Genomic DNA, 262068 nt, shown 5'->3' with positions numbered 1-262068 from the left:
GAACAGGTGTCAAATTTCGAATCGTTTTTATACACACTCGTGTCTTTTGCATTTCCGTCCTATTATAAATCACATCTCACTTGGGAAAGGAAGAGTCTTAGCATAGCAAACCGATCTTGATCTTGTTTACTCACTATTTCATAACTATTAATGAGCTTCTTAGTTGCAAAGGAATATGGAGGACATCTCGCTGAATATGTTAGCAATATGCCAATAAATGTCCTGTACTCGCTGATGATAGTAATATTCATCAATACTGTTCAGTACGGAATGAACTCAAATATCTCCCACGGAAACAAGAATGAGTCACAGTACAAATGTAATACTTAACTATGCAACATTCTTGATGAAGGTAGTATGTTTTTCCTCAACGAGCAACATGACCATTTGCCATGTGGAGGTCGTGAGTATTAAGGCCGTGAAAAGTAAATCACGATTTAGTATCACAGAAAATTTCAACATAGCGGTATCCAAAAGTTTCTGCAAATTAATCGTATGACGAATTTATAAGTTGGTTTTATTTTATTGTTTATAGATATTTTTCCTTGCTGGTTTATTTAATATTTTATCATCTAAGATTTCAGTTATACAACTGTAATAACCTATTTTGAGAAATTTAAGTTGTAATGCTTTACGTTGTATACTCAGTGCAGTGAGGGTGAAATTTGATTGACGATGAGTTTTAGAAGTATGATTCGAATGGAATAGTTGTTCATGTACATACTTGTATACATACTGTATATATAGTTATAGTTCATGTCCATAAAGTCCTTTGCCACTCCTAAAACTCGGAAATGGTGAAATATATGGCAAAACGAGAAAACACGTATTTCATAATTTCAAAAGTACCACGTATAGAGGAAAACAAAGCTGTCCCAGACGAGGTCCAACTCAAAATTTTCAAATGCCAAGGGCTTCAAGTAGTATATCATTTGAAAGCTATTTTGAAAAGAAAGACGATGGAATAAGTTTCGATACTCTATAGTAAACCTGTAGAAAATGGCGCAGGTCAAAATGTAAATAAAGTTTGCATTGAAAATTCGTTTCCCATCCCTAGAAATCTGAAATGACTCAACAGATATCAAAACTAAAAAACACGTATGCCATCATTTCAGAAGTACCACGTATAGAGGGAAACAAAGTTGCCCCAGGGTCCCTCAGAGAGTACCAGAAAAAATAAAGTATAAAATGTATTATGAAGTTAAATATAAGTCAGTTATATAATTTACGTGTGTAATTCCAGGGAATCGCTGTTTCCAATCCAAGACATAGGAGATCTCTATCTGCAGATGGTCAGAAATGGTTAGACCATAGACCAGTAGCTCCTGTGGAATTGGGAACTGTAATGAAACCTCAAATGAAAAAGAAAAAATCTGTAACTAAGCTGACAGATGTTAAAGATGTGGCGAATCCGAAAGTTTCGAAATATTGTCTCACAACTATGGAGCAAGATTCAGCTGGCGAAGTTGAAACCAAAGTATATAAGGTAAGTTCGCATTTGTACTACACAGCAATGTTATTTCTCGTTATTTCATTGTCTCGTTGTGAACATAGTTTCTTTCGTTGCCTAAAAGACCAAAATCTCCAAATTGACTGATCGTGTTAAGCTTCTCAGCTTTTTGGGTGATATGTAATTTTCGGTTCCTGAGCTGTTAGCTCTCTTTTGTAGTCGCTGAATCTTAGTCTTACTTGTGGAAGATGAAAAACATGACTTATGCCACCACAGTACGTTGACACCTGATGATACTACTGTTTGGATCCGATTGATTGCAGATTTGTTGTCCGTGTCAAGTAGTTTATTTATTGTCTCGGAAGCTTTACTTAACATCTCTAGACCTCGTTGTGTGCCACATATTAATCTCTCACTTCTTTCTTGACAGATAAGGCACTCTTCAACATCGGGCTTCTCATTACTTTTTAGACTGCAAACAGCTTCCATATTGGAATCTGAATAATGTCATCAATTCAGAAACACAACAAAATCCGAAATTACCGTAATGACAACAGCACTAACGAATTAAAGAACTGGAGAATAACGATAGCGTTTACTTTATCTTCCGTAAAGTAAATTACCTCAAAAATACGTTGTAATGACGATTTTTTAAATGTGCAATTTCATTCCCATCCGAAGATAGGGAAGCCGTAGAAGGTAACGCCTTCTCTGGGGCCATGAACGTTGGTAGTTTCATTGGGAGATAAGTGTCAGGATTTATTTATTTACTGGTGTATTTATCTGGTTAAGCATACAGAACAAGGAGATCTAAGCATGATATGTAATTTATATTATTTTAGTAGCGAGGAAGATGTTAAGCTTCTACTCTGGGGTAGGGCGGGTTTGAACACTTCGAGCCCTGTTAGTAAAATAAATATTTGAACAGCATTTACATAATGTTTAAAGAACAATAAAGAGTACAACACTTATTAATTAAGAACACAAGAATATCTCTTATTGTTATCAGCATAAGCCTTGTAATGACGAAAGGTAAACGAAGATCATAGGCATGGAAGTTCAACAAACTATCCTGCAAGACTTGATATTTATCTTAACTAGATACAAACAACTTTAACAGAATGCGGACTTAAAAGTTTATTTTATTACAATTTCGGGATAAGTTTGGAACTGGAGTGGCAAAATCAGGTAAAATCACCATGTTTACAGGAGAAATGAGTTGATATTACGCAAGTGTAATTACTAACTACTAACATAACATAAACTAACCTAATTAACCAAACCTAGCCTAAACCATCAAAAACACAGAAAATATAGGAAGAAAGTACGAATTTTAAGCAAAGAATTCTGGCCCTCAAATCCAAATATCCTAACCTAATATACCTAAACCATCAAAAAACACAGAAAATAGAGCAAGAAAGCACGAAATTTAAGCAAAATATTCTGGCCTCGTAGTTCCAAAAATATGCCAACATTTCTAATTTTATATCATAATCCGTCCTTATTGTTAAAAAAGAATTGTGAGTAATGTTAGTTACAGTGAATTTAAGTTTCCTGCCATCTAGCGACTTTCATATAATTCTTCAATGTACCGGTCAATCTCGATACACAAAAAATTGCGTAGTGCCTACATTTTTCTGGTGAATTTTACAAAACTACGGGGACCTAAATTCGGTGGCATACGGTGAATTTGTATTATGTGGACATTGAACTTCGCGAAAATACTGTATGCCAGCTTTTCCTCGAAAATGCCTACTAAGTTAGAGGTTCTTTACTTTGGTGCCCAGAGTATTACTACAGTGCAGAAATTTTAGTGTCAGTTACCAAGTTACATAGTAGGGATTTACGATTGGTAGGATATCAAATGCTTAATTCTGAAATAATAATGTATAGCACAATGGAATATATCATTTTTACCAATTTTCTTATAAATTGGGGGCAAATTAAATATATCCAAGCTTTATATCTATGCTTTACATCCAAGTATTCGCTAATTTTTGTAATAAAGCTAATTCAGACTCAATATTAAATAGAATACAACAATTCTATTTAATCAGACAATTCAAATCACACCTATAATTAGTTTTTTAGAACAATTTAATTGTTAAACAAATTAGAACAATTTTTAAACGAGTCCTCGCATTCAACGACACACAATTCCCGTTTGAATGCTCCGTTCAAAGTCGAGTTCAATTGTGTCAAGTATCTTCTGCGAGTAATGATGAATCTTCACATTTTCAAAATGGCTGTCAGTTAGCTTGAGTTTCATTTTTGGGAGGAGGTGGTAGTCCAAGGAGCTAATTCCGACGAGTAGGACTAGTGAAGAACGTTATTCATTATGTTGCGGCCGAAAAAGTTACAGTTTAATACGCTTTGTGAGCAGGTGTTTTGTAAATGAGGTATTAAATTTTCTTCATACTACACTTAGGTATTTTGAGCTAATTGTTCTCCTTCAGAGAGTTTAGAGCAATGAAAGTAGATATTGACAGTCTGGCCCTCCGAAGTGCTCGTAGTGTACAAACTTCCAAATGTTCAAGATGACAAACATGATCGCGCTTTCGACCTCCGTTTTCCTAAATTGTTAGAGATAGACTTTTCCACTGCTGAAACTGTTTTGTGGTATGACCGATCTGTACTTTCGTTCTACCTTTTAATGAATTTTTGTGCTTAAGAGTAGATACGTTCTCACCTATAGTTGTTTTCACCCTTCTACGCATTTTCCTGAACATTCCTCTTGAGGTGTTACTCTTTAATACGAATCAAAACAAATACTTGTAGATGGTAAATCATGTATAGAATCATTTAACAGTGTAGTTTTACTTTTCCGTATATATTGTTAACATATTTCTGTCCCTAAAATAATTTCTGTATTCTTTAAATACAAACGTATTATTTGCTGAGCAAAACAATACATTTTCGCCACAGCAACAGTTTCGCCAACTAACTTTTTGGCTTCATCAGACACTATGATATACAGGATTAATGTACAATCTTTTATACACACAACCTTGTACTCCTGTATATCATAGTGTCTGATGAAACCAAAAAGTTAGTTGGCGAAACTGTCACAAGTATTTAGTTTTTAAAGTAAATATATTGTTTTGCTCAGCAAATAAGTTTGCATTTAATTATACACAAAGCAAAGCTTATACTTACGGAAAATATTATAATATTATTTGTCTTTAATTTTAATAATATATTGAAAAGTTATTAAACAATGTTCGACTTCAGGGTGCAATAAAATGTCTAGACCTTAATATTTTCGCTTTTCTAGGCCAAAGCAATATAATAGTGTTGCCATTGAACAAATTGTACAGTTCATGCTTTGCACAATAAAATGAGCAGTAAAATCTTCACTTTTCAAATATAGTACTTTTCGATTATGATGTAAGATATATTTACTTCATATTTCATGCTTTCTAATATAATTTCACTGATTTTGCTTCTGAACTTTCAATTGTTACTTAACTTAATGCTGACGTCCGTCTTGTAAATTTTGTGTCACTTTTAAGATGGTAAATGAAGAAAAGAGGATTTACTCCGAGAATTGAAGACCTGAATTTCAAAACATCCCAAGTTCACTCTTTTTCTTCGTATTTCGCGTTTTTTGTTTATGTTAGCATCTATGTTTTAAGGGCTTTCACTTGCATAATACGTAAGTCCAAATCAAAAGTTTTTTTTAAATAAATAAATAAATAAATAAATAAAATAATAATTTCAGCTGAACAGAATAGCATGCAAAGTATAATCATCTTGTCTTTGTTCTAAAAATAAAAAAATTACTCCGGTCGATTTGGGATGTTCTGCAATTCAGGTCTTCAATTTTTGAACTGATTTTCTATTTATAATGCACTTATATGTAATATTATTAACATATGTTGATCTTTTAGGCTGATATCGTACCTACTGTAGGAGGTGGTGCACAAGTAATTTTCAACGATGTGGAAACTCTTAAGCAGAGCTCTCCGACAGGTAACAGTCGCAAACGTAGCGTAGATGCTGTGGCTGGAGGTGACGCATGTGTACCAGATGATGTTCAAGATAAATGTGCGATTGCAGTCGAAGGACATAGCAGAATCGGGAAGAAGCCAAGAGTGTAACAGTTGTTATGTACAAGTGATGCTAATTACAGACTTTAAAACGTGTCTGCGATGGTCAAATATTGCTGAACATTATGTATATTTTGGATCTCCTAAATAGTTATATTGAACAAGCCATCAACCAGTGTCTAGAAAAGTGCTGAAAGGAACGACGAAAAATAGATCTGCATCCTAATTGTGGTTATTTTATATTAAACTTACTAGATAGACTATAAAGTATCTAGTCGAGCACAATTTTAATTCGCTCCTTGACAAAATGTAAATATTTGTATACTATAACTGTATTTACTTTCTACCCATCTTCTAAACCTTTTATAGTGTTTTTTAGTCAGTCTACTTTTTCAAACAAATAATTTTGTAATGTTAATACGTAACCATGTATTTTAAGATATAATCGCTAATAAAATATTCTAAATTCTGTTCTTTGTCTCAATAAACATAGTATACCCATACGCAAAATATTTTAAATTGTAACATTTATCTAAATTCCTACATTTCTTTTATAAATTTAAAATTTTGAAGATTTAGATTCGTAAGGAAGCTTGAGGAGAACAATATATCAATACTTTTGTTCAATATTAGCGTAAAATAATGCAATTACAAACAAGAATTTTAAATGTAGACAAGTTTTCTTCGACTACGACACTGATACAAAGACATAATGGAGGGTAATTGTTAATTACTAGAATTAGTAAAATTTAGCTTAAAAACAGAAGTAATAGTTGTTTATCAGGGTTGGCTGGTTTAAACCAAGGTAGTTTAAACCAGCTTAAAAAAAAAAGGTTTAAACCAAAAAGCGAAATATGTTCGTAAAAGTGTGTATTCGTAAAATCTTGATGGACACACTTTGTGGGTTATCACGTTTTACTCCCGTATATTATTCGTATTATATTCAGACCTAAATTCCCCATTCATTACTCAAAGGGATTATACTACAAAAGCAACTTTTGTTTTTTTTGTATAAGTTTATGAATGTTTCTTATGTGATTTTTTATAGTTTTTATTATTATTATTATTATGCAGTTGCAATCATAGAAAAATTCTAAATGTTTCGTTCTAATAATGTTTACTATTGATAAAATACATCGAAATTCTGTACTTGGGGGGGGGGGGGGGAGGGTCATACAAACCGCACGAGAGGCATTTATTGAAATCAGAAGTATGTTTGATATCTATTTATGTATAAATGGGTCAAAGTGGACTTAAATAATTCGTATCTTTATTCACTTTTCGTACTGATATGCCAATTAAGTCGTTGTATTTCTAACTTGGACTAATAAAAGTCGTAGTGAACTAACTTGGACTAAATTAGTTCTTCTGTACTCTGCAGTATTTTGAAATTGTCCATATGTAAATCTGTATAATGGTTACACTTGTTCAACTATTTATCTTTTTGTCCTTCTAAAATGACTCTTGACAATTATATTAACAAGTATGTAAAGATCAGTACAACGTATTTTTATCAGGAGTCCTCCGTGAGTGAGTCGGCAGACGTATCGCAGTTGTGGCCAATTAGTCCCGGTTTCGAGTCCAAATGAAGGACAATTTCCTTCGGATGTAAGCCGAGAAGCGGTTGGATTCCGCTTTAAGCGTTATGTGACCCCTTCCAACATAACCCGGTTGTTGCAAAATAACACCAAGGCGAAACAAACTTTTTTTTGTCCATATGTGATATAAATACACAGAGCAAATTATTTAAACAAAAAAAAAACTGGTTTAAACCAAAGAAACCGGGTTTAAACAAAAAAAAAACTGTTTTTTTTTTGGTTTTTTCAATAAAAACCATGGTTTTCGCCAACCCTGTTGTTTTTCCATGATAACTGTCGCAAAGTTCGAAAATTGAGAGAACTTCAATGACTGTTATATAAACCAATAATATTATTTATTATTGAAATATACGCCTCAACATACTTACAAACGTACTTCATGCCTGATAAGTCTTCACAACGCATATACAGTAAATGTCCTCTCATAAAAGCATACCAACAGTATATTTGAACCAGATACATGCTACTAAAATCATGGGAATATTGAATTTTGTAAGATATCTGGAATAAAAAAAAAATTTATTATTTAGTGCCTCATTTAATGTGCATCTTAACAAAAGTGTTTTTGTTACTACTGTTACGTAGGAGCGTCTTACAGTCAAAAATTATTTTGATTTTATTTCCACTGAAGTTGCTTCTTAGAATGTGATCAACTTTTTTCTTAAATTGAAATAAGCCTATGCTGATGAAAGATAATTGTATATTCTGTCCGAAATATTTATGGATAGTTCATATCATAATTCATCCAAGAACATTTTGTAGTTGAGTAAATTAGAATATAGTTTCGTTTATACAGGATGTTCTCGGAATAAACCGCATACGTGATCAGGATCTCAATACGGAAGTTTATCTGCGACCTTTGTTGGAAACTCCTAGTTTTATTCAGCGTAGTCATCCTACAACCAATCCCACTAGTTACCTTAAATTGGTACAATCCGCGGCAAAAAACCTGCAACATGAGCATATAAGTTTATTGTGAAATGACGAAGTCTTTTGCTCCAAAATAAGTGTGCATGGGAGGAGGCCGAGGTTTATCCTGGCGTGATTCGTTCCACTTAGACGTTATGTTCATTCCTTGTGCTGTTAGGCGTAGTTTCACAATAAACTTACATCCTCATGTTGCAGGTTTTTTGCCGCGGATTGTACCATCTCTGTAATTAGGCGATTTTTGACTAAAGTCGCAGTTACTCTATTTTATCAAATGATGTAAACGAATGAAAGTACGTAAATAAAATTTCATCTGCATAAATAAAATGCAATAAAATTTAATTATTAAATTATTGGAACATTTACCGTTATTATTATTAACGGTACCGTTATTATTATTAGTGCCTTTTGGGCAGGTCCTGGGACTAATGAGGATTTTTTCAATTTTAGCTTTGGGCCTGGAAATGTTCCTTCCACTTTTCTCGATCTTCAGCTTCCTTTTTTAAATCCCAATATTTTCTCCTATCTTTCAAATCATCCATCAGCTGTGTTCTTCTTCCTATTCTTCGCTTCCCTGCCATCTTTCCTTCTATGGCGGTGTGAAGAAGACAATTTCTTCGCAAGATGTGTCCAATCCAATTGACCTTTCTACGAAGGATGGTGGCTAGAAGTGTATTCTTCTCTCCTATCCGTTTTAAAACATCTTCGTTTGTTGTTCTCTCTGTCCATTTTATCTTCATCTTCCTCCAACACCACATTTCGAAGCTCTCTAAATATTTCTTCTCTAACTTCCGTAATGTCCAATTCTCTGAACCATACGGAATTGCTCATTATTGGTTAAGTGCTATATAATGCTCCATATATAGCACTTAACCAACTTCTTCTTAAGTCCAGTAATGAGCCTGCTAGTTAAGAGTGATCTTTTCTTGTTGAATGTTTCTTTAGCTATGGCAATTCTTGACTTGATCTCTTCGGTGCAGTAAGCGTCTCTCGTCAAAATACTTCCCAGATACTTGAAATTATCGACCTGTTCACGTTCTCTTTGTTCTACTCTGATCCGTAAGGGGTGTTTCCACGGGATATTCTCATGACTTTCAACTTTTTGATGTTAATTTCCATTCCATACAGTTTTCCTGTGTCAACTATTTTGTCAATCATCTCCTGTAATCCTCCTTCGCTTTTAGCTATTATAACCGTATCATCTGCATACCTGATCTTGTTAATGATCTGCTCTCCAATCTTAATCTCCAATTCCCATTAATGCTTCCTTCATTAAACATTCACTGTAAATATTGAATAATTGGGGGCGACAAACTACATCCTTGTCTGACTCCTCTTCCAATCTCCGCACTATTGATTTCTCCTTCATTCAAGCGCAGCTTCACTCGTTGTCCTGTGTACAGGTTTTGAATGAGTCTTCGATCTCTCCAGTTGACTCCGATTTCTTTAAGTATTTTCAGAAGTTTCGTCCAATTGACTCGGTCGAAAGCTTTTCGCCAGTCGATGAAGCGCAAACACAACTCTTCCTTTACATCAAGAGTTCTTTGTAATATAATACTCATCAATCCAATAGCATCTCTGGTGCCTTTTCCTTTCCGGAATCCAAATTGATCTAACCTCTCATCTATCGTGCTTTCCAGCCGGCTATTCAGTATGGGTGCAATGATCTTTACAGTGTGGGAAATCAGGCTAATGGTTCTGTGATCGCTGCACTTTGCGTGCTTTTTCTTGGGCAATGCAATCATTGTAACGTCAAGAAAATCCTTTAGCCATTTTCCACTCAGGTAGATCTTGTTAATAAGTGAAGTCAGTACTTTCATTGCGTTGTCTTCTAATCCCTTGAGCAAATCTACTGGTATATCTTCTCCAGTGGCCTTTCTCCTTCGCATGTCTTTGATTGCTTGTACTACTTCACTTTTCAATATACTGGGCCCTTTTTCATCATCATCCACCTTTTCCTCTGCTTCGATCGCAATATCTTTCGGGCGGTTCTTCTGATCATACATATCGATTATAAATTCCTCCCAAATTCTAAGGATTCTTTGATGGTCAGTGGTTACATTACCTTGTTGATCTTCGTATACTTCACATATCTGTTCCATGTACTTTTCTTTGGCTTTGTCCGTCTCTCTTCTCAATTCATTATTCAGCATTCTGTATTCCTTGATGTCCGTATTTTTCGCCCTTCTGCGTTCCTCCATCTTCTTAATCATTGCTTCAGATATCCATGGTTTTCTCGGTGCTCTTTCCATCCTGCTAATGTTATTGTGGAGTGTGTTAAGTAGAATCTGTTTAACTTTTCCCCAACTATTCTCTATATTGTCAACCACATTGTCCATTGCACAGAATTTTTCTTCAATTTCTTCTTTCACATCATAGTGGATATTTCTTAGTCGCTCTAAGTTCCATTATCGATTTCTCTTCTCATTTCTCTTGATTGACTTTAACCAGGTTTGCATTTCCGCCACCAGGAGACTGTGATCCGAATCAATGTCCGCTTCTGGCAGTGTCTTTACGTCTCGTACACTATTTTTGAAACGTTGCTTCACAAGAATATAATCGATTTGGTAGCATTTCTTATCTCCTGGACTTTTCCACGTGTACAGCTTGGTTTTTCTTTTCTTAAACCACGTGTTCATCACCACCAGGTCATGTTGCTCGTCCTTTTCTTCTACCTAGTCCAAACGGTCCCACTACCTTATTCTTAGGTCCTTCTCCTATTACGCTGTTGAAGTATCCCATTACTATGGCGCTGACCTTACCTCTTCCTTCCTGATGCAACGTGTCACTAATCTGATCATACATTACTTCTACTTCACTATCAACATGGTCGGTTGTTGACATATACACTTGTATTATCACAATATCCACTGGTTTTGCATGTAGTTTTACAAACAAGCGGTCATTGCAGTATTCCACTTCGGTTACATTTCTTGCCACTTCGTTCTTCATTACTATCGCGACACCTTTTTCGGCCTTACCGCCACCGGAGTAGTATATTCTGTAATTACCCGATACTATCTCATCTTTCCTTGGTCATCTGACTTCACTCAAGCCCACTATGTCCACTTTACATTCGTCCATTTCCACTTTTAAATTTTCAAGTTTTCCCTCTCGTCGTAGAGTCCGTACCTTCCAGGTTTCTATGTTGAAATGAAAATTATTATTATTTTCTCCGCTGATGATTGTTCCCGGAGTAGTCCCCACCCGGAGATCCGAACGAGGGACTTTTTTTTTTTTTTTTTTACCTCAGAAAGAACCATCATATTTATTTATTTATTCTCCTCCTTCGTCCCTTCTGGGAAAAAGATAATGTGGTAGTATTCCCATTTCCTTTTCATATCTCCATGCCGTTGAGCATCTAGCGGTTCATCCGCCTTTTAGGACAGTTCCCCTCCTAAGAACAAGAAGGTGCCCTGACCTTCATCCGCCCTCCGAGAAGGCCGTTCGGTTTATATATATATATATACACTTTTCAGTTTACAGTGCAAATGTTAAGATATACACAAGTCAAAAGTCCCACGAATTTCCACTCTCAATTTTTCTCGATTTTTTACATCGTTCTTCATTCATACAAAACAAAGTAACTGCATCAATTTTCGCAATTTTGATTTATTCACGTTTTTCGACGGTTATACATACATTCGATTTTCGGCAAGTTTGCAGGTTTTCTTTTTGCTTGATGTGAAATGAATTAAAATATTCAATAAAATATAGCAACTAGTTAATTTTGTCATTAACCAGGAAAACTCCTTAATACCGATTTTTTTTAAATGGAGTTATTTTTAACACCACTATATTGGATCCACTATTTTGTTTTCAAAAAGTAATATGAAATTCGAAATTCCGCCACAGTAGACCCTTTTCCGTGTTTCCGTGGGATTGATATAGGTTAACGACTGGCGATAATTCAAAATTCAACCCGAAATACTTTCACTAAATAAACCTACAAGCATGCCAAATTTCGTCATTATGGCCCTACCAGAAGTACCAACATTTTGGGGTGCAGAATATGTGCCACTGAAAGAACACGGGAAAGATTTTTCAGTTTCCCATCAACCCCCCCCCCTAAAACTGTTTTTTTTTTCATAACGCTATCAGAAACCCTGGCCTCCCGGCCGTTCTATTTTCCTATATTTTGGAAATTTATGTGTATTTGTTCTATATTTTAATATTGTCCTTTCTTTCCTGTATTTTTCAGTCATTGAATTATTAAAAATACAAGCCAAGGGCAGTCCCAGTGATGATTTAAATTGCTACATATTAGCAATATGCTAAATGTGTCAATAGCATTTTTTTTTTTCTGAGGACTAGTCACTAATTCTCATTATTATTTTTTTAATTTGCTTTTTCCTATCCTCTCATGACCACTCTTGTTTCCTATGTGTTTGTTCTTCTCCAGCGAAACCATGCTCCAGTTTCTTAGAACGCAAGCTGTATCAGCGTTTTCTTTCAGCAGTATTGGCTGGCCATTGAGCGTTGGCGTAAGTAGGATAATTTCCTAGGGGGGGGGGGCATGCTCCCTTAGTTCTGAAAATTGGAAAAATCTTTTTTAGAAGACCTTGTTATGATGTTATATAATATTTCCTTCTGAGTCCCCTTACCCCGCACTCATTATCAACTCTTCAAGTTATTTAGTTCTCCTAACAACACTGTCATGTAACAGTACAGTGAAAATTTATTATATCAGAAATTTGCTTAAAATTGTATATTCCCTATATTCTGTTGCTACTAAATAACTAAGAGCTACTCTAGTTATGAAAACTCGTAATTTTCTATTACTGTTTTACTCGTGCAATTCTGAGCGAAAATACGTTATTCGTAAACGTTAACAGTCATGCTCTCAGTTTACTTTTACATAAGGGTAAAAGTGGACCTGAAAAGGTAGGGGAACGGATGACGTCACGTTGTCCCCCGTGCCTATCTTAGCCCACTTTTTTTTTTTTTTTTTTTTTTTTTTTTTTTTTTTTTTTTTAGAAAGTGGAGGAACACCGTAGATAGTTTTAGAAGTGGGAGAACGATGTCCTCCCGCATTCCCCTTTACTTTTATCCCTGCTCTTACATATAGTAGAAACACAAAGAAATATACGAGCAAGGACATAATTTAAAATTATAACTTTTTAAAAATCAGTCATGGGATAATATTTATTCGCTGTATTTAAAGTAAATTGTAAAATCTTTTCATTTTAAGTTTTATAATAAATCATTGTCGTTTACTAGTGTTACAGCTTAATTACACAAATCTTCGCGAACAAAGAAATAAAATCAATTTTTATACACAAAACATTTTTAACTAAAAAAAAAAAAAAAAAAAAAAAAAAAAAAAAAAAAAAAAAAAAAAAAAAAAAAAACAAGGTATATAAAACTACCGAATCGGAGAAATATAGTTGGCTATCTTCCCGTAAATCTTAAATATTAAAAAAAAAAAAAAAATCAGAGAGAAGCAGGTCAACAATACGGGAGAAGACTACTTGTAGACGGACTTGAAGGACTCGTTTTCCTATAAAAGATGTTTCCCATTATCTTATCAATGAAATATTAAATTACACACCTTACAATTTAAAATTTTCGGGAGGACGTATGATAAGTGGCCCTGATGGACAAGCAAAAGAGATTGTAAAATTTAAAACAACAAACATTTAATGAAACAAAGATTCAACCCAGAATTGATTGATAATAATGTTGACCCCAATATTATAATAGAGAGAGAAAGAAGAGAGAGAGAGAATATATGCCAACTCTTATAATTTTCCTAAATTACATATGAGCTTTCTTAGTGTATTGTTGTGCAGTAGTTACATCGTTAGCGTCAACCGTCGGGAAATATGATTACAGCCAGGGGATACCCACGAAGATTTTCCCCGGACCCTCAAAAAATCTTATTATTTTTTTTTTTTTAAATGACTGTGTTTTGTCTGTACCAGGGAGCACTCATGGAAAGTCCATTCGATTTGGACCGCATGAAATCTTAGTAATTTGACAGACATGTGTGCACTTCCTTAATAAAACTATACTTGATTAACAGTGAAACTATTATTGGTTTATTTCTGAAGAACAAAAAAAATTAAGTATTTATATTGGCCAATCAATAAGCACGAGAATTTCCCTGGATTTTCACGTTATATCGAAAAATTTCGTCTTGATTATTTTGTTATGGAGACCACAGCAAAAGGAAGGACAGAAAACACTGGAAACAGAGATCCAAGCATGAAGTTGAAAGATTCATTTCTAAGGCCACTATAGGGGGGCGCGGTGGCTCAGTGGTAGAGCGTTCACCTTTGGTGCTTGGGGTTCCTGGTTCGATTCCAGCTCGCGCCGTGTGGACTTTGTGGTGGACAAACACCGTGCTCGTGGGTTTTCTCGGGGTTCTCCCACTTTCTCCATTCCACTCATTATCACCGTGTCCTTTAGCCTAACCGGCATAAGCGTGGGACGTTAAACTTAAAGATTTCATTTTATTGCATTTTCTAAGGGCACTGTGATTTAGGTAAATCTATGTTCCCACAGTGTAAAGACACACTAGGATTGTGCAACGACATTACTGAATTAAAGGAGTGTTTTAAAAGAACTGAAACATCTGGTTTCAATTTTGTTAACAATGCAAGTGAGTACGGCTTCAGCAGAAAGAAGTTTTTCAACAATAAGAAGAATTGAATTGATTTTGAGTTTAACGTCCCGTTGAGCAGCGAGGCTACATGAGACGTGGACCTACTGATTAACGTTGAGTCCGAACCACATGAGCTCCCGCCGGGAATCGAACCCGGGTCTCCCACGCCAAAGGCGCGTACGCTAACCGCTTAGCCACGAAGGAACTTAACAATAAGAAGAATAAAATCAATCATACGTACTACAATGAACGGAGAAAGACTACACAATTTAGGTATTGAAAGAGTGGAAAGTTAATTATGTTACCCTGAGACAGTGGTGAACAAGTTTGTATCACAAAAATGAAGGCGGTTACAATTTATGTTACACTAGGAGTATCTTTCAAATTCAGTTTCATTTCGTGCTTTTCAAGGTAATTTGTAATAATGTGTGTTTTAATAATCTATATGTATGCATTAAACTAACCCAATTTTTTGTCCAAGTTTAAAGCTACTTTTAAGAGTTTGACTCATAATTGGATGATTACATTTTATAGCAATCATACAAGAACTTATTCAATGGCTTATATGTACCTATGTATCCAAAAGTATCTATGAATATTTCCTAGTATCAAATGTGTGGTATATGAATCCATGAGTGAGGTAGTGAGCCTACCCAACATTAAAATCCTAAAACCGTCCGTCCATACGACGCACAAATATGGCGTCATTGTTTTAAGCGCACAAGATGTAGGCTGAAATTCAATCGTAAATTTTGACTAGTTATGATCATCGCATGAGTGAAACGAAGTGTTCCCTGCAATCATCTAGCTCTGAAGTATTTTTTAGCTCAATAAAATAATCGATAGTAATGTCCATTCAGTTGCCAGTTGATTCGTTGCTTTCGACCAACAGGAGATTCAATCAAGATTGTTTACATAATTGACTGAGTTATTGAAAGTGTCGTTCAGGGTGGATTGATTTAAATCAGTCTGATTTAAATCACGATATAAATCAAGATTTAAATCACTTGATTTATTTAATAAAAATCATTGATTTAAATCGAATTCCGAAATAAATTAATTTAAAGTGAAAATAAGTAAAATCCGGTTTCTGTTCTGTTATTTCGATTATGGAAGTTAATAATCATAATACAATGAGACTCAAATGTACGGTATAGTATGAAAACAAGTGTCATGCAGAGGATGATTAGGGAAAATCCCGTTTTGAACAGGTAACGGAGCAATCCTACTTTCTTCTTTTCGTAACCTTGGGTTGGGTTTTAAAATCATTAACTATTCCAACGAGGAAATCACCATCGACATTTAAGACGAATTTTTTTTTGTGCGTGTCTGTTTGTTTGTTCCCAGATAATAGGGCGTATTTAGAGGGGTCCTATCCTCTCTCCATTTTTTTTTAATTTTATAACTTTAAGCGAAATTTATGTATTTCATGCCGCAAGCTAGTTCTGAGTTTTTAAAAATAGACCCCTGCCAAATATCAGTAACTTTTGTGATAAAAAGTGTTATTTTGATAAACGTTACTGTACTTTTTCCTTAATGCTTAATCTTTTAAATTATATTACCTATTTTTAGGTGATAGTGCAGAGTCTTCATTATTCGATTTAAAAAGTACCAATAAGGCTTTTTTACTTCGTTTTCTTCAAGACTGGAGGCATTTTAGAACACGTTACATATGCTTTCACGCCTTTCTGCGTTGAGGATAGTGTGTGATGACATCATAAATTTAAAAACATATTTTTTGTTATGCGTATTATTAAGTTTTGGCGGGTTACATTTTGCATTCAAAAGACTGAAATTTTGCACACTCGTTCAGTGCACCCCTTAATAATTTTCAGATGTTTTCAGATCTCTGCGTGGAAACAGCGGGGTCCAGAGGGGCAAAAATGCTTTAAAAAAAAGATATTTTTAACAAAAAATAGATTTTTCGTGATTTTCCCGTCTCAGATGGAGACATATGAATGTTACCATTTGAAAGGCTGTTCTATTCTGAAGAAAATGATGTACGTCTTATGCTCCTAGGATAAATAGGGATGTCTCAGGAAACTGTTGCCTGAGATCCTGTTTTATACGGGAATCTGGGGTATTTGGGGAATATTATGTTTCGCGGGCTTGCTTTTGCACCTACGAGATTGAAATTTTGCACATTTACTCAGTGTATCCCTCAGTATTTTTCAGATTTGTTTCAGATCTCTGCCTTAATACAGGGGCAGGGGTCCACAGAGGTAAAAAAAAAAAAAAAAAAAAAAAAAAAAAAAAAAAACACAGAAAATTCGTTTTTCTCGTCCCAAATAGGTGATAGAGACATTTGAAGGGTACTGTTTGAAAATTTCTTTTATTCTGAAGAGAATAATGTACAAATCATGATCCTAGGATAAATAGGGATGTCTGAGGAAATTTTTATATTACATCCGGGTCATCGTGGGAATGTTCTTAGCTCATTGTTAAATAGTTTCCTCACCCTTACTAAAGATAGAAGCTTGAAATTTTATACACAGATTTAGTACACCCCTTAGTATTTCCCAGTTGATTTTGTGATTTGTGCGTTAACACAGGGTAATCCAGAGGGGATCAAAATTTTTTTATAAAAAAAGTAAAGAAAAAAAAGCCAATTACTCAAAATTTCCCGCTTCAGGGACATGATAGGGAAATGTGAATGTTACCGTTTCAAAAGTTGTTCTATTCTAAAGAGAGTGATGTATGTACCATGATCCTAGGATAAATAGGGTTAATGCTGTAGTTGCTTGACTGAAAGTCTATAATTTAGCTTTAAAAAGAGCCATAATTTAAAAGGGTTAAGAAACATTGTTTGGGATTGATATAGGTTAACGACTGGCGATAATTCAAAATTCAACCCGAAATACTTTCACTCAAATGGCATAATTAGCATTTAATACTAATTCCTAATGCTTTTTCTTCAGTTTGTGACTTGTATTATACGAGGAGAAAGATTTGATTTAAATAAAAAAAATCGATTTAAATCAAAAAAATCAACAAAAATGATTTTTTTTTAAAAAATCGTGATTTTTTTCCACCCTGGTGTCGTTAGTTCAATTGAGTTGATCACAAATTGACTAGGTGAATACGCCGCTTTAGGAGATATTTCAAAATTAAGTTTAACAGCTAGATTAATCTTACTACCTTTTGGTATCACGTACCTCTGGAAAATAGACTTTTTAATTTGCACGGCTACGGCTACAAAAACTAAATATTGATATCAGTTGTACACAGATGAGAATAGGGAATGGGGGCCTGGCCGCCTCCAAATGTATGTCGACTCTTAGATTTATTTAAACATGTTTACTAAAGTCAAGAGACGAGTGTTTATTATAGAACGAATAGAAATGCCCATTCTACGCACGGGAAGAATAATGTTTAGTGAATATAAAACTGGAAATTTGAATATTGTAAAAATTGTCTCTCTTTTCGTTTTAGAAGCAGAATTGTCGAAAACGCGGCAACGCATGTAACCTTATTTTTGATTATGAGTTTATATACTGAATTTCACACCTCCAACTTACAAGAATACTCACATTTAACATTTCCTGAATAAAGAATCGGGTTAAAAATACAGCTTATGGGAAGTGAGGTTTTATTTAAGTATTTGTAAAACTTGTTTTTCGTGACAAATTATCTATATAAAAGAGTCATAACCAGTAAGGTAATGTTAGAATTTATACGATACGATACGATAAACTCAGTGGCGAATCTAGAAGGTAAGGCCTGAGGGGTCAGCCAGAACACAGACTATGATAAGTATATCATGAGTTTACTATTTTTGTCACTCAAAACTGGGGCCCTAGGCCCCTGTTGACCGGAGCTAGATTCGCCACTGGATAGACTGTTCTAAAAAATATAGCGTATATTCAACTCCGTGTATACTCGTTCTTTCGTAAATTTAAGGTGAGTGTACGATGGATTATGGAAGTATTAGGTGGGTACACGCCTTATACTCCCATATAAGCCATATTACATTTCTGGTCGTAACATGTCTATATAAAAGAACCACATATGGAACATACTACATGAATTCAGAATTCATTTCGGTATCACTGTACTAAAGGGGAGAGGCTTGAGCCGAGTCAGCATCCTGCCTACGCCATTGATACATTTTAATCATCAACGCTCATTTATCTAACTGGATACACAGAATTGCTGTTTTATCAGCTACTATATGCTATTGTATGCCTGTCTGAAGGTGGTCTTAGTTTTTTCTTCGTTTTTCCTCTAGTTACACTGTTTTTACGGTGATGGTGAAAGTGAAAAAAATAAATTCGAGATTTCAGCGAATTTACACATTCTATGATCTTAAAATGCCGAAAAAAAATATTTTTTTAAAATATCTGTCCATTTGTCTGTGTTCGCCCCTGAGTAAATTTATTCACCTAGAGGTCATACAGCTCAACATATCAAGACCAAATTTAAAACTTTTAAAGTTTTTATAAGATTCCCTAGGGACGTTTGTTTAATTTTCTTACTAGTCTACTGAAGGGTGAAAATTAATATTTGTGATTTTCAGACAAAAAAAAAAAAAAAAAAGTCTAACGATTTCGTTTATATTTCATAACTCAATGCTCCACTAACAACCCTATAAAATGTGTCATAAGTCGCTTTTCTAGGAAAAATCAGGAAAAGGTAGTTTATTCTTAGAGGTAAGTTTTCCAGACTGTTTTCTTAAAAACGACACACACCATTTTGTTTATATATCGTAAACACGTAAATATTTCATTAATAACCTGACAATATCCCATAACTCATTTATCTCTTAAAAATCCACAAGAAGTAGTTATTCTTGGGGGTGAGTTTCTGCCGGGAGTCTAAATTCAACATGAGTATACCTTATATTAATATTTGTTTAATTATCCCTAAAATTAAATTAAATTTACAGAAAAAATCGGATTTCGGGTAGACCCGGATGATCCTTGGTATGCACCCCTGCCTAGCAATATGAAATACCGTATTTTGCCATGCAAAAAATTATAAGTGGTAGTTTATTCTTGGAGGTGACTTTTTCTCAAAAAAAAAAAAAAAAAAAAAAAAACTACTCAGACGAATTCCTTATGCCATTAATAACCCTAATCAGTGGCATAGCAATAGGGTAGACAGGGTAGGCATTGCCTACGGGCGCAGGGCCTTTCGGTATATTAGGGGGCGCCACAGGTTTTTAATAAAAAAAGAAGCAAATTATATAAATGAAGCTCTAAGTTTTCGCGGTTTTCATTTCCCAACATGGCGAGAATAAAAATTCCTGCTCACTTCGCTCGCAGTTTATTACATTTGTGTATCAAATTATTGGCATTACTGTAAATTAGTCGAGGTTAGAGCACTATACGATTAAGAAATTAATCCTGCTGTATTAATATGATATCAGTCCTATATAACAAGTACTGAGCTTACTAACTTTAAATAAAATTCCCTGCACAACAGGCTTTCAACAATAATGACAAATTCTATGACCTATTAGATCTGGATTAAAACGAATTAAAAGAAGTTACCATGATTATGAGGCACAATTACCATGTACTGAGGCCACACAGAACCAAGTTTTAGCACCAAGAGTCGGACAAACCGTGGAACTACCCGGGTAACAAAGTTAGGGGGCGCGCAAACGAGCGCCCCAAAATAAATTTTCTAACGTATTTTCTAATATCACTATAATAAAATGTAAAGTATATAGGCTACGACTATGTAGGGGGCGACAACAAGACACTTTGGCCGGGTGAAAATTTTGCCTTCATCCGCTTCTGATACTAAGATGTAATGTTAAATTGATGAGGATTATACTGACCAAAAATCGAGCAAGTAGCAACACCATTCGTTATGTTGAGTTATCCTCTAAACCTAGTGATCATTTCCCACTGTTCGAAATTGTAGAAAGCTTTCTCGGATTTTATGATAGGAACAAACACTATGCAGAAAATTATGAAGATTTAATACTAAAAGTCCTATTAGAAAATGAGATTAACATTACGAAATGCAGAGGGCAAGGCTACAATGGAGCAGCAGTGATGAGTGGTCGTATTTCTGGTTTGCTAACGCGGATTCAAAAACATGCCAAGAATACCATATATGTTCACTGCGCAGCACATAATCTGAACCTCATGTTATCGGATGCTGCAAAGGTTAACACAGAAAGCTGTTAATTTCTTTGCCACTCTACAAGATATATGTAATTTGTTTGGTAGCAGCGGGGAACGCTGGAAGATTTTACAAGACTGTATTCCCGAGGATACGTCTTCGGAAAATGAAACGACACTGAAGAAACTCTCTCAAAATGCTGAGGTTGACGTCATTGTGCCGTGTTCGCACTAAGAAATAGAGATGCGGACATTATGAAATGCCTTAGTCATGTGCCTTACTGGAACACAAAAAGAACTGACAGAAGCAGCTCGTTATAGACGAAAAATGAAAAGATTCGATTTCATGGCAATGCTTGTATTGTGTGAAAAAATTCTAAGAAGCATTAATGTTGTGTCAAAAAAGATGCAGAGCCCTAGTATGAGCTTGTCAGAGTGTCAACGAGAATTGAAAAAATGCTGTACAATGATGCAAGTTCTTAGGCTAGTTTTAGACGGAAGCATTTATCGTAGCAGATGTGCTGCCAAAAATCTCGAATAATATTCTATGGCATCAAAAATATATGGTGCTTTTACATGGTAGCATTTTGATAAGCATCTTGTCGTGATGTAGCAAACAAATGACTGGATAAGAGCGCATTTATGGCTCCGAAACTAAAGCGTGTGGTAGTTAAAGCTATAGTGGTTGTAACAACAGTTCTCGCCGATTATATTAAAAAACGAAAACGACAAACAAGTATGTGGACAAAGAGCATCCCTACTCCAACTAATTTTTCTTTACTACAATTAAATTTCCCACACAAAACAAAGTTCATGGAGATTTGGCACAAAATCTTTCGCATCCTTTTAACACACCACGGCGCTGCAATCGGACCAGAATTACTGGGGAAATTTCTACGAAATAGAGCAGGTTCTATCGACAAGAAATGCCATGGCATTGGAAATGCTATAGCATTTGCTACTTTACGCGGTAGGATATCGATGATACGATTTTTGCTACGATAAATGCTTCCGTCTAAATCTAGCCTTAGAAAAAATATGTCTCACGTATTCGAGAAAGCCAGTGCTAGCGCGCGCGTTAATTTGGTGTTTCAGATAAGTTAGAAGAAAGAAGGAAGCCAGTGCCGAAAATATTCTTTGATGGATTTACTGGCCCTGTCAGAGAATTCGAGATCAAAGTGCTATTGCCTATCCTCGACTCCGTAGCAGTAAACATAAGGGTACAAAAGAATGAGGGAACTTCGTGAAATATTTTCGTTCTTATGCCCGTCAATGTTACGAACCATTCCTGAAGAAGAGGTCACCAAGCAGTCTTATGACTTTGCGCTTCTGTATGCAGACAATTTATCCAGTGACTTTCCACTAGAAGTGTTGACTTTCAGAGACATTTTTCAAGACAGCACTCCGAAAACTGTTGACTGTGCTTTGTTAATATGCAACTCTTCATGTTTCAGTTGCAATTGTTAAGCGACCATTCTCTAAGTTAAAATTAATCAAAATATATCTCAGGAACAGTATGACCCAATAACGCCTTTGGGGTGTGGCCATGCTCACAAGGAAGGGTCACGCAGTGGCTCCGCTGAGATCCGAACGAGACAATTTTGGTTGCATTTGATATGTTATAAGTAGACGAATCCCAAAGTTATACGTGCCACCGGGCCTAATGTTGTGAGTTACAACATATTTTGTAATATAAAAGCTACAAAGTTGGAAGAGTAGTTTGAACCGAGTCATTTGTTCGGAAACGATTGGATAAATGGAAAACTCGGACAATACGTATCCCATCATTTTCAAGGACACATTTTTTCTGATAAAAAAGAATGCCCCAGGGTCCTTGCAAGCAGCCGCGTAACAACATTTCAAATATAGGAGGGGGCAAGTCTTTTTGTTGCGCCCCTCTCTCAACAGCGCCCCCCCCCCCATCACAGCGTGTAATTAGCACTAATCTTTACAGTATTACTGTTATGTATTTTTTCGTGTGTGCGGGAAAATAATTGTAATTTACGAAAACAGCTATACATTTGAAAAATTAAAATATTAGACTTACTTGAAGTAAAGACAGTTTCTTCACCCACCCAATGTAATCGTTCAACACAAGAATCGTACATTAGTAAAACTAGTAGATCTCATTTGATTTGCGTCGGGATAAGTATGAAGTACAGTTTACTATTAATTAATCACTAAATAGTACGACATGATTGTTCCGTATACGTTCGGCACTAAAGCCACATTCTAACTTTCCAGAACTCATAGGCTGAAGGCATATCACAACCACAATTTTTTTTCTAAAGTGATCAACAGATTCTCACAATACACCTACACGCACACTTTTTTTTTTCTTAATTTTACTTTTACACCACATTAATCTTCAAATGTTTCAGTACATAGATTGGCCTACACTTTATATTGATATACCGGGCTAGAGATGCCAAATAGCCGGATTTTTGAGACGTGCTTTATTTTCGTTAAAAGAAAAATGGCTTTTGGAAAGAACACGGAAATTTTCACTCTTTTGATACAACTAGCATCTCATAAGTCCCACGTTGGTTGTCTAACCATGATATCAAGTTCTTGAAATTTATACATCTTGAAATGTGTTGTTTGGGTTGCTTAAAGTCAAACTGGCAGACAAGAAAAAGTATCACACAATTGTTTCAGATACTCTTCAATACCTAATATTAGAGCCGAAAAGGCTTCATAATTTTGTTCATTTTTCAGAAGAAAATGTTTCACTAATAGCAACAGCATAATATGATTTAGTTTAAGGAACTGGAGCAACAAAGCTTAGTGCGGTGGCTTTTACCTTTTATTTTTCTTCAGAATACAGTATTTTTTTAAAGTTAGAGTATGATGGGAAAAGAAAGCTGGAACACACTGTTGTTTCTTCACTAAATATGAAATATTAAGAGAAAAAAATCCCAAGCCAAAAAAGCATGGAAAAGATATTCGTTTTTTTTAAAAAAAAGTTTTTTTCGAGACCTTAAACCACCATTTAAAACAGTTATTGTTCCCACCACTAACTTTTCACTAAAACTTTTTTTTTGTCGTTAAACATTATTCGAAGAACTGTACAAACAATTCGTTCGAACTAGAAAACCCTATACATTAACCCTTTTGAGATTTCCACATTACCCCGTTTTATTGGGAATGAAACAGTTTTTTCCTAATTTGTAAGTTTCCCTAATATGTACCTAAGGCATTAAAATTCCTGTCCAAATTGGGAAAAAAGATTTTTTTTTAAAAAAAAAAGTCCCCATTTCCTGCAAATTTCTTCCCTCCGGTACACAACACGGACACGCGAGTGTTACTCCCTCCCCCCCAAAAGAAACCTTTGCTTCACTCCAAACAAAACGAGATATGAACCATGATACTGGGGTAAATAGTCTTGGTGATAAAATTCATTTATACTATTTTTTCCTAATGTCTACTATTGTTATTCAACAAGCTCTAGTGTTAAGACTCTTTAACGTAGGATCATGGTTCGTAACTCTTTGTATTTGTAATAAAGGAATATTTCCAACTGTGCCATTCAAATTTCCCCATTATGTACCAGAAGGGAAAAAATCCCGCTCAAATTGGGAAAAAGATATTTTTGTGAGGAAAAAATCTTTTTGAGAATTTCTTCCCCCAGATACATGTTAGTGCCATAGCAGTGGTACAGTTCGAAACGTTACTTCATTACAAACAAAATGAGGTACGAACCATGGTCCTACAATGAACATTCTTGACGCTAGAGCTTATTGAATAACAATACATTAGTAACTATTACCCAAAAATGGGGAGGGAAATTTAGTAAATCAGCTCTAACACCAAGACTATTTATTCTAGGATTATGGTTTGTACCTTTTTGTTTGTAATGAACCAGCATTTTAAATCGTATCACTTGCATGTCCATATCATGTACCTGAGGGGAGAAATTCCCGCCCAAAATGTATAAAGAAAAGCGGGAAATTCAAATTTTCAAAAATTAACTTTATCGGACATTTATCTCCTCAGGTACATGACAGCGCAAGGGTAGTGGTACTGTTGGAAACGTTGCATCATTACAAACAAAATGAGGTACAGACCATGATCCTACGACAAATAGGGATGACCGGGAATAGTAAAGTAGCGATTATGAGTAGCTACTTTACTAAACACGTTCAATAAAAGTGTGTAATAGGGAAAAAATTCAGATTTTTTTTTTTTTTTTTTTTTTGAAAAATCACTATTTACCCTACGATCATGGTTTGTACCTTGTTTTATTTGAAATGGTGGTAGGTTTTAAACGGTACCACTCACATGTCCCTGAGAGGAGGAATTCCCGAAAAAGGAAAAAGATCTGAAAAATCCCTTTTTCTACTTTGGGTGGGATATTTCCAATAGGGAAATTTGAGTGGTACAGTTGGAAATATTTCTTTATTACGAACACAACTAGGTATGGACCATGATCCTAGGATTAATAGCGATGTGTTAGGACTTTTTTTTTTTAAAAAAAAAAAGAGCACTAAATGTATCATTTTCTTTCTTCCTTCGTCCATGTTTGGGACGTCATTGCCCCCAAGCGTCGCAAGCGTGACTGCAAAATGCTCATGAAACATTCTTTGATGCGCCCCTGCTTGAATGAATGCAAAAAACACGATGTGGAAAGCTTTACTAGAGAATTATAAAACAAATCCCGAAGGTCGACGCCATGGTTCAGATCTGTACCAAAAGTCCCCAAAGGGTTAATATATTTGCCCTTCCTTTTCTTATGAGTAATCGATTATTCTTGATTGTTGAACTTCTCATATTTATTTTTCTTCAGAATGCAGTAATTAAGTCTCTTTTTCTTCTTATAATGAGAAACAAAGGTGGAAAGTACTTTCTTCATTAAAGTTGAAGTATTAAAAAAAAAAAAAAAAAAAAAAGTTCAAAATTTGACAGGCATAAAAGCGATGGAAGAAACTTTTTTTTAAAAGCCGTTTTTTGAGCCCTTGCGTGCGTAACATCCAGCTTTCAATATATTTAACAAGAACGGAATAATATAGTTTAAATTTGATTAAATGTTCAATGTAAAAAATAACGAGCCACTGTGATCCTATAGCTCATTTCGGCACAAAAACTGCACACTTCAAAGAGCAGAATTCACACTATTCCGAAGGCAGTTGAACGATAGAAGCTATTTGTGAATTATCTACACAGTTCCTTCACGTCCAGTGAGTCAAGCCTGTCTGGGTATGCATTAAGAACTGCAAAATGGTTCAGTCTTGCCTGGGTCATTATGGACCTCAGATAAGTTTTGAGACGCCGTAACATTGAGAAACTTCTCTCGGCAGTTGCAGATGTCGCCGGGATTATAAGCAGGAGACGAAGGACTTTCAACACTTCAGGAAACAACTCTCTTGTTTCTTTACAGAGTTTTTGAAGTTGTCAAGCAGGTCTCTCAGATTTTTTGAAGTGGGAATAGTGGTGAGTAACTGTTGCATCTGTAGTTGTAGTCGGTCCGGATTGACGTGGTATTCTTTTAAAATGTCACTAATGTCTTGAGAAAAGGTACCTTCCAAAATTACATCCTCTACTGCACAATATTTCTTCAGTTCAGGCTGATGGAATCGACTACATTTTGCAAATGATATTGTCCAAATATTCATAGTAGGTTGCGCGTAATTTCTCTTCTGTGGTGTTGAATTGGTAATTTTTCGCGGATCTCTGCGAGTGTTCTAGTCTTTTCAGGGTCTGTTTCCTGAGCGGTAGCTGAAGAGATCCTTGTTTTTTTCTATCGAAGGCCCTCCTATACAATCAGGGGCAACAAAAGGAATAATTAATACATCTGCAGCCCCCTTGGTGCCATATTATATAATTGTTTGTCCTATTGAAGACGCCCCTATACAATCAAGGGCGACAAAAGGAATAATTAATATATCTACATCGCCCATGGTGCAACATTACATCCTTGTTTGTTCTGTCAAAGGCGCCCATATACAATCAGGGGCGACAAAAGGAATAATTAATATATCTACAGCGCCCTTGGTGCAACATTACAGCCTTGTTTGTTCTGTCGAAGGCGACCCTATACAATGAGGGGCGACAAAAGGAATAATTAATATATCTACAGCGCCCTTGGTGCAACATTACATCCTTGTTTGTTCTGTCAAAGGCGACCCTATACAATCAGGGGCGACAAAAGGAATAATTAATATATCTACAGCGCCCTTGGTGCAACATTACATCCTTGTTTGTTCTGTCGAAGGCGCCCCTATACAATGAGGGGCGACAAAAGGAATAATTAATATATCTACAGCGCCCTTGGTGCAACATTACATAATTGTTTGTCCTATTGAAGACGCCCCTATACAATCAAGGGCGACAAAAGGAATAATTAATATATCTACAGCGCCCTTGGTGCAACATTACATCCTTGTTTGTTCTGTCAAAGGCGCCCATATACAATCAGGGGCGACAAAAGGAATAATTAATATATCTACAGCGCCCTTGGTGCAACATTACATCCTTGTTTGTTCTATCGAAGGCGCCCCTATACAATGAGGGGCGACAAAAGAAATAATTAATATATCTACATCGCCCTTGGTGCAATATTACAAACTTGTTTGTTCTATCGAAGGCACCCTATACAACTAGAGGCGACAAAAGGAATAATTAATATATCTACAGCGAACTTGGCGCAATAGTACATCCTTTTTTGTTCTATCGAAGGCGTCTCTATACAATCAGGGGCGGAAAAGGGAATAATTAATATATCTACAGCGCCCTTGGTGCAATACCGTATTATTGCATCTTTGTTCTGTCGAAGGCGTCTCTACACAATCAGGGGCGACAGAAGGAATAATTAATATATCTACAGCGCCCTTGGTGCAACATTACATCCTTGTTTGTTCTGTCAAAGGCGCCCATATACAATGAGGGGCGACAAAAGGAATAATTAATATATCTACAGCGCCCTTGGTGCAACATTACATCCTTGTTTGTTCTGTCGAAGGCGCCCCTATACAATGAGGGGCGACAAAAGGAATAATTAATATATCTACAGCGCCCTTGGTGCAACATTACATAATTGTTTGTCCTATTGAAGACGCCCCTATACAATCAAGGGCGACAAAAGGAATAATTAATATATCTACAGCGCCCTTGGTGCAACATTACATCCTTGTTTGTTCTGTCAAAGGCGCCCATATACAATCAGGGGCGACAAAAGGAATAATTAATATATCTACAGCGCCCTTGGTGCAACATTACATCCTTGTTTGTTCTATCGAAGGCGCCCCTATACAATGAGGGGCGACAAAAGAAATAATTAATATATCTACAGCGCCCTTGGTGCAACATTACATCCTTGTTTGTTCTGTCAAAGGCGCCCATATACAATCAGGGGCGACAAAAGGAATAATTAATATATCTACAGCGCCCTTGGTGCAACATTACATCCTTGTTTGTTCTATCGAAGGCGCCCCTATACAATGAGGGGCGACAAAAGGAATAATTAATATATCTACAGCGCCCTTGGTGCAACATTACATCCTTGTTTGTTCTGTCAAAGGCGACCCTATACAATCAGGGGCGACAAAAGGAATAATTAATATATCTACAGCGCCCTTGGTGCAACATTACATCCTTGTTTGTTCTGTCGAAGGCGCCCCTATACAATGAGGGGCGACAAAAGGAATAATTAATATATCTACAGCGCCCTTGGTGCAACATTACATAATTGTTTGTCCTATTGAAGACGCCCCTATACAATCAAGGGCGACAAAAGGAATAATTAATATATCTACAGCGCCCTTGGTGCAACATTACATCCTTGTTTGTTCTGTCAAAGGCGCCCATATACAATCAGGGGCGACAAAAGGAATAATTAATATATCTACAGCGCCCTTGGTGCAACATTACATCCTTGTTTGTTCTATCGAAGGCGCCCCTATACAATGAGGGGCGACAAAAGAAATAATTAATATATCTACATCGCCCTTGGTGCAATATTACAAACTTGTTTGTTCTATCGAAGGCACCCTATACAACTAGAGGCGACAAAAGGAATAATTAATATATCTACAGCGAACTTGGCGCAATAGTACATCCTTTTTTGTTCTATCGAAGGCGTCTCTATACAATCAGGGGCGGAAAAGGGAATAATTAATATATCTACAGCGCCCTTGGTGCAATACCGTATTATTGCATCTTTGTTCTGTCGAAGGCGTCTCTACACAATCAGGGGCGACAGAAGGAATAATTAATATATCTACAGCGCCCTTGGTGCAACATTACATCCTTGTTTGTTCTGTCAAAGGCGCCCATATACAATGAGGGGCGACAAAAGGAATAATTAATATATCTACAGCGCCCTTGGTGCAACATTACAGCCTTGTTTGTTCTGTCGAAGGCGACCCTATACAATGAGGGGCGACAAAAGGAATAATTAATATATCTACAGCGCCCTTGGTGCAACATTACAGCCTTGTTTGTTCTGTCGAAGGCGACCCTATACAATGAGGGGCGACAAAAGGAATAATTAATATATCTACAGCGCCCTTGGTGCAACATTACATCCTTGTTTGTTCTGTCGAAGGCGCCCCTATACAATGAGGGGCGACAAAAGGAATAATTAATATATCTACAGCGCCCTTGGTGCAACATTACATAATTGTTTGTCCTATTGAAGACGCCCCTATACAATCAAGGGCGACAAAAGGAATAATTAATATATCTACAGCGCCCTTGGTGCAACATTACATCCTTGTTTGTTCTGTCAAAGGCGCCCATATACAATCAGGGGCGACAAAAGGAATAATTAATATATCTACAGCGCCCTTGGTGCAACATTACATCCTTGTTTGTTCTATCGAAGGCGCCCCTATACAATGAGGGGCGACAAAAGGAATAATTAATATATCTACATCGCCCTTGGTGCAATATTATAAACTTGTTTGTTCTATCGAAGGCACCCTATACAACTAGAGGCGACAAAAGGAATAATTAATATATCTACAGCGAACTTGGCGCAATAGTACATCCTTTTTTGTTCTATCGAAGGCGTCTCTATACAATCAGGGGCGGAAAAGGGAATAATTAATATATCTACATCGCCCTTGGTGCAATACCGTATTGCATCTTTGTTTGTTCTGTCGAAGGCGTCTCTACACAATCAGGAGCGACAAAAGGAATAATTAATATATCTACAGCGCCCTTGGTGCAATATTATAAACTTGTTTGTGCTATCGAAGGCGCTCTATACAATCAAGAGCCACAGAAGGAATAATTAATATATCTACAGCGCCCTTGGGGCAATATTACATCCTTTTTTGCTTTATCGAAGGCGCCCCTATACAATCAGGGGCGACCAAAGGACTAATTAATATATCTACAGCGCCCTTGGTGCAACATTATAAACTATTTTGTTCTGTCGAAGGCGCCCCTATTCAATCAGGGGCGACAAAAGGAATAATTAATATATCTACAGCGCCCTTGGTGCAGTATTATATCCCATTTTGTTCTATCGAAAGCGCCCTTACAATCAAGGGCGACAAAAGGAATAATTAACTTATCCGCAGCGCTCTTGGTGCAATATTACATCTTTTTGTTCTATCGAAGGCGCCCCTATACAACTAGAGGCGACAAAAGGAATAATTAATATATCTACAGCGCCCTTGGTGCAATACCGTATTACATCTTTGTTTATTCTATCGAAGGCGCCCCTACACAATCAGGGGCGACGAAAGGAATAATTAATATATTTACAATGCTCTGTCATTGTAACATTAATTCCTTTTATATTCTTTCGAAGCATTATGTCGCCCGTACATAATGAGGGGCGACAAAGGATTAAGAAAATGTTTATATCGCTGCTTGACTGTCATATAGATAATTTTTATTTCTTTAGTTTATTGTATCAAAGCTACCCTAGACAATCATCACAAAAGGAACAGAAAAAGTGTCCATTAGTTATAATATTACAAAGCACTGCACTCTATATTTTGTCGAAGATTTGGCAGTGCATACAAAACACTCCTTTTGTACATAAACTTTTCATTCTTCAATCTGCTTTAAAAAAGGCAAAGTAATCATTAGGCGCCTCCGGCGCCCCCAATAACTTCTACCAGAACTTTGGGTGGGGGCAATGCCCCCTTGCCCCCCGTCTTGTTACGCCACTGCTTGCAAGGTCCCAGACGGGGTCCAACTCAAAATTTTCAAATGGCAAGGGGGTTTAAGTAGCACATCGTTTGAAAGCTGTTGTAAAATGAAGAAAAATGCAGTAAGTCTCAACTCTCAACAACAAACCTGTGGAAAATGGCGGAGGGACAAAATATAAACAAACACTTATTTGAAAAGTCCATGGTCACCCCTACAAATCCGAAACGGTAAGACAAGTGTGAAAATAGGAAAGGGAGAGTGGCATTATTTTTAAAATACAACAATTTAAGTTAAAACGTCTTGTCCCAGGGTCTCCACATGGTCCCAGGTGGGGTCCAACTAAAAATTTTCAAATGGCAAGAAGGGTTAAGTAGCTCATCGTTTGCAAGATATTGTTAAATGAAAGTAGATGGAGCAAGTCTCGACTTTCTACGACAACCCTGTCCAAAATTGCGGCGGGACAAAATGTAAACAAAAGCTTAATTGAAAAACTGTGGCCACCTTGAATCCAAGATGGCCGCTTAAAACCTATGTCATTCATAACAGTACAAATCTAAATCTCTATTTTTCTCTATTATGTATTCAAAAACAATAAGAAGACTAAAGAACAACTGAATTTCGATTCACTTCAACTATTATTTCATTCGGTAACAACACATGTATGTTTTGTTCTTAATGCACGTTCGTCACGGTTCTCTCGACATCATTTACTTTAATATAACTAATATGCGATGAACACACAACTCTGACTTCCTACTCATACTGTTAATCAAAAGTTGAATACCTTCGGACATTTTTCTAATTTTGTCATGCGTAGTTCATGCATAAAAGATTTGCTGCACCAGCAGGTTGGGGTCTCTATTGTAACGTATTCGTGTTGGTTACATTTGTATGTCATTCGTTGATTTGATCGCAATATTTCAAGCAATATCAAATATACAAAAGAAAAAAAAATCATTTGCAAGATTGGCGAGCAGTACCAAACCATGTGTAAGTCATTTAAGTACATCGAGCTGCATCAAACTTTGTTGGTTTGGTCACAGTATTCCAAGAAATAGCATATTTATATACAAACTCATTTTTCACACTGGCAGCCATATTGGATTACAGATTATACTCTTTGATATTTTGTGGATATCTATTATTAACCATAAACGTAAATACCATATTTCGCTTCTCCAACACCAGTGGTGTGAGCTGGACATGCGTTCTATACATAGTGCGGCATTTTGAACTCAAGATGTCGCGTTTTTGAACATTTCGTATATTTTCGTCACCTACTAACATTCATGCCAAATTTGGTTTTCCTAGCTTTAGCAGTTTGGTATGCTTATCCTTTCGATATAGGTTTTAATCGATCATCTTAGATTCAAGGTGGTCACAGATTTTCAATTAACCTTTTGTTTACATTTTGACCCGCCGCAATTTTGGACAGGTTTATCGTAGAAAGTCGAGACGTGCTACATCTTCTTTCACTTAACAAAAGCTTTCAAACGATGTGCTACCTCTCTTGCCATTTGAAACTTTTTAGTTGGACCCCACCTGGGACCATGTGGGGACCCTGGGATAAGACGTTTTAACTTAAATCGTTGTATTTTGAAAATAATGTCACACTTCCTTTCTTATTTTCACATTTGTCTTAGCGTTTCGGATTTATAGGGGCGACCATGGACTTATTAATTAAGTTTTTGTTTACACTTTGACCCGTCGCTATTTTGCACAGGGTTGTCGTAGACAGTCGAGACTTACTGGATTTTCTTTCATTTTACAACAGCTTTTTCAAATGATGTGCCACTTAACCCCCCTTGCCATTTGAAAATTTTGAGTTGGACCCCGTCTGGGACCCTGCTGGGGACTCTGCAACAAAGATTTTTACCTCAAACAGTTTGTCGTTAAAAACAATGGTACACGTGCTGGCCGAGTTTCCCACTTACCCAACCGTTTCCGAACAAATGACTCTGTTCAAACTATTCTGCCAGTTTTTTTTTTTTTTTTTTTTTTTTTAATAGTTCATACATTACAAAATATGTCGTAACTCACGATATTCCGCCCGGTGGCACGTATAACTTTGGGATTCAGCTAATTATAACATATCAAATGCAAACACAATTGTCTCATTTGGATCTCAGCGGAGCCACTGCGTGACCCTTCCTTGTCAGTACCGGTATTGAGCGAAAAAGAGCTCATGAATTGGACATCTCCGATCTGATAAAAAGAATTTGCAGAAGAAAACGTGAGAAAAACACTTCTGATCTTGTATACAATTTATCGATTAAAAGAAAACTAAAAATAGAAAAAAATACTTATAAGCGGTTTCACAAGGTTTATTATTGTTCATTTTGAGATCGTTTTGGTAATACTGTTTATTTACCTACCACTGCACAAAAAATGTCAGAATTTCACATGAGTATATTTTTATGAACAGGGCACACTGTCCAATTTACTTTTAAAACAACATAGCACAACGATATAAAAAGCATATCTCATATGACTGCTTCTGCACGTACGCATAATTATAGATGGTCATAGTAGTAGGGGTCCCCGTATGGCCAGCCGAGTCAGCAAAAATTTTCTCGATTCTGATTGGCTGAGAGAGGTCACGTGACTTTAGGCCCCGCCTGTAGTGGATGGAAAGTGTTTACATATTTCGTAGTAGCCGTTTTAATAATGTAGAAAAAAAGTATGTAAATTAATTTGTCTGTGAGCTTGTTGTCGATCATTATTCAGTGAATAAATAAGGAATTACTAGAGTAAAATGATTAATTATTATTTTTCCAGTTCTTTTCAACTGAATATGCTGGCGGGTTATGTCCAAAGTATTTTCGGTGTATTCCTGGTTCTAGGTCTTTGTATCATAGCAGAATATATTACTATCATATGGAATTATAGGAAAACGTCTAAAGTTATCAACTGGCGACGATTCATGGTGAAATCGAACCAAAATAGAAAACAGTCAAATTCACTTTTTTTAAGTAGTTTGGTAGAGAAACAACAAAGAGTAAATAGAAGTAATATATGTTGGATACAATTATTTTGCAACAACATTCCGTTGAAATTTGAGGTTGATACAGGAGCTGCTGCCACAGTAGTGCCAATTAGCATATATTACAAATATTTTAGCAATCTTCAATTAGAAATTTCGGATATTAATTTAAAGGCAGCGGAAGGCTCATCTTTAATTGTGCAAGGCCAAATCACAGTATTAGTGCAGAAAGATACATTTGCTCAGAAGATGATTATGGTGATTGTCACAGATAAGTTAAATCATCCTATTATGGGGAGGCCATGGATTGATGTCATGTTTAAAAATTGGAGAGAATTGTTTCAAAAGCCGGCAGACAATACAGTTCTTAATATGAATTATACAATGAGGAATGATATTAGGAGTACATTAAGGCAGAAATTTTCTGACGTATTTTCGGATTCTGTTAGTCAGCCAATTGCAGGATTCAAGTGTCAGATTCCAGTTAGGCCTGATGCTGTTCCGATATTTAGAAAATATTACCAATTACCTTATACTATTGCTGACCAAGTGAAGAAGGATGTCGAAGTTTTAGTCAAACAAGGAATCTGGAAACCAGTATCATACTCGGATTGGGCTACGCCAATGGTAGTGGTGAAGAAAAAGAATGGAGAATTTAGATTATGTATAGACTATAAGGTGACGTTAAACAAGGTATTAGAAAAGATGGTTTATCCACTTCCTAAACCAGAAGATATTTTTAACAATTTGCTAGGAATGACCGCTTTTACGGTAATTGATTTACGGATGGCATATCAACAAATATTGGTTGATGATCGATCGAAACCTTTTCTTACAGTTAATACACCTTGGGGACTTTTTCAGCCACAACGGTTACCATTTGGATTGACGTGCAGTCCCCATATATTTCAGAGGGTAATAGAGCAAATTTTAAAAGATTTTCTTGGTGTATTTGCATTTCTAGATGACATCTTAATAGCTGGGCATGATAGAGAAGAGTGTTTTGAACGCACTAATAATGTGCTAAAACGTTTACAAGAGTATCACGTTAAAGTACGTTTGGATAAATGTCAATTTTTACAATCCGAGATTGAATATCTGGGACATACGATTTCTCCAAGGGGTATTTTTCCGATGGTGAAACATCAAGAGGCAATTTTAAAATGCGAAACACCAAAAGACGTGTCTCAATTAAAAGCGTATTTAGGTATGTTAAACTTCTTTCACAAGCATTTGCCAAATTTTTCTTTAAAACTGCCTCACTTATTTGAATTATTAAAAAAGAAACAGAGATGGGTTTGGACAAATGTGCATGATAAAGAATTCCAATTATCAAAAGACATGCTAAGGAAAGCAAAATGGAACCAACCTTTTGACAAATCAGCTGAAGTCGTTCTCATCACTGATAGTAGTGCGTACGGAGTTGGTGCACAACTTTGTAACAGGAGACAAGGAAAATTGCATACTGTAGCTTGCGCATCAGCAACCTTAACTGATGCTGAGAAAAATTACAGTCAATTTGAAAAGGAGACCCTAGCAATAATATTCGCTGTTAAAAAGTTCCATAAATATCTATTTGGTAGACCTTTTGAGATTCAAACGGATTCCCTACCAGCAAAATTGATTTTTGGAGAAAAAACATGCATACCAACTTTAGCTTCACCCCGCTTACAAAGATGGGCATTACTCTTACTTAATTATGACTATGTGATAAATTATTCCAAACATGTGGAAGTAGCAGATTGTTTGTCTCGGTTGCCATTGTCAGAAGAAGTGGGAGATTGGGAAATATCTCAAAATTTTGTTACTAATATCACAGTTGATCCACCCTTGTTCGCCAGGATTTGCAAGGAAACGACTCTGGATTCTACGATTAATCAGATAAAGAACTGGTTGCTTCATGGTTGGCCTTCAAGATTGCCATCTACAGGTAATGTGACGGAATTAAAAGCTTATTATCGTCGACGTCATGAGTTATATGTGCAACAACAGTGTCTCTTTTGGGGTCATAAACTGGTAATACCGACTTCTTTAAGATCTATGATGTTGCAAATATTACATGAAGGACATTTAGGTGCACAAAACATGAAGGCTGAGGCAAGGTCAAATTATTGGTGGCCTTCGTTGGATGAAGACATAGATCTCGTAGTTCAAACATGTACTTCTTGTCAGGCTCTACACAATAAAGCACCACAACAGAAATATATATCATGGAGAGACTCAATACATCCTTGGCAACGAATCCATCTAGATTTCTTCGAGTTGGCTGGAAGAAAATTTCTTTTGTTAGTAGATTCGATGTCAAAATGGATAGAAGTATGGCAAATGAACTCTACTAATACTTCAGAAACGATTACAAAGTTGAACACTTGTTTCAATAAATTTGGTTGGCATGAAGTCATGGTAACGGATAATGGTCCGCCCTTCTGTGGTAAGGACTTCAAGGACTATTGGTTAAAAAGGGGAGTGAAGATATTGAATTCTCCTCCGTGGCATCCCCAGAGCAATGGTTTAGCGGAAAGAACGGTGCAAACCGTAAAGGGTTTGATGAAAAAGAAATTAATGGAAAAGGGACTTTCTGTGTGTTCCTCCTCACAGTTGTTAAGGATCTTGGAAGACTTACTATATGGACTTAGGTTCACACGATCGGAAAAGTTGCATAATTCACCAGCAGGTTTACTCTTCCAATATGAACCACGTACCCGGTATAATATCACGTATCAAGACTGTAGGAAAGGCATTGATGACCAGAATACAAGCAAAGACAACGGTGTTTACAACCAGAACCAATACAGTAAAGGTCAATTAGTATGGGTCTTAAATAACCCCTGTCACTTCCCAAAATTTGTACCAGGAAGAATTATTCGATGTATAGGTAACTCTTTATATGAAGTGTGGGTAGAAAACAAGTGTAGAAGGGTACATGTACACCACTTACGTAGTCGAAGACAGAAATCAGAGAACATTAAGGTGTCTCGTAATGACTTACCAGTGAATAACCGAACAAGAGAAAATGTAAAAATACCAACGGTAGTAAATAGGTCTTCTGATAATTTTTGGTGGTATATGGAAACGGAAACCTTGCCTAAGAATCTTGGTCACCCACCATTATCAGAAAAAAAGGACGAGGATGAAACGTCATTACGTCGTTCCGAGCGGCAGCGCAAATGTCCAGATAGATATACGCCTGAATAAAAAAAAAGAGGAGGAGAATGTTGTAGTGGATGGAAAGTGTTTACATATTTCGTAGTAGCCGTTTTAATAATGTAGAAAAAAAGTATGTAAATTAATTTGTCTGTGAGCTTGTTGTCGATCATTATTCAGTGAATAAATAAGGAATTACTAGAGTAAAATGATTAATTATTATTTTTCCAGTTCTTTTCAACTGAATATGCTGGCGGGTTATGTCCAAAGTATTTTCGGTGTATTCCTGGTTCTAGGTCTTTGTATCATAGCAGAATATATTACTATCATATGGAATTATAGGAAAACGTCTAAAGTTATCACCGCCCACGCGGGAAATTCAAATTTTCAGGTCACGTGGTATGATGTCATGAGTCACCCTGCGGGGAAATCCCTCATTCTCTTTTATGACCAAGATTTTTGAAATTTGTTCCCTTTTACGAGTAAGATGTGTGTTTTGATACCTCATTCTGATTGGTTGATAGCTGTCACGTGATTTTAGACCCTGCGATATTTGAAATTCGTTCCCTTTTACGGGTAAGATGAATCCTTTGGTACCACGATGCTGATTGGTTGATAGAGGTCGCGTGATCTTAAGCCCTGTGACTTTTGAAATTCGTTCCCTTTTTACGAGTAAGATGAGTGCTTTGGTACCTCGATTCTGATTGGCCGACAGAGGTCACATGATCTTAGACCCGCCACACGGTGAACAGATTACATGGGAAAACCCTCACTCATTTGTTTCCTTTTATGGGTAAGATCAATGTTTTGGTACCTCGATTTTGATTGGTTGATAGAAGTCACATGATCTTAGCCCCCCACAGCCCATGAGTGAAATATAGAGCGATATGTCGGTGATCACCCTAGACCTGGATTTTAGAATTTTGTTCCCTTTTATGGTTATCCTTAAAGTTCCCATGGAGGGTTCAACCTCCTCTTAAATAACCTTTTTGGTATCATGATATTGTACTGAAGTTTACATTAAATATTATCATTCTCTTTGGCAGATAAGATGATTACCAGCTTTCTTACCTTGGTGGAGATCCTGTCCTTGAATTAGTAGCCTATGTCTCTGGAAGTAACAATGGTGAAAGAGGGGTCTATCCTTGTCACTTGTAGATTTCTTATAACACATTGTTGTGAGTTTCAGCGATTTTTTTTAAACGCTCAGTAAGCGCTTCATTAATGGAAACAGTGTTGCCAGATTTTTTACCTAAACTGCTCCGATTCTTTTCGAAACGGTTCCGCAGAGTGCAAGAAATTTTAAACTAAAAATGTTTTCGAACTAAAAAAATTTCAAAACTAAAAAATTTTAAACAAAAATTTTCAAACAAAAAATTTTCGAACTAAAAATTTTGAAACAAAAAAGTTTCAAACAAAAAAATTTTCGAACCCAAAAAAAAATTTCGAACTAAAATAATTGAAACAAAATTTTGTCGAACTAAAACATTTTTTAAAAACAAAAGTTTCGAACTAAAGATGTAAATCACATCTAAAAATTTTCAAATCAAACTTTTTATCGAACTAAACTTTTAAAATTTTCGAACTAGAAATTTAAACCAAGTTTTAGAAAAATCCTAATAAATGTTTCTCCAGGAATCGAACTTAGGTCTTTCAAACCAAAGATGTGTATGCTAACCGCTTAGCTATGAATGAATTCGGTTTTAATCGTGCTTGGTGGGTTTCGAACCATGGTTCTTGAAAAGGATACACTTATACTTTAAGAAAATAAATCTGACAGTGTAACGTGGATTAAAATAAAATGCGTTGACATAGAAGTACATATGATTGAAAATGCAAACGTCAGCGGATCACATTACTTTTGTTTTACTACGAACGTGTCAGCATGATTCATGAAAAAAGCAAACATTGACATTCTCGTATGGAATATGAGGAAAATGAAATGTCGTCACAGTTACGACAAGTAGTGACATGTAGAAATCATTTGGATGATGTCATGATCAGAATTGCCATACTTGTTGAAACTATTGAGAAACATGAATGACGTCACGATCGATTGTTACACATCGTTTTGGTTCGTGATTCATGACAAAAGCAGCGAGCGTTTTGATTGGTTCGTTGTGATGTCATTTTATAAATTTCCTCGTTTCTGATTGGTTGATGATGACATTGTTTTCGCAGCGAACTAAATAAAAATCTAAATTTCATTTTTCAAATCCCACACCGCTCTCAACTGTCAAGTGAGAAGGTCTGTTTTTTAAAAGTGTCTTCATTTAAGAAGCTTTACTGCACCGACTTTTTGTTCATTGAATTTGAGGTAAGTTCAATGAGATTTTATTTTTCACACAAGATTCGAAAAATCATTTTTATTTCATATTTGTGGACGGATCACTCATACACTGTTTTACTTTTAGTACGAAATATTTACGCTATGTGGAATTAGTGGAATGGGAAAGTGGGAGTACGAATCAGGAACCCCCACACATTAGAAGTAAGCACGATAAATGATATGGTTTAGCGTCCCTTCAGCTTAATGTTGAATCTGAGCACCCGTCGGGTATTGAACCATGGCCAGAAAATGTGTGCGCTTAGTTTTCAAAAGAATACATTACAAAATTTCAGAAACTATGCCTGAGAATAATATGGTTCGATTCCCTTTGAAAGCATTATTTTAGTTTAGCGTCCCCTTCAGCTTAACGTGATATTCGAGCAATCACATGGGATTGAACCAAGGCCAGAGGTGTGTACGTCAATCACTTAGCTTAGTTTTGAAAAGAATGTATGATAACGCGTGAGAATATTAAATTTCAGAAAAGGCTTGAGAGCGATCCGATGTGAAAAGCAAACCCCACCGAGGATTGAACCAGGACCTTCCACGTTAGAAGCATGTACGCTAACCGCTTAAATAAAAATGAGTGCATGAATATTTGGTTAAAAGATTTACGCTATACAGATTTTGTTTTGACAATTACGTATGTGTAACGTTAATGGTTGATGAATCTCTTCAACTTGCAAACGCATCATTTAAAGGTCGTTGTGAGTAGAAAAAATGCTTACGCGTACTTTATCACATCTCAGTACTGTTGAAACATTCATTCATGCATTCTTTTATCACTATAGAATGGTAGGTCAGTTACATGCTGATGTAATGGTCTCGAGTTTGACAGCAATAAAACACTCATTCCAGTAACATAATTATTTAAAAAAAACTTTGATTTCTAGTACACGTGCTTTCATAATGAGATTCTGAACGTCACCGCCAGGAATCAAACTCAGGACCTTTACATGAATTGCTTAGTAAAGAATTTATCATGAATGTTATGATTTCCTGTTTATCAGGTGATTAAGATTTTTCTTTCTTCTTTTCTTTTGTAGTAAATTCACGCTGCACAATTCCTTTTTCCCATTACATATTTGTTTTACCGTACCTGTTTGTTTGTTTTCATTTTTAACCATGGCCGAATCGGGTTTTACTGTTTGTAATGAAATCACTCGTCATTATAGACGATTTATGTACGTTTATGTATTATGAGGGGTGTACGTCAGCCATTTAGCTTAGTTTTGAAAAGAATGTATGATAACGCGTGAGAATATTAAATTACAGAAAAGGCTTGACATGCCCCCGACGTGGAAAGCAAACCCACCGAGGATTGAACCAGGGCCTTCCACGTCCGAACCATGTACGCTAACCGCTTAGTCACAATAATAATAAAAAAAATACGCTATACAGATTTTGTTTCGACAATTACGTATGCGTAACGTTAATGCTTGGTGAATCTCTTCAACTTGCAAACGCATCATTTAAAGGTCGTTGTGAGTGAAAAAATGCTTACGCGTACTTTGTCACATCTCAGCACTGTTAAAACATTCATTCATTTCATGCATTCTTTTTATCACTATAGAATGATAGGTCAGTTAAATGCTGATGTAATGGTCTCGAGTTTGACAGCAATAAAACACTCATTTCAGTAACATAATTATTTAAAAAAAACTTTGATTTCTAGTACACGTGCTTTCATAATGAGATTCTGAACGTCACCGCCAGGAATCAAACTCAGGACCTTTACATGAATTACTTAGTTAATTATTTATCATGAATGTTATGATTTCCTGTTTATCAGATGATTAAGATTTTTCTTTCTTCTTTTCTTTTGTAGTAAATTCACGCTGCTCAATTCCTTTTTTCCCATTACATATTTATCGTACCTGTTTGTTTGTTTTCTCCTTTTATTAACCATGGCCGAATCGGGTTTTACTGTTTGTAATGAAATCACTCGGTATTATAGACGATTTAACATTGAGGGCAGAATGCTCGAAGTTCAATTCAACGCACCGCCCGTGGGAACCGATATTATCCAATACGTACATAATAGTTTCCAAGCAATGCTGGACCATTTGTTAGCCAATGTCGACGATGAGGCGATGGTTGGTTTATCGGTAATATCACCACGCAACACCAATAAGCCATTTTGGGTGAGTTTTCGCCAAGCACGAAACCTAACACTGGAAACGATGTGGGCCTCGTTCGAAAGAGTTTTACAAAGTAACAATGCATTTCTTCTTCACGAACCATTCACCGTTCATTTCCATCGTGTGGATATTCCACGTGGCTATGGCGGTTTGCGGCAAGGAATACTTCAAAACGAAGAATTGTTACGTAGCAAGCGAGGGATTGTACGTGTAAAAAATCAAGATTCAAGGTGTCTGGCCTACGCCCTTGTTATTGCTGTTGGCCTGAAAAAATACAAGAATGTAGATATGAAACGACATAAGCAGTATAAACATCAATCGAAATGTGTTGTGGACGATGAAGTGAATGCGTTATGTGCAAATGCAGGAGTCAATTTGGATCATGGTGCCAGTGTAAATGAAATACGACAATTCCAGGCATACCTCAAAGAATATAAAATTACAGTGTATACCAGTTTCTCAGGCCGTGACATCATGTACGAGGGGCCCAACGATGAAAATCGCACTCCCATAAATTTGATTTGTTTGGCTGGACACTTTGACATCATCCAATCTTTAACTGCTTGTTTTGCAACCAAGTTCTACTGTGAAGCGTGCCATAAAAAGTATAGTGAACGTAACAGACATGTGAAAAATTGTCCTGTAACGTGCTCCAAATGTCTACAGAGACCTCTATGCGACAATAATCAAACGCTAGTGCTGTGCAACGACTGCAATCGTCAATTTTACGGCGAAGAATGTTTTAATAATCATCGTAATATTGTATATCATCATGGGGAACCTGTATGCAAAATGGTGAAGCAATGTACTAAATGCTACAGAGTATATTCTTTTGTACGAAGTGGACAACGCATTCATAACTGTAATGAGATCTTTTGCAATGTTTGTAAGAAGATTGTTCCGGGATCGCATCAATGTTTCATGCTTCCCGATCGCCAATGCTTGAAACCTGGTGTTCCATCACTCATGCACGCAAAGAAAGCCTTATTGATTTTCTATGATATAGAATCTATGCAGGACACGAATATTGGAGATAATACGTATGTACACGTTCCGAATTTATTGGTTGCACAACAAGTATGTTACGCATGTGTTGAAAACGATAATATCGAGCAGTCTTGCAGTACGTGTGGTCAGCGCCAGCATATTTTCCAAGGAGACGATCCAGTTTATGATTTTCTCCAGTACTTGCGGGAACGTCGTCCCAATATAAATAGGATTTTCTGTCTTGCTCACAACTCGAAAGACTACGATGGACATTTTATCCTAAAGACCATGGTCGAACAATGTCAATGGAGACCTGACGTCATATTAAATGGGACCAAGATATTGAGTTTAACCTTGAATAATCTGACGTTCATTGACTCTTTGAACTTCCTACCTATGGCATTAAGCAAATTGTCAAAAGCGTTCAATTTACCCACAACCAAAGGCTACTTCCCGCATTTCTTCAACACCAAAGAAAATCAATCATATATTGGACCACTTCCAGAAACAAAGTATTATGGTGCAAATGAAATGGCCGTCGAAGACAGGAACAAGTTCATGCATTGGTACAACGACCATCGTAATGACACGTTTGATTTCCAGAAAGAAATTCTCAAGTATTGTATTCAAGATGTCAATGTACTGCGACAAGCATGTGTTTCGTTTATGACGTCATTTGAAGCAGAAACCAAAGTGAATCCCTTCTTGGAGACGATCACGATTGCCAGTGCTTCCAATTTAGTATGCCGCCGGAATTTCCTCAAACCCAACACCATTGGAATTCTACCGACACATGGCTATCGATGGAGAAGTACGCAATCGATCGCTGCAATGCAATGGCTGGCCTACATTGAAAAAACCGAAGGAAAACAAATCTTACATGCGGCCCGACAAAAAGAAGTGTTTATTTCGGGATTCCATGTTGATGGCTACTACCAAGATCCTGAGACGTTAGAGGAGCACATCTACGAGCATGCCGGCTGCTTTTATCACGGATGTAAAGTATGTATTACTACAGGCCGTAATCAGCCCATCTACAGCAATCCAGAAGACACTATGGAATTCCGTTATGAACGAACGCAACGAAAAAATGCAAGACTGCGTGAATTGGGGTACATTGTACATGAAATGTGGGAGTGCGAATTTAAACAATTCTTAAAACAAAATCCTGCAATGGCGACGTATCTGAAGAATCACCCGTACATGAACCGCAGACCATTAAATCCAAGAGATAGCTTTTTTGGAGGAAGGACCAATTGCGTGAAATTATACCACCAAGTCGACGAAAAAGCAGGAAAAGTAATAAAATATTTCGATATTGTCTCGCTTTATCCTTACATAAATAAGTGTGCTAAATACCCTGTAGGCCATCCTAGAATTTATCTACAGGGTGATGAAAATATACCACCAATAAATAAAGTCAATGGTCTGATCAAAATGACGATATTACCAAGTCGCCATCTTTATCATGGTCTCCTGCCTTACCGATGTAACAAGAAACTACTGTTTCCACTGTGTGCTGCGTGTGCCGAAGAAATGAACCCAGACCCTACAGCAACGTGTACGCACAATGACCAGGAGCGATGCCTCACTGGAACATGGGTATCATATGAAATACAGAAAGCAATAGAATTAGGATATCAACCAGTGGAAATTTTTGAAATTTGGGATTATGACATTGAACAATATGATCCCATCACGAAAACAGGTGGCTTGTTCACGGAATATATCAATACATTTTTGAAATCGAAAATGGAAGCTTCTGGCTGGCCCAGAAGCTTCCTGTGTCAACGAAGAAGACAAAACAAAATTCATACAAAACGTCCTGGAGCGTGAAGGTATTGCATTGGATCCGACCAAAATTGAAAATAATCCTGCACGAAGAAGTTTATCTAAGCTTTGTGTTAATGCATTATGGGGAAAACTTTCGCAACGTTCAAACTTTAGCCAGACCACAATTATTGATCGGCCGGAAGAATTTTATGAAAAACTCACTTCCCCCGACATTAAACTCCATCAAATTGTACCCATCAATGATACGATGTTGTATGCGTTCTGGGAGTACAATGAACATGTGCCTGTTCAAAACCGAAACACCAATGTCGTGTTAGGCGCATTTACAATATGTCAGGCACGTCTGGAACTGTACAAGTACCTGGAAATGTTGCAGGAACGTGTTTTATATTTCGACACGGATTCTGTGATATTTACAGAAAAGCCCGCGGAGGCAACCATTGAACCTTCTACGTACTTGGGATGCTTATCGGATGAGATGGAGTCTTATGGCCAACGAGCGTACATCAAGACATTTGTCAGTGGAGGACCGAAAAATTACAGCTTAGAAATATACAATCCAGATACCAACGTCACCAGCTACATATGTAAAATTAGAGGATTTACATTAAACTACAATGCAGGACAACAATTAAATTTCAACACGCTAAAAGAAATGATTACAAATCAATGCCGTGGACAAGTCACCATCACTATCCCCCATAAAATATGCAGGACCAAAGACCATACCATCGTCACACGCAAAGAAGAAAAAATGTACAGCTTCCAGTACACAAAACGTCGATTTAAAGAACTCAATTCCTATGATACGGTTCCGTACGGGTACGTTAAAAAACAGAAGATGGAACTGGAAAAAGAAGATGAAGAAGAAAAAACTGTAAATACCCAATGAGGCCGCCATTTCTTTTTTCCTTTTCCTTTTTCCACTCCTTGACCACAAAGCAGTAACACCAAGAAGAAAAAATGAAGTACCCAGAAGAGATCATAAACCACCAACACCATCAGTGTAAGAAATGTAGTCATCTCGTACCGAAGGAGGAATCTTGACCATAAAGCAGCAACACCAAGAAAAATGCAGTACCCAGAAGAGTTCATAAACATCCATCAGTGGAAGAAATGCTGTCATCTCGTACCCGAGGAGGAAGATGAGCCTAAACAGATCCATCATTTACGAGTAAGTTTTATTTCTCTCTTATCAATATTTACTCATTTTTATTGTTTCAGAAAAAAAGAAATTCTTAAAGTAATCCGTCGTTTCTTCTTTTTCTTTACAGGATACGTCTACAAGATTCGAAGATGATGACGCGTCCAACATATTCATTAACTAGATCCTGTATTTATTATGTTAATAAATTGTATGAGAAGACCACATACCTTTCGTTAAAATACAACAAGTTGAAAAAAAAATATCTTTTATTATTTCTTGAAACCCTGAACACTTGTTTTCAAATCATGGTAATCTTGAAAATTTAAGGTGGAAAATATATCCAAGATTTGGTTTACATGATTTTGTTCGAAAACTTAAAGAATTTTTAGTGTCCAAAATTTGGTTTTTAATTTAGTTCAAAAATTGATTTGAAAATATTCAAATGTGGTTTACATATTTAGTTCAAAACTTGTTTTTAAAAATTGGTTCGAAATTTTTTTAAAATTTGTAGTTCGAAATTTTTTTGGTTTGAAAATTTAGTTCGAAAGTTTTTTAGTTTAAAATATTTTTCGAAAAATTTTTAATTTTTTTAGTTCGAAATTTTTTTGGGTTCGAAAATTTTTTAATTTTTTTTAGTTCGATAATTTTTTGATTTGAAAATTTGGTTCGATAGTTTTTAGTTTAAAAATTTTTTTTTCGAAAAATTTGTTGAAATTTTTTAGTTCGAAATTTTTTTTGAAATTTTTGTTTCAAAATTTTTAGTTCGAAAATTTGTGTTTAAAATTTTTTAGTTCGAAAAAATTTTAGTTTAAAATTTCTTGCACTCTGCGGAACCGTTTCGAAAAGAATCGGAGCAGTTTAGGTAAAAAAATCTGGCAACACTGTTTCCATTAATGAAGCGCTTGCTGAGCAATAAAACGCTGAGCGTTTAAAAAAAAAATCGCTTAAACTCACAACAATGTGTTATAAGAAATCTACAAGCGACACCCCTCTTTCAACATTGTTAAATAAATGTATCCTTTCAGGAATATACTAATTCAAGGACAGGATCTCCATCAAGGTAAGAAAGCTGGTAATCATCTTATCTGTCAAAGAGAACGATAATATTTAATGTAAACTTCAGTACAATATCATGATACCAAAAAAAAGGGTTATTTAAGGAGGAGGTTGAACCCTTCATGGGAACTTTAAGATACCAAAAAAGGGAACAAAATTCTAAAATCCAGGTCTAGGGTGATCACCGACATATCGCTCTATATTTCACTCATGGGCTGTGGGGGGCTAAGATCATGTGACTTCTATCAACCAATCAAAATCGAGGTACCAAAACATTGATCTTACCCATAAAAGGAAACAAATGAGTGAGGGTTTTCCCATGTAATCTGTTCACCGTGTGGCGGGTCTAAGATCATGTGACCTCTGTCGGCCAATCAGAATCGAGGTACCAAAGCACTCATCTTACTCGTAAAAAGGGAACGAATTTCAAAAGTCACAGGGCTTAAGATCACGCGACCTCTATCAACCAATCAGCATCGTGGTACCAAAGGATTCATCTTACCCGTAAAAGGGAACGAATTTCAAATATCGCAGGGTCTAAAATCACGTGACAGCTATCAACCAATCAGAATGAGGTATCAAAACACACATCTTACTCGTAAAAGGGAACAAATTTCAAAAATCTTGGTCATAAAAGAGAATGAGGGATTTCCCCGCAGGGTGACTCATGACATCATACCACGTGACCTGAAAATTTGAATTTCCCGCGTGGGCGGGGCCTAAAGTCACGTGACCTCTCTCAGCCAATCAGAATCGAGAAAATTTTTGCTGACTCGGCTGGCCATACGGGGACCCCTACTACTGTCATGCATGAGCCTATTCGATGGGTGAGGGGGCGCCATTAGAATATTTGCCTACGGGCGCCATTAGAATATTTGCCTACGGGCGCCAATGACCATTGTTACGCCACTGACTCTAATGTTGCACAAATAACTTGTTAACAAATATTTATAATACGAATAATTTTCTTTTATTTATTTATTTATTTATTTATTTATTATATTTATTATTTGCTCAAATTCGATTCAAACTATTTTGTTGATATATCATAAACAAATATTTCATAATTTACCCAATATTTTATTTTTGAGGATGAGTTTTCTTCAAACTCGACGATTTTTTCCGAAAACAATTTTGTTCATATTTCATAAATACATATTTTCAGAAATAATTGCAGCATAACGTGATTTATTTTTAAGAAATTAGAGCAAGAAAGTTCAATGGTGCTGATCTGTACCTTTTATTTAACTATATGAAGACACTCAAACGAATAGACCTTCTAAAATAGTTTTTCTTTCCTCATGAGTAATTTATTAGCACATTTCTTACAACCTGTGATTCTAATTTTGCACAGTGTCAAAACCTACCTTTACACTGTGTATAATAATAATAATAATAATAATAATAATAATAATAATAATAATAATAATAATAATAATAATAATAATGGGAAGTTATAGACGTTTTCGAAACTAAACCAAGTTTTCTTATCAGTAGTAAAACTGTCAAATTGTTATTAGCAGCCACGTGCAGTTTGTCAACCAGTTGGATGTTGCCGGTATTACAATAGCTTAGCCGCTCTCCCTGTCTCCCGGGTAAACAATGAAGGCTGAAACTGCATATTATGGTGGAAAGACTACAAGGTGGATGCAATGCAGTGCTACATTCTTGTCGCTCTGGTGCATGACGTCATCTTGGTCTCAGACGTGGCCAGCGAGAGCAGTGATGCCAATTGAAGGGAAATTTCCCTTGGCGCAGGGAAATTTTGGGTAAATTTTGGAGAAAAGGGAAAAAGGGAAATTGCTTGTAATCTCTCAATATTCCAGGGAAATTTGAACCTCTCTTCAATCATTTATAGATTGAATATATTTACGTATCTGATTAATCTCATTAAAATTCAGTATAAATTCAACATCCTATTTGTTCCAAACATAATCCGTTGCACGTATTTCACATAAATTCTCACAAGTTAGCTTGCTTTGCATTCGTTAATATTTATCAACATTGCACATCGATCAACATATTCAGTCAAATTCGAAACATTACAACAATGCTTATTTAAAATCTTTTATCAAAATTAATCTTCCCATTGTTGAATTAAATGCAATGCAATAAGATGAAATATTTCTCAATTAAATTATCACTCCAACTATTGTAACAGTTTGGTTCTCCCAATCAGAAGATGTTTTTCCCAACCAGAAAATTGATTGTGAAGAGGATTAATCGATGTAAGAGAAGAAAATCTGCGTGTCGTGAATGTAAATATGTATATATGGGCGAATACTGGGTCATTAGTGTATGTGTGTTTGTGTAAGTTTACAAATTTTCTGGTGACTGTGCGCACAGAATTATTAATTCTTAAGAATTCCGTATCTCTAAACTTTGTATTGTGCTTACGAACATTCCTCGTGTACAGCCAAAGACAGTAGGAGCTAGAATTTTCTTTGTAATTGTCCGTATTCGTTTCAGTAAATATGGAAGTGCTGTTCTTAAGTAAGTACATACGAAATATATACTTAATATTTTCTTTGTACCTTAGGTCAGGGGCGGACTGGCCCACCCTGCTACCCTGCAAATGCAGGGTGGGCCCCCCAAACAGGTGGGCCCCTCCACCAATTTTAAAAAGATGTGCTCAATTAAACCTACTAGCATCAAAAATATGGCAGGATAACTCCCGCAAACTTGTGTTTTGCATAAAAAAGACGTAAAGTTAAACTTTCATGAACAGACCTTATTCTTCTTCACGTTTATCGACTTGAAAAGGTTCCGTCTATGAGACAATCAGGCCCTAAAACATTGTGGGGTTTGTGATACAGCAGCTGTTAAAAACGAGCACGTTAACTACTACTTTTTTAAATATAAGAAGTACAGTAGATTTCAGGCTGTTATTGGATTTGGACACAATTGCCTACTCCGGTCCTTTTACAAGCCGGCGAGTGGCGATGTTTTATAGAAACAATAGTTTCGTAGATATTGTAATTGTGGAAAGTGGAGGTGGAGCCGGAACGCTTTTGAACTGCATTGTCCTCAGACCAAGCTTCGAAGAAAGAAATCGGATCAGTCTTCGTTGTTGTTGTTGTTTTTTTGTTTTTTTCAGTGCGGTAAAGCGAAAATAAATTAGTCGCCACTATCAACGATTGTTTTATACAAACCTCAAACAATTACTATGAAGTTGCTGCCCTCGGCTCGTGTTTTATTTGTATATTACATCGAAGAGCAAATCCGATAGCAGCAATTCAATTATTGGAACACTAGTTACGTGTCGTTTGTCGTGGAAGACAGATGAACTGCTCCAATTTGCTCGTCATTATAGGACTATAATCCACCAATATGCAAAAAGCAGGATATTTTAAGAAATGAGCATGGCAGCGAGCAATATGCTCATAGTAGTGAAGAAGAGGAAGATAATGAAACAGAGTAAGGAGGAAGATGAATGGAAATGCAAACCTGCAAGACAGTGTAAAGTGTGTCTAGTTTGTGCACTGCACCTGCTTCACGAATTAAATCTTTATGGTCCATTATATCCATCGTTGTATAAAGCGTATAAGTATGTTCTAACTCTATAGTGTACCCAAGTATCATGTGAAAGAATTTTCTCGATTATGAAAGTGTTCAAAAATCGGTTGCGTTCATCGCTTGGACAAGATTTGTTGGAAGACTTTATTCTTTTATACATAGAAAGGTCATATACGTTTGATTACGATAAAGTGATTGACGATCTTGTATCTAGCTCCAAATAATTAAGTAGATATTTGAAATTGTGAGTGTAACTGGGGCATAATGAAGATATTAATATTATAATACATTTCTGGCATTAATATTAATATTATATTATATTAGGTTACAGTATGCAATTCAGTAGAAAATTTCAACCAATTTGATATTAGAACTGATTTATGAGGAAAGAAACTTACATTATTTTTGTCAGTGCTTTAATTATTTAGTGTTTCAAAGTTGACTTGAGATTAGTTTTTACTTTTTGCACATGTATATATTTTGAGTTTTCTAAAACATGACATTCATTTGTTTAAATAAATGGTTTAAATTCATTACATAAAAAACAATAGCACTATATAAATAACAGAAAGCACCAATTCCGGTATTGTGTGTGTTTACAATAAAAAAATATAATGCCAATTATACACTGTATGAGTTACTATTAACATGTTCCTAGTTCAGATTTTTTGCAATTAATGTTTTGCTTTTGTATGAATATATGGGATACTATTTATGGGTTCGAAGATGGACTTTTATATGTAATACATATGAAGAATGCCAAGTACATTTTTTTTTTTTACATTTTTATACAGTGGGCCCTCATTTCAGTTTAGCAGGGTGGGCCCTATGGTTGCCAGTCCGCCCCTGCCTTAGGTTACATTAATATTAAAATCTATAATGATGTCTAGGATAAAAATTAAATTTACATAATATTTATTTTATATTTTTTATGATTTCTTTAGGTTGTCCGTCCTGACCGAGGTATTTATAGGGTTTTTCCTCAGCCACACTAGGTAAATGGACAGATTGCACCTTTAACATAGGTCCTGGCCTACACCTTTCCATATCCTTTCCCCTCCTCTATCGCGACGCATTAGATACCTAAACAACAAATCAAGTCAAATTCTGCGTAAGCTCAAAGGAAGGCTGTCAGGTATCTGCTTGTATGTGGTTATAAGATTGGGAGAGGGGGTGGAAGCGAAAACGATTAAAAATACGTTTGCTAAGTACTTGAACTGTTTGGATGAAGGGAAATTTTGTCCGGAAGAGGGAAATTCTGAAGCTTGTGAAGGGAAAACGACTCTGAAGGAATTGGCATCACTGAGCGAGAGTCAGATGAACTTTTAACAAGCGCTTGCTCGCTGGTAACTTACACGCAAACTTCTCTTCTATTTATAGTGATCTTGAACGAAGTAAAAATTTTAGTACAAACTATAATTATATAAACGTAATGTAATCAATGCTTAAGCTAAGTGAATTCAAAGGAAGATATTTACAATAGCAAAAGAAACAACAATATCAGTTCATATTAAACAACTTTGAAGCTTGAACAAGCCAATATTACTCACTACATTTTCTGCTTTTACTTTCTTTTCTTTTCTTTGTTTTCTTTTTTAAACATCTGAAGTAATACACTCGAGTATGTATAAGGCCTGAATAATCTATAACACAGTATGTCGTTAATGCATTTCATTATTATATATTTATGTATGCTCAAGTATATTTTCGTAACACATTGATCGGTTTTGATTTACTGTTATTATTATTTTGCTTGAAAGAGAATTCTTTACTGATGACCCCATATAAATTTTGAGAATATCTCAAGGGAGAATTCATGGTTTTCGTAAACAGAAATGCACGTACGTATATTTTCGTTATGCTTGGACAGTTTTTTTTTTTTTTTTTTTTTTTTTAAGAGGTTGCTCCCATGTAAGTTTCGTCAGAATCTCAGGGGAGGTTAAAAACTTTATTGAGCAGGGACGCACGTATTTAATATTTTAAACATCGTTTTTATTTTTGATTTATAAAAAAGTAATCTTATTTGAAATCGCTGATGGAAGTGCGTCGGGACCGGAATACAGCAAATTATGGATGCGTTAAAATATTAAATAATACTTTTGATAAAGTGGATAGTTTCAAATATCTAGGATCAATATTAACAGAGGAAAATCATATTCACGAAGAAATTAAATGTCGACTCAAAGCAGGGAATTCGTGTTACTATTCGGTTCAAAATCTCTTGTCGTCGCGAATTCTGTCAAGGAATTTGAAGCTTAAAATATATAAAACGATAATTATGCCTGTTGTTCTGTATGGCTGCGAAACATGGTCACTTACTCTGAGGGAAGAACATAGACTGAAAGTATTTGAGAACAAGATCCTGAGACGAATATTCGGACCCAAGAGGAACGAGAATGGGGAATGGCGGAAACTTGATAACGAGGAACTACATAATTTATATGGTCTACCCAACATTGTTAGGGTCGTCAAGTCTAGGAGGCTTAGGTGGGCGGGTCATGTAGCTAGAATGGAAGAAAGTAGAAACGCTTTCAAAGTTTTGACTGGAAGACCAATCGGAAAACGACCATTAGGAAGACCTAGGCGCAGATGGGAGGACAATATTAAGATGGATCTCGCAGAGATTGGAATACAAAGTAGAAACTGGATGCAGTTAGCTAAGGATAGAAGTCAGTGGAGAGCTTTTGTGAACGCGGCATTGAACATCCGGGTTCCATAGGCCATAGAGTTAGTTAGATCGCTTTTTTTATAGAATTTGTATTTGAACAAAAGGTTTGGTGAAACTGAGTTCTCTGAATATTAGTGTCAAAATTTACGCCGTTACAAACTATATTATTAAACATTTGTACGTAATAAAACGTTACATATACTATTGTGTTCTAAAAATATATAGAAATAAATATTTATATCCAAAGCACCTCAAACAAAGAAATTGCAACATGACTATTTCAAGCAAGAAACAAAATACTAGGCGTAGATGAAGACGATGTAGGGGTGTTACAGCTAGACTAGAAAACATATAAACCATAAAATTACATAATTTTCTTGATAAGTTTTCTCTTTTCTGTCCCGTGGACTAAAGAAGACAAAAGATAAATGCAAGTAAATGATTATGTGGAATTTGGTGGAATGAGAATGCGGGACTACCCCGAGAAACTCACGGACACGATGTTGTCCACAAGAAACTCACTTGATCGAGAAGCGAACCAGTATCCCTTGCACCAGAGGTGAGCCTTCTGTCACTGAGCTACCGTGCTTCCTTTATTGTTCGAGAATCTACCTTATTTTAAAATTTACTGCAGTCATTCTTAATTTTGTAACTCTGGAGGGGGCCCCTAAATATGTATATTTAATTATCCAAAGTTATTATTAAAATGAACAAAAATTTCAAAATCTGAGTGTAAAAATGTCCCGACAATGTCGCCCTGACATGGTAGGTGAATACTTTATTCTTTTGATCTAATACATTGTTATATATCTTTGTAACCGTTAATCGTTATTACGAACCTTCCATTCGTTAGTTAATTTGAAGTGCAACGTCCCGTTTTAGCACCCAGGCTACAAGGAATGCCGACCTCCAGAATGAAAGGGGACCTGAACTACTTTAACGCGTTCAATGCTCTCCATTTGCGTAACTGGAGGGAGGTAAGCCTCTTACATCATCATGCCTCCCTTCTCGAGTTACATGCCTGCCTCTGTGGGGAAACTTTTGTCTCAATATCTTATGGAAATGATGATAGAAATGATCACCTCTGTCGGTTCCCCTCCCTCATGATTTCGAATCCGGGTCTTGCCTCAAAGTTTGTCTTTTTAAATCGTACTATTGGATTTTTGTATGCAGAATCAACACAAGCTACTGTAGCCCTATATACTATTATTACATACTATTAATACTAAAAAGAAACTACATAATGAAATCGCTTTTTTATAATTTCATTTAACATTGCATTTATTTATTACTTTTATGTAAAACTTACCATATTTTAGGTTTATTTTGTTCTGTCGCCTGCAAGCTAAAATCCATTTCTGGAGACATTCCCCCTCTTTTTGAGGAAATCTAGATTATTTTATATTAGTTCCCTTAGTTTTTCTATAATAATTACTACAGCCGTACACTGCACAGTTAGGTATTCTCGATATCATTTAAAAGAACAAAGTAACAAAGAATTTCCACTTGTCACTTAAAGCCGCGCCTTTTCCGTTCTCTCTTGCAAACCAGATGACGTCACAGTCATGACAGCGCTCCAGGCGACCCATATCATAGAGAATTTTGAGGAGGTGCCGTTTTTCATTGTCCAGAGTTGGCAGCCCTAGCTATACTAGGTTAAAATTAATTGACTTCAGAGCCGTTCTGACCCGTGATTAGTGTCATACTAAAGAGTTCGACTAACACATGTTTCCTGCAGTAGTCAGGCTTTTAGAATGACTGTCAAAACGACTCTGCAGAAGGCGGAATAAGTATATATCAAAGATTACTTTATATCTTACTAATTTGCACTGCCGGAGTATTTCTGTGCGATGAAGAATATCTCTGTTTTATATTTACCAGTGTAGAGTTACATTTGTGAAACAATTACAGGTGCTCTAAAATATGTGATTTTGGGGGATATTAAGTGCTTTTTGCACTTTCCTCGATTATGCGCATACTCTTCGTTCTGACGCGCCTGCTCATGTTAATCACAATGACACTTATTAATCACATTCTCGCCCTATATACTTCAATTCTGCCCATGACTCAATTAGATAGCATTCTCGCTTATAGTGACTATCTAGTATATGTTGGTTTGTGTTTTCTGCTTAGTTGTTTTTATGACATTTGTCCTAACGCGTGTTTATACTCGTAAGAGGAAGTGCTCGTAAAATGAATCTGAGCCTATGAATACAACTTAAACCGTGAGGGACAATTTCTAAGGCACTGAGCGAATTTCATGATGATATTATTGCATATAGTAAGACTATGTGATCTGTGTAGTAAGATAAACAGTAAATAATCATTTCCAGGACATTTCAGTTTGCAAGCATATAATCAGTCAGTACGCATAGGTAATTAATCCGAATTTATACCTTGACGGAATAAGGCCATCTAATATTTTATGTCTTCTACTAATAAATTAATTTTACTAGCAATACATTGTGCATTATTTAGTTTTTTCTCAAGGCATGTGTTGGCAATACTGGCGATTGGTCTGGTGGCAAGTTGGAACTTGTTCTTGCTTGTATTTTATATTGTGTTGCCGGCCGGCTTATATGTTCGATCCAGCATTGTCAATTGTGATATTGCATCATATTGTGTAAGGATTGGAGGCTTTGTTGTGAATCTGTAGTGTGACATACGATTGTGTAGGATCGTAAATAGGTGGGTGGCATGATGTATGATGAATTTTTCTCTTTTTCCAAAGTCAGTGAACCAAAGTGAGAGAACAAATTACATTTTCCGAATTTCGACAAAAATAATAATTATATATAAAAAAAATTACTTATTTTTAGTAAATATATGTAGGTTTGGTTCAAGTTAAGTATAAAGATAAAATAAAATGGATAATTAACAGATAAAATTGACATCTCGAAATAATATACGGCATATTTTTGGATTTTGGGAGGGAGAATTTTTGGTTAAAATTCGTACTTTTTCGCTGTATTTTTGTTGGCTGATATTTAGTATCTCCCTACTTACTGTACAAAATATAACTGAGCTCGGGACAGCTAGCGAAGGGAGTTAGAAGCCCCCAGGGCCCATGTACTCCTACCTTTATGACAATTTAGAAAAAAAACAAGGTACTCGGTTCTGGAACCATTAAACGAGTTGGGGGAGATACTAAATGTCATCCTTTTTGTCCATGTTAGTTCTTATCTTCACGGTTTATAGAGATCAACTTTCCCTGTATATTTGTGTATTTGTTTACATTAGGGAAGGTTAATAATTACCTTGGGGCCGGGGTGGCTCAGTGGTAGAGCGTTCACCTCTGGTGCTTGGGGTCCCGGGTTTGATTCCAGGCCCCGCCAATTGAACCTTGTGGTGGACAAACACCGTGTACGTGGGTTTACTCGGAGTTCTTCCGTTTCCTCCCACTTTTTTCATTCCACCATTTCATTTGGGTTAGGTTCCAAAGTTGGTCGTTGTTTCTAGCAAAATTTTGAAAATTTACAAGGAAGAAATTAATAATTTGCTTGTTTGTGTGCTTGATAATGTATAAGGAGAGCGAAAGTTGTGTTTATTTTCTTATATAAACGGTTCTAAACATGGAACTGTTTCGCAAGCGGAGGGAACTACTTGGCGCAAGGGGCAAGGTTCTAGAACACAGGTCCACCGTCTCATTTAGTTGTAAAAGGTATACAACAACGTGCCCTGCGGGGCTCTAACCCTCCTTCACTCGCTAAGGCTTGCTCGGCAATGTTTGAATTAAATATTAAACTTTGGGGCTTTTGTGCCGTGTCGCCGTACCACTTTGAAAACTTAAAAAAAACACCAAAATGTACTGCATTCGGTTACATTTGTTGGATTTCACCCATTGCACTTCTACACGCCTACTTTTTGATTGTCGTTCGTTATTCTTATACATTTCCACATGACTAAGACATGATGTGTCACAGCCTTGACATAAAGCCGCCATTTCCACACTGCCTTCTACGCTACTGTATCAGAAGGAATGTACCTCTCCGCGAAATAGTCGTTCTGCCTCCACATACAGTGCCGCTTAGAACATTAAAATAATAATAATAATAATAAAAAAAAAAAAAAACTTTGAGTATTCTTAACCTCACTTTCACTCATTCATTCTCACAAACTTAGCTAAATTCTCCAATTGACCTGGTAAATTTCCTAAAATTGGTCCGGCGATACCTCACTTAACCCAACTTTGGTACACAAAGGAACCATTTATTGCGGTTTTAACTAAAAACTAGGCGGGCGACCAACTTCGGAATAAATGCCTTTCATTCATTACTCATCATCACCGTCGCCGGCAAAGTTCTAGAACACAGGTCTCCTTTCCCATTTAGCTGTAATAAGGACAGAAACAACGAGCCCTGCGGGGCTCTAACCCGCGTTCACTCGCTAACACTCGTTCGTCAATACTTTGTGAATTAAATATTAAACTTTGGTACAGGAAGGAACCAACCTAGCTACTAACCTATATCGGGGGACGTGTGTTCTAGAGCCTTCCTAGCGTCTCCTTTAAGCCTAACCGGCATAACGTGGGATTTCATTTTCATTTATTTAGTCTTACCTTCACTTAGTGATTACATTTTCGTAAGATCAACTCATTTCCCCTGTAAAAATTGTGTTTTTACCCGATTTTGGCCTCCCAAATCCATATTAACCATAAAGGTGGTAAATGTCTAGCAGAAGGATCCCAGGAGTACGTAAAAACTTCAAAATTTACAGTAGAAATGGAAGATGCAAGTACATAGACAGAACATAACATAATCAAATCTAACCTAAACTAAACTAACCTAGAAATAATATAATTCAACGAATTTCTGTAATTTATTGGAAATTATCTTCATACCCTTACAACAATATAAACTAAACAAACCTACCTAAACTGACCGAAAGTAACCTAAGGTAAACAGAAACTACCCTAATTATAACATTTTTTAGAAAAATAGCAAGACCATGTTCTGCTAAACATTGTCTTAATGCAGCGTTTCCCAACCTTTTTCAACTTGCGGCACACTACGGATGTAACTTGAATTCTCGCGGCACATTCATAGATATTATTATTATTATTATTACTTATAAATAGAAAATACCATCGTATTTTTTTTCTGTGATTACTGACCTCCTCACAGACAAGAAAGCTCGAACACTGGTTTCCCCCCATCGTAAATCATTATGCTTATTTTTCATTCTAATCAAAAATAGAAAACAATTCCAATGAAATATAGGACTCAGGCTTTTAAAATACACTTTCTTTTTCGAAGACTGTATCCAACATTTCACTAAGGAAGATCATTAAATAACGAACGAACAAACAAATCTCTTGTGCTTTTAAAACAGATGGAGGTAATTTGTATATGTGTTTGCTTGTCGAAAGGATAGAATGAGATTTTAAAATTTCAAGTTGCGAAATAATCTAACAATAAAGAAGCAATAATGGTCATAACAATGATAATAAATACTTTTTTTCAACATTAAAAATGTACAGACAAGTAACACAGTGTGAAATTAATAATTTATTGACATGTCACAATGTTTAAATATTAATAAAATTCTGTTTTCGAAATACAATCTATGTAGTAGTAATGTATGTACAATAATATATTACAATTACAGTATTTATTTTCATTGTAGAGGTTCATAGTAATGTGAAATACAAATACACATTTTTCTTGTCTTGCAATTTGGTTGCTATATAATTAATAATTTTGTTTTCATTTCCTCGCGGCACACCGGTTGGGAAACGCTGTCCTAATGTTTTATTTTTGCCCCTAATATTTTTTCCCTTTTATCTTCTTGATAAAAGAAAAAAGGTGTATATTTATTGTGCAGGTCCATATATAAATTCATGAAATGTACCGGTATACTTTTTTCTCTCTGAATTAACTGTATCTTTAGGAATCATTTTGAGGTGTGCGCGATTCACTTTAGGAGATCTTGTACAAAACACCAGCCAACATGTGCTAGCTAGGTGGCCAGTAAAAAAAAGAAAGTAAAACACGAATGCTACCTAACCGAGTCGAAACAAGAGGGCAGTGTATATCTGTCAGGAACAGGTGCGTCAGATATGCTGAGTGTACGCGTAAATGAGGATTGTGGAAAATCACTACAGTACTTGTACGATATGAAGATATGTGGTTGATCCCTTTCATTTACACTTTCGCTTACGACTTGCAAGAATAAGTTACTTTCTAATTTTCTCCACATCTTACCACTCGTTCGTGCGCACAATGTTTTAAGAACTGCGTCCTCCCTTCGTGTCAAAGTTTCCTTCTTAAATAGTATTGGACCAGAGAGTGTTTTTATATTAAAGAAATAAGTAACTTACATTATGTAAATAAATAAAATAAAATAAAGTAATGGTGGAACTAATAAAATAATGTGGAATGATGTTCACTTTCCTTAGGACTGTGACTGTGTAAATGTATCACTGACTGGTGGTCGCGAACCTACTGGGCCCCGTGCAGGTATGCTCACTATTTAATTTTCATTTCTTTTCTTTGCTTACATTCTGAGAAAGGCTTATTTAGAAGACATGTTTCGAAAACAACTATAACATTTAAGTTAAATTCCATTGTATTACTTTACTATAGCACGGCTTAAGTGAGGTATATGGGTGCAATTTTTTAAAATTACCGGTAAGGTGAGATTTTCGTTGACAGCCCGTACCTCGACTGACTCATCGTAATTCATAATATTAATGAAATAATTTGGAATATATAAATCAGAAATCTTTAATGGCAGTAAGAGAGCTGGTCTGATAGCATAGCGTTCTTGGAAAAAAATGTGGTAGCTAGGAAGATATGATTTTATTTTAAAGTATGAAAAATGACAATGGATGTGTTGTTTCTTTAGGTTAAGTCAGTTTAGTTAGGATAGGTTAGGGATAGTTTATGTGCCTTTTCTTGTATGTTTTCCTGTGTCTGATACGGTCAGTAAAAGGTCAGTAAAAAAGAAATGAACATGGTAAAATGAGAGGACCGTGCTACATGTGTGAGGTAGCTAAGAATGCATAAACCCTCCAGCCGGTCATCACCATGTCCAACTCACGTCGACGCACAGCAAGAAAATTAAAAGGTAAACAAAACAAAACTAGCTCACCATAGATTGAAAAGTAAAATAATATAATTTGAATATTATTATTATGATGTGCAACCAATCTGTTCTATTTTCATTTTTTTTTTAATCCTCATTATCCACCTAAGAGATACTGAAAATATGTATAATGTAGTGAGTCAAATAATTTTTTTCGAAATATTCAAGCAGTTTATATGTTGAATAAGGTTGTTCAAGCTAAAGAAATCTTTACTGAAAACTCTGGTGATATTGGATTCCAATGAGAATACTATTTTGACAAAACTTTTTTATTTTTTTTTATTTTCTTCAGCAAAATGTGTCAAGATTAAAGCTATGCAAATAAAGTGTACAAGCCGTGAATTGAATGTTCCTTTTCAAAGCAGAGAAATGGAAAAATCCCACTTTAATTTTAAGTAATTAAGAATAGTCATGTTTACATTGTGTATGGTATACTGATGAGGTTTTAAAGCAGTACTTAAAAATGTTCTTACTTACAAAAAGATTACAGCTGTGAAGGATGCAAAAGCTTTTCTGTGTGTGACCGGGAATGGAAACAACCGAATTCTGAAGTGAAATTCACTCTTCAGTTCTTTCAAAATTTTCAGTTTGGATTTTTTCCCCGTTGCGCTAAATTCTGTTTGGAAGTTAGTGTTTTTTTTTTTTTTTTTTTTTTTTTTTTTTTTTTGTGGTAGGGCCGTTACACACACAAATCTGTTTCAGTAGTCATCATTGGCAGCTCAACTGGGAGGTTGACATCCTGTGTTGGTAGTTTGTGGTTCGCAACCTATCTCACGACAGGTTGCAGATAGCAGACTGCTGGTCTGGATGCCGAACTTCGAGTTGTGATGGAAGATATTCTGGAATTATCTTCTTCGGGCTGAATTTGAGTTCCATTTTCCGGGGACAACTGGCTTGGTGAATGGATCGGTGATTGTTGGTGGCATACCTGCCCGAGCCCAGTAGGTTCGCGACCACCAGTCAGTGATATATTTACACACTCCACAGTCCTAAGGAAAGTGATCATCATTCCACATTATTTTATTAGTTCCACCAGTAACTTAACATTTTGTTTTTCTTGTTTGCTTCGCTGGTTGCGGATATTGTTGGAGGTTGTGGTAGTTCAGTAGTAGAGTTGATGTCTGAGGCGCAGTTTTGATCTTCGATTATGCACCATTTCTGTTTTCATTATGGATTCTTACACTCTTAACCATTTTCAACAATTGGTTTATTCAATACACTTACTAAAAGCTTTCAACTTAACGGTATTACTATTGAGAGTTGTAAATTGCTAAAGATTTTATTTTCAAAGAAATACTTCACATTTATATTTTTATTTCTTTTTATTTTCAGAATTGACAGAGATGGAAATGTTTGGCGGATTCATTTTGTGTATTCTTTCGCTTGTGGTAAGTATGAACAATACTGTGTTGTGTAACTTATTCCTCATTTCCAGTGCAAATTTTCAGATATGTTTAAATCAAAACGTAATACAAACTAAGCAATAAATATGAGACTGTTTTATTACGGAACATTTGTGTTTTGTGTCATAGATGGGAAAACTGCCACGTTTGTAAGCATTTTATTGGGATTTGCTACATGATTTGTATCTGAATGCGCACTTAGGCTGTAGACTATCGCTAGCTAACTTGACTTCTTTCTATCCTGCCGTTTTCCTTGCATTCGATAACCCAATTTTCATTTTGGGTTTCCTATCAAAGGGGCGTCAAGTATCGATCCGAATACTGATTTCTCTGTTTTAGAATCATGTTTCACAAATCCACATATGGTGGCCTTGGAGTTTTACTTCTATTCAGTTGCACAAAGTTTAATCTTCTCCACCCCCAAGCACATCTTAGAAGCTTGCCATGACTCACTGTTGCATGCGTTGTCACACGGTGACGTCATCCTATTGGGTGATTTCAACCTTTCCATCACGTGGCAGGACAGCAAGCATGGCGTCGCTAAAGATGGAAACGACAGTTATTTCATGGACAATTTTATTCATGGACTTGGTCTAGGTCAACATAATATGCATAATACCCGCAATAATAGCAATCTTGACTATATTCTCTCTAACTTAGAACCTCGTTGTGTTGTCCCATGCAGAAATCTTTTTCCCTCGGATCACGATTCCTTGGATGTTTCTTTCGATTTCCTCCCCTCCCCTACTACAAACCAGCCCCTCAAAAGTAGGTCACAACTTGTTTGGAAGAAAGCCCCCTGGGGTGACATCTGCCGGGCTATTGAACTGTTTCCTTGGTGTTTGTTAGAGGTAGGAAGTGTTGACGACGCTGTGGACTTATTTACATCTGTTGTCCACTCAGCCATAAAGGACTTTGTGCCGGTGAAAGCATCAAAATCGAACAGGTTTCCGGTCTGGTACGACAATGAACTTCGTGAACTTCTTAAAAACAAAAAGCTTGCCTGGACTCTATGGAAATCACATCCGAGTGACTGCACATACAAAAACTTTGCTAGAATTAGAAGTCTTGCCAAGAAGGTACAGCGGCGTAAATATTTTGAATACATGGACTCAATTGGTGATTTTACTGTTAGTAACCCTAAAGTCTTTTGGTCTGTAATTAAATCTAGAACAAAATCTCCGGGCATACCGGCAACAGTTCAAGATGAAAATACTGAAGCGAGTGATGATCAAAGACCAGACCTCTTCAATAACTACTTCTGCAAAACATTTACTTCCCTTCCCTCTACGACCCATCTCCCCCCTCTCCACCCCATCTGTTCGGACACCTTATCCATTCTCTCTACCACCCCGGGCGAAGTTCTGGCTCTCTTGCTATCGTTATCTCCACATAGATCACTTGGACCTGATAAAATTAGTCCTCTCTTTCTCAACAAAACTGCTTCAGTTATTGCGGTTCCTCTATCTATCTTATTCAATAGATGCTTCAAGGAAGGGTATTATCCCACCAGTTGGAAACTAGCTCACGTGACCCCAATATATAAATCAGGACTTAAAGATCATGTATCCTCCTATAGGCCAATATCTCTTCTTTCTGTAATATCAATTATCTGTGAAAAAATAATCAAAGACAGGCTACTTAAATTCACCTCACCTTACATCCATAGTTCTCAGCACGGCTTTCTACCGAAAAGCTCAAGTCTCTCAAACTTAAGTACTCTTCTTTCCTGTGCAGTCAAATGTATGAATAACAATACTCAATTAGATGTTATCTACTTTGATCTCTCGAAGGCCTTTGATTCTGTCAGTCACATTCATCTTCTTCATAAACTCTCCAATAGATTTAATGTACATGGCAAATTTCTCTCTCTAATCACAAGCTACTTGAAGGACCGTAAACAGAGAGTTGTTCTTTCAGGGGCGACTTCTACCCCCCAACCCGTGATCTCAGGGGTGCCTCAGGGGAGTGTACTTGGGCCTCTGCTGTTTGTCCTGTATATGGATGATCTCTACACGCACTTATCAGCTCAACCTAGTGGCCTTCTCCTTTTTGCTGACGATTGTAAGTTATACAGAGAAATATCGTGTCTCCATGACACAATTGCTCTACAGGAAGACATAAATTACCTTACAGGCTGGTGTGAAATGTGGCACTTGAAACTCAACAGTAAGAAATGTGACAGTATTACTATTACTTTGAAAAAGTCTCCTGTTCCCTCCACATACCACATCAACGATTCCCCTATCACACATTCTGCTAGTCATAACGATCTTGGTGTCATCTTTGATTCAAAACTCACCTTCTCTGACCACATCTCCTCAATACTAAAGAATTCAATGCGCATGTTGGGACTTCTTTATCGATTCACCGAACTACGCACTGTTTCTTCATTAGCAACTTTTTATAAGACTTTAATAGCGCCCAAGATTGAATACTGCTCTCCCATATGGGCCATGGCAGCACCTACACATCTCTCCAGACTTGATTCTGTTCTCAATTTCTTCATCGCTATAGTCCGTTTTCGTGTTCCTGCACTTCGAATATTATCTAAGAAGGAGCTCTTGCGACATCTTAATATTCAGACTCCTGAAGTACGCAGAATTATCTCTGACCTGAAATATCTACAGAAAATAGTTAATGGAAGCTTAAGATCGGAAATATTACTTCAGGAACTATCCTTACGTGTCCCTTCCCGCATCACCCGGAATACCCACCTATTCCATCTTTCCCGTCCTAGGTTGGCTGTTATACAGAGGTCTCTTTTTTATAGAATACCAAACTGTTATAATCAAGTAACAACTGATGTGGACATTTTTTCGAGCTACCCAGTGTTTGAAAGAGCAATTAAACGAGCTTTGACGGAATAGTTTTACTTTTACACTCTTTTTTTTCTATGTTGTTGTTATTGTTGTCTTGTTTTTTTTCTTTCTTTTGTTAGCATGTCCCTGTGTAAAATGGCAAAGTTATGCTGTATCTGGGAATTTGTTCAATAAATAAATAAATAAATAAATTTCTCACTTTTATTTTACATTGAATTCTGGTTTTATATATAAATGTAATTTTATTTAAACTAAGCTCATCTTTTAAAAAAAATATATTAACATCTGCGCAGAGACAAGATTATTTCCTCATGCCCTAACCGATCGCGTTGCAGAAGTAGAGTGGTGAAGTGTGCTTGGATCAGTGCCATGCGGCCGTAGCAGTAACGTCAAGTGAGTAAGACGGTGCGCAACGGTGCGCAATACAGGAATGGTATGCCAAAGCAAAGAAAGTGTCGTAGTGAAAATAGGGGCTGTTGTGTTTCGGTATATATATGGTCACACAGTAAGTGAAGTTGCCGGATTTGTAGATGTATCGACGCACACTGTTCAAGGTGCGTCGAATGGTGTAGCACTAGTGAAAATGAAACACAGCGTGAGAACTGTGGACGGGAAAAGATCCTCACCTAGAGCGACCGGAGATGACTATTATGCATTTGAGTGAGAGTCTCTTTCAAAGCTGACAGGAATTGGTGCAGTCAGTGAATGCAGTCCCATCCCAACTCATATCCGAGTAGACATTGCAACGAGAACTTCATAGCAGCACATATAGAGTCGGATACCTCGGAAGAGGCCTTTGCTTACAGCGACACACGAAGTTGCCTCTCTTCAATTGGACAGACAATATCAGAATTGGATGGTGACGGACTAAGAGGCGTGTAGTGTAGTCTTACGAATCGCGCTTTTGGTCCTTTTCCAATGACGCAAGACGTCAGTGCAAAGACTGTCAAATGAGACGCTTCATTCACAGGCTGTAGAGAGAGTAGTCCAGACAGGCAGTGGTTCTGTGATATGTGTGTGTTTTCTTACATGCATTAGGCCAACTCATTCTCGGTAATCAAATGCAACCCTTCAGTGTACTTCTTCATGATATAGTAGTCTTAATCTTAGACTTTATTTCCAGACAAATCTAATTTTCATTTAGTAGTGTAAGTTTACGAAATACAATAAAATAGAGAACTAAGTTTACTTGTTAGTAATTGTATGTAAAGAATTGAAACATGATATAACACTCTGTTATATACAGAGTTTGTGCAAGTGGGCCCAGCCAGAAAATACCAGTGCTACACCAGTGCTACCCACCTGAAAAAAAAACACTTTACAACCCGCCTGGGTTTTTGACCTATTTGTTAGTATATTATTGGTGCAACTAAGGTGATCACATTGTAAGTGATTTTCATCAGATCTTTCACGTTAAGGTAGACAACAACATTCAACATACGACCTTTGTAAAGTTCTGAATGTACTGAATGAATTAAAAAAATACCTTAGCTTGAGATAGTTATAGAATAAATTAATGTATGGATTATGCTGATAGCCTATTTGAAGTAAAATAAGCAATTTTGTACTTTAGAAAATATTTTCCGTGAATAGTGTGCTCGTCGACACCGAGGGACGTTATCACTTATACGTTTGATGGGTTCAAGGTCATAGGTATCGGTACTAATAGTACTATGTAAATACATTAGTAAAACTATTAGTATTATTTCTTACCTTTGATGTAAAACACAGGTTTCTTTAACTAAAATTTGGTTCTCCAACAATAACAGTTTAGTTCAGTCATTTGTTGCTACTCTTCAAATAATTATTCTGTAGAATCAACACCAGCAATAGCGTAAATATCTTGTCAAATTTAAGAAGCTTAATGCTCGGGGTTCCGAAGACTGTACCACTTATTATTTCAAGTGTTGAGCTCAAATTTCCGTACTAGTGGAAGTTTTGATGTACACGCCGTGAAAGAAGTACTCGGGAAATTAAACGCAGAAGGTTCGGAAATGAATACTTCAACAATAAAACTATTTATTTTACGCTTAAGCGTGCCATACGTCCCTTAAAAATCGGAACAGTCCCGTTTTTGGGCCCGCGTCCCCGTAAATTTAGTCGTGACAGGGAAATGTCCCGTATTTTAACTCCGTTCCATTTCTGCTATCAATATCAGCTTATTCGAAAAGTGGGGGGATAAAAATCTGACATTGGCTGGAAGTCCTGTAATTAGTGAATGAACAGTACGCTGTTGCAGGTAACAGTTTCGAGGAAGTTATCACCACCCTGTTCGACTTGATAGCGAGCGAAATTTGCAATGCTACTTTTTCCATTGCACTTTATGGAAACTCGGATACTTTCCGGAACATTAAATAATAATAATAATAATAATGGCTTTGAGTGTTTCTACATTTACTGACCTTTCCTCCAGCAACACATTAGATAAGTTAACAAGAATTATAATCTTTTTCAGAGGCTAGGGCACAGAATTGTGCTTTGGTCCAGGTCTTAAAAAATGTAAATCTGGTCCTGACAGTTACACACGACACAAAGAGAAACAGACGAACGTAATTTTGGCAAATACAGCCATATAAATAAATATTGCTAAACGCGCGAAGAATATTGAAAGTAGATTGTACCACTGATTTAAATAATTTTCATATTGTTTTCCTGTAAAGCATTTTTATAGCACATCTTAAGTTTTTAGGCATCTTCAGTCCGTACAATTAATTGCAGGGTACGAAGAGAGAAAAGCAGCTGGTGCTTACTGAACTTTCGCCTATTATATTCTTGAAAAAAAAATTACATTAAATAAAACGAAATCTTTTAGTTTTAGTTTCACGGTTATGCCTGCTTATCTCAAGGTGACGGTGATGATGAGAAATGAATGAAATGACGGAATGAAGAAAGTGGGAGGAAACGTAAGATTCTCAGAAAACCCACGCACAAGGTGTTTGTCCACCACAAAGCTCACTTGGCGCGAGCTGGGATCGAACTAGGGACCCCATGCAGCAGAGGTGAACGCTCTACCACTGAGCCATCGCGGCCTATTATACTTTTGTTCATAACCAGACTACAATTCATTGCATTGTGTTGGAAAGCTGAGGGGGGATCTGAGGTGTCCCGTATTCTCATGGAGAAAAAATGGGAGGTTTATTTACGCTGGAAGATGTTAATTTCATATAAGACATTTTGAAACATTTATTTATTTCGTATAACATGAATTGTATCTTTGTTTTAAATTAATAGGTCCCTTTTGGTATTCATATTTCGCGTACGTCAGTCAGGCTTCTGAATGACTTGATCTACATTTGTTCGTTTGTCTGCCGAGCTTCTTCATGGCTAAGCGGTTAGTGTACGCGTCTTCGGCGTGGGATACCCACGTTTACTTCCCGGAGGGAGCTCATGTGGTTCGGATTCCATGTTAATCAGTAGGTCCGGTCTCATATAGCCTCGCTGCTGAAGGGGACGTTAATCACAAAACCAACTCACCTCGTTTGTCTGCCTCTACCACACACACTACAGGGTACAATTTCCGGCCTTTTAAGTTAAAATTTTCAGAGTACAAGCACGAGACACTATAAATTTCCTGTATAGATTTTGGCAGCATACCAACGTAAAATATCAAAATGGTGGCCATTTTTTCAAAACAGCGAGTATCCATGCTACGGAGCGCAATTTTCAGTCTTTTAAGTTGAAATTTCGACGGTAAAAGCACGAGTTACGCTAAATTTGCTGTATAGATTTTCTCGGCAATCGAATGTAAAATTTCAAAATGGCGGCTGAAATATAAATCACATTTTAACTTTTAGCTCAAAGACATTGAAATATTTCGAAAAAACTCAATTAAACCCGAAAATACCCGAAAAAAACCATATGGGCCCAGGTGGGTTGGGCTTTTTCAGAAAAACCCGGGTTTTTTCAAACCCTGGTTATATAGTCACGTCTGTGAATTCGTCTTATCGGCTGAAGACATCTTCACTTACATAACGAATGAACTCATTAGGAGAAGCTGGCATACCCATATTTTTTCTTCCTAAATTCCAAAATTTTGTTCTAAAACTTCCGGAACCCGGGCTCGGAAAAGTGTTCAGAGTGCATGTGGCTTTACGTCACATCCACGAGCTCTAATGTTATCAACCTGAGCGTCCATGGTACTCAGAAAATAAACAATCGAAGATCTATGTCCGTTGTCATAATGAAAATAACTTAAGTTCAAATTTTGCGTTTAATAGGCTTAGTTTTTAAACTATAGCAGAGATAGAATGATATCTTTCGTCAGTGAAACAGTATTCGCCGAACGTTCATTACCGCCGGTACAGTGAATGGTCGATGTAGTTTACAGAGGACTAGTAAAGGAGTAGTAGCCCTCATTGCTTCGTCTGCACAATAATTAACTCGACACCAATCAAGACTCTATCAGGATTGGAGTTGAACGGTAATCTATAGCAGTGGTTCTCAACCTTTTCGAGCCTAGCGCCCCCCGTCATCTTAACCCAATCTACCAAGAAATAAGGTCGAATTTAAGACTCACGTAGCAAATTACATTTTTCTCCGATAAAAGCAAAATGTTTAGTCCCTTATCGAAAAAAAAACAAAAAACAAACAAAGTCAATTTTTTTGAACTTACAGGAATAGAAAGTCCACTGTAAAACATTAGTGTGAACAATTAACCTCTCTTATGATAGAGCCAGTAGAAGAATTACCAAGTTAAAAAAAAATTATTCGTATTATTGCCTGTAGATTATTTTTCTTAACGAAAGGAAATAATAATAATAAAAACAACAGCACTGACTGTTCACTTCATTAAAATTCGACGCTGTTGACTTATTTCCTGTAATATTACAAACTAAAGATAACAATAAATTACAGTAAGATTATTTTTCCGGAATGTTAATATTCCCTCATTTTATAAATGACTACTTGAGCGTGGGAAACTGTAGCCAATTTAACAATATTTGATGTCAGTTTCCGTAGCCGTAGTTTCAAGTCACTCCTTTCACATATTTGCAGTGTTTCTCGCTTTCGTGAGGATCTCTTGTGCAACACTGAAACCCCTGTACACTAAGTAGAAGGAAAAGTTAAAAGTAACTTGAGTTCCTGCCATAGGAAAGAAGAGGATATGATTTCTTCATTTTCACCCCAAAACACTCATAGCCAGATTGTTCGAAGAGTGATTTGGCTTCGCAATCGTGTTTCAAATCGTGGAGTTGCTCCTGCGAACCTGGGTGAACTTCTGTGGTATCTACTGAAAAAGGATTGAGCATCCTATTTGGTATTTTAAGTGTACAGAGATTTTGAAAACTAATTTCCATGTCTGCCTTGAGCCGTTTGAGATTAAAGTAAAAGGCTTGTGAATCTCTTTCGTTTTCAGGTGCTTGAAGACTAGGAAATTGGTCGAACACCCGACGACGTATGTTCCTTGCAAAAAGGTCCAGTTTAGCAATGATCGAAGAGATGATTCCCTTATCCTTAACGAAATGCATTCTGTCCCCTTGTAGCTTTGTGTTAACTTCATTGAGTTTATCGAACACATCAGATAAAGGCCATCAAGACGTCGAACTTTAAGTGTGTCACTAAGTTGGATCAATCGTCTGCAGAAACTCAACTACTGTGTCAAAAAATTCATAAACACGCCGCAGACACTTTCCTTTTGACAACCATCGCACTTCCGTGTGCACAAAAAAACGTTAAAATTTTTCGTCATTTTCTTTACAGAGATTACGAAAAGACGGTCGTTCAAAGAACGAGGCTTCATTTATTAACAACACTTATAACATAACTCAAAGGCTCGTGCAACCTGCCACTCAAATTTTTAGCAACAAGATGCTGTCGATGAATGACACAATGGACAGTCATAGCACGAGGTATAGCTCTTTTTAAATGAACTGTAAACCCGCGATTTCGTCCAATCATGGATGCGGCTCCATCGATTGCATAAGCTACAACGTTTGCTGAAGAGATATTTTCCTAGTTAAAAACACCTTCTTACATATTGAAGAACCCTTCGTATCGGTGGTTAAGTTTTTTGGCAAACAACAGTTCCTCCATAATCTCGTCATTTTGATTAATGAAACGGACATAACCTAGCAGCAATGCTTCGCTATCACGAACCGTTGATTCATCAAATCTGCATTACAAATTCTGTATTTTTCAGCATGTTGATAAGTGTCTTCTCAACATCAGCAACCACTTCATCAGTTCTTCTGGAAACATTATCATTACTCAAGGGGATGGTTTGGATAGACGTATTTGAGACGGGCCCTGGGCAATATTAATGTTTCTCCGATAGTGTGAGGTTATCCACATTTTGCTATTAGGACTAATAGACACTTTATAAGAAGAAAGGAGTCCTTTTCTGGTATTCTGTACAGATTTTCCAAACAGTTTCCCCATAGTGTTCCGGCTTTCAAATTTTAACTTCTGATTTTGAAAGAACGAAAGAGTTATATCGGTTTTGTCTGGGTGGATTCTTAGCAGATGATCTTTCGGTCGCGAAGGATTCATGGCTTCATTTGAAAATATCTTTTCACAAAGAAGGCAGAAGGGAAGTTGTACGTTTGTAAGAGACGAGATGAATCCAAATTTCAAGTATTCAGTTGAATATTGACGGTACTTCTTTTCATGCATGTTGACGAATGTTCTTCAAAATGTACAAACTCCAGACAATACACTAAAACTAATCGATTGTGAATCAACTGTAAATTACTCACATTATTAAATTAACAAAATTCCACTGAATTCAATGCTAAAGCACAAGCGATTTCACTCAACAATACTATTCCTTTGTTCACTTCATAGCACTCCGCTCTACTACATAACCACTTTCTGATTATTCGGAGGGAAACATTTTTTTCCGTGGTAATGTATTATTTCTTCGTATGAGCCGCACTGCAAAACAGTACCGAACCGAACAAAACAGAACAGAATACTGCTGATTGCTGACTGGAATGAGACATGGGGGCTGAGGAATTAAGAGTTAATTGGCAGGCACTCCACCCCCGTTAGCTTAATGTTTGTGAAATCGGTCACTCAACGTTCTTGTGAAGAGTTACCAGTCCGTTGTCAAGAAATTGTAAAATGCATATGGATAGAGAATTCCCTTTGTTCAATAATACTAAGAAAAAGTCTAATAAGTCATGAAATCTCAACGCACCCTACATAGTCTATCACCCCTTTTTGTTCCAGCGCCCCCTGGGGGAGGCGATATCGCCCACGTTGAGAACCACTGAATAGCACAAAATTGAATATTTATCTTCATAAGAATCTAACACAGGTATGTGTCAGAGAAATGTGTTCGTGCTTGATTTAATTCAATGCATAAGACAATCCACTAGCAGACTCTTAAATTCACATTCTGAATTAACCTCTACTAAAACTCTTTAAGTTTGGTTTATGAGACTTCATTGTGTTTACCTCTCGCTAAACACTTCCAAATTAGAACTTAGAATTAGAGTAAATCTAATTCAACAATGATGACCACCAGGGTTGGCTGGTTTAAACCAAGGTGGTTTAAACCAGCTGTTAAAAAAAAAAAAAAAAAAAAAAAACTGGTTGAAACCAAAAAACGAAAAATGTTCGTAAAAGTGTAAGTGTTTGTAAAATCTTGATGAACACACATTTGTGGGTTATCACGTTTCACTCCCGTATATTATTCGTATTATATTCAGACCTAAATTCCCCATTCATTACTCAAAAAGATTATACTACAAAAGCAACTTTTTTTTATAAGTTTATAAATGTTTGTTTTGTGATTTTTTTTGTAGTTATTATTATTACGTAATTGCAATCAAAGAAAAATTCTAAATATTTTTTCGTTTCAATGTTTACTATTGATACAATCAGGGTTGGCTGGTTTAAACCAGCTCGTAAAAAAAAAAAAAAAAAAAAAAAGGTTAAAACCAAAAGACGAAAAATGTTCGCAAAAGTGTAACTATTCGTAAAATCTTGATCAACACATTTGTGGGTTATCACGTTTCATTCCCATATATTATTCGTACTAAATTCAGACTTAAATTTCCCATTCTTTACTCAAAAAGATTATATTACAAAAGCAACTTTTTTATGTAACTTTATGGATGTTTCTTTTGTGATGTTTTTATAGTTTATTATTATTGTTATGCAACCAAAGAAAAATTCTAAACATTCTTTCGTTTTAATAATATTTACTATTGATAAAATACATCGAAATGCCGTACTTTTTTGAAGACGGGGGTCATATAAGCCCCACGAGAGGCAGTTATTGAAATAACAAGAATCTTTGGTAACTATTTATTTATAAATGGGTCAGAGCCAAAGTGGACTCAAATAATTCGTATCTTTATTCACTTCCCTTACTGATATGCAAAGTAAGTCGTTATATTTCTTTAACTTGGACTAATAAAAGTCGTAGTGAACTGACTTGGACTAAATTAGTTCTTCTGTACTCTGTAGTACTGTGAAATTGTCGATATGTAATTCTGTATAATGGTTCCACTTGTGCAATTGATCTTTTTGTCCTTCTGTCCTAATGACTGTTGACGATTATATTAACAAATATGTGAAGATCAGTCAACGTATTTTTATCATGAGTCCTTTGTGAGTGAGTCGGCAGACGTATCGCATTTGTGGCCAATTAGTCCCGGTTTCGATTTCAAATGGAGGTCAATTTCTCTTGGATGTAAGTCGAGAAGCGGTTTGGATTCCGCTTTAAGCTTATGTGACCCCTTCCAGCATAACCCGGTTGTTGCATACTAACCCCAAGGCGAAACAAGCTTATTCCTGTCTATATGTGATATAAATACATAGAGCAAATTATTTAAACCAAAAAACCTGGTTTAAACCAAAATAAAAACCGGGTTTAAACCAAAAAAAACCTGTTTTTTGTTTGTTTTTTTTTTCAATAAAAACCATGGTTTTTGCCAACCCTGGATAAAATACATAGAAATGCCGTACTTTGTGTATGTGTGTGTGTGTGTGTGGGGGGGGGGGGCGGCATACAGACCCCGCGAGAGGCATTTAGTGAAATGAGAAGTATCTTTGGTATCTATTTATGTATAAATGAGTCTGAGCCAAAGTGGACTCAAATAATTCGTATCTTTAATCACTTTTCTTACTGATATGCAAATTAAGTCGTATTTCTTTAATTTGGACCAATAAAAGTCGTTGTTAACTAACTTGAACTAAATTAGTTCTTCTGTACTTTGAAATTGTCCATATGTAATTCTGTATAATGGTTTCACTTGTGCAACTGTTTATCTTTTTGTCCTTCTGAAATGACTCTTGTCAGTTATATTAAGAAGCATGTAAAGATCAGTACAACGTATTTTTATCAGGATTCCTTTGTGAGTGAGTCGGTAGATGTATCGCATTTGTGGCCAATTAGTCCTGGTTCCGTGTTTAAATGGAGGACAGTTTCTCTCGGATGTAACTCGAGAAGCGGTTTTTATTCAGCTTTAAGCGTATGTGACCCCTTCCAGCATAACCCGGTTGTTGCAGAATAACATCAAGGCGAAAGAAACTTATTTCTGTTCATATATGATATGAATATATGGAGCAAATTATTTAAACAAAAAAACAAAACAAAACAAAAAAAAAAAAAAAAAAAACTGGTTTAAACCCAAAAAACTTGGTTTAAACAAAAAAGGGTTTTTTTTTTGGTTTTTTCAATAAAAACCATGGTTTTTGCCAACCCTGATGACCACGCTGTGGTGTGTGGTTTCCAAAACAACGATTACTACGTTCACAGAGTTGCACGTGTTTGTGAATAGATTGATGAATTTGGCTCACTAAATCACCTGATCTTAGCCTTTTTGAAAATTTGTGGGACACGAATAGTGGGCGAAACACCAACGTAAGCATCCCGGCAGTCAGCTGACGTTACGTGATATGATGAGCAAGTAGATGTGAAATATTTGCAGAATCTTGCAAATTCTCTTTCTCGCTAAATCGAGGCGGTTTTCGGCCAGAGATGGCGTTACTTCATATTAGAATAATATCTTAAAGTAATATGTATATTTACGATCTATCTATCTATTAAAATGCTACAATAGCAACAAGAGCGCATGAGCTCCAACCTATAAACTTTGATTTCAAACCTTTGATTTACGGTTATTTGTGATTTCACGTTTAACAGAAACAAATGTTTTAAATATGTGCACTTTAAATAAATTACTTAAGTAGACATTTTTTCATATAAAGTTTATTTTTTAAATTATTGTTCAAAGCCTTTGTATTTTAATAAGCCTTTTCCAAAGTCAATGCAAATGAATCGTGCTGCCATCTTTGGAATTCTTTTAAACTGTATGTTTGTGAGCAGTCCTTTTGACAATGATATCTCGGAAACTACAGGCTCCAGAAAGATGACGTTTTCACTGATCGATTGCAAATGTTGTGTAGATTGTCCAGTTATTATTCAAATTTTCAAAAACGGTCTCGTTATTGTTCTATTCAACATTTTAGGGGCAGTTTTTAGCCCATAAGATTAATATTGTTGCAGGTCGAAACTACGGCGTTAGGCAACCAGTAGATAAGTTACGTATGGCGGGGTGACGGCAGGGTTTGCCCAAATGGGCCCAGCCCGAAAAAACCCACCGGGTTTTTTCGGGTTGGACCCACCTGAAAAAATCCATCTTAAAACCCACCTGGGTTTTTGACGTTTTTGTTAGTGTATTATTGGTACAACTAAGGTGATCACATTGAAAGTTATTTTTATCAGATTTTAAACTTTCTTTGGGCGAATTATATGCTTTCATGTTAAGATAGACAACAATATTCAACATAAGACCTTTATAAAGCTCTAAATGCACTGAATGAATGATTAAATGAATGAATAAATAAATAAATAAATAAAACCCTCACCATAGCTTGAGATAATTGTAGAACAAATTAATGTGTGGATTATGCTTATAGCCTATTTGAAGTAAATAAGCGATTGTATGTTTTAGAAAATACTTTCCATGAATGGTATGTTTCCTGACTCGGCACCGCCGAGGGCCGTTATCCCTCATACGTTGACGGGTTTAAGGTCATAGGTGCCGGTACTAACAGTAAATATGTAAATACTTTAGTAAAACTATTAGTATTATTTCTTACCTTTGATGGTAACAAAAGTATTCAGTATAATTTGGTTTTCCAACAACAACAGTTAAGTTCAGTCATTTGTTGCTACCCTTCAAATAAGCATTCTGCAGAATCAACACCAGCAATAGCGTAAAAATTCTTGTCAAAATTAAGAAGCTTAATGCTCGGAGCTTCCAAGACTACGTAACGCTTACTATTTTAAGTGCTGAATTCAAATTTCAGTATTAATGGAAGTTTCGATGTACAGTAAAGCAAGCTGAACTTTCAAGGAAAGCCTGTCGTGAAAGAAGTTTCGGGAAATTCCCGCAATTGAACCCACAAGGCATCGAAAGTGAGTACTTCAACAATAAAACTATTTATTTTACGCTGGAGGATATTTCATTTCATTTTAGACATTTTGAAACATTTACTTTATAAAGTATGAATTATAGGCCTATCTTTGTTAATTGTTTTAAATTAATTTTCGGAAAAGAACGGTCTTGCAACAAGTGCTCGGGTAATTCCCGTAATTGAATGCACAAAGCATGGAAAGTGAACTTCAACAATAAGACCATTTATTTTACGTTGAAAAACATTTAAGACATTTTGATGAATTATGTCTTTGTTTTAAATTAATATGGCTATTAGGTATTCATATTTGGCGAACGCCACTGAGGCTCCTAGGATGACTCGATCTACATTTCTTCGTTTGTCTGCCTTTACCACACAGTGTTCAACTTTCGGTCTTTTAAATTTTCAGAATACAAACCAGAGACAATCTAAATTTTCTGTTTAGATTTTGGCAGCATACCAACGTAAAATTACAAAATGGCGCGCTTTTTTTTTTTTAAATAGCTGATATCCACTGGCGAAAAATCCCTGGGGGGGGGTGATGGGGACATATCTCTTACAATCTTGGAACTGTCCCCCTCAATAATCCGATTGGAAATGTGTCTTTTAGGAAGAAATGTGATGATTTGTGTCCAACTGTCACAAAGGAAAGTGAGATGAAATTGATACCTCCCAGAATAAGCCTCAAATCTGACCGCCTCCCAATGTTGAAGACAACTCTGCCCCCCTACCCATGTTGTCCCGGAGTCCCACACAGGGGACATAAAATATGACGATATTATTATTACTTTACAACTTTAAAATCAGACTGGCAACATTGTAAACTGTTTACAGCGAATGATCATATTTGAATCATCCCTTGTAAACAGTTTTCAATGTTGCCAGTCGGATTTTAAAGTTATAAAGCAATAATAATGTCGTCATGTTTTATGTCCCCTGTGGAGGACGCCGGGACCGACATGGGTAATCCTCCCAGCATTGTTTTTCGCCTTCATAAATATTTTGTACATCGCATATATATATATACCGTCTTACCCGTTCCCCCAATGTTGAAGACAAATTTGCGCCGCTGCTGATATCCACGCTACAAAGCGCAATTTTAGGTCTTTCAAGTTGAAATTTTCAAAGTAGAAGCACGAGAGACTAAATTAGCTGTATATATTTTGGCGGCATAAAATTCAAAATGGCGGCAATTTTTCAAAATAGCGGGTATCCATGCTACAAGGTGCAATTTTCGGACTTTTTAGGTTGATATTTAAGGGGTAGAAGCACAAGACCTTCTAAATTTGCTGTATAGATTTTTCGGCGATCCAATATAAAATTTCAAAATGGCGGCAATTTTTTCAAAACAGCAGTGAATAGAAAGTTGTTGCAAGTTGTGACGATGACACTCATAAAATGTAAATCATATTTTAACATTTTTACCCCAAAGAGATTGAATTATTTAAAAAAAACAATTAAACCCGAAAAAAACCAATAAAACCCGAAAATACCCGAAAAAACCCACATGGACCCAGGTGGGTTGGGTTTTTTCAAAAATACCCGGGTTTTTTCAAACCCTGGGTGACGGACATTGCAGGCGCTTTGCCTAAATCTGAAAGGCAAAACCTATTGCATGCTGGCAACTTTAAAAGGTCTCAAGAGACGCAATGAGGCGTACTCAGGCGGATATGGACTTATTAGACAAAAACTATTTCCACTTGATATATTGTTACTTCTACAAATTTGGTACGAACTCACTCCAACATCTATACATAGCATTTCACTTCCTTTGTGAGTCTCCTATCCTTTATTTGTGTAAGGAGACATGTACAGTGGGAAGGAGATTCATGGTCATAACAGAACGATGCGCTGAGTTGACAGCGCCGGTTCAGCTAGTAGATATTAAATTCTTGTACATTTTTTAATTAGTCAGTTCATGATTATTAAAAATTCAGTACTCCTATTCTAGTCAGTGGTTTTTCGATTGCACGAAAAAGCCATTTGTAACTGCGAAAGGATGGAGAACAGCGGGTTGCTTTTATAAGCAAGAAATTTCAACAAACATAATCAAACTTTACTCTGATATATAAAGCAGTGTCCATCATATACAACACATACATAATATTCCAGTTACAAACGAACCTGATATTTTCTCCTTCGGTTTATATATTCTTAGGGTTTTTGAGGTAAGAATAAGTAAAAAGAAAGAAAGAAAAAAGGCAACGAGCTATTAGCACTAGCAATTACTGATCTGTTGTGGTTTTCAAATATACACTTAATGTAGCATTAGAAATATTGCTGAGAATCTTTTTATTGCTAAATGCATTGAGATTTGACATCCCATCAAGTGTCGCTTATTCATTCCATCTTGTTTTGAACTCATTCCAACATCAAATAAGTCGATTTAAGTTACTAGGAAATTTAAATTTACTTAGTCTGGTAGGAAACTCATACTTAGCTATAGTTCACGACACTTAAAAAAAAGTTCGTGTATATAAACACGTAATGTGTGTTAAAAATATTTGTTCTTAGTCTTCCGTGTCTAATATTTCTTGTACTTCCCCACTAGTCTACTGGGAAGCGTGCACGCCTTTGTTGCATGGGATTCCAGGTTCATTTCCCGTTGGAAAGGTTGAAATTTGAACGAATTACGGAGGTTCGGATTCTACCTTAAACCGTTGGTCCACGTCTCATATAGCCACGCTGCTGAGAAGGAACTCTAAATTTCAATCAACCAAACAAATTGTTTCTTCCATAAGGTAGATTAAGAGGTTTCATTGTAGGTAGCATTGTTGGCTGGCTTAAACCAAAACAAGGAAAATGTCCGTAAAAGTGTAAGTGTTCATAAAATATTGATGAATACACATTTGTGGGTTATCACGTTTCACTCCCGTATACTATTCGTATTATATTCAGACCTAAATTCCCCATTCATTACTCAAAGAGATTATACCACAAAAGCCAGGGTTGGACTCACCTGAAAAAAAAACAAAAAAAAAAAAAAAAAAAAACCTGGGTTTTTGAGCTTTTTAGTATATTATTGGTACAGCTAAGGTGATCATGTTGAAAGTGATTGTTATCAGATTTTGGACTTTCCTTGTGCGAATTAGATGCTTTTACGTCAAAGTGTACAACAACATTCAACATAAGACCTTTATAAAGTTCTGAATGCACTGAATGAATAATAATAATAAACTTAGCTTAAGCTAATTATAGAACAAATTAATGTATGGATTATGCTTATATCCTATTTGGAGTAAAATATGCAGTTTTACATTTTAGAAAATAATTTCCGTGAATAATGTGTTCGCCAACTCGGCGATGCCGAGGGACGTTATCCCTCATACGTTTTCGGGTTTAAGGCCATAGGTGCTGGTACTACCCGTAAATATTTAAATACATCAGTAAAACTATTAGTATTATTTCTTACCTTTGATGGTAATACAGGTATTCTGCAGTAAAATTTGGTTTTCCAACAACAGTTTAATTCAATCATTTGTTGCTACTCTTCAAATAAGCATTCTGTAGAATCAACACCAGCAATAACGTAAAAATTCTTTGTCAAATTTAAGAAACTTAATGCTCGGAGTTTTGAAGACTGCGTAATGCATACTATTTCAAATGCTGAATTCAAATTTCCATGCTAGTGGAAGTTTCGATGTGCAATAAAGAAAGCTAAATTTTCGGGAAAAATCCGTCGTGAAAGAAGTGCTCGGGAAATTCCCGCAATTGAACGCACAAAGCATTGGAAATGAGTACTTCAACAATAAAAGTATTTATTTTACGCTCATTCATTTAAGACATTTTGAAATATTTATTTTATAAAATATGAATTATATCTGTTTTAAATTAATATATTTGGTATTCATATTTGGCGAACGTCATTGAGGCTCCTGGGATGACTCGACCTACGTTTGTTCGTTTGCCTGCCATTACCACACACACTACAGGGTACAACTTTCGGACTTTTAAGGGTAGAAGCACGAGGGTTTCTAAATTTGGTGTATAGGTTTTCTCAGCGATCCAATGTAAAATTTCAAAATGGCGGCCATCTTAAAACAGCAGTGAATAGAAAATTGTTGCAAGTTGTGTCAATGACAATCTTGAAATATAAGTCATATTTTACACTTTTTCCCCAAAGAGATTGAAATATTTCGAAAAAAAAAAAAACAATTAAACCCCAAAATACTCGAAAAAGCCCATATGGGCCCGGGTGGGTTTAGTTTTTTCAAAAATACCCGGGTTTTTTCAAACCCCGACCAAAGGAACTTCTTTTTACAATTTTATGAATATAATTTTTTTTGTAGTTTATTATTATTATGCAATTTTAATCAAAGAAAAATTCTAAATATTGTTTCGTTTTAATAATGTTTACTATTGATAAAATACATCGACATGCCGTACCTTTTTGCTTGGGGGGGGGGTCATACAAATCCCATGGCATTTATTGAAATCAGAAGTATCTTTGGTATTTATTTATGCATAAATGGGTCATAGCCGAGGTGGACTCAAATAATTTGTATCTTTATTCACTTTTCTTACTGATATGCAAATTAAGTCGTCGTATTTCATTAACTTGGACTAAATTAGTTCTTCTGTTCTCATCAATATTTTGAAATTGACCATATGTAATTCTGTATAATGGTTTCACTTGTGCAACTGTTTATCTTTTCGGTCTTCTGAAATGACTCTTGACAATTATATTAACAAGCACGTAAAGATCAGTACAACGTATTTTTACCAGGAGTCCTTCGTGAGTGAGTCGGCAGATGTATTGCATTTGTAGCCAATTGGTCCCTGTTTTGAGTTCAAGTGGAATACAATTTCTCTCGGATGTAATCCGAGAAGCGGTTTGGATTCCGCTTTAAGCTTATGTGATCCCTTCCAGCATAAACCGGTTGTTGCATAATAACAGCAAAGCGAAACAAACTACAATACATAGAGCAAATTATTTAAACTGGTTTAAACAAACAAACAAAAAAAAAAAGTTTAAACCAAAAAGAAGTTTTCTTTTGTTTGTTTTTTCAGTAAAAACTATGGTTTTTGCCAACCCTGGTAGGTAGACAACTATTCTTTGTTTTCGGGAAGCGAAGATAACTTACTTAAGTATCTGCAATCAATTTTTATTATTTATTACTACAAGAGTACATGTTTTATTCATATTATTTTTCAACATAGTCACCCTGCTTTTCAATGCACATGCTCCATCGGTCCACAACCTTTCCGATCCTCTCTGCCAAAAAGTTTTTTGTTTTCTCAGCAAGCCACGAATTCATCGTTTCCTTCACCTGTTGATCGGAGTTGAATCGACGGCCTCTGAGAGCATCTTGAAGTGAACCAAACATTGTAATCCGACGGAGCGAGATCGAGAATGTATGCAGGATACTCACACCTTTAAACGCAGGGTCTGAAGAGTGAGTGATGTGGACGGCGTATGTGGACACGCTTGTCATGCATCACAATAACGCCGTCCGGCAATCGATCTCTGCGTTTATTACAAATTGCAGAATTCAAATTGCTTACCAGCATATCACTGCACCTTTTACTGTTTATTGCTGACTCCTTTTGTATGTAATGTTCCAGGATTGGCCCTTGTAAATCCCAAAATACTGTGAGCATCATTTTCCCTGTAGAAGATTGACTTTTGAGTTTCTTCTTCATTCTGTACTCTAACATTTGGTCTGTGGTTCAAAGTGATGAATCCACGTTTCAGCTCCAGTAATGATTCACCTGAGAAACGCTGTACTTTTGTTAGCATAATGGTCCAGTAGATGCTGACAGATTCTCACACCGTTTTGCTTGTACTCTTCGAGTTTTTTCGGAATCAATCTCGCACAGACTGTGTGAAAGTTGAGCCTGTTATCCATGATGTACGCAGAACCATGACTAATCTGCATATTGGTTGCCTCTTCATCAACAGTCACTCGCCTGTTACTTAGAATCAAGGTACGGTCTCGTTCAATATTGTCATCAGTTTTTGCTGTAGCTGTTTGCCCTGTTCTTTCGTTATCTTCCAGGCTCGATCGGCCACTTTTAATCTTGTTCAATCCACTGGTAAATACTTTGCTTCTCTGGGCGCACAAAAAGTGGCTCTGTGATCTTTACTTCGCAGCAACGCAAAGCGGACTGATATGATAACACTGCAACCTATCACAGGCGAAGGCAACGGTAATACCTAGTGTGTGTGATCTGTGATTTGGTGGGTACACAATGCTGTAGAGCCAACCCGAAAAAAAAAAAAAATGTCCGTTACTGATTGACTTACTCTCGTATATATAATTATTTAATAATTAGCTAGTGGCCAACTAATCCGTCCTGATCATTAACTAGTGGCCAAAAGCTCAACATCAATGTAAGCCCTATCTATGCAGGTGGATTCAATAGGTATTTTGTGGAAAATATGCTCCCAGATCAGTTGAATGGGATAACACCTATCCTACAATTTTGTGATTTGGAGAGAAATACAGTTTTAAGTAGGAAAGATCTAAGTAACGTTAGTATTTTAGTTTGTAAGAGTAGATATAGAACATTATTGCATATTCCACAATGCATTTAGTCCAATGAGTAACACTAGGTGACATTAGCATACACTTCATCCACAAAACTCATGTTTCATGGAGGAGTAGGATTGGCCTTTCTTCCACCAAGCCCTTCAATCAAGATTTAAAATTATTTCATTTATTATATTTGTCTATCTTTCTTCATATATATTTCGTAGCAATTAAGAAAAATTGTAGTAAAAATTTTATTATGTTTCTATGTTCTGCACTGTGGTAGAAAAACCTTGTGTTGATCTTAGTCCAGAAATCAAGATTTTAGTTCGAAAGCATCTTATGAAGGCTCTTGTTAGTGTTAAAATTTCAGTGGTACTTATTCGACTTTTTTCTTTCTTCCTTTAAATATATTTAAGTATATTCAGTATAATGTTAAACTGAAATCGCTTTCATTTGCTTTAATACAATTTTACCATTACAGGTTAGTGCACTAGAAATGGATTTTGTGACAGGAGCATACTTAAAGGTTAGTATTTGAGTTTCGAACTTAAAATTTAAAAGTGCATTCACTGTGAAAATGTACGATACTGTTTTGATTTTTTTTGTTTATTTATTTATTTATTTATTTATTTATTTATTTGTTTACGTATTTTTAATTATATTTATATTTAAAGTTTCAGTAATTCTATAGCGTCATTGAAATTGTTTAATACACAATCAACTTGATTTCGGAACATTCACAGGTGAAATAATAACGTATGATAGTTTGTTTCAAAAAGCGTATCATTTGCAGTAGATTAAGTATTCTATGAAGCCCTCAAATGTTTCTCTCTCTCTCTTTCTTTCTTTCTCTTTTGTGTGTACTAAAAGACTGATGCTAAATTATTGGACGACATAGTCTTAATTTGACTTTTAAATTAATAGTAGTAATTTTATTGGAATTTCTGTTATCCGTCTTAATTGTGTGTGTAGGCTACAGAAGAGTAATACACGTTATCTTACGTTAGAAGGAGGAGGATGGAACCGAATACTCTCGTTAGTTTGTGTGTGCTTCATTTTTCTTAATTTCGAAATCGTGTCGAAAATTTTTATCAACCACTCCTTTGAATTGTATGCATTATATAAATTCTTTGGTATTGCAGAGATATTAAATATATATTTTTTTTAAAATAGGACATTTTTTTAAACTTACGTCTAATTCTTTCTTTATTAGAATTTACACGGACAGAGGTCACTGTTCTACAAGAAAATCTTTATAATTCGCAAGTTATTGCGTATGGTACTGGCTGGTACATCTATCGAAAGCTTTGTTAATTTCAATAGCACTAATTTAGAAATAAATTCTGTGGAAGTTTCTGTAAAACAACCAGAAACGTAAACTTTACATATATTATACGTGAAAAAATATTGGTTACGGTTCTTATTTTAGAATGTTCAACATGAATTCATGATGCTATGTACTATAGAACAAAAGTTACGTTGCCAACTGATATAATAGGAATTCCATATGTCTGCCATCATCTTGGTAATATGGGTTCAGTATTAAACAAATAATATCCCAAAGAGTATTATCACAGAACACTAAGAAAGGTACATTATATACACTTTTTATCAGATAGGAAATAGAAAAAGTAGAAAGAAGAAGAAAAAAAGAAATCAAGGGTTGAAAAGTAACTGTGAACATCGTATTAGAATGTAGAATTACGTGACATTATTGTTAGGTTGAAAGTATACGTATTGATGGATAAAGATAAAACTATTGGGTTGATCGATAAAAGTGCTTGAGAAAAAGGGATACGGATGGTTTTATTATATGTAGTTGTGCAAAGTAATGGAAAAGGAGTTTAAAATACAGATTACTGAGAATATTTCGTGAAGAATAAAAACTAACAAAAATAATGAGATAGGTATAAAGTAGAATTTATGAAGTTTTGGGTATTAGGTGCAAAATCATGGTTTCGAATAAGCCAGGAGTGGATCTTGGATGGCTACGTAAAATTGAATTTTAGTTAGAAAATCATGGATGAGGTCTTTCTCTAGAGGTCTGCAGTAGATGCTATTCGAGGTTATCGTTGAGCTTAGGACCAGTAGTCTGAATAATGAATGAATGAATGCTTTTGTAGAGCCCGTATATGCGAGCTGGATGAGGATAGTGGAGTCAATGTAGTGCCGAGATTACACTGTGTTCGATAGATGTGATGTTATGATGTACTTGGAGGATATTCTGATAGTGAAATTAAATTTATTTGGATATAAAGGATATGTATATAATAATAATTCCTATACTGCGAACAGTCCAGCAACCTGTTCGATCCAAGTATAATCCTGCGCATTTTCACTCATTGAGCTTTCAATAGAGAAGCTCAATAAGGAATTATGCGGGACCACATGTTTCAGTGAAATGAAATGAATTTTAGTTTAATGTTCCACATTTTTATAGTTTCATGTCCGTGCTCTGTAGGTTAAAGGAGACGGATGCTTAATGAAAATGGATGATCATGATAATATTATAATTAGCATTGTTTTCGTTAGAGCGATTGTAATTTAAAAAACTTTCGATTGATGAATCTTCACTTATATCAGACTTTTTATTTCAAAGTTCCATTATAAAAGAAATTCGGACTCGATAATATAGTAATACAGATTTGTCTTAATCTATAATAACAGATAATGCGAAGCTGCTTTTTGCAAACGATTCGGCGTCTCAGAAGTATCATGACTATCTGCAACAGAGTACCAAAACCGGAAGTAGTTCAAACTTCTATTACAGCGATTTCAATACAGATTTACATAGAGCAAAAACCGTAAGAGATATCGAGAAGCACTTTCTTGCAGTCGATTCAGAGTCCCAAGATAGGTTCCATCTCGGTTAAACCTCTATTCAAACGCGGAAGTTGTGGAAATCTGCGGTTTCAACGTTGGTGTCTATAGAACAAGAACGGTAATAAATAGCGAGTTTTTTTTTCTTTCTTTCTTTCTTCAGTCGATCCAGCATCTCAAGAGAACATATTTTAAACACCCGGAACAGTATACCGACCGAAAGTAGTTGAAATTTACTAGTACTTCTGGTTTCAGCACATAGAGAAAAAGATGGTAACAGATCAAAAAACTGTTTTCTGACAAACATTCAGCGTCGAGGATGAGTTTTGTCTCTATATTTATTTGTCTGTACAACCGGAAGTGGTGAACATATTTTTTTTTTCGACTGGAACACTGATTGTTTCGCAGATAAACCGAAAATAGATAGTGGCAAACAGTTATATATATATGTATAGGTAGATAGATAGCACCACAAGAATATATTTCACCTCTTACTTTATTTCTCTATTGCAATCGAAAATGATAAGACATCAAATAGCATTTCCGGTTTTAATATTAATGTTTATAGATCAGAAGGAGTCAGATATAACGGGTAACAGCTTTTTGATATAGATTCAGCGTCCGAGAAACAGGTTCTAATCTTTAATCTTATTCCTCTGTCCAAGTAGTTATAGATGTACTACTTCAAGTTTGAGTATTAATTCCATAATTTCGAGGTCTATCGTAGTTTCACACTGTGAAGCGAAACAACTTCGTCTTGGCCGACTATTTTGCCTTTGTTCTGTTGTATCTCCAATCTGAATATCTCTCATTTTGGGGAAAAGTTACAACTTTGGTAAGAAGGAAGATTACTACAGGCATCGGGTTTATCTGTTAGGCAGAATTTGATACTGAAACAAAAAAAAAATAATATATTAACACTTACCATAAATCAGGACACGCACAGAAGGTCATTCTCTTCCACATAGTTCTGAAGTATTGTTTCTTCAATTCCATTCGTATACCCAGTTTTTTGAAACGATCAGTCGGTTACATTTTGTCAGTCCGCCTGTAGTTCCGCCGAAGAAAATGTAGTTCCCTAGAGGCACGATTTTTTATTTATATATTTATTTTTAAATTTTAGACAAGTGTACGTAATAATCATTAGTGCGTATTAAACAAACGCTTTAAGCATTTCATTCAATGTTCCTTGCCAGACAACAGTTACCATACTGTTTCAGCTAGAATTTATGGAACAACGCTGTATACTTTAATAAAGATGCATTTGAGGGCTTAGAAACATATTTAGTTGTTCTTAATTAATATTAGGTACATAGTATTCGTGGATTTTTAAAAATGAATTCATCTAGAATATGTTTTAGTCTACAAATATATATATGTACAGTATATTATATATATATGTACACATAATTATCAAAATAATGGACACACTTGAACAAAACAAAATGCAACTTATTTATACAGCGTTGAGTCACCTTTATTCGTAGCGGAATTGAATCATAGATTTTTATTTCCAGTGGAAAAATGGACCACTCTTCTTGCAAGGCAGGACTCAAGTCCGTGTACGGTAATAGACGAGGAAATTTCGTCGATCTTACTGCTGCAAAACTAATCATAGGTGTTGAATACTGCATTGTTCATGAATGTGTTTTCAAACAGTCTTAATAGATCTGGCTGTGTATTGTCGCATTACCGTCTTGAAAGACTGCGTCATTATGGAAACAATGCAGCTGGGCACTTAAAATGCGTACATAATCACTGGAAGTAATTCGTCCTTCGGTAGTAACAATTGGGGCAAAGGAACGATGATCCATAGCAGCACATGTTTAATTGTAGGAACTAGGCAGTCTACTATTCACAATTTATAACCTCAGCCTGTCGTTTGAAATAAGGGGTAAGATCGGGCCATATTACTCTGCTGGAATCACCAGTTAACCATGTTGTGGTTCCCAGCGCCATATTTTTCGCGCTACGGCTTTGGCAACGGTAATCAGAGATCTTGAAATCGCAACCCAACTACGGATGTTTGAAAGTACGTAGCTCTCTTCGAACTATCAGTGTAGAAATACATCGTTCCAGATGTTGATTTAAGTTACTCAGTCAGTTGTGGCGCGTAAGTTAGAGGATTTTTCGAGACATCTTATTAAATATTCGTTAATTCGTCTCATCCAAACCTTTTATTTGTAATTCTCGTTTCTTATGATGGCTTCCTTCGAGTTTTTTATGCCCCATCAGATTGGGACCTTGCTCCAATTAAGTGTGTACCCTCAATTAGCTCTCTATGAAAGTCGGAGGGATCATCCATTTTGGACGCCGACGTCTGCTTCATTGGACTCAGAAATGTGTACGACACCGCATCGCGTACTATTCATTATCAGCAAACACATACTGACACAAGTAGGATGTGACATTCTCAAGGATTGGGGCAGTACATGAATTAGGTTGTTGAGTGGGTGATAAATTGAGGCTCAAATGGACGCAGAGGTCCAAAGGCGCTATAATTCCAAGTAAGAGAATGGCACCCTCTGTTCTCCCTCCCCCTACAAGTTTGATTATATGATTTATATGATAACAGTAACAAACAAGAAATTTATTAAATCACTAAATTTAGCAACAATAACTAAATTCACTATATATACTGCTTGAGATACCCGTACTTACCCTATACGTAGTTAGCATGTCATCATCATCCAAATTCACCTCCGACGACGAACTGGAGGGGATGAGGATACGATATAACTGACAATTATAGAAAGAATAATAAAAGATTTTAAAAAAGTGAGTGACGCACAGTGTGGCGAAAGCACTGAATTCTTGACAAAAAGTAGGAATGCGCAATATGAAGCAGAAAGTTGTAAGGAAACCAATTAGTTCGGTAATGCTACAGTAATATATTCAATATGTAGAATAAAGATTTGGGCATAAAATATATTTACAAGAAAAAGAAAATCCATGGACTGAAATATTTATGGCATTTCGACATTATTTCATCAAAAATATAGTTTTACATTACAAAAGGGAATATTCCTTATATTCGCGCCTAAATTATATTACAAATTATGTGATTGGCATAAACACGCGCGTGGGTAATATGCCTTGATTTGGCAATTTACTATTGGCTTACATTCGCGTGAACGGAAAAAGTGTAATTATACAGTTCACAACTGAAGAATAATAAAATTATAAAAAAAATTCTTGCGTCTCAAAATTATTTCAAAGTTGTGGAGGATTCGTTATGACAGTGACGATGCAAGGACGCTTCAATACATAAAATTTATCTCATCACAAGTTCTGTATATGAATAGATTGTAACATATATTAAACATATTATGATTTACCTGATGACTGTTCAGGTTGTTTCATATCTTTCATCGTGCAATACGTGGGTTCATTTCAGGGCTTTGGAACACTGTGAGCTGGAGTGAGCGGATGCTCATTACAGTTGATTCCAATCTCATTTCTGTGCACCCATTAAAAAAAAAAATAATAAAATAATAATAAAATAAAATGAAAAAAAAAATCAACACCATTTTTAACATGGTGCTACCATATAGTCCGTAGATTGTTTAGCAAATATTTGTACTGTAGTTTTAAAATGTCGCCATCATTAAACAAATAAGGCTGACCAGAGTTTATTTCTGCGGGTGAATACCCGAGAAGTACGACTAAATGTTGGGAATAAGATGGGGCCTGGAGGCGAAGCCCCTAACGAAGTCTGGGAGCAAAATTCCTAGAATTGACTTAAATTCAGCTTTGTTATTTCGTGCATGGGAATCACACGTCTAATAACCTAACACTTGCTCTCACATTCGTCCCAGCAGCATTCAAAAGCAACACTACATGCAGAATACGTTTTTCCTAAAACATTTTCATGCGCTGTATTTCCCAGTGGTGCATATATGTGCAGGTTTTTTCTTTGTATACACTAAGAACAGTGTTTCCATTACGGCATATTAAAAAATCACAGACATACTATGCCATGTTTTCTACTAAACTGCCATTCTATCGTTTGACCATATGCTTTCATTACCACAACATTTTCCAAAAATGATATTATGTAGCACTAATTCACATCACATCAACATTCTAAATATACAAAACGATACATACATGTGGGTCGTGTCACCATGTATACCAGCCGCTGAATATCTATACGCGCTGTAGTGATAAACGCATTCAAAGTGAACTTCCTATCTTCTGTCATTAATCAGCGCTTCTCCGTCTTCTGCGGATAACTAAGATTAGGCGTGCCATTAGGTCATTGTAAGCTGCTACCAGTCCCTTTCCTGCACACTATCTTACGTGTACACTATTAAGGTCTCATTATATCAAATTATTTCGCATCAATCTTTTACTTCACTTTTCGGGTGTTTACTAAGAATTGCATGGTTTGGCCCCACTGTGCGACGGTGAAATCAGGAAAAAGAAATGTGTATTGTGGAAGCCGAGTATAAGTTTAGAAACCAAAAGAGAATTTACATTTTTTGTTGCTGAATACAGCTAGTAAATTAAAATTAAATGAAAGGACAAAGACTATGAAATTTGACTATTACTAAACACAAGGATATCCCTATATCCTTGATGTTTTCAAATATGTGAACTCACACCCACTAGGTCGAAACATTTAAGTGTTTTTTTTTTTCATTCCTGTTTTCCCCCCCTCCACTTCAACTGTTATTATTTCCCATCCTGATCACTGCAATGCATAAATGTTGCGTAGGTATTTTCATTATTTTGATAACTATATGTACATAGTATGCAGTACACTGAGAATAAAGTTGTTTGATGTGGGCATACAGCATAAAAAACAAAATAAAAGGCACTTAATGTGTTTGAGTACAAAACCCACTGAAGGTACTCAATAGAGAAACTTAGCTTTCAAGTCTCGAACTATAGTATTTTTCTTTCTTCTTTGTTCGTCGTTGGTGATTCGTTCAGGGCTTGAAAGCTAAGCGTCCGTGGAAGCTTTGGAAACTGTGATTACTGTTAGTATTTTTTGTTGTAATAAATTGTAAGTACCTTCATTTTGATGACGTATATTCGGAATTAGTATCATATCGTATTACGTTGTGCAATTTAGTAGCAGTGCGGCGCTGTGTATACTTGATACTGTGCGAGAAACCAGTATCGAAGATTTGTTGTGTGTTGAGTGCATCTTCCTGTTGATATGCCAAAGATGTGGAGCAGGTATTTCGAGACTTTGATAAGAGAAAGAAATAAAGATAAGACTTTGGTGTAGATGAAGCAGGAAAGTGCTTTAAATCCACGGCTAAAACTGTCAACGGTGTCAGTTCATATATTTGATTTGTAGGGCGAAAATTCATTAGTGAGTGATATACAATATTTATTCGTGTTGCTAGCAGTCTAGTTATCCAGCAGTGCATTTTGTTACATCTATTTTATATGTAGCAGAGTATTAATGTATTTATGTTTTCAGTTGTGTTTTTCTAATCAAATTGAATGTTTTATTTGGTATTAGTTTAATTTTGTATCAGGTTGTATAAAGCTATTGAGCCTTCGGAAGTCAAAGTTGAGAATATATTTACTGCGATTTGAAATAATATGAAACCATATGTGTATCATTTTGTTCGATGACCTGCCTTCTTCCCGGCAACACCGTAATCCTGTCGCTTTAGAACTTCTGTGGTTTCTGGCTTAACACCATTCAGGGAGTTCTGCAGAGATCAAAACGATGACAGTCTGTCGGTGCCAGGTCCGAAATATAAGATGGATGCATTAACATTCCACCCAGGTTTTGTCAGTTTCTGATGGATCGTTAAAGATGTATGCGGTCCCGCTGTGTCAGCGTGGTATACGACACCTTCTATGTTAATCAGTTCCGACCATTTCTTTTGAATTGCTAGGTAATTGTTGACAGCACGAGTCCATCGTTCTGCTCAGCGGGAGCAGCTCATGATGCACGGTGCTTTCCAGACCAATCAAACATACATCATTCTCTTCCTTGGCATCAGTATGGGCTATACATCAGACTGTTGAGCTTCTCGCTTCGACCACAATCTTGTTTGCGCGTTAGTGTCGATTTGGGACACTAACGCCATTTCGTGCTCAAAAGGCTCAATACTTTTTTGACTACCTGAAACAGTATAATTACATATTAATATTGCCAAATTATTAATTTATGTTGTATGAGTTGTTTCTTGATCTATCTTTCTGTGTGTTTTGTAGTATTTAGCTGTGGTTTGGTAGATATTTGCATAATCGATATTTTTTATAAGTTTTTTTTTTTTTTAAATCAAATAATACATTGTTATTACTTAATGGAAAATGGTTTGATTTTATTTATAGACTTGTATTTTAGTAGAGACTTTTGTTGAGTGTTTTATGTTAATTAGTAGTTTTACTTAGAACCGTAAATGTGTCAATTGTTTTGTCGTTTACTTTTTGTGTGATGTTTTAGGATATTGTTGAAATGTAATGAAATAGCAAGTTTTTAATTTCAGTGAAGTTTTATTGATTCTTTTTAAATGTTGAGTCCTCGTAGTTTACAGTAAAAACCCGTCTTATCGCTGTATTCGGAAACATGCTTTATACCCGCGTTATAACGTTACTGCGATGTAATGACACTTTTATGGTAGTTCATAGAAATTTTCACAATTTTATTAACTCAGCATTACTACAGTATGCTGTAATGAATTGCAAATCAACGTGCTGTATTTACATTCTAACATTTCATCGAAAAATAACTGTTTAGTTCGATGAACTTGATGAAAGCATGGGGGCGCGGTGGCTCAGTGGTAGAGCGTTCACCTCTGGTGCTTGGGGTCCCTGGTTCGATCCCAGCTCGCGCCATGTGGACTTTGTGGTGGACAAACACCGTGCTCGTGGGTTTTCTCGGGGTTCTCCCGTTTCCTCCCACTTTCTTCATTCCACCATTTCACTCATCTCTCATCATCACTGCCTCCTTTAGCCCAACCGGCATAACCGTGGGTCGTTTACACAGGGAATTGCATTTTCCCTCCGTTCTTTATATGGACACTAGCTGCAAACCATACTGTCATCCGAGCAATGTGAAAATGTAAAAACAAAATCAAACTACTTATTTCTGAGATTAATATTGATTGCACACTTCATGCACAGTTCCAATTTGCAAAAACAATCGATAAGACGATCAAAAACAATCAACAATCAATCTTAAGTAGAAATTACTGAAAAAGACCGAAAATGACTATTTAAAACTTCAGGTGTCAACCTGCGCTTGGAGCGATACAATTGTCAATATTATAACGCATTTCCTTCTAAGTGCTTCCGTAGCCAGCTGGTTTAGTAATGCTGATTGAAATTTCTGAAGCGAAGGGCGACGGTTCGAGCTTCCGTGCGGAGACTTCGTTTTTATTTCTTCCGTTTTATATATATATATATATATATATATATATATATATATATATATATATATGGTCTAGGAATTAATTCGTGCGGGTGGACAAGAGATGGCGCAACGAACGGAGCGTCCCACAGTTCCGTGTATCCACACATGTGTCGCAAACCCCTGTCATCGCGCATCGTTCGTAGTATAGGGCAGTGGAGTAAAGCGTCAACAACACCAGTTTGTAGTTAAGTGAACATGGCGCAATTTGTGCCTGATAAAGTGTTTTTGCGGGGTGTCCTGCTGCATTACTTTAACATGCAGAAAAGTGCGACTGAAAGTCATCGTATTTTGGTGGAAGTGTATGGTGACCATGCTCTAGCTGAGCGAACGTGTCAGAAGTGGTTTGCACGGTTTAGAAGTGGTGATTTCGGCTTGGCAGACCAAGAGCGAGCTGGACAGCCAAAAAAAATTCAAGACGAAGAATTGACAGCATTGCTCGAGCAGGATTCGTGTCAAACGCAGGAACAACTTGCAGCAGCATTAGGCGTTGATCAAACAACAGTCTCCAAACGCTTGAAAGCCATGGGAATGATTCAAAAGATGTCACATTGGGTTCCACATGAATTGAAAGACAGAGACGTTGAAAGACGAAAAACCATTTGCGAATTGCTGCTTCAACGACAGAGCAGAAAGGGGTTTCTGCATCGAATTATTACGGGTGATGAGAAGTGGATCCATTACGAGAACCCTAAACGAAAAAAGGCCTGGGTGAAACCAGGTGAACCAGGTCCATCACAACCAAAACGAGATATTCACTGTGCAAAGGTTATGCTGTGCATATGGTGGGATATGAAAGGTGTGGTGTACTATGAGCTGCTGCAACCGGGTGAAACTATGAATGGAGAACGTTATCGACGACAATTAATGCGTTTGAAGCAAGCTCTGGCCATTACACGACCAGAATGGGAGAACAGACATGATAAACTTATTGTTCAACATGATAACGCTCGCCCACATGTCGCAAGACCGGTCAAAACCTATTTAGAAAATGTCGGATGGGAAGTTTTACCCCACCCGCCGTATTCACCAGACGTTGCTCCTTCGGACTACTACTTGTTCGATTGCATGAACGATTTGATTGGACAGCGGTTTACTTCTTCAGAAGATATCGAAACATGGGTCTCTGACTGGATCGCTTCCAAGGATGAGGACTTCTTTCGCCACGGAATCCGTACATTGCCTGACAGATGGGCGAAAGTGGTGGCTAGCGATGGACAATATTTTTCTTAAGGTATTTATGTATTTTGTGTTTGTACTACAGCTTCAATGTGTGCGTACCAACCGCACGAATTAATTCCTAGACCAAATATATATATGGGAACATTGTTATAAATTTCTACTTTGAAGTGCTTGGAAAAACAATCAGACGAACTGTCACTTTTCAAATGTCTTACATTTACTAGCCCGCTATTTTCAGAATTTATGTATCAAAACGTTAACACAGGCGTCAAAAATGTAAATTATTCATGTTCCTGATATATCACCTACAGCCAAACAACTGCAATTCATTCATTAGTCATGGCTCATCGTGGTTAGAATGTTCCCGAGCAGCTTACTGCTCTTGTTGAATGCGGTGGTATGAGTGTGAGACAAGCTAGCGAACGTCTTAGTGTTCCTGTTCTACAGCATATACTTGGTGGAAGAAATACTCAGAAACAGGTAACGTGTCTAGAAAACCTGGCACTGACCTTCAAAGGGTTTCAACCCCACAACAAGATCGGGCCCTAGTTGATGTAAGCCGTCGCAATCCTTTCATGTCATCCCGGCAGTTAGTGATAGCGTCTCGTTTTCCTGGCTCCTTCCTCACCGCTCGGCGACGCCTTAAAGATGCAGGGCTTCACGCATATCGAGCCTCATGTAAGGAGCAATTGACGGATAGTCATAAAGTTGATTGACTAGCATTTGCTAAGGCAAATATTGGTCGTAACTGGGATCATGTAATCTTCACAGACGAAAAGATATTCTCTTCAGCAAATGATGGTCCTCGACTTGTGTATAGACCCCAGGAAAACGTTACGATCCACAGTACATGCACAGAACGCATCGAATGGGGCATGTTACTATTAACTGCTGGGGATGGCTGTGTAAGGATACAGTTGGTGAATTACACCGTATATAAGGCCGATTGAACAGCCAGAAGTATCTGGATATTGTGCAGTATGGCTTGCTCCCCGCTGCGAGAAATTTATTTGAAGACGGCATTGTAGAAGTTCAAGATCACAGCTCAATACATGATTCCCATCTAGTTCAAGCCTGGTTTCAAGAGGATCTGACTTGAACCCAATGGAAAATCTATGGGCGGAAGTTACAAGAACTCTACACGAAAATTGGCCTGATCCCCCACCAAGGACAGCTGACGCACTTTGGGAGCTAATTTCTGACGCGTGGGAAGAAATAGCACAGGGACATCAATATGTCGCTAGCTTGGTTAACTCATTACCAAGAAGATTAAGATGCGTCATCGAAGCTAAGGGCGATTATACGAGATATTAACACCTGAATAAAAATTTGTCTTCATACCCAGGTGACCGTCGAGCTCTTTCAAGAGCTCACTAAGTTTTCCATTTTTTTCTTTAATATTGCTTTCATTGGGACGTTTGCGTTTCGTCGGAATGTGCAATATATATTTATTTCTGCTCCTTTGTTTATCCTACACAGATAGTCCAGTGGTTAGCACGTGTGCCTTTGGTGTACGGGGTACCGGGTTCTATTCCCGCTGGGAGAAGCTTGTGTTTTTACCTATCTGTGATAATTCTGTGTTCGTGCCCCTGTTGTTAAAGAGGTACTGCGAAAACTGGAAAACAATTACAAATAAAAAAAAATCAGTTACTAGGGAACGTTCGGTAAGTCAGTTTTGTTTTAATATCTAATGCCTAGCGCGTTCGTTGTTGGGTCTTAATAGTCGCGGGTTCAATTCCCGTTAAGGGTCCATTAAAATTTTACTTGAACTAGAATTTATTTGCATGAATCACCCGTCTTCTTTAGCCTAAAGTACTTAAACGTTGAGAAAAGTATATGGTAAAAATGAAATAAATAATAAGACAGTAATAATGCTATGAATCTGTATCTATCTACATAGGATATAAATGAAAAAGACGTCGTCTATCAGAACAAAAAATGGCTTAACCGTTTGAAATGATTTTTATTAGTTAACACTTTCACCTACCTCTGACTCATGGACGTCCGAAGGGAGCAGGGTGGGCCGCCCTCTGACTCACGAAATGTATACAAACAGAAATACCAAACATAATATATAGCAACCATGAAGATAGACCCTCCTAGAACATTTTAGGGTGCCATGCGCGGACTGGCTTGTTGTCACGCCATTTTTATTAAGGTGTGTATCCTAATAGAGGAGAGGAGTTAAAATTTATGCCAAAAATAGAATATCTCACATTTGTGAGATGAAACTTGACCCCATGCCGTTAACGTCGCCAATATCTAGTGGCCCACCTGCCGGTAAATGTCGATCGTCAATATAGCGACGCATCGAAAGATTGCCGCTAGTGTGTCCCTGGCGGCAGGGTTTCGTCAAGTCGGAACAGACATCTAGAGTAGGGGTGTTGCAGTTACCACCACGTAGCGGCGATGACTTCTTTTTGGTCCGTCTTTCAATTCGTCGCAGAGAATCGGCAAAGGGACCGAAACGACTTATCGCCGGTCATGTGCATGCGTTTATTATTATATATTTCTTTTTCCTGACGAATGTTCCTAAAGTGAGCTCCGGGGTCAAGAGTAACCCATGCTTCTACGCCATTCTTGCGCCATTGCGGGAGAACTTTATATATATTTTGTAAGTGCGTTTTAGACTCATCTCAATGTAAATGAATCATGCATATAGGCTATTTAACATATTTTGGTGGAGTAATTTTGTAATGCATTGGCATTTCGCCGCGTCTCTGCCACCGGTGGTCCACTGGTGGTATAATTTTCAAAACGGAAGTGGGGCCACCGCGGATCGTTGCAGTGGGGCCATCAATTTTTGGCGAGAGGTCGCTAGTTACCCATGGATGGTCCACCGACGCTTACGGCACGGAGTAACTCTTTAAATTTAATTAGGAAATCACTATAGTTGCTACAAAAACTAGTTTTTGAACTTGGACTGTGTAATATTGGTCTTGTGAGGCAAACATTTCCTAAGTTCAACTTCGAGTATCTTCGGGAAACAGTAAACCAAAGATGATAGGTTCGAACCCACAATCCAACGTTCACAATCGAAAACATTCTGTAAATCTGTATTTTCCTCTTTGAAGTGTAATAAGATATGTTGATCCGTTATTAACTGTACTGTAGAAACAATTCATCATTGTAATACTTCGGTTAGCGTACGCGCCTTTGGCGTGGGAGACCCGGGTTCGATTCCCGGCGGGAGCTCAAGTGGTTCGGATTCCACGTTAATCAGTAGGTCCACGTCTCATATAGCCTCGCTGCTGAACGGGACGTAAAACTCAAAATCCATCAATCAATCATTGTAATACTTAAGGATAAAGTATTTCGAAATTATGTATACATGGGAGCACATAGTAGTTGCCTCAATCCAGCTATAATCAATGCCCTCAATTTCCTTCGTTAAGTTCAAACCGATTTTCCTGCAAGCTGTTACACAACGACGATTAGTCTAGTTGTCTACGTGTCGAACTGTTGAGCCAAAGGACGAGGGATCGAATCTCGGAGATGGTCATGTATATTTTTATTACTTGCAGAACTATACATTTCACCCGTAATAAAATGAGCATTTGTGTTTCCGTGGAAAAGTAAGAATTTATTTCAAGTTCAACTTGTGGGCAGTGAAGCAAAATTCATGGTTGTCCGAATACCTGACGATTTGAATAAATCATACGACACGCCTTTAGTATGGAGTTTTAGAGCTTTCTGGTACGTATAAAGAAATCTCACTGACCTAAAATCCATTACGAAATAGGACCTACCAGAAGCTTCAACACCACGTCTGCGTCACTTCGGTGAACGCTGTATCGAAACTTCCTATATAAATTTCACTCACTTGACGTTTAGTCAGTCGACCGTACTTGGTTTGTTAGCTAACTATATTGAAGGGGTATAGACGAACAATATGCAAAATCCATTTTTCAATTTTGTCAGGAAACGAGGAAAATGTGACGCCCTTATGTTTCAGAATTGTTGAATTTTTTGGGGTGGGGGTGGGGGTTGATTTCACTCATCTGCTGTAAGTAGTGACTACTGCTGTCAACCATTGCTTTCTTTCATTTTTCATTTACACATCCTATCCTCTTTCAAGTTCGGTTCCACATGCCATTCTATTTAGTTTAATATATTCTGTTCGATTAAATACACATTCCTCAATCTCTTATAATATGTCCAAATTAAAAAAAAACGGTTCTCTTGCTTTCTTTCTAATAATGATTATTTAGATTTCAAGAGAGTTAATTTTAAATAAACTTGCAACCAATTTGTTAATTATTACGAGCATTGAGTTCTTCCTCATTGTGTGTTAATATATATTCTTCAGTGTTTACATTCTAATAATAATAAATATTTATGCCACAATTAGATATAATTGCAGTATACGAAGGTTAAGTGGGTAATAAAGCAGTTCAAGTCAATCGTAGATTAGAATTATCGTTAAAAGAAATTGAATATTCGCATCCAAAATTGATTTTATCTAGGTAGGATGGATAGGGATGCGCACGAAACAAGATTTGTGGCCGTCTCGTCTCGACAATATGCTGTAAAAGTGATGTCTCGACTCGACAAATGTATATCTTTCTATTGGAAGAGTTGTGTCTCAACTCGAATTTTGTCAGGAAAATTCTGTCTCGACTCGACTCTGCGCATCCCTAAGGATGGACAGTTTGAAGAGCCCAGTATTCCAAAGCTGGCGGGGTAACCAATTACACCATTACGCAACATCTATTTCAGATACAACCATTATTATACACTTCATTTTCACAAGCTGCTTCTTATAATAACTCTATCGATTTCCTACTTAAATTCAATTATAGATAATTGTTTCTTATGTAGCAGCTAATATTCATGCTACACAGTATAAAACAAGTACACATTCAATGTAAATAAATACAAATGTAAGATATTACAGATTACTGGCATTGCGATTTAATCCGATTTTAAACAGTACCTATTTTCTAAATAATCGTTCAAATTGCTTTAAAAGAATCCAGATTATGAGGTACCCTAAGTTTTTGCAATGGAAAAAAAATTACAAGCATATATATATATATATATATATATATATATATATATATATATATATATGTGTGTGTATTTTAGGGGACTTCCGGGCTTGACCCCTCCCCCCCCCCCGAAATTTTATGTTTATTCAAATAAAATATTGTAAAGTGAATGAAATATCTTGTAGAATGTCCACATTTCCAAGAATGAAGTTAGCAAAGCCCCCGGAAATATATACTGTATATGAATAATGTTCATGTTGGACGTGTGGTTTTAGGTATTCAATTGTGTTCACATTTCTCATTTTAGCGTTTCCGTATATGAATTATGGACATGGCGGGCTAGTAAATGTGACAGGGATTTGAAAAGTGACAGTTCGTCGGATAAAGTGTTTCCAATCACTTCAGAGTAGAAATTTATATTTATAAAAAAAGTTCTCATATATTTGAAAAAAAAAGAAGAAGAAAAACTTTAACTCTCCGCACGGAGGTTCGAACCGTCGCCCTTTGTTTCAGAAATGTCAGCAGCAGTACTAAACCCGCTTGACCACAGACGCAACTTACAAGAGATTGTGTTATAATATTGATAATAGAATCACTCCAAGCACAAGTTCGTACTTGGAGGTTTAAATATCCATTTTCTGTCGTTTTCAGCAATTTCTTCTTAAGATAATGGTTGATTTTGCATATTGAAACTGTGCATGAGGTGTGCAATCAATATTAATCTCAGAAATAAGTAGTTTGATTTTGTTTTTACATTTTCACATCGCTCGGATGACAGTATGGTTTGCAGCTAGTGTCTATATAAAGAACGGCGGGAACATGCAATTCCCTGTGTACAGATCTGCGGGAATTGTGACGGATCTAGGCTCACTTTTTCGGACTTAGTTTCTGAACGAGTTTCCAGCTTTTTGTGAACAGGTGTGTACAAGTGCTGAGCTTTTCGCCGACAGTTCAACAAACAAGCGCCTCGTCATAAGCAGAATTTTCGTAGAAGAAAGATGCATGCATATGCTAGCGTAAAAGTACACATCAGAGGACATTGTCGAACGTATTTGAGATGTGTTCGAACGAAACCTTTAGATATCAACGTAACAGGCAAGCATGGGCAACTAACATTTCTGACATAATGGTTTAGCGTATTATTAACCATCATCAGCATATGGAGTCTTATAAGTTGCGATTGCTGCAGGTATTGCATGCTGACGACGTGCGAAAATATACGAATTTTGCACTGCGATTCTGGAGGGTATGAAAGATTATAATTTTCCGAACGACTTACTTTTTCGGATTTATCAATGTTCCATCTATAAAGTATGGTTAATCGCCACAATATTAGAATTTTGTGGACATCAAAATCCTTGCGAAATCTCCGAAAATTAAAGAAACTGATCGAAGATAAACGTGTCTTGTGTCATTTCTGCAAGGAAAGTCCATAAACCTTTCATTTTGTGGAGAAAACTGTACTGATTGTCGTACCTGGACATGCTAGAAAACTGGTTGTTCTCCTAACTTCAAGAAGATTTGAATTCATTTTCACGCAAGATGGTGCCTCCTATTTCCACTTGAAGGTCCGGCGTCACCTGAACGATACAATCCCACGACGAGAATTGGAATAGTCGAACAAAATGATTTTCATCGTCTGTAAATTCCCAGATCTCCAGACCTAACCCGCTGCGATTTTTATCTGTGGGGTACATTAAAGAAAGATGCGTGATCCACCTATGCCTGCTAATCTTCAACACTTTCAAAATCGAATTGTGAAAGTCGTAAATTCGGTAATTAGGAATTAGTTAACTCGTGTGTGGCAAGAAATCAACTGTTTTCATGTTTGCCGCACTACAGGGCCTGCTCATGTTCAGTTAGTGCAACGTAACGGACCATAGACCAAACTTCGAACTTTCCTGTAAGTAGGATGTGCAGAATGTGTTTTTGTCTTGCACATTTTGTGCACAAACAGTTCTTGACATTTGCTTTCTCTTTTTGAAACACACAGTATAAACTAAACATCAAAAAGTGCTTAATTCTCAAGCTTCGAATAGTTGATAAATGAAGCATAGGAGAGAGAGAAGAAAAAAGCTAAGCAAGTAAGAAAAATAGTGTTAGAGAGAGACCTGGTTGAGTCATATAGCCTTCGTTAATGTATATTTCTAAATATAATTTGACAACTGTGTTATTAGTAGAATGATCAGGCTTAAAATCACTTGTGTAAACGAGAACATGTTATAATCATTGTGATAAATATTGAATGAAGAACATAGAGTGGTCTGGAAATTTTCGAACAAACTTAAATCGTTAGTTGTTATCTTAAAATGTTATAATGTGGAAGTTTATTTTGTTCTTTTCAGATTTGAACTTCTTGGATCTCCTATGCAACTGACTCTCGATTAGTAGTGCGAGAGAAGCAACACAGATACGATAATACGTATTCGATCTCTCATCAGTATCTAAGATGATCAACATTATATGATTTATAACAACTCAAATCTTAATATTCCCTCTCTGTGACGAATTTTACCTTGTGGTTTCTACAGATTAATTAGCACACTTATAGCGATATTAAAACAAAACTAGATCTGTGTATATTATTTAATTTTTAAGAAGTATGTATATACACATACAAACACACTTGTATATACTGCTAGCAATTGAAGTAGATCTAATGATTAGACTATTTAAACCTGAAAGTCACTTTCACTTCTTCATAAGCAGAAATTTTTGAAATCAGCACTTTATGGGGTTGTACAACTAGTTATTTCTACGTTAATTATAAAATACTGAGAATAGCTTTCGGAAATCATTGATTGTAGTCTTTTATCAAAGAAGGGAGATAATTCCGCTAATAGTATTCATAAATTTGCACGCTTTTTTATTTTCCTGTTTTTAGTGTTTGAACATCAGTTTTCGTCATTGAATTATATGTTACTAATGTATCGTAAGAGAGCCGTTTCCACATAATAATAATAATAATAATAATAATAAAAGCAGATTTTCTGTTCATGTTCTGAGGACAATCATCAGTCCATTGTGTTATACAGTCATGACTTGCTGGGCTGCAAATTGGTCAGTAAAAGTTAGTATCTTAAAGCAAAGTCAATATTTTGAAAATAATTCATTGAAATTAGTGTTTCAGGCTCTTTGGAAGATTAAACGAAAAATTTTCAATTATTAAACAGCAGTTTAAATGGTTCGTGTGGATTGAACCCAATGATGAAGTGTAACAATAATCGAAGACTTGTTTAGGGGCTCGATATATTGTCAATTTACAACTATCTAGCAGCACCTCTGAAACAATAGAGTGACCCAAAAGACTTGCGCCAGTCTGCATCCGTGAACATATGTAAATTGTTAGTGGGATTCTAATAGCAATGGTTTGAAATAATTCGTAATAATAATAAATCGCACGCAATAAATAAACGCGAAATGTATAAAGAAACAACACCAGAAAAATATTAAACGAAATACTGTTTTTGCTAACTTGATTCATTCCTTTCTATTTCATCGTGTCCAAATCATCCCTACGTAGACATTTTTACTTGCATACATCACAACTTCAAACACCATGCAAGCAGCAGAACGGTTACTTATTATAAATAGGCTACTATAACGTAACTTTCAGTTTGTATATAAAGCATACATGTATCTACTTACATTGTACCGAAAGCTTATATTACGCATTTCCTGGACATAATTATTTCCTGGAGTAGTTTAAAATGTATTTTTTGTCTCACAAACTGTTGTGTGTTAACAAGTAATCAGCCATTTCAGTAGCAAGTTCGAGTGTTGCTAACCTAACTTGGGTTTGCCAGATAGACGACACGAGGGAAATTCTAGTCCCATTTTGTCCATTTCTTCCCGAAATATAGCAGACAGTAATTGATATTTCCGGTGAATAGTCCTCATGAAGATGTTAAAGAAGAGTTAAGTAATATACTGAAAAGAATAAACTAACTTGCTTGCGTCAAGCAAGAGAGAGCACTATGTTGCGAGTTATTAGCATATTTTCAACAAGTCATCTACGTTCTTTTTACCTCTCTGTTAATGAGGAGGAGGAAAGCTGAACTAAAATTGTAAAAATAGCTGCAGTTTTGCCTATCTCTTATGAAAAAGACGTAGATGAGTGGAAACTATTAACCTATGTAAGGTATAAAACTGCTGTTAAAGTAAATATCTAGGGACAAGTTTTCTCGTTTAAAATTCTTGCTTTTTGTCCATTTCGAAGTCCGTATTCTCATATTTAAAGTCAATAATTTTATCTCAAATCTAGTTCACACTTCTGCTCCTACAACCGTTGAACACGAAAGAATCAGTAATATGTACATTAAAATTATATAATGGGGGTATGGAACACAATATAATATTTCAAGTAATTCACCTGCTAATGTTCCTTGGACAGTTTTTTTTCTTCTTCAATATTTCAAGTGTTACAATCGAGCACTCATTATCAGGGACACACAATGCCAAAATTTTTTTGTATCGGTGTTTAGAAATACGAAACTGAACACTGATAAAAGGAAATCTTGCTAGAGATTGAGACGGTATCATTATCATTTGTGTCAACAACAAAATCAAATAAATAAACTAAATAAATTTAACAACTTATATTGTTCGTGGATACAAAAAAATAGAATAATAATATGACCTGGGTACATTGTACACACTGCAATTTAAACATGTCTGTTGAGCGATCAGGACTACTTTCTGAATTAATATATATTCATTTGCTGAGGAAACCTGGAATATATATTTATTTAAAGATATTAGTAAAAGGTTGGGGAGAAGTTACACAGACTCTACTATACATTGGCAGGATGGAAAGAGCACTGAGTAAATAATAACTGAAGCGATACTTAAGAAGATAAAGGAATACAGAAGGCTGAATAATGAATTAAGAGAGACGGACAAAGCCAAAGAAAAGTACATGGAAACGATACGTGAAGAAATAGTGGCACTTCAACGGTGCGGGAGGTATTATCTGATGTGAGCACAAAAATTAGTCGGGAAACCTAACAAAAGTATACGTACGTTTGGAATCGAAGATCAAGAAGATCATGTAGTCACTGACCACCAAAGAATCCTTAGAATTTGGAAGGAATACATAAAAAAAAGTCTGTATGATCAGAAGAATCTCCCTAAGATATTGCGATCGAGGCAGAGGAAGAGAACGAACCCAGTGTATTAAAAAATGGAGTAGTACAAATCATCAAAGACATTTGAAGGAGAAAGGTCACTGGAGACGACGGCATACTGGCAGATTTGCTCAAGGGATTAGGAGACAATGCAATGAAAGTACTGACTTCATTTATTTACAAGATCTACGTCAGTGGAGAATGGTCAAAGAATTTTCTTGATGTTACAATGATTGCATTACCCAAGAAAAAGCAAGCAAAAAATGCATTAAATACATAACTATTAACCTTATTTCCCACACTGGAAAGACTATTGCGCGTATGTTGAATAGGCGGCTCAAAAGTAAGATGGAAGAGATGTTGGAGAAAGATCAATGTGAATGTAGTAAAGAGGAGTCAGGAAAGGATGTAGTATGTGGTCCAATTATTTAACATTTGCAGTAAATGTTTAATGAAAGAAGTATTAATTGGAATCGGAGATTTCAGGATTGAAGGGCAGGTCATTAACAGGATCAGGTATGCAGAAGACACGGTTATTATAGCTAGAACCGAAGAAGGAATACAGGGGATGATTGGCAAAATAGTTGACACTGGGCAACTATATAGAATGGAAATCAACATCGAAAAATGGAAAATCATGAGAATATACCCTGGGAACGCATCCTTATGGGTCAGAGTAGAACAAAGAGAACTTGAAGAGGTCGATAATTTCAAGTATCTGGGAAGTATTTTGACGAGAGACGCTTACTGCACCAAAGAGAGCAAGCAAGAATTGCCAAAGCCAAAGAAGCATTCAACAAGAAAACATCATTCTTAACAAGTAGCCTTAATATTGGACTGAGGAAAAGTTGGTCAAATGCTATATATGGAGTATTGGACTGTATAGTTCAGAGACTTGGACATTACCGGAATTAAAGAAGAAATATTTAGAGAGCTCCGAAATATGGTGATGGAGGAAGATGGAGGAGATAAAATTGATAGAGAGAGTAACAGACGAAGATATTTTAAAACAGGTAGGGGAGGAGAAGACGCTTTTAACGAGCATCCTGTATAGGAAGGCTAATTGGATTGGACACATCTTGTGAAAAAATTGTTTTCTTAATACTGACATAGAAGGAAAGGGAAAAATAGGAAGAACACAACTAATTGATGATCTGAGAAACAGAAGAAAATATTGGGATTTAAAAGAGGAAGCTGAAGATCAAAAAATGTGGAAGAAACATTTCCAGGCGCAAACCTAAAATTAAATAAATATAAATAAATGAAATAAAAAATAAAATAATAAGAAAACCTTATTAATCCCAGAACCTGTCATAAAGCCGAATAATACTTAATTAGTAAAAAGGTTAGTGCACTTATCTTAAGACATATATGGTTATGGTTATACAGAAAAACAATAAGAGGAATCTATGATATATTGAGAAAGGGGGGGGCGATTATGAGAAAAGAACTTAAACCCCTGTGTATCCCTGAGGATGAGTGTTCGATTATAACAGTCGAAATATTGGAAGAAAATTGTCCGAAGAACATTCGTAGGTGATTAACTTGAAATAATACATACATTACTTCTTTGCCCCAAAACTACTAGAATATCAAGTTCGTTTACCACAAGAAATGTAAGTGTCATACTGTTTTGGAAAGAAATCTTTTGTAGTCGGAGAAATTTTTGAAGAGTTGATAGCTAAGAGGGACCATATCAAATGCTGAAGAAATTGCAGGTTAGAATGAAAACTAACATTTACTTCATATAACCGAAGCTTTTCATTCAAGATAGGACCTGTTTTAAAATATATGTAAGTGAATTATTCTAATCCCACTGCTAATGATGCGTAGCGATTCATGTACAGGACCATAGAAATTTCAGTTTATTCTGTCGTATTGAAAAGTGGATTTTAGTATAATAGTAAACTGGTTGCTCCATATAATTAGATTTAAAAAAAAAATATGTAAATTCTCTGTAAATTCACATTTACAGAATTCTGTGCAATAAATAAGAATCATTACAAGATGTAAAGGAAATTGTCATAAAATTGAGTTCATTCAGTGTGTGGACAGCAGATCAATCATAAAAATCATTAGCGTAAAATAGAATGGCGTATAGTCAAGCTTCGCAGGCCAGGTCGCGGATATGTTTGATAGCTCGTAACGTATTTTCTGATTAGTTTGATCTGTTCAAATAGTGTCAATCAGGTATAGCAAAATAACAGCAATGTTTTTGAAACGTTCGTGATCAAAAGTATAGTAACATGGACTAGAGGCAAGGAACATGTGAAAAGAATTTGGAAGCATTATTGTAACGATATAGAAAATCCGTCAGAAATCTGAACTGACTAGGACGCTTTTTTTTTTTTTAAATAATTAACTCACGCACTCAGTTGAGAGTCAGCTGTATATTCGTATTTTCGTGAATTATTAAATATATTCAAAGTTTGTTTTTCTTCAAGTCATGGGTTAAATGTTATTTGGTTGCGCGCAGAGCGAGGCAGAAATGCAGCGTGAAGATAACATCTCGAGGTAAGTTTTACATTATAGAACTATTTGTAATGCCTTGTGTAAATTTAATTACTTGCAAAAGTCACAGGATACAGTAAATTACTGGAAGAAATATCTAACTATACTTTGGAGCAAAGTGAAATTGAAGATCAACACGTGACAGAACTCTTTCCAATAATTTGAACCACAATTATTTTAGTTAAAAGTAAATAAATTTTGACCATGTTGATCCTTGAATATCATATTTATCATTTATGTAATAGTCTGTTGTTGTTATGTTTATTTGCTGATTAGTTGAATTATTGACAAAATTAATTGCTTTCAATTATAGTTAGAATATTTCTGGTTACTTTAGCATGTTTATTTTTATATTGATAAAGCACTTAATGCTGTTTTTAGTACTAGCAGTGGCAGTGCTCTCGTGTAAAATACGTCACGTTATTTACCGGTTATAATTATTTGAAAACAACAACAAATTGTGCGTAGATTAAACAAAGCAGTAATGTTTTCTTTGATGGAATCTGGACTTCTTTTTATGCATTGATTATCATTGATCGATAATACAGGATATAATATAAAATTTTGAAATTCTTGCCTATGGAGATCATCAATAGAAGTATTAAAATTGTTAATCTATTGCTTTTTCTCTGAAAATATAATTTTCACTAACTTCTACACGGCATGGTGAAAAAAAAACTGTTGGTATCACTTTTTTTCATTATGCTTTTTTGTTTGCCCAGTCAAAATTTATTTTGATTCGAATTTATTAAAAAATTGAAGTTCGGCATTTGGCAAGCCAATATATATATATATATATATATATATATATATATATATATATATATATATATATATATATAAAGAAAAAAAGAGAAAACTTCCAGGCTCTATAACTTATTCTTTAGGAGTGTAAGAGGCATACCATTAGCACTTAAGCTTATTTAACTGGCGTAATTGTTGAAGTTAGGAATGTTACTACAAATTTCTATCGGGATTCTTTTGTTTTGATATTAAATGTAAGATTATTGCTCTCGTGAATAATATTTTCTGATTGTAAGAAATTAGTTTGTGAAAGTTAGGCACAAATAAAGTATTTGGTGCGGGAGACCCGGGTTCGATTCCCAGCGGGAGCTCATGTGGTTCGGATTCCACGTTAATCAGTTGGTCCACGTCTCATATAGCCTCGCTGCTGAACGAGACGATAAACTCAAACTCAACTCAACTCAACAAATAAAGTAGTATTGTAACTTACAAAACAACTAGGTTCCAATCATATCTGCAGTAAAGATGGGCATAATGCAGTGCAGGAATCGATTGTACTAGATTCCTTAATGTACTTGGTTTCTCTGGAATCGATTCTGTACTTGATTTGATTACGCTTACTCACTGACTTACTTTGCTGATTTGCATTCACCAATATGCTGTATTTGGTTTCTCTGGAATCTATTTGATTACGCTAGTGGCTCTTCTCGCATGCAGTGCATGCAATAACATCTCGTATTCACGGAATATATTTCTGCTGTTCATACATTAAAACTTAAGGAAAAATAACCCTAACGCAAGCAAAAATACTTCTAAAGAGTCTTAACTGAACCCGTTAAAGTAACTTACGTCCTTTTTTGTTCCGATGTCAGCGGAGGGGAGGGCTACTAATTAAACTCAAAGCGGGAGTATTGAATCCGAAAGAATAATTAATCGAATGCAGCAGGCAAAATAGCATCGAAGTGCAGCATACACAATTGTGATATATGTTTGTGCATGTAACGGGCTTATGTTTCTATAGCACAGAATGGTTTCGTTTATTCATATTGGAGAGCTAGGACAATTATTACTTAACTTTATTCGAATCTTTTCAGCCGGAGAGAATTTCAAGTCGAGGAAGGGAATATTTCGTAACAGAATAAGGGATAACGTAAATGTATTTTTTTTTTCTAAATAAACTGGAGTTAATGGTAACACCCAAACTCTCTGCTGTAGTGGCTAGCGCGCGTATTGATGAGTGAGGTCCCGGGTTTGGTTCCTAGTGGAAGAACATTGAACGTGTTACGGTGGTTCGGATCAGTGGTTATTCGAGGCATATTTTCGGACATGGTTCTTGGAATTTTATCCTGCCCAAATATATATATATATATATACAATAAAAATGCCCCCCAAAGAATACTGCCAAAAAATATTCTTCAAAACTTGGTTTGAAATTATAACCTTAATGTCATTATTATTTTCTTCAAGCATGTTCCTCAGTATACACTGAGTATCAGAATTGATTATCAAAATATCATCATCAGAATAGAATACCATTAAGAAAAAAATGTTTGGGAATCATGCCTTGTTTGCATTCGATCAAATTCGCTGTTCCGGTGTTCAAATGTAACGTATTATATAAAAATGAAAAGGATCTTGTTTGTGATCGCAATACGGAAAAACTGCTAAACCGTTTGAAATGAATTGTTGGATGTAATTTTTTTTTTTTTTTTTAAATCATGCTACTTTGATGGAAATGTGTATTCTAAGAGAGGGATCGGGGTATCATGATTAATGCGAAAATTCGAATATCCCATGATTTTGAAAATTCTCGTTGTAAGGAAGGTGAGGGGTATAATTTCTTTCTTCACCTTCAGAACAATCTTACCTGTTGTTTGTAATTGCGTCACGGGGAAAGATTTAACAGTTTGAAATGAATTTTTGAACGCAGTATCTAACTTGAGCTGGATTTGTATTATATTAATTTGATTCAAGGGCACATGCTAAGTAGAGCACAGAGGGTTCAAATTTTAGTCAAAAACATAATATCTCATAGGAGCACGTCAAGTTAGGAAGATGAAACTCGATGTATAAAGTCCTCATTAAAATAAGGGGACACGTCTGTCGTTGTTTTTAAACATTTCCGTTTTAAGGGGGAAAGGAGGGCATTTTCTAATATTTCTTTTCCTCATACTTAAATCGACATCGGCTGCTGTTTGTGATCACGTCACGAAGAAACGGTAGAACAATTTAAAATGAATTTTTGAACATAGTACCTATCTCAAGCTGGGGTTTTATCATGTAACTTTGACTAAATCCTCTATAGACGCCTGAAGATATTAGATAGACTGGTATTCAAAACAAGTATCGGAATAGCCTGAAGAATGCGAAGACCTTTCCCGGGGCTGACATGTTCTCTGATCATAACCTTGTGCTGACTGAAGTAGATATTTAACTGAAAAAATATAGGCAGAAGGAAAGTAGGGAACAAGATGTTTGAATACTTAACAGGGAAGTAAGAAACCTTATTGTTAAAAACCTCTAAGAAAAGTACACAAAAGAGGAATGGAGAGGTGCAGGTAGTAACAGACGGTAGGAGCACATTAAACTTTGCATACAGTACGCTTTAGAAGAAGTAGTGAGTTATAGGGGAACACAAAATGACAGAAACCATGGGTTATAGAACAGATGTTGCAGAAAATGAGGGAAAGGAAGACGTGGAAACAAGTTGATATAAGTATGGGAAGGTAGTCAGCGAGAGGAGTGAAGTTTTAGGAAGATGGAAAGAATATGTTGAGGAGTTACATGAGAGTAAGGATAGACCATGCGTCCTAGAGGTTGAAGTAGAAAATGAAGTAGGCGAGGATGATAAAGGGTTAAATATTCTCCGGGATGATCTGTAAAAAGCTATATCCGAGATTAGGAGTAGCAAGGCAACCGGGATAGATAATATATCAATCGAATTTATTAACCCTTAAAATGATAAACCTTTTTTTGTAACACAAAATGATGAGGTGAGTTTATTAGACTAAACTTGTTTTTCCTGACTATTTTGAATTTTAGGCATATTTTTACGTAATAAACTTCCCATATGCATCACGGCCGCTGGTTTATTCTTCGATGATAGTAAACAAAGGGATCACATATTGACGGTAGCATCTATAGTGCTTATAGTAAACTACTGCATTGATTTATTCACCGAGATGTGTCCCATGGACTTTTCATTTTAAGGGTTAAGAATTTAGAAGACAAGGGCAAGAAAAAAATTGTTCCGACTCTGCAGTGCAATATATGAAACAGGAGAGTGGCCAAAAGACTTCCCGAAGACGATCCTGATACCGATGGCTAACAAATCGAGCCCAGAGAGATGTGAATGGTACAGAACTATTAATCTCATATCGCCTTAAATAATGAATGAAAGAAGGCTGTATGGAAGAACAAATGAAAAGGTTGAGGAGGAGCAGTTCGGGTTCAGAAGTGGTTAGGGGCACAAGAGATGCAAGTGGATTATTAAGGGTAATCGGTGAAAGATTTACAGTAAAAGGGAAAGAGGTGTATATGGTATTTACTGATCTAGAAAGACTTTTGACCGCATGAATTGGGAATTGTCATTGGAAGTTCTAAAGAAGGTTGGGTTGGAATGGAAAGATCGAAGTCTCATAAGAAACCTACATATGAACCAATTCATGCGGGAGTTAGAATAGGGGAGTGCAATTGGAAGGGGAGTTCGAAAGGGATGCTCTCTCTCGCCAACATTATTTAATGCCTATTTAGAAAAAAAGTGAAAGAGAGCCTACAAAATGAAGACGGCATTTCAGTAGGAGGTAGAATGATTAGGTGTACATAGTTTGCAGATGATATAGCGCTTACTCGATAAAGCCTTGTGGAGAATATGGGACGAAAATAAATGTTAGATACACAAAAGCCATGGTTATTGGAACGAAGCGGTCGGTGTCAAATATAGAAATGGGAGGTGAGAAAATAGAACAGGTGGTATCGATACCTGGGTAGTATTATTAGTGATAATATGAAGCGCAAACATGAAATAAAAGCAATAATAGGAAATAAAGGCAAGGATAGGAATGGTGAAGGAACCTTTAGGAGTAAAAAAGTTTACTCTCTGTCTGGGACCTTGAATAAAGAGTTGAGAAAAAGACTCCATACGAACAGTTTTGGAGACTGATATGCTGGACACACACCGCCCAACTGAAAACTAGCTGACCAAGCACTTCATGGGCTGAAGGTCAAGGGTTTAGAAATGAAGTGAAATTTCTAATTTTACGTCCAATGTGCTGTGTAGGCTAAAGGAAACGAATGATTAATGAAAGGGATGGTTATAAAAGAATTAGTGGAATGAGGATGTAGGGAGAAACAAGAAAACTGTGAGAAAGTCCAGAACACGGTGCTGTTCACTACAGACTCACATGACCGGGATATAACCAGGAACCCCTCGCACCAAAGATGATCTCTCTGCCATTGTGCAACATTACCCCCATTTTAATTGATTGACTAGTTGTGGTCACGGGGGGCTGTATCAGTTGGGATCTATAGCTGAAAATGGGTTCCGAACCATTAATTAGTAACATTTTTATCCGGAGCAAGTGTCCCCACAGGGAATTGAAACCGGGAGTTCGCTTACAGAAACCTGGTGGTTTGGCTACTAGGTTACGAAGGGCATTATGTAAGAGTTTTATGCTTGTTTCTTTATGCTTTTCCGTAAAACATGCCCAGGTATTCTGTTCCATTTCATGGAGTGAAGGCGCTATAATTATTGTAACTAGATAGTAAATATACATGTGTATTAAAATATGCGCTGAAACATATGCAGTTCGGAAATTATAACTACAGTATGCGCCAAAATATACAGTACTGAAATGAAAAGATGAACAAAATTACATTATTGTCATCTGTGAGTTTATTTCTCCTCAAAAGAAATTAACATACATACATACACACACTATTAGCGTGTTGATTTACCACGGTATGTGTAATGTAAGTGTTCAAAGTGTGCACCCCCTCGCTGTAGACAGTGTTTATATCGTTCAAATTCTCAAACATATCCTGAAACAAAGGTTGCTGCAGACTTCTGCAAAAGGAGATGATTTGCTCACGTAATGCACGCACAGTTCTTGGTGGATCTTCACAGGTGAACACATTCTCCTCTAACATTCCCCACAAGTAGGCATCAGGTGGTGTAAGATCGGGGGAATGGGACGGGTATGGGAAGTCAGTATCACGTGAAATGATTCGTCCTAGAAAGTTTTCTTGCAACAGAGCTAGAGATTCTCGAGCGGTATGGCTGGTCGCCTCGTCCTGTTGATACCGAGACATCTGAATGTTCCTTGCACGACAGAACCTTCTCAAATCCTGAAAAAATGGCTCGATCTCTAAATCCCTGTTGCATTCTTGATTGACGGTAAGAGCATTTGCCTTCCTAATCTTCAACGAAATAGGGGCCTAATAAACCAAGGTCTGATAATAGGGGCCTGAGATGGCACACCATATCGTCACACGCGCACTATGTATCGGTTTCTGGACGATAAGATCTGGCCGCTCAAAACCAAGGGAGCGAGTTGTCTGGCGATTGATGTAGCTGTTCAAGTGAATGTGACTTGCGTCGAAGAACCAAGATCCTCGTACACCATGGCCAATGTTCCACAATACACCATCCTGACTCGCATATCTGGCTCTGTCAAGCGTTATCCAATCTGTATCCGGTACGGAAATCCACCTATATCCTTAAACAATTGGCAAACGGACGTATCGCTGACGTTCAGTTTCAAGGCTGTTCGTCGTAGACTTCGTCGGGGCGAATGCAGCACCACTTGCTGGATTACACGTGCGTGATTCTCATTTGTCAAAACAGTTATTGATCGACCTGATTTTCCCTTTCGTTGACACAGTGCACTACCAGAACGGCGAAATTCCGTAACAATAGACAGTATAACTGTGTTACTTGGTGCCGTCTTATTAAACTCCTCTCGGAATTGTTCTGCCACCTTTTTCAAATTCGGCCTACCTTCATGACCAGTTCCGTATGAGGGAAATAATGCTCTACTATGAATACTTTTTCCTGCGTCAAAAGACCCATTTCCAACAATAACTGCACAACACAACTTCCTTTTTACTATTGCGAAAACGTGCATCTGGAGCTATGCCCCGTCGACAAACGGAACCACGTGTTCGAGATGCGCGAGTTTCAGTACTGTATATTTTGGCGCATACCGTATGTTGCATATTGGAGGCGCTCTGACAGTATTAGAAAGATCTCTTTGTTCAAGTTTTAGTACCCATTAACAGACAAGGCTGATAACACATCTGGTTTCCTATACTTTCGTTCTGAGCCCGACTGGCCTCGCTTCTGCTGGTACTAGCTTTTCATGAATTGATTCCTCAAGGATACCTTCCTCTGCGTACTCGATTCCTTACGTGTGCATTGATTATCTGGAATAGGTGCGGAATTCTTTCGGATAGCATGCACTTCCACGTGTTTGTCTAGTAGAGTTCAGGTAGTCTCGTTCTTCCATGCTGAAAACATCACCGTGCAGTAAAAGGTAGGCGATGTAGAAGACTGCTTTGTTTCATGTTTTAACAAATATAACTCAAAACATATATAAATTACAATGCCAAATAGTTAATAAATACAAATTGTGTGTCACTAATGCATTTTTGAATTATAAGAGCGGGGAGCAGAAGTGGGTAGGTATTAGATACGAAAAAAACAGATTCCGATCCAAGTACAGAATCGATTCTTGTGGTTCAAAACTGAGTACGTATCTACACTACGTTGTGGTCACTACCAATATGTCAAGATCATAATAATTTTAATTTAATTCAAACTCTTATTTACTCGTTTGAGAGCCTACCAGTTTAATCTACGAATTGCAATAATATGTAGTGATTTCTAGCTTAAATTACGTGTTAATCAGTGTAGTTTTTCTCGTTGCTAAAGATATTTATTTTTTCATGATCATTCCTGAAAGTGATATTGTTCGCCGTAGGTATCGGCAAAATTTGAATAAAACATTTTTCTTGTTGAAAGATATATCATTGTGTAATTTGCTTTAGTAAAGCCAGTCTAAATAAGATATTTCTGTGTAAAACAGTGATGTGCCTCGTAGTTCATATTATATAAATATAGTTACTATTACAGACTTCGTTACAATTGTCGGTACTTTTGTTCCTAGTTTCATAGATTCAGTCGAACCTCAGACAGTTAAATTTTATCTAATAGTTCGTTCTACGGAAAATATCTGAAAAGTAAGTTGGTTAAACCAATATTTCTTGCAGTTGCTAAGTACGAGGGGCGTCCAATAAGTTATCTACCTAGACAGGGAGGGGCGGAGCATAATGACGCCACACACACATGCCAAAGCCACTGTGGGGATCCCCACTGCACAATTTGAGGTCAGTCGGAGCAACGTAGTGGCCGTGAACAGTGTGTTTCTTTTACGCTGCGTAATGAATGTTTGTGTGACGCCGCGAACAATGGATTTACACTACTCGGCCATCAAGTTTCAGTAAAGAAGGGAAGGGACCAAAGAGATCCATGAGCGACTGCTGAAAGTGTACAGCATGCAGCACCGTCAGAATTCCAGGTCAAATACTGGTCAAAGCAATTCAGCTGGGTACGGGAGTCCATTGAGGATGACTACCGCTCCGGGAGACTCGCAGATGCAATAACCACGGAAATGTGCCGCAAAGTTGAGGGCATGGTCCTGCAGGATCGCCGTATGAAGGTCGCCAAGATAGCAACAGGATGTGGCATATCCAAAGGATCTGTCCTGACGATTCTGCAGGACCGCTTGGGCATGTCAAACGTCTGTGGTCGTTGGGTCCCCATGCTCACGCCTGCACAGAAGGAGTGCCGGATGCAGCTGTTCCAAGACTGGTTGGACTTTGAGGACGACCAGGACAAATTCCTGGCTCATCTGGTGACGGACGAAACCTGGCTCCACTATTGGAATCCTGGGAGCAAGCAGGAGTCCATGCTTTGGAAACATCACGATTCCCCGTCCCCGAAGAAGTTCTGCATACAGCCCTCTGCGGGGAAGATCATGCGATCATCTTTCTGGGGTTCTGAGGAACTTCTGCTGATGGAGTACGTGCCTCACAAGTGACAATCACACGTAGTGTCTATGCTGCCTCCTTGTATCGTTTGAGATATGCTATTGCAGAACAGCGTCCGGGAAAGTTGGCCAACGGGATCCTCTTGCTCCACGACAACGCGTCAGTGCACACGGTCCGGAAGGTTGAGGCTGCCATTGCTGACTGTGGTTTCCAAGTGTTGAATCATCCTCCCCACAGTCCGGACATGGCCCCTAGTGACTATTTCCTCTTCCGGGTCGTGAAGGAACATCTGCGGGGACAGCTTTTTTCGTCGGACAACGAGGTCCAACAGGCTGTTTCCCAGTGGTTTGCAGTTTATGACAAAGATTATTTTTCTCTGTGATTCCTTTGCTGCCCACAAAGTGGCGACGGTGTATAGACCTTCATGGGGACTACATCGAAAAGCAGTGATGCCCAGGTGAGCCTATCTGCATTCCTTCCTGTCTAGGTAGATAACTTACTGGACGCCCTCTTATGTTACTTTAGTTTTTACATGTGACAATGACTTGCTGTCGTATTTTCTGTTAAAGTAGTTACTCTGATACCTTTAACACATGAAGAGTGGGAAATCCTTTAACTATGTAAATACAATTAAAAAACTTAGTCAAGTTATTATAAGAGCCAATTATTATAACGTGATGAACATCTATTGTTGTAATGATACATATAATTCTAACGTTATATATACAGCTAAGCTTTAGAGTGTAATAGCTCTCTCCCCTGTTATTTAAAAGAAATAATAAAATAAAGGACGCCTCTGAAAGGCGAGAATCAGAGAAGCAAATTACTATAAATCCGGAATAAACCAATAAAACAATACCTGTGAGAATTTCTGTTTTTCTTATTAATCCCTTTGCTGTGTTGATAGTTACTTTCTTGAAGAGTAATCAGTAAGATATATTTACTGTTTGATATTAATTAAATTATTATACGATAGTAGTCTCGAGCAGCTTAACTGCCTTATATTGTGGGGTGTTAAGGGGAATTTACAATTACTAATTCCTTAAGTGTTGCTAATTTTCTTAAAATAGTGTGAATATAATTTTTAAAAGAAGTCTAAAGAATTTTTTTTCATAGTCCTTCTCATGCTTTGATGCAGAGTCTTCAAGCAAATTGCTGTTTAATTAAATTAGTTATTACTTCTACTACGTGATAAAATTAACACAGTCATTATTATTATTATTATTATTATTATTATTATTATTATTATTATTATTATTATTATTATTATTATTATTATTATTATTATTATTATTATTATTATACTTCATCGCGTTTAGATAATGTTCAAAACTTTTTTTGCGTAATGCAAATGGAATTTAAGTGTCAAGTAGATGTGCAAGAATATTCCCTTAACAAATCACTTCGTTTTATTCTCATTTTTCACACTTTTCCATTCACTTAAACCTACACTGTCACTTCTTTTGGCTTCCGTTTGTTCACTGCTGCAAGCAAAACCATCTACTGTTAGAGCCATGTCCTGGAGTGTGTGATTGATTACACGTACGGAAATTCAGTGAAGTGAATGAAAAAACTATGTCCCAAAATGCATGGTTACAGAGAACAGAATATTTAATTATTATGGCTTATGATATTTTTAGAATTCTGTATGTATGTCATCTCCATTTTGTCTCTTCATGGGTATTATTTTATTATCATTTTCATTTATCTCCTTTGGTATAAAGTGTATAACTTCATATTATGCTTTGAATTTCGTGTTGTTGAATTAGCTAAGGGCAACTAAACAAATTATTTTTCCCACTCTTCGTGTAAAGCGTTGGGTACGTCAGAGAAAGTATTTTTAATGAACAAACCATTTCTTATTCTATGACTGTTTAATGTGTTAATAATAATTACATAGTGGCCTACCTATTGGTTACTTTTGTATTAATCTCAAAGGCTGCGGTGGCTCATTTTTAAGAGCTTTCACCTCTGTTACGTTCCTAAGATGAGTCAGGATCGTATCACGTGGAATTTGTTGCGAACAAACGCCGTACACGTGGGATTTTGGAAGAAAAAACTATATCATATTTAAAAGTGTTTATTTTAATTGGTCTGCACACATCGGAACCCTAAATAGAAGCAAGCTTTGGTTTATTCGTTTATTTAGGAGGAGTAGAGAGCATACTACGATAGATTTAGGATAGATTTGTCAGGTATTTGTACGATTTGTAGTCAGTTTATATAAAATAAAATTTCAACGTAAAGTTGAATTTACCGAGTTAATATGAATGTAATATTATCTATTTTCTTAGAAATAGTGTATGGTTTCTAGTGTTATCGCTATTAGAACGACCAATGAAATTATCAGGTTAGTTTAGGTGTTAATAGGATAATTTAGGATTCATAGTCGATGTTACACTAATTTAACAATGCGTACGAACTCCGTAGGGATTTATAAATACGTATTCGCGATGCCCAGTTTCAATTTTATCCTCTCGCCCATTCCAACCTCTAGTTTCTTTCAGGTGTCAGGTAAGTAATAATAGGAACAGGTAAGTAATTACATACAGGTAAGTATTTACAGCCACCAGATGTCCGCTTCCCTTGATGTGAAGTGTAGCAGCCGTGCAGCCTTTGCCCCTTTGCAGCCCATTATTGAGAACAAATGGTAGGCCTCTCATGTCACGAAGTTTCTAACGTGTACATAAAGAGAGGGTATGTGATTTTGGATACTAGAAGGTAAGTATGTGCAGGTAAGTATTAAAGTATACTATATACATAATTGTAATTTAGTAATGTATTCTAGTAGTTATGTATTCATAATTATGAAAATATCATATTAATTGTTTGTATGCTCTCACAGTGTGAAGTTGACAGTCAGTGCTCACAAGGCACTTATTGCTACCATGATTCCAACATTTGTGTACCGTGTGTGGTATGTGAGCAGTACAGAAGACAGAAAGGGAAGATCCAGTGTGCAAAGAAACCTTCGGACTGTGGTCAGTGTGTTCATGGGTAAGATGAGTTCCGACATGCTTTCAGATTTTGATATCCTGAATGATTGTGAAAGTTTCTGATCTTTCTTTCATATTATTTAGATACAGATGGTGATCAGAAAAATGGAAACTCCTGAACGAAATTGCAACTTACCAGATTAATATGGTGTCGGGCCACCTTTCGCCTTCAGAACAGCCTTGATGCGACGTGGGATGGAGGCATAGAGGTCGTGAATGGTAGCAAGTGGAATTTTACACCATTCCTCGTGCAGGGCATCGGTCAGTTCTGTGAGAGAAGATGGAGGTGGAAATCGTCGCCGGAGTCGTGTTTTAAAGACGGACCACAGATGTTCAATTATGTTGAGATCTGGGGATTGGGCGGGCCAGGGGAGGTGTTGAACTTCATCCCGATGTTCCTCAAACCACGCTGCAACAACGCCAGCTGTGTGAATGGGTGCACTATGATCCTGGAAGATGGCGTCATTGTCCGGGAACAACATCCGGACCATAGGATGCAAGTGGTCTCCTAAAATTGCGACATAATCGTTGGCAGTGACTCGTCCGCTAAGTCTGACCACAGGACCCAATGAAAACCATGATATGACGGCCCACAGCATCACCTAGCCGCCGCCATGTTTCACAGTTGGGCGGAGACACTACAGATAATAAGCTTCTTTGGGCGTTCTCCACACATAAACACGGCCCGTGGTTGGGAATAGGGTTGTTACTTTATAAAATGTAAGGTGCTACTTTCTAAGGGTTTTAGTGGGTTAGTTAGATTGAAATTATATTTATCTTAAACTACCCGTAATCGTAATGCGCCACAAATCAAAATCATATGTTCACCCTTATAGAAACCTGAATTCTTTATTCTTCCAATTAATCGTATTCTTGTTCTTAAATCCTTTGACAACAATCTGTTTTGAGTCTTACTAATTCATATAATCTTTATATAATCTTTTTATTCTTCGTCCTTACGACATATACTGTATCTTCGTTTCACCTTGTTTATCTTCACAACAACTGATATCACTAGACAACCACAGACTAACTAACCTTACGTAACACAGCATGTATATTCTACCATAACATTTCTTACCAACAAGGGTGAAGGATGACTCATCCAACCATATCACACGTTCCCAGTCCTCAACGGTCCAAGTAGCATGGTCGCGGCACCATTTGCGGCGTGCGAAAGCGTTATGGTCCCTGATGAGCGGTTTGGCCCGTGCAACACGACCCCGTAAGTTCATGTCATGTAATTCGCGGTGGACTGTGATTGTCGAAACAGGGTGGGGGAGGTGCTGATTGAGTTCCTCCGTCACTTGCTCCGCAGTGGCACGACGGTTCTGCGTGACAATGCGCTTTAATACCCGTCGTGACCTGTCACTCATGATTTTCTTCCGCCCACTGTTCCGCTTCCCCGATGTGGTTTTCCCGTGTGTTGTGTAGGCCGTCATCACCTTCGACACTGTCCCACGCGACACCTAACACAGTAGCCACTGCCGTCACACTCACTCCACATAACCGCGCATCAACAATTTGCCTTCTTTGAAAATCTGAGAGGTCTCCCATTTTACACTACCTCCGTCTGCTGCAGCCACTGGACACTGCTGTTCCACTGCGCCTGACGTAGTATGGAGACCGACTTAACACACTACCACCAGCGGTCCGGCGCTGCGGGCGCCACGACACCACTGCCAACCCACACATCTGACGTGTTGCCAACTACAGGTGTTTGCAACCATAACGCTTTCGCACGCCGCAAATGGTGCCGCGACCATGCAACTTGGACCGTTGCAGACTGGAAACGTGTGATATGGTCGGATGAGTCATCCTTCATCCTATTCCCAACCACGGGCCGTGTTTATGTGTGGAGAACGCCCAAAGAAGCTTATGATCTGCAGTGTCTCCGCCCAACTGTGAAACATGGCGGCGGCTCGGCGATGCTGTGGGCCGCCATATCATGGTTTTCATTGGGTTCTGTGGTCACACTTAGCGGACGAATCACTGCCAACGATTATGTCGCAATTTTAGGAGACCACTTGCATCCTATGGTCCGGATGTTGTTCCCGGACAATGACGCCATCTTCCAGGATGATAATGCACCCATTCACACAGCTGGCGTTGTTGCAGCGTGGTTTGAGGAACATCGAGATGAAATTCAACACCTCTCCTGGCCCGCCCAATCCCCAGATTTCAACATAATTGAACATCTGTGGTACGTCTTAAAAACACGACTCCGGCGACGATTTCCACCTCCATCCTCTCTCACAGAACTGGCCGATGCCCTGTACGAGGAATGGTGTAAAATTCCACTTGCTACCATTCACGACCTCTATGCCTCCATCCCACGTCGCATCAAGGCTGTTCTGAAAGCGAAAAGTGGCCCGACACCATATTAATCTGGTAAGTTGCAATTTCGTTCAGGTGTTTCCATTTTTCTGATCACCATCTGTATATATATAATATGTAACGTATCTAAGCAACTGCGAACTTCTGTCGAATTTTCTGATTTAAACCCACGTGATCCTTTGTTTACTGACCTAAGAGCATGAAAACCTCAATCATTAAAATATTTGAAATGTTTGTGATATAAGAATAAGAAGGAAAAAAGTAAATTAATTCTGTGAGATAAGCAAAACATCCGTATGCGGTACAGTGAAACTTAAACATATTCGATGTCTTATCAGTACTTAATTTATAAAAATTCAATAGTTTAAACATCGCAACTTAAAACATGAATTTCAAATGTACGTATGTACTTGCCATTTTTGCTGCAGTACATGGTGTAACTATTTTAACTATTTTACATTTCGAACAGTTTTTAGTAGTACAACAATCTCAATGTTATAGTCGACCAAGCTCTAATGCTGCGACTCGAATCGTCTATAGTCCGAAAGATTTGGAGAAGTAAGGAAGAGAAAGATAGTCAGCAGCAAAAGTATCTTCCCCCCCCCCCTCCCGTGACTATCGTCACTCCATTAGGTCGAGTCCATTACTTTTGTTGATAACACAAATACCTGGAAAGATGCAACTCAATTTACATCTAACATTTCAACCAGCTGACGGCAATTGGTAAGCCTGTGGAGTACTGAAACAGGCTTTTGCGGTGGATTTGATGCACGAAATCTCTCAATTTTGAGATAAATCTATTGTTTGGAGCGTGTTGTTTAATGAGTGCCATATATATCAATGAGCTGGGTGAATAATGTATTATTTCACCACATGCTGCATGTGAGAAGAAAGAACAAAATACTGATCATATGTGAGTTAGCGAATGGTTGAAATTAACTGAAAACAACATATCTAGAACAATTGAAAGAAATAAGTTTGGTAATTTTTGTCTCCTATCATGAATTTATTCCAATTTCCCGTCATTCGAATATCTCTGTTCTTCTCTGCAGAAGAGAATAATCCATATCATACAGAAATTAAAATTGAGGCATGTTAAAGATTTCGGACCTCTGCGGATTCGAACCCGGCCCGCCATGGTAGAAAACCGATGGGGTAACCATTTGCCTGCGCTAACCACTTACTTGATGTTGCACAAAACCGTTAGCTAGATGAAAACCTTTCATGTAAAACATAGTCCAGATAGCTTGAACATGATCGTTAGTTGAGGTAATTAATTTTCTTCAACAATTTTTATTAATTAGGTAATGGTTATTGTAATTCTATTATTGCCTTATTGTTATTAACAACCATTCTAACTGCATAATTTCACAGATTTAGCCAGTTTTACACCAGTTATTGTGACTGGCTTATGCGAAAAAAATATTTTGTACATTGCAAGAGACGTAACTTCTAACTATTCGCCGTAAACTCAGTCGTATCTGATTGTAAACCAAAACTAATATGGAACAGAAAACCATTTTATACGAAATATTTGAAGTAGCATAGGAAGTAGTCGAGCGATAGGTATATAGCTTGTTAATTATATGTTCGTGTGTTCAAATCCTGGCATGTCATATTTTCTCTTAGCGTACTCGGACATGAAAACATTTCTTTGTATAATCGTTTAACAATTCTTTTCTTTTCAAATAGATAAGAGAACAATTTATATGAATGTAAATAATGATGTAATAGGTGAAAACAGCGTATTAAGTATCTTCACTATTTCATTATTATCCTTTCGAGCGCGAGGCACCAAAGTTAACTGCTGGGTGGAAGCTCATGTAATTCGGATTTCACGTTGAGTTGTAGGTTTGTCTCAAATAGGTCTGCTGCTGAAGGAGACGCTAAATTCTTATTAACCAACTCTTATCATCTAAATCGTAATATAAAATCATTCCGCATTTTTTTTTTTAAAGAAAACAAATAATTTATTTTTTGTTACATATTTTAAGGTGGCAAAATCGTAACTTGTAGAATGAATGAAGAAATATTTACGTTGTTAGCTCCTGGCGTAAGTATATGGAAGCTCAATCCAGATGTATTTGTGTATGTGTATGTGGTATTTTATCTCTCTGTAACTACTGGCCGAATCTGAACCAAATTCGATGAAGTCGTCCCATTCCCTAGGAACTAAAGATCACTATATTTAGCGGTCAGGGGTAGGCTCGCCTCGAACAGGGACTGTGTTCCTCATCTTTGCACACATGGAGCTTCTGAGTTCATCTCGTCTTGTTCTTATTTTAATTTCTAATACCGATTTCCGCTGGAGGAAAGTGATTAACTCGAATGTAAACTCGAGTACTCTTTTGTAAAGTCCCCCTCTTATATAAAAACAGTCCTGGAAATGGACATTAAATACTAGCTAGTCAATTAATCAACATAGTAACAAATATGGCACAGTACGTCGACAGTGCGTCGTAGATAAATAAGAGTAATATCATGTATGCGTAAGATAGGATTTGGTAATATCAGGTTTCTAAAAAGTATTGAGAGTTAGGTCAAAATTGAGAAGAGATTTATTGTCATTTTAAAATAACATTATGTACTGTTTTATTCGATTATTTTTTCCCTTCTTTCTGCAATACCATAATCTCGTCATTATAGCAATTCTCTTGTTTGGTTAAAAATTGTGACCTGTGGTTTATACTGTTTTCGTTTCAAACTAACTTAACACCATTCACAGCATTCCGCAGAGACTGAAGAAAAGAAAGAAAGAAAAAAAAAGACGATGTCAAGTAAAGTTTATACGGTACGTGCATTATGACCTTCCAGCTAAGTTTTTGCAGCTTCTGACGGGTCGTTACAGATGTATGCAGTCTGACGTTGTAGTCACAGTATACGACACCCTTTCTGTTGACCAGTTCAGGTCGTTTCGGTGCTTTCGTTTATCATCCGTCTTCATTAGCCTAAAAAGCATAACCGTAAGATATTAGAGATTTCGCCTCATTTCAGTTTTTCCTCCGAGAGTGTATTCTATACGGAGGCTAACTATATCAAACATATATCTCTTCTTATTTTGAATTCTAGCAGTGTTCTTTTAACTTGAAAAAGATGTACTGTCATTTTCATTCGGTGAAATATCATACTTTGTTGATTATTTTCCTCTTAAAACTTTTCACAAAATACCCTGTTAATTCTGCAATTTCTTTCGGGTCACTCGTGCTGCCCTAGCGCCACATCAAATTGTACACTAATGGAATCTATAACTAAAAATAATGAACACGCTCTTTTACTCAACTTCAGTCCAACATTTTATTCTCGAGTTATGAGTGTTTGTCGCATTTTTTTTTTTTCAACTGGTCATAACGCCAAAAGGAAGTATTTCTAACCCCTTGTTTTGAAACCCTTTATTTACATTTATTACTAATTTATTTATGTATTGCATGAGCTGTAACTAAGTTCGTATAATGTCTACGTAAGATGGATCTCGCAGAGATAGGAATACAAAGTAGAAACTGGATTCAGTTGGCTAAGGATAGAAGCCAGAGGAGAGCTTTTGTGAACGCGGCATTAAACCTCCGGGTTCCATAAGCCATAGATTAGTTAGTTAGTTAATGATGTCCTATCGGTATTCGTTTTTCAGAGGTTTCATTGTATAGATTTTATTAGCTTTCCCAACTTCCAGTAATATATAATATTCTCCGTTATTTTCACAACCAACTGAAGAAAGTACTTGCGGGTGTTGAACGCTATCGGCGAATTGAAACAAATAGTAGAGGTAAGAAAATAAATGAAAACTTCAAGAAATTGAAAATGTTCTTTGCGTCAGTTAAGTTATGTTCATTTACGCAGTGTTTCGAGTAGAGTAAAATTATACATAAATTGATACGTTGCACATATATTTTTTTTATTCATTTGTGTTAAATTCTTTCTCCTTAGTAGTTGGGTTTATAGTACATATATTTCTTTATTAATATATTTTCTCTCTCATCTTGATTGTACGGTTGCTTAGTGGTAAAGCGCTTACCTCTACTGTAAGGAGTACCTGATTGAATCACAGACCACGTAAAGTTGTGGAGGACAACATAGTGTCCGTAGATTTTGTCTTAATTCTCCTGTTTTCTCCCTATATTTTCATCCCACTAACTCTTCCACAGTCATTCAGTTACGTTTATCAATCACCACCTTCAGTCTGCAATGCATAATCATGGGGCATCAAAGATTTCATTTCCTATGTCCTCCTGTAGTCTCAGTCACTAATCCTAGAGTTACTTTGAATCCTATAGAACTTTCAACTAAAACATTATAACTTAAATCTGCAGTCCAATTTGGCACAAACCTTGGACATTTCATACTATTTCCGTCTCTCTCTCTTTCAATATTTTTTCCTTCCTGCTTCATTAAGCTTCAACTGTCGAAACCAAGATAAAACCTCACCGGACGTTGTAACAATCACTGTTTATAAAAATAGTAAGATACAGGGAGGTGCAGGAAAAATCAGGCTCGCCATGCGTTTGTATTCCGTGTTCTGTAGCATAACAATGCTTTTTTGTTCGGAGCTTACAGTATGCTTCAAATTTACAGTATACTATTTGGTCTAGGAATTAATTCGTGCGGTTGGTACGCACACATTGAAGCTGTAGTACAAACACAAAATACATAAATACCTTAAGAAAAATATTGTCCATCGCTAGCCACCACTTTCGCCCATCTGTCAGGCAATGTACGGATTCCGTGGCGAAACAAGTCCTCATCCTTGGAAGCGATCCAGTCAGAGACCGATGTTTCGATATCTTCTGAAGAAGTAAACCGCTGTCCAATCAAATCGTTGTTCATGCAATCGAACAAGTAGTAGTCCGAAGGAGCAACGTCTGGTGAATACGGCGGGTGGGGTAAAACTTCCCATCCGACATTTTCTAAATAGGTTTTGACCGGTTTTGCGACATGTGGGCGAGCGTTATCATGTTGAGCAATAAGTTTATCATGTCTGTTCTCCCATTCTGGTCGTGTTCTGGCCAGAGCTTGCTTCAAACGCATTAATTGTCGTCGATAACGTTCTCCATTCATAGTTTCACCCGGTTGCAGCAGCTCATAGTACACCACACCTTTCATATCCCACCATATGCACAGCATAACCTTTGCACAGTGAATATCTCGTTTTGGTTGTGATGGACCTGGTTCACCTGGTTTCACCCAGGCCTTTTTTCGTTTAGGGTTCTCGTAATGGATCCACTTCTCATCACCCGTAATAATTCGATGCAGAAACCCCTTTCTGCTCTGTCGTTGAAGCAGCAATTCGCAAATGGTTTTTCGTCTTTCAACGTCTCTGTCTTTCAATTCATGTGGAACCCAATGTGACATCTTTTGAATCATTCCCATGGTTTTCAAGCGTTTGGAGACTGTTGTTTGATCAACGCCTAATGCTGCTGCAAGTTGTTCCTGCGTTTGACACGAATCCTGCTCGAGCAATGCTGTCAATTCTTCGTCTTGAAATTTTTTTGGCTGTCCAGCTCGCTCTTGGTCTGCCAAGCCGAAATCACCACTTCTAAACCGTGCAAACCACTTCTGACACGTTCGCTCAGCTAGAGCATGGTCACCATACACTTCCACCAAAATACGATGACTTTCAGTCGCACTTTTCTGCATGTTAAAGTAATGCAGCAGGACACCCCGCAAAAACACTTTATCAGGCACAAATTGCGCCATGTTCACTTAACTACAAACTGGTATTGTTGACGCTTTAATCCACTGCCCTATACTACGAACGATGCGCGATGACAGGGGTTTGCAACACATGTGTGGATACACGGAACTGTGGGACGCTCCGTTCGTTGCGCCATCTCTTGTCCACCCGCACGAATTAATTCCTAGACCAAATAGTTCAAGTAAAGCTGCTAGTCGCACTAGATGGACCAGGAAGACGGGAAGGGTTACTTGTAAAATAGATAGTGTTTGCGCCCCGTCGCATTATATTACGGTTTATTTTTACTTATGGTTAATAGAACATTCAACAGAAACGGTCGAAGCAATGAAGTGCTTACCACAGTACCGCCCCCCTCGGGGGAAATTGCATTCTTCAAGTTGAAAAATCTCACTATGAGTGCTAATAGACTTTTACAAGAATACACGATATAAAGTTTCTTAACCGTAATGTGCCAGCGAAATCTTCCATTCTGGTATTACAAAGGTGTTCAAAAATTTTTGCACAGTGGTTTCTATTTTTATTTATTTATTTATTTATTTGTTGCAGGAGGAGAATGAAATTTTTTGTGAACATACTTGGAACATTTAGCTATACACTGAGCCTACTCAATGTAGCCCCCATCTGTGACACATCTGGTCCAACGCTCTTTCCATGATGTAAATGCACTTTGTTAAAATTCTGGGGATTGACTTTTACACCATCGCTTGACACAGGAAATAAGGTCTTTCTCACTATCAAATGTTTTACCGCGCAGGTGGGCTTTCAGACGTGTTTTGCTTTTAGGTTCGGACAAAAACAACCATGTTTCATTTTGGGTAATGACGCCGTCAAAACACTGTTTCCACTCTTCAGTAAAAATTACAACGACTCACCAAAGGTAGTCGTTAACCCTGGTTCAGTTATATCTTTAGTGGCAATAATCGTTTTCACCTTAAAATATCTTCTGAAGTTATATTCACTAGTATGCTCACCTTTTCTACTGAAATTACAAGTCCATGATGAATATTAAATAATTTATTCTTTGATTCCCTTTTAATGTATATTCACACAAGCCGACTTGCAATCAAACATGTTAACTGAGTCTATAAACAACGACATAGCAACCAACTAGACAATAATGTATATTTCTTATATATTAAAACATTCTTCTTTTATTATTTTTAATTAACATTATAACAGGTATAGTGCTTGTGTAAAAGCACTTTCTGCCCGAGATATATGTAATTATGGACCGATACAAAGTATCTCGTTATATAAAATGTCGCCCGATAAAGGGACTAAATATAAAAGTTACAAGGGAGCTTGACTTTTATATTTAAGAACCACTGGTCCGTTTATAATAATGACATGATAATAATTGTGTTCTCTACATTTTGATCGCCCTTCATATATAAATTCATTAAGTTTCCTTCATATAAATACATTTATAATAAAACTTTTATTCCATTATTATTTATCTTTTATCATTAAAAAATGTCGTCGCTTACTAATACAATCAACGAAGGATGCGAAATCAAAAGCATAAGAGATAATTACATTTTAAAACACAAATTACAATGATCAACGATTTCATTCATCATTAAAAACGGTCATGTAAAAAAAAAATGTTTGCTCTTTCCAGGGCGCATTATATAACAATTACGTAAGATGGTATTTTAAAGGATACATCATATCAACAAGGCGTCATGATACAAAAGAATCTTATCCAAATATCATATAAGGTGACACATGAGTACAGTCGTCGGATAATTAGCTTAATAGAATGAACCTTCTACTGAATATAATCTTTGACAATAAAGTTTCAACATAAATCAATATAATATAAATAACCTTTGTTTTTAATCAATAACAACACAACGATTCGCCAAAGGTAGATATAATAATCTATGCTCGAGTGAGCGAAAAGAAGAAATTAAATTTATTTTCACACATAAATATTCATAAGAATCAATAGCTGATATGGGTTTAACCCCTACCACATCAACTGCAATCAGTTTAGATTCGTACTTGTATATGATTCCAATAAAGTACATTGTACCGCACAATCATGATTATGTCCCGCATTATTATTCTGTACAGGAATTGTGTCATTATTTTGATTTTGATACGAAGTGCCATCTCTTGAACTACGGTTACGTCTATCAATGTAGTTTACAGTATTTCTAGAATTTCGCCATGTATTTCGTCTGTTTTTGAATCTACTTTGGTTAAATGGTCTGACATAATTATTGTCACGATTAGTTAGGTTAGGTGTGTTCCCATCATATCTTTGCCTATTCTGATTGTTCTGTTTGTTTAAATTTACTCGATTTAGGTTATGTTCCGTATCGTCTACATTACGGATATTTAGATTCCGGACTGGTACTGATCTAAAGTTATCTGAATTGTTTTTAATTTTGCCTATTCCCGCTTGATGATTCTGTGCCTGGTATTGAGTTTCATAACATTGAACAAGCATCAATAGATGATTAAAACTCATGCATTGCGTAGAAAACAGGATTTGTTGTAATTTAAACGGTAGTAGATTTCGAATAGATGCAATCACTCTAGATTCAGATTGTAGTGGATTTACGATTTTTAATTCATTATACGTATTCACAACAAAATCAACAACAGATTTGTGCAAGCGAGGATTAAAAGGTTGATTTCTAATCGTAGCGTCTCTGTTTGCAAGTAGAAAGTCATTCTCATAATTTGCAATCAGCGCTGCCTTGAATTCCTCATATGTGTTGACGTGTTCCCGTACCGCTTTAAACCATAAAGAACACGGTGGAAGTAATAAATGAGGGATTAGTTTCATATATTGAGATTTATCTATACACATTATACTGCATTCGTCCTTAAATTTTTCTAGGAAAGAAGTAGCATTTTCATTACATCTACCACTAAACTTACTCATAGCACGTATTTCGCTCATTTTTACACTTAACTTTACATTTCTTTCACCATTTCGTGTTCGTGTTGAGTGAAAATTTCTACCTACTGCGTTATGTGTGGTTCCACCATCTCTTTTCCGCCCATCTGTATTCCTTGGTTGAATTCTTTCCAAAATAATATCCTCATCGGATGAGTTACTTGAAGAAGAGATAACGCAAGGTCCTTGTCGATCTGCTTCGGGTGAATGCGAGGTCATCTCTTGTGAATGAGGGAACTCCAAACGATCATTAACCATGTTGTTGTTGTATGCGTTGTCTTTAATCTGTAACGTCCTAATTTCCTCCTGTAAGGTAGATATCAATTGTGTATTTGCACGTATTTGGTTAGAATTATCTGTCACCTGAATCTTTTGCTGACGAACAGAAGATTCGATTACTTCAAAATCTTTTTTTACAATATTAACTTCTTGGATTACATGATTGTAATTATCCTTGCAATCTTCAGATAATCTTTTTAACTTCTCGTCGAATTGTAACGTGATGTCTGTCACAGCTTGTATTACAGATTGTTTCGCTTCTTCGGACTTTTGATCTATTTGTTCTAACTGCCTACCCAATTCTTCATGCTGTCTCTCTAATCGTCCATTCAATTCTTCATACTGTCTTTCTAATCGTCCATTCACTTCTTCATACCGTCTACTCAATTCTTCAGATTTTTGCTGTACTGTTTGTTTTACTTCTTCGGACATCTGGGCTAAATTTTGTTTCATAATTTCTAAATCATCCTTTCGGCTTTGTTCCTGTCGTTGTTCCTGTCGCTGCAATGCTATTAAAATTCTATCCTCTAGGGTCAACATTCCGGGTGCAATAGGAGCTATATTCTGCTCGTTGTTAGCACTGTCAACAGTTTCATTCTCTACTGTCTCACCAATCATGATTTTTCTTGTGATTACTCTGCCACTTCTAAGAACGATTGAGTTCGTATTCATGAACCTTCTTACTAAGGTAAATTCACCCTTACTTTAGACTTCGGGATATGAATTTACAAGAATCCCGGGTGAGGTAAACCAAAAATTTTACGACTCACCAAAGGTAGTCGTTAACCCTGGTTCAGTTATATCTTTAGTGGCAATAATCGTTTTCACCTTAAAATATCTTCTGAAGTTATATTCACTAGTATGCTCACCTTTTCTACTGAAATTGCAAGTCCATGATGAATATTAAATAATTTATTCTTTGATTCCCTTTTAATGTATATTCACACAAGCCGACTTGCAATCAAACATGTTAACTGAGTCTCTATAAACAACGACATAGCAACCAACTAGACAATAATGTATATTTCTTATATATTAAAACATTCTTCTTTTATTATTTTTAATTAACATTATAACAGGTATAGTGCTTGTGTAAAAGCACTTTCTGCCCGAGATATATGTAATTATGGACCGATACAAAGTATCTCGTTATAAAATCGTCATGAGACACTCGCACACATCCTTCCTCATCTTTTTCATTTCTCTTGTCAATAATCTAGGCACCCAACGTGCACAGATTTTTCTATACCCTAATGACTGTACCACTGATACCACACTACCCAATGACAAACCAGTCATTTCAACAAGTTGTCGTGTCGTCACACATCTGTCATTTTGGATGATTTGATTAATGGTCTCCTTATTCACATCACTCACGACCGTCGATGGTCTACCGCATCGTGGATTGTCTAGTAGAGAGAAATCACCTTCTTTAAACCTCTGCAACCACCGTTGGATACTGCTGCGATCCAATGTGTCCTCCCCATAAACAGGGAGCAACTTCCTGTGAATCGATGTGACAGTCATCGCCGGTCTTGAAGAGGAACTCCATCACTGACCGTTGTCGCAACCTGACATCTACTTCACGGTCTATTATGGCTCACCTGTAAATAAAAGAAAATACTTTTATATACCAACTTATAGCTAAATGTTCCAAGTATGTTCACAAAAAAAAAAAAAAAAAAAAAAAAAAATTCTCCTCCTGCAACTTTTGAACACCCTTTGTATATAAGAAGTAGCAGACTATATCACTTATGGTTAATATATAAGAGAATTGAAATCGATCAGTGGGGATGCCTGTGTTACTTGCTAGAAATAGAACATGATGGATAGAAACCTGTGGGAATCTTCGCAACTTTTTACTCAAGTTGGAGTATTCAACTGAACATGCTGTACATGCTACACATCCTGCATTTCAGGTCGTATCATACGACTGATCTGCATGAACTGAAGTGATCTTATGAATTAAAATAAATCAAGTACAATACGTAGCTCCAGTAGACGTTAACAGACTTCTAGATCTCACTATGCGCTTTTAGAATCTTAAAGCGTGGTTTTATTTTCTAGACATGTCAGCGCACAGTTACAAGTAAATCTCCAAAATACCAAGAAGAACTACTTTACCCGCTAAAGTAGACGTATGACGTTCTGTTCATGTTCTTTCACGAGGCCATGAAACAGCATTGTGTGGCTTGAGATGTCAGAAAAAATTTAGGGCTAGTTAATACAGGGTAGAAAACGACTATTCTTAACTTCCATCAAAGTGGGACAGATTCCATACATTTCACCAAAATATAGATAGCATCACTGCAGCTTTTCCAGGTAATAGTTTTCTCATATAGCCTCGTTGTTAAACTCCCAGTCAACCAATCAGGTAAAAGGTTAATCTGAAAGAGACTGATCATCTTGGACACCAGATCTATCCATTTGCTATTTTTTTAAAAATAATCTGTAGATCAAATTGAAAAGGGTAGACGATGTAAGTATTGCAAGAAATTATCCACGGGAGTATAGTGCAGAAGATTCGCAGTCAGATTATTGTAATGTAAACATCTTTTTGCGAATACGCAATAGTGCCATTAAGGTGGTGGTGGTCGCTGTCAGCATCTGCTATAAGAGGTAAATGCATATGTTTTAATATTATGTGCTACGATTCGAAGAACTCATACTACAATATCCGGAACACAAATGCAGAGGCAGGCTGCTGTTTCTAAATTTTTTTCACGTAACTCATTCAGCTAAGTATCAACCGTGATGCTTCCCTCCCTCAATAACAGTCCCCCCCCTTTCTTTACTTCCACAGTATTTAAAGTACTAACGTAGCTTCATCGTGCATTTAGTTCTGAGTTAGCTTCCTAGGTAGCCACTTTACGAAACTATAGCTGATATTTGTAGTAGGTTAATCTACAAAAATACTTGATTGCGCTTATTGCAAAGTCCATTATTATCCGTCTGGGAGCTTGACCATAAGTTGGCATATTTATGAACTATTGCATGTGCTCATATATATTTATGACTTGTTTACTGAATCGTGCGCTTAACTAACACCCCGTGTAAGTAACAATTAATTTATTGCGTAGATGAAGATGTTGAATGATTTTAGGTAAAGCTTGCGACTGTATTTGTGTAATATTAAGTTTGGTAGTTTAGTTATATGAAACGAGTAATTACTTTTTTTAAGTTTAATTATTTTATTTCATTTGATTTTTTTTTTAATAGCTTTGAAGAAGAGCTTCTAACAGACAATGTGAAGAGAGATTTATGTATTCCGGCAGCAAGTAGCGAGAGAAGGACGGGTAAGAATTTCAGAATTGTAACCTAGAAACAATATCTTGGTTATGTCAAAACATTCAAACAAGTAAAATGTGTATATTATTGAAATATGTTCTGAAGTTCTATACTTTTCTAAAATTACTCTCATCTTGCACCACGAACAGCGTTCCTGTTTAATATTCTGTTTTCATAATATGTCGGTCATCTCTGCGACCATGATCCTATGTGTGATGTAAGCTAAGACTACAATATCATTCAAAATAATGTTCCTTGTCCTGTAAATAGAAAAGAGCCCCCGAATATAACAGAAACTACTCTCATTAAATCCAACACTGCAAATTTGAATCTAATCTTCCTTGAACTAAACTCCTATCCATGAGATGTTATCGTAATATATTTCAGTATCACTTTGCAAGATGTTTCAAAATATTACGAAAACTGAATCTTAAACAGTAACGGAGTTTGTGGCACAAGGTAAGAGTTTAATTTAAATAAAATTTGGCCAAATAGAAAAAAACTGCAATCACTATGTTTGAAAGATTTTTATTCTATCGTACGTAGAGTAGATCAGAGTACCTACTCTTGGTAATATTCATATGAAACATTTCAACTTAAGATGCAACTGGTTTCTGGAATACCTAAGTAGTAGGAAAATTGAGTATGGCCAGAGAGATTCAGGAAAACAATAATAATTCTACAGCAGGTAAAGCTCCAAAAAACGAGACCATAGAAATCCCTACGAAGATAACAAATGTTTCCTATATAAATTACAAACCGGCATTCTGCAGAATGGTAAGTATTGAAAAGACCTTTTTTAACTACAGACTTTGAAACATAACACCAATGATTCCATATTTATTTGATGTTGCAGGAAAGTTGTTGCGAGATCGTGTAGTTCTATGTGAGAAATCAGATCTACTAGAATCAATGGATCCAGGATTACTAAGTGCTGATGTGGCTCAAATTGTCTTTGCGAAACAAGTACAGCCAATCAATTGTTATATGATTTACAGCCAGATGTTTTCTGGGAGAAGAGAAAACCAGTTCGGGGAACATAAGCTGAATTTTTACAGTACTGCCAGTGCATTCTAGCTTATATGTTTGCAAAACTTCAGCAAGGAAGTACTTTTCGATATAAAACTTGAACAAACTCTTGATTCGTTGGCTGCTCGTGTAAGAAAACATTCATTTTATGTAGGATAAAACAGATTTTCTCCGTTTAGACAAGCATAGTGCTTCTGACATCATTGATGATGGGCGTGCTAAACGCTTAAGAGTACATCTCTTCCACTCCGGTTTGATTAAGTAAGACGCGACTGTCGTTACAGCAATTTTTTTGCGAAAGCGGATAGTACACGGGAACCCGTTTCCGAAGCTATTAAATCGTGCTATCATTCTTCATGGAGATTCATCACTCTAACTAGGATTTTCTGTAAATTAGTATTGGTAGTAGATACAAGAATATCTATCACATTTATGGAAACGAAATCTAGGTCTTTGGGTAGGGCATAAATTTGTTTTATATAACGGCTTTGACTAGACAATACCCCAACACCGAAGTTTTCACTGGGAAAGGCTTTTCTTATGAGTAGTCTGATCTTCTACTCCTGGTGCACAGATCAGACATCATGTTTGGATGTTTCGCAATTCCTTTTTTTCAATACTAAATGACTCAAAAATTAATCGCTGTAGCATCCTAAGGTTTTACATGTGGTATAGCCCGAATATAGGTTTCACATCCCAATCGGGTCATGCATCCAACAGTTTGAGCTGGGGAAAGATACAATTTGTCTTGGAGAAGATACACTTTTGATACTTCCTGTACAAAGAAAGAATCTCTCTTGGAAACAGTTGTACAAGAACATTTTGGTGATAATATGCTGCATTTACCTTAACATTTGTCTCAACTCTGTGCAGCAGAAGCTTGCCTGTGTAGTGATAACCTGTCCCATAAGTCCGCGGGGAAAAATATTGCAGCATGTGCAAAGATAGTTTGCTCAGGCCGTGGCGTATTTGGTGTGCTATCGTGTTTACTTAGTTATTCTTTTAAAACATCCGAAACATAATATATAAGAGTGTTTTTTTAAGTTATCAGAACTTAAAGAAAGTAAATCAGATATTGTTGAAGTTAATGAGCGTGTTAGTATAGTGTCTAAATGAATAAAGTTCATATTATCTTTTATCAATGGGTAAATACACATGCAACAGACATAACAAGCTAAGTACGATTAGTGGTACAGTTACATCAAAATGTACTTTTTGCCCAAATAGCCAAAACGATAAGAAATAGCCGTAAGTATAAATATGGTGTTTAACAAGAGAAATTAAGAACACCAATGTTGGGTTTATAATAACATAACCAGATGCAGAATATAGAACATTGCATTCTTCACTCTGTAAAAGAATCCTGCTACTTTGCTTCTAGGTGAAAGTTTTATCAGTTTAACGGTTTGTGATGAGACTCATAAAACTGTTGCATGAGTTTTTAAGGGCTTGTGGGAATGAATTAAATGAAATCTTTAATATTTTAACGTTCTAAACCATACCCTTTGTGCTATGTAGATAAATAATAAACGATTGAATGAGTATAGAATTACGGAATGTGAGAGTAAATTGGAAACGTAGGGACAATGTTGTCCAGCACAAGCTCACAGGTCGTGGGATTGAACCAGGATTTCTTACACCATGGATGAGCTCTACTAATGTAGCTATTCCCTTAAGACCTGCAGGAACAACACAACACAAAGTTTTTTATCTGATTATTTTAGTGAAAGAAGGAAAACTGCTATTCTCTCTCTCATGTGAAAATATAAAAGCAAAGATAAAGTAAATTACATTTAAAAAATATCGTATTACCAAATTTGTGAAGTATGATAGGCTGTCTTGGAAAGGCAAACGATTTAACAGAAATTTACAAGAGAAAGATAGAAACAAAAAAAAAAAAAAAAGTTAATCAAAACTATAATTATCTTATTTGAGTACAGACTATAAAACTTCCTAAAGAGTGGTGCACCTGGCTAAAACAAGACCACATATTAATATATAATAAAGTAAAATAAAATATTTACCATCGTACGTTCTCCATTTTCATACCCGATAATTCATTAACTATTTGGCTGTTACTTAGAAAACTGAGAGGCTCGACTGTGGTCACATTTGTATTTTTTGTCCAGAACAATTGGTCGAATATCTTGTATTTTGCAGTGTTGGGCAAATTTCAATTGAATTAACAATTAATTTGTAAATTTAATTGTTAATTGCAATTAACAATTGAAGTAAGTAATGGTTAATTGTTAATTGCAGTTGGCCATTAATAATGGAGAATCAATTGCAATTAATCAATTGATTGAAAGTAATTGCAGTGGAAAGTAATCGCAATTGAAATTAATTGGCAATTAATTCAATTGCAATTGATTTCCACAGCAATTACTTTCAATTGATTGATCAATTGCAATTGATTTTCACTGATTAATTTTCAACACTGTAGTTCAGAGGGGGCGTGGGGCAATGAAAACTTTAGCCACGACCAATTGACTCATGACCCATCGTGACCCACAACCCACCGTGACCCACTCTGACCCACCACCCACTACGAACCACTTTCACCCACTGTGACCCACAGACCTACCAAAACCCATTGTCATCAACTCTGACCCATGATTCAAGCCCTCTTCTCTACTGACTAAAGAGTTTAAACTTGTAATAAAACAAGCCTATGAAATTATCACTCATCGGAGTTTGAATTTCTACGATCAATCGCTCAAGCATCACTCTATTACAATAAGGGCGGATCTGACCTTTCTAATATAAATAAAATAAAGAGTTTGTTCGTGTCTGTCTATCTTTGTGCGGCCTGTGAACCAGACGAGTGGACCAAAACTTTTCAAAATTTGGTCATGGGTAGCTTGGTCTAGGCCCCAGATCAAGACGAAGAGTTTTTTTTCAAATTTCGAACTAGGGAGGTCTCAGGGGGACGTTCACCGAGACCGGCCTGGAGACCAGACAAGTTGACCGAGAGCTACCAAATTGTGGTCAAAGATACCTTGGTCCAGGTCCCACACCAAGGCGAAGCGTTTTTGACAAAATAGGGGGGCGTTTACAGGGACATGTAAAAGTAGTAAAAATGACCGATATCAGTTTCGATTTCATAGTTTTCGCGGTCGCTGAGATCAATGGTAAAACTCTGATCGCATTAACTTCCAAATTCACCCTATTTGGCTGCGGGCCGTGAGTTAACGGGGGGGGGGGGGACCGAAACGTAAAAGTAATCCAAAATGACTGATATTAGTGTCAAATCCATAATTTTCGCGGTTTGCTGAGATCAATGGTGACACTACCATTAGCGATGACTTTTAAATTCATCCACCGTTGTATGCGGGCCTTGGGTCACCAGAGGGGGGGATTTCCGAGACATGTAAAAATAATCAAAAACGACCGATATTAATGTCAAATTCATAGTTTTCGGGGTCGCTGAGCTCAATGGTGAATCTCATAAGACAGCGTTTACTTTACATTTAGCCCCCATTAGCTAAGGAATTGGGGCATTATAAAGGGGATCACGAGACATGTAAAAATAATCCACAATGACCGATATTAGTGTCAAATCCGTAGTTTTCGCGGTCGCTGAGATCAATGGTGATACTTTCATTAGCGATGATTGTCAAATTTAGCCATCATTGTTTGCGGACCGGGAGTGGGGAATTGCGAGACATGTAAAAATAATGGAAAATGACCGATATTAGTGTCAAATCCATAGTTTTCGCTATCGCTGAGATCAATGGTGTTACTTTCATTAGCGATGATTGTCAAATTTAGCCACCATTGTTTGCGGGCCGGGAGTCACAGGGAGTGGGGAATTGCGAGACATGTAAAAATAATGGAAAATGACCGATATTAGTGTCAAATTCATAGTTTTCGCTATCGCTGAGATGAATGGTGATACTTCCACAGGCGTTGACTTCCAAATACAGCCCCCATCGGCTGCGGCCCAGAGGCGTTTTTTCAAAATTGGAACCAGAGGATCATAGGGGCTTTTACCGGGATATGTAAAAGATAGTAGAAAATGGCATATGTTAGTGTCACATGCATAGTTTTCGCGGTATCGGCTGGGACTTAGAGATTTTTTTCACAATTCGAACCAAGGGGGTCTGAGGGGGCGTTCACCGGGATATGTAAAAGTAGTAGAAAATGACCAATATTTGTGTCGAATCCATATTTATCTGGGTTGTTCAGATGTATAGTGACACTCCAGATAGTGTTTACGTTCAAATTCAGCCCCCATCGGCCTTCCCAAAGAAAACACATGTACGTTGTTGGATATATATTCACAGAAAATATACTGTATCCAATTTTAGAAATGTTTCTTAATTGTTCTCCCGCTGTTCAGTTTGTTTACATTGATATTTTATCTGATCATTTTGACACACTTCCGGTGACGCACAAAACGTGGAAATAGGGGAACGAAACGACACGCAAAATCACTAGTCGATGCGAAAGGAAGGACCTCGAAATTCGATAGTGGCGGAGCAATGGGTCATTTTCGTCCCACCTTTGAGGCCCATTTTGACCGTCTTCCAGTGACCCACAAAACGTTGAAATAGATGCACAAAAGGATACGTGATGTGAAATTAACGACCTCGAAATTCGTTAGTGGCGAAACTCTTGGTCATTTTCGTCCCATCTTGTACCTTGAAATTCGTTGGACGGGGAACAAGTTAATGACGCCGTGAGCACCAATATAAGTATATACTGTAGTTCTTACCATCAAGGCTGAGAACTGTACAGTCCAATTTTTTAGCCAAAGTAGAAGCTCAACCGGCTCGGCTCGGTTCAACTGAGCGTACAGCTTGAGCTGGCTTAGTTGGGATGACACATCGACTGGGCTCAATTGAGCCCAGTCGAACCGATGGCTTGAGCCGGCTCGGTAGAGGCGAGTCATCGACTCGGCTCGATTGGAGCCAATGGCTCGAACCAGTTCCGTTGAAACGAGTCCATAGGCTGGGTTCGAGTCAGCTTAACTGAGCCGATAGCTCGAACCGGCTCAGTTGGGGTAAGCAATCAGCTCGGTTCGGTTCGGCTCGTGTGAGCCATCGGCTCGAGCTGGTTCGGTTGGATGAGCTGTTGGCTCGGCTCACTTCTCGATTCAGCTCGATAAGTGAATGAGGTGTGAGTGAGCCGCTTGAGTCGTTGACAACCCTAAACCCCGGTCGAGCAGTTTTGAACATGTTTGGCTGGAGTCCTATAACTTTTAACAATTTTTGGCTCGAGCCCGAATACTTGCTCCTCCTGAACTCAAACCTAGAACCTCGTGACCGATGTCCTTGCCTCCTGAAGATTTCTTGACCGAGATCGAAAGTCAACTAATTTTTAGTATTCAAATACAAACCGCCTATATTCCATGTTTATATAGACACACGGTGGTATAATAATAATTAGTTATAGTAATAGTAGTAGTATCATTGATAATTATATTGTCTATATAGGATACTTGAAGAGAGTAGTACTTGGAACTACACAAAGGATTTAGCGCAAATTGGTTCGTTTTGCCTCGACTCGATGGAAACTCGATCCGAATTCGAGTCGAGTTGGGGGAAATTTTTCGAACCGAATTCTCGAGTCGAGCTCAAAGATGTCTACTTCGAGTCGAGTCGAGTTTTAAAGAAAACTCGCTCGAACTCGCTCGTGCCCATTCCTATTGTATGCATGACGGGTATATAGAATTCTTTCGAGGGAGATAGAAAATAAACATAATATATTTAAAAAAAATACTTAGTTTCACGGCTTTCTTCCCAGGTTGACGAAGGGATGGTAGTTATCCAGCATTTCTTATAAGTACCTTATTTGAAATATGTAAAACAGTAACAAGTGGACAACACAATATTCTCACATCTTCTTGTCTTCATTTTTAATTGCTGATTTCAATTGCAATTAACAATTAAAAGTTTCAATTGTCAATTGCAATTAACAATTAAATTTTTCAATTGCACCCTTTGCGATTGACAATTAACAATTAAAAATTTCAATTGCCTGGTGACCAATTAACAATTAACAATTGGCGAAAATTTAATTGCAAATTTTATGATTGAATTCAATTGCAATTGAAATTAATTGTCAATTACAAATTGAAATCAATTGCAATTAATTTTCAGAGCAATTACTTTCAATTGATTGATCAATTGCAATTGATTTCAATTGATTTTGCCCAACACTGGTATTTTGATTCTTCATGTGTACACTAACGAGTTCTTTCTTCAATCTTATGTAATCTAACTTTGGTTTTTTTAACCTGTGCGGTAGACGTTTCAGCCATTTTAATGTCTAGTAAATATATCAAATTCTCATCTGTAACTTTTCGTAATCAAATTAGTGCACATTCAACCACAGGTCCTTCTCTGCTTTTATTTATGTCACTCTCATACGAAGTCTGAGTCACAACCAACGAAGGTAAATATTTTATTTTAGGTATTTTACATTAACATACACGTATGTAATAGAAAATTAATAGTTTAACATTTTATTCAAGACTACTTCTGCTGAGTATACTTTTTAAAAATTGAACACTCAAATCTATTCTTTCTTCTTTCGATTTGTTTATTCTGCTTCTCTGTAATTTATAGAGAGTGAACCAGAGCCTGCGAGAGGTTTAGTTTCCTATGGAAGAATTGTGTTTATATTTGCGGCAACTGTAGCAGCTGTTGGCTTGATTTTCTTGACTGTACGCTGGAAAGGTAAAATGTCATATATCCTTTCACTGTATAATAGTTATCTTATATGTTAAGGCAATAAATATTTCTTCAATGTGAGGAGAGGCACTGAAGTTAGAACTTTTAACTCATAATTAGGAATATCTTTGTACATTTTGATCTAATTTTAAAAAGTAAATTATTGAGAATCCACACAAAATTAGTTTTTTTTTTTTTTTTTTTTTTTTTTTTTTTTTTTTTTTTTTTTTTTTTTTTTTTTTACTGACCCAGCCTTACGCTTCATTGTCTTTGGAGTTATTAAATAGCACCCAAAGTCAAGGCACTGATGTTATACGGATTGTTATTTTCGCATGGACTACTGTTGTAATCCGTGCGAGTACTGACGTCATAGTTTGTTTTCTGGCTAACGTTTTAACTGTTCTCGTTTTGAATGTATTATTTCACATTATTCACTCAAATATATATGTTAGTTTAAAATGTCAGAGCAAGAACAGATAGGACAGTGGGTAACAGAAACTGAAAGTAACGACGAAAGTGTTTTGAGTATAGAACACTAAGATGAAATAGAGGGCGATGTTGTCGAGTAGTGACTCTGGAGAAAGTGGTAATGACGATTTGGAAGAAATAGAAGATGAAGAAAGGAACGGTGTTATCCAGAAAGACAGGTTTCACGGAAAATTTTACATTGGAAAGGGCAGAATTACCAGATGGTATATTGATCTAGTGCACCCAAGAAATACGCGAACACAGCGTCATAACATCATACCTACACTGCATAGTTATTACTCATAGAACAACACTAAATTGAGAGTTGACATATTGGACAAATTGTGTCGCCAGTGTGATACAGCCAGGAATTCGCAAAGATGGCCACTCACTCTCTTCTTTCACGTGTTAAACGTTGCTGAAGTAAACGCTCTCATTGTTTTCGAAGCAAATAACAATGATGCTATGATCAACTGTAGAGACTGCCTGTAATCTGTGGCTATGGAACTTATCGAACCTCTTTGTTGAAGATGGAGAAACAAGAGTACCCGAAAAAGATGTTTCAGGTGCAGTAAGTGGATCTGCTCTGACTACAAGCACACTCTTTGCACTCTCTCTTATGGCTAAAACACCCAAAATTTTGCCTACTTTTGACCTTCTTTCAAGTGTAAAAGTTAAACTTGCAAACAATTTAACAACTTCTTTTTATTTTTTATAACAGTTTTTAACACTTTAAATGCAAATTTCCTCTTTTATTTCAATTTTTATCAAATAGCAAGAAAATAAACGAACATTTACAAAAATATAGTAAATTGCATACCCATTATGAACTTTTGGCTTCTAATCTTTTTGTGCATTAAAAAACAAAATGTTTGCACTGAAATGTGTTCTTTATTGCTTGTGAAAACCCACAAAAATAATGTAAAAAATACCAATTGAATAATTACTAAGATATATATATATTTATCAAATGGACTACAATCGTAATCCGCGCGAGCACTCATGTTTCAACAATTTCATGCGAGTACTATAGTGTTAAAAGCAATTTAACACTTACATTTTCTCAAAGTATTCACCATTACACTGTACACACTTTTGCATCCTCGAAAACCACTTTTGGAAGCAGTGTTGCCAGTCTTTTTCTTCAAGTGTTGAAAGTTCATTCTCGTAAGCCACTACAGCTTCTTCAGGGCTACAAAATCTCTTCCCACGCATGCGATCTTTGATCCCGGGGAACAGAAAAAAATCACACGGGGCCAGCTCAGGGCTATACGGCGGATGAGTCATAAGTTTGACCTACGTAGATTCTAAAAACGAAATTGTGATGTTGGCCGTGTGTGAGGACGCGTTGTCATGATGAAGCAGGATCCCACGCAGTCCAGTTCTTGGACGCCGTTCCCGAAGCTTCTGGAACACTTTTGTTAGGCAAACAGTGGTGTACCACTGAGCAGTAACAGTCTTCAAGTGAAACAGTTGCAACATGGCCAGATTTAAAGAAGAAAGTTGCGACCGACTTCGCGGTCGCTTCACTTTCGTGGGTGGATTTTCGTCTGGAAAGATCCAAAGTGTAGACTGGCGTTTATTTTCAGGGTCAAATTGATAGATCCAAGTCTCATCACCAATAACAATGTTAGAGACGCGTCGAGAATTCCCTCCATCAAATCTTGCAAGCATTTCTTCACCATTCCACACGCATGCGCTTCTGCTGTTCAAAGTGTGAGGCACCCAACGAGATGAAACCTTCCTGAGTCATCTCGTTGATCATGAAGAATTTTTGTTCCTGCTGGCGATCCAATATTCATTGTAGATTCAGTGTCCTTAAAAGTTGTTCAAGGATTTTCTCGAATCATTTGTCCCACAGCGGCAATGTTTTCATCTAACACAGCTGTTGCCGGACGTCCAGCTCTCTCTTCATCTTTAAGGGATGTCCGGCCTCTTCTGAACTCACCAAACCACCGAAAAATTGTAGCACGGGAAGGAGCAAGGTACCAAAATGCCCCCTGCAAACGGTCAAGGCTTTGTGTCTCGTTCAAACCACTTTTGAAATCGTAAAGGATCATTGCCCGAAAATGTTCCCTTTCGAGCTCCATTCTAGACAGCCGAATACTGCTCACATCAACAGACAAGTGAAGGCGATACAGCCACGCCGATAAGCGAGGCGAGTTGAAACTTGCTTCGTTTCTTCGCTCTGGATACCACCACCGAACGCAATTGTTCGAATTCAAATACTGTGTCATAACAATGCGTATCTCAAAACTTTCGTAGTGACCCTCGTATTAATATTGAAGCCTCTCTATAACTCCATGATTCCATTATAGGAAGCTTTTATAGATGTGAGTAGAGAAGAAAGGTTTGGGGCATATTGGCAATGGGAGGTTGTGAGAATAATTTTAAGGTAATGATGTAAAATACAGTGGGAATTCATATGATATATTTGATCAGATAATTAAGGTAACATTTGAACTGTTAATTTATATGTGTAAACACGGAAATCGGTTTAATCAATATGAGATCTCATTCTACGATTCCACAGCCGTAAACTTTTTTGTCCAGGCGATCCTTTGTAACGATACACCATGGACGTGGTCTTGTCTTCAGGGTCGAAGTGGTGTACCCAAATTCCATCACCTGTAATAATGTTGTTCAAGAACTCATGACGCTGAAGCAACTGTTTGCAGATGTCTATTCTGTTCATGTCAAGAGTCAACTTTCGCGGCACCCATCGTGCACAAACTTACCGGTATCCCAGATGTGTCTTCACTCTCACAGTTAATAGCAAGCTCTAGTGTGTGATGCGCCAGTTCTTTTGAATCAATTCATCAACTTGTTTGCGATGTGGTTCGTCCGTTGCATTTCGTAGTCTTCTATGTTTTGTCAACGAAGACAAGGTTCACTTCCATGGGGTTTTCTGTATGAGGACGAACAGCCCGGATTTTACCATACTGATGTCTAGACAGTTCTTCCCGTAAACAACCGACATTCTTCATTGCATATCAATGAAGGATACACACCTGCCATGAGAAATTCGATCCCGCACAACATAATATTACGTGTCACCCAGTTTCTAACTGTAGCTCTTGAACCCCAGTGGTGACCAGTTTGGAACCTGGAACTTTATATATATATATATATATATATATATATAATATGTCGTTAATACAGTGTACTGGTCACAATGAAATACTTATTTACGAAACAAATAGGAGACATTACTTTCCAGCATGGTCTCGTAATATAGAAATAATTACTACTTCAGAGGTTCGTACTGTCACTAGTAGAATTGTCACACACTGGTGGGAGCGGTTTCATTATTTCTTGTATTTTTTCGCATTCCTGCTTCTACAAGAAAGAAAGCCATCTAAATTGTGAAAGGTAACAAGATCACTGATTGTACAAATTTCATGTGTTATATTTTGTGCAAAACAGGAGAAAATTAAGTTGTATGTTTTTCGACATAAATAAACCTAGGCAATATATAGGTAAACAATAACAAAAGAAAAGATGTATAATACGAAAGATTACAACAACGTAAAGGAAAGAGTTTTGTAAATATATAGGATGAATCGTTCATTGTACTTTCCTCAAATGGTAATGGAGGCTTTACTACAGGCTTCTTGTACCTAACACCACATAACTTCTGTCACAAGTTTATTTGACCACTCCCTGGCCAAACAACCTGCGCAGGCGATCAATGCTGCTGATAAGGGACGAATACGGAAGTGAAATAAATAATGTTAGTATATTGTGAGATGGTGTCTTGAAGTGGTCCACAAAAGAATAGAATAGTAGTTATTGTGCTTCATAAATTCAATCATTCAGCTAGCACAATATTCAACCTGTGATGTTTATTTATCGAACCATTAGGCGGTAAAACGAACTTAGTACTGTTGATTGCAGAAAGATCTGGTCGACCTTGTTCTGTTTGTATCCCAGCAGTGGTCAAAAGACTGCGAGTATGAATTCGCAGAAATACTGCCCGGAAACAAAGTGCTGACGTATTAAATAAAATTCAGACAAATAAAGACATAAGACTGAAGACCTACCGTCGGAGCACTGATCAGCTGTTAACACTGTGGCTGAAGACAAGCTGGAAAGAGAAGAGAATCTCCTCGATGGCATGCGCAGAATGAGCATAAGAACATTCTCTTTGTATATTTGAAAATTTTCACGGTTGAGGAGAAACTAAATAAACGGAATAACAGCGTGTATTCGTACAGCAGTATGGAAGCCCGTCAGGCTGTTCCTCGTGTTTAGAGAGAACATCTCTCATCTTCCTTAGTATGGTTGGATGTGTCATGTGCTGCCATAGCGGTGGGTTTTTGTGGTAAAGATATCACAACAAGTAATAAATACTGTCTTCGAAGGAACATTCGCAAAATACCTAGCAAATATTTATCTCATCTTTTGTAAGTAGGCATAAATTACTAGATGTCGAGAACGCAAGTTTTAGCTGCCTATACTGACTTCGCTACTCATAGACTTACATGTAGTTCGTGATATGCAGCAGAATACTGTTGTTGTAGCGTAGTAAAAATCTCTTGTATCTGACTTTAGTATTGGTTTACATTTGTGAGTGTATATTGTGTTCTTCCTTGAGAGTTTGCATCTAGTGAAACGAAAATTGACGCAAATAATTGGTAGAGCTTTCACGACTGATTGAATTGCCTTCTTCACGTGATGAAGTACATGAGGGAGAAAAAAATTGCAAATAATATTTTCAGTTTCATCACGAAACTTAAGACACCACCATCACTGAAATCTTGGAGAATAAAAAACTGTTGTAAATGCTTTCTGAAGAAACCATTAATGTCCAGCCAATTTGTAAACCTTTCAGTGATCATGTACTTGAAGATGTGTTCCTTTCAATTACGTCAAGAAGGTAATTGAAACTAAAAACAAAAGATGGTCCATGAAAACATTCATGTATCACTTTAGGAGGATCAAGGACAGCAGCGGTCTATCTCGTTATCAGAGATATTATGAACAAGAAACAAAACATGAGAAATTAAAAGTTATATCGGAGGCATACAGTGTAACTTTCCAGAAGCTAGGGCTAATCTGATAGCCGTGCATGATATTGATGAAGGCAGTGGACATTCTCAAAATCTAAAGAGCTTGAATTGACTGATTTCAAAGTTGAATCGACCTGGTTTAGAATTTCAAGGTAAGAAGAGATTGAGAATTCTGGTGTTGAATTCATTGACAAAAATCTTTACTAATTAATCACCATCTGAAATACTACATTCCAACCAATTTGAATTTAATTATAAAAGTTCACAGAGACCTCACACTTGTCTAGCGTGTGTGAAAGAGACACGATTGTCGGAATGAAATCAGTGTGTGGAATATCACATTTGTATACAATTCAGCCTATTGCATTTATGAATGGTATATATATTAAAAAAAAAAAAAAAAAGTTTGGTTTTTGATTCATTTTCACTCTTAATCAGCAAAATTGTTTTTACACACAGACAAGGGTAGAACTCTAAAAGAAGATAATAAACGGCTAAGAGAGGAAAAGAACAAAATATACGAGGATATGACAAATATATATATATATATAAACCAGTTTTCACTTTTAACAACAAAATTAAACCAGCAAAGGAAAAATTTAAAATTACTTCAATAAGATCGACGTTGTTAAACTGAAGATAAACAAAAACAATCTAAACTAGGGGACAGAGAAAAAGAAGAAACCTCTTGTGATCATTATGGCTTCTCAGTTGTCTTAAGAAAGGAGGATACGGTGCATACCATAATAGATCAAAATTTACGGTGCATCCCATGCATAATAATAATAATAATAATAATAATAATAATAATAATAATAATAAAATGTAAAATCCAAAGTGAGAGAGAATGCCTAACATACAAAACAGTTAAGAGATAAAGTGATCTCAGAATATGATTATGGATTATAGACCTCATGAAGAAACTGAATTTGAGCACATATAAGGAAATGGGCCTGAAAAGACCTCCATGTCAAATAAAATGCAACAGAGAGATGATGCAGATGTTAATAGCAAATAAGGCTAGGGAACAAATAGTGTAAAAATAGAACTGAAAGAAAATTATAAAAGAGAAAAACTGGACTGTGGAACAGAATGCTAAGAAAGCTTAGAAGGGAAGAAGAAAAAAGAAAAGAAAGGTGACCATCTGAGTAATACAAATATTTCATCTTCAACAGAAATGAAACAGGAAAAACAAAAAGAAATCATAGTTGGGAAGAATTAAACCAAGTAAATAGTGAAAAAGAATGAAAATTACAAAGGTATAAACCCAACTAACACGTACTCAGAATCTCAAGATTAGGAGAACCAGCATTGTTAACAACTGCTCTAAGATTTCTAGTGAGAGATCTGTGTGAAAGTGAGGGTAAAATGATATTTCGTATTCTTAAAGAAGTGGACAGGATTCAGCTATGTTCACACGGGATGCCAACTAATCCTAGACAGCTTTTGAAAATTGTTGACGACCTGTTCGATAGATGCCAAGAAATTAACTTAGTTTAAGTAGGGACGGTACACATGAAACTTTATCATCAATATTTATATGAACAATTTTCTTTTTGTTTCGCAAGTCATTGACCTCAATGAACCGTGCCTTTTTTCTATGTAATTTGAGACATTAAAATTTTTACTCCACTGTTCTACGACACAGAGTTCTACCCAGCAGTTTTTTTTTTTTTTTTTTTACTTTACCTTTTTTATGTAACCCTAAAATTTCTCCTTCGATTGCTCTTGTTCAAATACTCTGCTTCTCACACGTATTGTTCCTTCCTAGTCAAATGTCAGCTTGAAGATATTTGTAATCTTCTCACTTAAATTTTTCCAACTTTCGAAAGCGGTAGTAGCGTTGCTTCTCTGTAAAACGTGCCAATTCTAATAGCCAATCAAAATTTCGAAAACCAATGAATTAAGGAAGGAGCCAATCAGTTTTATAGAACTTTGTAGGAAACTAGAAAGGAGGATAAGATTCATTCGTCGAACTTTGAAGTAGACGATATAACATTATTTTAAAGTGGGCAGTGTGAATTCTGGAGTGATGGTGACATCTTGTTTGATCGTCAAAACAAAACAGCTGGACAAACTCTACGTTGTGTGGATATATCAGCATGGACAGCAAATAGGAGTTGACCTCACTATGTGAGTCTGCAATCTTAAAAGTACAGTGACACAACAACTTCGGGTAAACAAATGTTATTTAAGTGATAGTGATCCATTTAATAATTGTGAAAAACCGAAACAGCAAGAAAAAAGTGAAGTGAGACTATTAAGTGCTAAAATAAGCGAACTTGAGTGACAATTCCAGAAGAACTGCCAAACAAGTATAATTTCTACAAGGTAACTATAGAATAACTAAAAACAAAAGATGGTCCATGAAAACATTCATGTATCACTTTAGGAGGATCAAGGACAGCAGCTGTCTATCTCGTTATCAGAGATATTATGAACAAGAAACAAAACATGAGAAATTAAAAGTTATATCGGAGGCAAACAGTGTAACTTTCCAGAAGCTAGGGCTAATCTGATTGCCGTGCATGATATTGATGAAGGCGGTGGACATTCTCAAAAGCTAAAGAGCTTGAATTGACTGATTTCAAAGTTGAATCGACCTGGTTTAGAATTTCAAGGTAAGAAGAGATTGAGAATTCTGGTGTTGAATTCATTGACAAAAATCTTTACTAATTATTCACCATCTGAAATACTACATTCCAACCAATTTGAATTTAATTATAAAAGTTCACAGAGACCTCACACTTGTCTAGCGTGTGTGAAAGAGACACGATTGTCGGAATGAAATCAGTGTGTGAAATATCACATTCGTATACAATTCAGCCTATTGCATTTATGAATGGTATATATATTAAAAAAAAAAAAGTTTGGTTTTTGATTCATTTTCACTCTTAATCAGCAAAATTGTTTTTACACACAGACAAGGGTAGAACTCTAAAAGAAGATAATAAACGGCTAAGAGAGGAAAAGAACACAATATACGAGGATATGACAAATATATATATATATATATATATATATATATATATATATATATATATATATATATATATCGGGTGTTGCAAAATAAGTGTTACAACTCTTGGGAGGTGAATCCTGCCACTAAGACAAGAAAAAAGTTCTCTTCAACTCTCTGCTATCGGACATAGTTTCAGATCTACAAGGTGCCGAAAGCGTGGGAAAGTGACTTTCGGACGCCAATAGTTCGGAAACTATCCAACGTAAAGAGGGCGGGTAAAAAATTCACTGAAGAAGTCATACCTGCTCTACTGAATTTTGTATGTTTCACAATCCTACCATGCACGCGCAAGGGATTCCCCAAAGGAACGTAGGGAGCCCCGGATAATCTGCCAAATGAAACTTGGTCTAAATGGATATGAATTGATAGGCTTTCTACCAGATAACAATAATTCGTTTGTATTAAGTCGATATCTGGAACACATACAAAATGGCGGACACTTTAATGTCTGTTGTGTGTGGTTGCATAATCGCCAGGTACTGATGCTGGCCAACAGTATGTTCTCAGTATTAAGTGTAGCGAATTTGTACTCAAATGCTCTAGAAAGACATCTGGATTGTCCGTAGAGCATAACAGATGAAGCAGGGTGATTCACATGTATGGAAACACTTAACGAAAAATGTCCAGAAATGCACTCATACTCAGTAAACGTGAGTTCAAAGCGTCGGAAATGTAAGGATTAGCGTTATGAACATGAACGCCATTGCCAATTAACCAATAATATTCCCTCAAACCGATGCAATATGATGTGCACGGTTGTTGATATCAACATGTAGCTAATGGGCAAATGTGAACATGTCGCACTACTGCTGGGACACCGTCTCACGTGCGAAAACTAGGAAAATAACGTTGTACATTCTGCTATTACATCTGGTGCACCTTTTGGTAGAACGTAACTAGAACACGATTGTATCAATATCCCTCTTTGTTTGGGACATTGTTCCACAGTCGACACATATGAAAAGAAATCTCTTAATGCATAGTTAAAATTCTGATAGAGCGTGAAAATAACCAACTTGTATCATGTCCCACGTCTTCTGAGACATATGACGTACTCGAAATATAGGAAAATACCTCCAGAAATTCATATCTTACACACAGTGCACATGCCAATACAAAGACGAAAATGAACCTATTTTGCACATTTAACACTACAGCTGGAACACCATACATATAGAAAATAAAATGACATGAGAAATAGTAATAAAACATCTTAAAGCTCTGATTGTTTACAACTGTTCAGTAGGAGTATCAAAATGAAACACACAAGTTTGTCGGGAGGCTGTACAAGAGGGCTTGCCAAACAAAGTGGATACTCCTCAAAGAAATGAAGTAGAGAAAGTGAGGCCTTCGAACCTCAGGGCTAGAGTGCTCGCTTTTGCTCGCGTGGTCGCAGTTTCCAATCCTACTGGGAGCCCAAGGCCTCAGATTCAAGACCCGAGTAGTTATTTTCCTATTTTTCCCACGTGGGACGATGTCCCAACAGTAGTGCGACATGTTGACATTTGTTCATTAGCTACATATTGATATCAACACACACATTGGCCACATTTCAATATAGATCATGCGATCCCACTAGTGACATTCATTTGGTTTACCCAGTTTCTTTGTGAGTCCAATTGCACCATTTCAACTTGGCCTCAGTTATTGCATCTTTATTGGTATGCAACCGTGCACATCATATTGCATCGGTTTGAGAGAATATTATTGGTTAATTGGCAATGGCTTTCATCTTCTTGACGCTAATCCTTACATTTCCGACGCTTTGAACTCACGTTTACTGAGTATGAGTGCATTTCTGGGCATTTTTCGTTATTTGTTTTCACACATGTGAATACCCTGCTCCATCCGTTGTGCTCTACCGACACTCAAGATGTCTTTCTAGAGCATCTGAATACAAATTCGCTACACTTAACACTCAGAATTTCACTGTTGGCCAGCATCAGTACCTGGCGATTATGCAACCACACACAACAGACATTAAAGTGTCCGCCATTTTGTATGCGTTCTAGATATCGACTTAATACAAACGAATTATTGTTACCTGGTAGAAACCCCATCAATTCATATCCATTTAGACCAAGTTTCATTTAGCAGATTATCCGGGGCTCCCTACGTTCCTTTGGGGAATCCCTTGCGCGTGCATGGTAGGATTGTGAAACATACAAAATTCAGTAGAGCAGGTATGACTTCTTCAGTGAATTTTTTACCCGCCCTCTTTACGTTGGATAGTTTCCGAACTATTGGCGTCCGAAAGTCATTTTCCCACGCTTTCGGCACCTTGTAGATCTGAAACTATGTCCGATAGCCGAAAGCTCAAGAGAACTTTTTTTCTTGTCTCAGTGGCAGGATTCACCTCCCAAGAGTTGTAACACTTATTTTGCAACACCCGATATAAAAACCAGTTTTCACTTCTAACAACAAAATTAAACCAGCAAAGGAAAAATTTAAAATTACTTCAATAAGATCGACGTTGTTAAACTGAAGATAAACAAAACATAAACAAACTAAACTAGGGGACAGAGAAAAAGAAGAAACCTCTTGTGATCATTATGGCCTCTCAGTTGTCTTAAGAAAGGAGGATATGGTGCATACCATAATAGATCAAAATTTTGAAGAAGACTTGTATGAAGTAGCGAAACGAGGATTTAAATTCCTTTTGGGAACTGGACCTAAGAACACGAAAAGATCCTACGTAGTAGTGGAAGTATCCCTAACATTGAAAAATTACTTATTGGCGAACAATAAATTTCACCATCAATAAGAGTCACATATTGAAAAAGAATTCATATTAGGCCCGAAGTGCATGAAGTCCCGAGATTACGGACATATTGCACGCTATTTCCAAGAAGAAAGATGTGCGTACTGTGGGAATACAGAACATTCAAACAGCAATGTTCTAAAGCGGAGGGAAAGGCCGTATGCATCCCATGCATAATCAGAAAAAAAGAATGTAAAACCCAAAATGAGAGAGAATGTCTAACATACAAAACAATTAGAGATAAAGTGATAACAGAATATGATTATGGATTATAGACCTCATGAAGAGACTGAATTTGAGCACATAGAAGGAAATGGGCCTGAAAAGACCTCCATGTCAAATAAAATGCAACAGAGATATGATGCAGATGTTAATAGCAAATAAGGCTAGGGAACAAACAGTGTAAAAATAGAACTGAAAGAAAATTATAAAAGAGAGAAACTGGACTGTGGAACAGAATGCTAAGAAAGCTTAGAAGGGAAGAAGAAAAAAGAAAAGAAAGGTGACCATCTGAGTAATACAAATATTTTATCTTCAACAGAAATGAAACAGGAAAAACAAAAAGAAATCATAGTTGGGAAGAATTAAACCAAGTAAATAGTGAAAAAGAATGAAAATTACAAAGGTATAAACCCAACTAACACGTACTCAGAATCTCAAGATTAGGAGAACCAGCATTGTTAACAACTGCTCTAAGATTTCTAGTGAGAGATCTGTGGAAGTGAGGGTAAAATGATATTTCGTATTCTTAAAGAAGTGGACGAAAGAGAGGAACTAGAAAATCTGGTTCAATATAACCTTCACGTCCTAAATGTCGATAGAAATGCTCTCATCTGTAACAATAGAGCAGGAGCAAAATCTAACATAAATGTTACATCAGCGTCCGAAAATCTCGTCAGAGTTGGTTAGTCTCGTCAGATACATGATTGGAAAGTAACAGAATATCAAACAATTAGTACATCATAATGTAATTCTTATGTTTAAAATAAAGGACAAATTTCCAGAAGTAAAGGAAAATTTTCAAAATAAATATATATTTTTTTAACTAATACATTTTTAATACAGTTCTATTAGAGAACATAGAAAATATATTTCAACAATTTATGCACTTATTTTATATTTGGTTATAACAATATTAGTTTTATTCTATGTTATATTTTCTTTCCAATTCGTTAAAAAAATCCGTTAAATTGTTATTTTAAACAAATTTAAAATTTTCTATTGTTTGATTAAAATTATATATATTTCACATACTAATAAAATCAATAATTATTTAAAAATTTAAAATTACAGAAACAAATAGAAATTTGAATATAACGTTTCTACAATTAATTTTCCGACATTCTTAGATGAAAACCTCGGCTGAATATACGATTGTTTACAAATATTTAAAATAATAATAATGATTCAAACGGAGGTCGATGCATTTGACCTACTGTGCTCTCTGCTGAGAAAGGGAAAACCAGAATTAGTTTTCTTCTGGTTAACATAGTTCTGCATAATGTATTGACTGACGCTTTAACTCCCAGAAGATTTGGGGTTCAAATGTATTCTAGATCTCTCTAACTTTATTTCCAAATTTCAATGCTCTTAGTGTACTAAGCGCCGTTAGAAATTATAAAAGAAAAATCTCTTCTAATTCTTTACCAGTGGGTAACGTGCCCATAATAGCGGCTACGTTCCCTCGTTGAATATGATAAATAAATAATATAATAAATTACAGCAATGAAGAAATACAATAGGAAGAATTCACTAACAAGCTAACATGACCATAAATTATAACCGAAGTAGGCACTGAAGAACTAACAAGCACAATCGCAAACAACAGAAATAATAAAACCAGTGACACGCATAAACGAGAATAAAAAATAACAGACAAAGTACACGTTTCTGAGACAGAAATCTCACCCGACTAAAAAGAATATGTAGACAATACAGGAGAAGTTACCAAAGAGCGTTAGATCCAACACTAAGAAGAATGAAGTTGAAAATATATACGGGCAAAGAGAACTTTCGAGAAAGATCTAAAAGCACCAGAAGAATAAAGCTGTGAAAAGTATAATAGAAATCGTCTAGTATTAGGTAATAGGGATATGTCATACAATCTAGTTAATAGAAAGATAAAAAAAAACCCAACAGTGATCACAACATTAATAAGAAACTCTGTCTATGACGACTACAACTGAGGAGATAATGAATCTCTTGGTTAATACTCTTACCAGACGATGACAGAAACAGATAATGATAAAAACAAAAAGAAGAACTCAATCACGAATATAGTCCGATTGACGCAGATATATTGGAGCCAGTCACAAGTGATTAAATCAGAAATATATTAATAGCACTAAGGAACAAAGAAGCACCAGGTCCTGACAACATTAAAGCAGAAATCTTGACAAAAATAAAGGATTACTGGATACCATAATTATGAAATTGTATAACAAGTGCGTGGTTGAGGAAACTTTCCCCAAAAAGTGGAAGGAATCAGAGTTAATACGAAAAGAATAGAGAAAAGATGCATCAAAACCAAAATCTTACCAATCTATCTACTTGCTAATCAACTAGGTAAAATTTTAATAGATTAAAAAAATTGAGACCTGCCCTGTTTGTGAATATTTCTGGTGCCTTGGACAACTTGTAGTGGCCATTATTTTTTAAAAGTCTAAGAGATTTAAAAGTTTCCGAAAGCCTATATAACATAATCACGGAATACTGTATAAATAGAACTACTACTACCAGAACAAATATTAAAACGCAAACATCGAAAGGATGTCCTCAAGGCTCAGTTCTTGCTCCAGTTTTTTTTTTTTTTTTTTTTGGAACATCACGCTACGACCTGTCTAGAAGAATTAAATAGATTAACACAAACAACAGGAATTATAACATATGCAGATGACATCTCTATATTTTTTTAGCGGAAATAATGGAAGAGAGATAGAAGAAAAAGGAAATATAATCATGAAAAGGTTAAATATCTGGTGCAATAGCAATACATTACAGATTTCTGGTGAAAAAAACAAATACATGTTGTTTCACTTAGCTTTGTAGATGCCCAATTATAAAAATGAAACAAAAATATTTAGAAGAAATTTCGCGAAAAAAAAACTTTAATACGCATGACATCTCTATACATACGAGAAAGCGATACGAGAAAGAAAAAAAACGAAGAAACAGCTACATACGAGAAAGAAAAAAAAATAACTAATACACAACATTATAAATATAGGGCAGAGGAAATTCCAGTTACCACTAAACGTGGTAAAGACTTAACCACAAAACAATTTTGAAAGCTATAATGAGATGTGGAAGCAGTATCTGGGCAAACAAAATTAGATCAAATAAAACACTGTCTATCGGTGGATAGAACACACACAAGCGTCCTAATAAGGTTCAGTGGAACATATAATACAACCTCTCTAGACCCGCTATTGACAATAATAGGAATACCACAATTATCAGTATGTATCAGAAAACGAGCGGCAAATTATTGGCTAAAGAAAAATAACTTGGATAAAGTAATAATAGTAATAATCTGGGTTGGCTGGTTTAAACCAAACAAAAAACGAACGAAAAATGCTTTAAATCGTGTGAACTTCATGGTGACGTCTCCACATATGAAACCATCTGCATTAGGTACAAGGGATATGTTATGTACTTTTCACCTTTTAATCAAGGGGTCCCGTCTTCAATTCTCGGTCGAACCACAACCCATCTTTCAAGTGTAAACCAAGTAGCGATTCGAGGTGTCCCTTTAAGCGAAAGTCTTCTCCGTGATAACCTTGGTATTTCATAAGGATGTTAAGCCTAAACATACGAAACGAAACCAAATTATATATTTCTACTTGCCTGAACGCCTGAATGCCTGTTGTTTTATAAAGAAGCCAACGTTGCTTAAATATATTGACAGAAATTGGCAAAATTTATCAACTGCCTACGCAGCTTCCAGCATCAGCTTGGATTTGACTTTGTTTTAATTTTATTGAATGATATCTATTTGGTCTAGGAATTAATTCGTGCGGTTGGTACGCACACATTGAAGCTGTAGTACAAACACAAAATACATAAATATCTTAAGAAAAATATTGTCCATCGCTAGCCACCACTTTCGCCCATCTGTCAGGCAATGTACGGATTCCGTGGCGAAAGAAGTCCTCATCCTTGGAAGCGATCCAGTCAGAGACCCATGTTTCGATATCTTCTGAAGAAGTAAACCGCTGTCCAATCAAATCGTTGTTCATGCAATCGAACAAGTAGTAGTCCGAAGGAGCAACGTCTGGTGAATACGGCGGGTGGGGTAAAACTTCCCATCCGACATTTTCTAAATAGGTTTTGACCGGTTTTGCGACATGTGGGCGAGCGTTATCATGTTGAACAATAAGTTTATCATGTCTGTTCTCCCATTCTGGTCGTGTTCTGGCCAGAGCTTGCTTCAAACGCATTAATTGTCGTCGATAACGTTCTCCATTCATAGTTTCACCCGGTTGCAGCAGCTCATAGTACACCACACCTTTCATATCCCACCATATGCACAGCATAACCTTTGCACAGTGAATATCTCGTTTTGGTTGTGATGGACCTGGTTCACCTGGTTTCACCCAGGCCTTTTTTCGTTTAGGGTTCTTGTAATGGATCCACTTCTCATCACCCGTAATAATTCGATGCAGAAACCCCTTTCTGCTCTGTCGTTGAAGCAGCAATTCGCAAATGGTTTTTCGTCTTTCAACGTCTCTGTCTTTCAATTCATGTGGAACCCAATGTGACATGTTTTGAATCATTCCCATGGCTTTCAAGCGTTTGGAGACTGTTGTTTGATCAACGCCTAATGCTGAATCCTGCTCGAGCAATGCTGTCAATTCTTCGTCTTGAAATTTTTTGGCTGTCCAGCTCGCTCTTGGTCTGCCAAGCCGAAATCACCACTTCTAAACCGTGCAAACCGCTTCTGACACGTTCGCTCAGCTAGAGCATGGTCACCATACACTTCCACCAAGATACGATGACTTTCAGTCGCACTTTTCTGCATGTTAAAGTAATGCAGCAGGACACCCCGCAAAAACACTTTATCAGGCACAAATTGCGCCATGTTCACTTAACTACAAACTGGTGTTGTTAACGCTTTAATCCACTGCCCTATACTACGAACGATACGCGATGACAGGGGTTTGCAACACATGTGTGGATACACGGAACTGTGGGACGCTCCGTTCGTTGCGCCATCTCTTGTCCACCCGCACGAATTAATTCCTAGACCAAATACATACCAGATTTGTAATTTAATACCCCAGTTTTAGTTTAGCGTAGTGATTATGATACTTTGACCTTAAAATTTTATATACAAATACATTTAAAGTAATAACAGGATTTTCTCAATGGCTAAGGCGGGAGTTTCCCGATTTATATATAATTGTATAATGTCTTTATTTGGGTAACTGTTTATCTTTTTGTCCTTCTGAAATGACTCTTGACAATTATATTAACAACTAGGCCTGTGTAAAGATCAGTACAACGTATTTTTATCAGGAGTCCTTTGTGAGTGAGTCGGCAATCGCATTTGTGACTAATTAGTCCCGGTTCCGTGTCGAAATTTACAATTTTTCTTGGATGAAGCCGAGAAGCGATTTGGATTACGCTTTAAGCTTATGTGACCCTTTCCAGCATAACCTTGTTGTTGCATAATAACACCAAGGCGAAACAAACTAATTTTTGTCCATAACTAATAGAAATACATAGAGTAAATTATTAAAACAAAAAAAAAAAAGCCTGGTTTAAACCAAAAAAACTGGGTTTAAACCAAAAAACCTGGTTTTATGTTTTTTTCAATAAAAACCATGTTTTTTTTGCCAACCCTGGTAATAATAATAATAGTAATAATAGAAATATGCCAAAACGCTATGGAGGCCATAGAAGAGCAAGTGTTAAAGCTCTGGCAAGAACGATAGACCCTTGAAGCAACACGAAGAAGAGTGTATAACTTAACACCAAATATCAGAAAACGCCCAGAAATGACACATAAAACCTACACAGGAATGCATACACTTTCTGACCGGACATGGTCCTTACAAAACTTATTTACATAAAATAGGAATAGCTGTAAACGTAGTGTGAATGCGAACTTTGGAACACGTTGTATTAAAATGTACACGGATTCCACATGTGGAAGAGTTGAGATGAACCCTAGAACATCTTACTACGATAGAAATTAATAATGAACTTTTTAACAGCCTAAGTAATTTAACATCAGAAACTTGTAAATACCACAAACTCTGTACATCAACCGACAGGAAACATAAACTCCTTTAGCACACTGGGCACATCATAACCTCAACTCAAAATGAAGTGAGTGTAGAATGAATGTCAGTGTGTCTTTAGGGGAAAAAGAGAGAAAACAATGAAAATAGGAAATTACGAAAATATGTTATTTGTGGAAATCAGAAATAACGCGGGAAATTAAACAAAGAAATAGGTGAAATGACCATCTCTTATAAAAACAAAAAACATACACCGGACGCAAATTCTGGAAATCCGAAATAGCGCTGGATGGTTGATGTCGTCATTTTGTTACGAGAGTGTGTGATTCCTTTCCCAAAAACAAAGTTTAAGCGCGCGCACACAGGTGAACAACCTAATATTTTACTTAGTGTATACTGAAATGTAAAGTAAAAGAAGAAACTAAATTTTAAAGAAATCTAAGGAAAAAAATAGTAATGCAGGTAGAAAAATCAGAAACACAGGTGAAAATCTCGAAATTCAATCAAAATATTGCGAACTAAAAGAAATATAAAATGTAATAAAACAAACACGTAACATATCATGTAGGTGAAATAACAAAATCACAGAAAAAACAAACATAAAAAGGCACTACCACTCAAGTATTTTTCGTTATTTTTTCTTTATGTCTTATTCTGTTACTTTTGTTCTTGTATGTAAATAATAATAATAGTTGTACACTCTTATTTCTTGTAGATTTGAAGAAACGTGCTACCATATCAAATGAAGAATGCACATCATACACGTCAGTTCCTAAAGGCGAAGGGATGTCTAGAGACGAAGGTAAAATAAATTAATATAATTTTTGAAAGCGCTGAAGAAATCTTTTTAAGTTATGTTGGAACAAAATCAAAATTGGGAATTTGTGTTGTGTTCTCTGCAAGGTGTTTCTGACACGTGACAGTTCTAAAGTAGCAGTACATTATTACATATTTTCTTAACATCTAAGAGCGAGTAGTCACTGTAATCTCACGAATTCAACTCTCAGTGATTGGACGAAAGAAAAACTTTTTTTTTTTTTTTTTTAAGTATCTTAATTATGAAACAACCAAAATGAAATATGCACGTGTAGAATGTGTTACAATATTAAGCATTGCACTGGACAGCAAGTACAGGGCGCGAGGAATAGCATGAGCTATGACCTTGAAATCCGCCACCAACACACTTGAAAGGATCAGGCAATCGTAATAGTGTTGCTAACTGCCATAGCGGTGAACTAGAATTTGGCGATTTGAAGCATTTTTGGGAAGGGATGACAAAGACACTTTGAATCAATCTGCAGCCTACATTTCTCATCTTCATTTACAAAAATCTGAACAATAAAGTAGCATATTTATTTAATAAGATGTAAAAGTGCACTCGGTCCATTAAAGGTTTCCTTACTCGTTTATTTTTTTTAATACACGATGATCGTAAAGTAAGCTAAAATAACTAAAAATTATATCACATAACACCACCTATATTTGTAATCCATTCATTCTGGGGACCACGACTCATGTCCTAGCCTTAGGGAAATCGTGGGTACAGACCTGTCAACTCCTTCCCCTCTCATACAGGGAATTTTGTCATTTTCTCTGGTAAAACAAAGTGGTCCTATCGGTACCCTCCCTCCCGGGGTGGTTATTTATGACACATATGGGGGCGTCTTAAGAGACACATGCAAAAGCCGAACTGGACACAATGTTCTTGTGTTCAGTGAAGAGTGGTTCTTTGTGCATAGTTCTGTGCTGTTTTAGTCTGTGTTGTGTGCTGGTTGGTTCCTTTTTTTTTAAAATCATAATGGAGGTTAAGAAGAGCGGAAAACTTGGAGGATTGAAAGTAATTCACAGCCAAACCAGAGAGATTTTGGTTAATGTTTATGATTTTATGGAGAGAGAGACTGACAGTGGAAATCCAATTAATGTAAAACAAGTGCAAAAGCGAGTATCGGAAGCTACCGGTGTTTCAGTAAGTACACTAAAACACGTTTTAGTGAGCGGGAAAAAACAAAATTACGGGAACGAGCTTTTCTACTCCTAATAAGAAGCGAGCACAACGAAAAACAAAAATCTCAGTGGATGATTTTGACAAATGCGTTATTCGTCGAACAATTAATGAATTTCATATTGTTCACGGTCAACGGCCTTGTGTAAAATCACTGTTGAGAGTACTTCGAGACCCATACCAAGCAGTTATTAAGACCAGAAATTAAAACTCGAAACTGTACTTGTCAGTACAGAACACAATCTCACCACGAAAACTCCTATACCTCGTAAAGACCTGTGTGAAAACGTACTTTTTAATACGAACCCTCCAAGACTGTGAAACTCCGGGAAACCCAAAACAAAGAATAACCTTTAACACAATGAAGAAGCCAAAGACCGAAGGAAGTGAACCAAGGCCAAACAAGAAAAGAAGAGAAGAGTAAAGGAGCAATACTCCAAAACCAGCAAACAAGCTGGAACCCCTTGGCCCAACTAAAGGCTCAGCGGGGAAAGGAAAGAGAACTTGAAAAACACTACGCAAGCCAGTCTACTACGACGCCTTGCGCAACACTACGAAGCCAAACAAAAAATAGGTTGTCCAACTTGGAAAACCCCGAATACGGCTTCAAAAATCAGGCAAAATTACCAACCAATTTCGAAACCAAACAAACAAAATATACTTTAAAAAAAACTGAAATTGAAATAAACAGACGGGTCATTGAACACCACAGACAACTAGAACCAACACTTAAAAGAAAAGAGGGGAATTGACCTAAAGAAGCGCAAGTCTCGCTTTAGCCCACATGATACAAAAAGAGGCAGTCCAGAGAAATACAAGTAGCTCTAGACTCCCCGAAGGAAATATTCCAACCACAACAAACAACAAGAACGAACCACAACCAAAAAGAACCAGACTACTGAAAGAGGGAAACAAAAACACCGCATAAACAAAACCTAGAAGGGAATCGATAGAAGAGCTTGAGTTTCTGAAGAACTTCCCAGAAATAAAACAAAAATGCTAACACCAAAGGAACAAGAGTCTCTCTCAGGACCACCAAAACTTCAAAACAGAGTTAAAATTTTACGTACCCTACGCAGGCAATACTGAAAAACCACCACCAACAAACCCAACGAAATAACGACGAAAAGAAAAATAAGAGAAAGGAAAATCATGCAGAACCAGAAAACAAACAAAAAATTAAAAGAATAATTAATACGCAATCTCTAAAACAAAACTCCAACCCGCAACCAACTGAAAGTACTGGAAAAAGACTTTCCATTTCTTAACACACGAAACAACTCAGATTGTTCTGAAAATGAACCCGAGAAACTCACACAGAGACTGAAACATAATTATACCAAATAGCAATAAAAGACACAACAAACACTACTCAAAGAATACTGACAGCTCAGAAAAATAAATCCCACAGATCCCCTATATACCACAGACACCAAAATTCTACAACCAAGAATGAAAAGCAAAAAAGAATAGCACTCGCACCAAACCATCAAACCTCGAGACATGCTGATTGAAAAAAGAATGCGAGGGAGAAATTCTGTAACCACCAGCCTCATCACTAGACAGGAGAGGGCTGGATAGTCTTATGTATATTATTACATTGGACTTGGTGACAAAACATTTCTCTTGCGCAAACATACAACCACAGGGGGACCGGTTGTCGGTTGCCCATGCGAACGACTACGTTCACATGGAGTTAACTCAGACAGAAACGGGTCCTAAGAAACCCTTATACGAAAACAGAACTGACGCCCATCGTGAAAATAATCCTAGGCATAAAACAAAGACTTGAAACAGAAAAATCTGCCAAAAATCATAGGTGTGTGGGGACTCACCATGAAAACAAACCAAACCCGATCAAACTACCTGGTTGTATCAAGATTAAAGACAATGCTGTCTCCTAGAAACAAAAATACACCACAAGCCCACAAACAAACGAGAAACTCTTGGAGAGGGCTCCAAAAAAATAAATATAAAAGGAAAAATAATAAAGAAAAGAAGGAAAATCAGGAGAAGTAAATAGAAAACGGAAATATACCAAACGAAGTGATAAACAGAAACCTATCCAACCAAGGAAACTGGAAACACACAATGAATAAAAAATTGAAGCTAGAACCCACAGAAAGAAATAAAAGCAAAAAAAAAAAAAAAAAAAAAAACAGTCAAACATCCCAACCAAAAACATCAAAAGAGAGAACGAAGCAAACCACACACACACAACAGACACACACACACAGAGAGAGAGAGAGAGAAAGGCTTTAATGCAGACCAAAAGATCAAACAAACAAGAATTAAAAGCAAAGGAAACAACAATTATAACAGAAAAAAATACCGAGACATGGAAGACGAAACATAATAAAGATAACAGAAAGAACAACAACAAAATAACGAAACAACAGAAACAATAACCACATTTGTAGTGAAACAACCACACGTGTGGCCACATCGGCATAAACCAAACTATTTAGCGAATAATAATAATAATAATAACAGTAATAATACCAATAATAAAGAGAAACAGAAGGAAAAAGTGAAAGAAAAAAGGACGATATACTTGGGAAAACTAAAGCCTCTGATTTTATATACATCTCACACAAATATATGTATATATAAATCTTTGCACACAAACGCTGGTATAAAGGAGAAACCAAGCTCTCTTGAAGCAAAGGAAAAGAATGCTAGGTGTAAATCGAGGAACCGGGCCTAATGCACTAAAGTGGCCTAATGATTGTGTACGGTTGATCTGTCACGGATTTTTCACCGGAAAAGATAGTTTACATAGTCAGCGCTGACATCATGATAGTTTACATAGATAGTGCTGACATCTATTATAATACTACCATTAATTGTAAAAGAACGACAAGAACTTTCTTTTAGTTTTCCTTTCCTTTTACTTATTGATCGGTTAGTGTAGTTTAGGTTCAATTCTATGGTATCTAGTAGGTATTTCTATAGTAGATACCATACAAACTTAACCCAACCTACTAAACCGAAGTTAACACAATGTAGCAGAACATATATGAAAAATAGACGGTGTTCTACAAACTGTAGAGTTCGGATTAGCTAATTTTTTACATATTTGATTTAGTACAAGGTTTTCCAGGCTTTTCAGAAAAATCATACCCATTAAAAGGAAAGTATTCCACTGGCACCAGAATTCCTGCTGCAGTGTGTTTTTCCAGCGCCCTGACTACACAAAGGTCATGTTAAATAAATCAGACTGTGTATCCAGTTGCGACAATAAAAAAGTGTTCGATGTGTATCAGGAATGATACACAAAGCGTAGGCGGAAACACTATATTATGCACTTTAAACACTATATTATGTACATGAAAAAGTACATAAGGTAGTTTCCTCTTGGGGGTGATTGTTTTTGGCGATTTTCTCAAATACAACTCGGACTATTTTATTCATATTTCATAAATACATTTTTCATTAATGTCTTTGACAATGCAGAATAACTCATTGTGCTGAAAAATTCACAAGCGGTAGTGTACTCTTGAGGATGAGCTTTTTGGATCGATTTTCCATAAAAATCTCAGCCGATTTTGTTCATATTTCATAAACAAATGTTTCATTAATAACCCCACAACACAAGAAAGTCATTTCTCATGAAACAATCCACTAGGGTGAGTTCCTTTTCGGATATTTTTCTCAAGAACGACTCAGGTAATTTTTATATTTCATTAATATCCTATAGTGTTAAGCAAATTACTTTTAGTGAAAATATCCACAAGAGATAGTTTACTTTTGTGGATGAGTTTTCCTCAGGCGAAGCTTCCTGAAAACACGTTATAGTTTTGTTGAGTTTTCCTCAGGCGAAGCTTCCTGAAAACACGTTATAGTTTTGTTCGTATTTCGCAAATAAATGTTTTAGTAATGACTGCAGCATAACGTAATTTAGTTTAACAGGATGTCTGTCGGTCACGAAAGTCATGAAATCAGAAAACGGTCAAGAAAAAGTCACGAAATCTATCTTTTAGGTCACGATTTTTTTTTATCTGTACAAATATAAGCACAGACTGGAAAATTTTGCTCTATAAAACATCAAAATGCATCACCAAAAATTTCTATGGTCGGCTTTAGACGCCACTAAATCACAAGCAAAACATTCTTCTATCTCATGCATGAAAATTCGGCCTAATTTGCACCCAAATTCACTGTTGAGAATGTTAGGAAATTTTATGCTTTGGTAAAGAAAAGGTCACGAAAAAGTCACGAAATTTCATTTTGGAATTTTAGTAGACATCCTGTTTAAGAAATTGGAGACAAAAAGTTGAATACAGTAGCCCGTACCTTTTATTAATAGTGTATTATTATTATTTGACGCAAATTTCAGTTTAAAATTCTAATTATGAAACTAATCATAAGCAGTCAGAAGTTAATTGAGTTAATATTATTTGCTAGTGTTTTATTAACCTACCTTGGTAGTGAGTTTCGTACCTTGTAAAAGCGCTGCATTTTGGCAGTATAGAAGAGAGAGTAGTGTAATATATGAATTTTAATTTTCAGATCTGTGTGAGAACAGTAACAGGTTAAATGGACAGCCACCCCCTTATGAGTCAGAACCAGATAAGCAGACGTCAAGAATAGAATCTACATTTGAGAAAGGTATGTTTTTCTATTGACAGCATTGATTATAATTGTCAAGAAATAGATATACGTAAAGGGTATTTTTTTTTTTTAACCAACTGATTTCATTTACAGAATTTCTAATTGAAGTCTTACTTTCTTGCTGTCTGTGGCGAATGATAAAGGAAGGGTGGGAGATTTATGGAACTATGCTTACTCGTTTAAATTCATCTTGGGTAATATATGCACCAAAAAACAGGAAACTGTACATACTTTCGTGCGTATTATTATTCATTTTCAATTTGTATTATATTCTTCAATCCTGCTTCAAAAATCCAAAAGTTTATTCCAATTGCAAGATATAGTTATGGATATCGAGTGTCTTTCTTGAGGTGATGCTTGTATTTCCCAGAGTAAATTTTTCATTGTTAATTTACAACAAAAGTTTATGACCTACTGTTTTGTTATTACCCTATTTGAAAGTCCGCAAGGTGATGTATCCAAGGACTGGTAGAGACTCTCTTCTTCCCATAAAAAAAAATGCTGAACTTTGTAACATTTTACTATTTCGTTTTTTTGATCGGCTTTTAAATGAACATGTCATTATATCTGATATGTTATAATTATATTTGGAAATTCATTCTGCTGCTGTTAGTATAAACTTTAGTTCTCTAAATCCTGTAAATTTCACTTTGATATCATTCATAATGAAAAAGTTGTGAGACTCTGAAAACGTGGCGCGGACAACACTACTCATTTCGGCAAATATTGGACATGCGCACTATGGTGCATATCTTCTTATAACTGTGGTTTTATTTACATGAATGCTTTTAAACTTGGTATTTTATCTCTAGATACTAGCCAGCTTATGTGTACAACTTTTCATGAAAATCCATGATGGTCACCGGGGAAACCTTTGAAGGCTGGTCAATCTAAAGTGGAATGACCCATAAGTATTGGAAGTCTTATAGAACTGCTATCCGTCTTTCTGTGAACAGGTATCAAAGCATAGACTGAGAGAGAGATCGAGAAGCGGTTTTTTGAAGTCGATTCAGTGCCTCAAGGATAAGTTCCATCTCATCCCTTAACCCTCTATGTAAACCGGAAGTGGTAGAAATTTCAACGTTGATCACCAATTGCAACGTTGATCACCATAGAACAAATACGATAATACATAGCTATTAGCAGGTTTTTTTTTTAAATCGTTTTAATCGATTCGATCTTTGAAGAAACTATACTATCATCCGCCTCTGTCTACTAAAGGGGTAGAAATTTACTATTTCCGAGTTATATTGAAGATTTCCGTAGAACAAAAATGATCAGAGATAGCGAGCCAGTTTTCTTCAATCCATTTAGCGTCCGAAGAATATGTTTCATCTGCTCCGTTAACCCCAAAGTCAAACTGAAAATAATAGATATTTATTAATTCTTTAGGTTTCAATATTTATCTCCATAGAGCGAAAACGGCAAGAGAAAGCGACAAGCGCTGTTTTGGAATCGATTGAGCAGCCCAAGAATAGGTTCCATCTTATCCGTAACTCTAAATTCAAACTGGAGGTGATATAAATTAACCATTTCCGATTTGAACGTTCATCGTCATAGAACAAAAGCGATAATAGAGGGGAACAAGTGGTATTTTGGAATCGATTCAACGTCTCAGGAAAAAAAAATACCATCTTCATTTGTACCTCTATGCTAAAACCGTAAGTGGTAGAAATTTACTGTTATTTTCAGTTTTACGTAGGATTTATATAGGGCAAAATTTGTAAGAGATAATGGTACAGTTTTCAACAATAGATTAAACGTCCGTAGAATATATGCCATCTCCGCCTTCATTCTTCTAGTGCAGCTGGAAGTTACAGAAATCTGCTACCACTTCCGATTTTAATATTAATCTTCATAAAACAAAAACGTAAGGGATAGCTAGATGGTACGAATGTTTCGCAATGCATGATAAAACGAAATGCGTCAGAATTAATTAATTTTCAGTTTCTTGACATTTTATGATATTCTACTTGTATTTTCATGGTTTCCGTTGCGCGATGAAACGCGAAATTTCTAACAATATGCGAAATAACGCGAAATTTAGAAAAGTCTCAAATTACAGAAATATATGATACTTTGGGAAAGTTATTTGATCCATCTGTAATTGCGTGTAGTAGTGAACCAGACATTGTTGCGTTAAGGAAGTTTTATAAAGCTTTGCCTTCATTTTAAAAAATGTAAGCATCTGATTATGAAGTACCGTATTTGTTTGGGGAGTTTTACAAAGTGGTGTATGAACTCTCGACAAGTGATCCGTCTGGAAAGTGCAGTGTAGTGAATGTTTTGAATGGACAAAAGTTCCGAAGTGATGATTGTTTGAAGTTTGTTGTAAATGCACTTACATATGTGTGACTTCCTTGTGAGTTTTTTTCAAGTATGAACTGGTAATAAGTGGCAAACATACAAGTGATAACGTAACATGCTTATGTTTAATGCTTAAATGTAACTTGTGCCTATGTATTTTCAGAAGACAGCAAAACTTTCGTACTCATAGTAAGTTTAGTTACTGATTTTTCCTTCAGTTTCATTTAAATATGTGAAATGTACAATGTCAAGTGAAATATTCAGTGTATTTTGTTTTTAGGTAATTCACGGTTTATTTCTTTAGTGATCTATGAATAAAAGGAACAATTGTAAAAATGTCAGGAAATATCTTTTCCAGAAGAGTTACAAAATGCGAAACTTTATTTGCTAAATGCGACAAAACACGAAATATGAAAAGCGAAACGCGAAATTTTCAAATTCTTAGTGCGAAAAACTCGTGTCCCTAGAGATAACAGAAAATGACATTTTCATAAAGCTTCAGCGTCCCAAGCATAAGTTTAATCTCTGACCTTTATTCCTGAAAAACAGCTGGAATTTTAAATCTATGACATTTTTAGTATTGAGTTCAGTAATGTGGAAGTCTACCGTAGAGACCTGCACGGGCCGAATGTTTCGGCCCGAGCCCAATCCAGCCCGAACGTACCTAGGCCCGGCCCAGCCCGGGCCCGAAAAGTTTTGGAATTTTCGGCCCAAGCCCGGCCCGGCCCGATAAGTTTTTAAAATTCTTGTCCCAAGCCCGGCCCTGACCCGATACATTTTAAAAGTTCTTGGCTCGACCCCGGCCCGATAATTTTTTTTTTTAAATTAGCTCAAACCCCAATCTTTCTCAAAATTTAGTACTAAATTTGACCTAACCCTCAGAAACATTTTCTAAACTCTGGTTCACAACCTGACGCTTGCCTCCCGAATGGTACCATTGCCTCCTAGAACTTTGCCTGTCATCGAGAGAACAAAAACTCCATTCCCTGTAACAAAAATCTAACTTAATTGATTTTTAGCATAAAGTGAAGATGGTAATATTGTTTAGCGACAGGCAAAACATTCCCACCCCTTCTTGTTATATTTTGAATTCAGTGAAGGTCAAGGTCAGAGCTCAATTTACCGCAGAATGCCTGCAATCCTCTATAGTGAAAGTGGAGCCGCTAAGCAACACAAACTATAATAGCTATTCCATCCTTTGTAACATTTTTCACGGACACACTTCTTCAACGTTTGGCTTCATTCCAATTATGGTTTAACGAAAGTCAATAATTATTAAAGAATTGCAATTGATCGGCCCCAGCCCGGCCCGACCTGAAGAGAAATCAGTGACGGCCAGCCCAAGCCCGGCCCGGTCCAAATAAATAACAGTGTCGGCCCGCCCAAGCCCGGCCCGCGGGCTGGGCCGGGCCCGTGCAGGTTTCTAGTCTACCGTAGTTTCACTATGTGAAACGAAAGTCAATTGCTATTTTCGTAACATAATTACGGAAACAATAATGTTCGTTTTTGTTCACTTTTTTAGATTTTAATGTATATGAATTTGTTTGTTTTTCCAGAAGCTGAAATAGAAGGAAAAATTGCCATTGATGAGGAGAAGCTTTCCAAGGCTACACCATACTGTCCTTCTGTATATGACTGGTAGGTTCTTGAACGCTTGCTCATATCAAAGGAAATGGTATATGATAATATTAAACAGAAATATACTGAAGAGACTACTATATAATAAAAACAGTTTTAGTTTTTAGATGGTTTTTCAGTAGTGTATAATAGGTCTGGGTCAATCAATGTGAATCACCCAGTTTCAGATTAAAAGACCGTTTACAAAATTTATTATTTTCTAAATTTTTGTATAGGAAGTTGTACATTTACAGAATAGAGTGTAAGAATTTATTCATTTATTATTATTGAGGCTGCGATGACTCAGTGGTAGAACGTTCACCTGTGGTGTATGGAGTTCCTGGTTCGATCCCAGCTCGCGCCAAGTGAACTTTGTGATGGAGAAACCCAGTGTGCGTGGGTTTTCTCGGGGTTCTCCCATTTCCTCACTTTCTTTATTCCAGCATTTCATTTATTTCTAATCGTCACCGTCTCCTTTAGCTCACACGGCATAACGTGGGACGTAAAACTCAGATTTCAAGATGATGATGATATTATTATTATTATTATTATTATTTTGGGTGGCCATTTTATATAGGCCCGAAAGCCTATTTTGCCGTTTACAAAGGTTTTCGGTAAAGGCTGTAGCTAATTACATGTAATATATTTACAAGAAGGTTTTTGAACTTCCGAAATTCTTAGTATCTTTGTGGGGTTAAACTACTTCGGTGGTTCAGTTTATATAAGCATAAATATGACCAAAAGAAGCCTGAATGCTAGAGTGAACAATGTTTATAAATGTAATTTAATCGTTACAGTATTCATTAACATACAGTCACCGGTATATTAAGATACTCCTAAGAAGGTGTAAATCAATATTATAAACTGGTCAATATTATAAACTACTTTGGTCCATTTTATACTCGCATATCTTAGTAGTCGGTTAATATGGGTATATAAGTCTGTGCATGTAGGTACTTGCGGGAAGTGATACCTGAGAAGCATCAATTACGCAGTCTCCATGGAGCCGAATAGATATAAGCTTTATGTGACAATGCATAATTTCATGTTGGTCTTACAGACTGATTCTGAGTGGGGATGGGTTTCTGCATGCGTTTGCGATAGGTTTTTGTAAATTCTGCACCTTGTAAAGCAGCAGTTTGTAACTGGTTTCAATAATTTCGCAACTGTAGGTAAAGTCTGTCTGATGAATTTAGAATTAAACAGTATACATCACCATTGACGTCTGTAAGGATCGTTGCCATGTATAACCGAGGAAATGTAAGATCATGGAAATAGAAGAAGAATAGTAGTTTTAGCAAGGTGGATAATGTAATGAAATGTGCATTTTTTATCAATCGTTTTTTGGTTTCGGTGTCATTTCGTAAAAATATTTTAAAACACGTAAATGACATTATTAGTTTCTATAACTCTTTAAGTATATTATTATAATGTTATTTATAACAACACTTTTTGTTATTATGGTTAAAGTTTCCAGTCCAGTAGCATTAGCGGCGAAAATGTTAACTTGAAATTGGTTCGAACAAGTAGCGTCTGTGTGTCATATCCAAATAATTCCGGTACATGCTTTAGCCATTTAGTAAGTATTCAAAAGCAGCGTATCACTTTGTAAGATCTGACATTATTCGGTTACATTTGGTAATTTCTATGTCTTAGTCTGATCATTTCGGTCTCCTGTTCATTGGTATTGATTCTCATTTCTTAATTTTTTGTTGTTTCATTTGTAATACAATACAAATTTGATTTAGCGAGGAGTAGCTCAAAAGAAATTCTATTAAGATAATAAATCTTTCATTGCAATAAAAGGATCGAATGTTTAACAGAGACGGATAAACTCGGGTTATTAAAAATCTACTACCTCTTCCCGTTTCAAATTGTTTGCCGTAAGATTAACAATTGTAAGGGAGAGAGAGAGATAGAAAGAAAGAATTTTGATATATATTTAGCGTTACAAGAATATACTAAATTTCCGCCTGACCCCTTTATTTAAAGCGGAAGTGCTAGAAACCTGCTACCGATTTGAGTGTCAATACTGAACCTCAAGAACAAGAGCAGTAATAGATAGCGATTTTGAAAAAATATGTAAAAACTCAATATTACATTCAATCCACTCCCTTATCCTGTACTGAAAACAGACATAGTAGGAATTTACCATTTCAAGTATTAATATCGCATTCACATAGAGCAAAAATGATAAGAGGTAGTTGGATAAAACGTAAGATTTCCGTAGGTGATAAGGAAATATAAAACGATGAAGTATGGCGAATAGTAACGACTATGCTATTGAGTCAAAGACAGCAGTTCTGTCAAGTAGAGGAGGAAAGTGGAAGGTCATAGCGATGTTTCGGAAAGACAAACAATGTTATCAGTAGAGTCCGGATTTTTATGTAATATCAACCCCCTAAATATGTACATAAATATGTAACAAAAATCGCTTTAAAATGTAAGAAATATTATATAAGAATATGTAATATTACATATGTTATATATTTATAAAAACGTAATATTAACACGCGTATAAGTATGCAATATTTAAACAAATTATGAAAATAAAAAGAAAAATCTACTACACTTTATCCTGCTTAATGCAAGTCCCCCAATGAAGTGAAATGCTTGAACAGCTGAGACAGCCATACGTCACTGACGTGACTGATTGCAGGATGATAAAAATCAGACGCGAATGAAGGAAGATGTGAATCGGCTAGAGAGAAACAGGAAAGCCCCGAGAAAAGCAATTCATACGGCATTTGTACGTCAGAAATCTCATGTGGTGTGGTGTGGTCCCGTTTCAAATCTAGAACCTTCTACACTAAATGCGCATCCGCCACCACGGCCCAATCTTGAAATGAATTATACGCAATATACAAATTTAAATACTAAAAGCAACTTAAGACGAAATGTATTGTTTTATATATATTTATTTGATGCAGAAAAAAGCAGTCCTATATCTTTTAAACAATACCAGCTGAACTAAGATTGAAGAATATTTCCACTAATGAACATTTTAAATTTGAAATAATGTGCCTGCAGCTCAACTGTGTGTTGTTGCACAATGGGTTACAAGGTACATTTCCAAATGATCAGAAGTAAAATTTTGTCGGCGATCGGATAAAATATTCTTGTATGCAGAGAATGATTTCTCCACATCACATGAGGTAACAGGAGTGTATTTCAACAGAGGGATGTAGTTGGGGGAAATATCTTCAGGGGGGTTCTTGTTTCACCACTGAGAATCTCACACACTGCCAATAGGCTATCGTAACCCGGGTTTCTTTCCAGCACTGCGTTTAGTTTCTTTCGAACTTTTTCTCCTACATCTCCAGACACACCTTGCAGCAGTCTCTTTGCATCCTCTATGATTTCCATGGATTCCGGAAGAGGCCGCCCAACAGTCTCTAGCCTTTTAATGCTTGTAGGTAGCCAACCAAAATTGCTGTCTATTTATGCGATATCATACGCTACTTTTGAGTCATTAAACAGTTTCTGAGTAATGCCAACTGACACAGCAGACTCCGATGGAAATGAATGAACAACAGGCTTATTTTTTTGAAAATGTTCATTGTAGAAATGTACTGCCTGTATCCAAGTGCCTCATCGCGGTAGCATAGGCTCCGGAGGAAGTGGCACGTCTGGCAGTTGATCTCTGTAAACTTGAACACGTTGTGGCGCCTTAACAAACATTTTTTTCGTGGAAGAAACTAGTTGATTTACTTCGCAAAAGTTGTCTCTCACCTCACGCAACACGCTGAAGAGCATGGGCCATACAGGTAAAATTAAGTGAGAGTAAAAGGCTGTAAGTGCTCTAGCCGCTTTTAACATGTACGCTGCACTGTCTGTATAGAGAACAAGGACTTTTTCTTCCTGAACTCCTCCCGGCCACAACACTTTAAGACCATCGTTTACAAAGCGAGCAATCGTGGAATGATTCGTGCGTTCCAGTAATTTACTCGCAATAAGATAGGATTTAGATGGAGCATCTTCACTTAACTTTCCAATCACTAAATTTGCTAAATAACGTCCCAAAACGTCTGTTGTTTCGACCACAGAAAATCCAAATATATGAACTACCTATTTCTGCCCGAATGGTTTCTATAGCTTCCCTATAACAAATTTCGAGATAACACTTCCGAAGAGTGGATTCGTCAGGAATTCGACACCCGCAGTACTTCTCCAGAAAAGCACGGTATTTTGACACTTGAACTTTGTTCCAAGGAATGTTTGCTGCTATCATTGCTTGGCACAAGTCTTTGAAAAATTAACTCACTGAAGTATCTTGATGCATTTGTGTTGAGTATTTTTTTTTTTTTTTTTTTCAGTTCGCAAATTTTTATTTCTTGCATGGAGTGCACTTCGTACATGTTCTGAGATTTCATTGAACATCCATTTATACAGACTGTCCCATAATTCGTGTGTAAACTTTAATTTCATAGTACTCAGAAGTGGTAAAAGCTAGAACTGTGAAATTTGCAGGCAATTTAGAGGAAGGTCAGAAGATTTGTTTGATAAGAAAACGAGATCGCGGGTATTATTGTTTGCGGAGTTACAGGGTCAAAGGTCAAAATGCAATTTTTTCCTTATGGGATTTCAATGTTAAATAGTAGTCTCACATGCCATTTTTTTGAATATCCATCTCCGGTAGCAGAAATTGGTATATCGACATAAATTCTGATCCGAAACAATGTGATAACGAGAAATTTGGGCAATCGTGACCCGGTGACCTCTAGCAGGTCATCTGTGACCTTTGAAGAAAAAGCTCCCTTTTCAACAACTTATTGTACACAACTAATTCAGTTGAGGATAATATTAAAAACACATATGCACAAAGGATCTACTGAACATCCTTTTAGCAAAACGAAGAGGTCAGCAATATCATCAGAGGTCAAAGGTCACGTAGTTAAAATGTCATATTTGATGTGTTAACAAATAAGAAACTGTGACATTGGAAACAATGCTTTGAAGTGCCATAGAACACATGCATAAAGATCCTTCGAACGAGTGTGTATGGGCATAGGGAAAAGGTCATCATAAGAGGTCAAAGGTCACGCAGTTAAAATTTCATGTTTGATGTGTTAGCAACGATGAAACTGTGACGTTTGAAAAATGATTTGAGCTACCATGGAACACATGCATAAAGGTCCTTCGAATTGGTGTATATGGGCATAACGAAAAGGTCAACAATGTCATAAAAGGTCAAAGGTCACGCTGTTAAAATTTCATGTTTGATGTGTTAACAAATATGAAACTGTGACGTTAGAAAGAATGATTTGAGGTTTCACAGGACACATGCATGCTTCACAGGACACAAATCCTTCCAATTGGTGTGTATGAGGATAGGAAAAAGTCAACAATGTCATAAAAGTTCAAAGTTCACGTAGTTAAAATATCACGTTTGATGTGTTAGAAAATATGGAACGGCGACGTTTGAAAAATGATTTGACGTGCCATAGAATACATACAGAAAGGTCCTTCCAACGGATGTGTATGGGCACAGGAAAAAGATCAAGAACGTCCTTAAATGTCAAAGGTCACACAGTTAAAATTTCATGTTTGATGTATTAGCAAGTATGAAACTGTGATGTTGGAAATAAGGATTTGAGCTGCCATAGAAAATATGCATAAAGGTCTTTCCAATTGGTATGTATAGGCATAGGAAAAAGGTCAACAATGTCATAAAAGGTCAAAGGTCACGCAGTTAAAATGTCGTGTTTGATGTTTTAACAAGTATGAAACTGTGACGTTAGAAAGAATAATTGGAGCTCGCATAGAACACATGCAGAAAGGCCCTTCCAAGGGGAGTGCATGGGCTTAGAAAAAGGTTAACAATGTCATAAAAGGTCAAAGGTCACGCAGTTAAAACATGATAGTTTGTATTAGCAAATATGAAATTGTAACGTTTGAAAAGTGATTTGACCTGCCATAGAATACATGCAAAGAGGCGGCCATGGAATACATGCATAATTAATGGTCAAAAGTGTCATAAAAGGTCAAAGGTCACGAAATAAGAAGTTTATAGTTCGTATATTGACAAGTATGAGACGGCAATGTTTGAGAACTATTTAGTTGGTATGGAATATAAAATTAAGAATATTTATTTGGGCTCTCGGAAATCTTTTCTTTTAAATAACAAGAATACTTAATTTTAGGAAGTCATTATAGAATGCGCACTATTGTGTGCAGGACATTCTAGGGCATAGTGGGTGCAGGATTTTCTTTCGTCTAGATTCTAAAAATACATATTATTTGGGTAGCATTTTCCAATGAAAATATCACATGTAAATGCAAATCACTCAGGAGTTCTCCAAAAATAAAAATTAAAAAATCCTGAGAACAGACTGTACTACAGATTGTTCGTTATTTCTTTGTATCCATATCAAAAAGGATAATGCATTGAAAATAAACTGTTTCCAAGCAATGCATTGTGTTGTGAAGTTTGAGGGGAGAACAAAGATGCCCCGTATTCTCATGAAAAATAAATAGGGCAGCCTTAATATTTCCTTGATGCTTACCCAGGAAATTGAGAAAATAAAAATAATTCCACTAGAAATAAATTGCTTCCCCATATGTAGGAAGGGACGCACTCTTATCGTTTATTTATACCCTTTTGTGACTGAAGCATAAACACGATCTGTTTATGTTTTGGACTCACGTCAAATAATCAGTCTGTTTCGTTCACAAGGGTGGCTTGGTGTTACTATAATGATAATCTGGTTGGACAGAGACAGTGTGGCAGTAGAGTGTGGAGTTGAGCTTAAAATTAAACGAGTTTGTGAATCTTGTGTGTCTTGTGAGTTTGTAAGAAAATAAAAACTGTTATATTTCTTCTTTTCCCTATACTCATAGGCCTACGTCCTTGGAAGTGTGTGTGTGTGTGTGTGTGTGTGTGTGTGTAATTGTGTAAGTCACAATGGATATTCTAACAAAGGAACAACGTGCCGATTTGCCTCAGTTCTTAGTAGGAAGTAGGTTACAAAAACGCGGAGAATGACGTTTGGACAACGAAAGGCAGAACCACCTGTAAGGATCTCTACCGAGGATACTAAACGCAAAGTGGTTCGTTCTATGCTTAGTTCACCAAGAAAATCAATCCATCGCTTGAGTGTTGCACCCAACGTTAAAAGAAGTTCGCTGAGTAGGATATCGCGGATGCTTGAGGTTAAGGCGTACAGTATGAAGATTGTACATAAATAACATGATGATTTCAGTGCCAGAATTTTATTTTGTAACTGGTTGATAGACAAATTAAATGAAAATCCCATATAATGTCAGATGAAGTTTTTTTTTTTTTTTTAATGGAACGCTGTCTTCGTCACATGAACGGTTCTTGGGACCCAGTCCACCGGCGAAAAGAATTGAACGCTGTGCAGATCAAAAGGGTATTATGGTGTGGATGGGACTAACAGCAACTGGTGTAATAGGACCGTTTTTCTTCGAAGGAAACGTTAATCAACTTACATACCAAAATATGTTGCGAGAATTTCTTTTCCATGAACTTGATCCCTTAAATCTTGATCCACACAATGATATGTGGTTTCAACAGGATGGTGCTCCAGCACATCGTACTAGGGCAGCATTGCAAATTTTAAGAGGAAGGTTTGGAAACCGTTTAATAAGTATAGTTTCTGATATTGAGTGGCCAGCTGGAGGTCCTGATCTAACCCCATGCGACTTCTTTCTATGGGGCTTTCTTAAGCAACAAGTTTATAAAACTCCTTCAGTAACACTTGAAGAACTTCGACGATCGATACAGCGTGCCGTTGAACAGATAACTCCAGACACTCTTAAAAAAATCTTCACAAAGACACTTATACACAGAGTGAACTTAAGTTTAGCACATCACGGAGATCACGTGGAATAAATTGCAAAGTACTAAAAAGATTTACAGTCTACAAGGACGTCAGTGTGTGTTGTAGAGGTAAGACAATACGTATTTCAAATATTTCTGTACAATAAATAGCTATTAATATGTTTCAATAAGAAAAAAAAAATTCGAATGCAGTTTTGCAAGGCTAAGTAATTAACACAAGGTGGGACTCATACTATGTTCAATTCATTGTTTTAAACATCACAGAAACATATTTACCATTGCCTGCAGCATTTGAATTACAAAATTAGGCTTCTTCATCTTATGACAATATTGACCTTTTCATTACGGTCATGTGCACCCCTTGGAAGGACCTTTCTCCATGTGTTCCATGGAAGCTCAAATCCGTATTTAAAACGTCACAGTTTTATACTTGCTAACACATCAAACATGAAATTTTAACTGTGTGACCTTTGACCTTTTATGACATTGTTGACCTTTTTGCTATGCCCATACACACCAATTCGAAGGACCTTTGTGCATGTTTTCTGTAGTAGTTCAAAGCATTTTTCAAACGTCTCAGTTTCATACTTGCTAACACATCAAACATGAAATTTTACCTGCGTGACCTTTGACCTTTTACGATATTGTTGACCTCACACACACCAATTCGAAGATCCTTTCTGCATGTGTCCAGTGGAAACTCAAATCCTTATTTTCAACATCGCAGTTTCATACTTGTTAACACATCAAACATGAAATTTTAACTGCGTGACCTTTGACCTTTTATGACATTGTTGACCTTTTCGTTATGCCCATATACACCAATTCGAAGGACCTTTATGCATGTGTTCCATGGTAGCTCAAATCATTTTTCAAACGTCACAGTTTCATCGTTGCTAACACATCAAACATGAAATTTTAACTGCGTGACCTTTGACCTCTTATGATGACCTTTTCCCTATGCCCATACACACTCGTTCGAAGGATCTTTATGCATGTGTTCTATGGCACTTCAAAGCATTGTTTCCAATGTCACAGTTTCTTATTTGTTAACACATCAAATATGACATTTTAACTACGTGACCTTTGACCTCTGATGATATTGCTGACCTCTTCGTTTTGCTAAAAGGATGTTCAGTAGATCCTTTGTGCATATGTGTTTTTAACATTATCTTCAACTGAATTAGTTGTGTACAATAAGCTGTTGAAAAGGGAGCTTTTCCTTCAAGGGTCACAGGTGACCTGCTAGAGGTCACCGGGTCACGATTGCCCAAATTTCTCGTTATCACATTGTTTCGGATCAGAATTTATGTCGATATACCAATTTCTGCTACCGGAGATGGATATTCAAAAAAATGGCATGTGAGACTACTATTTAACATTGAAATCCCATAAGGAAAAAATTGCATTTTGACCTTTGACCCTGTAACTCCGCAAACAATAATACCCGCGATCTCGTTTTCTTATCAAACAAATCTTCTGACCTTCCTCTAAATTGCCTGCAAATTTCACAGTTCTAGCTTTTACCACTTCTGAGTACTATGAAATTAAAGTTTACACTCGAATTATGGGACAGTCTGTGTATATATATATATATATATATATATATATATATATATATATATATATCACACACAGCACAACACCACTTTACCGTCCGTAGTAAATGCATCATCGATAGTTACCCACGACCGCAATTTCGCGGATAAAGTTGAGCCAACCGGAGCCATTTCTAACTTCGACGGTCAATACAAAACACGTGTGTTTTGCAACTGCAATAGTAGAGTACTCGTCCTCCTGTCATTCAGTTGAACAAGCGAAGTTCTTTGAAAGCTTAGGTTACCTGCTATGATATGCCATTGTCGCCAGCTTCTTGGAACGAACTCTTGCAGAAAATTCCTGGAAACACACTAGCATACAGTTTTAACTTGAATTGCAGGATTTGCTTTCATCTTTTTTCCCGTCCGACCTCCGATAACAATCAAATAGACTTCATTTTAGGAATTCCTGGCCATTCGCCTGTCAGGCACGTGATCTGTCTTCCTCCAGAGTTGAGAATAAAGGGCGCTGCTAATGTACCCCGGAGGGAGGATTTTTACTTGTTTCTTCTTATATTTCTCTTATTATCGGCGAAAATTCTGCGAAACATGGTTTGACCAAAAAAAAAAAAAAATTCTCTTTCGGTAAAGAAACGAAAAGATAGACATCACAAAATTGAATCTAGATGCAAGCCTTGCACAGTTGGAGAGTTTATTTCCTTTTATTTTAAATTAAAATTTCAGTAAACGCAAAATTTTAAGACAGTTTTATGTAAGAAAAAATAAATAAAAAATAAAAAAATACGTAGAAACCATAGAAATATGTAGTATTGGTCAAAATATGTAAAAAGATGTAATATAGAACTTGAGTTGAAGCACCCTACAGGTGTGAATCATAAACATTTAAGGATTTGACGAACCTATATATGAAGGAAAAAATATGTAATTACATACAAATCCGGACATTAGTTATCAGGAACTTCGTGGCAATCTTTTCTCTGAAATGAATAAAATACTTCGAGGGAAGCACTACGACAGAAGAGAAACTATTATACGTGACATATGGCGATCACTGCTGAACATCGATAAAGATTGACGTACTGACGGTGTACTTTGCCTTCTACATATGCGACAGAAAATGATAGAGATGGAAACGATTATATTGAAGGAATGTACATGCTTAAAGTCAGGTACGAATCATTACACTGTGGCCATTACTTTTTATCCAGCCCTTGTATATTACATCGTTGTCTTAGTTTGCACTCCATACTGAGATAGTAAATGTCCCTTACCCATTGTGAAAATGAAGCAGAACTATTAATGTTTACAATAGACATCACCGCAAATTCTTGTCTTTCCATACTTCTTGTTACGATTGTAATCTTAGAACTTTGTTGTTATCTCGTACTGCTAAGGAAAAAAAAAAAGGAGAGAATAAAACCTGTTTGCCTAACTAAACATAGTTTTTTTTAAGAACGGCAAAGTTAAGACCTCTTCCGCTTTATTGAGATCGCGAGGTAAAAATAAAGGAAGCTACAGTGTAAAAGTTTTTTAGTTGTACGCTCCGAAAAGTCACATGAGAGTATCGCGTAAACCACGGGTTCTCCGTCCCTGTACTAGACCATCAAGACTGTAATATTTGAGACAAGTCATTAGTGCTTCACAGATAGTTCTTGTGCACATTATCTGTATATCTGATAGGTTAGGGTAAGTACTAGGGATGGCCACAAAGTTCCGGTTCCGCCGGAACCGGTTCTCGGAGATCCGGTTTTCAGATCCGGTTCCAGACATGGATCCGAAAACCCGGTTCCAGAACTGGATCTAAGGAACCGGTTCCAGATCTGGATCTGAAAACCCGCTTCCAGAACCGGTTCCAGGTCTGGATCTGAAAACCCGGTTCCAGACCTTGATCCGAAAGCTCCCAAAGACCCTAAAGGAGGCACAAAGTTCACCTTCAAAACGCTGCAAAGAGGACCATGCGCTTGTGCCCTCCCCGCCCAGACCCGCTTGTGCCCCCAGAAAAAAATTTTGGTCCACCAGTGGGTGTTTAGCCAAATGAGTTGTCCAGTTTGCCTGTTTAGCCAATGAGTTTGCCAGTTACCCAGTTTATTTAGCCAAATAAGACAAGCGGCCGCCGCCTGGGCGCCTGCCTGGCGATTCCACCATTTCATCTAGCACACTGTTCACAGCCTGCCAGCAGCTCGGGTTTAGCGTAGAGATGGTCAGAAATTTTCGGTTCCGGCGGAACCGGTTCTTGAAGATCCGGTTTTTAGAACCGGTTCCGAAAACCCGGTTCTAGAACCGGATCTTGAGAACCGGTTCCAGACTGGATCCGAAGAACCGTTTCCAGACCGGATCTTCTAGAACCGGATACGTTCAGACCCGAAAACCGGTTCCACCAGGAACCGGTTCTGGCCATACCTAGTAGGTACCCATGACTTACTATACCCTCAAAATTTCACCTAGTAAGTTGTGTGGATTCACAATGCTTAAGTACACATATTTACAGCGATTAGTACGAACGTGCAATTTTCCGAGGCAAGATGAAAGTGTACTATCATATTTGGGTTTTGGCAGGACTTCTTTTAAAAGTCGGATGCTCTACCTTATGCTTACCCTCACCATTTATCCAGGCTTAGAACTGGCACTGAATTGTGCTGTGCACCACCAGTGGCTGATTTATGAAAATGAGGGGAAAAATACCAAGATAAGATAGAACTACATGTATCGACCTGAAGAATGTTTATGACAAGAGTATATCAGAGAAGTAGAGGTGTAGCAGAAGAGTGTGTTCGCCTTGCTAAAGATATGTATAAAGAAATTAGGACTAAAATCAAGAGCTGCGTATGCTACTCGGACTGCATCCTCTCAGAATCGGCTTCCATCAATGATTTTCCTTGAGCCCAATCCATTCAACCTAGTTATGGATGTTTAGATAGATATTAAACACGCACCACATTGGTGTATGCTGTTTCCAGATGACATTATCTTATGCAGTATCAACAGAAGAGTTCGAAGAGTGGAGGAGAGCTTTGGAGGACAAGGGATTGAAAATCAATAGGAAAAAAAAAAAAAAAAACAATTTATGAAATACGGAGGAGATGGAGAGGAAACAGTACATATAGAAGGACAGGATCTAAAGAAAGTAAATACATTTAAATATCAAAATTCTACTTTGAATAGGGATGGGAGTTTAGATAGGAAATAGAGCACAGAATTAAGGTGAGATGATCTCAGATATACTTTTTGATAAAAGGACAAGTGTCAAGGTAAAAGGAAGAGCGTAATGAAATGTTGAGGGATTCGCAAGGTATAAGACCGTAATGAACACGTAACACTGTACGAAGCAGGAACTTAGAGAACCAAGAAAGCGCAACAGAGGAAACAAGATGTGGCTGAAATGAGAATGCTCAGATGGGTATGTGATATTAACCAAGTTGAATAAGATCAGAAACGAAAGAATAGGAGGCAGGGCTAAATTGACAATGTCGAAAAAAGTAGAAGAAAGATTATAGTGGTATGATCATGCTATGAAAACAAATTATGATTGTCGGGAAAATAGAAGTAGAATGCAAAAGAGAGAGACGAAGACTAGAAACACGATGGATAGATTGCGTGAGTACAGACTTAAAGGAAAAGTGGTTAATAGAGGATGATGTTTTTAAGACCGACCAGGGTGGAAGCGAATCACTCATTGCGCCGACTTGACAGAGTAAAAGAAGAAGAGCATGAAATTCAGTTTAGACATAGGCTTTTCCGATCACCGCATTTTAGTATCTTCTTCATTGCTCGTATCCGTTTTGTTGTTAGTCAGTAGACTGTTTTACTTCAGCGTTGAGCGATAAAGATTAATTAGACGTGTCCACTTTCAACAATATACATTTTAAATATTAATAGTTCAAAAAGCGGCGTTACTTCTGCCGTGCTTTGTATATCAGAGCGAGATTAAGATACTAATCTGGATAGAAGTTTAGAGTACAGTGGAAATGTGTGTATTAGGTTTGTTTCCTTGTATTGCAACCATCTTTTTGTTTCCCATTCCTTAGTAAATTAACCTAATGAAAATTTCATTTGATGTTCTTACGCATATTATATTTTTGTTTTTCAGTGATTGCTGTCCAGAAAATGATTTCAACTATTCGACTTCTATAGGTAAGTTACAGGTATAATTCTCCAGTGAAGTCTGTCATCAAATTCAAGATTAAATTTTTAAACTAGTATGCCAATAAAAATTGTTTTTTGTGACCATAGTGCTTGCTAAATATATTAAGTCAGAGCTTTTGCGCTGTATACAACAGATTTGTAGAAAATACATACTTTTGACAAATATGACTTAAAGAAATATCTCCATAATGGCACCAGAGGAGAACCATGTAAAATGAAACGGGGACAAGAGAAAACTGTTCATTGAATGTCATCCACGCATCACATAGACAGACTCTGCAGTTCAATCTTTGTGTAATAGCGAGCTTTAAATCATATCGAGTGCAATCGAAGTCCTCGTCAAGTATACTTTCATTTCTCCAGGCTGCTACCATAGTTTTCAACCCTTGGCCACCCTCGTCGTGTACATGGGCAAGTCCTTCTTGTAAACTCTCTGCAGCAGTCATGCATACTTGTAATGTTCCTGCCGTATCCGTACTCATTCGACGGTGAATTACGGCCTTTTATCAGGAGCAGTCGAATTACATCATATAATTCGAATTAGACGGGCGCTTTGATTGCAGTCGACATGTTTTCAAGCTCGCTACTCCACAGTGATTGACCCTACGTTAAGAATGTGTCGGTCTCATCGCCCAGTTCTTCGGAACTGTTATAGCTACTTGGTCTCTAGGTTGGAAGTTCATCACATTTGTAAAGCCGTTGCTGCGGATGATCGCCTTGATTACTAATTTTTCGATATTACTGTACAATATGATCCCTCGGATGAAGCCCGCTTGGTTTTTTGTTATGACCTGTAACTTGATAGTCTACTATTTGGTTTATGGGTCGGATTCCCATTTTAAAATTGTTTTTACCTGCCTATGGTTTCTTTATCTGATTTTAGTTGTGCTGGGGTCTTGTGACGGCTGAGTGAATCTTGGCACCTAGCTGTAGTGGATGGCATAACCCTGAAAGGGAAAGCTAGATATGCAGCACGTTAGATCTTCAAAGAAGCCTGGCCTCTATCTTGAGCCGATGGTTCCTTAAAAGTACCCAGCCACCTGGCACTTGAGCCTGGAGTTATCGCCTAGCTTCCTCATAAAGGTTATAAGAAGTACCTGACCACCTCGTTGATCCTCCAGAACGATGATTAAGAAGTGCAGTTTATTATGGTTATTTTAACAACATGGCACAGCATCAAACACCCTGAAAAGAACAAGATACAAATAATTAATTAGTGAAAACGAACGGGGAAAAGATCTTGGAACCTACTTCACGATATTTAGTTATTAAAGATGCAATGGAAGAACTAAGAAGATTGAAAAACTTTCATCTTTATTCTGCTTAGACAGTTACAACATATTAACACTGGAACTTTTCCACTAGGCACATTCTCAAACTTAGAAATGGAATTATTCTTATACAGATTTCAAATGACAAAGTTATTGCTCAAGTGCACCACCTTAGGCACAGCCCCGATGAACGTTGAAACACATCATCAACTGAATGTTAGCAAAGGCGTAATTACTTGTTTTGATCTTTGGAACCAAACTATCGAAAGCTTTAATCAAAGATGAATTACTTGGGCAACATGGGAAAGCGAATCCACACACACACACACAAAAGTGGCGTGCTACGACCGACAAATTCACACATCATTACGTTCAGCATCCCAGACCTACTTGCCATACTTACTGTAGAATATTAACGCTTAAAGGTGAAACGATACATTCTTTTCTTTTCTCTATTTTAAATGCAGGCATTTTAGTCACGCATCTACGTTATGTATTGTCTCTGCTATCTGTGGCAATTGTTCTGATGCAGCACATGGCCCAAACAGGATACGGCTCCGCCTAAATGTGCTAATTGTAAAGCAGTACATCTAGCTTGTTTCGAGACTGTCCGACATAGAAGGACAAAAAATTAATCCGTGAACTCATTGTTACTGAAAGACCCGCCGCTGAAGCCAAACGCAGCGACAAACTGGCACATACTTTAGTCTCCACCTTTTTATCTACTATGAAATCGAGTCGTTCACAGGAAACACTGACTGTTGATGTAAGCACTCAGAGACGTCATCTTCCTGTTGTGCCAGCAGTGAACACTGCACAGCAGCTACCAATATCTATTGCCACCCACACCACTACTACTTCTGGCGAAATTTTGGGGAATCCCACTCCACGATCTTTAAGGGAACAGTTCTTAAAGAGTACGCCTCATTCTACGTTGAAACGACCTAAAAGGTTTATTATTTAAGAATCATAGTTCACATCGGACTGTACGGTTGAACAATATGTTAAATCTCAGCCTGTTGGTCCAGTCACATCTACTGTGAAACAAACACTCATCACACAGTCCTGCACAGCGATACCTCTATGATGGAAGGTATAGTGGAGGATGATCTTGATAATTTCATTCGTTTTAAATGTAAGGGGAAAATTAATAAACCTTCAATCATCCTTAATCCTAACCCTTAGTGGCTCTTCTACAATGGAAAATGAATGCCATTTCACTCACTTCGAAGAATTTAAACGCTATCCAACAATCATTTAGCTTATAATTTTCTGTCTCCAGGAAATTTACCTTGCTCCTACTCGATCTTTTGTTTTTTCCAGGTACACTGTTTTTCCCTGCCCCAGTGTACCCTAATTATTTCCAATTCAAAACCTTTATTGATTGGGCTGTAACATTTTGCTGCAGTTTCTAGTTCGGCTAATTATTTGCTTGAATTCCTACAAGTTAAAACACGAGCAGAATGTAGACCCTTACAGTTAATGTCACCAAGTAATGAAGAGTACAACTTGACTTTTACTGCTGTTGAACTTACTACTACTCTCACTAACACTGAAATGCTGCACCTGGACCAGACTCCATATATTATATAAGCCACTAGCAAACAAAATCTTACGTTTGCAAACAGACCTTTGCAGTATAACACACTCACTCGTACTGTTACTCACAGAAATTGAGCGGAGTCTGTGTCTCAGCTTGTGGAAGGGGGAGGGCGACGTCCAATGAATAGCTTTGTCGTATTCTCGTTTCATCTCATGTGGATCTCTGGTGGATTAACGGAGGTTGAAAAAAGAAGTTCTCGTATAAATACGAGTATAAGTATAAAAATCTTTTTACTTTTGTAATAATTAGTAATTAGATGAAACTTCTGGTTTAACGTCTCATAGTTGATCTGTAGGCAAAAGGAGTCTGATAGTAAATGTAGTTGAATCGTGATAAGAAAATTGAAGCAAAGATAGTGAAGAAAGCGGAAGAAATGCAAGGAAACGTGGACATGATGTTTACTGTGAGCTTACGTGGGAGCTAGAAACCCTTAATACTAGATGTAAGCGCTACCCTTAAGACACAATGCTTCTGTAATATCTTACATGGAAAAATATTATTCTTACCATAGGTAACTCCACTCCTGTAGATGACTCTGCTTCGGACGGTGAAGGAGATATTCTTACAGATGATTTAGACGGTGCTTATAGTGACATAACTATGCCAAGTAATTGGACACCACAGTAAGTTCATGATTACAAATACCACATGATAAGAGTTTCGCAATTGAAAACTATAATAATTTGAGTTTCTTTACGTACGTTAGGTAAGATAAAGAATGTATAGAATACATCTAAACTAGTACCTGATTATGTACGTGCATCAGGATAATCCATTATTTCATAGTTCAGTTTCGTGTCATATATTTTAAGTTCTCTTGCACGTATAAACTAAGGCAAAGCGTATGTTTATCAATTTAGTATTTAATACTTGTTGAGTCGTTCATAAGGTAAGTTTCCAGGAAAAAGTGCGACACTGTCGCTACGAAATGTATTATATTTATGGATTTTCCTGAAATGAAAGATGTTTTTATCTTGAATTCAGCATGGGCACAAAATTATTCTGTTGTATGGAAATACTTCCTAATAGTTTTAAGACAAAACACTATAATTTTCGTCACTTCATCATTTGTTTGGAAAATTTTGTCACCACTATCTGCAAATAAAATCACACGAGAGATACACGTCACAGCGTTTGAAGAACTATTTATCAAAACCTTTTCTGTTAGTCTGTTTCAGTTACATTTACTAAGCTTTTATCATCAGACATAAGAAAGGTAACTTCATTGCAATTATACAGTTACACAATACGCTTATCATTGCATGGCATAGTTAAGTGATTTAGAACATGTATAATTTACGACTATTGAAGGAAGCGCCCCCTCATAAGTAAGGCGGAATATAATCAATATTTTCAAGAACAGGCTTACTCACTTCTTCCTTTTCAACCTTTCTTCTTGCATTTCACTCACGTTCTGTAAACTCAGGGACGCTTTGGAAATCTGAAATATATTCTAGAACTTGTATTTACAACTATAAAATAAATTATTCTGTAGCATGAAGAAAAAAGCTCTAATTTACCCACTCACCTATTTTAGTAGTAAGACTATTCATGGCTTTGGATTAATTGTTTTAACAAATAGACACTGACCAAAGCTTAAAACTTTATTTTAAATTGTAATTTGTAACTGTTTCGGATATCTAGCATATCCTTCTTCAGACACGATCGAAATTAATGAAAATACAGACATATATATATAAATTACAATTTAAAATAAAGTTTTAAGCTTTGGTCAGTGTCTATTTGTTAAAAAATATCACCTATTTTGGATTTTTTTTTTCGAAGGGAACGATTAAAACAGTGTTAGGCATGCATTAAATAATAAATTGGATCGAGATAATAGACTTGGATGGAAAATTATGAGGGATACTTATATTAATGCATTGAGACCAAAGTAACAGTATGCAGTTACTTCGTCACTAATGGATTTTATCTATCTGAGAATAGCTTAATTTAGTTACTTCGTGTTCAAAAGATACCTCAGGTAGATAGATAAGGCGTAAAGTGAATCCCGAATATTGTGAAATTCCGGGAAATTCCTTTGATTTGTAAATTATACATATACATTCAAAATCTGTGAAAATGATCAAATTGGAAGCTTAAAATAATAATGATATTCTACAAGGAGCTTCCGTTTCTGAAATATTAGATGAATATTGCATCTACAGTATCATTTTTTCTATTAGAGTCATTATCTGTATCACTATCTGAAATCATCTACAGCACCACAATGTCAGTTGTACGGCAAGATGATTAAAAACCTACGTGGCAGAGTGAAAGAAAAAAGTGACGGGTTGGTGCGTACTCGGAAAGCTGAAATTCCCCAGCATTATCTTCGATAAAATCGAGATTTAATAGTGTATTTTAATTGAATTTCTCGTTCCTTATCGGTACTAGATAAGATTAATAGAGCATATTTGAAACGTACACAAACTTTCAGATTTTGGCTCGGAAAAATCGTTGAGTTCGAATTCAGAAGAGCTTTGGAATTTCCGTTAATACCCTTCTGTAGTCTAACGATATTCCTCTCGTATTTTCCCCCACAGGGACTGAGTGAGGTGTACATTTTCTTTCAATCCAAAACCCCTTCACGCTAAATTTGTGCCTTTACGTCTAATGGTCATGTAGTAGCTAAATTTCACACTTCTTCAGCGTGGTAATTTCAATATTCATACAGATGAATAACATGTTCGTATTTTGTGCATACAAAGTCCCATTCACTAAATTTGGCGACCGTAAAAAGGTTCACAAGAAATGTGTAATAATCGTTAGTGTTTCTCCCAGCTTTTGGAATGCATTTTTCAAAATTCGTGCAAGAAATCAATATTTCTATTTCATGTATCAGACGGATCTATACTTAAGGTTATATGCTATTTTCAAGCCGTTGGAGATAATAGCTTTCCTATGAGCTAAGTGTTTCGTCATATTGAATTCTTCAGCTCCTTCGGGAAGAATCGAATGAAAGTGAACTGGAAGTGGCTGAGATACTCGTAGTGTTTTAATGTGCAAATCCCTTTGTATGTAACACTTAAGATGAAACTGTGTACTATCTTGACATAAGCAGTCACTCGGGGGCATCACGATTTCATAGAAACATGCAGAGAATGCAAATGACCAATGAGTATAATGTAGTTTGTAGCACCCAGTACAAGTGGCATCTTGGCGCACGGAAATAGCTCGGAACTGATGGAGATCGCATCTTATGATTGAGCATTGAGATAATTTCTAAATTAGCGCACCATCATTGTGTATTGATTGTACCGTTAACACCTGATCACAGGATTATAGTACAGTTCAAACGGGACGGAAATGAACGCATGAACTTATTATCTGGTTGACCAGAACCAGTACAACTATTGAAAGTTTCTATCCCGAGGGCAAAAACCCAGCCATCTACCAAATCTATCAATGAAATTACATCGCAATCTAAGATGACAGCTGACAGATCAGCACGGAGCGTCCAGCTGTATTTGCTTGATGCGAAAAGAATTGACGCTTCGCCAAACAGAAGCCTCTGCTTAGAAAAGCAGAAATTACATACACAATTGGGCCACTGCCATGTGCAACAAGCCACAACACTTTTGGAACCATGTTGCATTCTCCGATGAAAGCCGATTTTACTAAGTCAGACAAGAGTCAACAGTGGATGTGATAGCATTGATTGTTTCCCCCTCACTCTTCCTCTTTGCCCATTCCTGAAAGAGTACTTATACTTAATATTTGAAAATTAATCATAGTGAAGAATTTCTTCACCATGAGATTCATTTAGCAACAAGACTAGTAGGCACAGTGACGAAAAGGCGAGTCGCACCTCAGAACTGTATGTGAATACCAGGTTTAATGAATGTTTGAAGCAGAAGTTCTTTTCTAAAACTATTTCTATACGTAATGTGCATTCATTAGCATCTGTTAGTAATTTATTTATGATGATTTATTTTAACAGTGTTAATTACGACGCCACTTCAAGGGAGGAAGTAGCTGGTGAAGTTTCCATTGCAAACAATACACATGATAACGAAAGCAGAAGTTTGACTCCTCTTCAGTCATCAGTGGCAAATGTAATATCTTATGTTCCTGACGATATGGCAGAAACAACCTGTGACATGAACAGTGTCTCGGTAAATGCGTGCTTTCAGTGCAGGGTTTATGATGAACTAACGGTTCCTGAGGTGCAAGATGCAGATTGTGAAAATGATGGGTGTGTGATCTCAGATGATGCAAATGCAGACACATCTGATCATTCGATTAATCACACTAATACTGGAGATAATTATGCTGATGATGAAAATGAGAACTATTTCGAGAGATTTCAAAATGAGAACATTAAGATTGTGAATGTGAACCTTACTGTTACTATGCATATATAGTCGATCTCCTGATGTGAAGAGAGCTCGGGTGGTTATGTTGTATATGTCTCTCTAAAAGAAATATCTATGCGTATCTTCTGTTTAATTTCTTTTTGAATAACAGTAGTAATAGTTATTTTACAGATTCTGTATATGTATATACCAAGAAATAAATTTTATTGGTTTTTGATGAATTGTATCTTCTGTTTATATAAAATAACGTGATACTGAAAGTTTCACATGCTATCTATTCCTATAAATTAAAAACTTATAGTTGTGTATAGTGTTTTCATTTAATATTTCTGTTGTATTAAATATATTTATAGTAATAATATTGCATTCATGTAAATAATTTGTAGTACATTGAGAAACAAATTCGATATTCATACTTAGCTTCAATTCTTAAATTTATTAGTAATTCATTTTACATAGGTAAATACTCTATTTTAGATATCGTTAATGCAATATGAATAAACCAAGTAGTTACGATTCGATATGCTTTGAGTGCATCTATTTTAGAATACTTTCTTTCGAGTAATTTAGCTTAATTAAATATGAGTCTTGTTACCATGTGATCACTATATTTTGAGGACTTCTAAATTTCTTTGATTAAGTACTGTAGATGATTAGCTTAATAACTTTATATTTTTAGCTTTGTAAGATAATGATATTTAAAGCGCTTGAAAGAAGTTTCAATAAACATTATACCAGTACGTAATGACTGATTCAGACCTCAAACTTCCTAGCAAAATGCTCAAGAAGAAGATATATTCTAATTACTAAAGGTTAAGGTAATAATGTATTTAGTGATGATATTTGTTACTTCAGGCATTCTTGTATATTAATGTTTTTGTATTTTTGGTTCACTGTTCAAACAACGTTTTTTAATTATTGACGCATATTACAAAGTTTTCTTTTGCATGGAAACTTCGAATTTTATTACTTATAAGATTGATGTTAGATCCGCCATACACGACTTTCTTTCCGTTCTTATATTGATTAAAATTATCAGCAATTAACATAAACTGGATCAATTTATTGATGATGCATTTCTATGCAAGGCAATATATCTTTTGTATAACGCATCTTTGACTTCTGTAGAAGCTTAATCATTTTCTGTGATCAAAAAATTTTTATTTAATATTTTATTGGTGTTTTTTGTGTAAATGTAGTAAGAAATCGAATCTCAAGATTTAGACTAATACATTTGTATATAAAAATTAGACTGAAATTTTATTTAGGCTTAAATTAGTAAGAGATAAGACTGAACAAATTAAGAAACTTTGAAAGCGGTTCCTTGCTAAAGTAGGTGTATTTTTTCCTAGACTGGGAATTGCTGAATTGTGTCAAGCAATCTGGAAAAACATATGAAGGGTAAGGGAAAAAACGAGGAATGTCCATGTGTGTGCTTTATCGGGTGCTTTGTTCTATCTGTTAATGACTCTTAATACTATTTGACTGTACATGCCATGCATGCGTAGATGTAGAAATGTCCATGTAAAAAGGAGCAAGAGATTTGACTAACCCTATTCTTTTTATGCTGTTTTCTCGAAAATGCAGTTTTGTGACATTCCTTCTTTTTTTCCCTTACCCTATATAGAGATTTTTTTTTTCGTATGAAATATTGTAAATGATATTTTAATGACTGATTACATTGTATTATTCATTCTGTATATTGTATGATTATTCATCTTGTTTGACAGTGTATTTTTTTATTTATCTGTGTAACAACTTTTGTAAATAGTTCATGTTTCTCATTATTTACTCTAAGAATACATGCCATGTATAACTGCCATAATATATACACTTTCAAAAGATATAGTTAATTTGATTTAAATTTTATTCATGTTAAAAGACCCACGGTAGTCAAACTATTACAAATTCATTCGAAAATGTATTCGGATGAAGAATTAAAAAAAAAAAAAAAAATCTAGTTCCTGTTTACAAAAGGCTCTGTTTGGAAGGGTTTAAATGGAAATGAACCGAAGGAATGACAGACGAACGCCAGTTCACAAAGGGGCAAGGAGGTGGAGAGCTACAAAAAGGAGGTAATGTGGTGAAAGTGCTACTTCATCTAAATGGCACCATCATTCCAGTATTAGTAAAGACAGTTGTATTGTTCCATGCTCATGGTGGTAGCTTGATATGGCCAGGCTAAGGTCGTGGAAAGGCTACAGACCTACTAGATTACACAAGGATAATATAGAGGATGTGCCTATATCTTCTATCCCCGTAACTCGGTGAAGCTGGAAAACAAGCTAACATCGCTAAACCTGATTGGCTGTTGTTGTTGCCGCCATTAATGTTTGCTCAGAACATTAGGTTCTCCGTATGTAAATGTGTAGTATTTATTGCGTTTAATATTAAGCCTTTGCTTTAACGTTCAAAGAAGTGTATGTACAGCTTATGGGTCGGGTTCACTATTCTCGTTGAGATGTGCATTTACTCGGGCTCAAGCTCACATCCTTGAATAGGTTCGCACTCACTAGCCTCCTCTGGAGCTCGCGCTCGTTAATTTCTTCGGGAACGCACTTGGACCCGTGCTTACTACTACCAGTAGTGATCCGGCTCACTAATCTGAATTCATGCTCACTACCACAATGGTGATCGGACTCACTAATCTGAATTTGACTTGTGTATACTTCCCTTAACTACTCTGACTACATGAGTGGGGGCTCAAGTAGTGTTGTAAAAAAACGGTTTTTTTTCTGTGAAGTTTTTTTTAAATAAAAAACATCGTTCCTTTTCATGTTTTTTTTTCAAATCTCTGTTTTTTTTCTGGCAACTATTATTTATTGATTTATGTTGCAGATTATTGAAATAATCAACAGAACTTGAGTCGAAGCCCTCGTAACTTACAAATCGTTTGTTTCTTTGTACCTATACGAACAAAATTGTGTGATTATTCCTTTCGGACCCAGGTCATTTTTGGCGTTTTCCTACATTTCCAGTTAGTGACTTATTGCTCAAAAACTATTCATTCGATTGATATGGTTAAGCCCTTGTTTTTTAGAAAATAGAAGTGGCTATTTTTTGGTGTAAGTTGCATTGCATTGTTGCCAACGTGTGGGAAATTAATGAGGGAAATGTAGGGGTAAATTTACAAAAACTTCCCTAACCGAATTTCAAAATTTTTTGTATCTAGCACCACTGCTGCTATATGGGTTCAAGTCACCTAAACAAATCTCTGGTGTGTTGACAAGGTACAGTGAAATCCTGAAGTCGCTTGCTTCCATTCAAAGAGGGAAAGAAAAAATTGTCATACACAGGAAATTTTGACACTTTTTACGCCTCAGAAGCAAAAATCAAATATGCCGGGGCTACAGCTTCTCTAATTATCCTATTGAAATTTTTTATGGTGCGTTTTCTAGGTAAAAGAGAAAGCTTTCAGGTAGTGGTACGTTTGTTTCAATGTAGCCAGTAAGAGGGAAGTAATAGAGGGGAAAAGGGAAATTTTCCGAATTTTTCACCTAATAGCGGAAATTAATTGCTTTGGCTGCAAACGCTGCCATCAGACAGACGAAAACTATCTGAAAATAAACCGTAGTACTCCAAGAATATATCCTACAATATCATGGCGATATATAACAAAGTAAGCATGAAATTTTTAAAAATATCTCATTCTACCTCAGAAATTCACCATTTTCTTACCATTTCCAGAAAATGGTTTATTATAAACCTCAACTGTACTTCCCCTAATTATTCTAGTGAAACTTTTTGTGGTGCTCTGTCTAGGCTAACGATGAGGCTGTTAGACACTGGTACATTTGTTCGAATGTAGCCAACAAGAAGGAAATAATAGAAATAAAAAAGGGAATTTTTTCCAAAATTTGCCCCTAAAATCTGGAATTAGAATTTTCTGTAGCTGGCAACACTATTATCAGACACACACAAACTATCTTAAAATAAGCTTTGGTATCCCTCTAATATATCCTACAAGTATTGTGACGATATCTAATAAAGTAAGCATGTCAATAAAAAATATCTCATTCTACCTTTAAAAAAATCACAGTTATCTTTCCAATTAGAGAACAAGGTCTACTGTAAACCTCAACTGTACTTTCCCTAATTATCCTATTGAAACTTTCTATAGTGTGTTGTGTAGAGCAAAGACGTGACTTCCAGATACTGGTACGTTTGTTCCGATATACCCAACAAGAGGGAAATAATAGAGACGAAACATATAATTTTTCCAAAATTTCCCCATAAAATCTGGAATTAACCTCTACAGACCTGAATTTTTTTTTACTGCACCAAAAAATTATTTCTGAACATTTTCTAGTTAAATATATGTATTTCGATGTATTAAAAGAAGTTTCTTATTAAAAAGTGCCACAGGGGCACAGGGAGGGCATGTGCTCATTTGAGTACTTTTGGGGCGTACTACATGTATTTATTCTAATACAAAAATAAATAAAGGATGTTTTTGCTAGGAATGAGGCAAATATTAGCAGCTAGTTATCAATAAAAATTTATTCGCTTTCGTTTTCAAGCAGAATTCTTTCTTTTAACATAATTCAAGATCCATTCAGTATAAGTATAATTACTCCTGAGAATTTAATGAATTCACTCCATACCATAAACGAATTTTTGCAACTGTTAAATGAAAAATCGAATGTTAATGACAAAAATATTGTTGTAGTGTTTACAACAAAGTTAGAACAAAGTAGGCTATATTGTTGTGGTGTATCCTGACAAAATAAGAAACAAAGAAAAATGTATTAATTGCATATTTACCTTCAGTACCTTATAAGATAAGCTGCTATAATAATCATGTACCGTCAATGTTTTATTAGAACAATCATACATTTTACATCACGAGAACACTCTTATTGTCCTTAACTATCACGTTAATCTAATTCATACATGCTGTGTTCTCATATCATCTCTCTTTTTGGTGCTTTATTTGGAAAACAAGAAATGGAATCTAATTCCATCTTAGTCTGCTAAGCATCATACTCTGATACAGAACTGGTGCTGGTTTCATTCAATGTGAAGTCACTATTGCTGGCCTCATTGTCGTCTGATATTGAAATGTCACTAGAACATTACCTAAATTTGTAGAATGTGATCAGGATTATGCAGTACTTTTCTTCTGTAAGATGCTGAAATAAATTAAGAACAATTCCTTAGAATTTAAGTAGCTACTGCTGAACATCACTCCATAAAACGAAGTTACTTGAATTTAGTCGCCAACAAGGAAAAAACTGGTAAAATTAAAACAAAGAAAGAGCGCAATTTAATATAGAAATATTTAGAAATTATAGTAGCGATCACCTCTCATGATATTCCAGCAGTTAAAACTTTCATTAACACCACTTAATCGGAAAACAAGTTAAAAGCATAAACAGAGAAATGATAAAATCAGCGTTATGGTCGGTAACCTCAATTACGGCTTACGCCGGTAGCATAAATAGATGTAAAACTTTATAAAGAGAATATTACAATACAAGCCTATTTTATTACATTATTTATATCTCAACTGCTTTTAACATATCATCTTAATCCAGCATCTAATGCTTATTTATTTCTAAATGCAAGTAAAACAAAACAAAACTTAAAATAGCTTTTGAGAGATAAAAAATATCTACCAATATGAAAAGTATTCAAATGAGTACAGGGGAATAATATGTATACGTAAGTACCAAAGTACTCATTTGAGTACATGGTAGTTTTTACTCAGTTCTGAAATGTACAGAACGTCCCTGCTACAAATAATACCTTTATATCAAGAAGTTGATATTAAATTACAAGAAAATAATTTTTTGAACCATGCCGAATGTAAATAAAAGAATATACTCACGTTTTTTTGTGAGGACCTCCAATCCTTTCCTCTCCTGCTGCAGCCATTCTTCTGAATCTCACACTTTGTGCTCAATGCTGCCATCCAATAGACCCAGAGTGCACTAAATGTGTTCTCGAATAAGTACTTGAGTAGCAAAACGTGTAAGGATGCGATTGAAATGAAACAACATATATTTACGTAGTATTAAAATGAATGTACTCAAATGAGCACTAGGGGACCGTAGATGTTAAAATTTTCTGTAGCTGGCAACACTGCTACCAGACAGACTCAAACTATCTTAAATTGGTACACCACTAATATATCCTACAAGTATTATGGCGATATTTAAGGAATAAAGTTTCTAATTACCAAAAATATATTACGGTAAACAGAAAAGTAGGGAAAAACTAGAAAAATCAAGGGTTAGAACCTAAATACGAATTTTACGTGCGCCCCCTAATTACCCCATTGTAACGATCTGTACTTGCGTTTGTTAAGCAAGGACAAATGTTCGATTGGCGTAAGTTGACTTGCATTCGGACTTATAGGTACGGATTTATAAACAAAAATTTCTAATTTTTTGCCCAAATATAGGAGAATTTTAATTTCCCTAATTGGCAACACTGCGCGCAGGCCCGTCCAATTGATGTCAACAATTATGTATCCATCTGAGTATCTACCTGGCAAGTCTTAAGGATGTCTTTCTACAACGAAAGAAGCTACAGGGAAAAAGAAGTCAAGGAAATTCGAATTTAGAAAATTCTCGAACTTTTGACTGGTGAAATTTGAGAAGGAAATTCGACACTAGAAGAAAAAGAAATTAATATGATAAACTATAGTCCAGCCATATTTTGCAAGAATAATATCCCGATATCTTAATTAGTGTCCACACAGGAGCGGATTAAACAAATGACACACCCGTGTGTGCCACTTTGGCCACCTGGGCCACCGAGTATACATTTGATTACATTTTTTTTTTTTTTTTGACAACTAACTCGTGTTGTTGTTGTAGTTATAGTCTCGACTAATAATATTATCGTTGTAAACAATAACTTTATAAGTAAATTTTTCTCTCCTTTTTACATCTTAGTTCCAACATTGTTGCTGAGAAATGTAGGGTGTTTCAAAATAAATTTTGGGGTTTAAGTCTTCGTAGTACTTATTACATTTTACGTACAATTATAAGCAATGCATCAAGTAAAAGAGCACCTCAAACAATCTTTGCTACAAGTGTTCAATGTGAGATTCATTCGTCACACGGCACACATCTAGTCGATATGCGAGGCCCATAAACTTTCCGCCATATGGCACAAAACACATTCAATTTAGGGGAGTCTCGTTTCAATTGTACCATCTCTGAGGATTTGCTGACGGCCAGATGAAAACATTATGAGTGCTTACATTAGCTCTTAGGTGAAAGGTCGATTTATCACTGAAGACGACAAGATCCAGAAAATCTTTATTGTTATGCAGCAATATTTCACTTGCGAAATTGGCACGTAAACCGTAGTCTGTAGGTTTTAGACCTGTAGCAACTGCAAACGATAAAGACGCAGTTGAAAGCGTCTCCTTAATATTCTTCACACAGACGGTTGCACTGTACAGGTTCAGACTTTATTAAAACACAGAAAGCTTTCTGCTCTCAAGTCTTCATCTTTGCTACTTGCTCTTTCTAACGGCAGACAGAATAAACAATGCATGTACATGCGTGCGTACAAAACTGTTTGAGTTGCTCTTTCATTTGATATAATATTTATAATTGTAAGTTAATTCTAATAGATACTACAAAGTTTCAAATCCCTAATATTAATTTTGAAACACCCAGCATTACTTCAAATTGAGCCATCCTATATTCATGTCTTGTATATACATATCATGAGGGCCAGTCCTAGTCAATTTGTCACCCCGTGCAATGGCATAATTTACCGCCTCCCCTTTCTCCAGAAAGATCAAATCTTAAAAGTCATGATTTTAAGTATGCTACTCCAGCATGAACAACAAAGGTGAGGGTAAGTGCAGTCGCATTCAGAAAGGCTTAAATACTTACTAAAAATGCAATCCCGTTGTGTCTGTTTTTTTCTTTAAATATTAATCTATTATGTTAGTGAAAGATAAAGCAAACACACCTACAGAGGAAAGATGGTAATTCTTTTTATAGAATTCACTATCGAGCTTCAATCTCAATGTATCAGTTTGCAATTCCAGTGCAACTAGCTCTTTTATCTTTATTTCTTGATTTTTCTTCTACATCTAACATTTTTTTTTTTAAAAAAAAACTTGTTTCTATCTTCAATGATAAGGAACTTGTTTCTGACAAAAACAAGACTAGTTTCATATCAAAACTGTGATAACTTAGTAAATGGAACAGATATTCACTACTATTCGAGAATTGAATTCTTGCATTTGGCAACAATCAAGCAATTTGTGCTCGGATTTATTCGACCATTTGCTTTAGCATTATCCATGTGGCCTTAATCTAATGCAACCTAAACATAATTTATGAATGTAGTATTCAAATAGAGGGTCAGCTTAGTAAATGTAACTACCATCATCATGAAGTCTGTTTCCAACAAGAAATATTTAATTTAAATAATATACTTATGACAGATTTTGCCGGACCATCCAAGCTTGCCGCTCCACGCAAATGCACGTGTTGCATATATGGTAGAGCCGGCTCTGCGTATCATATATATCTAATCGACAAATTATTTATATATGACATTTAGAAAAATACTATTAGGCAAATTAGTATTAGTTTTTACCTTTAGACAAGTTATTTGAATTTTATACTGTTCGTGACATTATTTTTGTACTTATTAAAGGCCTGCTTTCACGAAAAAACAAAATTTCATTTCTACTTTTATTTCTTAGTTGATATTGATGAAAACTACTGAAACCCGAATTGTTAATAGGTATGGTATTCATGTAAATTGTAAAATATTTGTAGCGTATAATTTATGTTGCATTTTACGGTAATTACACCTACATAAAAATATTTCATACTTAAATAGACTTAAAATGTATTACAAATGACTATTTTAAAAAAACGAAAGTTAGGAAAAAAAAACGAGAGGCAATGTTTTTTTTTTCTAAAAAAACGTAAATTTCTGAAAAAATACGAACCGTTTTTTTTTTTTTTTTTTCTATTTACACCACTAGGCTCAAGCTCATTTGGGTTCAGGTTCATTACCTTCAGTGGAGCTTGCGCTCACTATTCTCGTTGAGGTTTTCGCTTACTCGGGCTCCAGCTCAATCTTTCCATGAAGCTTGTAGTTACTAATTACCTTGGAACTCCGCTCTTTAATTTTGTGCGGGCACGCGCTTGCTTGGGCTTACTAATCTGAATTGGGCTCGTGCGTGCCACCTGTAACTGGGCTTTGGCTCACTAACGTCAGTGAGGCTTACACTCATTTGGGCTCAGTTCATTATCTTCAGTGGAGCTCGTGCTCACTATTCGCGTTGATGTTTGTGCGTACTCGTTCCTGGGCTCACATCCTCCTCCATGTAGTGGTCAATCGTCGTCGGGAGAGGGTGGAGCTGAGAGGGTGGCTTCATTTCTAATGCATGCGTCGCGACGGCGCTTGAGCAACTATGAGTGGATTTAGCTCTTTCCGAATCACTACAAACAAGCTTGCTCATCTTGATGGGCAAATTCATTATGTTTCTCTCAACGGGGAACATCTTGTTGCATTTTTTTCGACTGAGAGAAGGCGTATGACACCACTTGGCGTTACGGTATATTGAAACAATTATATAGCTGTGTCTTCGCGGACATGTGGCTCAATTTATTGTGAATGACATTTTCGAATGTGTGTGGGATCTAGTCTTTCAGAGCGCTTTGCCAAAGAAAATGATGTACCACAAGACAGTGAACTAATGTCACATTGTTTGCTGTTGTCGTCAACAGTGTTCTTTCACTGTTCCAGGCTCCTATCCGTGGTCTGTTTTATGTTGACATTTTAATTTATTGTTACTCCCCATACCGCAGCATTACTGGAAAGCTTCAACTGCCTCTAGATAGTCCTGTTCGATGGTGAAACGAGGACATAATTTCACTTTTCTGCTGAGCAATTTCAATGTATTTACTACTGCCGCCAACGCACTTGCCTTATAAACCCGGACCTCCACTCGTTTGTCGCTCGGTGATACGATCCATTTTCTGGGTCTGCTCGTTGATCGTCGACTAACTTGGTCACCGCACATTCATCATCTTAAATACTCTTTCTCCGCTCTCTAAATTTCTTTATAGTGTCCTCTCCCACAGCACGTGGGATGCTGGTCGTATTTTTCTGCTCCGTTTATACCGTAATTTAACCCGATCCAAGTTAGAAAATGGCTGTACTACTCATGTGTGCTTGCTTTTCTCTGCTGAGACAACTTGACACAGTCCATCACCTAAGTATTCGACTAGCTACTGGCGCCTTCCGTACTAGTCCTGTTTCATGCCTTTATGCGAGGCTAACGAACCTTCGTTAACATTTCGTCGTGGGAGAGTTCTCAATTATGCTGCGCATGTGAGCTGTACTCCTGATTATCCCTGTCTATTTTCTTTCCTTGGTGGGCAGATTTACCAGCGGTATGCTTCACGTCCTCGCACTGCATGTCGTCCGTGCGTGTGAGGGTTTTCTCGGTGACGATTTCGTATGGTCCCTTTTTCGTTGCTTCAATTTTGAGCTGAGCTCCTTCGTAGCTAAGCGGTTAGCGTACGCGCCTTTGGCGTGGAAGACCCGGCGGGAGCTCATGTGGTTCGGATTCCACGTTAATCACTAGGTTCCGTCTCATATAGCCTCGCTGCTGAAAGGACGTTGAACTCAAAAATCAAATCAATTTTGAACTGTCCCACCATGGCTGCTTTGTCCACCAGGCCTTGATTTACGCTTGTCCTCGCACTCTAAACAGCACACTATTTCTCAGGCATACCAGCAGGAGTTTGCAGCCTTGTTATAGCCCGATTTTAATGTGTTTATACGGACAGTTCTTTGTAAGGATGGGATTTCCATTGGCTGTGCCTTTTGTCACCGAGGAGGGCAGCTCAAAATTTAGTTTGCATCGCCTGTATTCAGTATGTACTGCTGAATTAACTCCAATTAACCCTGCCCTCGATCATGCGCTTATGCTTTCGTTACGTCGTGTGGTGATTTTGCACTGAAACATAGTTATGAGGCTACAGAATGTCTTCAGTAAGCACGCCCGCTTTCAAGACATTCTTGTGAGATGCCATCAACTAGAGCAACAGGGTTGTATCGTCGTTTTTGTCTGCTGGGTACCGGCTCATAACGGGATTCGGGGAAACGAACGTGTTGACTGCCAAGCAAGCCACCTTGGCCGAAGTTGCATTGGAGCAGTATTCCTCGCTCCTATCTCCACAGCTATTTCCACACCTTGATGCGGTCTCGTTGGCAAGCAGATTGGGATCATTCAAATAAAAATAAACTTCACGCAATTAAGCCACTTTTTAGAAAGTGGTACACATCCTCTCGCCCTAGTTGCCGAGATGAAGTGCTCCTAACGCGTTTGGGTACCGGACACTCTCATCTGACGCATAGTTATTTGCTGCGTGGTTTGAATTGTTCGTATTGTGAGGAATATACTGTCCCATTGAGTATTCGGCACATTCTTGTTGAATGTCCTGAATACTCAGATCTGAGAGAGCATCTCAGTTTGCATCTTCTGTGAAATATTTTTGAGCGTGTACTTGCTTTTATGCACGCTTTTACTACTGCTCACGTTCTCTGAGGTATTTAGTCCTATGTTCTGTTATTTATTGTTGCTGCATTTTCTCTTTTATTCTGGCTTTTTATTGCTTTTTCTCTTTTGTCGTTGTATCTTTCGCTGTTATTATTATTATAACTATTTGGTGTTAGTTATATATTTGTTATTCTCATATGGGCCAATCCAAATGAAATCGACTAATGATGGTTGCTGACAAAATTTAGTTTTTTATTAATTTTTTACCTAAGTTTGTACCACATTTAGGGAGTTGAAAACGGGTATTCATTTATTTCTTTAGCCGCGCAGATTTTGTCGTAGCGGCCATTTTGTATAGATGTCTGAACGCATTTTGAAATTTTTAGTGCATTCCATTAAACACTGTAACTTCGTAGGTTTTAATGATAATGAGTTCAAACAAAAACCATATAAAAGATAATGGAATGGACAATATTCTTTGTTCTGTGTCCATTGAAACGTGCTTCAGAACGTGGTGAAAAGAAGCTCTAGACATTGAGGTTGGAAACCTAGAAATTGCCATTTTGGAATGTACATTTTGAAACGAAATAAATGAGAACTCAGCTTCAATTCTTTGTCTACATAGAGACTAGATAATAGACAACGTCATAAACAAGTTTCAGATCTGAGAGCTTTATACTTGATCTTTTGGAAATTTTTAAACATTGCGAATTTTCGAAAATCGTGAATTTTCACCATCAAATATGAGGAAGGACACAAGTGAAAAATCCCAAATTTGCACAAAATAGACGATAGTTGTGCAGTAAGAAGTTTGTACAATTGTATCACTGAGACTGGAGTAGTTTCTGAGTTATAATGTTTTTCTTCACTGGGACTTAATATCATGAAGCGCCATTGGAGTGAATATAAACTTCGTAGGAAAAGTCAAAATAACACGACAGTAATGTTAAACGGGTAAAGTATGCATAATTTATGAATCATATCTTGCACAAAAAACGAAAGTTGTCTCTTATTTCTTTTCTGCCTACAGCGCTGCTGTAGACATGAGTGAGGTAAATAGTTGACTAACTTGTGTACAGAGTTTGACACTGATAATTGAAAGTACGACCTGTAGGAGTTGTAAAGTCGGTGGATGTGAGATTCCGGCGAACCTTAGTGATTGGCACCCACACTGTCATTCGTACATAGTTTAAAAGAGGTTCTTGGGCCATGGGGATGGAAAAAGTGATCAACAAGATCGTTATTTTCCTGACTGATGTCTTCAATTCTTTCAATCTACCATTTCTGTCATAAATACAGGCTACGGTATCATTAGATGCAAATGACAACATGCTGTGTTCCGGAAGTACTGAAGTACTGCAATCAGTACATTCATTTGATTGTGAGTATTCATAACATGTGATTTGTGTTTTCGTCAGAGGTACAAATCTATGATATGATCTGGTATTAATAATTGTTTTACAAGTAGCAAATCTCCAATTTCTTGCTGTTTGACTGCACTTCTGATGAAACAGATAAATTGTATGCCTGAGATAGGGGAGAGTTGTATAAAACGGGGACGGAAGTTCAAACGGGGACATGATGTTTCTACATGATTGGCGCTGCTTACAGCGGCAAGGCTATGCATTATTGTTCAATACACCGATTACACCATTTTGGGCAGGAATAAAAACATCACTGTACAGTTAGTGCGGTTGTGTATTCCCAGATAGCAAAAATGACTTGCAACAAACTTGCAGCAGATTTGCAATTCAAGTCTGGCAAACTTGCAGCAGACTTGTGATGCAAGTTTGATGTAAGTTTAATGCAAAATTCCTAGTTGACGCTCTTCGAACTTGCAGTACGCCTGCAGTGCAAGTGTATGGAAGTTTGCAAAGCAAGTTTCTGCAAGGATTTTACTTGCACAGCAAGCCTACTGCAAGTTTCCACTTGCACTGCAAGTGCACAGTAGGTCGGCAGCAAGTTAGTGCAGGTTTGACGCAAGTCTCTGGAAGCATATCACTTGCACTGCAAGTGCACAACAACTTGGCACCAAGTTTGTATAGGTTGAAAGCAAGTCTCTGCAAGGATACCACTTGCACTGCAAGTCCCCAGCAAGTTTGTAGTAAGTCTTCTGCAAGTATATACTTGCATTACAAGTCTACAGCAGGTCAGAGCTCCTCCGTGTCTAAGCGGTTAGCGTACGCGCCTTTGGCGCGGGAGACCCGGGTTCGATTCCCGGCGGGAGCTCATGTGGTTCGGATTCCACGTTAATCAGTAGGTCCACGTCTCATATAGCCTCGCTGCTGAAAAGGGACGTTAAACTCAAAATCAACTCAACTCAACTCTACAGCAGGTCATCAGCAAGTAAATGTAGTAAGTCTTCTGCAGGTATATACTTGCATTGCGAGTCTACTGCAAGTGTGTGGAAGTTAGCATAGCAAGCCTGCAGCAAGCATTTTACTGTATACGAACATACAGTATATTTTTCTCAACAACTTTGTCAAACAATACACGTTTAAAATATAAATTATCTTTACATAGTGGATACTTACGTAATTATCTTAATTACCCACTTGTTTTAATGCTTCACACACTTCGCACCTACTACAAATGGCGGCCTGGCGGGGAGATTTCTAAGATTAGACTTTTGTGCCACCTGTTGGTAGAAACTGGAACTGACACACTTGCTACAAAGTTGCAGCAAGCCTCCGAGGCAAGTAAAATCTAGCAAGTGAAAATCAAATTACGACATATGCGGGTAACTTTCAAAAGCCTGCAGCAGGTGTACAGTGCACGGAAAGTCCAGCAAGTTAAAATCAAACATAGTGAAAGACTTGCTGCAAACTAACATGCTATTAGGGTTGCTTTGAAGGTTTTGGCGAAATAGTTTTCGATGTGTCGCCTTTCAACTATTTTACTTACTCCCTGATTACATGTAGAAATAAATTTGGTAAATACACTAATGTATTCATTATATTTAGCTATTGTTTACACGTTTCACTCATTGGGTTATATAACCTATGAGCATAGGGAAGCCATGTTTTTCCATGTATGTCGCATTCTGCCAAAACGGGGACATAGAAGGTAGTCCAAATTGGGGACGTCTCCATTTTAGACGACATGTAACATCATTACAATTTACTTGTAGTTCGTGTATTACAGTCCCCTTGAGGCTGCGTATTACAGTCCAGCACATACTAACACTAGAAGAAAGTCTTTTTGGCCTGACACTATACGATTTACGATCTCTTGCGTTCGAGTTAATTGAAGCGAACCGTATTTCCCACTCGTTTAACAGGGACAAGAAGATTGCTGGAAAATACTGGCTTTACGGTTTTCCCTGAGACACCCTAACCTTTCTTCGCGTGATCCTGAGAAGACATCTATGGTTAGGGCAAAAGGGTTTAATCGCGAGACTGTCAAAAAGTATTTGATCTATTGGAGTTTTTTTTTTTAATGAACAATATCATTTCTCTCCGAATGATATTTATAATGTTAACGAGACAGGCATCATGATGGTACCCAATAAGGCGTCTAAAGTGCTTGCGCTCTTTGTGGAAGAAAAAAAAACAAGTAGGTGCTTTGACATGATCTGAAAAAGGGGTTTTAGTAACTACAAAAAAATATATAAACGCGACTGGTAATTTTGTGCCTGCCGTATTTGTTTTCCGAAGGAAAAGAGAAAATCATATGTTGATGGATGATGCACCTCTTGGTTTATTTGTTGTGTATCACGAGAGTGGCTGGATTAATAAGGAAAATTTTTGGTAGAGTTCGCAAATCCTACTTCTGAGAAACATGTGCTGCTTCTATTAGACGGTCACAATTAACATGTCAAGAGCTTATAACTGATGTAATCTAGCAAATAAAAGGAATGTAATTTTGTTCTGCTTTCCACTACACATCCCACAGATTACAACCTCTGGATGTTAGTTTCATGGCACCTCTAAGTAACTACTATTCTGGAGAAGTAAGGAAATGGTTGATAAATCATCCTGGCCGGAAAGTAACCATTTATCAAGTCGGAAAAACTCTTCAATGTAGCTTTTGTAAAGCAGCTTCAGTGTAAACGGCAGTAAATTGCTTTAAGAAACCTGGAATATACCCCTTAAACAGAGATGCATTTACTGATCACTTATTCACTCTATCTGAGAAGACCAAAAGACCATGCGGATCGACAACAACTGCTGAGCTTTCTCAACTTTCTACCTCTGTGCCCATTTGTGTCCTGCCACAAGCTGCAGAACTATCTCAACACACCACGTATGCGGCTGCCACTTCTCCGACATAAAAATGTTAAACTTTCTCAACCTTCAGTATCTGGGATTAATTGGGATCCGATTGAAAGTTTTTCAAGTTTTCGCATTTCATCAAAATTGCTCATACCTTCACCTAAAGAGTTGAACAGAGTTAAGAAACATAAAAATAATAAAAGAAGGGGTAAGACGGTAGTTCTCACTTCCTCATCATACAAAGTTGAATTGGAAGCAGAAGAAAAACGAAAGGAAGAAATTTAAAAAAAAAAATCTACAGAAAGTTTGCTAAATAAGGCTAATCCTAGGATCTACTAGTAAAGAACGAAAAGTGAGCAAGCGTATTGGAATGAAAAGTGAGATCTTGTCTGATACGGGTTATACTCTTAGAGATCCGAAATCAAAGAAAATTAAACTCAAGACGGAAACAATACTATCTTCATAGTCGGAAGAGAATTCTGATGTGGCTTGTGTCTTTTTGCAACGGACTCTATAGTCATTTAAAAGCAAAAGAAGGGTGGATTAGGTGTTCTGTCTGCAATGGGTGGGCACACGATGCCTGTTCTAACATGGACGAAAAGGATGATATATCTGTTTGTGACTTTTGTAGCACGTAAAGTTTAAATTGTTGTTTACTAGACAAAAGTATTTTATTTCTAATTAGTTTTATTTAGTACGAAAATCTCATTTTTATTTCTTTTTTGATTAATTATAAACAAGATATTTGTAAACTAGATACGTGTATAAGATATAAACAAGTTGTAAACAAGATGTAAAAAGTTTTAAGCACAATATATTTGTAAGTTTTGAAAGTTTTTGGTAAGTTTTTAAAGGCAACCCCATTTTACCCGACTAGTAGTATAAAACGGGGTCTTTCACCCTTTTTCAGTTTCCCTGATTTTTTGTTAAAATAAACGTTCTTATGATACAAAAAGGCCTGTTTCATGGTAGCCAACATTCCCCTGAATGTTTTGATTTACATTTAACAATTTTATCATTGATAGTTTTGGTTTTATGTACTAAAGTATATAAAATATACTTTGTACAACTTTCCCCTACTATATCAACACAAAATCTGCACATCTGTTCAGTTTTTAAAATAGTGAATTTCACATCACTGCAACAACTTATAGTCTCAGTGATGCAATTTTACTAACTTTTTACTGCGCAACTATCGTCAATTTTGTGCATTTTTTTCTGTCCCTAAGATATTTGATGGTGAAAATACACGATTTTCGAAAATTCGCAATGTTTAAAACTTTCCAAAAAATCAAGTACGTAGCTTTCAGATCTGAAACTTGTTTAGGACGTTGTCTATTATCTAGTCTCTACGTAGACAAAGAATTCAAGGTAAGTCTCATTTATTTCGTTTCAAAATGTATACACGACTCCAAAAGTGCATTACCACCTGCAATTCTCGTTTTCCTGCAATAGCAGGCAACCCAAAAAGCTCGGCGGTTGGGTTGGTTCCGAATTCGAAAGGCGTTGGACCAAACCTCAATTTTGTTAAAAATATATCAGTGTGGCAAACTGAAAAATAAGGAAATAAAACAAATTGTTAAGAATGACAATTTTATTATCGTGACGGAGTTGGATGACATCAAAAGTTACAAAATGATCTTACTTAAGCAGTTCAAAAAAGATGAATGGCAAAAGACACATATCAGAAAAAACATTTCTCTCCTTCTCCCCCCAAAAAAAGAATTTTAAAAAAGAAAAAGTTACATAAAGTTAAGGTTTAATATAAAAGACTCACCCAAAATTTTGAAAATTGACACGCGAAAGGCAAGAATAACTGAACCCAAGTGAATAAAATTGTGCACAGATATTGCAGACGTAAAATGTGGGAATACAGGCTTCATATTTTCCTGGAAAAAAAACGGTAGGGTGGGGCACGGACCCCTCCAAACCCTTGATCACGAGATATCAAAAATGCTTGTAACAGTATGTCAGATGTGTGTAAAGGACATGAAGAATTGTAACGAAACTTTTTCTATGGACAACACGTAAAAAATAAAGGAATACGAGGTTTTAATGTTCTGCGGAAAACAGTTTTAGGGGGCAAAAGCCCCCACGAAAAATTTTGAAATTTGACGTCCGAAAGGTAAGAAGAAGTGAACCGAACTGAATGAAATTCTGCACAGATATTATAAACATAAAATGAGGGAATACGGGTTTCTTATTTTCCTTTAAAAAACGGCTGGGTAGGGCGCGGACTCCTCCAAACATTTGATCATGAAATATCAAAAGTACTAGTAACAAATGTCAGATGGGTGTAATGGACATGAAGAATTACAACGAAACTTTTTGTATGGACAATACGCAGAAAATAAAGGAATACGTTTTTTTTATTTTCTGCGGAACCAACCCCAAAATTTTAAAGTTGACGCGAGAAAGATAAGAAGAAGTGAACCGAAATGAGTGAAATATTGCAAAGATGTCGTAGGTTTAAAATGAGGAAATACGGGTTTCGTATTTTCCTGCAAAAAAAGGTTCGGTGAGGCACGGACCCCTCCAAACATTTGATCACGAAATATCAAAAGTGCTAGTAACAGTATGTGAGATGTGTCTAAAGAACATGAAGAATTGCAACGAAACTTAATGTATGGATAATATGCGAAAAACATACGAATACTGTTTTTTTTTATTTTCTGCGTAAAAATGGTTTTACGGGGAAAAGCACCCACCCAAAATTTTGAAAGTTGACGAACGAAAAGCAAGGACAAGTGAATCGAAATGAATGAACTTGTGCACACATATTGTAAACGTAAAATGAATGAATACGGGTTTCGTATTTTCCTGGAAAAAACTGTTGGAAAGGGCACGAACCCTTCCAAAGTTTTGATCACGAAATATCAAAAGTACTAGTAACAGTGAGGTGTGTGTAAAGGAAATGAAGAATTGCAACGAAACATTTTGTATGGAAAATAACCATAAAATAAATCAATACGAGTTTCTTATTTCCTGCGGAAAAACTGTTTTAGGAGTCAAAGGCTCCTTCCCAAAATTTTGAAAGTTGACACCCGAAAGACAAGAAGAAATGAGCCGAAGTGAATGAAATTTGCACAAGTACTGCAGACGTAAAATGAGAATAAGGGTTTTATATTTTCTTAGAGAAAACAGTTAGGTGGGGCGCCGACCCTCCCAAACGATTGATAACAAACAATCAAAAATAATATTAATAGTATGTGAGATGTGTGTAAAGGAAATGAAGACTTTCAACGAAACTTTTTGTGTGGGAAATGTGCTGAAAACAAAAAATACGGGTTTTTCATTTTTGCGGAAAAATGGTTTTATGGGGCAAAAGGCCCCACCCCAAAATTTTGAAATTTGGCACCGAAAGGGAAGAAAAAGTGAACCGAAGTGAATAAAATTTTGCGCAGATATTGTAGACATAAAATGAGGGTATACGGGTTTCGCATTTACCTAAAAAAAAAAAACGGTTAAGTATGGCACGGACTCCTCCGAATCTTTGATCACGAAATTTCATAAGCGCTAGTAACAGTATGTCAGATATCTGTAAAGGACATGAAGAATTGCAACGAAACATTGTGTATGGAGAATACGCAAAAAGAAAATGAATACTTGTTTCTTATTTTATGCGGAAAAATTATTTTGTGGGCAAAAGAACCCACCCCAAAATTTTGAAAATTGATGCCCGAAAGGTAAGAAGAATTGAGCCGAAGTGAACGAAATTGTGCACAGATATTGTAGGCATAAAATGGGAGGGTATGGGTTTCGTATTTTCCTTGAGAAAACGGAAGCGTGGGGTGCCGACCCCTCCAAACCTTTGATCACGAAATATCGAAAGTACTATTAATAGTATGTCAGATGTGTGTAAAGGACATGAAGAATTCCAAAGAAACATTTCGTATCGACAATACGCAAAAAATAAAGAAATACGGGTTTTTTATGTTCTGCGGGAAAACGGTTTTAAAGGCTATAGCCCCACCCAAACTTTTGAAAGTTGAATCCCGAAAGGCAAGAAGAAGTGAGCCGAAGTGAATTAAATTGTGCACAGATACTGCAGACGTAAAATGAGGATACGGGTTTCGTATTGTCCTGGGGAAAACGGTTCCGTAGTGCGCCAACCCCTCCAAACCTTTGATCACCAAATATCAAAAGTACTAGTAACAGTATCTGAGATGTGTGTAAAGGACATGAAGAATTGCAACATATCTTTTTGTATGGACAATACGCAAAAAATAAAGGAATACGGGTTTATTATTTTCTGCGGAAAGACTGTTTTATGGGGCAAAACAACCCACCCCAAAATTTTAAATTTGAAGCTGGAAAGGTCAGAACAAGTGAACCGGAGTGAGTGAAATATTGCACAGATAATGAAGGCTTAAAACGAGGGAATACGGGTTTCGTATTTTCCTGGAGAAGGGGGTTGGGTGAGGCACGGACTCCTTCAAACATTTTGATCACGAAATATCAAAAGTACTAGTAACAGCATTTGAGATATGTGTAAAGGACACGAAGAATTGCAACATAATTTTTTGTATGGACAATACGCAAAAAATAAAGGAACATGAGTTTCTAATGTTCTGCGAGAAACGGTTTTAGGGGGCAAAAGACCCCATCCAAAATTTTAAAAGTTGACGCCAGAAAGGTAAAAAGACATTAGCCGAGGTAAATGAAATTCTGCACAGATATTACAGACGTAAAATGAGGATATGAGTTTCGTATTTTGCTGAAGAAAAAGGTTGGGTGAGGCACCGACCCCTCCAAACCTTTGATCACGAAATATCAAAAGCGCTAGTAACAGTATGTCGGATGTGTGTAAAGAACATGAAGAATTGCAACGAAACATTGTGTATACAAAATAACCAAAAAAAATAAATGAATACTGGTTTCTTATTTTCTGCGGAATACTGTTTTAGGGGTCAAAATCTCTCACCCAAAATTTTGAAGTTGACACCCGAAAGAAAAGAAGAAATGAGCCGAAGTAAATGAAATTTGCACAGATATTGCAGACAGAAAATGAGGTTACCGGTTTCGTATTTTTCTAGAGAAAACAGTCGGGTGGAGCGCCGACCCCTCCAAACGTTTGATAACGAAAAATCAAAAGTGCTACTAACAGTATGTCAAATGTGTGTATAGGACATGAAGAATTGCACCGAAACTTTTGTATGGACAATGCACTGAAAACAAAGGAATACGGGTTTTTTATTTTTGCGGAAAAACGGTTTTATGGGGCAAAAGACCCCATCCCAAAATTTTGAAATTTGACGCCAAAAAGTAAACGGAAGTGAATGAAATTTTGCACAAATATTGTAGACATAAAACGAGGGAATACGAGTTTCGTATTTACCTAAAAAAAAGAAACGGTTAGTTGGGGCCCTGACTCTTCGGAACCTTTGATCACGAAATATCAAGAGTGCTAGTAACAGATTGTCAGGTGTGTGTGAAGCCCACCAAGAATTCCAAAGAAACTTTCTGTATGGACAATACGCAAAAAATAAAGGAATATGTTTTTTTATTTTCTGCGGAGAAACAGTTGTAGGGGGCAAAAGAACCCACCCAAAGTTTTGAAAGTTGATGCCCGAAAGGCAAGAAGAAGTGAGACGAAGTGAATTAAATTGTGCACAGATATTGTAAACATAAAATGAGGGAATACGAGTTTCGTATTTTCCTGGGGAAAACGGAAGCGTGGGGCGCCGACCCCTCCAAACCTTTGATCACGAAATATGAAAAGTGCTAGTATGTCAGATGTGTGTAAAGGACATGAAGAATTGCAACACAATCTTTTGTATGGACAATACGCAAAAATAAAGGAATACGGGTTTTTTATGATCTGCGGGAAAACGGTTTTAGGCGGCAAGAGACCCACCATAAATTTTAAAAATTGACGCCCGAAAGACGCGAAGAAGTGAACCAAATCGAATCAAATATTGCACAGATATTGTAGGTTTAAATTGAGGGCAAACGGGTTTCGTATTTTTCTGAGAAAAACGGTTAGGGGGCTCGGACCCCTCCAAACCTTTGATCACAAAATATAAAAAATGCTGGTAACAGTATGTCATATGTGTGTAAAGGCCACGAAGAATTCCAACGAAACTTTTTGTATGGACAAATACGCAAAAAAATAAAGGAATGCTTTTTTTATTTTCTGCAGAAAAACAGTTTTATGGGGCAAAAGAACCCACACCAAACTTTTGAAAGTTGACTCCCGAAAGGTACATGTTGTCTCAAAGGTCGAGGGCATTCTTTATTGCTATTTTAAGGAAAAAATTTTCTAAGTCCAGCTTCGGGTATCTTCGGGAAAAAGTAAACCAGGTTCGAACCTCGAAGTCAACCTTTGCAATCGGGAGAAATTTTGCAGATGTGTTTTTCCTCTTTTAAATATAATAAGACTTGTTATTAATTGTATAAAAAAGCAACATTGATTGAAATACTTAATAATTCAATATTTGGAAACTTTGTATTAATATCAGCACATGCCTGTTTGTCATTTAGCTCTCCATACGTAATGAAACATTTAGATACGTAAACGAATGTTTCCATATGTGAAAGAATGCAGAAAATTAAGACATAGAACACAATTCTCGTCTGAGTACTAAAATAAAAGTCAAAATGGAACAAAAACAGCGTTTGCAGTGGATATGAATCAGAGCCCTGCACGGGCCGGGCGCGCCCGATTCGGCCCGGTGCCCGGCCCGGCCCGACCCGTTTCAAGTAATATCAAACTGGACCGGGCCGGGCACATTTCGGGCCGAATCGGGCCGAGCACATATCGGGCCGAATCGGGCCGAGCACATATCGGGCCGAACCGGGCCGGCCCGATAGCCTGAAAGACGGTTCGGAAACTAATGTTGTCAGCCTACTTGTTTTTTTAATGTCCTCCACTACCTCTATTTTTGCCGTGTTTGTACGGTCTTACTGTCAGCCTATGTTAATCGTAATGTGTTTGGGAAACTGACTCTTTATTCAAGACTGTGATGTACTGGTAATACTATTACTACTTCTACTATTACTACTATGACCACTGCTAATACTACTACAAGTGCTACGACTTCGCGTCAGAGTTGACATGTCTGATGGTACCGAATTTACCTTCTAAGTACAGAATAAAATTGAGAAATGCTAGTTATGGCCGGTCTGCGTAGAATGTGAACCGATGTTTGATCTACGAGGGAGAATAGTGGCTCAATAGAAAAAACACTCACATCTGGTGCTAGAGGTCGTCGGATCAATCCCTGCTCATGCTATGTGAGCTTTGTTGTGGACAAACATCGTGTGCATGGGAGTTCCTGGGGTGGTCCCGCTTCCTCCCACTGTTTTCTTTCCACCAATTCATCCCATCATCATCCATTCAGCCTGAGCTGTAGTTACCTAAAGAACGTATGGTAAAGTCAAGTACTTGACCTAGTAAGTAGAATTTGGTACGCTACCATTGGACCACGGAGGGCAAAACCATAAACTGGCGTGCTCATAAGATCAGTGCAATTTGTAGTAATGTTCAATTAGCAAGGCAAATATCGAATGGTGTTACATGTTCATGTATTGTTTATAGTATGATGCTACAAATATAACAAAATATAATGATCAAATAAATCACCAAATCGCCAGGGTCGATTAGGTGTTCCTGGATCGGTGGCTCAGCGGTTGAGCGTTCACCTCTGGTGTATGGGGTCCCTGGTTTGATCCGAGCTCTCGCCAAGTGAACTTTGTGGTGGACAAACACCGTGTGGGGGGTTCGCGGCGTTCTCCTGTTTCCTTCCACTTTATTTACTCCACTATTTCATTTATTTCTCACCATCGTCTCCTTTAGGCTAGTTGGCATAACTTGGAACCACCTACCAAGAAGAATAAACTAATGGATTGGGAAGATCGACATTCAGTCTCTGGTGAATTTGATGATGAAGTAGACATCTACCTCAACATGTCATCATGTGTAAGAGAACTAGATATACTGCAGTGGTGGAAGCAACAAGAACAATCATTACCAAAATTGTGTAAATTAACGCGTCAGTATCTCGTCATCCCTGCTTCTAGTGCGTCTACTGAAAGAGATTTTAGTACTCAGGAACGGAGAAATGCTCTAAAGCCTGAAACTGTTGAATCTGTTTCCGTGCTATTCGATGCGTACAAGGACATACAGTAAAGCGATGTTCATTTTGCACTATTGGTTTCTTAGGAAACCTTATATTTTCATTTTCTTAATATCAACTATCCCTTCTATTATATGTGACGTTAAGAGGCATTTTTGATAGCTGATATCTATACATTTTTCATTCAGGGGACTTTTGAGGTATTTTTTGATCAACAATGATATGTGTGGATTTTGTTTTGATTTACTGCCTCGCATTCCGTCATATAGCTCTGTTATTTACTTGTTACGCACCGTTCCAGGAACATTTCATCGATCCTGGGGTCTGGGTGATTTATTTGATCATTGTTTTTTGTTATTATTATTGTAGCATCGAATTATAAAGAATACAGGAACATGTAATATGATTTGGAATCTGCCGTGCTAATTGAACATTACTACAAATTGCGCTAATCTTATGAACACGCCAGTTCATGGTTTCGGCCTCCGTGGTCTAATGTAGCGGAACAAATTCTAATTAGTAGGTCAAGGACTTGACTTTCTCATATGTTCTTTAGGCAATTACGGCTCAAGACGTATGAATGATGATGGATGAATTGGTGGAATGAAGACAGTGGACGAAAACGGTCTAATCCAAAAACTCCCACGCTCACGATTTTTGTCCACAACAAAGCTCACATAACACGAGGAGGGATCGATCCGACGACCTCTAGCACCAGATGTGAATGCATTCTACTGGCCAGACTACGCAGACTGGCCATAATAACTAGTATTTCTTCGATTTTTTCTGTACTTAGATTGTAAAGTATGTACCACCAGACATGTCAACTCTGACGCTCGTAGCAGTTGTAGTAGTAGAATAATAATAATAATAATAATAATAATAATAATAATAATAATAATAATAATAATAATAATAATAATAATAATAATAATAATAATAATAATAATAGCAGTAGCAGTAGTAGTAGTAATAAGAGTAGTAGAAGTACAGTACTTTACAGTCTTGAATAAAGAGTTAATTTCCCAAACACCAGTGGCGGCGGTTGGACGTTAAAAGTAAGGGGGCAAGACATGATCTGAATATTTTATATAAATGTTAGTTTTCCTGGTTGTTTCTAACATTTTGTTTGACGAAAGGTTGTATAACTAATAGGATACTATATTTTCAGTTAAAATACCGTATATCGTATATAATAGTTTATTAAGTAAATTGAGAAGAACAACGCAAGTAGATACTAGCCCTTTGTACTCTTAAACAACGAAAGTGTAAGAAGAGATTTGATTCCTTGCTCATGAACATCTTAAAATTCTGTCTGGAAAATTGTGTGATCAGATTATTTAATAAATTTGCAAAACAAATAAATAGAAAGGATAATATTAATCATAGTAATGAATAATGATGCTTGTTTTGCAAAAGTTATATTGAAACTGAGGATTAATGAAAAACTTAATATTTAATTCCAAACATGATATTAAATGTATGTTATTACTCTTAGAAAATGAAAGACAGTAAATACTACAAGCATATGCTACGACATTTAAAGAAATATTTGCTTTTGCAACTTCTTGAAATATGTTCGTTGCCATTAGGTGCATATTTCACTTTCTTGGAACACATCAAAACACAACAATACTTACAATCCACACTTCAGTTATACAAAATAAACTTAAAACCTAGAATTATGTTCAATTTACTAAATTTTATTGTATATACACTCGTACATCCTTAAACACAACACTTCACTCGTATATTACACTACAAAACAATGGAAAAGGTAGAAGTTGTTTCTTATCACGCTCTTTTTAATCGATATTCCTTACTTTAGAAAGAAGAAAAGACATTTTAGGAACTGTCAATTTTTGTGCAATTAAAGAATAACTTGTGAAATAGGCCCTACTTTTTTGCATAATGTTCTTTCGATTAGCTTCAAAGCGGCTCACTAACATATCGAGCCCTTGTAAGAAGAAATGAAAGTATGCTGAAATTGTGCTCCAATAGGTTATTTTTTGGGGTTATTTTCTATGGCGATTAAAACGCAATTACTGTAGCTTTCTTTACTCCACGGGAAGACAACCAATACGTATTCACGCAACAGCAAATATTATATGGCAGCATTTTTTCCTATTAATCAGTAACACATACAAAATCGTTATATTTCCAAATGAAACTATATACATTAATTGGTTACTTAAAAAAGTGCGGGGGCAACTGCCCCCCTTTGCCCCCCCTAATCACCGCCCATGCCAAACACATTACGATTAACACAGGCTGCCAACATTAGTTTCCGATCCGTCTTTCACAGTGTTCGGGCCGAGTTGGGCCGGCCCGTTTCGGCCCGATTTGTGCCCGGCCCGTTTCGGCCCGGCTCGGCCCGAAATGTGCCCGGCCCGCTTAGAGCCCGGCTCGAGATTCGGGCCGGGCCGGGTCGAGCCGGGCACAGAATTCAGATCTATTCGGGTCGGGCCGGGCCGTCTTCGGGCCTGGGTTTGCAGGGCTCTGCCCTGCACGGGCTGGGCGTGTCCTGTTCGGCCCGGACACAAATGCTATAGGGCCGAACCGGGCGCACGTATTTCCGGGTTGGAACCGGTCACTCAAGGACGGATTGGAAACTAATGTTGTCATTTTTTCCCTTAAATGTCCTCCACTACCCCTGCCTTTGCCGTGTTCGTACGGTATTACTGACAGTCTATGTTAATCGTAGTGTGTTTGGGAAACTGACTCTTTATTCAAGACTGCAAAGTACTGTAATACTACTAATATTACTACTACTTCTATTATTACTACTACGACCACAGTTAATACTACTATAACTGCTACGATTTCGCGTCAGAGTTGACATGTCTGGTGGTACAGAATTTACCTTCTAAGTACAGTATTTTATAACAAGACTTGTCAAACAGGGTGAAATATCCCTATTTTCATTTTCCAACCATTTTTGACCATAAATCGACTTTTGCGAGGTGAGAAAGGAAGATACGACAGAAGGAAAACAAAGTTCTTGTAGAAGCATTATCATCAATATTTTGCATTCCAAAATACGGAATGTTACTTAAAAAACATAACTTTAAAAGAAATATCTACTAAAATGAAAGAACAATCCTGGCATTTTAGGCGTGTGCGTAACAGTAATATACAAAATAAATATTACAATATTTTCGAGGGTCTAGATCATTTAGATTAGATATTGGTATTCCAAAGGTAAATAAATGGAATGTTTTTTTTTCTTTTGACTGAAAACGTGATTTTGAATTATATATATATATATATATATACAGACTGTTATACAATTCGTGTAATTTTGTACAGCACTGGGAGAAGATGAAGTTTTCACACCATTAATATAAAATTTGGCACTCTTATTGAGAAATATCTGAATTTTTCGAATTTCTAAAGGAAATAGAAGAAAATTAATGTTTAGCCCCCCTTTTGGAAGTGTAAACACAGAAGTTCATTTTCCTTATGGGAGGTTCAATGTTAAATTTTGGAAGCAGTTTTCTCCAATAATTATTCGTAAAGATTTTGGGGCAAATGAGTTGTATTTGTTACGAAATGCAAAAACACTCATTCACAAAGCTAGTAAAGCCGTCTCAAACATTATTTTGGGAAGGCCCCCCTTCGGGGGGCAAGGGCCGTAAAAAGCTGGTGGGTGATGTGTTACCAAATCCCAAAATTTATTTTCGGAGTGCCAGTAAACGTCAGATTAATCACGAATGTCACATAATTAATGCTCCAATGCTCCTTACATGTAAGAGTGACTGATAATGGGGCTACAGCCCCCTTTCAAAAGTAAGAAAATCACCAGAAATATCCTTAGTAGGGACATACGAGAAGAAGGTGTTTTTGTTAATTAGTGTGAAATTTGGCGTCATTGTAGCAAAAGAGTATGCATTTTTGAAATATAGAATGCTATTTTGGTAACGCACCGCCTTAGGGGGGCACAGGGGACGAAGCATTAGATGATGTACCTTTTTAAAAATTCAAAATTTTGTTCCGGAAATGCCAGTGAGCGTCAGATTTTTCACAAATGTCACAGAATTAATATTCTAATGCTCCTTGCATGTGCCAGTAACTTGTGTGGGGCTATAACCCCCTTTCATAAAATATCCCCATAATTCTTCAATTTATTTGAGGTGACCTTTGTGCTGCCTCTGTATCATATCGGGTTGTGCATTAATGGAAGCCATGGCTAAAAATAATATACATTTCCTTTCCCCCGACTTCGATCCGACATTTTGTTCTCGAGTTACGGCTGTTTTGGGCATTTTTCCGACTGGTTTTTGGCTGGTCATACCGCCAAAAGGAAGCATTGTGCACCCAGGTTGTCTTATCACGGTGTCAGGAATGAGCTCTCAAACGTTGTAAGTGTTGTTTTGAAACACCCTCTATATTTCTATCCTGTTTCTGATTAGCTGCTCTTTGCCAATCAATTTCCAGTATTCCCAAAATAAACCAAAGTGAACTAAATTCACTAAATCGCCTTCCCCCTATGCTTTCTTCTTGTATAGTACTTATTATATATTTATATTGTAATTGACAGAGATTGCCAATATTGATTGAAATATCTGGTTAAAATTCTATTAGAGGAATTCCCTCTTCAGTACAGAAATTCCCTCCTTGCATCCTACCGCCATTTTAGGCGAGATGCGATTAAGTAAGATGGAAATTCCCATCTCGCCTAAAATGGTAGACATTCTTATTTTGGAGATATAAGTGGCTGATAAATCATTAGGCGAGGTGGGATTAGGCTAGATGGGATGGAATCATCTGAAAAGGTAGGGGTACGGTAGGTAGCGGCATGACGTCACGCCGTCCCCCATGCCTATCTTTGCCCATTGTAATTGCTTAGGAAGTGGGAGGACGCCGTACACAGTTTTTTGGAGGTGGGGATAGGGTCCCCCGCGTTCCCACGCACTTTAACCCCTGCTGCTAAGTATTAATTGCTGTGAGGACTAACGAAAAATATTATGTAATAATAATAATAATAATAATAATAATAATAATAATAATAATAATAATAATAATAATAAAGTATCTGAATGATACAGATATTTTTTCAACTTTTGTTACAATTGCTGTGGGTTCCCATGAATCTGGTTATATTGTTTTTGAAAGGAATAAAGTGGCTTCAAACAATATGATTTGTATAAAAGAAAAAAAGCCTTATCAGTTGCAAGAACTGACAAGTGGCCTTGTGTCTGTTTTTTTAAACACAATGTTACGAGGCACAGAAGCCACCACGCCTGCGGTGTGCTTGCTTTTTTGCCTCAGGCAGCTTCAGTACTAAACTTAAGACTTTGCTTCAGGCAGACAGTACTAAAATTCTGTCAATTTATGTGTAGCTATCAGCAACCACACACGTTCTTTGAAACGCTGAATTTTACAAGAAAGGTTTTGTCCATCGGATAGGAAGCGAACGAAGCCCATCGTACGTTGTAATCCCTCCCCTCTTTTGCACACTGTGTGAAATTTAACTTGTATACTGTAGTAAGTTACAGAAAAGAGAATGCTATTTTTTAAAAAATGACATTATCGAATAAGATTGACCATTATTACAATATATTCAAGATGAAAAATATTCTTTTAACAGTCGTCGTACTTAGTTGTCTGCACTGAAATTCCCATAATGTGCTTTCTTCTTTTCTAATATGAGCTCCGAGCTTCTTCGTGTCGAAGTGGTTAGCGTACGTGCCTTTGGCGTGAGAGACCCGGGTTCGATTCCGGTGAGAGCTCATGTAGTTCGGGTTTGTCAATTAATCAGTAGGTCCCGTCTTATATAGCCTCGTTGCTGAAAGGGACGACAAAATCAACTCAACTCACATTGAGCACCATAGGAGATATAACTCCGAGGTGAATTTTGTCCCTGGAAAACTTCCCAAAATCATCAACGGTACGAAATATGTCTGCAATGCAACATGTCCATCATTTCCAACTCTATGCTCTGTGATCTAGTTTGCTTTTCATGTTTTCAGTAAACTAGACATACAAAAGGAAGAATAGAGGCTTTCTTCCAGAAAATTGTGTTCGAGGGTGGGGGGTCACACAGGCTCGTATCCACGGGGAGTCTAGGGGGCCGAGATCACCAAAACTTTTTACATTAGAATGATTTATGAGCATTAAAGTAGTCAGCCATTAGGATTTTTTTTTGTTTTAGGATGATACCAGAATCGACTCCTGGTGTAAGCTCAACTTTCAGTATTGTGTCATTTGCAGGTCTCGTCTCATACAGATTCGTTGAAAAACCTCTAAACATGTGCTATGACTAGTATGCGAACTAAAGTTTTTTTTTAGCAAAAGAGAGAGAAATTTCTTGCTTTAGACTCTGCCCTGTAATCCAGTTTTTCTGGAGGCGAGATAGTATGGTTGGGAACGACCTATCAGATTCAAGTTCCGAACCCACATATAAAAGACCTTCCTTTATAACCTTGGTGTTGTATAAAGACGAAAAACAAAAATATACTGATAGCTCCAGTAATAGATATTATAGCAAAGAGATTTAAAAAATAGGTGGTTTTGAAATAGAGAAAGGACAGTACCTGAGCTTTATTAGTATTACTAGCATATATTACCCGCTTTGGTAAGTTAAAATGAAAATTTTAAAGCACAACTCCGTATTTCATGTGTTTAGTACCCGTGAAATATGCTGTTTTCGTTTTTTAATGGCATCGATTTAAACAGCATCGGAAAGATCATTGATGAACTCGGCGACCCCAAAAATCATGGATTCGACACCAATAATGGTCATTTTCGGTCATTTATATATATATTTTCTCCTCCCCTATGTTGCGGGCCATGGCAACGAAAGTGTCACTGTTCATCTCAGCGACCCCCCACAAATGTGGATTCAGCACTAATTAACGGTCATTTTCCATTATCTTTAAATATCTCTTCCTCCTTTTCCCCAAGTTGTGGGGTTGAATTTGAATTTAAACATTATCGAAAGTACCACTGCTCATCTAAGCGACCCAGAAAACTATAAATTTGACACTGATAGTGGCCATTATCGATCATTTTATATATCACTTTCTCCCCTTCCCGCAAGTGGCGGAGCTGATTTTGCATTTAAACCTGATCGAAGATGTCACAGTTCATCAGAATGATCCCGAAAACTATGGATTAGGCACTAATATTGGTTATTTTCGATTATTATTATTATATATAGCTCCCCCTCCCCCGTGCTGCGGCACACGAAATCAGAATTGTCACTGTTAATCTCAGCTACTCCTAAAACTATTGATTCGACACTAATATTACTCAGTTTCGATCATTTTTAAACGTTTATCCCCCTCTCCTCCATTGTATCCTCCACCTTCCCAACTATTAGGGCTGAACTTGGATTGAAACAGCATCAGAAGTGTTACTGTTTGTCTCATCGGGCCCGAAAACTATGGATTCAACATTAATATCGGTCATTTTTGATCATTTTTAAATTTCTCTCCCTCTCGCCCTCCCCTACGTTGTTTCGTCAAAGTAAATAGCCTAAAGTAATCCCTGCCCCTATACTCATGTATATTGAAAATTTGATTTAGATCGGTCGGGTGGTTCAAGAGTGATGAAGTCACAGAGACAGGCATTTTTATTTTTATTTTTTTTTTTTACATATATCTGCCCCCTCTCCCTCCCCTACGTTGGCTCGTCAAAGTGAAATGATAAAAAAACACCCAAGGCCCGACCCTCATATTTGTTGAAAATTAGATCGAGATTGGTTGGGTGGTTCAAAAGTTATTAGGTTTTATTAGTTTCTATTTATACGTTCCCCCTCCCCCCTAGGATGTACCGTTAAAATAAAATTACAAAAATGTTTCCAGATCCAAACCTCATACATCTTGAAAATTTGATTGCGATCGGTCGGATATTAAAGATATAGTTCAAGAGTTATTAAGTTACAAAAATAGTGGCTTTCAGTCTTATATAAATTGATTTTTATATATATCTCTCCTTCTTCTCCGCCCCCACGTTACTTCGTCAAATTTAAATAACACGATCCCAGGCCTGAGCCTCATCTATGTTGAAAATTTGATCAAGATTGGCCGAGTGGCTCAGGAATTATTAAATTTTATTTATTTTTACACCCCCCCCCTAAGTTGTACCATCAAAGTGAATAGCTTCAAATTTGATTAAGATCAGTGGAGCGGTTCGGGAGATTTATAGTCACAAACATAGTGTTTCTCAATTATATATATATATATATATATATATATATATATATATTAGTAGTGTCGAATCTAGATTTTTTCCTATGGGGGCAACGTAAAATTTTACGGCACATTCCACCAGCCCCCCTTCCAACAGAACGGCGAATATGCATCGTTTTTACCACTACCACTCTACATTGAGACTTTTCCCAAATAGGCAGTACTGGCTTCGATAGAAGGGAAAAAAAGTTTGAAGGGCCGGATCGGGACAGTGAAGAGAAGAGTGGCAGTGTTGGGCAAATTTCAATTGAATTGACAATTAACAATTAATCTGTAAATTTAATTGTTAATTGCAATTGACAACGGAAGTAAGTAATGGTTAATTGTTAATTGCAGTTGTCCATTAATAAAGGAGAATCAATTGCAATTAATCAATCGATTGAAAGTAATTGCAATTGAAATTAATTAGCAATTAATTCAATTGCAATTTTTGATTTCCACAGCAATTACTTTCAATTGATTGATCAATTGCAATTGATTTTCACTGATTAATTTTCAACACTCTAGTTCAGAGAGAGTGTGGGGCAATGAAAACTTTAGCCACGACCAACTGACCCACCACCCATCGTGACCTATGACTCACCGTGACCCACTCTGTCCCACCATCCACCATGAACCACTGTCACACACTGTGACCCAAGACCCACCGAAACCCATTGTCATCAACTCTAACCACGAATCATGCCCTCTTCTCTACTGACTAAAGAGTTTAAACTTGTAATAAAACAAGGCTATGAAATTATCACTCATTGGATTTTAAATTTCTACGATCAATCACTCAAGCACCGCTCTATTACAATAACGGTGGATCTGACCTTTCTAATATAAATAAAATAGAGTTTGCTTGAGTGTCTGTCTCTCTATCTGTGTGCGGCCCGTGGACCAGACGAGTGGACGAAAGTTTTTAAAATTTGGTCGCGGGTAGCTTGGTCTAGGCCACAGATCAAGACGAAGAGTTTTTTTTTTTCAACCGGGACCGGCCTGGGAACCAGACAAGTTGGCAGAGAGTTACCAAATTTTGGACACGGATACCTTGGTTCAGGTCCCAGACCAAGGTGAAGCGTTTTTGACTAAATTCGAACCAGGGGGGGTCTCAGGAGGGCGTTAACCCAGACATGTAAAAGTAGTAGAAAATGACCGATATTAGTGTCGATTTCATAGTTTTCGCGGTCGCTGAGATCAATGGTGATACTTTCATTAGCGATGATTTTCTAATTCAGCCACCATTGTATGTGGGCCGGGAGTCACCGGGGTGGAGAATTGCGAGACATGTAAAAATAATGGAAAATGACTGATATTAGTCTCAAATCAATAGTTTTCACTGTCGCTGAGATGAATGGTGATACTCACACAGGCGTTGACTTCCAAATACTGCCCCCATCGGCTGCTGGCCAGAGGCATGGTTTTTTTCAAAATTGGAACCAGAGGATCATAGGGGCTTTTATCGGAATATGTAAAAGTAGTAGAAAATGGCAGATTTTAGTGTCACATTCATAGTTTTCGCGATATCGGCTGGAGGCCAGAGGCGATTTTTTCACAATTCGAACCAAGGGGGTCTCAGGGGGCGTTTACCGGGACATGTAAAAGTAGTAAAAATGACCAATATTTGTGTCGAATCCATATTTATCGGGATTGCTCAGATGTATAGTGACAACCCCGATAGTGTTTACGTTCAAATTCAGCCCCCATCGGCCTTCCCAATGAAAACACATGTATATATATTATTTTGTTTTCCATGTAGTTAACATTAATGTCATAGTAGATTAAATGATAAAATTCGAATTAGTAATTCTGTTTTACATTGCTCCATACATATACAGGAGCAAATCCCGGGGGGATGAAGGGGACATGTCCCCTCCAATCTTGGAACTGGGGAGATTGTCCTCCCCAATAATCCGATTTGAAATGTGTTTTTTGGGAGAGAAATTTGATTATTTGTGTCCGATCGCTAGAAAGGAAAGTGAGATGAAATTAATGTCCACCCAGAATAAGCCTCAAATCTGCCCGCCTCCCAATGTTGAAGACAATTCTGCTCCCCTGATCCTCTACAGCATTGTTTCTCGGCTACAGAAATATTTTGAACATCGCTACATATGTATATATATAATATGGGAACGATCTTAAACGTCCCCCCCCTCCCCTAATGTTGAAGACAGATTTGCGCTGTTGCATACATACCTGTCGTTTCTCGTTTCTTTTTGTCCATGAACTCAAAATCCTGGACAAGGCTTGCATAAATTTCTCGCCGTGCTTTTTGCTTTTCAATCCTGTTCTTGAAAGAGTCTGTTATCTTATCCCATATGCAAAGTCTACATTCCACAAGTTCAATAACGGTTAAAATATCGAATGGAAAAATTCCTGCCATCTCTAAAAATCTAAGCAAAACTAGAAAGGTAAGAATGCAATAATATACAACCTTTTGATCCAGTCACTGTAGCTAAAATGCAGAACTCTATCAGGGGGTCGATCCCGGTACAAAGGGGAGAGGGAAAACTTGGATACATAGCTTTGGTCTTTGTTTTCAATTGCCATTCTACACATTATTTTTTAAAATGGGAGATTTGGGATAGTTTTGGAAGTGAGAGAAAAAATCTGTAACAAGTGAAGCATGAAGTCACATCCCTATTGTTGAGATCACAATCAAGAAAATGCCAAGTGAGTAACTTGTCCTTGGAGCTTGGGAAAGAGTGTTTGATTGTGTTGGTTTCGTTTCAAAATAATAATTCTACTTTGACTTGTCAAAAAATATTGTATTCAATCACTGCTTATTGAGTGGAACCGGGAAAAGTAATCTGCACACAATTCTAATGAAAATAAAAGGAAGTAATAATAATCAGGATTTTTTCCATATGCTTATGTTCACAGTGTATCAAAATTTGAAAATTACGCTTAAATTAATTTCCAGAATGTATTGAAATTTAAATGCATTAATAGATTAAAAAATATACCATCAAAGAGTGTGTGTGTGAGAGAGAGAGAGAGACAGAGAGAGAAAGAACAAAAATTAAAAATTAGTGGAAAATAATCAAGAACTTGGTTATCTAAATTTTCTATATTCTATTTGGTAATAGCTATTTAGAGGGAAACCAGTACTCTTCAAACTTCCCACATTTTATACTTATTTAATAAAGGGAATTAGCTACTCCAAAACAGAGACTGTAAAAAAATAATAAGCTGTTCCGAAGTTGTTTATAGGACAAGATAATAATAATATTATTATACAATTATAATAGAAAAAAATGGAAACAACAAAATTCCAAAGACAAGAAACGAAACAAAAATATACAGCGCCTTGTCACTCACTCTCTTCATCTAACCCACTGGCCGGCCGACATTATCGGCCACATGTGCATCCAATTATAAGAAAACATTGCCACCGACAAAATCGGTGTCGGCGATACCGCCGACATTATCTGGGGCTTGGCCGACAGCATCTGCGTGTCGGAGGATCGGCCGATAATATCGGTGGCGTGTGTAAGCTACGATTTGAGTACATTGAAGTCGATTTCACCGCCGACATTATCGATGCTTCCACCGATATTATCGTTGCCGTGTGCAAACGCACTAAGACTTCTCTTTGATCTGTATGTAAACTTTTGTCAGTTGATGCAAAAAATAAGTGTGTTTGTTCTACGCTCTACATTTCGAAACTGATTTTATAAGATGAACAGACTCCCCACACTTGAAAACAACATAGACAGATTTTCTGAAATTTTCGTACGTTGTTAGCTGCAATATTCCTGTACAGGTAATTATTCGCGGAGATGTTTACATAGAATCAAGGAAATCTTTACGATCTATGAAGAGAAAGAAAACAGACTTTGTTCTTATTTGCTGTCAATCTGCATTCCATCGGTTTCTTTTTCTCCGCGGACAATCCTAAGTTCACGCACGTGACCTAGCGAGGGAAGAGAGAGAAAGAAATCTACCTGGTTAGATTCCTATCTGCTGTTCTGCACTGTTGCAAAATGCAGCCAATATCTTAAACAGCTTTTAAATGGAAGAAAATTAATTTTTAATTAGCGCGCTATAATATTACCTTAGCAAGAAAAAGTAAAAGTGAACATGCAATATTAATACTAATAAACATTTGGCCGAATTTTGAACTCTATAAAATAAATAGTTTTTATAAAATTTTGGAAAGAAATATGCTATGTTATTATATATATTAGGGATGGCCAAAATTTTCGGATCCGGATATCCCGGATCCAGTGAGATCCGGATCCGGATCTTGCCGGATCCGGACCTAGATCCGGATCTCGGATCCGAATCTCAGATCCGGATCTCGGATCTGGGTCCGGATCTCGGATCTGGATCCGAAATTCGAATCTCAGATCTTGATTCGTATCCAAACCTACATCTGAAATTGTGATCTTATAAAATTGAATATCTAAAATTCGTTAAAACTTTTTTCGGATTCACTGATATAGTAGGTTGCTGTGCTTTTAAATGTTTCCGTAACACGTTTGTGCTACCTTTGTTCTTTATTTTATTTTAACCTTGCAATATTACATGTTGCACTTTCTGTCGAAGTCGCTTTAGTAAAATGTTTCCAAGTTTGATTTCTTCCCATTTCAGAGTATAGTGAACTGTCTGAAAACTGATGTAAATGGTAACAAATTCTTCTGTTTAGCTCCTCTTCGAAACTTAATGTTAGCTTCACATTGATAATATTTATTTTATTCTTACAAAATAAACTTTCTCCTTTTCTCAGATACAAATGAAATATCTTTTAGATAAGGCCCTTTTAATCGCAGGAATACTAGACAAAACAAACTCTTTATTAATAGTAGTTTCTGACTCACTAGAGTCCAACCATCAACAAATGTAATAATGAATATCTTTCACTTCGAAGGTATATACAACAAAAAATATAGACTGGTTGGCGTGAGAATTTCAGGAGAGCGATATGGTTGTGTTCGTTGTATGACTTTATTACCTAACTTATGGCTTGCCCTTCTGAGGTCGGTCGTTTGTTGAAGGAGTAAATATAAAAGAGATTTCTATTATTTTTTCTTCACCCTCCATGTTTCTTTAAACATACATTGCAGGAGGTAACCAAAACATATCCATGCGTCGTATCATTGAAGCATTTTGTGTTTTGTATATTAAAGTGTTCAAAAATATTTAACATATTCGCATTTGTTCATGTGATCTCAGGTTCAATTCTCGGTGGGAACATACATGAGAAAATTGAAAGCTGAAACAATATGAAAATAGTATTTAAAAGTCAGGAAATTGATATTAAAACTTTAGCTATATATTGGGACTGTAAGGCTGTAGTTAAATTAACCCACACGTTTCGTGAAGATATATAACATCGTTATTGTTTTTTCACTATAAGCTATCAGATACATCCTCAGAGGCTACTTTACACTGCAGTAATCAACAGATGAAAACATTGGAAAAGGAATGGAAGGAAGGTCTCCAGAGCCTTAGATCAAGGTACTAACCTAGCATTTGCCCAGTATAACTGAGAAACAACCCTGGAAAATCCTCAGTCAGGATGGCTGGTCTCCGAATTCGAATCTGGTATTATCCAATTGCGAAGCAAGAATCATAACAAGTAGCCTGAGCTCGCTCCGTATTATTATTATTATTATTTAATTAATGTAATGTTTTAAAATTAGTGCAAATTAAACCGTACTTTATTTATTGCTGATGTTATAGTTAATACGTCTACATGAGACATCAGTCCGCTATCAAGAAAGAATACTAGAACTGGAATTCAGGAAGCGGGGGTAAAGAGATTAATGAGGATGAGGAAACTATGTACGATGCAAAAACTGAGTAATTATGACTTCGTCACAGATATATTCACTTACATACGTCAATTAATATTTCTCTGATACAGTGCACTCTTACTTTCTATAGTGGCAGGAAAATGGCCCGCTTTTGTAAACGAACACAGTAAGCACGTGGGTATAGGTGCAATGTCCGTGCAAAGAAATATAGGTAAAACTAGAAAAAAATAGGGAAAGCGAGGAGAAATGATAAACCGCCCTTCAACTAAAAAAAAAACTAACTAAAAATAACTAAACTTAGAGTTACGAAAGACGCGAGACGAATTTTATTGAAAAGATTGTTTTTCCTTAGTGATTAGTTCTTCTAACTATGAACATGAATTAAAAAGAAAACAAGTAGCTAGCTCCGAGTTTCGCAAACTAGTTGAAAAGAAAATATTGGATAAAATTTAATAATAAAGAAGGCATTTATGATAATTAAAACAAACTAAATTCTTGGCACGACAGTCCTTTGGTTCCTACCAGCGGCCTTACTTTCAAAGTGGGGATGTGTAGTCAACGCATCGACACCCGAAGTCCTTATGCCGGCTTTCTAGACTGGAGTCCGCTACCTCTTACTTAAGATAACTCCCCCACGATGCTGGGTCAACATCGAAATTGTTGAGTGCCTCTCCGGAAATTGAACCCATGACCACGGGCACCGAAGGCAGGCTTTCAGTCTTCTATAGACGAAAAGCTATAGTTACACACATTATCTAATACAGAAATAAGTTCTGATTCTCTAATAGCTGCTGATGGTGATAGTCAAGGTTCACCGAAGCATGAACCCAAACCCAAACTGAGATATTGATGTCACTGGAACGCCTGAAAAGTCATTGTGGGTAAGTGAATTGCCCGGATGTCCGGAATTGTCAGGATGAAGGGCGATGGTGATGTGAAATGCGGGGCTGTCAGAGATACTACTTATGATAATTGGATTTATAATCTATGTTGCCATAAACCCTCTTCAAGAACATAACTGTTAATCTTAGCTTTGAAAATGTTACATAAGGAGTTTTATTGCTATTATTAGGTTGCATTAGGAATTATCGGATTTATTTTAACGCTTAATTTTTACATCTCTTCTAATTTACGAATATTTAAATCGCAATTATACGCTTAAGGTCAATTAGTGATATTTTAAATCATGAAATGAAATGAAATCTTTAAGTTTAACGTCCCGCGGTTATGCCGGTTAGGCTAAAGGAGACGGTGATAATGAGATATGAGTGAAATGGTGGAATGAAGGAAGTGGGAGAAAACGGGAGAACCCCGAGAATACCCACGAGCACGATGTTTGTCCACCACAAAGTCCACACGGCGCGTGCTGTGATCGAACCAGGAACCCCAATCACCGGAGGAGAACGCTCTACCACGGAGCCACCGCACCCTTCATTTTAAATCATTTCGAACCAACTTTATATACGGTTAGTCTTACTATATTTGAATAATTGAGACCAGAAGCAGTCTACACGCTAAGTCCAAAAGAATCTTGGCCGACCTCCTGATAAACCACGTCTTTCAGAAAGGTGAATTGTGGCAATCCGATACCCACATGAGGAAATCTTCGGTTCAGTGTGAAAGCTTCCATAAGAACCAGCACTCTCATCAGTGAAATGTGCTTTGGTAATTTTTATTCAATGTGAAAGTACCTAACTTTATTGCTAAAAAAAAAATGGCATTTATTTCAAACAAGTCGCCATTACAGTTTTCGTATTTAAACACAACACTCATGAAAAGTCATGTTAAAGCGCGACTTGCCCCTGAAAAAGAATATATATCTGTTTTTAGTTTCTCGTGTTCCCCAAAGTACACCCGGACTTAGTGCAAGTGCCTTCCGCTCGCACTACCTAGGTACAAACGGCTACGATCATGGTACTAGCACTTGTTTCGGTTTCTAGATCTCAAATATTTATCTTTCAGCCTGATTCTATGTATGAATCCGAAATTTCAAATCTAGATAAGGGGCACCAAAATTCATAGTTTATTCTCGGTGCTCATATTGTGATTTATTAAATAATTATTAAATCTAATTGTAAGTTATACATTTGATATTTTGAGCAGACTGAGCAAGATAAATATACGTAAAAACTAGTCAATACTTATCTTAACTGTTTATGTTTTCTTAACTGTCAATGAAATAGGTGTATTGAGGAATTTTAAATATTCGTGTTTTGTATTCCGGTTTCAAATATAAATATGTATGTATTTCATCTCGGTCCTGCAACCGGATGGACTTAGATTCGACATTCGAACTCTCATCCGGATCAAATCAGATTATTTTTTAGTTAGGCAAGCATTTAATCGTTAGTGTAGATTGAAGGAGACAAATAGACTTGCCAGTATTCTTCTTAATTTTCTGTTTTCTTCTTCACTGTCAGGACTTCGTGAAATTTCTTTCGGCGAATTTTTGATATTCAAGTTTATCACAATTTGGGTGGGATGTGGGTTTGGATAAGAATCAAGATCTGAGATCCGAATTTCGAACCCAGATCCGAATTTCGAATCCAGATCCGGATCTTCGAATCCGACCAGATCCGGATCCGGCCATCCCTAATATATATAACGTTACCCTCGCGTTCCCCCTCAGTTTTACCCTTACTATATATGAGAATTAACATTTCCCTTTATACTTATTATGGACATAACAAAATGGATACTCAGAACAGTTTTGGTTTTCAAACACTAATGGCAAGAAGCAAGCATATCTCCATGAAACAAGCATATCGTTTTGTTTATTTCTTTCTTGACTCTTCGATCTAGTCGATCGCCTGAAGGCAAAACATCGCACAGCAAACAAGCTGCTTCGACACGTGCCAACGACAGAACGAAAGTCTTGAGTTTAGTACTCAAACTACACTCAGGCAAAAAAAAAAAAGCGAAATGCCCGCACGCTTCTGTGCCTTGTAACATTGTGTTAAAAAAAACACACAAGGTCAGCTGTCAGACACCTGATAAGACTTTTATACAAATCGTCGTTGTTTGAAGCCTCTTTATTCCTCATAAAAACAATATATCCAGATTCGCGAAAGCCCACAGAGATTGTATTAGAAAGTTAAAAAAATATCTTTATCATTCAGATCATTTATTATTATTATTATTATTATTATTATTATTATTATTATTATTATTATTATTATTATTATTATTATTATTATTAGTAGTAGTAGTAGTAGTAGTAGTAGAATTACCACATAATATTTTTCGTTAGTCCTTATAGCAATTAATACTTAGCAGCAGAGGTAAAAGTGCTTGGGAATGCAGGGGACGCCGTCCCCCACCTCCAAAAAATGTGTACGGCGTCCCCCCAGTTCCTAAGAAATTACAATGGGCAAAGATAGGCATGGGGGACGGCGTGATGTCATGCCGCTACCTACCGTTCCCCTACCTTTTCAGATTCACTTTATCTTTGCTTAGCAGGAAATCGATACAAGAGTTAGTAGGACAGCCACTCTTTATTGATAAAAATCGTAATTTGGCGTTATTAAAAACAAAATTTCTGTGTCTGGAGGTAGAAGAGAAGGGACCATGGAAGTTACTATTGCCACGTACAAAAATGAAACCTGTATTCAACACTGACTACGTATAATTCAAGGATTTTTTTAAAGCAAAATGCTTACACCTTTTCAAAAGTAAAATTAAAACAATTGCTAAGAAATACATTCATTGAAAAACTCAGGGGTGGCAAGTCCACCGTTTTAAATCTGCTGCAGAGCGTTCGAGTCCAAATTCAAGTAAAGTTAACGCATGGAAGACCCAGGCTCGATTCCCGGTGGGAGTTCATGTGATTCGGATTCGACGTTAATTAGTAGGTCCACGTTTTATATAGCTTCGCTGCTGAAAAGGACGTTAAGTTCAAAATCAACTCAAGAAAAGTTAAAACAATGAGAATGTTTTCTACTGTTTTGTCGTATGCAATTCTATGTTAAATAAAACTACATACACTATTTGATAATGGAAGCATCGTCAGAAATACAGTATCCAATAAATAAAACTTTTCACGGAGGGTTTATCTGAAGATACATACAAATATTGAAAATAGTTTAAAAAGGTGCATAATGCGGAAATACTATTTTATCGCGTATGAACTTAAGGCTTCTAGAACAGCAAGTTCTGACCATATATGAACACCGCAGAACCAGAATATGATCAAGGGATGGACTAAACCAGCGTTTCCCAACCGGTGTGCCGCGGCACAGTGGTGTGCCGGTAGTGTTGCCACGAGACGAGACATTTCTCGTGATCGTCTAGTCCCGTCTCGTAAACGAGACGAGACACGAGACGGGACAGAACCCTTTTACACGAGACACGAGACGAGACAGGCTACTTGTCCCGTCTCGAAAACGAGACGAGACACGAGACGGGACGTCTCGTGAAATGTCTCGTCTCGTCTCGTGTCTCGAAAATGAAAATGCTGGCGGGAAGGGCCAAGATTGATATTGTCAGTGGTCATATAGATTGCAAAAGGAAAATCCCCTTTGTGAGAAAACATGTTGAAAAGCCTTCACAGAAAAGTGTCCTCTGTCTATTGAATGAAACAATCGTGATACATGAGCTTCCAGGAATATCATCCTTAATGTCTTGTCCCAATTCCTCTTGCTGTAAACTGAGGAATTCTCATTTTTTTCATTTCTGGCTGGAATGATGAAAAACCAAATCAAAGATAGGGAAGATTTTTACAAGGTCAAGAAACCGAACTACCACCACCATCTATTCAAGTTGAAAACTGCGTAAGGTCTACACTCATTACAGGCTGTAGTTGAAAGTTCTGGCTGAGATGGCGGAAGAGAACAGAACAGACTACACTTGTCTTTATTCTCTGGAGGTGGTATTCTTTTTGCTATATGAACCGAAAACGGCAGTTGAAGTATGTCATCTTGCAATTAAAATTTTGTCTTCTCTCTCTCTCTCTCTCCCCTCTCTCTCTCACACATACAGATACATATACACATAAAAACACACTTTTACCATTTTACCAATCGCTCGCTTATCATACAGCAGTCATGTTGTAAAATTCACCTCTTCTTTTGGAAGGCGGGCGAAGGACAAAGAAAGCAAAGATATTATCGACGAACCCTTCAAATTGTTTGCTTTCAGCAAATTTATGATACTAATAATAACACTTTAGGTGAAGAGGTTTCACAGGGGTACCTTCGTTTTGTTACGCGAAAATGTTTGATCTGACCAGAGTGTGAAATTGCCCTCTGCTTCCATGTTGAGAGGAGGGGAATACTCCCCTTTCCTAGTGAATAATATTTATTAGGACCTGAATTATCTTCAGAAATGGTTTCTTACAGAATGTAAAGAACATTTGGTATAATATTCATGGAACTCCGTTGAAAGCAGAAAATATCATGAGAATGATCAAAATTCGAACATTGAAGAACATAATTAACAGAAAAGAAATAGGATACCCAAACCATAATTTTAAACCTGCTATAAAATATATATCCTATATTTTTACTAATTCCTTACTCCCATGAAATTATCCTGGGGAGGATATTCTCTCCAATTTTTTCAGACTGAAATCCTTTTATCCCGTACGATTCCCCCCCTGACACAATACGAAAAAACAAATGCTGTTAAAATCCATACACATGACCCTTCCGGGACTCAACCCGGGGCCTTCAAGCCGATGGTCTATCGCCGCAGACCGCTCGGCTTGGTCTGAAGATGTACGTTTTATGATTGCGAATAGATCACGACAATATAAGAAACTTTAATCCAAAATGGCCACCCAAAAATCAACTTTTTTTTAGACCACTAGTTAATCTAGGTGTACTGTCATGAGTTTGTTACACAAACGGGACAACCACCACATCGTAGCACATACCCCGCGGTTATGGGAACAGATTTGAACGATGGAGGTGAAGACTGGCCCCAAGCATTCTTTCGTCCGATGTGTCGTTCAGCTTCCATTACTATGGCACTTTAAGTAGAGCTTACTGTGCAGTAACATAAAAAATTTCAATCAAATACTTTCCATTACTCAATAAAATTATTTCGTTCCGAGCTTTTATTAAAAAAATAATTGCAACAAATCTAAATATGCTAAAATCGAAAGTAGTTTTTGGATTGGTATGGGTTAACACTGTGAAACCTAAAGGCTGGAATATATGAAATCAAAGTGTACACACATATCTATCTCTCTATTTATCTATATATCTTTCCATCTCTCTCTCTCTCTCTCTCTCTCTCTTTATATATATATATACAGACACTACAAAGCAAGTGGGCTGATAGTATACGATATTGTCAGAAATGGTGACACCTTTACATCGAACTTTGCTTGTCGTGTAAACATTATTTGACATTAGTGTCTTCATCTTCAACGTACCTATTACCAATTTACTGTATATTCGTGTATTGAAACTGGTGAAACAAATTTCAATGTTTCAGAATGTAAAAAAAAAGAAGCCAGGGTCGAGAAGCCTCAGACAACTAACAGCAGAGATATATTATCTTGTAAACTATTTGTCCTTGCCTTGTGAGCTTGTTTGAATTTATTTTTAAGACCTTTAGGCAACTTTGGCCGAATGGATGATGATGGGAAAATTAGTGGAATGAAGAAAGTGGTAGGATACTAAACAACTTCGAGAAAACACACACATTCGAAAAATGAAATGAAATTAAATCTCTGAGTTTTACTTCCCACGGTTATGCCGGTTAGGCTAAAGGAGACAGTGATGATGAGTAATGAATGAAATGTTGGAATGAAGAAAGTGGGAGGAAACGGGAGAACCCCGAGAAAACCCACGCGCACGATGTTTGTGCACCACAAAGTTCACTTGGCGGGGCTGGGATCGAACTCGAGGCCCCAACCAATAGAGGTGAACGCTCTACCACTTAGCCACTGCGGTCCCCACACACATTTAATGTTTGTCCACCACAAAGCTCACATGGCACTAACCGAGATCGAACCGACTACCACATACACCAGAGGTGAAGGCTTCACGGTGTAGTTACCGTGACATTTGTTGTCTTGTGTGTTCTGGGTAATGCTTGTAACTTAGTTGTATCTTGATTAGCATGGTGCAGCCTGCTATATTTTACTTTCGTTCCCATTGTATGCTGCTATATTTTTTACGAGACAAGACGAGACAAAACGAGACGAGACGAGACGGGACGGGACAGAGCCTCTCGAGACGAGACACGAGCCGGGACGAGCACATTTTTTCGAGACGAGACACGAGACGAGACATGCTTTGCACGAGACGAGACAGCCTGAAGTCTCGTCTCGTCTCGTCTCGTGGCAACACTATGTGCCGCGAATGGGTCGCTGGTGTCCCGCGAGGAAATCGGAACAAAATTATTAATTCTATAGCAATCAAATTGCAAGACATACAGAAAAAGGTATATTTGTATTTCAAATTACTAGGCCTACTATGAATCTAAAATTTAAAGTTTCATATTGTGTTACTTTTCTGTAGAACATTTTTCTGTACATTTTTAATTTTGAAAAAAAAAGTGTTATTATTGTTATGACCATTATTGCTTCTTTATTGTTGCAGACTATTTCGTAACTTGAAATTTTAAAATATTATTCAATCCTTCCGGCAAAGTAAACATGCATACGAATTACCTATATTTGTGTTTTAAAAGTAAAAGAGGTTCGTTTGTTCGTTCGTTATTTAGTGATCCTCCTTCTTAATGAAAGGTTGGATACAGTTTTCGAAAAAAAAATGTATTTTTAACAACTTGAGCCCTATATCTGATTGTAATTGTTTTCTATTTTTAAATGAAAATGAAAAATAAGCATAATGATTTACCACGGGGAAAAAACAGTGGTCTAGCTTTCTTCTCTGTGAGAAGGATGTCAGTAATCAGAAAAAAATACTACAGTATTTTATATTTTCAAATAATAATAATAATAATAATAATAATAATAATAATAATAATAATAATAATAATAATAATAATAATAATAATAATAATAATAAAAATAATAATAATATGTGTGCCGCGAGAATTCAAGTTACCCTGGTGTGCCGCAAGTTGAAAAAGGTTGGGAAACGCTGGGCTAAACCATAGTTTCCAACTTTACCCAGTGTAAATAAAGTAGGATTGAAACCCACTCTATCCAGTGTACACCTGAGCGTCACGGGGGGGAGGGGGGCTGTATCCCTATCTCCTATAAAATTCCTCTTGGATCCGCGCCTGTTGAAACCAATTCATATTTCATAACTTCATACACGGCACGATCAAGCACTGAATCTATTGAAATCTTACTACATAAAATAATTATCAAGTGTCTACACTTTTTCTATTAAAGCTCATAGTATATTCTATCATAATATAAATTGTCACTCATGTAGTGTGTGCAATATAACTAGGGATGCGCACGAGACAAGATTTGTGGCTGTCTCGTCTCGAAAATGTGCTGTAAAAGTGATGTCTCGACTCGAAAAATGTATATTTCTCTATTGGAAGTGCCATGTCTCGACTCGAATTTTGTCAGGAAAATCCTGTCTCGATTCGTCTCGTGCGCATCCCTAAATGTAACTCATGACAAAAATGTTTTGTTTTAACATTAGCATTTAAGAACTTCGAAGTCTGCATTAAAATCATAACAGAAATATAGTTAAATCTCAGTTCTAAATTTTATGTCTACCTTGCATCTAAATACTTGTGCTGTCATTTCTTTCAATGTTGGTAGGAGACGAAGTTCCAATTGATCCCAATTTTTCGCTTTAATTCCCTCTATTTGTTCATAAAATTTTAGAGAAATATTATTATTAACAAGCAACACTTCTGAAGTGTAACACTCCGATCTTCATAAAATTTGGAAGGTAGATACTATACATGAAATAAACGAATACGTGTTTCTTATTTTCTGCGGAGAAAAGGGTTTTAAGGGGCAAGAGACCCCACCCACAATTTTGAAAGTTGACGCCCCAAAAGCAAAAACCAAGGAAACCGAAGTAAACGAAATTTTACACACATATTGCAGATATAAAATGAGGGAACACGTGTTTCGTATTTTCCTGGAAAAAACGGTTCGGTGGGGACCGGATCCCTCCAAAACTTTCATCACGAAATATCGAAAGTGATAATAGCAATATGACAAATGTGTGTAAAGGACACAAAGAATTGCAACGAAACTTTGTGTATGAACAACATACCAAAAAATAAAGGCACACGGTTTTTTTATTTTGTGCTGAGAAACGATTTCAGGGGGCAAAAGCTTTCACCCAAAATTTTGAAAGTTAAGGCCCGGAAGGCCAGAGGAAGTGAACCGAACTGAATGAAATTGTGCACAGATATTGTCGACATAAAATGAGGGAATACGTTTTTCTCATTTTCCTGAGAAAAAAAAGAAAATCGTTTAGGTGGGACACACACACCTCCAGAACTTTGATCATGAAATATCAAAACTGCTAATAACAGAAGTGTTTGAAGGACATGACGAATTGGAACGACACATTGTGTAGGGACAATACGCAAAAAATAAACGAATACGGTTTTTTCTTTTATTTTCTGCGGAAAAACGGTTTTAGGGGGGCAAAAGCCCCCATCCCAAATTTTGAAATTTGAGGCCCAAAATGCAAGAAGTGCACCGAATTAAATGAAATTGTGCGCAGATATTGTAGACGAAAAACGAGATAATTGGGTTTCGTATTTTCCTGGGAAAAGCGGTTGAGTGAGGCACGGACCTTCTAAACCGTTGATTACGGAATATCAAAAGTGCAAATAAACATACGCAAAAGTTCCTAAAGAATATGGAGAATTGGAACGAAACTTCGTAAAGGGACTATTTGCAAAACAGTATATGAAACGTGTTTTAATTTTTGCGGAAAAACAGTGTTGGGGCCTAGGTCCCATCCCAAAAAAAAAGAGGAAATATTACCGTAATAGCTCAGAAAGGAGTGGACCCAAGCAAATCAAATTGTGTGTAGACATTATATGTAAAATAAGGGCTTTCGTGTTTCTCAAGTGTTCCTATCCGTTTTGCTTCAAATTTGGCATACCAATAGCAAACTGGAAATAAATCGACACGTGTTTTTCTTTATGCTGAAAAAACATTGCAAGGGTTAAAGGTGCCTTCTGAAATACTATAAAATGCGCTATACTGTTTGTGTTTGCTGTTACTTGATCTGCCAAATTTGAAGAAATCGGATGGAGACACGACACTTGTGAAACACGAGAGACCATATTTTACATATCCAATATCTACATACAATTGCTTTCGCTTCGGTCCACTTCTCCCGCGACTCAACGCCTCGGTTCAATTTTTTTTTCTTTCAGGAAAATACGAAACACCTCTACAATATTTACTTCGGTCCACTTCTTCTTCTTGTCTTTCGGGGTCAAACTCCAAAATTGTAGACGGGGGCTTTTGCCAACCAAAACCGTTTTTAACCAAAATTAAAAAAAGGAATTCGTTTATTTTTTGCGTATTGCCCATACTCGCAGAGCTCCTCCGTGGCTAAGCGGTTAGCGTGCGCGCCTTTGGCGTGGGAGACCCGGGTTCGATCCCCGGCGGGAGCTCATGTGGTTCGGATTCCACGTTAATCAGTAGGTCCACGTCTCATATAGCCTCGCTGCTAAAAGGGACGCTAAACTAAAATCAACTCAACTCAACCCATACACGCAGTTTGATGCAATTCTTCATGTCCGTTACACGCATCTGATATACTGTTACTAGATATTTTGATATTTCGTGATGAAGGGTTTGGAGGGATCCATGCTCCACCTGGCCGTTTTTTCCAGGAAAATAAGGAAACTTATTCCCTAATTTTGTGTCTACAATATCTGTCCAAATTTCATTCACTTCAGTTCACTTCTTCTTACCTTTCGCGCGTCAACTTTCAAAATTTTGGTTTTGGGTTCTTTTGCCCCTAAAACCGCCTTTCCGCAAAAAATAAAAACATATTCTTTATTTTTTGTCCACACAGAAAGTTTTGTTGCAATTCTTCATGTCTTTTACACACATCTAACATATTGTTACTAGCATTTTTCATTTTTTGTGATCAAAGCTTTGGAAGGGTCGGTGCCCCACCCAACCGATTTCTAAAGGAAAATACGAAACCCGTATTCACTCATTTTATGTCTACAATATCTGTGCACAAATTCACTCCCTTCGGTTCACTTCTTTTTGCCTTTCGGGAGTCAACATTCAAAATTTTGTTTGGGAGGTTTTGCCCCCCAAAAACCGTTTTCCCGCAGAACATAACAAAACCCGTATTCATTTACTTTCTGCGTATTGTCCATACACAAAGTTATGTTGCAATTCTTTATTTCCTTTACACACATCTGACATACTGTTATTTTTACTTTTGATTTTTCGGGATCAAAGGTTTGGAGGGGTCTGTGCACCACCCTACTGTTTTTCCCAGGAAAGTACGAAACTCGTACCCTCATTACACGTCTGCAATATCTGTGCACAATTTCATTCAATTCGGCTCACTTCTTCTTGCCTTTCGGACGTCAACTTTCAAAATTTCGGGTGGTGGCTTTTGCCCCTGATACCGTTTTTCCGCAGAACAAAAAAAAAGTATTCATTTTTCTGCGTATTGTTAATACACAAAGTTATGTTGGAATTCTTCAAGTTGTTTGCACACATCTGACATACTGTTGGTAGCACTTTTAATATTTCGTGATCACAGGTTTGGAGGGGTCCATGCAGCACCCAACCCTGTTTTCCAGGAAAATAGAAAACCGTATTCCCTCATTTTACGTCTACAATATCTGTGTAGAAATTCATTCACTTCGGTTCACTTCTTTTTGCCTTTCGAGTGTCAATTTTCAAAATTTTGTGTGGGAGCTTTTGCCCCCTAATACCATTTTTTAACAGAACATAAAAGAACCCGTATTGCTTTATTTCTGGCGTATTATCCATACAAAAAGTTTCATTGCAATTCTTCGTGTCCCTTATACACTTTCTACATACTGTTATTAGCATTTTAATTTTTTGTGATCAAAGGTTTGGAGGGGTCCGTGCCCCACACGACTATTTTCTCCAGGAAAATATGAAACCCGTATCCTTATTTTATGTCTACAATATATGTTCACATTTGCACTCACTTCAATTCACTTGGGGCCGCGGTGGCTCAGTGGTAGAGCGTTCACCTCTGGTGCTTGGGGTCCCGGGTTCGATCCCAGCCCCCGCCAAGTGAACTTTGTGGTGGACAAACACCGTGTGCGTGGGTTTACTCAGGGCTCTCCCGTTTCCTCCCACTTTCTTCATTCCACCATTTCATTCATTACTCATCATCACCGTCTCCTTTAGCCTAACCGGCATAACCGTAGGACGTAAAACTTAAAGATTTCATTTCATTTTTTTTCGATTCACTTCTGTTTGCCTTTCGAGTTCAACTTTCAAAATTTAGTGTGGGAGCTTTTGCCCCCTAAAACCGTTTTCCCGCAGAACTTAGAAAAATCCGTATTCGTTTACTTTTTGCGTATTGTCCATACACAAAGTTATGTTGCAATTTTTCATGTCCTTGACACACATCTGAGATACTAGTACTTTTGATATTTTGTTATCAAACGTTAGGGAGGGTCCGTGCCGCACCCACTCCTTTTTTCCAGGAAAATAGCAAACCCATATTCCCTCATTTTATGTCTAAAATGTCCGTGCACAATTTGATTCACTTTGGTTCACTTCTTTTTGCCTTCACGGCGTCAACTTTCATAATTTTGTGTGAGAGCTTTTGCCCCTAAAACCGTTTTTCCGCAGAAAAACCCTTCTCCATTTTTTTTTTTTTTTTTTTTGCGTATTGCCCGTACATAAAGTTTCATTGGAATTCTTCATGTCCTTTACACAAATCTGATATACTGTTACTAGCACTTTTGATATTTCCTGAGCAAATGTTTGGAGTGGTCCGTGCCCCACCTAACAGTTTTTTCAGGAAATACGGAACTAGAATTCCCACATTTTATTTTCACAATATGTGTGAAAAATTTCATTCACTTCGGTTCACTTCTTCTTGCTTTTTCGGCGTCAAATTTCAAACTTTTGGGGTGGGTTCATTTGCCCCCCTAAAACCGTTTTCTTGCAGAACATTAAGAAAACGTATTCTTTCATTTTTTGCCTATTGTTCATACACAAAGTTTCGTTGCAATTCTTCATGTTCTATACACACATTTGACATATTGTTACAAGAACTTTTATTTTTCGTGGTCAAATGTTTGGAGGGGTCCGTGCCCCACGCGGCCGTTTTTTCCAGGGAAATACGACATTCATATCCTCATTTTACGTATTCAATATCTGTGAAAATTTTTATTCACTTCGGTTTACTTCTGCGTTTCAGGGGCCGCCGTGGCTCAGTGGTAGAGCATTCACCTCTGGTGCTTGGGGTCCTGGGTTCGATCCCAGCCCCCGCCAAGTGAACTTTGTGGTGGACAAACACCGTGTGCGTGGGTTTTCTAGGGGTTCTCCGTTTCCTCCCACTTTCTTCATTCCACCATTTCATTCATTACTCATCATCAACGTCTGTCTCCTTTAGCCTAACCGGCATAACCGTGAGACGTAAAACTGAAATATTTCATTTTTTCTTCTGCCTTTCGGGCGTCAACTTCCAAAATTTTGTGTGGGAATTTTTCCCTCTAAAACCGTTTTTCCGCGGAAAATAAAAAAAAAACAATATTCATTTATTTTTTTGTCCACACATAAAGTTTCGTTGCAATTCTTCATGTCCTTTACACACATCTCAGATACGGTTACTAGCACTTTTGATATTTCGTGATCAAAGGTTTGGAGGGGTTAGTGCCCCACCGAACCGTTACTTCCAGAAAAATACTAAAACCGTATTCCCCCATTTTATATCTACAATATCTGTGCACAATTTCATTCACTTCGGTTCACTTCCTTTTGCCTTTCGGGCATCAACTTTCAAAATTTTGGGTTTGAGCTTTTTTCCCTTAAAACTGATTTTTTCACAGAAAATTTAAATAAATGTTTTCCTTTATTTTTTGCGTGTTGTCCATAGACGCAGTTTGATTAAATTCTTCATGTCCTTTACACACATCTGACATGCTGTTACCAGCACATTTGATTTTCCGTGCTACGTTCTGTGCCCCACCTAACCGTTTTTTCGAGGAAAATACGAAACTCGTATCCTCATGTTACGTTTGCAATATCTGCGCTTAATTTCGTTCACTTCGGTTCACTTCTTGCCTTTCGGACATCAAGTTTCAAAATTTTGGGTGGGAGCTTTTGCCCCTAAATCCGTTTTTCCGCAGAAAATTTAAAAAGGCCGTATTCCTTTAGTTTTTGCGTATTTTCAATACAAAATGTTCCGTTGCAATTATTCATGTCTTTTACACACTTCTGACATACTGTTACTAGCAGTTTTGATATTTCGTGATAAAAGGTTTGGAGGGGTCCGTGCCCCACCCAACCGTTTTTGCCAGGAAAATACGAAACTCCTATTCCCTCCTTTTACGTCTACAATATCTGTGCACAATTTTATTGACTTTGGTTCAGTTGTTCTTGCCTTTCGGGTGTCAACTTTCATAATATAGAGTGGGGCTTTTATATTAAAACTTACGTAACTTTATGTAACTTTTTCTTTTTTATGAGATTCTTTTTTTGGGAGGTGAGGAGAGAAATGTTTTCCTCTGATATGCGTCTTTTGCCATTCATCTTTTTTGAACTGCTTAAGTAAGATCATTTTGTAACTTTTGATGTCATCCATCTCCGTTATGATAATATTATTGTCATTTTTAACAATTGGTTTTATTCCCTCATTTGCAGTCTGCCACACTGATATATTTATTACAAAATTGAGGTTTGGTCCAGCGCCTTTCGAATTCGGAACCAACCCAACCGCCGAGCTTTTTGGGTTGCCTGCTATTGCAGGAAAACGAGAATTGCAGGTGGTAATGCACTTTTGGAGTCGTGTATACATTCCAAAATGGCCATTTCTAGGTTTCCAACCTCAATGTTCAGAGCTTTTTTTTTCTCGGCGTCCTGAAGCAGGTCTCAGTGTGCACAGAACAGGGGTGTAACCACGGGGGCCATCGGGGCCAGCCCCCCCAAATGACCAGCTTTTAAAACATCATTGTAAAATTACCTCTCTTCAGTCACGTAAAAATAACAAAGTTTACATATAATTAGTAATTTACGGTAAAACAGTATGGAAAAATACTATTTTACCATACCAATCGAAAAATAGTATGGTATCTCCTTCTTATACCAATCGGAAAACAGTATGGTTTATTTATTTATTTATTTACAGCAGATTAAACAATTTACTGCGATTTATATTTGACACTTTGAAGACAAACGTTTCAACAAGGTACTGTAAATACTAACATAAAACAATGGTACTAAACTGATTTATAAGTAGGCCTGCATTACATTTTTATATGCTGTAACTTGTATTAAAAAAAAATATTTATATCAGATGAAAAATTTGGTGAAAAACAACGTTTTTCAGTATGGATTTCAATTAATCGGTAATTTTCAATTATTTTTACATGTCACCATTCCCTTAGGAGTACTAATGGGGACTGAATTTGGATTTAAACGGTATCGGAAGTGGCACTGTTCATATCAGCCACTCCGAAAACTATGATTCGACATTAATATTGGTCATTTTCGATCATTTTTGTATATCTTCCCCTTCTCTTCAAAGTGAAGCTATAAAAACCATTCCAGGCCCGAACCTCATCTACGTTGAAAATTTAATCGAAATCAGTCGGGTGGCTCAAGAGTTGTTACAAATGTAGTCATATATACAGGGTGAACGGTAACTACTGTGGCAAATTTGGGCGGGTGATAGTACATCTAACAAGAAGCAAAAAAAGTCGTAGTGAACATGGGGGAAATTCCGTCCCGTTTAGGAGTTACAGAGTGTTGAAAGCGTGAGGACATGAACTCCAGAGGCCAACAGCTTAAAAACAATACATCATAGAGAGTGCGGTTAAAAACGTCACTTAGAAAATCATACTTACTTTGTTAAAAAATGCATTTTTGGAAACGCAGCTATGCGTGCGCATGGGATTCCCCAAAGGAACGGAGGGATTCCCGGACATGCTGTAAAGGAAAGAAGTGTCACACGTTGTTAATCCCTTGCGCACACGTAGCTGCGTTTTCAAATATGCATTTTTCAATAGAGTAGGTATGACTTTTTAAGTGACGTTTTTAACCGCACTCTCCACGATGTATTGTTTTTAAACTGTTGGCCTCTGAAGTTCATGTTCCCACGCTTTCAACACTCTGTCATTCCTAAACGGGACGGAATTTCCCCCATGTTCACTAGGACTTTTTTTTAACTGTTTTTAAGATGTACTATCACCCGTCCAAGTTCATCCACTTTGTTACCGTTCACCCTGTATAGATAGATTAATAAATAATTACATTATTTGGGAAAGTTGCGAACTATAGCCTATATAAATTGAATCATACAGAAGTTATTCGAAGACGCACTAGACACCAGCATGACTGATGAAGAACCCTGTGTGTATTACAATACAATAAAACTACGTTTTGCGGCTATCGTAGCATTACATTTACGTCACACGCTTTTCTGGAGTTAGTTGTTAGTGATTGTAACCACCGCTTTAAAATTCCTTCGTGTTCCCACTTGTATCGCTATTTCTGAGAATATTATTTAAAACTTCTGATTCGAATCATGACCCACTCTTTTCTTCGAAGAAGTTTCGCATGTGAAATATTTTCCGCGACGGAACAATGCATGATTTGCAGACCTAACGACATTAAAAACCTAATTCGTCGGATATTAATGTCGTACTACTTTTTTATTATTTTTTTGAATTTGAATATTTCTGAAGAAATCGAGTTTATTCGCATTCTCGCACTGAATTAGGGAAAAAAGAATTTGTAAAGTGGTAAACTGAAGTCCGAAGTCCAAAGAAGATGCTCGAAAGATTGTTTACAAACGAGATGTCCCTGCTCCTTCAAGTGTGCAGCCACTTCGAATCTGTGGACGAGGAACAGAACTCTGCATCGTTAACACTGGCGAACTTCAAATGCACTAAGCATCCTGGATCTCGGAAAAAGAGGTCGATGTTATTTCTTTAAATCCTGTTTTAACTGCATCTTTCGCAGTACTTTCTCCTTGCCAATCACCAATGACCTAAAATGATGGGTGTGATCTCCTTGGGGAAACGACAGTAGTTTTGAAGAATTAGGATTGGTTAATTAAACAACTATATGGGGATAAAAGATTATTACGAGTTTACCATTTTCTAATACTTTGATTTGTTGGCGAAAAACGCTACAAATATATTCACAATAATATAAGCATTTTGTAATAAAAAGTTCTACCATTAACAATGTTTTTTATTGTAATAACCCCTAAAATAATCAAAATAATGAAAAAACAAAGATCAAAAAGTGTTACGTAACAAAGGGAGAGGTTCGTTACGAAGTGTGACAAGCAGGAGGGAGGGGGTAAAAATTGGTCAAAAATAACGTTCCGTAATACAGTGGACGGCCCCTAGAAAAGGAAATGAGACATAGATGTTAATAAAATAATTGCTTTTTTTTTTTTAGTCACGAATAATAAATAATTATTTTTGTTAGGAAATGTTAAAGGAAATAAGTGAAATTTCAAAGAAAATCAGCCTTATGTAGATAGGTTCTGTGTACAAGGGGTTAAACTAAAATAGTTATGCACAAAGGTATAACGTTTGGTCGGGACAGTAATTATTGGTTAAACATAATAAAAACTACCTGGAATATAATTTATGGACAAAAAGCAATAATAATAATAATAATAATAATAATAATAATAATAATAATAATAATAATAATAATAATAATAATAATAATAATAATAATAAACTAGAAACCTGTGTTTTTTAGTTTCCCGGAAGGAAACCAAAATTTGCCGGTTTTTTCAGGCCTCAAAAACACAAGCTGCAACATAATTTCTTTTGGCTTTGTAGCCGCCCCCCCCTCAAAAACGACGGGCCCCTCCTACATAAACCTGCTGGCTACACCCCTGGCACAGAACATAGAATGTTGTCCTTTCCATTATCTGTATAGGAAAGGGGGGCAAGAGTACGCAAATTTCAATTAAACTTATATATTTTGGTAAAAAATTGTTACAACGGAAAACTTTTACATGGAACACAAAACTTGAACTCTACCAAATGTGAACTCAACTTTTATACACCTCTGTCCTTGGAGGAACTATAATCCGTAAAATGAAAACATTCAAATTCGTACTCTTGCCCCGATATGTGGGGCAAGAGTACGAAATCAAAGGGGCAAGAGCACGCACTCAAAAGAGCATTAACAATTATCACAGATGAAGGTGCCTACTCCTTCATATGATGTGCATTGTTCATGCCACCATTCATGGCATCTTGCGCACTTGATCCAGTCTTCTATTGGTGGATCACTGTAGATTATATTGCATAATGAACACTCGTACAATACTTCCTCACTGAACTGAGGAGTTACCTTCGGTTGTAGCTTTCTTGGTACAAGTTGATGTTTGCCTTTGCTCTTTAGAGGGCGCAGTTTCAGAAGTAAGTTCTGCTTGAAAGGAGAGGATGTCAGAATCTCTGATTGACCTCTGGAAGATCAAGATATTTTTGTTTGACGGTTTGGTGGCAGTCGGAGGAGGACTGACAACCACCAAAGGAGTGCATGATGTGGACGGTCCACATGGGCTCCTGCTTACTTCCAGTGAAGATCCAGCTTTACTAGTTGGAGCTTTGGTAACCGATGGACGAGCATCCGGCAGAGGGGTGTTGGATATGGACAATCTGCATGAGTTCCTGCTTGCTTCTAGTGAGAATCCAGCGTTACTGATTGAAGATTTGGTAACAGATGAATGAGAACGAGCAACCGGCAGAATATTGTTTGAAGTGGACAGTCCGCATGAGCTCTTGCTTGCTTCTAGTGAGGATCTAGCGTTACTGGTTGAAGATTTCGTAACAGATGAATGAGAACGAGCAACCGGCAGAATACTGTTTGAAGTGGACAGTCCGCATGAGCTCTTGCTTGCTTCTAGTGAGGATCTAGCGTTACTGGTTGAAGATTTCGTAACAGATGAATGAGAACGAGCAACCGGCAGAATACTGTTTGAAGTGGACAGTCCGCATGAGCTCTTGCTTACTTCTAGTGAGGATCTAACGTTACTGGTTGAAGATTTCGTAACAGATGAATGAGAACGAGCAACCGGCAGAATACTGTTTGAAGTGGACAGTCCGCATGAGCTCTTGCTTGCTTCTAATGAGGATCTAGCGTTACTGGTTGAAGATTTCGTAACAGATGAATGAGAACGAGCAACCGGCAGAATACTGTTTGAAGTGGACAGTCCACATGAGCTCTTGCTTGCTTCTAGTGAGGATCTAGCGTTACTGGTTGAAGATTTCGTAACAGATGAATGAGAACGAGCAACCGGCAGAATACTGTTTGAAGTGGACAGTCCGCATGAGCTCTTGCTTGCTTTTCTAGTGAGGATCTAGCGTTACTGGTTGAAGATTTGGTAACAGATGAATGAGATCGAGCAACCGGCAGAATACTGTTTGAAGTGGACAGTCCGCATGAGCTCTTGCTTGCTTCTAATGAGGATCTAGCGTTACTGGTTGAAGATTTCGTAACAGATGAATGAGAACGAGCAACCGGCAGAATACTGTTTGAAGTGGACAGTCCACATGAGCTCTTGCTTGCTTCTAGTGAGGATCTAGCGTTACTGGTTGAAGATTTCGTAACAGATGAATGAGAACGAGCAACCGGCAGAATACTGTTTGAAGTGGACAGTCCGCATGAGCTCTTGCTTGCTTTTCTAGTGAGGATCTAGCGTTACTGGTTGAAGATTTGGTAACAGATGAATGAGATCGAGCAACCGGCAGAATACTGTTTGAAGTGGACAGTCCGCATGAGCTCTTGGTTGCTTCTAATGAGGATCTAGCGTTACTGGTTGAAGATTTCGTAACAGATGAATGAGAACGAGCAACCGGCAGAATACTGTTTGAAGTGGACAGTCCACATGAGCTCTTGCTTGCTTCTAGTGAGGATCTAGCGTTACTGGTTGAAGATTTGGTAACAGATGAATGAGAACGAGCAACCGGCAGAATACTGTTTGAAGTGGACAGTCCGCATGAGCTCTTGCTTACTTCTAGTGAGGATCTAGCGTTACTGGTTGAAGATTTCGTAACAGATGAATGAAAACGAGTAACCGGCAGAAGACTGTTTGAAGTGGGCAGTCCGCAGGAGCTCTTGCTTGCTTCTAATGGGGATCTAGCGTTACTGTTTGAAGGTTTGGTAACAGATGGAGGAGAACGAGCAACTGGCAAAGGAGTGTTTGATCTGGATGCGCCACATGGGCCCATTTTTACTTCCAGTGAATCATCCAATGAACGATTTTGGGCTCTATTCAGGTCTGATGCTTGATTTATTGCTTCAGGAATGCTTTCATCTTCAGAGCTGGCTTCTACATTTAAGTCTACCACATCCGCAATAGAAGGAAGAAAATCTTCTTCATTGAAAACGTCTGTATTCAGTGGGACAACTCCAGATTCTTGAAGGCTGGATACCAAGCCTCAGTAGACAAACTCGCAACTTGGAATTAGGCGGGATGGATGATTCCTCATCCATTTATCACACACTGTTGAATACCAGGATTTCAGTGGGTCAAAAAAGGAGCGATCTAATGGTTTCAAATTATGGCTAGTATGGGGTGGTATAGTCAATATCACTATCACATTTTGCCTGCAGAAATCAATCGCCTCGATTGAAATGTGAGAGGTTTGATTGTCAAAAAGTAACAATACCTTTTCGTAACCGAATTTGATCGCACATGTTAGTGTAAATAATATAACCATTCTACGAAAAGTTGTGAGTTGATGAACCGGAATCAGATATAATTCCCACAGAGCCATCGAATAATTCTTGTTTCATTCGTTTTCTGGGAAATATCTGGGGAATAAAGGAACCAGATGCACTCACCAGGAAACAGCTGTTATGTTAACTCCAAAATCACTAGATACAGTTTTATTCACAACTGATTTTTAGTCGACTTTTGAAACTTTATGAGGAACCGTATTTATGCCAGTTTCGTGCATGTTGTACATATCCCGTGGAGGAAAGCCGTTTTCTCTTACAAGATCTTTTAGACAATTAAAAAAGCGTTCAACTTGTGGCTTGCTAAAACCACGAGCTCCCCCCAGACCAATCTTTGAAGGCTGTCGCAAAGCAATAGTTAAATGCCTACGACGGAAAGACTCTGTCCAATTTCTTCCTGCCGTTCGATTCACATGGCTAAAGGATATTGGGCAACTAGTTACGTTCAGCAAAATTGTATGCCATTCTTCTTAGTTCTTTTAAAGTTAAGTCATAGAAGAATTGATCCAGTAATGTGATATATTCCACTGATTCGTTCTCCATTTCTTCGGTAAATAGGCCTACTGACTTTATTGTGCCTAAAGACGTTGCAGATTCTCATTTTGAAAAAGGAAAGAAAAATTCTTAATTCTCCTTATATCAGTAATGGGAATGCATAGGACGCAAAAAAAAAAAAAAAATCAGATAATATTTAGACCCTTTATAAAAATATATTTCCAAATTCAGCTCATTTCATCAGTTACAGAATGCTTGTCACCTACGAGGGTAACTTGAAAACTTCTCGAGCTATCCTTGATGAAGCTACATATTGTCAAATGTTAGGTTAGGTTAGCTTCGTATATCTTTATAAGATTCCATACCAATCATTGGACTGATACCGCCTTATGCAGAGTCGTTTTAACGTATAATTACTAAAGAACTGACTACTACAGGAAACATATGGTAGTCGAACTTTTTAGTGTGGTGCTAATCACGCGTCAGAACGACCCTGCATAAGGCCCATTGAAATTTATTACTGAAGACTACTGACATTTAAGATAAAAGAGGACAAAGCGTAGCATTTTTGAAACCTGAATAAAATAGGCAAGAGTAATGTTATTCAATAACTGCAGATTTAACTATCTCACACGTTTATCTGTTTCGAAAACTCAAACACCATCTTAGATACTGTTATGTAAGGAGTGGTATTTAGAATAACAATTTATCCCTCGTACATAAGAAAATATCAGGATTCTTTAGAATTCTTAACGTTAGAGGCTACATATGGGAACCAGTATTAGTAAAGTTTGCCGTCACTCTCTATTACAATGGAATCTACATTCTTTTTTGATTGTTAGATCTAAATAAAATTGGATTGTTTTTTCATAGAACAGAAGGGGCAAGAGTACGCACGCGTACCCTTGCCCCGTCGGTATCTGCGTACCCTTGCCCCCTCACTACACAATTGACTTTCCCGTGATGTTGTACAGCCAACTGTTGGAAGAAAGTCAATTTACTCCATCCTGTCAAACAATGGATATGTTAGAAACTAACGCTTTATAGTACTTTGAAATCCTTAAAAAATTGTGAAAGTTATTCCTTAAGTACTTATGACCCAATATTATATCAAACTATTAGAAAAACATAAATAATTACCTAGATAGCTTGTAGTTTGCCGCAGCACACTCAAACTTGTTTAGGTTCTAGACACCATTAACATCAAACTCCACATGACGCATTATTGCGATACGCGAATATATTCACCTGATTTTAGGGAATCGTATTCTTACCCCCCACGTACTCTTGCCCCCCTCTACTCTAAAACCTAAAAAGTTACAGCGTTTAACGGAATCCTATGAAAAGTGCAAAATACGCTCAGGCGCCTATACAAAATGGCCGCCACTAACAAACTTGCGCGGCTTAAAAATAAACGAATACCCGTTTTCAACTCCCTGAATGTGGTACAATCTTAGTTAAAAATTTAAAAAATAAAATAAATTTTGTCAGCAACCTTTGACCTGGAAATTGGTCGATTTCATTTGGATTGCTCCATATATTTATTATTTTATCTGTCTTAGATTTTTATTTCTGTGAGGAATGAAAACCAAACACACACGAAAACGTACCAATGGAATGCTTTATTATTATTATTATTATTATTATTATTATTCAAAAGTAATCGCCAGACTCGTTAATTCATTTATTCGACTGGGAGATGAGAGGATCAATTCCAGTCTTCTAGAAGGAGTTAGGTCGCTGACAGACCACAACCTCGTGCATTTCCTCGTCCGACTGAAACCGACATCCACGAATGTGTTTCTTCAGGTCGCCGAAAGTGTAAAAATCTCAAGGGGAAAGATCTTGGCTGTACGGAGGATGTTGAAGTGTTTCCCAGCCAAAGTTCTGAAGCGTATCTCACCAGATTGGCAGTATGGAGTGGGAAAGATTATGCAGAAGGATGATTTCGTCCGACAGCATTCCAGGGCTCTTTAACTTTATGGCGCGTCTCATTTCTGCAAAGAGTGTTCACAGCACTTCGCATTTATTGTGGCTCCTGGAAGTCAACAACCAAAGGCTCCTGCAGTCGAGGAAGGTTATGATGACTTTACCGGAACTTATGTGAAGAGCTTTGGATTTCTTTGGCGGGAGAGAATTATTGTATTTTCACTGTTGGCTTTGCCGTTTCCTCACGAGCTCAACGTAGTGGCACCACATTTCGTCCCCTGTGACGATACGAGACAGAAACGCATACTCTTTCTCGTGGTACTGCTGTAGATGCATCAGTTTTTTTTTTCTTTTTTCCTGTCAGTTGTAGAACCTACTTCGCGCAAACTTTTCGGAACTGCATGTGTTCTTTGATAATGCCATGCACGGAGCCATGGCTAATTCTGACCTGAACACGAATTTCTTCCTCTGTGATTCGACGGTTTTTCCGGATAAGCCAATCAATCTGCGCGATCACATCAGAAGTAATTGTTCGATGGGCCTGTTTTTGGCACAGTTCGTGTTTTACTTTTAGAAGCCGGAGACCAAAATAATATGTCTATAACAGGAGCGTCATTTAGGGGGAAAGGGAGGGGCATTTGCCCCCCCCCCGAAGTTGAGATTTATATAGATTTTATCAATAGAATAGTAATAAGTCAGTGAAAAACGCGAAATTTTACTTATATCAAGGGGTCTTGCCCCCAAGCTAAATCTGAAATGACGCTACTGGTCTATAATACAGGGTGTCCGAGAAGTCCTTCCCTGATTACAGAAATTGATAACTCAGGCTAGAAATAAGATAGAAATATGAAACTGGTGTTGAATTGTTTACAAACTATAAACGTTTTTGTCTGTGTTAGGTTTGTTCTGTTTTGTCAAGTCTCAATTTTTTTTTTTTTTTTTTTTTAGGTTTGTAGTACGTAAGTAAGAAGCCCAAGAAGCCATGCCAACCAACCAGGAGAAAGCACAGTGTGTCCTGTGGTACCATGAGACACGATCACCAACCACGGTGCAGAGACAGTTCCAGACAACATTTGGGAAAACTCCACCTGATGTCAAGAGCATTAAAGCCTGGTATGAGAAGTTCAAGAACACAGGGTCGGTTGCTGACCTTCCGAGGTCTGGTCGACCAAGAACCTCAGCAGACACGGTGGAGGCTGTGCGGCAGTCGCCTACATGTGCTACGTGCTACCAAAGGTGCTCATGTGGAAGTGTACTGATGTGACCAAAACTTTTATAGTTTGTAAATAATTTAACACCAGTTTCATATTTCTATCTTATTTCTAGCCTGAGTTATCACTTTCTGTAATCAGGGAAGGACTTCTCGGACACCCTGTATAATAATACATAGAATAGTATCAGCAGTATTCCCCCGGAATACTAAGTGTGCCCCCCCGGAACATTTTGTTCTGAAAGAACGACTGCCTATGTGTATCTTAAGAAAAGAGGAAGCGTAATGAAGTTTGAAGAACCAGATATTAGTTAGATCAGGTCTAAGTTAATTGTAGTTTTGGCATTCATTCCGGTTGGACGTCCGATAGTTTTTACCAAAATCTTAATAAAAGCTATTAAAATTTAATTTTTTCAATTTGTACGTTCTTAACTGACTTTAGGCTTCCTTTCGTTACATCGCGAGGAGGAAGAAAGGTTAGGTTAGGTTATGATCTAAAACAGATGAGGTACCCCACATGGGTTAATAACTAGGTTCGTGCAATTTTTTTTTTTACCAAAGTTTACTATTTAATTCACACAGTATTGCCGAGCGAGCGTCAGCGAGTGAAGGTGGGTTAGAGCCCCGCAGGGTACGTTGTTTTCAGTATTCATTAAAGTCTAAATATAGTTTTTTTTTTAATTTCCCACTTACCTTAGTACTTCGGTTTGTACAGCTCCCCTATCTCCAGCAGGAAATCGTCTGCAATATGTTATTATGTTCATTAATACATGGTGTTCACAAAGTTTTAAAAGATATTGCTCGCTATCAACGTATTGCTTCACAAATTTTAAAACTGTTAGTTCACATCCCGTGCAACGTTTCTGTATATTAGCCGCCATGTTGATAATATAAATGCTCGTTACTTTCCCACAATGCAACTATTCGGTTACCTTGCGTGAAGTAGTTTGCCCCGCTCGCCGAATAGTCCCATATTTATAACCGCTTATATATAACAAATAAACAAATTTTTCGACATCCTTCAAGCACGCAACCGATCAAATTATCCATATCTTCTCTGTAAATTTTCAAAATTTTGCTGGAAACGGATCTCCAACTTTGGAACTTAACCCGTAGTTTTGGTTTACTATGGAATCATGTAGTTACATAATTTGTTAGAACAACATTTGATTACAAGTGGCGCAGATAGAGAAAAAAATTCACTCCAAAATGACAAATTTGTATATCGACCCTTTAATATTGAACAAAGATGTATCCAGACTTATTTAAATCGTTTGAAACACTCATGTATTGCTGATGAACGTACATTTCAACCAAGTAAATTCCCACGTTCAGCGGGTTTTGTATATTGATCTCATCTTTTATGTAAGCATAATTCCAATTCCAATCATTTAATAGATTCAACCTGGTTTACATGTGTTATTACGAGGAGCTGCTGAAAAATTCGTAGCCCAACACAAGAATGCAGGTAGAATGATGAAATTGTGCAGTTTTAAAGAACACCTCTGTATATACAAGTACAATTTTCATATTAATTAAATTTACGAGTCTTAGGAGGTCAGTGAAACACTACGGGACACTCTTCCGTCAAATGCTGTGGTGAAGAAGTGGATGGCAGAATTTAATGTGGCAATTTCTCAGAGATTATGCTTCAGGTTCAGAAAGACCAAAAACAGTGACTCATCCCAAAATCATGAATGAAACTGATGGTCCCTCTGCAATTACAACGTAAGTGAAAAATGAAAGTTTTGAGTTACAAAGCTCATAAACTGAACGTGCAACGTGGTAATTAACAGTAGTAAGCGTGTGTATATATGACTGGTGAAAAGTAGTATAGCATCTGGTCTTAAGACCATCAAATAGCGAATACCGAAAATGTGGAATAAATTATAACGGACATGGAAAAGTGAGCATGTATCTTGTTATTGCACGTCCTAAAGAACTGGTGGAAAAGGAGCAAAGGATAGGTCATAACGACGTGTGTGACAATATGTTGCAACACACTATGGTACAGTCCGCAGCAAAAAACCTGCAACATGAGCATGTATAAGTTTATTGAAAAAATGACGAAGTATTTTGCTCCAAAACAAGTGTGCAGGGGAGGACTCCGATGTTTCTTCTGGCGTGATTCGTGCCACTTAGACGATATGTTAATTCTCTGGGCTGTTAAGCGTAGCTTCACAATAAACTTTCATGCTCATGTTGCATGTTTTTTGCTGCAGATTGTACAAAATATACAATAATTTGAGGGTTATAGGGAACAAAATCCTAAAACAGTGCTGTCCTGAGCCTTGTTTAAAACTCCAAATCCAATACTTCCATTTCATATTCAGAACCTGGGAACGCAGATACAAAAATATCAACAGGATTCAGCATATTCTTGTAAAACTGCTGCTAGGCAGATGTAACAAATCTAGCAAAACTTCCACATCCTTCTTCTTTGAATCCTTGATTCCAGGTTTGGCTGGCTTCTTGGAGGACAAAATGGTGTGTAGTGGTGTTGCCTACACCGAATAGGGTTTTTCTCGTAAACCAGTATACGTTCCCGAAACTGACACAGACCCAAACCGTAACGGGTTTGTGTTATCCGTACTGACTTTGAAATCTGGGGAATTTTGCTCCTTTTAATCTTACTTGTCATGGCTGTTGCGAAGTCGGACAGGATATCATCTTGCCTTGGTAAAATATCGCAGTTAGAAGTTCATATGTAGGGTCGGCGTTAGGTGCTGCGGGGCCCGATTGGGAACGTAGTAGTAATGGACCCGTTATATCTAGTCGAGTCACCAAAAATTTTTGTGACGTCATAGGTCAAAGGTCAATGACCTAGGGGTACTAAGGACCAGCCCCTCTAGATTTTGGCAGGGGTACCTTGGCCCATCCTCTAAATTTTGGGAGGGATACCTAGGACCGCCCCATTAAATTTTAGAAATTGCCAAATCTAAAAATTTGGTATGGTAGCATAGGATCATAGTATGTATCACTATTAATATTGGGGGTCCAACTCGTTTCCTTTTGTGGGTAAAAAATAGCCAAAAAGTCAAATTTCGTTTTTTTTACCTAATTTATCCCCTTTGATGAGGTCTAACTACCTTATATAGTTATATGGGCGTATACAGGAGTCCATTCCCTTTCATAAGACATCGATATATTAGTGTACCTCTTTAAAATTTTGGGAGGGGTACCTTGGCCCACCCCTTAAATTTTGGAAATTGGCAAGTTTAAACATTTAGTATAATAGTATAGGACCCTAATATATATCACTATAAATTTGGGTGGTTCATCTTGTTTCCTCTTAGGAGTAAAAAATTGCCAAATTATAAACGTAGGCGATAAGTTACACCACGTGTTTAGTTTTTGGCCCAATTTATCCCCTTTGATGAGGTCCTATTACCTTATATGGTTATATGGTCATGTATAGGGGTCCATTTTCTATCATAAGACATACGTACATTGGTGCACCTGTTTAAAATTTTATGAGGGGTACATTGACCCTCCCCTTCAATTTAGGAAATTCACCAATTTAAGCATTCGGTATCACAGTGCAGGATCTTAATATGCATCATGATAAATTTGGGTGGTCCACCTCGTTCCCTTTCATTGGCAAAAATTGCCAAAATATAAACGTAAGCAATACGTTGTACCACGTGTTCGTTTTTTTGGCTCAATTTATCCTCTTTGATGAGGTTCTATTACCTTATATGGTTATATGGGCATGTATAGGGCTTTATTTCCTATCATAAGACATAGAGACATTGATGCACCCCTTTAAAAATTTGGGAGGGGTGCCTTGGCTCACCCCATAAATTTTAGAAATTGTCCAATATAAGCATTTGGTATTATAGTACAGGACCTCAATATGTACCACTATAAATTTGGATGATCCATCACGTTCCCTTTCATGGGTAAAAAATTACCAAAAATTCAAATTTCGGAGATTATTGACGCATTTTACTCCTTCTGGATGAGGTCTTATTACCTTATGTGATTATGTGGGCATGTACAGGGGTCTTTTCTATTTGTTAAAAACAGGATAATGTTCGACGGTTAACCGTGAAACGTGAAATTAATTTAATTGAAATTTTTGGTTTGGAAATTTTTTCGTTTCAAAATTTTTATTTTTTTTCAAAAGTTTGAATTTTTTTCAAAATTTTTGTCTGAAATTTTCATTTGAAATTTTTTTCGTTTCAAAATTTTTGTTTGAAATTTTTTTCAAATTTTTTTGTTTAAAATTTTGTTTGAAAAATTTTTCGTTTCAAAATTTTGTAATTTTTTTGAAATTTTTGTTTGAAAATTTTTTCATTTCAAAATTGTTTCAAAAGTTTTTGAAAATTTTTCATAAAATTTTGTGTGAAAATGTTTTGTTTGAAATTTTAGTTTGAAAGATTTTGTTTGAAATTTGTTTAAGTTTGTGCACTCATTGGTAAAGAACCGGAACTGTTTAGAACAAAAACATGTGATACTGTTTATCATGATGCAATAGTACACGTCAGAATATGGGGTTGTACTTAAAATGAAAAACACAAATCATTGAAATTGGTCATTTTATTACACTGTACTGGTTAATCAGATACATCCATACCATTAAAAGATCTGGATACTGTTGATACAATGTAGTTTAAACTTCTTGCACTAGTTTGTTTTTAGCGTATAATTTTAATTCCAACTGAAGTCTTTTAAGGTCCATTGCAATGTCAATTGGTGGAAACTCAATGTCAATATGATCACAAATAAACTGTTTATCAATACAGGTATGCACCCACGAACGATGCTGACAACCATCACACCATTTATACATATGTGGCATAATATTCATGACACATTTTTCAAAATAGTACTTTTTCAGGAATATACTTGTTTTGTTGCACACTTCCACTGCATGTTTTACATACTGGAATACATTGTTGAATTTGTTCCATTCCGATTGCGTTAGATACACCATGTTGCGGACTTCATGCAATGTACTCTTTACGTAACAGCACCATCTTCTTTTCGAGGACTGTACGCAACACCACTTCATGATTTGAGCCTAATGATTTGACTGTGGTCACATTTAGCTCATCATGAAAAATAATCATTCATTTGATCGATTCGTGTACATAATATCTGCCATTCATCAAAGTTCAATTGTACACCAAATTGTTCTGCTTTGTCCAATCGAATAACAGGTTCAAACGTTGTAGCACAGATACCAACTATGACATGTTTTGTTTTAAATATATTTATCGGATAATAGCTTGCGAAGAGAAATTCTTTATCATTAGAAGTACACATCTTTCCTGCTGTAACTCACTTGTTCGAATGATTTCAGGGGCTGACACGGAATTTGCTTACGTTTGTATTGATGATTTCATAGAGCTATTCTTGACGTCATTAGAAAGGTGAATCCGGTTGTGTACTGAATTCAAATTTGTGACTTCGACTCAAGATTTGTGATTTGCCATTTTTTACCCCTAAAAGGAAACGAGGTGAACCACCCAAATTTATAGTGATATATATTAGTCTTAAACTATGATACCAAAAGTTTAAATTTGGCAATTTTCAAAATTTAAGGGATGGACGAAAGTACCCCTCGTGAAATTTTAAAGAGGTGCATTAATATACCGATGTCTTATGAAAGGGATTGGATCCCTGTATACGCTCATATAACTATATAAGGTAGTTAGACCTCACCAAAGGGAATAAATTAGGTCAAAACCCCCCGAAATTTGACATTTTGGCAATTTTTTACCCATGAAAGGGAACGAGGTGGACCATCTAAATTAATAGTGATACATACTATGATCCTATGCTACCATACCAAATTTTTAGATTTGGCAATTTCTAAAATTTAATGGGGCGGTTCTAGGTACCCCTGCCAAAATTTAGGGGGTGGGCCAAGGTACCCCTGCCAAAATCTAGAGGGGGTGGTCCTAAGTACCCCTAGGTCATTGATCCCGGGCCTAGGGCATTGACCTTTAACCTGTGACGCCACAAAAATTTTTGCTGACTCGATTAGATATAACGGGGCCACTACTACTGGAATTTGGTAGCGGCCACTGCTACTGGAATTTGGATCTATGAATTTTGTTTGGTCAGCAATTGTGATGAAATCATGAATTCACACGTCAGCACATTCCTTTTCAATGACGTCAGCAATAGTGATGAAATCATCATTGCAAACGTCAGCAAATTCCCTGTCAGCCCCTGAAATCATTCGAACAAGTGCGTTTTAAGAGGAAAGTTGTGTACTTCTAACGATAAAGAATTCCTCTTCGCAAGCTATTATCCGATAAATATATTTAAAACAAAACATGTAATGGTTGGTATCTGTGCTACAACATTTGAATCTGTGATTCGATTGGGCAAAGCAGAAGAATTTGGTGCACAACTGAACTTTGAAGAATGGCGGATATTATGTACACGAATCGACCAATGAATGATTATTTTCATTATGAGCTAAAGGTGACCATAGTCAAATCATTAGGCTGAAATCATGAAGTGGTGTTGCGTACAGTCCTCGAAAAGAAGATGGTGCTGTTACGTAAAAAGAGTACATTGCATGTCCCTCGCAATATGGTGTATCTAACGCAAACGGAATGGAACAAATTCATTAATGTATTCCAGTGTGTAAAACATGCAGTGGAAGTGTCCAACAAAACAAGTATATTCCTGAAAAAGTACTATTTTGAAAAATGTGTCATGCATATTGTGCCACATATGTATAAATGGTGTGATGGTTGTCAGCATCGTTCGTGGGTGCATACCTGTATTGATAAACAGTTTATTTGTGATCAAATGGACATTGAGTTTCCACCAATTGACATTGCAATGGACCTTAAAAGACTTCAATTGGAATTAAAATTATACGCTAAAAAACTAGTGCAAGAAGTTCAAACTACATTGTATCAACAATATCCAGATCTTTTAATGGTATGGATGTATCTGATTAACCAGTACAGTGAAATAAAATGATCCATTTCAATGATTTGTATTTTTCACTTCAAGTACAACCCCATATTCTGACGTGTACTATTGCATCATGGTAAACAGTGTTGCCAGATGTTTTTGTTCTAAACAGCTACGAAACGGTTCTTTACCAACGAGTGCACATACTTAAAAACAATTCAAACAAAAATTTTGAAACAAAAAAAATTCAAACAAAAATTTCAAACAAAAGTTTGAAACGAAAAAAATTCAAAAAATTTTGAAACGAAAAAAGTTTCAAAAATTTTGAAACAAAAAATTTACAAGAATTTTCAAACCAAATTTTGAACCAACAAAAAATTTGAAACAAAACAAAACATTCAAAAAATTTTCAACTAAAATAATTTCACATTTCACAGTTAACCGTCAAACTTGATCCGGTTTTTAACTATTCGATTAACAGATAAACTGTTTTTGATCATATTTATCAATGAGTGCAAAATGAACGAAAATGTTCGAACCAAGATTTTTAAAGAGTAATCGATAAATGTTAAACAAGACTTAAAACTGAATGCAGCAGAGATTTGAAAATCACCAACCAATCAGATTGCACGAAAGACAGTGATCAACCAATCAAATTGCATTAACAATAACTTTGGCAGTGATCAGATTACATCACCTTCTGACTAAATTTCAAAGTGCTGAAGCATATCAGATATCATATTGCCTTTAGACTATGAGTCATAAGATTCAATAAGTTTACCTATCAGATTTCTAAAGCTCAAGGTAAAAATCAACCACCACCAATGATCTTAGACTATGAGCTGTGACTAAAGTTCAAAGTATTATTTCATATTAATCAGGTGTGGAACATTCAAACTTCGCGCATCATACTAAAATTTTGTTTATCACAATTCCCAAATTTTAAAAATGGTCCTACGTACCTCTCGATATACTTAAGTCTTAGAATGAACCATATAATTATATGTTCAATGAGGTCAATAACCTAGAAGGAAATAAGAAGAGCCAACTGTTGTCTATAAGTGTTATCCACAAATTTTGAAAAGGTAATAAATCCCTGTACACTACCTCATCAAGGTCAATCACGTGGTACAACATGCTGCTTTTGTTTATATTTTGGCCCATAGGCGGAATAATCAAAACCAATGAACTAATTTCATTTTGACAATATTCTCAAATTATCCTACAAAGTTTCAATGTACCAATGTCCTGGACCCATAATCCCATAAGTGACCATAAGTCGATAAGTGACCACGTGATCATACTAATATTTGACAATGATTTACCCAAAAATGGGATACCACCCAATTTAAGAACAATTATCAATTATTGATTTGACAATAAGAAATGTGCCCCTGCCAAAATTTAAGATTGGTGCACAAATACACCTGTGTCTTATGAAAAAAGTAATAAGTCCTGTCTGTACTCATTCAATGATAAAGCCGTATCAAAGAAGATAAAATAGGTCAATAACCTTCGAATTTTGAATATTTGGCCATAAGAGGGACACCAATATTTTCAAAGGGTTCTAGAAAACGTTTACCAAATTTTGTTTTTTGATAATCCCCAAATATAAGGAATGATCCTATGTACACCAAACAAATTTTAAAAAGTGAACATCAAAGTATAAGGGAAATGAACCTCTATCAGATTTCTGCAAAATGTTTTAACTTCTGCAACACTCTTATATTCATTAGTAATGCACAAATGCAGAATGTGAGAATAACACTAAATGTATACGCTCTGCGGCGATTCATTTCAAATATAGCTCTGTAACCCTGAAAACTCACTTCTCATATTGGAAGCATCATGAAATGACTCACCTACTACTTGTGTCGTTATCAACCATAATTCCTGAAAACAACTTTTTACAAAGGTATGAAGGCCTACACCACTCTCGTCATCTATGGGTTTAACTGCAGTCTTTCAAAACGTTATCATTCACAACATACCGCAAGACAATAGCAGTTTGTTCCATTACAGAGCAGTCCTGAGTACAATTTCCACACTCAATCACTTATCTCCAATCTTTTTTACTATTTCCTTCTGCATTAATCTTTGTAAAACATCAATGATATTATTCACAGTTTTAGACAGCATGGTGACAAAATTCCCCCTGCCAGTAGTGTCCATCTTTTCTTTCTCCATCTTTTCTTTCCTCTGTCTACTAACATGAATTACCTTTTCTAGATATTGTGCCAAACATGAATCAAATTTACTTATCAGTCTGATCAGTTCTAAAAAGTTTTTAATGGTTTTTTGAAACATTATTAAAATCATACATACTGTCAGATTTGTGACTTCTGTATGACATGCACTGCATTCCTATCTACTTGGTTGCCTCAGTGGCACGCACAAGCACATCTCTATTGTTTTTCACTTTCAACTGTTGATTTTGAATAGCATTTTCTCTCATCATGTTCTCAACGTCACACTTTACATTAACAGCAAAGTAGGCATACACAGCCAACGTGTTCGTCAATTCCTTGATAAGCATGCTTAACCCTTTGGGGATCCTGGCTTTTTGGGCTATTTTTTAGACTTTCAGTCAAGCAGCTACTGTATCGTCACTATTTATCCTAGGATCATGGTTCATACCTCATCCTCTTTAGAATAGAGCTGGCTTTCAAATGATACCACTTGCGTGCTCATACCATATACCAGAAGCGAGGAAAAAATGTCAAAGTGAAAATTTCGGAGGGAAAAATTTTTTCTCGAACTTTGGCCCCCCCTGGACCCCCCCTGTGTGATCGTAGCCATCTAAAAAAAATCTGAGAAATAGTACTTAGTATACTGAATGTGTGGGCCAAATTTCAAGTTTCTATCTTGAATAGTAAGGGCGGGAGAATTTTTATCAAAAATTCCCACAGTGCCCCAAAGTACCATAAAACACTATGATCTCAGGGAAAAAAATTCCTGAGACATCCCTAATTACCCTAGAATAATAATTCGACCGTCGTTCTCTTCAGAATGGAACTGCCTTTCAGACGGTATGAATCACGTGGTCCTATCATGTATGTGAGGCGGGAAAATGACGAAAAACGGGATTTTTGGGGTAAAAATCCCTATTTTTACCCCTTTGCCCCTCTGGTTCCCCCCCTGTTTTAGCACTGACATCGGAACAAAAAATCTGGTAAATAGCACTCGGTGGACTGAATGTTTGTGCAAAATTTCAATCTTCTACGTTCAAAAATAAGCCCGCCAAAAAATATATATACCGACAATGCCCCATATTTCCCTATATAGAAGTAAATTTTTCAAAAAATCCCTGAGACGTCCCTAATTACCCTAGAATAATAATTCGACCGTCATTCTCTTCAGAATAGAACGGTCTTTCAGACGGTATGACTCACGTAGTCCTATCTTGTATGTGAGGCGGGAAAATGACGAGAAACGGGATTTTGGGGGCAAAAAATCCCTATTTTTACCCATTTTCCCCTCTGGTTCCCCCCCTGTTTTGGCACTGATATCGGAACAAAAAATCTGGTAAATACTACTCGGTAGACTGAATGTTTGTGCAAAATTTCAATCTTCTACGTAGAAAAATAAGCCCGCCAAAAAATATTGAACATAGGCTTAGAAAATGAGAAAATAAATTTTTGACTTATGACGTCATCACCTACTATGTCTGGACGCAGGACGGTCTGAAACCATACGTAATGTCTTCTACAAGGCCTCTGGACTTGGAAAACAAAAAAAAAAACCGGACGAAAAAGCTCAAATAGAAGAGAAATAACGCAATGTACCATGAAAAGTGCATATGGTACAAATTGTACCATAGGATCCCCAAAGGGTTAAAGTCTATATAACCGCGAACAAACGTAGTAGTTTCGCAACTGAATGCTAGATAAATGCAACACTGTAAAGAGAACATTTTGAAAAGCTATGATTGCATCTGCAATGGAGACCTGCTTCTGCCCGAGTTTTGAAAACAAGTACAGTTAAAAAATAAAGATTCACAAGAAAGGAGTGATGCGTTTCCATTAGGTTTCATTATTTCCCCTGTACTGTATATACAGGGTGTTTTAAAATAACACCGACGTTTGGGAGGTGATTACTGACACCAAGATAAGACAAAAAGTATAGACCAACCTGGGTGCACAAATGCTTCCGTTCGCAGTTACAGGCTGCCGAAAACATGAAAAAATGAACTTTAAAGGTCCACAGCTTCAAAACTATTGGACCTACGGTAGTCGGGTCAAGATTTCACTTAGGAACTAATATATGAATTATCCAAAAATCATGTTAGAGAATCCTAATGTACTCACGCAATAATTTTTATAGAGGGAGTTTGGCTACGGGCATATAATTTGAAGTATTTACCAACTACTTCTTTAAAAATTGTTGCGGAAGTACCGTAGGATTATGAAACTTGGATATTTGGATAGGGCACATGCCAGTTCCTAAGTGAAGTCAACCCAACTACGGTAGGTACCATAATTTTGGAGCTATGGAGCTTGAAAGTTCGTTTTTTTT

The 262068-nt window shown here is 36.8% G+C and overlaps 2 protein-coding genes across 2 annotated transcripts in view; both read left to right on the top strand.

The window, feature by feature from the left end:
- Nucleotides 1-5968, top strand: part of pav (kinesin family member pavarotti) — a gene marked incomplete in the record, with an annotated part of 41967 nt that extends 35999 nt beyond the window's left edge. Inside the window, 2 exon segments of the mRNA XM_081736044.1 lie at nt 1244-1486; nt 5341-5968. Coding sequence (XP_081592170.1) covers nt 1244-1486; nt 5341-5550 — 453 coding nt within the window.
- A 49137-nt stretch (nt 5969-55105) lies between these two features.
- Nucleotides 55106-190340, top strand: LOC145668316 (uncharacterized). Its single transcript, XM_081736043.1, has 12 exons — nt 55106-55262; nt 60993-61048; nt 82216-82260; nt 117387-117538; nt 131973-132049; nt 139643-139753; nt 157971-158057; nt 163770-163868; nt 167735-167816; nt 181246-181289; nt 184687-184798; nt 188119-190340. Exons 2-12 carry the CDS (start codon nt 61004-61006, stop codon nt 188540-188542), a joined length of 1278 nt encoding a protein of 425 aa, XP_081592169.1. The 5' UTR covers nt 55106-55262; nt 60993-61003; the 3' UTR covers nt 188543-190340.
- Nucleotides 190341-262068: the final 71728 nt, after the last annotated feature.

The sequence above is a fragment of the Thermobia domestica genome, chromosome 13 (assembly GCF_964235325.1).
Source record: "Thermobia domestica chromosome 13, izTheDome1.hap1.1, whole genome shotgun sequence".
NCBI classification, from domain to species: Eukaryota; Metazoa; Arthropoda; class Insecta; order Zygentoma; family Lepismatidae; genus Thermobia; species Thermobia domestica.
Note: the sequence above shows the minus strand (reverse complement) of the source record. Positions and strands in the feature narration are given on the sequence as shown.

Bases quoted from the DNA above. Each gene is read 5' to 3' on its own strand.
- LOC145668316 (XM_081736043.1), top strand. From the start codon at position 61,004: ATGGAAATGTTTGGCGGATTCATTTTGTGTATTCTTTCGCTTGTG. The intron at 82,261-117,386 runs GTTAGTATTTGA...ATGCTCTCACAG, and splicing joins TGACAGGAGCATACTTAAAG to TGTGAAGTTGACAGTCAGTG. The intron at 139,754-157,970 runs GTAAAATGTCAT...TATTTCTTGTAG, and splicing joins CTTGACTGTACGCTGGAAAG to ATTTGAAGAAACGTGCTACC.